At 46.2% G+C, this 288,358-nt stretch overlaps 1 protein-coding gene and 2 long non-coding RNA genes across 12 annotated transcripts; all 3 read left to right on the top strand.

The window, feature by feature from the left end:
* Positions 1-75,298: 75,298 nt before the first annotated feature.
* Positions 75,299-79,505, top strand: MYC (MYC proto-oncogene, bHLH transcription factor). The gene is made up of 3 exons (XM_056332839.1): positions 75,299-75,643; positions 76,592-77,294; positions 78,373-79,505. The coding sequence occupies exons 2-3, from the start codon at positions 76,607-76,609 to the stop codon at positions 78,933-78,935; spliced, it is 1,251 nt and encodes a 416-aa protein (XP_056188814.1). The 5' UTR covers positions 75,299-75,643; positions 76,592-76,606; the 3' UTR covers positions 78,936-79,505.
* A 22,867-nt stretch (positions 79,506-102,372) lies between these two features.
* LOC130145563 (uncharacterized) lies at positions 102,373-244,383 on the top strand. 10 transcript variants are annotated; one of them, XR_008820602.1, is made up of 8 exons: positions 102,373-104,800; positions 107,395-107,575; positions 139,588-139,931; positions 162,669-162,749; positions 202,193-202,565; positions 237,373-241,139; positions 243,584-243,700; positions 243,793-244,383. It is a non-coding gene; the product is annotated as an uncharacterized LOC130145563 (long non-coding RNA). The 10 variants fall into 10 exon arrangements; XR_008820601.1 differs by having other exon boundaries at positions 243,584-243,704; XR_008820594.1 differs by having other exon boundaries at positions 102,373-103,336; positions 104,650-104,800; positions 237,373-244,383.
* A 7,347-nt stretch (positions 244,384-251,730) lies between these two features.
* Positions 251,731-279,852, top strand: LOC130145564 (uncharacterized). The gene is made up of 3 exons (XR_008820603.1): positions 251,731-262,776; positions 263,333-269,075; positions 270,076-279,852. It is a non-coding gene; the product is annotated as an uncharacterized LOC130145564 (long non-coding RNA).
* The last annotated feature ends 8,506 nt before the right edge of the window (positions 279,853-288,358 follow it).

Here is a 288,358-nt window from a genome sequence, read left to right as displayed (position 1 = left end):
ACAAGGACTTGACATAGCTGAGTTCCCCAAGGATTGTCTGAGAACTTTCCATGTGAAGGTCAATGTCTTCTAACCTTGGAGTCCTCCAACCAAGAGTGGAAAATGTGCCTTAAGATGAAATATTATCACCCACACATATGTAGTTAGTTGTTCCTAATGGTCCATTCCATCCCTGAACATATATTACTAGAGTTCACTTTTAGTCTAAGGCCAAACTATGCCTGTGACAGCCCCATGAACAGAGGACTAAAACGTCTCACTCCAGCTGCAGAACTCCAGCTGCAGGTTTTCAGAAGACTGTACTTTTCTCCTGTGCCAGGAAGCCTGTAGAGAGTGTATTCCCTACTTAGGAATCACCTGGAAAGGTCCCAGACCTGCCTTCCTTCTTAGTCTGGAGCACTGACATTAGATTTACCCACAGAGTGCCTTGGATTGCAGTTCTGCATCCAAGCTGGATGGATGTGCTGAGCACAGTACGCTCCCTTGAGAGCCTGCTCTTGGAACTGTGAATTTCAAGAATATGCAAAGCTGGAACTGGGCTCTGTGAAGTGACTCACTAAAGTTCACAAACCTTACAAAAAGACTGGAAGAAGAATAGATGCTTATAATGGAGACTGTGCCACCTATACATAGAAAAAAAAAAAAAAAAACCAACAACCAACACCTCATTTCTGCCCTTTTAAATAATTACAAGTCACCAGTCACTTAGCTTATCTGCACTCTCACTAGGAAGGGATTAGGAGCAAGCTGGAATACATTTATTGTGTACAACACAAAACCCCTGCACATTTACCCAGGTGTATATACACATAGGAGTGTGCATACGTGAGTGAAGGGGGGCTAACAATTCAGCAAAAGACCTGCTTCATTTCTCATTCTGACATGATCCTTCTGAATTCAGATGCAATGCAAACAGGACTTAGTGGGAAGCAGTTTCTAATAAAATGCTCAGATTAGTTTGTCAGTCAGAAGCTGCAAATCTCAGTCAGCACTAAAGATCAGTTCCTGCCAAAAGGGTTTTTTTCATACAGTAAATTCCAAAGAGATACAGCAGTCCTAAATAGATCTATTGCTTTCTAAGAATATAGTGCTGTGTGCCTGCTAGGCAACTTGCCTAGAAATTCTTTTCCAATGAAGTACTGGAAGAGACAATTTCATTTGCTCTGCTCCCAGTTCCTTGAGTGGCAGTAGCTCCACTGCACTGCTTCAGTTACCCATATGAAGGCATCCTGTATCTAGAAATCACTGCCTTAACTCGAAGGAGGTGTCCAGTCTAAGCGATGAAGTCTACCAACCATAATCCACCATAAACCACTGAAGATGGTCTTGTTAAAGACCAAATTACACCACTGTCTGTGACTTAATTCCAGTTCTACAGTTATCAGTGTGAAATGCTTATTAACACTGATAGACCTGGACTATAATGTGGAAAAGGGAGGCTACGCACCATCTTGTGATCTTCTGCAGAGAAAGTCAGGAAGGAGAGCACATACATCTAGATATGTTGGAGGTAACTCCCCAAGGTGGTTTTTTTTTCCCCAAGCCACAAGGGCCAAAAGCAGACACAAAACTTTCCTAGCATGGTACTACACACACGGTAGCATAACTCATGTGAGAGACTTTCTTGCAAGGCCTCCTGTGGATTGGCTTGGGACTTTAAAACCCCGGTCTCAGATAGATATGGACCCCGGTTTTACAAAACCCCTGAGCCAGGTAGTTCTGTACAACAGGAAAACCAGAGGTTTCTCATCACCCATGTTAGGAAATGCTATCATGCCTCGGCATGTCTCTGCATGGCTGCACCGAGTTCCAAGGACTCACTCTACCCATCAGCTCCCTTCTTCACAGCAGCAGGAGCAGGCTGCAGGAAGAGGCTGGTGACATCTGAAAGCTACCAAATCCAAGGCTTAAGCTCAGAGACAACCATCACAACAATTACAGGTTTTCAAAGCAGGTAGCCAACAGAAGTACCACACACTGGATGCTCCTCGGGGAGGAGAAATCAGACTCTCTGAAAAAGCACCGACTGCTCATAGGTAATGTTGTCTGACACATGTACAGTGCTTAAAGTAAAATAAATCACAAGAAAGGGCTACTGTCACACCGCATTCCTACCCTGCTGCCAAGACAGCTTCTTAACCAGGATTGCAGTCACTTTAAGAGACTGAGAAACAACAACAACAAAAAAATAGAAGCATGTGTCCAACCTAGGCTTCAGCAGCTTTCACACCACCCCTCTCACAAAGCTTTCTTCCATTTCCCCCTGGTAGGATACACCCAGGACAATAGTTCCTAGTTTGCTGAGTGGAAAATCACAAAGAAGATGAAAGGACAGATTGCAAAACCAATTCCAACAGCCCAAAGCATCAGAGAATCTCCCTGGAATGTCTGCTTAGGAATTCCCCTTCCACTCCTGGGTGGCATGGTGCCAGGTAGTGCTGGAAGCTACAACTTTCTCATCAGCCAGGAGAAGGGGCTTCAGGTCCCACTCAAATAGACTCTGTCGCCCACCAGCAGACAGGTAAAAAGTATAGCTACATTCACAGTCTCTGGATTTATTCCAGGGAATTGCCCGTGTACTTGTGCTCTTCATTCTGAGCTACATCCAGGCCAACTCAGAGTCCTTGCCATGACCTTTTTTCTCCAAATAAAGTTTGCGTAGTGGTGACGACTAATGGGAGGGAAGAATTGTAACTCCACTGTGGTATCTCACAAGAATAAAGACATACCAGCTGACAAGTGACAATAATTCATGCAGAACATCCAGGCTGGATACTGCCCAGCTTACACTTTTGCGATTCCAGTGCTAAAAGAATCTTCAGATTGTGTATTATCCTCACTTGGTGGAATGTCCAGCCAACTCATAGTAATGCAATCTTGGGGAATTATGCAATGCTGTTTTAAGTTCAGTACTCAGTGCCAGAAAGTTACGCCCCATAATATGTTAAACATACCACAAGCAGTGTAAAAATACTGCTCTCACTTCAAGGAGGGCTGAGCCCCACAGACTTCTGAGGATCAAAGCCACAGCCATCAATTACAAGAATTGGTCTACAATAGCAAGCAAAAAGCCTTACTTATTCCCCACTGCTGGCATCGGTATTATTCAGCTGGCAGAAGGCTCATGGCACTGGTACAGCTCCAGGGGAGCAGACTTGCAGTGAAGACTCTGATTAAAACAGCAGGCTAAGTTTTTTCGTTTTTAGTGTTGCCAATCATCAGCTACCATGTCATGAGATGTTGATGTTTTTGTATGCAGCCCACAGCCATGCCAGCTCCTAGTGGTATATCTTGCCTGGTGGAGAACATCAGGACAAAACATCAGCTTACTCTCCACTCATCTCTTCTCTTTTTTTGTTTTTTGTTTTTTGGTTTTGTTGTTGTTGTTGTTGTTCTTGTTGTTATTATTATTATTATTATTATTATTATTAGGGTGGGTTTTTTTAATGCACAGAAAATTAATCACAAAAGTTTGCAGGAATTTGGGATGCATGAGCCAGGCAGGATCAGATGGCTGGTCTGTTCTTAAGGAAGTGGTAAGAAAAGAGCACTATAAAGAGGAGGTTGTGTGTTAAAGTACTGGCCTGAGAATACAGACACCTGGATCCAGCTCCTTCGTAGATTTCCTCAGTGATTTAAGGCAAGTCCAGTGGGATAAGCTGACCCATAAAAATGCGTACCCATGCTTGCTCTGCCCATGCCCTGGCCTGGCTCTTCTTAAGCCTCTCAGCTGGGCTTATTCACTCAGCTGGTGTGTGGTGCCTGTTCAGCCACTCAACCTTTGAACTGAAGCTTCCAGATGTCTGTGCATGAAGTAAAACTTTCTTGCACCTGTCTACACTCAGGTAGTTGCTCATAACCTCCATCTCCATGTCTTCTCAATGTCTCCACAAGACTACCACTCATCCTTCCTTTCTCTGCTTTGCAATAAGATGGACAGCTGGGGAGATGGACCATTTTTCAGCACATAACCATCTCTTTGGGCCCTAGTATTAGAGTACATGGTATCGTTAATATGAAATTATATTTGCTTGAGAAAGTCTGTCATCAGCAGCCCATCTGGTTACTTTTCCAAAACCAGGGTGGGATTTTTTTTTTCATTAGCCCCAGCAGTTGAGTCTAGCCTGGAATCTCTCTAGCCATTTTAACTCTCTAACCTTTCACAGCAGCTTGTTCCATTGCCTAATTATTTGAGTAGCTGAAACACATCTCCCACATATGTAGCCGGAATTTTCCTTTCTGCCGCTTAAATCAGTTTCTGCTGCTTCTTTCCTCCCTGACTAATGAGAATAACTGGCCTGTTCCCTTTATCACATCATTTCATGTATTTGCAGACGGCTATTATGTCTTCCTTCAGTCTTCTGTACAGACTGAACATGCCTGTCTCTCTCAGCTGCTTCTCATAAAACTGATTTTCTAAATCTTTTATAATTTTTGTTATTCTCCTTTGAGCTTTCTCCAATTTGTCAGTGTCTTTTCTTGAAGAGCAGCGTCCAAAACTGAACTCACTATGCCTGCTGAGGCTTTCACCAGTGCCAAGTGGAGCAGAAAAGTGACCCTGCTTGTTTTACAAATGATGTGCTCCTCATTTATACAGTCCAGAATATTTCATTGGAAAGCACCAATGGGCTAAAAATGAGAACATATAGATAGGGGACAGATAAGAGGAAAAGAAACATCTATGAGATTTCAGAAGGGATAAACACCAAAAAAGAGGATTGTTTAGGTGGGCTTAAGAGGAAGGAGGAGGCTAAGAATAATGAGATGAAATGAAATTGTAGGCTGGATATCAGGAAAAATATCGTAACAGTTCAGACTGTGGAAAACCCTTTCCCTAGGGAAGAGATGCAGACTCCATAAGTTGAGTCATTAAGAAATAGACTAGACAAAGCAATGCAAACTGTACAGCAAGATGATTTAATATATTATTGGGATAGGGGCTAGATGGGCTGATAAACTTGGCATTTCTAAATTTGTGATCCTACGTCAGTCTCAAATAACAGAACTAACCTTTTCTAATGCTAATGTTCACTTTTTGTCCCCACCAACACCTTCATGTGTTCTCCATTTGACCCATATGTGACAGCAAAGCTAATTTAGAAAGGCTTTGAGAATTTCTGGAAAAGCTTGGGGGAGTTTAACATTTCCCTTGTCTCTGTATCCATGGGCCCCATGTATAAAAGGCGTTTGCCAGGTTCCAGTCCCAGACAACTAAACACTAACAGATCTCACATGGTATAAACGGAGAAAGCCAACACATCCAGCAGAGAATATTATCCATGCCTAAAACTGACAAAAAACCTCCACCACCACCACTAGCACCATGACCTGCCAATGCAAGGGGTCACATTGGTGCAGCAACACCAATGGCTGGCAGCCAGTGGCAGTAATCAGGACAAATCCCCAGTCTAGACAAAGATTTAGTTATCATGAGCAAAAGTCTCCAGTCTCTGGGTCTAGTTTTCCTTTCAGTAACACCACTTTAATACTGGTGGACCTCCAGAAACTTCAGCAGAATCGTTCCTGACTCAGTCCCACAGGCACAAGTAGGATCAGATGCCTGCAGAATTTCCCTTGGCTAAGAAGGGGAAAGCTAAGTGATATTTCTTTAATTGCCTGGTGATCAGGGGACAAGAAAATGTCAAATTCTAAAGATGAACTTTACTAGTTTCTCTCTGGAGATCACAAGTATAAGGTCCAGTGGCTTGGGGAAGACTGGAGTTAGAAGACTGTGTGTCCACCACTGGATGCTCAGAATCTCTTTTTCTTAGTGTCAGAGATGCTTAACTCTGATCTTGTTAGCTAGTCTAGACAGAATCTCAGGCTCAGATGTTTCACCAAACCAAGAATAAATATAAATTTCAGGTGAAGAAATGCAAGTTGTAACAGAGAAAGAGGTTGCTCCATTCTATACAACTTAGAAAATGACAGCTATTTACAACTGCTCCACATGGTCAAACAGCTGAATAATTCCAAGTAGAAGTCTAGCACCAACATTCACTTAAAAAAACCGTGGAATTTTATATTAATTTTGAATATTATTGTATCTGAGTGGTTGATGTCATAGGAGCTTTCAGATCAGGTCTTTTACAACAGGATGGTCCAATTGTGAAAGTCAAATCTTTTACAAAATAATGGTCCCTGCCCCAGAGAGTCTACAGTCTAGAACTGGCAGGCTAGTAAAAGGAAACCAGCCAACCATGTTAGACAGTAAGATGAGCAGCATTACTGCAGCATGAGGAAGGTTTTTCCACCATCAAATGTTTCATAGCTGCCAAAGCAAAGGAGAGACTCTGGGTGTAAACGAAGCAAGACCTTGAAGAGCTCTGAAAAGCCAGCCTGAGGTTAAACGACAAATTAGCACCCAGAGAGGAGAGGTCTGGTGTGTTTAGCTGTGTTAGTTGGTAAGTGCTGGAACCACTGGCTTACAATGCCAAGAAGTGGCTATTACATTAGCGAGATTATAGTAATTTTGTTGGTGCCGTTGCATAACAGGCTAAGATGCCTAAATTCAGCAAAACTCTCGTCTGGCAGGAAATTGCTGCCTTGTAACAGCTGACCAGCTCAGCAGCAGTAGTCCTGAGCGCCTTCACTGCATCTTGTGCCAGCACACTGGCAGAGCTCTCTAGGAGATGCCTGTCTTTCCCCTTCCCTCTCTCATATTACTTGGCACCATTACTGGCAGGGCGTGGAGACCTGTCAATGAGAGGGAAAGCCAGGGAAGAGGGATATGTAGTTTATTGCAAGGACCAAACGAACATTCTGCAATTGTTTGCTGAACTACCACTGAAGAATGTCAGCACCAAACTGCCAGCATCAAGTGGAGGAAACACTGACATTGGGAAGTGATTTGTACTTTCTACATCAGAAATGAATCCCAAGGTTCACAAAATACTCCAGCCAGAGGACCCCTCGGCTCATGGCTAGATGATCTGAAACTTCTCCTGCACAACTGGCTATTCCTTGGCATTGGGACAGACTTGGAGTGTTCAGATTCTTCTAGCATCATAGTTAGGAGAAAAATAGAAGTCGATCTAAAAAGGAGTAGAAGTTTTAGGGGTTATTTTGGTTTTCTCTGTGTGTGTCCTGTACAATGTGTCATCCTGCCAGTCTCTGTTTGAAAGTCAAATCTACCTTAAATACTCTCGGATGTCTTAAACAGTCAAGTTAAAAGTGCAGCATTTTATTCCTTAGTATAAATACTCATAACAATACTTTTCAAAGTATGAAGTATCTCATTTGCCATTATGTTTTGTACCCTACAATAAGTGTTTTCCTTTCCACTATCACATCCTTCTTCTAAGGAATGAAGCATTCCTCAGAAACATGAATCACCCAAGTGTACCAATAAAATAATAACACACACATTGTTTATTAAGAGGTTTGCACTGGTTCACAGATATACAGATATTCAAACGTTGGTGTTTTGTACTCACTGCTTGTAGCTTATCATAGTCAGGAAGTGTTTTGAACTCAAACAGCTCCTGACTTTTGAATTAAACACAAACAATTCAGCATTGCCACCACTTGCAGAAGTTCAAAAATGACCGTGGGTGCCCTGTTCCAGACCTTCGTTTTTAGTCTAAAAGTCTCTGCCCTCACTCTTACCTAAACAAAAGTCTTGGAGATGCTCTCTGGACAGCTGTAATGTCCTAGCTCTTCTACTAATCTTTTGCATCAACAGCTATGCAAAGGACAGATTAGAGATGTAGCAAAAAGTGTGAGACATACTATATTTTTTCTCTTAACTGCGTAGTCCACAAAGCACTAACAATCTTTCATATCTATGCACCAAAGCAGATAATCCTATAATTTCTGCTATAAGTATTCACTGTCTAAAAAAAGGAAGTGTCTTGAGTTGCAGTCTTTTTCAGGACTTAAGGAGACGACTCAAGGATATTGCCTGACCTCAACCCTCAAAACACAAAGAAAACACACAGAGCCTTTCAGATTTCAAGCATTCATTATTCAAAGTGTGCAGCGAATTATCACTTGCTGGGTTTTTGCTTGTAGCAAATGTTTCACCTGTGCATTCACTGACAACATGCTGCTATCACCATACTTCAGGTTCCTCTGTTTGGATGATCTTTGGCTCAAGGAGGAGTTTTGCATTCACCAAGGCGTTGCAAAATCCTTGTCTTTTCTTGATGTTGAATTCACATATTTTGTCAGCTTGAGGTGTCTACATTAGTCCTTTATTCCATATGAAACCAGAACAAGCAAAACTGTTTAACACAAGCTGACAAGTTCTTACATCTGCCTAAAATATTTCAGTTGAAATTCAGTAACAAAAGTCTTCATGTATTTGAATTCTATTGCTATTAAGACTAGCTGATCGAGTGAAAACAAATAAGATACATCAAGCATACCACTAGGTAGAGAAAACAGCAATGCAAATTAATGTTGAGTTTGGGGTTCAGTTTTATTAAAAAAAAAAAAAAAAAGAAAAATTCAGTTTTGCTACAATCAAGCCAACCACTGCATTTTGCAGTATAACTAGGTCCTTCAAAGTTTGTCAGAGCTCCTGTTCTGAACCTCCCCAGAATTTTATTCATAAATTTCACGTGATTTAGTCAAGCTTTTGTTCAAACTTATTACCTGCTTATTAATAGATGAGGACCAAAAGTCTCGCCCAAAGTGGTGGCAGTGGTCGTGGTTCTGCCTGCCGCTGCCAGAGGTGCCGCCTGCCCTCCCACACTCGCAGCCCCTAACAGGGCTGGGGCTGCTCTCGCACCGCTGCTTGCTGCCTTCAGCTGCGTGCTGGGGAATGGCAGCCTGGGAGATGGCCCCCAGGAATTTCTGATATCCATTTGTTCTTGCGCACATAGGTGACATTTTGCTGGCTCACAGGGACTTTCTGTGTTTGCCTGCTGAGGTCAGGGCCTTCTGGGTTTAGACTCTCAAGTCTTCCACCCCTACAACTATTGCTGGAAACTCATTTCTCAGCAGCTAATATATTTAGGAAATTACCATTCACACAATGACTGACCATAGCCATTTAAAGTTTCCAAAGATTATTTACAGTAAACACTTTCAGGCCCTTAGCTTGCTTGCCAAGTAAGGAACATCACTGAGAGGAAAATAATCAGGTGTTAGTATACAGAAAACATGTTCCTAATACCGTATCTTCAACACCTTGAGGTCAAGCATATTAGTTTAAAAGAGCACCAAGGTCTGCTGTCCTTAAAATGAGTTATAAATTGTGTATTTTTTATATATATATATATGAACTGTGTTATAAACCTCGCAGAGCATACACCCCCTGACCAACACAGAACTCTCCTGAAGGCCAGGTGAAAATCAGCCAAGAATCAGGAGACGCAGGTAATGAATAAAGAGCTCGTTATCATTTAACACTTGTTTATTCAACAGCATAATGTCATATGCAACTTGAAAAGCATCAGACGCATTGCAGAGCATGAAGGCAATTCTACTCCTCAAGATATCCAGAAGGAAAATCATATTAGTAGGATGACTACACTTGTGCCTCTGCGGTATAAGCCAGTAAATTTCCTGGTGTGAATCCTTATTCAGAGACCTAAGGATTTCTCAACAGATTCCCAAGGGCTGTGGCCTGGAAAAAGGGTTCTGTTCTGCCAGACTTGGAAATTTAATGTGTGGAAACACAGCATGGCTGGCTGTAAATCCTTGATGCCGGGCTCGCCCCAGTTTGCAGTGTGACCTACCCCCCCCCTCCCTCTGACAGCCAGAGTTGACTTGGCCTTTCTTACTCATCCTTTCCTTCACCTCCTTTTCACTCTGGCACCTCATCTGACAGTGATTCCCCATGTACATGCACACAGCCATGACTTCCCTTCCCCATCCCTGCTCCATCAGGTAAATTCATTAGCAATTAAGAAGTTGATCCTGGAATGTAAAACACCAGCTTTAAACAGAAAGCTGACGGTAGTGAAAGGGCGAGTCTGGGCTCCTTCCATCCCTGCAGTATCTCCTCTGTTGCTGCAGCCTTGTGCTGGCAGGTCCCTGTCCCCACCAGAAGGGCTCGGTGCAGGATAACTCCGCAGACCTGTGAAGGTTGGTGGGTCACCATCCCAACTAGGAGGGCTCTGACCACTCCTAAGGGAGCTGCGATCACCCTCCAGTTTGAGGAGCACTTTGAGCATAGCAACACTAATAATAGCTTTAATTAAAGCACAGGAAGACCTACCCAGTGCCATGCAGTGGGTGCCACAGCAGTGTTCCCCGCTATGTTGCTAAGGCAGGAGGACCTCAGTGGGGTGCTAGGATGGGGGCAAAGAGCAAAGAGACTGCCTTCTCCTGGACTCATGGAGTTCCTCTATCTCTTTACGCCCAGGGAAGGCAAGGGGAGGCGGGCAGAAAGCCACCTCACTCAGCCATAGGGTCAGACAGAGAAGGAAAAACACGCACAATTGCTCTGGCCCCCTACTTCAAGTGGCAGACAGTGTCTCTCATCCACTCCTGGAAAAGCTTCTGCTCTCCATCCCCTGGCCTTCCACAGTCCCTCTTCAGTGTCTTGCCCCTCAGCCCTGCATGCCAGAGCCCCTGCTCCATGCTGCAGTGGCTCCCTGTCAGGAAACCTCACCTTGCTGCCCACCAGCTATGGCCACAGCATCTCATCCTGCATGGGCCATGCCCAATGTCTAGGTAGCTGTATGGTCTTCTCCCAATGGAAAAGTCTCATTACCTTCCTCCCACACCAGCAGTGACCCTATGGTACCTCCTGGGAAGAGGCAGCTACAGAGCTACTGCGGTTTCTGTGTCACCACAGGGATGGGCTGAAGAGATAAATGTCCTTGGCTTGTCCTGGTGTGCAGCACTGCACAGTCAGTTCTTCCTCCAGAATGCCCACATTTCTAATAAGAGTCTGCAAATCAGTCTCTTCTACTGACCTGGCTCGTCACTGCAGCAAATATGGCAAATCACCCTTCTGTCTCCAGTCCACATTAACACCTTTTGGTGTGTTGGCTGCTTGAAGGGCAAAAGCTGGAGCACAAAAGACAAAAGGGAGAACGATGTTCATTATCCCACTAGACTGACAAAAGCTGCAGTGCTCTGCCAATCTTGCAAGGTGCTCATTGTGGTCTGGATGCTGCAGTATCACTGCACCTTCAGGTTGTTTGTTCCTCCCTTCTCTTCATGCCACAGTCATGCCTAAGCTCACCAACTTCTTACTCATGCAGTACACTCTCCCACACAACACACAACATCCCATAGGAGCCCCCTCTGCTGCAGCACTCAGCTGGGGCTCTTCCAAGCTGGTCTCTGGCCTGCTCCCTTTTTAGTTTCACCTTACAGTAGGGAAAGAAATCCAATGGAAACTCTGCTTGGGGTCTCTGCATTCTCCATTTGTCAAGTCTTTTTCATTTTCAGGTCTTTGAAGGGCTCCCGAGGCAATTATACAGGTCTTTCACACTGTTTCCAATCTGTCTTCTACATCAGAGGAATTTGCCTTTAAAATAGGCTTAGTAACTGCCAGTTTTCCTGCATTCCTTTATCCCTGAGATTATTTTCCTCAAAGACCTTACTTACCAGTTCCCCAAGTTTGCTGAAGTCTACTTTTTTGGAGTCATTATCCATATTCAGCTGGTCTAGCTTTTTCCCTTGGAATAATGAACTTTATCATTTCATGCTTGCTTTCATCCAAATTACCACCCAACCTTTAGATTGTCAGGCTGTTCTTCTCTGTTAGTCAGAAATGGGTTTAAAGTAGCTGCTCCCCTGCACATTTCCTCCCACTTTCTGAAACAGCATCATCACATCACATCACAGGACCTTAACAGCCCATCTGTATCTAGCTCTGTTGCTTTTGGTGGAGGTATCAAAGCAACATTGTGTCTTACTACTGGAAAGAGCTGTCCTACTGATGTGCTTTCCTGTTGCTCAGTAAAAGCTGTCCACTACCTGTCCCAATGAGTTGATCAATATCAGTTTCAAAGTACTTTATAATTGCCCATTTTTTTTCCTTTACCAGAAATGTTCAACTAGTTCCTTCCTGAACACCAACACTTGGTACTCGGCGCCTCCCTTCTTTTCCCTTCTATCTCCTGGACAAATGGCATCCTTCTATACCTTCCATACCATTCCTCAAGTCCCATGGTGTGCCCCACCAGACTGCCATTAAGGCTTACAGCTCTGTCACTATGTGTTACTGCTTTTATTACTTTCTTTTCGGATTAAAATGGATAAAAGTTTAATAGACCTAAATGGTACAAAGTGTATTTGGTGAGACATGAAGGGATGTAGGAAGGGCTTGTTCTCCAAAAAGCTGCATGTGAGATAAGTGGAAGACACACACAGAGACTAAAAAAGAAAAGAAGGAAAGAGAGAAGAGAAGAGAAGAGAAGAGAAGAGAAGAGAAGAGAAGAGAAGAGAAGAGAAGAGAAGAGAAGAGAAGAGAAGAGAAGAGAAGAGAAGAGAAGAGAAGAGAAGAGAAGAGAAGAGAAGAGAAGAGAAGAGAAGAGAAGAGAAGAGAAGAGAAGAGAAGAAAAAAGAAAAGAAAGGAAAAACGAAAAGAAAGGAAAAAAGAAAAGAAAGGAAAAAAGAAAAAAAAGGAAAAAGAAAAGAAAGGAAAAAAGAAAAGAAAGGAAAAAAGAAAAGAAAGGAAAAAAGAAAAGAAAGGAAAAAAAAAAAGAAAGGAAGAAAGGAAAAAGAAAAGAAAAGCCCTTAGGTCTGGCAAGCAGGTTGCTGAAAAGCTGGAAATCCTGTATTGCAACAGATAGACAAAGCTGCTATATAATTTCTTGGACAGACTCCCACATGCAGGCTTCGTCCTGGGTTAAGCACCAACTGATTTAACAGCAGCATGACTGTGGAATCCCCTTGTATATTAGAGGGAAGGAGTGGGCTAAAGGGCAGTAGCTCCTCATTGACCATATGAGGAAAACCTCATTTTTTCATAACACATTTTTTCCCATGAAAGGGAAGACTGAAAGCCAACAGATGCTTTCTTCATGAAAACTCTGTTTCCTTAGTGTTTCTCTTCAGAAGTCAAGCGTGCAATTCCATCTGGCCAGACAGACTTTTCACGTGCAGTATAAATCTACCGCATCTCTTGGAAGACGGTTTGGAAGCTTTAATGGCAGGGAAACTATCTACAGCAGTTCCCACTGGATTACATTTAATCCTGTTCTCCACTTCAATAGATTAAGGTGATCCACACAGCCTGTACCTTCCACAGCTTTTCTAGATGCAGTTTTTTTATGGACGGTTATGGATGGCTCACTTTCCCTGTGAGCATTTTTGCCCCTGTGTCTTTAGATGTATTTAATCTTCCTCTCCTGTGCTCCACCCCAGAAATGGCTGCGTCGAGTGGGGTGCTGATTGTAGTTATGTGTGAAATACTTGATCTCTTAGGATAAAAGCTGCAATTTGGATGCAAAACACTGTGAAAGCTTCCCACTTCTAATGGTTTTGCTTTCCCACGCTGGAAAATATCTAGGATGTTCATTTCCATTTTTCTTTTGTTTCCACTTTTGTGGTGCATACCTAACAGGAATGTATGTCATCTGAGTAAGGGGAAGGGCTACCTAAGCCTCAACCCAGACTCCAATTGCCAGTTTGCCAGATGACCCCTGGTGCCGACCAAAATCCCCAGTTCTGAATCAATCTGGCCTTGGAAGGCATCACAATTGGCATCCAAACTTTGTAGTGTGTAGAGCTGGAAGGACTATCAGCAAGTTAACGAGTCCAGTCCCTTACCCTAAGGGAAAAGCCAGCCCTTTCTGTGACTGTTGTTCCCATCTGCTCTTACCCATCAGTAGTCTTTACCTGGGATCCTGGATCATTAGTGGATAATAACTCAGATAACCAGGTCCATATTCGCAGCGCTCTGCCTTTTGCAAATACACCACTTGAGTTTGCCACAGACATTTTGTGCTTTGGGATGACTTACCAAATACCCACCACACCCAGACAAATCACTCACAGCCCAGCAAGACCCACACCATCTCAGGGCTGGCACTGCAGCCCTCAGGGTGACCGAGGCATCACAGCAGGTACCACTGCCATTTGGAAAGGAGTGACTGCTTTTCAGATACCCAGCAGTTGAACCAGTCTCTGTGAAACAGGTCTGGTACTGCAGGGGGACTGATAGAATCATACCATGCAGTATCAAAAAAATTATTTTGGCCCACTGGCAGAGGCATGCACACCGGCATCTTGCCCAGCACGGTGGCGCTCAGCACCTCGCCACCTCAGCTCCCTCTGCCCAGCAGCTTCCTCGGCCGCCGGGGTTTGGATTCTGTCTTGCTTCGCTTGGCGTGTAACCATCTTTAATCACAACCAGCCAAAGCCACTCTCGGATTATTTCATTTGCCTGCCCGTAGCTCCACAGTAAAATACATATGTTATCATCGTTGTTTTCTCATTTTGTTCCATTGCAAGAGTCTCAGATGGGGCCGGGTGCTCTGGGCTTTGATGTGTGTTTTTTTAAACTGCATGAGAACTATATTTAGTTTCAGTTCACTTGCAGTGTCAGGCTTCCCTGTCATGGCCCTCTGCCTTTACCTTGGCAGTGTTACAAGATCCAATTATGGCTTAAAAATCTGGCTGCAGAGAATCAAAACTGCTGGCCTTTTATTCATTACTAAACAAGGACCTTCTGTTGTCCACAACACGTGCCTGACGTGAAACCTTTCAGGGAGGCCTTGAAGAGGCAGTTTTGCTGCTGTCTTACCTTCATGATCTCTTGAAGACCTCAAAGTCTTAAAGACTTCCCTGCTATAAGAGCCTGTGAAGCCTTTGGTGTAAAAGCAGAGCTGCGTCCCCCTTCTTTCACTTCCAGTTTGACCTGTCAGACACAAATTCTGCTTTACTTAAAAAAAGAAAAAAGGATGGAAGTGGGAATACTTGTTTGAATCATAACCTATTTCAGACTCATCCACTTACCCTATCTGCTGAATTGTACTACTCTGTCTCAAAGCCAACATGATGAATCAATATTTCTAAGGGAATGCGAAGGGATTTTTTTTCCCTTGGTTTTCCCATACCATTTACAGTAGCTTTTATGTTACCTTTGTTAACAGTCAACTTCTGGCTAACACATATCAGATTCATCTACAAAGCAAAACATTTTCTTTTCTGACAGTGGATGTGAAGAATATGTTTGTTTTAAAGTGACTGTCTCGTTAATATGTTTAATTGAATTATACACCCCATAAAGAAATATTGTCCCATTATTAATATATACTAAGGCAATATCCAAGAAAAACTTCTGCAGGAAATAACACAGTGAAAAGCCAGCTCTGTCTGCACTTTGCATCTCTTTTTTTTAAGCAATGCTTTATGTTTCCTTGAACATAAAGGAGATATTGTCAGCCCACAATTTTAAGAGTTTGACTTTCCAGATCAAAAGAAAAAGAAGGGAATTTGTGCTGCTTTCTCCTCAAAAACACATGGTTTTGGAGTATTTTAAGCTGTGACCGTGTTGGTCTCGTTGAAATACGCTAGGGATGGCTTACAATAAAAACTTTTGTCATTTACTTGATGCATAATCATTGTGGAAGAAACTCCAAAGTGACACTGTCCTCTCATGAAATTACAAGGTTGCCCATCATGAGCCTTGTTTAGGGCCAAGAGCAAGTCAAGCTGCTGATGCCATCTTCCTCAAGGTAGCCATCCCCAAGTCACCCCCACCAAGCAGAGGACGGAGCAGCACGCCCTGGTCACTGCACCATCAGAGCATATGGGGACACTGGGGATATCAGGATATTCCTGCAACTCACCCAGGCCTGGCTTACACGTAGAAATTGCCAGCCTTAATGCTCAAATTGGTTGATGAGTGCTTTATGCTGATTTAGCTTAATTTGGGAACAAACTCAATTAAGCTGAATCAATGTTAGCTACTAAAGGGGTTGCACTGATTTAACTAAATTAATTTAGAAACCAATTTAGTTAAATTGGAACGATTTGTGTATGTAGACAAACCTCCATTTAGCACACACTCTCTCATTGACTTCATTTGAAAGCATAAACCCCCTGCAGATCTCGCTTCCTTCTATACTTGCATAAGGCACCTCATCTCAAAAACAGTTGGAGTGCACAGATGTGCACACATGTATGGACGTATACATGCACACATACGCATGCTGTTTCTTACAGACCCTTCCTTCAGTCAAATTTTCCCAAATTTTACCTAATACCCAGCAAAGCTGACTCACCCCAAGTCCTTGACATTTTAAAGAAATGTGTTTAAATTCATGTTTATGCTCATAAACACTGGGTGGTTTTATTTTGGTTCACACTTCACATGTAAGGCATCTGCAGAGGATCTGTTTTCCCTTCTTTTTACATCTCTTTTCCTTCAGCACAGCTGAAGTGACATGTACACTGTACTAAGCCTACGGATGCCGTGGTCCCCCAGCTGCTCTCCGCTCTGATGGAGGATGCCCCAGCATGCACAGGGCAGGACTGGGGCCTCAGTGTTCTCCACTCTTTGGAACAGGAGCCACAGACAAGAGATAGCCAAGGACAAACATGCTTAGATTAGTCCTTGCCGCACTGGCTGGCACTGCTACTTTGTGCCCCTCGTCCATTTGAGGTGGGGTCAGGACCGACTCACCACCTCCTTCTTCCCAGGCTCTGGGCAAGATGGGGATGGGCACTGCCTTGTGCCATGCCCACCCCCCCACCCCACCCCCAATCAGATGGGACTGACAGGGAAAAGGAGGAACAGACCTCCTTCTGTGAAGGTTGTCAAGTTCAGCAAAAGTGTTTCCATTGGCATAAAAGCACGTGAAGTCCAAATCACTTTCTGCGTTGGCCGTTCATGCAAAAGCAGCAGGTCTCAAGCCCCCTTCAGCTGGGTGAGTTTTGTTCCTCCCTGCCATGACAATGCCAAATACACAGGGCATTACAGAGCCTAACTGCCTCTGCTGTGAATCCCCGGTAGTTTCATAAGGCAGAAAATTACTCCAGTGGCACAGCGATCAATGCATCATCCCTTCATCCTCCTCAAAAAAAGAAACTTATCTCAACACTGTCCACAAGATCTCTCCCTCAGATGTCATAAAAGAAGTTTAAATCCAATAAGTTTAAATAGAAATCCCAGCCTTTCTTTTTGTTTCCTGTTTTATAGTGCTAGGACACTGAAATGTAATGCTGGAAGCGTGCCCCCGGCTCTCTTTTTATTCTGCTGAAGCAGAAGCCAGGGCAAGCATCCCTCCATCACCCACGGCCGCCTCCCGTGTCGCACCCGCGTGCCTTGATACAGCTGAGTGCTGATAAAATTGCAGTTAGGAGGAGCAATATCCCTGTCCCCTTCTCTGTAATTTCGGTTTCCCAAGGATTAAAGTGGTTTCTCTGAAGGAACCTCAATGCATATCGCAACACCAAAGCTCGGCAAGGACAGAAACTTCCTTTGTTGTGCAAAGTTATGACAGGAAACAACGCTGGGTTGGACTGATAAGCGTTTTGCATTCACCTGCTGCATATCAAATGTTTGGGAAAGGTGTGTAGCAGGACATTCGAAGTCAGCTATTCACGGCCAAAGCTTTATAGCAGCTTTGTAGATGGCAGGCTTCTGGGTGCAAATAAATTTATATCTCTGTCACAAAGAAAGTTCCAAAAGCGTATTGATAATACCTCGGTAAAATGACTGCCTGACTGGCATTAGTATTAAAACTGCTTCCATTCCTGCCAAAAACAAGCTGTGTGATGAAACAAACACCACTTTATTTTTAATACCATGGCAGCTCTGTGTCGAAATATTTTTGCAGATTGCCAGACACCAGCGCGTGTGATCAGATCCTGTTGGATCACAGAGGTTTCTAAGCTGCCCTTCGGTATTTACATAGTGTAAGCGTCTGTTGTATTTCGCATGGGATTAAGTATAATCAAAATTCATGTTACCCTTTGCAAGCTAGCATCAGAGGAAGGCATGCATATTTTAGCTAATTAATTAACAGGAGGATGGATGTGTTAACGTGAGCCTCTTGAGATTCAGGTTAATAACCCACTAAGGGTCGTATTTGCAAGCAGCAAAGCTTCTGTGGCTATACAGTGAGCCATAAATTATGGGTGAGGCCATTTTCTTTTCCAGTCTTGACTATCTAGATACAGGGGTTTGTTATGGCTCTGCTTTCACAGGAGGGCAAGGATTGCCTTTTTTCCTTCTTTTGCTCTTAACTCTTTCTGCGTAACTCATTAAAACCCTGAATGGCACCAATCATGGTGGGAGGAAACACAAGGGTCTCTTTTTCACCCACCCAGAGGAGACACGGAGGCTGTGTAGCCTTCATTATCTAATGCTTCCCTGGCATTTTTAAGTCAGGGACTGAAATTAATTTGCAAGCATCACACCAGCCATGCCTACGCCACTGCAAAGAAACAGCTAAATGATGTGCCATGAAGAGATATCAGTTCTGTGGAGGCCTGTTGCCAGCTGAAGACTGTACCTGCTGGAGGTCACCTTCCCACCTCTGCTTCAGTCACTCAGTGAGCATCTTCGCCTACAGAAACAGCCTGGCCTTTTGCTTGACAAAGGGCTTGGGCTCTCCTGACATCTCCTACAAGCTAAGCCGTGGAAGTGGGAACAAAACGAGCTGGTGGCAACCCACCTGTAGCCTCCTTAGACCCACTTCACAGGTGGGCACACTGAACCCAAGGCCAAAAATTAGGTTCAGCTACAAAATTCAGGTGGGAAGCTGAGAGATCCTGCATCACTTCTCCACACTCCTAATTCTGCAAAGTTTTCCCAGATCTTCAGGCCTTTGTAAAGCCCCCATTAGCCAAAATTTTGGGTGTCTCTGGAGAAAAGCTGGTGAAAGCCAAGCCTGAGATCAGAGTAGACTCCCCACTGCTTTCCTACACACAGCCCCCAGCATGAACCCATGAAAAAGCCAAGCCTTTCCACTAAAACCAAGGAGCTTGTACATCCTTTTTAACACTTTTAATTACAAAAGTGTCCCAAAATGAATTCTGACAGGGCTACATGCAGCTGGCAGAGGTGGGGAGCTGCCTCTTCTTCCCCAGCATGCACGGGGGTTGTCTGCCAGAGGTTGTGTGCATGGGGTCCCTGCAGAGCCACGGACCCCTATGCAAGTGCAGAGGGTGAGGGGAGGCCAGAGAAGCTGGGAAGAAGGCTTTAAGCCTTTTTTAGGAAATCTGGCTCAGCAGCGGTCTGCAAGGGGGAAAAAAGCTGGAAAACGGAGGAAGCAGAAGGTTATGGATGGGGACTGCTCTGCTGCTGGGCCCTCATCACGCCCCTCTCCCAAACCAGCACAGTAGGCACTGACCCGAGCCGAGCCTGAGCCGCATCCCTCCCTGGGCTGTTGGGTTTGGGGTTAGGGCTGCATTGGCAGCCTTGTCCTGCAGTGGGGTTGGCAGGGCCAGGTGTGCTCCCCACCAGGCTGGCTCATAGGCTGTGATCTCCGACAGGGATCAGCCAAACGCCAGCTCCTTCATAACAGGGCTGAAGGGATCCCACACAGAAAGACAGCTCCACGCCAGCCGGGCTGTGAAACAGGACTTCTTTATCACCGCCTCCTGCTGCAGAGATCCTCCAGGCTCGCGCACGCCCTGGATGTGTGGGAGATGGGGCACTGGAGACGTCGAGTTTCTCAGACTTCTTGCTCCTCCGGCCCAGAAGGCCTTTATTATTTGGGGAAGCTGCAAATCCATGGTGTAACCTCTCCAAAGACAACACGAGGAGAGGGAACAGTGTCTAATAAAAGAGGAAGCTCCAACATATAATCGGATGTGTTCATTTCAGTTAGGGATGAGCTCCATTCCTCCTCATGTTTCACAGATACTTTAACTCTCAGCTCCTACAAAGGGTGCAGCTATGTGGGAGATGACTGAAAAGTCTGATGGAAAGAGTGGGTGAAATTACACAATGGATTCATCGATGAAGTGTCCAAGGTCAGGGTTTATTTGAACAAGTCACTGGCTACAACCAAGTGGCTTATGGATCTTGCCCTGAGGAACAGAGCAAGTTAAAACACCACTAAACAAATCTTCCCCACAGCATTTAATTCCTTCTTAGTCTTGTTTGGAGTTGGCGCGTTAATGGCCTAATCACTTGTAACAAAATGGGCAAGCTTAAGCACCAGGGAGAGTGGGAAATCATACTGTTTATCGCTGCTGAGCTGGCATTTATCTGTATAAATAGGAACAGGCTGGGTTACAAAGACATGCCTGAATTGAAAATCGAGGGAAATCAGAGCTTAGTCCTCTCATTTACCCACGCTTATGAGCTAGAACAGCAAAAGTATTTATCTGTCCCTCAGTGGCACACAGGTGCACAGCTGCCCTAAGAGGTGTGTTGCACAGGTCACAGACCAGCTCGCCACTCTCCTACAGGAGCCTGGGGAGCCTGAAGATGCAGAACATAGGCAGGCGAACAAATCCAAATACTGTTAAACCCCATGGTTACTGTTCCTCCCTCTCATGCTCATCACCACTTGCAGGGCAGTTCTTATTTGTTGTAGTTCAGTGGATCAGCTGCCCGCCAAGCCACTCTGACCTGGCCTGGGGAGAGGACCCAGGCAGATATCAGCCTTACCCCACCAGGATCCCACCAGACCCTCAAAGAAACAGGCTTTGCTGAAGCATCCTTCCAACTAAGCATGCTCAAAAGCTTTCACCAATCATGCCTTTCACATGCTTCAAAAAGTAGATAGTGCTTCCAGCTGCAGCCTGGGAAAGCCACAAATGCCTGACTAGTTTCTCAAAAGGCTGCATTTAGAGACTTCTTTCTCACTGAACACTTCTAATAAGGAGCTGGGAGTCCAGCAGCCTTAGTAGATACAGGGTCATCAACTCATTATCAGTCTCTTCCTATGTCCTGAAGTTACTAACCCTCCAGATTCAGCAGTGCAACTATACAAGAGTTGCTCCCTACAGCTCCCGGGGTTGCCTCACCTGCTCACATCTGTAGCCATGTGCTCCTTTCCCTTTCCTTCTGCCCCAAATGGACACTCCAGTCCTTTCCTCTGCCAGTTCTGGTGCTCACCCAACCCTTCTGGAGAACTGATTCAGCTCATCCACTTAACAAAAAGTTCATGCATGGATGTGACAAGCACCTGAGCCTAGTACAAGAGAAGCAACAGGAGTGTCTGGCCATGTGAGTGGCACAAGTGGGGCTCTCTTCACTTGGTGACAGTAAATTGATGTAATCTGGGTCACCAACCCATTGGTGTAGCCCAGACTTAACTTTTTCCAAAAACACTTGAGAAAATCAATCAATCAATACATTAAAAAAATTTAAATTATGTTTACGTTATTAAGATTACAGCCACATCATTTGGGTGGGAGGGAAGCTTAGGGTAGGAAGGGACTACATAAGCAGTTACTTCAGGGGAGTAAGGGGATGGGAGGACCCCAAACAGTGAGGATGATCACAACGAGCAGATGGGGACAATAACCTCTTAACCCTGGCTCAATTCCATCCACAATAACATGTCTGATCACAGCCTGAAACCCCAAATGAAGCGCTAGAGGTACGAGTTTACCTACCCACACACCAGTCATCATTCCCGGCCACACTCTGCTGCAGCACACCTCTGAGAAACCACTCTAACCGTGCTGCATCTGTGGTTTCACAGACTTGAATTCATAATTGCAGGCTCAGCATTCACTCTTTGAAAGCCAGCCTGCTGTATCTCATTTCAAGTCATGAGCAAGGTGCCAGCTAAAGCTACGCAATGAGAGTATTATTATAGCTAAAGCACAGGAGGTGTTGCAAGGAGAAGACCTTGGCAGCCCAGATGGAGGACTACAAAGACATGCATGGGTATACATATGATGCAGATAATTGCATTTACTACCAACAGACTGGCTAAACTGAACTGCTGCTGGAGTGGCAGAGGCTTTGCAAGCGAGTCAGGCCTTTGCAAGCCTGCCACATTTGCAAGCTGGCACAGAAACTACGTTCCTCTTTCCGCTATGTTTTCCACTTGTTATCGTGATGTGGAAGAAACTCTAGATGTCCACTGCCAACTGATTAAAGGAGAGTAAAGAGGGCAGCCCCCACCTCATTTGCCTATTGGTTCATTAGCACACAGGAGTTCAGTCCTGTCAATAAAACGTTTTCTTCAGTCTCTTCCCTTTGGAAAGGCTCTCAAAAGTAGGTCTTGAAGACAGATTTCTTATCCTGAAAGAAATGAGAGAGTACAACCACTGATGCCACCTGTCACAGAGCAGATATTTGCATGGGACTGAGGAAGGGCAATCTCTGCCTTGCTTGAATTTCCAGCCACATGAATGCTAAAGAGGGCAAAAAAAATTAACCTTCCACCTTTCATAGCTGGCAGTAAAAAGTGAGCACCATCCTAATGGTGATTACAGCTCTAATGGTACAAGATCCCGAGCGCTTTTAGTAAGAACGAAGTATGTGAGTCAGTGGCTCTGGTGAAACTCCAGGCACATAATTTCTGTCTGCCCCCCATCAGCTTGATAAGTGATTTGGAGTTATCCTGAAGTGCTGCAGTGCAACGAGTGAAAGCAGCTTCCTTCCAACCTAGAAACAAAACATTTTTGTGACTAATGCCTGGGGTTTATTTATAAATAAATAGATAGATGCAGGGATGGATGGATGGATGGATAGATAGATAGATGGATGGATGGATGGATGGATAGATAGATAGGTATGTGCCACTACCCTTTAGCTGGATGCATGTGGGCACATGGGTCCTGCTGCCCGGATGGACCCCTGCTGTTGTTAACAGAATTCCTTGGAAGCATGAAAAACTTCCTGCACAGATCATAATCCTTGACAAGGGTCTAAATGTAGCATAACCTCTGTGCAGATATAGGATTCACTGTTTGTAAAGGACCTCAAGTTGTCTGAAAGGACAATGCATCATACTAGTCACTCAGTACAATTCTGAGTGTTCTCTCCAGCAATGTACTTTCACTAATGTCATTAGAGTTAAATCACTGTAAATAAAGTCTGAATATACTTGATTATTTTTTTTTTACCTAGTTGAAGCTGATCAACAGGTTTGGGTGTCTATCGCTGACCTTAATGGCAGTGCTTATGCTTCTAAAATATGCAAGAGGTACTCAATGATATATGTGTACACACACTATGAAATGGGAGCTTAGTTATTATCAAGGTAACATCTACAGGTCTTGTGCCCCAAAGTCCTCACAAGTTATGTAAGGCGCAACCAAGAATCAATTCCCACACTGAATAGCTAATGTAATGTAAGTGTAAAATGGACAGAGGACAGTTTCATCAGACATAGAACACACAGATATGATTAAACAAATAGTGGTCTGAGGGACAGGAGACCAAGCTTGCCAGCTGCTTAACACTAAACATGACTCATGAACCCAAAAAATTAGTGTCTTCAGAGGAATAACTGTCCCACCCTACACAAGGTGTGTACATCCATATGCAGTAAGTCAAACAACACAGGAGCAATGTTGCTTAATGGCAGGTGCCACCTGTTAAGTCGGGGAAAATCCAGGTGGGCATGGCCAGAGCTCCAAGAACTACAGCTGCACACACAGTTGGCCAGGTAGAGCCTGCAAGATCGCTGCAAGTCACAGGAAAGTTATGCAACCCTGCTGCAAATGTTTTGGAAATGGCGTTCATTCTTTTTTTTTCTGTTCACTCAGCAGGGATTACAGGCATAGTAACTTCATCTATCATTTTCACAAGGAGATAAGGGCAAGGAAGGTGTAGGGCAGATAAAGCATCTCTCCTCTCCCCACCCTCTCACTTCCTCCAGTGCAAACTTAAAAGCTGCACAACACGGCTCACGTGAGCACCCCTTATCTAGTTAACACAAGGTAGGAGAATGTATAATTAGTTTATTGCTTCCTGCAGCTGTACCACCTGAAGCTCTGATCTATCTCATCAAATACTGTAAATGGCTGTAAAGATGGACAGACGCTGCCCTGCCTTGCCGAAAGGGACCTCTACAGAACACACAACCAGCAGCACAGGGGTCTCTGTAGTTGGAGGCATTTTGCTGCCACCTTTCAGAGGCCACAAGATCCAACATCCAACGGGGATATCCAAGCGGACTGCCTGTTACAAAAACATTTTGAGGAGTTTAGCTTGTATCCCACAGGCCAAGGTATGGAACATGTTCACATTTGTTCAAGGAACTATTTGCAGAAACTCACCTCATGCCTTTGACTAGCTTCACCTGGCCCTATAAATATTTCATTGTTTGCACCACATAGAGCAAATAGGGAGACCCGCAATGTACACTAGACCCTAACTTTACCTAATTTTCGTTCACCTAATTAAGAAATTCCTAGATTCTCTGTGTAGTCAAAGAAAAGAAGGGCTCTAGAGGGAGGCTGCTGATCAAATTTTCCCACCTGGCTCTGTGCCCTGGTTGTTGAATAAAGCTGAATAAACTGACATCTTCCACAGTCCTTTAGAAGGGAGGGTGCCTTGCCTTGGAGAAGGTGACTCAAATTTCTAATTTGTGAGGGTGTCCATTCTAGAAAAGGCCACTGAAACCTGTGATGTCATTACAGGCAGTACAATTGCAAATTATTATAAATGCAAAGTCTGATTAAGTCTCTGGTTGCTTATTGGAAAACCTCTAAACCTTCCACAGTGATGATAAAAAGCATGTGGTGAACAGCATTTTCCAAAAAAACAACCTATGAACAGCACTTTGTTTACACATGATTTGGTTGGTTCCCTCCCCCATCCCCAGAGGCTCTTCTTTGAGGGTGTTAGAGGAACCTGCAGCATATGAGCCACTAACAGTATTTACTGAGAGTCTGGTAGCAATCAAGTAACCTATATGTCTGCTTCTCATTATTAAATTTTCCAAACTTTTACTGAAATTATTAGAACCTATTTAATGGCTCATTGAACTTAGAAAGCATACAATTTTCCTATTAGCCGTTTCCATCTAAATATTTATGATAGCAGTTCATACGAGAAATAACAAAAGACACAAAAAATGAGGAAAAGGAAGGCATTTCCTCAGCTGCCTGGGAGCAAGATCTGTCCATAACTCTAGCATAAACCAGTGGTGCAACTTAAAGGAAGCTAACTGAGAGACACAAAGCAAATCGGACGATGATGAAAGGAGAACCTGGCCATGTCTTTAAGAGAGTCTGCATAAATTTGGGTACATGGCTCTTTTCCATGATTAAAGAGAATATTTGTAAGTACTCGTTTCATTTCTTTTGGGTGTGGTAAGGAGTCTTCCAGTCGAATCACTACCCAGTATAAACAGTTTTATCTATTTCTAACTAGAATACAAGTGAAAATTCCAACATGTTTTCCATCAGCATGCTAAAAGCACAGCTGTGGAGAATTTAAAAAAAAAAATAAATATGGATTCTTCTTTGGATGAAGTATTGATGGAAAAGCCCCCCAAAAGGAAGACTTATTTTGAGGAAGACATAGTCATGAGAGCTTGAGAACAAATTGATGCAACCTGTATCTTTAGATACTCTAAAGCCTCTATATTTTTAGATAGTCTGCAGTTTGAGATGTCAACAGAGTAGAATGCAGAAGACAGGACCACTCTGTTTATGTGATGATGAGAAAGGATGGATCTGATGCCAGAATCCTTCAGTTCAGGTTATTTGGGCACAATTCTCTGTACCAGTCAGCGAGGGCAAGCAAAATCAATGCAGGGCAGCACCCTCAGATGAACATGAAGAAGACACAGGCTGTCAGAGCAGATGCCCACAATCTCACTCCTGCTCTATACATGTTCCATGAAAACGGACATGTTTAAGTCCAGTTGCATTAACATGACACTGAGCCTGAGTTAAAATGCTTTGTCACTCAACAGAAATTATTGGCCCAGGCTAATGTTTTGATGCACAGCTTCTAGACAGGATCTGGCTAGCACCCAGCTGGCTTGCAGTACTGGGAAAAGGACACAAAAACTTTCTGACACATCCCCAAAGAAACACTGCAGTTCAAGGGCATAACCCTTCAAAATTGCTGCCTCACTCTATGAATACCTCTAGTTTTCAGCTTAAGGTTGTATAGGTTTTTAATGCTCTGCTTGAGGATTCTGTAGGAGTGCTGCATGATGCCAGGAAGAGTGAAACATGGCATCTAGCTTACTCCTAAACCTGATCAGGAATGTTAAAAGCCAGATATTTTCTGTTTTGGAAAAGAGAGAAGGTGACAGAGGTGTGTACAACCTGCCACTGTGAGAAAGGTGAATTGACAACAACCCAAAATGATGGGAGGTTCAGTGTTTTCTGGCTTTTTCTTTGTTCCAAGGATAAAAGACCTGAGCAGAATAAAGAACAATTCCACCCAAACTGCTGTGAAAGCTGGTGTGGGACTGGTTATGTGCAATATACATAGGTACGACTGGGAATATAAACATAGGAGTGACACATCACCAGGCCTGGGATTCTCCACTGATGTAGCTGTTGTGATGCTGAAGAAGAGAATGGCTCCAGCTAAATTAGGTCATGAGATATAAGCACTTTTCTCTTTATGTTCCCTTTTCATAAGGAAATAAAGTAACACAGGGCCTATAGATAATAAGATTACAGAGCCAGTAATTCAAAAGACATATAATGGAAGAACTGAAGTCATATAAATGCCTCCTCATACCATCCACATATATACATGTAAAGGACACTCCTTTTCCAGGAAGTTTAACCTCCAAAATTAGTTATGAGGAATCCTGTCATGGCAACACAAGAAATAACAAACCTCCAGCTGTCTTCTCCTCCCTTCTGACTGAATTTGCTTCTCCCAGAGTAAAACCACTGGAAAATACACCTGTTTTCATGCAAAATATAGCAGCCCCAGTGGGAGCTGTTCTAAGCCAAAATGCCAAGCCTTGCAGAAAAATGGCAGGGTATGAGCACTCATTTACTTCTGCTGACTCTCACTAAGGTGGGAAGGCAGCAGGCAGCAGGATGAGGGATTCTGGAATATACAGCAACATATGTGCACTTGTCTGTGAGTGCCCCAAGTGAATAAGATATTGGGCATGAAAAAAACTGATCTTTTCAGACAGGAACCTCAGGCAGGGAAATGGGGATCAGAGACTAAGCTAATGTACAATGTGTTCCTTAACCTAAACTCTCCATTAATATTGCCAGCTAAAGGACATCAGTAATTAGTTGTCTACAAAACCCAAAATGATTGGCTGCATGCATGGGGCAGTTGAAAAAAGAAACTCATTCCACTTCCCCACTTGCTGCCAGCCGTCTGATATCACAGGATGGCACTCTATGGTGTGTGGTGGTAGCTCAGCTGAGCCAGCATCACTCCAGCTATTTCCCCCGCAGGCAAGGCTCCTGGGGTCTGCACTGTAGGAGGGCAGGGCCTTCAGGCTTGAGTGTGGAACTTGGTGCGTGTTCAAAAGGAAGCATATAGATCCTGCACTGCCCTCAGAAGAAAGACTGTAATGTCGGAAAACAAAGTCTCTCTCTCTGTGGAATAGACTTTTCTCTTTCACACCCAAAAATCTCAATTACGCTGTCAGGATGACACCACACTAACTCAGGATAGGGCCCGTTTCCATAAGGCTCCCTTTTGTCAGTGCATGTTTTGTCTAATTGCCCCTCTTCTCAGTCAACTCAGTAATGAAGAATATGTCTGTCATCACCTAGTTTCTTTTAAAAATACAGCAAAGCCAAAGGAACATGATCTTCCCATTTTTGTCTATAACAAACAACCAGCTTGAATGATAAACTACAGTACAAATAAAAGCAGGGAATCATAAGCAACATACTGAATAGCTACAAAAGAGTATTGGTTTTCAGGCTATCCCTTTATCAGATAGTAAATTAGATATAAAGCCATTTAGTTGAAAGATAATAAGGTTTATGCAGCTAATAAGTCAATCTTGTAAGGAATATTGCTGACTTCATTGTCTGTGTTAAGACAATCTCTACTTGTTAAACCTCTGACCCTAACCTGAGTCTCATTCTGTAACCTATGAAGAGTGACTGTACTTTAAAGTACCTCCTTCCCTCCAGTACATTTTGAAAATAGAGGGAGGTAGCATAACAAAACACAAGAACATAAGAGCAGCCACACTAGGTCAGACCAAAAGCCCACCTAGTCCTGGATCCTGTTCCTCACAGGGGCTAAGAACATGCAGAAGGAAAAAGAGAGAACAAGGTGAGCATATGGGGGCAGCTTCCTAGAGTAGTCCTGCAGCCTGGAGATTTTTATCTCAGAAATGTCCAGACTAAAAATTATCACATATTGTTCAGAACTGGCCTGCTTCAGCACTTCTTGTCTTCATATTTTCATTATGATGGTACTGCCTTGCCATGCTCCAGGCTATGTCTGCCCAGTCCTGCACATACATATAGAAGACAACAGCAAATTGACCATCTAGCTAGAGCAGAGATTAGAGATGAGAAGGTGACCAGGATCACTGGGACACCTGGGAGGAGAACCACATCTCCTGACTCCCAGTCCTACTCCCAGCACCCTCGCTCTCTCCGTGCTTTTGCAAGAGCTGATCAGGCAACACGTGCTTCTCATTTTCTCTTCTCAAGCCTGTTACTTGACACCTTCAAGACAAACACAATAAATCTTTACTAACATATAGAGTGAGCAGTGCTTATTCCTTGCACTGTTCCACTGATATCTAGGCAAAGCATTATTGACACTGATGGAATTTCCCTTGCTGCTAGCTGTGTGCAGGAACAGACAGAGCCCAGCTTTGCTACAAGAGGTGGATTTCTCCACACCTACCTTTCATTGCTTTCTGGGGGTAGAAAGAGAAGAGGAACACTCCACATCTGTCACCAAACCAGAGAGACACAGACATAAGTTGCAGCACTCTTGTATGAACACCAAAGCTCCCAGTGCTGCAGCAGGGAAACAGGGCACGGCAGATGAAACAAGTGCCTGAAGCCCTCGAAATACCTCATTCCATGACATACACCCGTGCAGGGCTGTACATGTGTGTGTCCAAAATCAGAACACCAGCCACAGCTTAAACACTTGCATTTTTGCCTGTATCAGAGCTTGATGTTCAAGCCATGGTTCTTCCAGCCACTTTCCTTCTCTGATGGGTTTGGAAACTCTGCATCATACCACAGTAGTGTTCCTCGGTGAGTCCAATCAAACAGCACCACGATTTCAAATGTAGCTAGCCTTTCAAATGAGGCATCGACTTTGGGGGTTATACATCACAACTGGAAATCAGGAAGGACCTTCTCTGACCCTTTTTCCAGTTCTTTCTCCTGAAAGGAGTGGCAGATTTTTCCAGGCATCTTATGGTTACACAGATTAGAATGCAATGGTCAGCACAACTTCTGCTGTTTTAATCTCTCAGGTTTTTTATCTTTTATAGAATGTGCTGTATAGACAATAATAACAATAACAATTATTATTGTTATTATTATTATTTACAAAATTAATTTGATATAAAAGAGCATCATATAAAAGAAAACTCTGGAGATTGTGGGAAATGTAAACATATGGCAGTGCTAGTCATTGCATAATGTTTCAGTGTACAGCAGAGAGCACTGTTTGTATCTCTGATTCAGTTTCCTAGTTGCCATTGAGGAAAGTTTGCTTAATAGCATCAGTTAAGACCTCAGATTCTGAAATCACCGTTTTCATCTGCAGAATAAGGAGAACAGGAGGCAGATCAATGTATTTCAGCATAGAGTTTCAGTGACAAGCATGTGCATGTGTCCTCTGGTATGTAATTTGTAGTGGTGTCAAAACTGTCGGAAAGATAAAGGAACTTAAAGGAAAAATATATACATCTGCAAATGAGTTTCTTCTTTTCAGTTGGAAAGCCCTGGAATTAAAAAGAAATACAGGAAAGCAACATAGAAAAGGATGTTCACCCATCCATTCCTACCTCTTCAGAAAACTGACCATGTGAGAAAAAACTATCGCGCGCAAGAGACAGCTGCTTTCTCTGAGCAGGCTGGCTGTGATGAGACGAGCCACAGTGCCACTCGCCTCAGTGCACAGGTCTGCCCAGGGCCCTCTCACAGGGGTCCTTGTTGGTAAATGGGACCTTGCAGCACATTCTGCACCCCAGAATGCCGTTTTGTTATTACTAACACTTCTTTGTATTAGGGTAGCTTCCCAAAGGTCTCCCTTTCCAGGTGAAGGACCTCATTGTGTTTTGGCATAGTAGAGAAAGAAAATCTGTCCCCGAAGAACTGATGCTTTAAACAGAAAGTACTAGCAGTAGTGATAACCCAAATTGAAATTCTGGAGATATTTCATTTCTTCATGTCATCAAATCACTTGACTATGAGTAGGACAGGATTGAAAAAAAAAAAAAATTAAAAAAAACAACCAAACAAAAAAAAAGTCCTCAAGGCTCAGAGATATTATACCTAATTTATTACATAATTAAATGTTTGTGTGTCAGCTATCCTCAGATGTGGGTCTTCCAGCAACAACTGAAAACAGGAGTCCACTATAAAAACAAATATGTTAGCACCTTAAGGCTGTAATCTGCACTAATAAAATCACTTAAATTAGTAGCATTTTTCATTTCATTGTGCTGCTTTGATTCATTTTTTGGAGCTAAATTGGCCATGAATGATGAAGATATTGTAATTTGATTTCATACCAGATGTAACTGGGCCAACAAGGCATAATTTTGTATGTAACTGTAAACAGCTCTACAGAAGTGAAAACATAGGAGGACACTGGGATTTTTAAGCCTGAGAAGATGCTGAGCTGAGATGTACATGTCTATGTTGATCCTGGAGCTTGAGAGGGGTTCATGTCCAGTGTGACATTTCGTGCACACACTAATACAGGCTCCTTAGTACTCACTGGATAAAATCTATTCAAATGCATTAACTTCATGACTGTTTTTATTAAAGCTCAGGCATGGACAAACTGAAAGGTTAACTCTGTCCTCTGGGCAAAGGGGGACAGGGAATATCATCATCTAATCATGCTGCAATTCCTGGGGATCAGGCAGTTCAGCTGCTTGAGAAAATGTACTGAAAATGCAGAGATGTTTGAAGGGACACACTTAAAGATGTAGTGTGTAGTATTTTATCCTGAAATACTATTTGATCCAGATCAAATAGAGCTTGATTACTTGTATTTCCTCTTTTTCTCTACAATTTCCCCACCTGAGTGATCCCTGACCTGTGACAGCCACACCATTAAGACTACCAAAGTGAATAAAAATGTACCATGGTGGTAGCAGACTCCAGCTGGGCTGCATCTACCAGAACCAAAACCAGCTTTTTGTCTTTTCAAGGTTTGTAATGTGTCACTGACATGCTGAGAACCAACAGCTCAGATTTTAGATGAGGTATTGATGAAGTCTTCATTGCTCATCCTCCTTCGTCTAAAAGGATGAAACACATCCCGTGTCTCCAAATATGATTCTTTTCTCTTTCACCAGCAAACACAACTGTTGCAGTAGTTTCCCAGAGCTGGTTCTTCCCTCCCTTGGAAATGCTCACCTACTTTGCCAAATTCACTTCACAAGGGTAACCACAGCTCCATGACCTTCTCAGTAGCCAACACCAGCAGGCAAGGACCCTTACATCCCGTAAGCCCCATCCAGCATTTTACTTTCTTTCCACTCTTGCCCACACATCCCATTTCTAGACATCAGAAATGGCCCTTCATGACAGATGTTGGTAAATGGCAAGGCACTCACCACGCACCTTCTGCACCAATTTGTTTCAGAAAACGAGCAGGCTTAGCATGAGTAGCACCGCATTTTAAAGCCAGGAACCTAACATTAGACATCTGAATAAATGGGTTGATCTCGGGCTTTCTGAGCACCAGTTTCCTATCAGCAGGTTATATTTTTTCAGTATATTATTCACAGAGTAGATGTCCCAGATAAGATGTTGTCCTCAGTAAACAACAAAGACAAAGGAGCATAAAGCACATATAAATCTCTTAGCAATCTTTTTAGGTAGCTAGCTAACAAACACACATCTTTAAAACTAAATTCCTATTTTCTCCTCTCCTTTAGGGTGAAGTCTGGCTGCATATTAAATTTTTCTTTCCTTGTAAAATTTTGTAGTTCTGTAAACTCTCATTGTCTTGGATGTGGTATGAGTTTGGGAGTCTTCACCTTCCTTTCCAGTCGTGAGTACAGCATAGTTAAACTAAAGACTAAACTCCTCAGATTCTCTCCACTAACATCACAGGTGTGGCTTTGAATAAAAGAACAGATTTCACAAATGTTCTTAAGAGAAATTTAATTTAGACTATTGGAATTGCAATATTTATTGAAGAATCAGATTCAGTCTCAGCAGAAACTTATATTTACCCCGGGGCATATCAAAATACAGACCTTCAGCCTCTACAGGACCATGGTGCTTCCATATTTTGAAACAGAATTTTGAGTAAGAATGCTCTGGGCATTGTGAGTGGGCCTTCTGAGGTCTCAGGATCTTCAAGTCCTGCACAATCCAGTAAAGGATGTGGAATTGCCAAGGAAGGATAATGGTACTGTCCCCTTCAGTAAACGGTGTTGAGATCTGCTGATGAAAAGCACTAGATAAGAGTGAGATACTATCTATGCCAACACTCGAATCAGCCAGCCTTATGTACAATCTGTTTATTTTTATAGTGGAGTAAATTATACTGCCAAAAGGACACTTCATCATCTATAATAAATATTCATCTACGTGTATCATGTACTTGAGCTGCATGAACGATGAGATCAGAGTACAGAAATGAATGAGAAACTCGTAAGATAAATGTCACCTTTCAATGTTGTTGTTGCGGATAAATTGCAGATGGATATAAACAAAGTCAATTATTTCATGCAAGTGTTTCTTGACTCATCATAAGGTCTTCCTTATGCCTAGACTAAAATCCTAAATCTCATAATTTACTTTTCATCAGAGAATGGCGAGAAGAAACAGTATGAAGTTCCGCTAACTGAGGATAATTATGTACAGTAACACACAAACTCCATCACGTATATTTTCCTAGTACCAAAGGTCACATGCTATGGTGTAGAACAAATCCTCACCTGTGCTTACTAAATAGCTCCATTAACTACAAAAGAAATATTTTGATTAATGCTAGCAGAGAATGTAGCATATAAATTGAATTTCCACATGTAGTTGTCACCCAGCAATGACTCTGAAGCATCGCAAAATATTATTTCTGTGACTGAGGTCTAGTAAAAAAAGGAAAACAAATTTAACAGAATCTTAAACTTTGCTGACTTTTTGAATATACAGTTTGGATTTGCTTGGTTTTGCATCTATGAACATATGTTCTAATTTTTTAACTGTTATCTTTAATTTTCTTAGGGAAGGAAATATTTTTCCCAGAACAGTCTTTTATTTGGTTTTAAACCACAATAGCCCATGAATATGCAACAACAATATGCAACAACTGCTTTCCATAAGCAACATGAAGAACAGTAGATGCAAGAACTGTATTGTAATATGCCCAAAGAGGCAAAGTTACACAGCCAGGGAGGCCCTGTTTCCTATGCTCTGTCATCTGCAAATAAAACAAAACAGAAAGGAATTGTTTGAAGAAGAAGTTTTAAGTTTCAGTAACTTGTGAGTGTTAATTCTGAAAATGTTTTCTATGCTAACAGGAAGCCAGGGATGGTGGTGATATGGCATTGTCACCTCCATGACAAGACATTGGATTTAGAAGCTACGTATAACCATTCCAGTCATAATTTGGAATTTTTTTCTCTTCCAACTAGAAGTTTGGTGTCATTTTAATATTAAAACCTAAACAGCATCTGAAGGTTCAGTCATATGATTGAATGCAATCACGTTGTGGCTGTTTAGCAAGTTAACTGCGACTGCCCTCCTGCCCAAGCAGAGATAACCACCTATACATCACACCTGGTCCACACAACCCCAGTCACGAGGCTTATACACATTAATTCATCTCAGGTAAGGCAGCTCAATTTACTTTGTCTCACAGCCAAGGCAGCACAAAAACAGGGCACGGTCACTTGTTCAACCAGCTTCAGCTCCACGCTTGCCCATACACCCAAATATTTCTCTCTTATGGCACAACCCAAAAATCCACCGAAGCCAACTCTATCACTTGCAGGAACAAGGGTTTGGGCTTTAAATGTTCCTTGCTTTCTAAGTATGCAAGGAGCCTGTTCTGCCAGCACTTACTGACTCCAGCAGTAAATGTGTCGCCTGTGCTGCCTTCGCGGCGGCAGCTTACCCCTCCATGAATAAGCGTTCACCAGATCAGACATCAGGTTCTCTGACGAGAGCTGCCCAGCTTCCCCTGCAGTTTTACTGAATTGTGGGGTAATGAAATATAGGAGAATAAACAGAGATGCTGTTCTCTCGAAAGCCACTACATCTGAAATTTGGCAGGCTGCAGTACATTATACCACCAACCACAGGGTCATAATGTCTAAATACATCGTATATAGAATATAGTTACCGGAAAGTAAGTATAGTCAGCATTTGTAATAAATAATAGCTAATAAATTGTGAAAGCATTACATTCTAGGATGTAGGATCCTATGTCTTCCATTACTTAGTAATTTATTATATGAAATCCATTGACCTTTCCAAGCTTTCTTTTTTGCCTTTCTTTTTTTGGTGAAGCAGGAGTGTTAATTATGCTTTCGCTTTTTTTATTGAGCAACATTAGCATACAAATAGGCCATCAATAACCAATTACAATCTCAATCTCAGAAAGAACTACAATATTAAGTGTGGCTACTTACACATACACGCAATCCCTTTTTAAAAAACGGCAGAGCAACTCACAATTGAATAAAACAGGAATGCACAGGAAAAGCAGACAATGATAGATGGATAAGTATCAGGCTAGCTCTCAGGCAGGGAATTCAAAAGGTCCTTCTTATTCATCGGCCAAATATAAGACTACCAAAATAACCCTTTTTTTCCCCAGACTGCCCTGCCAATGACTCCAGAGATTAAAAATCCATTCAGATAACTTGCTGGTAACATTTATGAATTTTACTCAAATGGAAACTATCAGTTGTGTCAAATGGCACTGACTTATGTCTTAAGCAACATTTGACTTATTGCCAGTGAAACACTAAATCTGCTTGCTTTTTTTATATAGTAGGGAACCTGTATGGGAGAAAGGGTTCATTTGTTGCTTTTATCACTGTAAGAGTAGGTTTGTGCTAAAGATGAATAATAAAACAATCATCATAATATTTTTTTTCTTTAAGTACAATACATTGCTGCTGTGCCTTTCATCTGAAACCTGGTTAAAACCTGGACCTACACTGATTTAAATGAAGTTGTTATTTTAAACCCTTTTACTTGAACCAGTTTCAATTCATACTGATGGCCTAAAATTGACTTCAAACTCAAATAGAGGGTAAATTAATTTTAAAGTGTCCACACAAGACATTTCCACACGTTTACCTAATATTTAAATCCACTTAATCTTACAGTCAGTTATGTCTAAACATACGGTCAATCAGTTGATGCAGTTAAAGTCACGACCCCCAGCTAAGATGCAGTAAACAACCAGATGCTGATTCATAGACCATAGTGAAAAACGTAAACAGCTTACTTTAAAACCATCTTTGGTTGAAGGTTGACTTCTTACACCACCATGCCTTCACCTGTTCCAAGCTTCTTGTCTGAAGCAGTTTTGCGCACGTTCTGCTCAGGGAACACATGCTCTATGGCAAAATATTGAGTAAACACCCTGAATTAATGAAGTCAAAGCCTACCGAAGAAAAAGTTGTTTACAGCTTTCATGCAAGTTATCTTGACCCCCTGCCCTATTTACATCAAAATGATCAATAAATATCTGGAAACTACATGACACAGATTGTCTAGACGGCCTTCTTTTGTTTAGGGCTTCAGCAGGCAAGTTCTGCCCAATCCTGCCTTGCCAGCTGTGGAGACGATCCCCTTGGCTGCCCACCTGGCCTGGCAGCAGCAAATACCATCTCCCACAAAGACACAGAACCACTCAGAAGACACCACATTTTAAAACCTACTGTCTCAGTTTAACCAAACACAAAGACAGATGAAGTTGTGAATTTCAGCAGCCAATGTGTCAATGCTCACTCCACTTTTCCATCTCCCCTGTGAGGCTGATATCTTCTCAGTTGCCCAGGAGGATTCCAGGGACTTCATTAATGACAGCTTCTCCTTAATGCAATTTAACAAGCCCCCTCTCCTCCAGGTTTCCTCCAGTGCAGGTAAGACATGAGCTGCTAAAGTCCTAGCTGCTGTCAGATGATTTCTCAGGTTTTAAAATACAATGTGACGTGCCTAGAGAGTGACAAATACATTTTAACTCCGCTATTCTCTTTGATTCTTGTAAAATCTTGGGTTCATCCTCTGGCATTTTAGCCTTTTACCACTGAAACTATGCATAACATTTCCTGATGGCTTTTTCTGGTGATGTCAGTACATGGGTTTATGACACTGCCAAGGACCATGTAGAAAAAATTTTCCATACCTTGGTATCAGCATCAGCACTGAAAAAGAGCTTGGGAAAGACTTGAGGGCCACCATTCAGAGGAGCTTTAGGGTACAGTCCCACGAGATGGGGTGAGCCAATCCAACAACTCATTGTCAACACCTTGGTTTTGACACTGGGGTTCTCCCCATTTTCCCTCTCCTCCCTATGCCACTCGCACTGCACCCTACTCTGATCTTGGGCTGGCTCTGATGTCCTTTGAGCCACCCTTTTCACTAATTCCTTCCACTAACCCGGCACAAACTACGCTGTAGGCTGGAAGGGAAAGTTCAGATCATAGTTCCTGCAGGTTTGGTAAGCTGGAAGAGCTCAGAGGAAGGAGACTCAGGGATTAAAGTCAGTGACAGGAAGGAATGAGGCTGTATAACCAAGAGGAGGGGAATGACACCCACCCTTTGTGGAAAGCACAAGTCACCTGAAACCAAACCTTAACCTAATTTCATCTAATGTGGTAGGAAGCTCCCAGTTATTCTCAAAGAGTTTGCTGACCCATTCACAGGATCTTTGCTCCTTTGATTTGAGTGTCCAAGCAGTGCTGCCCAGAGAGTGCTGCAGACTAGAGAATCTGGTACTGCAAAGGAATATTTCATACACAGATTCCCCTCTGGTTATCTTCATGCTTTCAGAAAATACCTAGAGAATAAAGCTGTAAAAAGACAAAAGGGTCTCAAACTCTGTACAGTGAGAGGCAGCAACAGAGAATTGTTCTTTGATGTACTATTCCATTAGATTATTAACAATGTGCTAACAGATTATTTCTCCATAATTAATAGCACAAGACTTGTCTCAAAAGGAGGAAGGGGACTTTTCATATCCATCTCTCCAGCATCTTATTTTGGATTTCTGGACACTAAATGTGTTGCAATCAGGAATGTGAATTTTCCCTTTTAAATTTTGTTGGTTTGTCCATTTAAAAATAAATATATTCATTTGTATCTTCTCTATTTAAAATAGAAAACAGAATCAAAATGAGCATTTTTCTGAAAAAGAAAATTTTAATAATTCTAACTTGGCAGGAAATCTTTTATAAGGAAATCTGAGCTCCCCTTCTAATTAGATAGATTTTAACACTCTCTTTATAGCACTGCACAAGCATATGCCAAGGCAAAGCTTTTGAAGGTAATTATATTGCAACTCATTTTCAAGATATTTCAAATCAGCAGCCCAGCCCAAATGCATCCATTCCAATTGTTCTCTGATTTTAGGATTGCTGAACGTTCACACCTAATCATAAACACAGACTGTAGAACCACAGTTGTTATTAAAATGGAGATAAGATAAATCTTAATTAACTGGTTATACATCTGTAAACAAATAAACTAATCATATCTCCCTGAATTGCAAGGGACAGCTCTGCATCGACCCAAGGAGAAGAGATTATTTTTTTTAATTTCTACTGATTACAAATTACAGTAATGAAAAGTGTACAGTATGAAAACAATAGATTTTTAACGGCTCTTTAAAATTCATCTCCATGATTTAAATTGAGAAAGAAGGGAGTGAATGCACATTCTTATGCCTGTCTTGCTAAAACTGAGATGTAAGTTGGGCTGGTAAGTCACAACTCATTTAGTTATGGTGTGGCAAATCCATCACTGGAGCAATGCCACTACCTTCTTTAAAGTTGCTGCCATTCCTCTGAGAAATAAATTCAAATGGAAAAGTTGAGATCACTGCTCTGATGCTATCTTGGCTTTGCTGATGACCACTTTCAGATATCTCCAATGAGCATGATTATTTTGTCTCAGTTTAGAAATTCTGACATGATCTCTGCCAGTGGTTCAAAATCTTCATGGTCTTCAATTAATGTCTACATATTACACCTCTGTAAATATGGAATTCCGCATCAATATTACTGGCAGGCTACCCTAGGGTTATTTCAATGGCAGTTTTATGCCTCTTATTGCTAAGTCAGTAGGGAGAAATATTCTTTTAACTTACTTTTAAGTTGATTAAAACTTACTGGTTCCATGATGTCTCAGCAACTCCACTGAAGTCACCAATTAATTTTACACAAGCCACTGAAAAAAAACAGTTGATGGTGTGAGTTTCTGGGTCTCTCTTGCTTTGGCTGCATGCAGTTGACCAAGAAGGCGTTATGACCTGTTACTGCTCATTCTCACACAAGTGAAGAATGGGAAGTGTGCATTTTATCTGATTAATCCAATGGTATTTCTGAAATGACAAATGGATACTCACCGAACAAAAATTGATATCACCAGATTATTTTTGATGCTATTATCTTCAACAGAGGAAAAAAACATGGGCATTTCTAGATTCAATGGAATTTCATTCAGCCTAGAAGTGTTTTCACTGTGATGAAGCTAGACTGCTTTGGTAGAAGAGGTCCAATGGTTCCCTTGAAAACAGTCTTGAGTGCAAAATTGTGTTTTAAAGCAATTAACTTCCATTTCTGATTTCCTTAATAAATGTTGGGGTTTTAAACATAAAACTGTAAAATAAAATTGTTGGTTTGGTTTGGTTTGGTATGGTTTGGTTTGGTTTGGTTTGGTTTGGTTTGGTTTTGAGAGGGGAACAGGAGGTAACTTCCAGTGAAATCTTGACATTTCCACAGAAATTTTACAGGTTTGATTTCACCAAAATTTACAAACAGAAAAACTTACCATTCCTCATGCTATGTCTTTGAATGTGCAGTGAAAGTCTACACAGAAGTATTCTGATATTCCTTAAAATATCAAACTATCGATATAAATAGACTTTCCCAGGAAAGATAAAAGTACTGGCCAAATGGTAACTAAAATATTGAAGCAAGATCAGACAGCAGAGAATATTTATGTTTCTTAAGATATGAGGTTTTAATTTTATATGGATCATTTCACTCAGGATTTTTTCATTGTTGAAGTGAGAGGCTGAGGTGTAATTTTGGCTTTGTAACTCACTGGCTATTTAATGACACCAAGGAAAGAAAAGTTGCCAAGCTTTCCAGTGAGATGCAGTTGAAAGTATTTGTCTTTATTATACGCTTAATCATAATCTTTACAAAACCTATCAAATAGCTGATAGATTCAAGAAATTAACAAAATGTTAACATGATGAGAAGGATACATTAGTATGAAATTCTAACTAAAGTGAAAACCAGCCACCTGTGTTTGTTGTATATACATGTTCAGGGGAAAAATAATCCTAGATTAAGTTTGAAAAATTTACTACAATAATCCCAGGGATATAATTAGCCTACTCTACCTAAACCAAGAAAAATAATCCTGGACTGAATGTCTTTCCCTCTTTTCTACCAGCAAACTAGATAATAAAATAAAACTGAGATGGGGAAAAAATTCAAAGCATCAAATAAAACCAAAGGAGATATATTGCAAAATGAATTTTTTTTTTACAAAAATCTAAATTACATATTTTAAAAAGCTCTTTGGATGAAAGACTTTAGATAAAGGTACTTATTCCTTTTCAGTTTCCCCCCTCTTTCCTGTTTGGCTTCACTATAAAGTAGTAAGCACCATCTGCCTTTGGATTTTTCTGCTGCTTTGCGCATAGTGCTGTTGCTATGAAATTTCCCTTAGGCCAGAATTTGCTGAGCAATCTTATCTTCCCAGAAGTTAGTGTTTTTAGGAGGGATTCAGCACCTCAGAGTCATAAATTCCTATCGTAGGCATTCTGTCTGTTGACATCTGCCTGGGTCCCATTGACCTGTCCGCCTCCCAGAGGGCTATGCAAAGGACCTTCATCGTTCTGCATTTTAGACCAAGGACAACCACCTCCAGAGGTTGGGCCCACACACACCATTCATTGCCTTTCTCTTTCCCTCCATTCTTCTCCCAAATGAGGTAGGTAGGGTAGGCTTTCATGGTTTTTCCCTGTCATAAGGGGACTTGCTTTTCCAGGGTCCTCACAAGTCACTGCCCTCTGCCCCTGGCTGAGACACAGACATGGAGCTGAACCTCTGAGGCCAGCACCATACATCAGACCAAATCCTCTCTGATCACAGGCTGCCAGCTTTCCCCTCCCACAGTGACCTCATGCTCCCACTGTTCTTCTGCAGCAGATCCAGAGGCCTGAGGCTGCAAGGTGAGACCCTTCTCCTTGCTCATCGGATGAAAAACGATCTGCTGGTTCTCTGAACTGCGATCTGAGCTTGCTCATCCAGGAGCCACCAGCACTGGACATCAGACACAGGGTAGGCAGGAGGGAAATATACAGCTGGAGACACAGGGAGCAGGACAGCATTTTTTAGGAGAACATAGTTACATAGATAATGTGTAATATGAAATTGTACTGCAGGTAACATGCTCTCTGCAAAATATTTCCTGGGGGGCAGCACATCCCAGAAATGTTTTGTAAAGTATCATCTAACTGAAAATTTTCCTTCTATATTAACCTCAACAGAGTGTTCACAGGGTAAAACGAGAGAGAGCTACCCTTCCCACAGGGTAACATAGACCCCCCTCAGTCCTGGAATAAAAGTTATAGGAGTGTCTGTGTTGCCTTTATCTAATATATGAATTAACTGAAATGATCTGGCAATCAGTTCATTTTGGAAGAAAAATTCTCATCTGCACAAGCCCTCAGCAAAGATCAGGTTTCTTTTTTTGTCTGATCTCTCTCTCCCCACTCTTTAAACTCCTCCACGTGAAAGCATATCACCCTTTAGCTGTTCCCCAGCACACAGCGTGCTGCTGGCATGCTACCAGTAAAACTCCAACCCATAACAACATCAAGAAACAATCATTGCTCCTGCTATCACAAGAATCCTGTTGAGCTTTGGGGGTGGGCGGCTAAATCACAACCTTCATAACAGATCATCCAGGCCCATGAACAATTCACCTTTGGAGCTGCAGATTAAAATTATAGAGGGATGCAAAATGCCACCCGGACACCTCTGAGGAATTATTTTCATATTGTGGAGATTTATTTGTAATATTGTTAAAGAGATTACTATTTACAAGTAGCCTTGTATCTTTAAAATGTTTGTAACCAATATGTATTGGAGGCTTCCTCACATGCACACCACCATCATCTCTTGGGTTTATACATTATCAGCTATGGAAAACTGTGGGGATACTTAAAACATCAAACAAGTTATTAATTTTGTGATTATGGAAATGAGTAGATTGTAGCTTGTTCCCAGAACAGTTTCTCCTGGGGGAGCTGAACACAGTGTTCGGAAAACCTTGTTTAAAAACAAAAACAAAAACAAAAACCAAAAACCAAAACAAAACAATAAAACACAAATTGTTATTCACTGAGTGACCAAAGCCACAAATCCCTAAATATCAGCCCAGACATCTGAATATGTACAGAACAAGCAAAAAGATTTAAAAAATCCACAGACAGCAAAAAGATTACTCTGGAGGTGGAATTCACTTAACCTGATGCATATCTACCAAAGTATGTTTCTGTATCTGGGCAGGTGACCTGGAGATATCTTTACAGTCAGCAGAGAATTACACAAACAATTTAATGAAGATGGTGACACAATTCATCTCATTAGTTTTCTACATTCTTAATTGCATCTTACCACTTCTATTAACTGCTGTGACTACATATCCCTTGGCTGTAATAGATGTTCATGATGCAGAGGTCTGAAAATGATGGCACTCACCCTAATCTTCAACTTGTTCTGAGCTTCCAGCACCAGAGGACCTTCACTGTGGTCCACACATAATAAAGTTCACTTTCACATCTTTCTTTAACCTGAATCTGTCCTGCACTGAAAAACTGTGTTGAAATCCTCAGTTAAGACCCTTCTAATCCATGTGGAAACATCTAAGAGCCAGTATATACAAATTTGTTAATATTATCCATGTCAGAGGTCACATTGGGTATGATGTAATAAGATTTATGTGCCTGAAAATTCTTTATTAAAAATGTCATGTAGGGGTACATGATGCATCCTAATATGCCAGCTTGTCCACTGCCAACCTAACTGCTCATAAATTACCTTTTCAGAAATGAACCAGAAGAGCACAGGAAGAGTTTACATGCAAATATCCAATGGCTCAGCATATAAAACCTCTGTGCTGGTGGAGTATGGGTATGTTTGATGAAATTATTCTCCTCTATCCCATAGTTTAGGCATAAGACAGTTGAAGAAAACAAAACCAACAAACCAACCAACCAAACAAACCACCCTTGTGATGTCATGTGTATGTCATATGGGTGATTGGCCAGAAACCTCCCTGTTGCCCTAATCTATATGACAAACATACATGACCTGTCCAACTGCCCCTAGCAAAAGAGCAGCTGCACATTATAGAGGCAAAGGCCACTCCACCTAGATCTGCCTGTGAACAAGCCCTGAAGCCCACAGAGAGCCCCAACTGGGCACGACCAGGGTGCTAAACTATCTGTACAGGGATTAACTTTCTCACCTTTGCAATGCCTCTTGCTTTTGGTTTGAATATAAACTTTGTCTCCCTTCTCAAGACATAAGCTATGCCTTTATCAGCATGATGTTACTGGCCCTCGTGAGCAACTCACTTGCTGGTGCACACTAAGCATTGCATTAGAGAGCTAAATCATGGTGCTGTTGAACCGTGACCTCAGGTTTTTACCCATGCTTACCAGAAGCAAAGGTGTAGGAAGTTCAGAGACACAAAATGGAAATTCAGAAGCTGGATCTTCAGGACTTGCTGCCTGGGTCAAATCATGGCTTTCCACAGACTTCCTATGCCCATTTGGGTGTACGTCCAAGCCCCTTTGTGCCATATTCTCCTCTCCTTACAAAGCAAGGAGAGCAGCACTTCCCTGTCTAAGGCTGAATACATCAAAGATTGTGATGTACCCACATATTTTGGCAATAAAGTTGTAGCAGTATCTCAGGTAGATAAAATCTCCTACAAACAAAATACTGGATTCTTTTAAAAGAATATTTTTTCCAGTTCAATCAAGCTAAAAGAACAATATGCATTATCCAAACAGGTTTTCTGATTTAATTACCACCGTTTCAAAGTCCCCTCCTGTACTTAACAGTCAGGGTTATGGAACTTGTTGCCAAGCAATTACCCCTTAAATTTGCTTTAATCCATGCCGATCATTTCCCAGAGTTGATCATTATTGCAGAGTTTAATTGCTTTTGTTGGCTTGTATGTTGCTGGAGTTCAAACAGAACAGATTAACAGGAGGCTGGCAGCCGCGAAACCCTTTGAAAAAAAGGCGGGAAGCCGAGTTAAGAACCTCACAGTGTACTTTATTTCAAAGACTTCCCAGAAATTGTGGTTCACACCTATATTAACCTCTGAAAAGATCTACAGGAGTTAGATCCTGATCTCACTGCTATCAGTTTTATAGTGGTACCGGCCATTTGTGTTGCATGGAGTTGCAGGCATGAAAGTCAGTACAGACTTGGAAAAACAATGGCAGAATCACAGCAGAAAGAAGGATAAGAACATTATCTCCAGATAGAGCAGTATGCAAGACAACCGAGATACCAAGTGCGTGTAAATCACAAGCCCATGTCAATAGGAGAGAGTCCCACACTGTCACTCCTTATGTGGTTTGGGTTTGCACATTGCTGGGAGCGAAGGGCACTCTTGCTCCTACCCTGAACATGCCGCCCAGTTCCCATCTCTTCAGATCATTTATCTTAAGGAAGCTGCCAGGTGCAGCAGGAAGTTGGATTGTGTCCGTGATAAAAGCGATCTTTTCCTTCAATAACCTGGTTTATCTATTAAGTGAAACTGCTTTTAGAGGAGACTCGGTATGTTTTGCAACATACCCCCTCATAACAAGGTTAATGCGCCTGATGCGGCTGATACTGTGGAGCATTCATCAGGACCATCTTCATTTAAACACCGGATATATTTGCAGCCATTCGGCACTTTCCCATCTAACCCCAACTGGTCCACTTCTGGTTTTCAGTTTGTTTCCCACATGAACATTAAAACCCTCTCTACATTTCCTTACTCTCAACACAGCTTCAGACTAACATAAAAGAGAGGGAAGTTTTGTCCACACAATACATTTTTCTTCCCTCCCACACCATCATTATCTCTTTTCCTTTGTAGCTCAGTAACACCTAGAAGCTTTGGCAGCACACCAGGGGTTTCACCAGTGCTCAGCATCGTACAGCTACATGGCAGTCTTGGGCTTAATCAGATTGGTAACACAAAACCGCAGCAAAGGAGTGACAATGTATATACATGCAATACACTGGAGAATGAACAAAATCTGGGAAGAAGAAAGGGAAGGAAACCAAACATCACATACAAATAGGGTGAGGGACAGAATGATCTACAGTAAGTTAGTACTACACACCATCATGATAGTGACAAGGTTGTGTTTACATAGTTTATGTTGGAGAAACACGCTGGCAGGTGCTACAGCCACCAAACGATTATCAGTCATATCGTATGTTTACACACAGATGTGCCATGGCAAGAACAGACTTTATAGGCAGGGAAAGAAAAAGAGCTAACTTCATGGGAAATTGATGGTGCAGTGCCCACCCAGCCTAATGGAAACCCAAAGCAGCCTTCATCTTTAGATGAGGACCCATGAAGAATACTTTCTTACAACTCCCAGTAGAGGTACCCACCATGATCTCAGGATAAAGCCCTGGAGCAAGAGTCGTGTTATCACAATCCCTGTGAGAGCAAAAGGCTGTGTTCTGTATGCAGAGAGTCTGTAAGAACCACTGCTCTAAAGTCCTCTTTCCTCCTTCCTCGTCTAGCTAAGCAGATACTCTCTATCTATGAGAACAAATTGATATATTCAACAAGGAGGTGCAACTGTGCTATGATACCCTCCAGTGCCACAGACAACATGTAGCTGCTACCTTGAAAATTATTCAAACTGAACAAAATGCAAGATGAAAAATAAGGTTTTGTACACCTTCATTGTTCTTTGGGGAAAAAACAAGAGAGTATGGTAAATAGGGAATTTGAGAAACAGAAATTAGAGTGGAGATCATCAACCTAAAGACAAAATATTTTAACGGACAAATTGATGACGCAGAGATGGGAGGCACTGCTTACACTGTGTGGCACAAGACTATCATACAAGGAGAACCCTGAATAATAGAGATGGACTGTAGTGCAAAAGTACTAAATGCAAGGTCCTACACCTGGGAGTTAACACCACTAATATTGATCATGAATAGGGGCCTGGGAAAGAGACAGAAGAAATTGTGTATACAGTCAACAGAAAGCTGTATGCCGCCACCATGTTACAAATGTGAAAAAGGAGAATGCAATCCTAAACTGCTATAGGATGTGATATTTCAAAAAGAAGATGAAGTGGGATTAAAGCCACCACAAAAACCTGTGACAATAATGTGTACAATTCTAGCCACACATTTTCAAAGTAAATTAAAATGAGGACAGATAAGATGAAAATTTTCTAGAATAATCCAGGAGAAATAAAATCTTGTCAAATGAGAAATATTTTTCTCGCTCAGTCCAGCAAAACAGATTGTCAGGAATACAAAATTTTTTTCCCCTATAATTGTAAGGTCTGAACTCGGGAGTCAAAAAAGATATTTAAACTGAAAGACTTTGTTGACTCAAGAGGGAATCAAGTACACACGAGCCATGAATGCAGTCAGCTTGGAAACTGGAAGAAAAATTCTAACTATCAGAGTAATTAATCTCTAAAAGTTTCCATAGGAAAAAAACCAAAGCACAAATAGAGTTACAGTGGAACTTGATAAATTTACTAAAGACATTTTTATGACATATTTGCCTCCAACAGAATGGGAACAGATTTACTGAACCAGGAGATATCTTCCACCCTATGTCTTAAACAAAATTCACCCTTTGTACAAAAAGGAAAACTCAAAGATCCTTGAGCCTATAGTTAGAAAATTTTACAAGAGTTTCAAATAGTTTTAGAATTTTGGAGTTTCACCCATGGCACATAACTTGTATATCATACATCTGTTTGGCTCATAGGTTTTTATATGTAGTTTAGAAAAACATTTTTTCCTGTGCTTGTGGGATCTTCTGAACACCAGATTAAAAGCATTTGCATCAAACCCATCCTAGATACCACTGCCAGTGTGTAGTTCTTCCCTCACCATACAACAGGGTTTTATCAGGCTCCCTCAGCTAGACAGCATTTTTTCATCTGGGAACACAAACCGAGAAAAGCTTAGGGAAAATATAATAAGAAATAATAATACTCATTCTGGCTGAAAGAAAGTGCCAGATTTTGCTGAAGAAAATGCCTGGTTTAATGCTTATGTAGGCTTTTCCTTCCCAATTTAAAGGGACAACCCTTAGAAAAGTTGCTCTGAGAAACATTTCTGCAGAAAGAAGCAGAAAGAAGGCTAAAAGCTGACAGAATAGGAAAGACATAGACAGCTATTCTGCAAGGCACACGTCAGGTTTTCTTTTCAGCCAATATGTGCCAATGAATTGGAATTGCTGAAGCCAGAATACACACAGCTTGGGTGCTCGCCCATGTATGAGGCTTGCCTTGACCTTCTGTTGATGTGGTGGTACCAGGGTTGGTTCCAGTGGATTTAAAGTCAGTGTGAGCAGACATTTAAAGGATGCAGGGAAATTCACATTTGGATCAGATCCCTCCAACTCACCTTCTTTCACTATTTTGTTAAACCTAGATATTCTCAGAAGACTTAACCTGCTGGCCCTGATGTCTATGTGTGTATTCAAGGATAGGGACAGAGATGTTATATATCTTCCTTTCCTTCAAACTGTAACAGCATGAGTACCAGTGCTCTGGAGGGCTGATTTCTGAGGCATATTCACCTTGTGACTGGCTCACATTGCTGTCTATGACACAAGCTATAGGTGAAGCTCTTCCCATATCTGAGGTATCTACAGGAGCCTTCTCTCGGATGGATTCTCTATTTCCTTTCCCACAGCTGACAGCATGTACAACATAATTTTCTTTTACCTGACTGATAATTTTCACTAAACTTAGAAGAAGCTATTTATGTTTGCAGTTTTGTTCTCTTCCACCAAATATAACCAGAGACAGCAAACAGATTAGAAATGTACCAGCATAAGACACATGGACATACTTAAACAGTGCATTGTAACATAAGCCTCTTTTCCTTTGAAAACAAGGTTAAAAAGCCTGTCCTAAGATTTAGAAAATAGGTTCAAACACACAAGAGCATTTATTTTCTTTCCTAAGTCTTGGGATACAAAGAGCCTTCCTGCCACTCTATGGATTTCTCAGCTAGCTGATGGACACAAGAGTAATTCCTACACTCACAGAAGCAGCAAGGTTTGGATTCATCCCATCTCATGCAGGCTGAAGGCTCCCTCTATACTTAGTGGAGACAAAAAAAAATCAGAATTGCCTCCCCATGACACTTTCCTCTCTGTGCTGGTGACAGAGAAAGCCCAGAGTGATTATGGTCCTTGTGTAACTTCAAGTGCTGACTCTGGCTGGAGCACTGAGTTCATCCCACCACGGCATTTCCGCTGGCACAAACTGTTCTGGAAGAGCTGCAAAAGTCTCTGAGCAAAAACTTGATCCAGGGCCCATAATCACTGCAGAGAATGCTGGCTTTCTGAAATGGAGGGGGATGGTTAAAAAGTTTGGGTTTCAGGAATTCTGGACATGGGTGGCAACCCTATCACCTATGCTGATGGTACCAGTTTGCCTCCTTTACAGCTCTGGCATAAGGAAAACATTTACTGCCCACTTTTCAGTCACTTGCCAATTATACTGCGCCAAAGCAAGGTTTTATAAGTGTTCTCTGTCTTTGCACATTAAATCCAGGGTGTGTAAGGCAAAAAGAATGTGGGGCTGGTGGAAAAAAGGCATAGGATTTCTTAAGGAAATTTTTCATTGTGTGGCAGAGACGAGAGAACCAAAGGGTCTTTTATCTGTAAAAGCACAGAATTTGAGAAACAAATTTTAGGCAGGAAAGTCCAATGTTTTTTCTACTTCCTTTGGCCTCAGGAAATGGAGAATCGCTTTAAAGATGAATTGTGAGAGAACGCTTGAATTTCTTTTCCCATTTCAATTCAAATGGGTGCCCCCTCTTACTTCAAATAAAAGCAACACTTTTGAGCAGCACTTGGTTAAAGAAATCAAAGGTTGGCTCGAAGAGGAAGGTTAATCCAGTAGTTAGAGTATTAGCACAGAATTTACAAAACCTATTGCAGAGCAGGGAGCTGAATACAAGCCTCCTATATGAACTTAAATTACATCGCCTTTCTTTGCCTTACCTTTGCTTTCCACATATATTTGAGGTGTTCCTATACTGACGTAAAAGCAGGCAGTGGACAGAGATGAATAAAACCAAGCAAACTTCAAAACCAACTCAGCTGTTATGCTGAGGATTAATTAAAAAAAAATTAAGTGGATTATTTCAAGTTTCAGGTCCAGTTACAAATACTTTGCACCAGTCTTTGAATTAGCGCCTTATCTTGCACATTAAAAAGATTTTCAGTGCTAGCCATTATCTAATGGAAGAAGGTGGATGAGGTTCTCTTCAGTGAGGACAGCTTCTTGGAGACAGTGAATGCAAGGGTTTTAAATGAAAGAAAAAAAATCTAAGGTGCATTGTCAGACTTCAACTCTGCCAGGTTTGAAGTTGAAGTCTCTGAGCAAATATCTGGGTGCGTATGCAAAGGTCTATGTAACTCTGTACCATCAAAGCCTACTGAATCAACTTTGCCACCCTTACATTCCACAAATATACATTAATACAACAAATGTCGTACTTGGCTACATATGCTTTTAAACTAGAAATCTGTGTCTTGGTTCCAGCTAATCTACCTATCTTTTTTCCTTCCTCATTGGTGTTACAAAGATGTTAGCTACAAAAGCCCCTTCCTGACACAAAGTCCTTTGTGCTTTTAGTCATATGTTCCAGTATTAATGAGATGTTTGCAATGTTAGTCATAAAAGAACTATCCCTCCAGAAAAATATCATTATCTGACACTCCACAAGTGCATGTCATATTGCCCTTAACTTTCAGTCATTTAAGGCTTTTAATTTTGGAATGTAATTGTAAAAATGAAAGCTTTGCTCCCACCTCAAGCTTTTTTAATCACATGGTTAAAAATCAGACAAACAAACACCATCAACAAACCCAGCTCAGTCTGGTCATGGTTATCACCTTTACCCAGTGAGTGAACAGATTTCTTCCTTTCCACAGGATGCAAGAATGTGAATTTATAAAAAAATTTAGTAAGTGGTGTTTTGTTGTCTTAATCTTGATTTGTTTTAGTAATCTACTGTTTATTTCTTCTTGCCCTGGCAAACTCAGGAAGCCAAAATATATGTATTTATTTACATTAACCTTAAAAATCTCAGAAAACGCTTATTCCTCCCTTAATATACCTCTAGTAAATACATTTTTCCATCAACAGCTTCTGCTTTGGCTTTTATTTGAGACACCACCCTCTGATGTGATGTAATAATGCACTGCATTCGCACATTCATTTCCAACCCCAGCTCAAGCAATTGTAATGAGTGCTTTAGGAAGACAGGCAGGCAGATACCTAAATTTGAGCTCATGTTCTGATTTCTTGCTATCAGTATCCCATAATCCTGCCTCATTCCCTCTTTTGACAAATCGTAGCTAAATGCAAGGCCCAACTATAAAACCTCATCTGCCCAGGTGGATTCCTGCGCCTCTCTGGAGCCTGGCACCTCGGTTTGGCTCCTTGTTGCTGTGAAGATTTGTTTACTGTCATGCAAAAGCCAGATTAGGGCTGGTGTGGATGAACTCTGCAAGGTATTCTGTTCGACAGCAAAACCTCAGGCATGTGCACAGAGCTGAGCAAGTTCACTAATCCTCTGCAGCAGCAAGGACCCACCAGCAAATTCATTTTCCAAAATAATATTGTGTCAGATCTGCAGATTGCACTGATGCCACCAATACTTTCATCAACTGGGTATTAAGATTTCTTTTTCTTTCCTTTAATCTTCGAAGATACAACTTTCCACCTGATAAAAATCAGCAAAGTATGTTGATAAGCACATAATCAGCTACGCCTTTAGATTAGCTTAGATTTGATTTAACATTATTAATTATTCTGCTTTCCAATGAGTAATTCAGCCATGTGATTGCCTACCCAAGCCATAGCAGAATATCCACACATATTGTGTAACCTGCAGCTGTGCTAACCTGAAGGATTCCTCATGGTATAAAGGTCCAGATAGAAAATTTGATAACCTATGTTGGAATTTCTTCAATAGCTAGAGTCATCTGTAGGCCAATATCCAGACACCATGTCCAGTTTGAAAGATAGGACATATAAGAACCAAAGCAGGATTATATATCAGGATATATATCATTTTAATGTCAGTAGCCTTCATCCCTTCTAGGCAATGAAACAGTTGAGGTTGAAGTGCCAGAGTAGGGCAGAGAAGGAACCTAAAGATGAGCACAAGAAGACAGATTCACAGCTAATACAAAGAGCTCCAGCAAAGCAAAAAGGCAAGGAAGTGTGGTCAAAGGAATTACAAAGCTTTATGCCAACCAGGGGTGCAGTCAAGACAGTTTTATAAATACACCGAGAACACCAACTATTTCTTCATAAATTTAAAGCCAGACACGCCCATTAAAAGATTAAGGCTAGCTCTTGTATGCCATACTCCATCAAACCGCATAGCACACTCCTGGGCTGAGTGTAGGAGTTTAGGTTTGACTAAAGCTCATCTTGCAGAGATGCGTACAGTCCTGATTTGAAAATGTCAAGAAGCTGAAGATTCAGTCCTTTTCTTCAGGATTCTACCCCAGATTAAACCAAAATGGAACAAAACAAAGCAACAACCCAAACAAAACCCACAACAAAATGAAATTAAACAAAAAACCCATGCTGTCTTAGTGACAAAACCTGAATTCAGCTTCCAGCCCTTGTTTCCAGTTATGCCTTTCTGGGCTAGACTAAGCAGAATTCAACACCCAGTATTTTCTTTCCTGGAAGTATTTCTGCTTCACAATCAAGTCATGCTAAATTAGGCAGATGAGTATCCTTAGGATTCTCTCTGTTGTTTCTGCTTGGAGGAAAGGAGTTTGCAAACTAGATTGAAATTACAGCTAACAATTACAGTTTTTCCCTAGAAAGGGGTAAATTAAATAAGTTAATTAGTAAAACTGACAATATTTTGAAGGTGAAAAGTGGCAAACAAGAAAGAAAACAAATCCTGATAAGAACATCAACCCAGACATACAATGGGGAGTTTCCTTGTGGTCTGTTACTTCAACCATTAGATGTATCCATGGGCCATTGGGATAAGGCACTGGCCAGGCAAAAAAAAGGAGACCAAGCAGCAACTCAATCTGAGTGGAGGCCTGTGGGTTTGTTGCATCCAGTGTGTGTGTGTGTGTGTGTGTGTTTCACGCATGCTTACTGCTTGAAAGCAATGATGATTTTCTGAATGATGACACTAACTGAATGGCTCCAGAGGGGAAACTCCAAAGCTGAAGTTATTATGAAAAAACTCACTCAGAATCTTATTTTAAGAGTCACAGGTTGAACCCTAGTTAATAATGTCAGTGGTCTCTGTACAAAGAAGCAAGTCTGCAGTAGACAACAGAGACCAAGTTATTGATGGATATTTATTTACACACAGATCAGATCTAATTATTTGGTTCTCCCACACTAGTGGCCAAATAGCATTCACCCACCAGAGCCACACATGACTTTAAAAAGCAAACAAGGCAAGACCACAGCTTCAGCTGCTATAAGTTAAAATCAGTCAATTACCATGTTAAACTCAAGTGAGACGGCTGGAGCAGTTACTGCTCGCAGAGATTGCCAGCCCTTCCGCTGGGGCAGCCCAATAAAATGCCCCAAAGCCACTGCAGTTTGCAGAAAGGCATGTGAAAGTAAACCGTGGTTTGGGGTTCTAGCCATAGTAGTTCAAGATCAGCTTTGCCAGCGTTTGAGCAGGACGATGGCCACCAGGAGAGAAACAGGGAGGAGAGCTAGAAGTAATAATTGCCTTGGTCATCTCAGTTCAATCTGCCTGTGCTCATGAGTGACCTTCCCCCTTCAGAGAGAAGCATAAATACCTTCATGACATTTTAAGGTGAGCAGCAGGTGCCTGAGAGTAATTGTTTTATATTTATTTATCTATTCTTTTAGTTAACTGAATACTGAACTCGCAACCGTAGTACATCTATTGAACGATGCGACTTTTTTGCTTATTATGAGCAAAATTTTGTAGTGTTCTAACCAGTATTTATTCTTTTGCCCGCAAAATCCTTTCATTTATTAAAACAAGCAAAGGTAGATGGTCCCTTTTAGCTCTACTAATTATCAATGCTTTCTAAGCTTCAATGGATTAACTTTGAAAAAAAAAAATAAGGAATGCAGCGATAGCTGAAGGATTATTTCTAGATTTACTTAGTCAACACACAAGAACATGGAGACACTCCCCTTTTCATTAACCTAGAAGCCAGCTTGGAGATGGCACAGGCAGTTTCACAACACTTCCTTTCTGCACAGATGAAAGGCTGCAGATTATTCAGTAGTGAAGGTGAGCCAGGGGAAGACAGGAACATCCAGGATGACAAGGCTGTCCACACCCATTAGCAGCTTTTAACCAGAGGAGTGAGCCACAAGCAAATGGTGTGCCAGCTACCTCTGTCAAACTACTTCTTTTAGATGGTTCAAGGACAATGCTGCAAAGACTGCAGAGGAGAATTTGTTAGAAGCCCACGTAAAGAGCCACCAACAACAGGCTGGCACTTCAACAGGGATGTTAGTGGGGTTGGCCCAAGTATCTTCAGCTGGACGCTGACTCAAGACCCTGCACACTTAAGGAAAAGTTTCCTGAGGCATTTGAGGACATTGAATTTTTCTGTCTCCGATGCTGTGCAAGACATTAGTGGCGCTGTATGTTTTACTTGGAAAAAAACGTTAATTTCATGGCAATAATTAATATACAGTCAAAAATGCCCTCGCTCCACCACAGACATGTCTCTCACTCCCTCATACTAACCAACAGGATTTAAAGCAGGAATATATCCTCTTCCTTTCTCCCCCATCCATCTTTCTCTCCTCTCAAGACGGCAGGTACTTAGTCTGGCAGCTCTGAAGCAGTTTCACAGACATACTTGGCTCATCCCACAGGTGGTTAACCAAGACATCAATAAACTACTCAGCGGAGGACTCCAGATATTTACCTTCACTGAGTTCTCCCTTACGGCTGGATTCAAGCAACATGAAGATAGCTTCTGGCTCTGGGTCCGCTAGGAGATGGTCAGAACCCTGGACCCCAGTCTCTGGCTCCCTGCAGGCTGCACACAGAGGTTTTGGCTCTGGAGCCCCAGGACACGTTGCCTCCTCTTCATTTGCTTTGGTGACTCTTGGACAGCTGGTCTGAATCTTCCCTTGTCGCTGTTGCAATAATGGTTTGAGGAGCGTGGGGTCAAGGCAGGCCAGGAGACCTGGAGGGCTCTGGCCAGAGTAATAAAGGGTTTGTTCGGCCAACAACAGGCGGTAGGTTTGACTCTTTTCCAGGACCAGGGCCATGCTAGAAAAAGTCTGAGGTTTTGACTCTAGGGCTACAGCTGGCAATCCAAAACCTCCTCATGTAGATGCACTTTATATGGGCCAAAACAAGCCCATATAAAAAAAGTTTCTGCCAGGAGACATTCTGCCAGGTCCCCAAGCAGAACAAACAGCACTTCTGTGGGCGGATAGGGGCATGCTCACAACATCTTGGGTCAGTCTTGAAGTATTGCATAAGATCTCAGAGCCCTACCTAGTGTTTGGTACATCAGCAGGAGCTCCTCAGGTGGACCTTGCTGCCAGCCAGCCTGCCTGAAAGGAGTGAGGCAGGAGCTGTGCAGCAGTAGGGTCAGTGTCACATCATGTAACCAGGGGAGCCCTGACCCCTTGGTTCCACCCCAGTGACAGGGGTCTCAGCACCTTCAATCAATGCAATTTTGCCTTTGGTGACCAATGAACAAGGATGACTGATACACCAGAATAGAGCACACTGAGCTTGCTTGGGGCAGTGGGGCCGGGGGGTTAAACCTACCTCTCCATCCCCTTGTAAGCATGACTCCTAACTCCCAGATGTGGAGGAACTCCTTCCTCTTCCTCCTGGCTGGTTTCCTCCCTCCTGCCAGCTTGGGAGCTCCTTAGACCAATCCAGAGGTCACTTCAGTGAACTGAAGCAACAGAAAACTACCCATCACATTTTGCTGGGCAGCTCAGGACAGGGAGTTAAATCAGCTCTCAGAGGAGCCTGCCTCCTAGAAAGTCATGAGTGTTCCAGTAGCTAGAATGGAAATGTGATAAACTTGACCTTGAAACAAGATGCAGTTTCCTGGGGGTAAGGATGATTAAACACTGGAGCAGTTTGCCAAGTGAGAGGAGGATTCATTTTGCTTAGATCCTTTACAACAAGATTAGATCTCTTTATCAAAACTATGACTTAATCCCATTTCTGGGGAGAAGTTCTACAGTCTAAGTAAGCCAGAGGGGAGAGGGGGGTAAAGTTTGTTAATCACTGCCTCCTTCTTGACCTGGAGTCCATCTACCACTGAAAATACTATACTGATAGTTATGGTGCAACAAGATCAGAAATATTTACTCCTTCCTCTATCATACTCTATCATACTTTAAAAAAAAAAAAAATTAGGTGAAGAGAGTGCTGGGGGATCTATGGATTTCTGTTTTTTCTAACACCACACGTAAGATTTCAGAAGTCAGATAGTTTGACAAGCAGTATGGGAAGAGTGTCTCTTCCACCAATTCTCCTATGGATGCGAGATCACTCTTAAGTGCATGTACTCCCTGGTTTCCAAGCACTGCATCTCCTAATCCTGCTAGAACTGCAAGTTTTCCTCAGTAAGCTACACTGGCCTCCAAGGTCCCACAGCAAGAATGAGGTCAGGTCACCTTGCTGCCAGTGTCTGGGATAAGGCATGAGGTGAGCAAGTGAGAGACTCTCCCAATTAATACATGAGACTTGACAAGTCTGAAAGTAGCCAAGTAGGTTTTAGACCTTCCAGGGATTCCCTTCAAGCCAGTTGATTTCCATCAGAGGTGACACAGCTAATCTCTTCTCCCCCATGCCCTTCAGGGAAGAGGAGAGAAGCAGAAACAGAACCCGGTCTATAGAGTAGTTCCTACCATGGCTAACAGCACGCTGCTCCTACTGCATTTGGCCTCTGTCCTATGCATGGGCTTCACACTCTTCTTTGCCAAATGCACATCAGCTCCAAACAAGGAAGAAAATGAAGGAGAAAAGAGGCAAATTGGAAATCTCCTAGCCAGCAATCCCCGCAAGAATTATTCCTCTTTCAGCCAGTGTAAAACACTCCGAAACTCTAAAACTTGTAAGATATCAGACCAACAGACATTTATACTTGTGGGATTGTTACAGCATCCACACCGGCACTAATCGCACTATGTATGGTTCACAGATTTTAAGGTCAGATGTTTAGGATCATCCAGGCAGTATAACACAAACCGCTGAAATTCAGACAGAATTTCAGCCACATCAATCCCATGTATTCAGTTCAGAGATTGCTTGGGCAACACCTTCTTTCAGCTCAGTGAGATCTTTGATTTGTATACAGAGTGTTCCTTTCTATTACCTATGAAAACGATGTCTAAGGTTAGAGGAAAACAGGAGACAGCAATAACAAAACCATCTCCCTCAACACACCTCCCTCCCCACCCCAGAAAGTTAGAGAGGAATTCTGAGTAATTTGCACCAGAGGCACTCACATTTTATGCAAACTGCCATAAAGTGGAAAATACCAGGTGACAGCTCCATACTGGAGATGCTGCAGCCCTCAGCGGGCTTATATAAAAAGCCATAATACACATAAAAGTCTAATGTGCCTTCAAAATTACCTCATCTTTTATTTAGAGGTTATTTCACCCTTGTCTTCCTTTATCACTCTTTATATGAGTGAAGTGGGGCAGCTGGACAAAATTGAGGCAATTTAGGTTACTAAGTAGAACTACAGTTTATGGTCAAAGTTAGGCTCTGGAGGAAGAATTCCTTGTCACCACCCCCATAGCCAACCCACCTCTGCTGGGCAGTCAGCCTTAGTTAGGTATTTCTTCCCAGCTCTAGCCCCCACCCTTTGCCTGGTGATAAGGCTGTCTACTAAAAGAAGAAAACACAAACAGAAAGCTATGGAGGGCAGCTGGATGAGGGATAAAAATAGCAGCAGGGTTTTTTGTAGCGGCGTCCTTTGTACCATTAGAGTGAAAATTCTGGCAGCATTTCTATTTCATGGGGTTGGTATCTCCAAGGGGGAGTGACATACATATACCCCCTAAAAAAAAAAAAAAAAAAAAAGGAGAGAGGCTATAGGCTGAGTTTTGGGCATGTCAGTGACATGCCTTGTGTAGTTCAAGCTGATTTCTAAGTCAACGCCCAGGAAAACAATGGAAAACCCCTCCTGGAGGACAGGGTGATGGAGAACACAGAAGAAAAGTCAGTTCTGCTGCTCCCAGTTCCAACCTGCTTGGCAGCCTGAGCCCACACTGCTTTCCCCTTTCTTTTTGTTGTCTCCCTTCCACCCCTTGCCTATTTTGAGGCTATTTGGAGCAGGCTGTCTCTATCTGCACAGCACCTGGAAGACTGATTATGATCTCTAGGCTCTACTGTAACATAAATAGTGAGACTCCAGTTGGCTCCAAGGTCCACAAATCTCACCAACTACTAACAAGTTAAAAGTTTCTACTTGGGAAAAAAAAAAAAAAAAAAAGCTATTAATTTTAAAATTAGCAGTAGCAGTAGATCCACAGCTAACATTTTCCCATTTATAACAGAAATAGTGCTGAAGAGCAAGATGGAAGAAAAAAAAGCCAGCATTATTTTTTCTTCCTCTCCAGAAAATTCTTTATACTCCCAAATATCTCTTCTATGCTTGCTGGTATAAATTATCCCTAAACCTATGGGGATTAAGACAACATTTTCACAGAGATTGATTGTCTCCTAACGGTCTGCTGTAGCCTTCCAGTGAAGCTGCTAATACTGGGTATCTTCCAAGACCAGATCCCAGACCCTTCTCTGCGATTCTCGCTCTGCTCCAGCATTTCTATTTTATTCTGTTCCTCTGAAGACCTTTCCCAACAACCGTTATAATGCAATCTGCCAGTGATATCACCAATGCACTCCCCTCATCTGGCCAGATTTGGACAACTTTCTGCAAGCTGCTGAGCAAGCAGGCTTTGCTGGCTCCTGTCTCTTAAAACACCAAAAACAAAAAGAAAAAATAAAAGCTTCAGATCCAAATATCCAAGCTCTGACTTTCAGGAGAACTGAATGATGCAGTGAATTCAAACTGAAATTTCACTTCAGATGTAATTTAAACGCAAACCGGTGACTTTCAGGCTTACCATACACCTAAGTGGCACCAAATCCAATGTTTTCTGGAGTTGACTGAGAATTGAGTTAGTCCTTTCAGGTAGATACTCTTCCGTTTGCTTTAGAGGATGACACAGACATAGCTTAACTCAGTAGCTAATCAATTATTTAATTTTATCCCTAACTAAACAAAGCTTGATAAATATCAGACACTTTTAAATTGGGTTTAATTAGTGTTTATGCATGTATTTGAGGGTTCTGATTCACAAGCTGGCAGCTCCATGCTGAAGCAACCTTGTCTTTCTGCTAGAAGCTACTGCCCTGTGCCCATTCCAGAGGCAGCAGATGGCCCTCAGACATGCAGGGCTTGGGTGCCCTCATCCTAACGGGAAGCAATCTCATAAACCTTATCACGATGCCTTCGTTCAAAGGGAGCAAGGTCCGTGATGCACAGGAGGAGGAAGGGACATCAAAGAGGCAGCCGGGGAGGGGCCCAGCTTTGAATTTCCAATTGTAGGTAAGAGGCAGTTCAGGAACAGCTGATGAGAGTGATGAGCAGCGCAGAAAGACGTCAGCACGGGGAGAGATGGAAGAGATTTCATCTGCTTCCTTCAGAGACCATGCAAACAAGGAGTGACGTAGTGGGAGTGTGTCAAAGGATTCATGGTCTAGAGAAGTTATGGCTACCTACCGTGTCTCCCAGCACACAAGAGCATCTGGCAAACCAAAGGAGCTGCACTTCAGCAGATGGATGTTTTAAGAGTAAAAACATCTGCAGATGCCATTCTCATCGTCAGTTGAGACCAGAACACCACCAGAAAATGAAGCATAGCCACAGGGACGCTCCCAGTTGGCCTTGCAGAGACTACCCTGCTCTGGGGGAAGGAAGGCTTGATTCCCTCGGCGCAAGCCATGCCATGCCCCTCGCCCTTCGGGCTGGAGCAGGCCCTGGCCTGCTTTGTGCGCCAGCACAGACACAGACGGTCAGGTGGAGAAATCAGCCAGGATCTAAAAGGTGCAAGATCCTTATCGGGACCCAGCGCTGTACTCAACAGGGAAAGAAAACATGAAGGCAGAAGCCAACCATGTGTTGGTAATTACAAAGAAACACTTTAGAGATGTATTATTCCTGATACTTATTCCTACTTCTCTTCCAGAAGTCCCTGATACCAAGGTTTGGCGAGTCTTTGGGCTGACGCTGCGGTTCTCAGGCTTCAGCACTCCAAAATCGAAGCAAACAGCTTCTCCTGACGGCATCGCTCACAATCCCACCAGCTAACTAGCTCTGTCACCTTACGGCTTGCCTAGATCCAGCAGACACAAACACAGGCGCGTACCGAACTGGTGTGGGAAAACCGCATCCCATGGGCAGAGGAAGATGTGCTCTGAAACGTGCAGTTTTGCCAGCATAACCACATTGGCCCTTAGGACCTCTGCCTGGAAAGCTGCAGTGCTGGAAGTCCATGCTTCTTCGTGCCCTGACATAATGAGAGGGTGCATTTATCTATCATACTTCATTTTAAATAAATATCAATATTTTTTTCCTCTGGGCTTTCCTTTCTTGTTTTGTCAAGAGCAATGATTGTATCATAGCCAACATTATGATGCAAAATCAGAGGGAAATAAATGCATTAGAAAGGTGGCATCACCTAAAGAGATGTGATGGCTGCTTGCATTAACTCAAACATCTTTCTCCCTGAAGTCTGACCCCTAGGTGTAAATCAGAGAAGCCTGACGGGACATAAAAAGAAGTACTATCCTGTTGACCCAGTTTTCATAGAGAGCAGTGTGTATAATTATTGCGGCTGCCTGCAGCTGATAAACCAATCCTGTGTGAGGTTAGAAACGATCCAGGCATTTACTGGTGACACAGCAGTACGCTAGAAACTGGCAAGGCAAACCTGCTCAGCCACAGCTATGCTGGAGGGAGGTGTGGTGAGGCATGATCCGGGACCGAAACAGCTCTGCTGGCAGATGTCCTCGGCACAGAGAAAGCTCTACAGGCTTCTGCTTAGGTGCCTGGTTTTGTTCAGGAATGGTAAAATAAGTGATATCACAAATACCTTCTTTTGCAAAAAGGTAGGAGCTGCACAAGGGCTGTGTGTACGGTGCACCAACCTGCAGGAATATCAGTATTTTTCAGCAGTAAATAAGGCACTCTTGGAACTCCTGCATTGCTGCAGGAAAACTGCTCCCCATGGGAAAAGTTATACCACTAAAAGTGCAATTTTTTTTCCTATAAATAGCATCAGTGCAAAGGATTTCTGCCAGAGAAGCTGTGACACTGAGAGTGCCCCTTCTGTAGGCCCCAGCAGATGCCATTGTGCCTGCAGAAGTCCACAGCAGAGACTAGGAGGAATTTGCTGAGATAGCATCCTCCGTGTCTGTGCTGATGACGCCACTCCTGTACATTAGCAGGCTACGATCACCCGTGATAGGGTTTGCAGTGCTGAGCTCCAGCAGTTATTAGGTTCATGCAGCGTGTTTTCCCCACAGATGAGGCTGGTGCTCCCAGGCTGCAGAGCACCACAGGTCAGGCAGCCAGGTGTGAACATGACCTCCAGATGTTCAGTGGGTTCTTGTGGCCCTGGGAAAAAGGTTTCTGAAAAATTCATCATGGTGCAAATGCAGCCTCTCACAAACCACTGGCTTGTCACCCCCTTTTGTCACCCCTCACACAGACTCACCATCCCTTCCCTCATTTCTCAGATTTTCACTTTATTTTTTCACAGATTGAAAAGTAGCAGAACACAACATATATATGTGCGTATATTAAATTTTGATTTTATGTAGGGTGCGTAACTTTTTTAGACCGCCCAACTGGGGTGCTAGAGACAAGGTTTTATATGTTTTGATTTTTTCACAACTAAAACATATTTCTATGTTGCATTTGATGTGTTGCAGTGTCTCGGTGTATACCCAGCAATAAATAGTAATATAGTTGCTACTAATTCTTCTAAAATAAAGTGACCGACTTGGGAAAGCATTTTTCCTGTAACTTAAGGTAAAAGCACAAATGGATATTATTATATAGGCATAACTTTCTATTCTGTCTTGGTTTTGTTTATGTCATTGGGGAAGGGATTTAAGTTCAGCCAAAGCATTCCAATTTCTATTGGAAAAAGAAGGTGAGATTTTTAAGATAAACGATAGTTGTCCTACACAGCCTAATACATTGGTATTAATGGTAATGGTATAATGCACCATGTAAAAAAAAAAAAAAAAAAAAAAAAAAAAAAAAAAAAACCACTAATTCCTGTATCTTCCATTACAGCTTATATCCTGGTTTCATGCAAAATTGGAGTAAGCTACTAATAGTAGTGGACTTCCGAAAGACTTATTCTAGATTAAAAGATTCTCATCTGCTTTTTGTGTGGAAACTGCAAATGTTACTTTAATACAAACACAACTGATCTCTAAACCAGCTCATTACAACTCAGATCTGTGTTAAGTAATAAGCATGCTACATTAAAAGCATCAGTACAGGCAGGTTTTCCTTTAACAAGATTTCCTCAAGACCAGCCAGCTAATGAGTGGGGTTTAATCATGATACTGAACCATTTCCCAGGAGTAATTGAGGTTTGGATCCAAATACAGAAAGTATACATCAAACATATGTGTCCCCACAGATCACCAGGTCTGCGTGGTCCATACCCCCATGAAATACCATGTTTATAACATGGCTTCTGCAGTCATATCTACCAATGAAACCTCAACTATGCTCCCTGTGACACAGCCTGGGGACAACGCAGTCCCTTCTGCTCAGCAAGCCAAGCACAACACAGGTCCTCTGCTGAGAAGAAACACCCTACCACCGAAGCTAACCAGAAATTATGGTATTGCAGCCCTTGTTTGCTCAATACCAGTTTGCTGTGGAGGCCAGACCCAAATACAACCCAGCCTGAACTCTCTGTGGTGGCTAAAGCAGTGCCGCGGGACCCTGACTGCTACGCTGCTGGGTCAGCTGCATCCTGGTGGCACTCAGATGTCACCCATCGCCATCTCAGCACTGACAGCCACCCTGTGTGAAGTGCTGTGGTTGGGAGAGACAGGTCGCAGCTCCTCCTTTGCTTCTGCTTTCCTCCTGCAGAGATCGTGCTTTTCACAGCTCGGTTATTAAGGCAGATGGCTGCCTGCAGAGCCCAAGGCAAATGGACAGATGGTCTCTCCTCCCCTCAAAACTACAAGCTTGCTGACCTTGTCTGTTTTCTTGGCTGGAATCAGTCAAAAACACTTTACTGTAGCTTCCATTCCTGTTTCCACATAGGGTAAACTGGGACCAATGTGATCTTAGTTTTCCTTGTCTGCCAACACCAGGGACCCAACACCAGGCTGGGGCTTGCCACTCAGAGCTGAGCTTGAACTGCTCCTAAACTCAGCGGTGCTTCATCTCCTTAACTCAAGTTGCTCCCCTACTACATTTGTTCCAGATCTGATCAGGCAAGGATCATTCAGTGCTTCACCTCTATATAAGCCAAGCAGCACATTACCTTTGTTCATACTAACGATTGCATGCATTTATGATACCATAAATGCTTAGAAGAGCCTTCAGGATCCATGTGGCTTGGGAGGAGGGAAGAAGAGATAGTAGGGAATATACAGGAAGAATTGATATGGGAATATACTGACCTCAGAACAAATTTAAACTGATATTGATACAAGCTCTCACATGGAAATGACTCTGACCGATCACCTGGTGACCAGCTCCATCCATCTGATGCTGTTCCCCTGGATGTAAACCTGAGAAATTATGGAGGGAGGAAAAAACAGAGGTGACCCAACCAGTGCTGCAAAGCACTGGGAAAATTCAACCCTCATCTTCCAGAACCAAGATGGGAGGACCTGTGTGGAAAGACAATATGCAGAAGTTCATGGAGGGCTAGCTGGCTTCTCACAATCCTTTCTGACCTAAACTTTTCTATGATTCAACTCATAAAGTAGGACAGAGGGGGAAATCCCAAAATATCCTTCATGATGAGGGCTAAAAGAGTCAGTTTGGTCCATTTGCAACCTATACAATACCTTCTCCAACCTCTGCAATTTCAGATATTGGTGCTGTGGGAGCCACAGACAGAGCAAGGAGACGAGCAGGTGCTTGGTGAGACGCTGAGGCCTTTGTGTTTAGACCGGAAAGTGTTACAACAATCTGAAAATTGCACCAGAGTTGCTGAAAAGAAGCCTGTAGAAACTTACTGAATATGACAGGCCTGCCCCAAAGGCTTGTGAGCTTTAGCAAACCCTTCAAGAAGCCTGGTTTGAAACAGGAATTTGTGACAGAATTTCAAGTCAATGGCTTTACTGCAAATATTCTACACTGGACTCAATCTTCTTTCCTTCCCTGTTTTATAGTAATGTTGCCTTGTGTCCTCTCCCAAAAATCTGTTCTTTGCACTGCTTTGTTGTCCTACAACCTTCCACTGTAAGATTTCAAACCACAAAAAAAGCAAGGAATCCAGCTGAAGAAGGAATGCAGGAGACAGGCAACCCCGTGCAGCGTAATTGCCCAGTGATACATTTTGGTGTCACGAAGCTGATGTGGTGATTTCTCGGTAAGGACAGGGTAGAACCTGCTGAACTGAGGGGGAAAACTGCTAGCTTTTAGCTCACAGAGCTCTTGACTTGCTGCTGAGCAAAAATCCCTCACCTACTTACTGAAGTCAGTCCTGTGTCACGGCAGCTATAGGAATCACACAAGTGGCCCATTACCAAGTGAAAGCTCTTCTCCAACTGCCTATTTGGTGACCATATCAGGAGGCAGTAGGCGAAAATGGAATGCAGTCTTGCCTACAGGGCTTGCTCTAAAAAAGGGATTACTCGGGGAGTGGAAATCCAGCACAGATTGGGAGTCTTAAGAACCCCTCTTTAGCTGCCCATCAAGAGTGGGAACAGCAGGTGGGACCCACAATCACATCAGTGTCCCTGCAGAGCTTACAAGCACCCTCAGGCAAGCCCTCTGATCCCCCAGCTACCCACATTTCCATGTTGTACCCAGCAGACTCTGCCTGAAGCAATAAGGGGCACCAAAGTTTGTCCTCAGGAAGATATCAAACAATTCCCATGTCCCAAACTTTTCCCTTCCCACTCCTCTTTGGACACTGGGCTGGCCCCCATTCTTTCACCCCTCAAACTGTTTTTATTTTCCATCCCAAGGAAGCAGCATTTACACCAGTCCAAACCCTCCAGCTCATTCATGTGCAGGCTGCTGGCCCCTATTTGCATGTCTCCTCCAAAGCTTTCATTTGGCAGGCAGTCTGGAAAATGCCAGTGTGCTACATTAACCTGCGTTTCTCTCCTCGTTCACCATTCTTAATCAGTGTTTGGAAATGAATTAACATGGACCTAAGCCACAGATTTGCATCTGAGCTTTCCTCCTGTTCAGAGAAGCTGAGCTATCACCAGAGCCTGGTGAAGAGTCACCCCATCCTCACACAGGACCTGAAAGCCACTGTACAGCAGCAATTCCCTGTCACAGAATTCCATCTTTGGCTTGAATAAATAGTCATTGCGATTTTTTCCCCCTGTTTTCCCACCTCCAAGCCACAGTCATTTGGTCCAGGTACTGAAGCTGTTCAGAAACTACCAGCATTTCCAGCTTAACCAAAGTCTTTGCCTTCAGGCAATGATTGAAGAAAAAGGGAGCAGTGAGAGTGGATGAGTTAACATTAAATGTCTCTGTAGACACATTAGGAATGAATATATGAGTTAGTTACTACTGAGTTTCATGTGTACATGTGATAGATAGGTCTAAGTTTGCAGCAAGACAGTTACTCTGATACCACAGGCTTTGAAATAGCTGCAAGGTCAAAGAGACCAGATGACCTCCTCTGCTCTTCCTCAAGTGGCCCATCTCACGAATAAGGTGCTAGGAGGCAAGCTGAGGTCTGAACTCCCAGTGTGTCCGTTTCCATGGTGCAGTCTCTCCTACACACTGCTATGCTTGGGAGGCAGATATGTCCATTAACATCTGTGGTTAGTAACCATCAGCAGCAAATGACCCTGCTAAGGGTAATTACTAGAAACAGCACTGTGCCAGGGACAGAAGTTACTCGGACAAACTACCAGCACCCATCAGTAGATAACCACCCTTCTTCCCCAAGATCTTTCTCATAGATTTCCAGCAGTGCCAAACCACTTGGCAGCAGGAGCAGGTCCACACGGCACCTTTTGCGCAAAACAGCAATGCAGTGATCCACTGACACACCCGAGGCATCTCAGAGCTACCCAGCTTATGGTGCAGGCCCTCCTCCACCAGCTGCTGGTCTTAGAAGAGGCTGTAAAACCTGTATGGGCAAAGCAAGGTAAGCGAACTTTGTCTGAGCTCTGAGCTGCCATAGGACTCCAGGTACTGAGGTCTGCTGGTTTAAAGCTGTTCAGTCTTGATTATAAGATTGCAGGCACGTAACACACCTACACTCCTTATGCTGTACCATTTTAATTGAGTGACCTACAAATGGGTTTTCCAATTTTCCAAGTATGGAAAAGTTAAGGGCAGTTGGGAATCTTTATCACACAGAATAATCCAGGATATTTCCCATTTTTGGACTCCTGGGGAACCCCATCTACTCAGTGTTTGGCAGACAGCAACTTCTGGGACTCTGAGGGAGGTGTATAATGACTCTCACACTGCCAGCTGCACTGGAGAGAATGACCAAGTATGTATATTTAATGATGTAAACATGACCTTGCACCTTCCAATTAGAAATATCGTGATTAAATTCCACAGCACGCACACACAGAGCCTTTGGCTTCATAGACATAATACCATCAAGGATCATTCTCTGTTAGTTTGGGAGGCAGAATAACAAGGGAAGCTGAGAAAAGCATAAGCTGAAGGCAGAGATACCTTCTGGTTAAATATAGGAGCACTAACAGTGTAATAGCTATAGATATCAGCATACATACCTACCTAAATTTCTCATCTCATCTATAGGTAGAACTTGCTACTCTGAAGCATTTAGTAGTCTCAGCTCTTAACTCATATAATTTTTGTGGTGGTCCATTAAAAAAAATAATAATAAAAGGAAAAAAAGCAATGAATGCACAGTCCTTAGTAAGAAGCAGTGCTAGGTGGTCCTGAAGTGACATATTCTTGGGTTGTGTTTATGGTCTCAGCAAAAGCAAGTTCCATTCCTCATCGCCTTTTCCCATGACACTCGTGGGAGGGTACATCTACACTAGAACTGGACTGGAGCTATATTGATACAGGAGGGTTATCCTAGATCCTTTAAACATTACGGTTTGGATCTGCAGATAAGTCTTAATGGAAGTGAACAGGAAGCAGAGATGTTCCCTGCTTCACAAACACACAGGCAATGACAGGTTAGAGAAAACCTGGGGTTTCCCAGATTCCCTTGCTCTATTCCTGCATGCAGTGTTGGACCATGTACTTCGGTACTCTAAACCTCCCTCCCCCCCCCCCCCCCCCCCCTCCTCGCTGCACATCTCGCCAGCCCTTTCAGAGCTAAGGCAGGCAGTGTGGTCAGTACAACACACTTGGCCCTACAAGATGGGGTCTGAGCCTGGTTAAGTGCCTTTGCAATACAAATGATAACAGTAACAATAATGGTTGTAGCACCCTCACCTCTTCTTTCCTTTCTAAGGCTGGGTGTAAATAATGTTCTTATCTTCTAAGAAATACCTCTGGCATCTCTGACTAGGCGATAAGTAGAATGAAGAGAGACACTTAACTGCTGATCAAGAGGGAGGAGAGTGATTAGCATCCTCTGGGGAACACCTTGTTGATGATGGCTGCTTTGCATTGTTAAGGCTGTAAGAAGCACGTAAATTCCTCCTCCACAGAGCTCTCAGCTGCTGATGAAGTCAGTTCTGCATTAATCCCTCAGCACACTTCTTGTCAGGCTGATTTCTGATCAAAGCTTTAGTTGCCACTGCAGTCATAATTGCAACCCTCTGCAACCCTGCCCAGTTTGGGAAAGGGACATAGTCTGAATGTCAGTAGGAGGAAAGACTGGGGACTTAGGTGACACCAAGAATCTTCTGAAGTAAGAAAATGAAACAAAACCACCCTGCAGAGCAACCAGTTAGTACCAAGGCTGAATCGATTTTTGGAGTTGTCATGTTTGGGGTTGTGGCCCTGGTTCCCTGGTAGCTGGGTTTGATACGCTGGGTCTCGGCAGTCCCCTGGCATAGCCCATCAGTGCACAGCCACTTCTGGAGACTTAGCCCAGTCTCTGCCATGCACAAACTTCACCAAGGCAAGGAGAAACAGGCCCAGTGAAACAGCATTCCTCCTACAAGGTTAAAGCCGGACTAGCACACAAGCTTCCTGAAGCTTAGACTAATCTTGAGGAGCGGATCAATGCAGATGTGTGGGCGCAACCCACTGCATTGATTTGCATTGGTGTGTGTCAACAGATCTGGGTGCTCTCTGTCCACACCACACTCAGCAGTGGAAGCAAATGGCATTCATGAGGCTCTGCACCCAGGCTGGGATCCTGTACTGACAGTCCTGCTCTGCAGCCAGACCGAGATGGTCAGCCTGGGTAGCGCTGCAATGCACCCTGACATCTTGCTGAGGCATCCCTAGCCTGGCCAACAAAGCACAGACATAAGCCCATGCACACTGAGGCTCCTTCTGCACTGCAGGATCAAACTGGGCTTTAAACATCTCAGAAAACAGCTGTGACAGAAGGTCCCTCCATCCCAGACATGCTTGCTCTCCCGGCAAAGGTGGGCCCCAATGTTTCCTGAGTCTGGTTGCACAATATGAAAAAATGCCAACCACATCAGAATGACATCTACATCTAGCAACAACCTATATTTGGATGGTATAGGAAGAAAATACAGCCTTACACTTTCAATTACAGCCCGGTTCTTAAATGAGGCAACCCTAGCCCATAGTAATGATGTGCTTTCTCCCCTCTTTTTACACTTTTTATCTCCCCCTATCATTGCTCACATGAAACATCCATTTTCAAGCGTGGTATTTCCCTTTCTAATAAAATGCAGCAGGAGGTTCCACAGGTTAATTATAAATTGGTTTAAAAAACATTTACCAAGAAGTGTTTTAAATCCATTTCCCTTAATTTAATTTGATGCAGCAAATGTCTTGCAGTGCAAAGGGGAGATGCAGCTTTATTGCCACTATCTGCCAGATGAACATGCTCATCATCAACAGTGCAGGGAGTGATAAGTCTCTTATCTGATACAGAGAGACAAAACACTCCCTCTTTCTTATCAACAAATTGAGTTATCAGCCAAGTGAAGTAGTTTTTCGGTAGCCTTTCTGACTGCGTTTTGCTTTTAAATCCATACTGGCAGCAAATGTTCATGGATATATTTGCCTCTCTTATGTTCATTTCAAAATGCAGCAGCAGCCATAGATAAGAATGCTTCATCTCCCCAAGACGTCTGGTCTGAGTGCTGTTAAACAGTTCTGAATTTTCTCTGATTGCTGTAAACTAAACTACACAGAAAGCAACAAAACTGATGCTAAAACAGTCATACAAAGAGCTTAGAGGAACACAGAGGCTGTAACACTGCAGCAGCAAAGCCTGCTGACATGACCATCACCAGCATCTTAGGCCTCATTTCTCAGTGCCATCCCTTACTTCTGGGAGCCTGACCTGAGACAATTGGGACCCAGAAAACTTGGACAGTGCAAGCCCTGATCTAGCCAAGGTAACGCTTTTGCTATACCTGGCTACATATGCCCAAATCCATTCAGAATTAACTGCAGAGCATAATAAAGCTAGAGAGAATTTGGGGTTATCAGCCATGTGACATTATTAGGGGACCACAACATCTGAACACATGAAAAGGTTTTTGGGTGTGAAGAGTCAGCAACCATCTGATGCCTTTTGGAGGCTTGGCTTGTTGGTATGTTACCCGCTGGTGTTCTCTCTGTGTTAGCAGCTAATCTGAAAGGCTTTGCACAGAGTACTACCCATGAGAAAGGTGTCAGCGTCACACTAACTTCAGCAGAGGACAAATGCACTCAGTTGTTCTCAGTGCTAGAGTCAGTATCATTTTGGTTGAGTGGGGCTGGAAAGTTAGTTTCATTGGGAAAGCTCTAAAAAATCTTCATCCTTGACTGCAGAGGCCAATCGTGCTCATTTCCAACTCACCAACCCATCTTTTAAATGTGACTGTTCTCTTCCATAAACCAGCAGAAGGCATGGCTTGACAGCAGAAACTCACAGACAGCTTAAGGCAGAAGTGTTTCTTGCAAATTCCTACAAACTCCCTGCTACAAGCTCATCTTCCTCCCTCCCATAAAGACGTGATCAAACTAGCACTGAGATTAATACAAGGGTTGATGACAAGAACACCATCATTTCATCTGCTGAGCAAGACAAGCAAAACCTGTGAGCGCTCTTGAGCTTGATGAGCATGGAGCCCAAGAAGGGAGCTCAGACTATCTCCACCACCAGCTTGAACCAGAGCTCTGGACTTTGCATTGGTCCAGATGAGCAGATTGCATACACCATCCACCTCCCCAGAAAATCAAATACACCCACCTAACAGTTGCAACAAGACCAGTCACACCTCCAATCTCCACTGTTTCCCAAAGCCCATACATACCTACTTTTTTAGAGATTCTCCCTCTACAGGACTACTTTCTTTCCCAGAATGTTTTCCTGTGGCTGAGCCTGTTAATTAGGTAGCAATCAGATGCCTCATCTTTAAAGCAGCTATTTTGCAACCAGCTGCATTTTTCCTGGAAGGGTTATATACTCTCACCTGTTTGTAGACGGGACAGGATTGTTGGATATTAATTCTTGAAGAGACAAGAGATAATTATAATAATGGCCCAGCTGACAATAGTTTCAATAGTTTCCAGCCTTGCTGTCAGCTGACACATTCCTTCCTCTAGATAATATCTGATACGCTCAGATATTTCGGAAGCTGTGCCTCCACAGGACATGCTGTAAGAACTACAGCAAGCTCCGTGCTCCTCTGCTTTAATACCAAACCCGCGAGGAAGCTGCTTACAGGAGGGGTGGTTTATTTTCCTTGAACTTTAATAAGGAACCTCCCTAATAACTCCCAACCCTTCCCTTCTTTCCTGCTGCAGTGGTGCTCTGGAGCTCCTTCCCACTGGGTGCACAGGCTCTGCAGATGCCCTCGGCACGGTGCTGAGCAGAGAGGGACCCTGCACTTGCAGGTGCAATATGGCCATGGCTGCACACGCATGGGTAGGCAGAAAGACTCATTCCTGCTGCCTCACAGGTGATACTCAGTCCTGTGCAAGGGCATGGAACAGGGAGCATCATTCAGAAACTCTCACCCACCAGTGTTGATGGGCTGGAGCAATGCAATGGGAGAAGCTCTGATCCTATCTGAGCTCTAAAGATCAAGGCTTTTAAAATTAAGGAAAGTCTTGACAGTGTTGATACCTGAAAGGATCATTAAGTAGTTGCAAATAGCCTTAATACTTTAAAGAGGACTTAATCAAGCAGAGCTGGGACATCTTGACAATCTGATAATTGCAGCATAAAATTCAGAGAATGCGGAGGCCGTGGGATGCATGACCAGCCTTTTGGAGCTGATTGTTCTGAAACAGCTCTTCTTTTTCTTTTTGAAGAGAAATTCAAATTACCCCGACTTTCAGAAATAACTATCTTTTACAAGAGCCTTGAAGATCTTCTCTTTTATCGTGCACTTAAATCAGTGCAGATTTCCTGTAATTCACCCTTAAACCACAGCTGGACAAAACTTTCTTCTATCAAGGAATGCCAGAGCTACTGGTGGTAGCTTGGTCCCTCCCAGTTATCCATGTCAAAAGGTGTTAATTTGCGTAGGAAGGGCTGATTCCAACTCTACTCATATTTTTGGGGTTGCTTCAATGGGACTTTGATTAGTTTACAGGTAGCATATTTAAACAACAAAAATAGCTAGCATTACATAGCTGGCACTGAGATTTTAAAATAGCTGTCTATGCATCTGAAGAGCTTCATTTTATATAGTTAAGAATAAACGAATCAGGAGCTGCCCTGTCTGTAAACAAACTAAAATTTGATACTGAAGTAACTGTGATGGTTTGAAAGAACTGCAAAGTGAAACTGTCTGTAAACAAAGGTAAATTAACAGCTGTGGTAATTTAACCCTGAAGCAAAAAAAGGTAAAGGCTGCACGCTGTGGAAAAACCAAAGCTGGTGAAAATTATTTTATTCTCTGTATTCAAAAATGTTAATTACATTACAATGAAGATGTTTTCCTGTCTTTCAACCCTAATGTCCTCTCCAAGTTTACACTCATACAGAATAGGATAAAGCAGGTCAAATATATACTGATACACAGGTGCCTAATGCCACACCACCTTTAAAAACCGCTAATGTTTTTATTTCACTGAAGACTTGATTTCATATGCACTGTCAGATTAAAAAAATCAACACCTAAAACGTTTGGTTTTAACAATTAAGAAATTAAAACAAGTCCTGTTTCATATGCATTGTCAAACTGAAAAAAATAACGTCTATAATGTTTTCTTTTAACAATCAAAAAATGAAAAAATAAAAGCCCTAGCTTTAGATCCAGGGCAGGATCATTCCAAATCTCCTTTGGTTTGGGTTGAAGGCTGGTGTTTGCAGCCCAAGCCAGAAGGGCAGTTGAGGCTGTATCCTAATCCTCTTGATGACAAAACTGACTTTTCTGGGGTTTCAGTAGGTTTCTGAGGGACGTGGTACTCACTGCAGTGCTGGGGGAGCAGCTTAATATCAGCACAATACTTTCCTTCCCAGCCCTCTCCCCATTTAGTTTTCTTCTATTTCCTTCTGTGCATTTCTCTTTTCTTGTTGGGAATGAATAGTCTGAATTTTTCCATAGTAAGGATCACAGGCTGGCAGATTATGAGAAGCGTGGTGCGGAGGAAGAAGCTACCATGTTTGCTGCAAGGGCTCTTGGGCACATAGGTGAGAAGATGAGGGAGAATGAAGTAAATAAATGACACCAGGTGCCACTTTCACTAACCCCCTGACATCACTATCTGAAGATGGACATCCACAAGGTGAGGATGAAAGCAGCCTTGGCTTCCAAGAGCAGAAGAGACCTTAGTATTTGATATGCACTACAGCCGGTTTCAAAACTAGCACATTTTATTATGGTATTTTATTTGGTTTTTATTGTACTGTTGTGATCCTCTCATTCATACTTACTGATGACACACATCTACATTGCCTGCTGCTTTCTTCTGCACACTTTATTATCATTCTAAAGACTTGTAGCCCGTGGCTGGGGCTGCTGTACTGGGCTAGCAATGATGGAAACTGCAGTGGTGCTGGTCACTCTAAATCTTCAACAGGAGGTGTATTTCAGTCTGGTTTTCACCACGGTACACAGACAAGGACAGTGGTCTTCCCAGACACCTGCATTCTCTACCTGCTGGGGAAGTCCATTGAGAAGATGCTTATTAGCGTAGCACATGAGCCTGAAAGAGAGGGGTAGGAAGATGTTATTAATTTAGTCAGTGCCATGCAGCTTGCAGAAACACTGTCAGCTTCTGCCTACACGCATCTCACCTCCTATTGTTAAAGAAATTACAGCCACTGAAAGAGGTGAAAAAGTAGCATGTTTCTTTTCTGCCTTTTACAGTAATAAGGCAAATCCAATTCTTCTTGACTCCATAGTGTGGGCCCAGCTTTTTGGGCTGGTGTCCTTCGGGGTAGTGGTGGAGACATGACTCCCTGCTCAGGTGCTATCAGATACGCAAAGGCGTGCTAGCCCATTTTAATGGCTCTGAGTGCAAGGACCACATCTGTTTGGATAAATGTCTCATACAAGGACTTAGGACTTTCCAGGACTAGTTAATATAGAGTTAGTGCTTTCCCATTTCTCACCGGTAGAAGACCAGGAACCTGCAAAGCTATGGAGAGGTCAAGTGAAAATTTCAACAGAAATTTCTGAAGATAGCTATGAGTTCCTGGTGACCCTACAACTATTAGACAGCTTATTGTCTACTGAAAAAGAAATTGCAGATGTCGCCTGAAAATGAAACGTGCAGTAGGTGGCATAGGCACGCATAACATTACGATTCGTCTCAGGGGTTTCCAGATTCAGAAAGGTGTGAGAGCTTTTTCCACTATCTCTCTCAGGTTTTGCTTTCATTTCTGCTTCTCACAGGTTCCCACTCTGCCATCACACATAAATTCCACCCAGGCTCCCAGCTCAGCCCCCTCCCATTTCCTATTCATCACTAAACCCCCCGTGTCAAAACAATCACATTGACTCTGCTGTCTCCTCAATGTTATATGTGTGTATTTATTCTTTCCGTATAACAGCTATTTTGTCAAAATGGCCTTTTTACTGGAGATTTATACTTACTGATTTCATACCTTGCCAGTGCTCTTTTACAGCTGGGGCTGGACATAAGAAACCAGAGCGAAATGTCTTTCTTCATCCACGCTAAAACTGCCACCTAAGAGCTGCACCGGTACAGCTTAGAGCTGGCCCCCCAAGAAAACAGCGAACTCACAGTCTGCATGAGACCTGAAGAAATCCTATAGAATATTTTAAAGACTGTTTCTTTGGAAGGCTGTATTGTTTCAATAGCACATTTCTTCCAATCTTCCTTTCCTGTTTTTCCATTCCTGTGAACACAGGGTATTTTAAGAGTCCATCTGTTCATGTTACTTACTTATTCCTCACTTCCAGTCATAATCCTCTATGATACTACAGTTAATTGTTCTGCCTATGATTATATTGCAATCACAAATGGGATTGTGATTTTCAACCCTATCTGTACTGGAGTAATCTCAGAATATTTCCACTATTACCAGCTCTGGCTGAATTTCAACGGCTCCTACAGTTTTGAGGACATTTATTGTGTATCTGGCTATTCTGATGTCGTTCTTAAATAGATAAAAGTGCCCACACAGTGTTTTACACTAGTTGTAACTAGATTAATCTGGATCTTGTACCTTTCTGGCTGAGTTCAGGCCTGCCTTTAGTCACGTTATTTCCATTCACAGCAGCAAGATCTACTACAGACAGAGGGTGATATTATTTAAAAATAGCACGAGGTATTTTAAGCCATTTCTGAGCAAGGCTCAATACGATTCTGAAAACGTCAGGAGGTGAAGCATCTACATCATGACTACACAACGGCTTTTGGTTGTTTTATCACCCTTTCTGCCTGAAACTGGCCCTCCTTTTCCAACAGGACTCGGGGCAAGAGGAAAACGGTCCAATTTTTCCTGCAGCCCTCCGCTGTGCAGGGAGTCTTGATGTTTGTAAACGCTTTGCTTGGCGAAACGCTGCCCAGCAGAAACGGTCGGCAAAAAAAAAAAAGGAGTGCTTGTTTGTTTGGGTTTTTTTTTTTGGGGGGGTGCAGCCCCTGGGGCTTGTAAAGGGGGGCCGGGGCAGCCGCAGGTGCCCGGGGCGGGGGCTGCTGCTGCCTCCCGCGGGCGCGGGCCGGCCGGGAGAGGGCGCGATGGCCCCACGGTAGCGGCGGCGGCCGTGGGAAAGGCCCCCAGCGCCGTGCGGGTGGGAGGGGGGGATCTGGGAAGGGGAATCTGGGAGGGGGGTGCCCCCGCCCCCCCGCATTCCCCCCCCCCGCGCCTGTGCTCGCCGGGCGCTTAGCAAAAAGCTAGGGAGGGGAGCGTGTAAATAAATAAATAAATAAATAAATAAAAAAAATCCCAGCAGGGTGCCCGCGGTGGGGATGGGACATCCGCCTGGCAGCGTTCTGGGGGGGACACAGGCAGCGGGGTGTCCCTGCGGGGTGTCCCTCTGTCCACCCCGCGTGTGCGGAGGGCAGCACGGGGAAGGGGCGGTGGGATGCGCGGGGCGCGGCTCGGCGGGGGCTGGCGGCGGCCCCGGGGGAACCGCAGGTGCGTGAGCTGCGCCCGCCCGGGCGGTAGGAGGGGGGCGGCGGTGGCCGTGCGGGTCGCCGGCAGTTAGCGGTCTGAGGGGGCCGGGGCGCCGGTGCCGGCGGGACCCGCTGAGGTAGGGGCGCAGCGAGGGGCGCCCCGTCGGAGCTCGGCCGCCGCCGCTCCGCGCCCCTTCGGGGATGGCCGAAAGGAGAGGAGGCACCGCGGGCAGGGGCTGCCGGTGGGGTCAGAGGGGGGGCGGCACAAGCCGAGGAAGAGGCACACCCGGGGACCGCCGAAGGGAGCGCAGCGCGGCTGCAAGGTGACCCCCGTGGGGCTCTGCCTCCGCCCCCCCAGCCTCCCTCTCCCGGTTTAATCCCCTGCAGGCGCCGGCAGAGGCGGGATAATCAAGCGGTGGCCGGGGCGGGGGGTGCCCGAGCCACACACGCTCCTTTGTGCCGGCCGGGAGCCCGCGCAGCCCCCGCCGCCCCTCTCCCCCGCGGGGCAGCGCCCTAGCTGCGCGCCGAAGCCCCCCGGAGAAGCGGAGAGGAGAGGGCGAAGCCCCTTCCCCGGCCGCCGCCATCGGAGGGCACCGCGCTCTCCCTGCCGGAAAGCCGGCGGGAGGAGGGGAGCGCCGAGGAGCTCCTTTTTAATCCCTACTAGTATTTTTTTTTTTACGATGTTTACTTCCGACCTCTCCTCCTTGCGCGGCTCGTAGTAAAAAGCTCCAAAAAATAGTAAAAAAAAAAAAAAAAAAAAAAAAAACAAAACATATAAAGGGCCGCGGAGCGCTGCGTCGCCCTCTCCGCCGCACCGGGAGGACCGCGCCGCGGCGCATTTCTCCGCGGGCGGGGGGAGAGGCGCGGAGCTGCGCGGCCGCCCCCTCGCGGCGCGCCCTTCCCGCGGCGGGAGCGCGAAGCCCGCGCAGCTGCCAGGGGCGGGCGGGGAGCGGCGGCGCGCACAGAGGGAGCGCGCACACAGGGCCCCGCGGTGCTGCCCCCGCCCCGCAGCACCTCCCGCCCGCCCCTCGCCGGCGCTTTAAAGGAGGAAAGCAAGTAAACTTCTATTGTACCGGACAGAGCGCGCCGCGCCGCCTTGGACCCTACAATCCGCCTCACGCCGGGAAGGCGGCTTCTCTCCGCTGCTCCGTGTGGCTTTTTTTAAACCGTGGTGGGAGGAAGAGATCAACGTTCTCCCGGCGTTTTGCCTTTTTTTTTTTTGTTTGTTTGTTTTGTTTTCCTTCCCCGTCTTTGCTGGCGGTTCTTTTTTATTAATTTTTATTTTTACATTTAAATATATATATAATTTTTTTTTCGCCTTGTTTTGTTGTTCCCCGCACCGCCCGCAATAATTGCCTCGCTACGTTTCGCAGCTGGCGCCTTGGAGAAGCCGGTGAGTTGCGGGGCTCTGCTTTTCCCATCACTCGATCCCCCGCGGTTGTGGCGTTTGGACTGACACGGGCTGGTGACACCCGGGCTGCCGGCGGGGCTGCGCTCCGCGGACGTGGATACCGACGGTCCCTCCCGAGGGACGCTCTCCTCTGCCGGGGCACCGGCGTTGCCCATCCTTTTCCTTGCGCTCGGATTTTTTTTTTATTTTTTTTTTTTTTTTGTATATTTGGGGGGGGGGGGGGGACGGGGGGCGGGAGAAGCATTTGCTGTCTCCCACGTATGCGCGGGCAGCTTTATGGTTATCGCACATATTGCTTATATGTATACATATGCATATATATATATATGTATATTTGGCAAAGTTTGCCAAGGTCCCTGCCCGTCCCCGCGCACTGCCAGCACGCCCAGGTGGGTGGCTGGGGAGCAGCCTGGCTCTCGGCTGGAAGCCGCCGGGCGCTCGCCGCCCCTTCCCGCCCAGCTCCCGGGACGCGGGGGGCGGGATGGGGATGGCGACGCGGCCTCGGGAGCGAAGGGCCTCCGTGCCGGCGCCGGCCGGAGCGGTGCCCCGTGCGAGCGCGGAGGGGCGGCGGGCGGGAAGCGGGGCCGGGCGGCAGGCGGCCGGGCTGCGGCAGCCCCGCCGGGGGAGCCGCCGGCCGCGGGGAGGGCGGCCCGGGAGTCGGCAATCGGGTCGCGCCGCCCGGTCGTTTTGCCGAGCTTGGAAGGGGGTGAAGAGAGGTCGTGCGGTTTTTTATCTATTATGATCAGAATGAATATTTTTTTTTTAATCGCGAAACGCGGCTGCGCGTTTCCCCGGCGGCACGGCGCGGGGAGCCGGGAGGGAGCGCTGCGCGCCGGGGGGGCCGGCGGCCCCGCCGGGGCCGGGGGAACCGATCCCCGCGGCGGAGCGCGGCTCACCCGGGCGCCCCCCTCTTCCCCCTCCCGCCCACAGGCACCAGCCGCCGCGATGCCGCTCAGCGCCGGCTTCCCCAGCAAGAACTACGACTACGATTACGACTCGGTGCAGCCCTACTTCTACTTCGAGGAGGAGGAGGAGAACTTCTACCTGGCGGCGCAGCAGCGGGGCAGCGAGCTGCAGCCCCCCGCCCCGTCCGAGGACATCTGGAAGAAGTTTGAACTGCTGCCCACGCCGCCCCTCTCCCCCAGCCGCCGCTCCAGCCTGGCCGCCGCCTCCTGCTTCCCCTCCACCGCCGACCAGCTGGAGATAGTGACCGAGCTCCTCGGGGGAGACATGGTCAACCAGAGCTTCATCTGCGACCCGGACGACGAGTCCTTCGTCAAGTCCATCATCATCCAGGACTGCATGTGGAGCGGCTTCTCCGCCGCCGCCAAGCTGGAGAAGGTGGTCTCCGAGAAGCTGGCCTCCTACCAGGCTGCCCGCCGGGAGGGGGGCCCCGCCGCCGCCCGCCCCGGCCCGCCGCCCGCCGCGCCGCCGCCCGGCCTCGCTGCCTCCCCCGCCGCCTCCGCCGGCCTCTACCTGCACGACCTGGGCGCCGCCGCCGCCGACTGCATCGACCCCTCGGTGGTCTTCCCCTACCCGCTCAGCGAGCGCGCCCCCCGCGCCGGGCCGCCCGGCGCCAGCCCCGCGTCCCTGCTGGGCAACGACACGCCGCCCACCACCAGCAGCGACTCGGGTGAGTGGGGCCCACGCGTGCTCGGGGCAGGGCGTGGAAATCCGCGCGGCGCCGAATGCCCCCCCCCCCCCGCCCCGGGGCTCGGCTGGGGGAGCGGGGCCTCCCTCCTCACCCCCCCGCTCCCCCCCTCCCGCCCCGCGTGGGCTTTTTTAAATGCCACGTTAGCGAGGCACAGAGAGGCTCCCAGGGAGTATTTCCTGGAAAACCGGCCCAGTTTTCCTTCCAGGGCTGGAGGGACGAAAGGGAGGGGGAAGAAAAAAAGGAGCGGGGGGGGTGGGGCGTGGGGAGAAACTTTCATAATGGGGTCAGAGTCGGTCGGTGTCCAGCGCGGTGCCCCGGCGAGGCGGGCTGCGCGGCCCCGCGGGCCGGGAAGGGGTTAGCCCCGGCCCCAGAGCCGCGGGGGAATGTGCCGTCCGGGAGGTGCTAGTGAAAGTGACTACGGAGGAGTGAATGGGGCTGGGAAAGTTTTAGAAATGCTTCCTTAGGTGTTTGACAGCCTGTTCCGCTCCCTCATAAATTTGGTTTGAAAGTGAGTTTCTACTCCAAGCGCCACAGCCTCCCCTGGTTATTTCGGGGTTGTTGGTTCCTTTCCACCCCCCCTTCGATTTTCCACAAATTAGCAGATCAAGAGCGCTTCGGCAAACGTCTCTGAATACACATGTGTGTTAAGTAAGCTTTCTTTTGAGGCGTGGCCAAAGCCTTCTAAATCCTTAATTAAGGGCAGCTTGAGTCTGGGAGCTTTATTGCGCTGTACTGCTGACAACCGAGGTTTAACTTCCCTGCTATCTTTCATGCGCTCCTCGGAATTACGCAAGATCTTTAAAACTTTTTGAAACCAGGGAGCCGGGGTTTGGAGCACAGACCTGTGTCCTATTATTGCACTCGAAGCCTTGCTTCCTTAAGGGAAAGGCTCCTGGGGAAAGCTGAGTCCAGCAGCATCAAATGGGTTTAAGAAGGGTTTGTCAATGGGTTCCTCACCATGCAAGCTCAGACTAACCTTCCCTTATAAATACAGCGGTCTTGAGAGTATTTGCGTAGATCAGCTTATGGATTTTGTTTTTTCCCTCTCCCCTTGCAGAAGAAGAACAAGAGGAAGACGAGGAAATCGATGTAGTTACATTAGCTGAAGCGAATGAATCTGAATCCAGCACAGAATCCAGCACAGAGACGTCAGAAGAGCACAGTAAGCCCCACCACAGCCCACTGGTTCTCAAACGGTGTCACGTCAACATCCATCAGCACAATTATGCCGCGCCTCCCTCCACCAAGGTTGAATACCCAGCTGCAAAAAGGCTAAAGTTGGACAGTGGCAGAGTTCTCAAACAGATCAGCAACAACCGAAAATGCTCGAGTCCCCGCACGTCAGATTCGGAAGAGAACGACAAGAGGCGAACGCACAACGTCTTGGAGCGCCAGAGGAGAAATGAGCTGAAGCTGAGTTTCTTTGCCTTGCGTGACCAGATACCCGAGGTGGCCAACAACGAAAAGGCGCCCAAGGTTGTCATCCTGAAAAAAGCAACGGAGTACGTTCTTTCCATCCAGTCGGACGAACACAGACTGATTGCAGAGAAAGAGCAGTTGAGGCGGAGGAGAGAACAGTTGAAACACAAACTCGAGCAGCTAAGGAACTCTTGTGCATAGGAACTCTTGGGCATCGCTTACAATAACCCAAACTAGACTGAAACTATGATAAATATTAATGTTTCTAATATTGCTCATGAACTACACCAGTCCGTTGAGTATGGAACTATTGCAACTGCATGCTGTGCGATTTAACTTGAGACTACACAACCTTGGCTGAATCTCCTAAGGGTTTGGCCAGAACCTCAAAACTGCCTCATGATTGATACTTTGGGCATAAGGGATGATGGGACATTCTTCATGCTTGGGGATGAACTGTTCAACTTTTTTTCTTTTAAAATTTTGTATTTAAGGCATTTTTTCATATGAGAATCCAAAAAAAAGTCGTCCCCAAATTGCTGTATATATTTACACATCTTATTGCCATGTAAATACCTTTAATAAAGCCTTTATAGAAAAATGTGCAACATTAATACGCAACAGTTGTGGCAACTGGATTTATACTTGTCTTGAACTTCTGTGCCATAACATTTCACAATTTTTTTTTATTTAAATACATTTTTCTTTTAAAAATGATTTTTATTTTGTTTTTAGATAAATAAATATTTGCCCAAAATATAATTAGCTAAATTCTGTGTAAAGACTTTCCTTTGTTTCCCACTGTTGTCATTAGATGCCTATTTCCATGACATCCTTCTCCCTGTCATCATGGCAGTGACCTGACAAAAGTCAGTGGGGAGTTAGGTGAGAGAAAAATGATGATGGTTTGGCAGCTTAGTTGGGAGTTGAGTTTCTTCCCCTTCTGTTAATTCAAGTAGACAAAGTGGTTGCTTAATGTGCTTTGTTGGTTCAACCAGTGTTGCCACCAATGTCTCCGTGAAGGTGGTAGGAGCGATGTTGTTCTTGGCTATGGTCATCTGCCTGCTGAAAGTACAGTTGAGGTGGTGGATTTTTACACCAGTCACCCCAGCATATAGGCTCTGCATTCCTTCCAAATACATATAATTAGATTTTTGGGGCATGACCTTCATTCTGCACTAGAGACCCAGCTATGTATTTTGAGGGCTGCTTTGTAGTAGGCTCACCTTAATTGCTTCCTGTTTGAGTTTGAACAGAAGTTAAATGGGATAAGAAAATAAACTGAGATGGTGAGTGCTGAAGTTGTTAAAACAACAGAGCGGTTTCCCTTTTTAAGTGCTGAAATCAGCAGAGCCAATCTTCCTGGCCAAACACCTTAACGCTTTATTAATGTGAACAGTTACTTGGGAATTCAAGGAATAGAAAGTTCAAGGACGCACAAAAGGGAGCAAAGGAAAAGAAGAGCTATTTCTCACTTGGAGAATATGCTCAGACAGATTCCTAACATTTGCCAGACATATTAAATCATATTTACATTCAGGAATTGTCTCATGATCAGCTTTGGATGGGCCATAAAGTACTCCCTTGACACAGCTCCTAAGATGAGATGTGATCTTTTTCTCCCCTCCTTTCGCCCACTTACCTCCACTTCGGTCAGAACTTCAACAAGAAATGAATGAGCCCTTTGATGTGGGGGAAGAAGGCGCTTTTCAAAAAGTTGAACCTTGTACTTTCTAATTTTCATAATTCCTGTTAAATACATATTTGCTTGGCTTCTAACCATTCAAGGAGCAGTACTGCCAGATAACACCAGTACCAGCAACTTGAACTGGGCCTGAGGGTTCAGGTTTTCTATTGCTTTGAGTTTGGAGTGGGAAGAAGGGTTGAGCAGGGATGTATATGGGATGCAGAGACGTAGCATTTTATAGCCAGGGTAGATGCCAGAGGTCTCTGCCCTGCAAAGCCTGGGGTAACAGTCCCAATAATTTTGTATGTGGGGCTTCCAAAAGAAGGTAAGTGTCTTAATCCCATTTGATGAAATGCTTTAGGTGCTGGTCTGAAGGTTTCTTGGGGAAAAAAAATCCCATTGTTAGAAAAACAGGAGAAGGCAATTCTTTTTTTCCTCCTATTTCTCTGCCCCACCCGCTCCTATTTCTCTGCCCCACCCGCTTGTAACTGGGTTTGTAGAAGCGGACTGCAGTTGCTTTTTTCAGCATGTAATTCAGATATTGACTTATGAGGAAAAAGAATGACATGAAATGAAACTGTTAATTGTATCTGAGCTGTAAATCGAGACATCTTCCAGCTCTGAATAACTGAAAAGTTATTAGACAGGATAACTTACTTTAAAGGAACACCAATTTCCCTCACCTTTTGGCGTGCACTCTATTTTAGATATTGCTTCGGAACAGAAGCAAGCTGTGGTTAAAGAATTTCTAACTGCACCTCCATCCTCCGAGACAAACCAAGATGTGTAGATCCATCCACAAAACTACGGAAAATGTCTGTCACCTTTGGGTCCCAGTTTCTTGTGTTAGCAAAACCTCCCGTTAAATGAGGTTAGACCACAGTCATTAATAAACCTCTGTTTGTCAGCTTCTTAAATGATTTGAAGAACAGTTTTGGTTTTTTCTTCTGTTTGCAGAAGGTCCTCAGCCTTTTGATGAATGGGATACTTGCAGTTATTTAATTTCTTACTCTCATCTTTTAATTGAGCATTAGTTCCGCTTGCCACTTTCCTACTGGAGGAGCACACCAGATCATGAACACAATCCCAAATTACCACTCTAAAAGAGTATGATTTTATGGGATGACACTTCATATTTATGACATTTCTTACTCTGTTGAAGGATTGCTAAGTACCTAAATAATGTAGTTAAAAAAATAAAAATTAAAACAGCCTACGGGTGCAGGGGTAGGAAAGCTCTCCTTGTCATTAAACTGCTGCTGCAATAAAGAGGGAGGTGGCTTCTACTTTCCGACTCAGCAGAAGAGGTTGGGACGTTCGGAAGACACAGAGATCCCACAGGAGTTTCCAGGCTGGATTCAGTTAGTAACGCATTGTATATGGATAGGCAAGTGTTGAGTTTTGCTGCTGTTTTGGAGCAATAAAGGAGATAAGCTTATAAAAGAAGCTTCTGAGCCTTGAAATAAAATGCAGTAAGTAATTACAGTGCTTGCCAAACATCTGTACCAAAACATACTTGAAATACAAGGAGCATTTTTAACTTCATCTCTCCGCTCCTTTACTTTCACAGGAAATTTCAAGCTACTTCTCCTCCAGAAAAACATTAGGCAAAATACGTCTTCAAAGGAAGCTACAAACAAACCATCACGGAAAAAAAAAAATTGCCTTTATCATATATCCTCATTGTTTTCATTTAACAATACCGATTTTTAGGGTTCCAGATTAATTTTTTGTCTTGTGTATAAGTTCTGTCTTTCCAGCCAAATAATAGTCTAAATTACTTCAGTGCATCAACACAGAACATGCTGGGGGAGCACTGGCATGTATAAAAGCATCCATGTCTACTTAATTCAGCTCCCATCGGAGCCTGTTGAAAGTCCGTGTTTCTTCCAGGGAAATAGGTTCATGTCAGCGAAGAAGGCTTTTGAAAGTTTTATCATTGCCTATAAAGAAATCACTTTGCTTGCTCCTGCCATAGCCACTCTTGCTCCTGTAGCATTTGCAATCATTGAAGGCACTTGAGAGATGACAAACATCCCATCAGAGTTGTATGAAAAGAAGACTTTCAGGTAAGTTGGATAGAATTACTGTAAACTGGAAATAAGCCAGGCCCCTTCAGTTAAAATCTGAATTTATTCAAAACAGAAGCTAGAGGTGATTGTTTCATCTACAGAGATGAGCCATCTTCTGGATTTTTTTTTTAACTAATTTTTTTGATTGATTGGTGTTAGTCATTTGCCAATGAATTATCAAAAACATAAAACTGAACAATAGGGGAGCTAACACAAGCAAACATCTTGGGAAGAGATTCAGGATCTACTTCCTAGCTTATGACTTTGCTATTCCCTTGGGACATCTATGGGAGCTTCTGAAAAAGGGCTTTGCTGACTGAAAACTAACCCCTGGTTTCCCTCTGAGGTTTCCACATAGATGAGACCTAAGCCTGCCTAGAAAAATCAAGAAATGAGATAGATGAGCCACGGAAGCTGGATTTCATTTCCAGTATGAAACGTTTGATGTTCTGCAGGTTTTACCTACCTTCATGCCTTTTACTCATCTCACGCATAGCTGTAGAGTCAATGGGGGCAGCCAACAGCAAGAACGTCATCCAAGATTCAGAATAACAGCTGGGGAGTCAAAAGGGTTTTTTTTTCTAATTCTGCCATTCACCTTCTACAGAGTTCTTGAGCAAGGGGAGGGTGCAAGTGTTTGGAGCATCTTGCTGGTTGCAGTGGACTCAACAGCATAAGTAATGCACATCACAGCATCATAGAATTGTTTAGGTTGGAAAAGACCTTTAAGATCATCGAGTCCAACCATTAACCTAACACCACTAAACCATGTCCCTAAGCGCCACATCTACACGTCTTCTAAATACTTCCAGGGATGATGACTCAGCCACTTCCCTGGGCAGCTTGTTCCAATGTTCCATAACCCTTTTGGTGAAGAAATTTTTCCTAATGTGCAATCTAAACCTCTCCTGGTGCAACTTGAGGCCATTTTCTCTTGTCCTGTCGTTTGTTTATTGGAAGAAGAGACCAACACCCACGTAGTTGTAGAAAGCAATAAGGTCTCCCCTCAGCCTCCTTTTCTCCAGGCTAAACACCCCCAGTTCCCTCAGCCGTGCCTCATCAGACTTGTGCTCCAGACCCTTCACCAGCTTCTTTGTCCTTCTCCAGACACGCTCCAGTACCTCAGTGTCCCTCTTATAGTGAGGGGCCCAACACTGAACACAGCATTCGAGGTGCGACCTCACCAGTGCCAAGTACAGGAGGACACTTACTGGCCTGGTCCTACTGGCCACACTGTTTCTTATACAAGCCAGGATGCTACTGGCCTCCTTGATCACCTGGGCACACTGCTGACATATTCAGAGGGCTGTTGACCAATGCTCCCCAAGGTCCTTTTCCCCCAAGAAGCTTTCCGGCCACTCTTCCTTAATCCTATAGCGCTGTGTGGGGTTGTTGTGAACTAGGTGCAGGACCCAGCAATTGGCTTTGGTCCATTGATCCATCCTGTCCAGATCCCTCTGCAGAACCTTCCTGCCCTCCAGCAGATCAGCACTCCCACCCAACTTGGTGTCATCTGTAAACTCACAGAAGGTGCACTCAATCCCCTCATCCAGATCATTGATAAAGATATTAAATAGGACTGGCCCCAGTACTGAGCCCTGGGACCACCAGCCGCCAGCTTGATGTATCTCCAATCACCACAACTCTTTGAGCTCGGTCATCATCCAGCTTTTTACCCAGCAAAAAGTACAGCCATCCAAGCCATGAGGAGCCAGTTTCTCCAGGAGAATGTTGTGGGAGATGGTGTCAAAGACTTTACTAAGGTGCAGGCAGACAACATCCACAGCCTTTCCCTCACCCACTAAGCAGGTCACCTTGTCATAAAAGGAGATCAGGTCCATCAAGCAGCACCTGCCTTTCATAACCCCACACTGGCTGGGCCTGATCACCCAGCTGTCCTGTATGTGCCACATGATGGCCCTCGAGATGGTCTGCTCCATAACCTTCCCTGGCACCGAGGTCAGGCTGACAGGCCTGTAGGTCCCCAGATCCTCCTTCCTGTCCTTCTTGTGGATGGGCGTCATGGAAGAGTTGCAGTTACTGTGCATCCAGGTGGGAACAGGATTGGGTGAGACACTGGCCAGGCAGTGACACCACCACCTCTTAATTGGTTCTTGACTATATGACAGTTACAAGTTAGTTTTTCTGGTAGTAAAGAGCATGACCTTTGAAGCCAAATACTAGTGTGTATGAAAAGGTTTTTATCTGCCATTTGCCAAAACTATTTAATATTTGTAGTTACTGAGCAACCCTTCCTTCAAGTTGCCACCCATGCATAGGAGCCCGAGCTATGAGGCACATCTGCACGGTCATGCTCAAAGCCATGAGAGACGAGGGAGAAGTTGCTGGCTGAGAGTGGAGCTGCCCAACTGAGGCTGACCTTGATGGCAAAGTATCTTATTCCCACAATCATGGTTTCTAGTCTCCAGCTTGATATATGAATTGTGGAGCTATTCCTTGTTCTACACGATTCTGGGAGAAAGCAGCGAGGTAGATTAGTTCCTGACATTATGTATTACGGTGATTACATTTTGCTGCTGAATTCACCCTCCATGTATGTCTTTCCACAGATCTCACCATGGCTACTGTTCTGTTGAATACATTTCTATTCAAGGCCAAAATTTTCTTGCAACCATGTGTAATTTCCATCGCAAGCTTCTATGTCCCAGTTATGTGGAATTATGTTTTTCCTATAGGATTACAAATAAAAAAAAAAAAAAGAAAAGAAGAAAAAATAAAGGATTAGGTGCTATGAATGAAGAGGTTTTAAAATATAAGCTACAAAAATGGAGCAATCTGACTGGTAAGAAAGAGTTCCAAGCAGGGAAATTAACCCTACTTGGAACTAATTAGCCCCATCAGCTTCCTTCATGCTAATTTATCCATGATGAAAGAGGATGGAAATAGCAGGAGGAAAAAAAAATATTAAAATTACAGGAACTATGCTTTATATACAGCTAATATGAGTAGGCAAACCCTAAAAAATTCTGCAGGCTAAAGTGTGAGTGTGCATGATAAATGCAAAGCCCTGCTGCCACAGCCACATCCCTTTGGACATCCCTTTGGATTGCTGCAGGTTGCAGTTGCACAGCAGCGCTCCTGTTTCCCAGCGTATTTGTCTTCCAGGCACCACACGTGTACAAGGGGCTGCTCGTAGGGATGCAGCTGCCGACACGAGAGCTTTTTCTCCTTTTTCTCCCATTAATATGCTCCATGACGACAGCAGAACCAAACAAAGCCTCTCGGTGCAGGTAGTTCCTGTGATCTAGTGCCCAGCTGAGTGTCTGACAAAGCTTTTTTTGGCTTGTGACCAACACTGTGCTGCACCAAAGGTGAGTTAGGGGAAGAGGGATCCGCTCTGCAACTGTGTAGATACAGCAAACATGAACTAAAAGTTTGCATGCTTCCCCACAGTACGAAAAGATCCCCGCTTCCCCTCCCCTGCAGCATAGTGAGGTCTGCAATACCAGGTGGGCTCCTACCCCAGCACCGGACAGACCCCACATTGCTCAGCTTCCAAATTTATTCAGTCTGATTTATCTAGTTTATTTCTGTTTATTCAGTCTGATATGGGCAAGATAATTTCCTACAATTCTTTGGGTTTTCATTTGGCTGCACTACAATTACTCCTTAAATGATTTGGGTTTATTCATGTCATGTATGTCCCAAGAAAGGAAAACTGCTCTATAATAATTGCTGCCAGAACAAGGCTTTCCAACAAGAATGCTTTTGGGAAGCTGATGATGAAATATCTAAATACCAGGAAGAATGCAGAGAATATAGTGAGGATGCTGGACCAGACAGCAAAGACAAACTTTCTACCACCAGTTTCTAGCCGTGTTTTTTCACTATTCCACATCACTAATTTACTTTTAGGCTAAAATTCAAATCAGGAATAGAGGAGTAACCTGAATCGAAATTACAAGGATGTAACAAGATATCCAGCAAGCATTATGCTACAATCCATCTTCCATGCACATATACATTTCAGAGAGAAATTAAATGTGATCCATTAGTTTTTGAGGAACCTGAACAAAAATACTTCTGCCTTGGACTGGGCTGGGCTTTCAATAGTAAACTTTTGTATATATATATATGTATATATATATATATACACACACACACCCCATCACTATATAACAGGTGCAACCTAGCTTTCAAATATTAGAGGGTTTGTATTGTATAAATGTGATGGACAGGAGAGAGAAGTGAGTTTTGGGTTTTTTTGACTTTTATCAACCAAGTTTTTTTCATGAACAGAGATTTTTTAGAAGAGTTAAGAGTTTACCATGTATTGGCTGCAGACATTGTGATTTGCAATGGATTCAGAGAAGAAAAGCCATATTATTTTGATAAATTGAACTGGTTTATATTATTAATTTGATCTGCAAAATTCCTCTCATCTGGCGTAAAGCAGATTTTTCTTTGGGCGCACATAAAATCTTATTATGTGTTCTCATTATTGTTCATCATTATGGTAAAGAGCAAGATAATATTGTATTGTGCCTAGACTTCTACACTTTGAGGGAATGTAAAAGGCTATATGAATATCTTATGAAGTGATTGCAAAATAAAATCGACATCAAAGTGATTCAACTATGCGACATGCTATTCCCTCCCTGTAAAATTGGAATCTTACTGAAAAATGCTTTCCTCCTTTTGCATTTGTGAAAAAGAGAAAAAAAAAATTAGTTCCTGCCCTTATGGAACAATACAACATTTTCCCATGTTTTACAAGGGCAAAAGTATTCATCAGCATCTGTACTTTTATTTGAAATTTAATTTTAGGTGTTTGATTAAAATGAATCCACTCCCACCTCATTCATTTCAGCATGCTGCCCTAAAACGGAGACCTGACTGTGACACCCAAAGCAGTGAACACAAACTGCGAAAGCATTAATGGGACTCCAGAGGCCAAAATAAGCACCAGCTATTTATGACTTGCTTAGCAGCTGGAGCAACATCTCTGGGCAGTGAGGTGACCACCATGGAGGTCTGTGCAGCCACACCACCTTGCTGGGCCGTGGGGGCTCCTCCATTCCTCGAACTCCTTTTCAAACTCCTTTTTCTTGACATCTGTAGCCAAATTCCCATTAAAGTCATGCACTCCTGTTCGGAAATGCTACGTGCCAGAAGATTTTAAGCTCAGCTGATGTTTCCATGAGGTTCCTCTATAAATGTGCCTGTTGCTGGTCCTCAGGAAGCTTGCTTGGAGGAACAGTAAATCCCACCAAAGAGTGCTGGCTCCTGGAACAGACACACCACATCCACAAGACGCAAAGTGCCAATCCAGTGTGAACTCACTTTGCCGGTTCAGACCTCTTTACAAGGCTTTGAATAGAAAGCTTTGTCCTGCCATATGTTATGGCAAATCTGGTATTCTACCACAGCTACTCCAAAGTTATCATGAACACCCCATAGCATCCAGATCAGTGATGACATTGATATGAATCATATTTATCCTGCTGGACGCTCCAGCCATGCATGGTTTCGATTTTGTGACTGTGAGGCCACCACAACTCATTCATTCCCTGATCTAGCTGGCTCTGTGCAAATTAGCTTTCAGTTCATACCTCCTTTTGTCTTGGTGTGCATTGGGAGCAAAATCTTAGCCTCTTCGTAAAGCACCATAGAAACCGCAAAACACCTATTGACTCCAACAGGGCCAGGATTACAACCTTAATTTTGCAATCTTTCTTTAATCTTCTTTTAATTAATTTAATTCTGATATCATTATTTAGATTGCCCCGTTCATTTAGCATCACAGCATCTATCTCTTCATATTCACTGGAAGGCTTTGGTAACTTTGCAAATGTTGCAGCTCTATCTCCCGTTCCTATCTTTTGATCTTTAACAACCTTCCTTTAATGTCTGCTGAGCTCAGCCTTTATCCAGGCAAAGCACTCCACCCTCCCGGGTTGAGGGGGCACTGGCTCTGCTCAACGAAGGCATGAGGAGCTGAATTTCTCCGTCTGCCTCTCAAGGTGATCCTGCTGGTCCATCCCAGCTCTCCAGCCAGTTCTAAAACCGGTTCAGCCAAACCCAATTTAAAACTGAAGGGCAGACAGGATTTCATAAAGTTTTACAGCCCATTCCAGTTTTAACTAATTTCAGGACCTGTGTTTTCTCTGCTGGGGGGTGTTTCTTCTGGTAACCTCCTTGGGTGGACAGTACTGGTGTGGGTGCAAAAATGCAGCAACCCACAGCTTGCAGTGGGTGGTTTAGGTTGAAAAGTATATAATCCATACTGTGCTGTTGTTCCATTAACTTTGAATGAGCTCAGCTGACGCCTTCTTTTTCTTTTTTTTGCCTAGCTGCACAAAAATACCACATGCTGCCATAGGTACAGTTAACCTTAATGGCACCACCTAAGTATAGACGAGCTGTCCCCATTTCTCCTTGGCCTCAGTGTGACTGTGGCTTGGCTGGTGTGAAGCAGGGACCCAGCAAAGACGACAGGCATTGCCGCTGGGTCAGGGTGAGAGAAGCTCAGCGGATTGGCAGGGCTTGCACCAGGACCTCCCACTGGCCCCCAGTCAATTTCATACCACTGGAATAAAAATGCATATTCCAGTAGAATCTCCTCCTAGGTGGAAAAATTTATATTGGCATAACCGTGCCCATACTACATCGCTGTGACTCATTGGATTTTTTAAAATGAGTAAATCTTGGGATAACGAGCTCATGAAAATTGTGAGGCAAGTTAGGCTGTGGAGTTACACAGTGATTTCCACTGTGCCATACATGTTCCAGCTCTTTGGTCCCTGCAGTAAATGTTTAGTGATTTATCTCTGTATTGAGCTACCTCCTGCTGACAGTGGAGCACGGTGAAATAGCTGGTTATCCTCGTGCCCTTCATCACAGACTCACAGACCGGTTGAAGTTGGAAGGGACCTCTGAGGGCCATCTGGTCCACCCACCTTGCTCAGGCAGGGCCACCTTGAGCAGACTGCCCAGGACCACAACCTTTTTAATTATGACCACGGCTTCTGAGTATCTCCAAGGATGGAGACTCCCCAACCTCCCTGAGCAACCTGTGCCAGTGCTCAGTGATCAGCACCCTGGTCATGACTGCTTTGCAGGGTGTGAGTCTTGCTGTCCCACATGATTTGACATACAGTATGTCAATTTTCAGAGGTGCTGAGCAGGTTTCATTGCCTCCATCTGCAGTTGGGGATGCTCATTGCTTTCAAAGATCAGGCAAAAAAAACCACTGCAAAACTTTCCTCTCCTGAGGCGGTAATGATTTCTGGAGGGAAAGACAGCAGAGAAAGGGTAAATCTGGGGCAGGGACAGATAGAAGTGCACTGGCTGCCCTCTGCCTTTTTTTTCTGGGTAACTTTAAACTCTGATGCACTCTGGCTCTGAGGCAAGGCGCATTTTCAGAAGCTCTCAGATGTCAGTGGATGCAAAGCTCAGCTGAAACCGAGCACAAATGGAAAATCCTGTCCTTTGGTCTCTGCTGGCACATCAAGGATTTGCTTCAACCTCTTCAAAACCTACCTGCTCTGCCCTTATTTTCTCCCTTCTATTCACTTGTACCCATCATTTGGCTACAAGACAAACCACCCGAACAGGTCAGTGTGGTTTGTCTGTCACGAGCTGAGAAAAAACCCAACAACCCTAAATCCTGAGGGCAAAGAGTGGACACGGGCAGGAAGGGACATAACAGCACAGAGCATCTGTGTGGTGCTGGTTTTCTGGAGCGATAGTCTGTTTATGCGATGCTTTTCATACAACGCATGCTTTCTCTGCCCAGCATCACTGAGGTGAAGCTATGCAGCATGACAACAAAATAAGCCGCTCTGCCCAGTAGTGGAAAGGTCTTTTCCCAGCACATACTACAGTTTGCTTAGATGGGCTGCTAAAAATGCTGTGTTGATTTTAACAAAGATTGATAGTCAACATGAATATGCCGCCTGCCTCACTTCTCTGCTGGACATTCCGCGGAGTGTCTGGCAAACCTTAAACAATGGGATCGCCTGTTGATTTGGGGATTAAAAGCTGTCTGTGGAAGAGCGTGCTGAGAAAATGTGCTAAGAGCTTCTGCTGAAGGGGGTAATTCATAGTCTAGTCAAGTAGCTTCATAACCATGTCTATCATGAAAATTTGTTATCAGCATACTGCTTGAATCACAGATCAATGCACACTGATTTTGGCAAATCTAATTAGATTTAATGGGGAAGAACAAGTTTGCATTTTTTAGGCTCTGTAGTTCCCATCTCTTTACCTGTAATTTAATTTTTGATTTGTTTAACAGCGATTAGGGGTTGTGAATCATGATACCCTAGAGATGCTGGCCATGGTTATCCCACTCACTTAGCCAGCCCCGTCTGTCACGTGAGGCTGAGAACAGGTGACCGGGAAGCAGGACTCCAGTGCCTCCCAGTTATACAGGCCAGAAGCCAGTGGGTACTCCCTGTATGGCCACAGGCAAGATATTTTACATATCTGCCCCTCAGTTTACATACCTGTGAACTTGGGTATAGCATATATATGCATCTTCAAGGCATTATAAGACATCATTGATCACTACTCCTTCGAAATTGTTTCCATTTCTTCTGCTTCCATGGCACAACACAAAACCAATTTCATCACTGGAGATGCAGAAGGGGCACAGCTTGGTGCTTATTTACCTTTGTGAGTACCATGGCTTTTCTGATTTAAATTTTTGCTTGTAATATGCAATTGCTTAAATCTCTTCTTGGTACAGTGAGGCTACCAGCCACACAGGTGTCCACCACGAGGTCAGGGCTTAAATGGGACACTCTTGGGGACGAAACCAGTGAGCTGGTGAGCAGCTTAGGACAGATGCCCACACCAGATACTTCTCCCTCCCTCATTAAGTCTCTTCTCCAGTACTTTTGGAGTTTATTTAGCAGCTGTTAACCAGTTTGCCTAGATTCATATTCCCATCCAAGGGAGAACGCTGTACCTTGTAGCATTGGAACAGCAGCATCATGGCTATGAAACTGGTTTTGAAATACCCAGGCCAGTGTCCTGCTCCAGTGCACACCTTTACCTCTGGCACAGGAGGTGAGAAGGAAAGGGCCAGCAGAGGCCAAAGGCTGAGATGGCTGATGGCACGCAGGGTACAGCCGCCCTCTGAGTGGCAAAGAGATGCAAAGGAGGGTGTTGAACCAGGTCTTCCACTTCTTAGGGTGGTGCTGGGTCGTTATATGGAACGTGGGCAGTGATGCCACCATCATCACCTGTGCTAAAAAAAGCACAAATCTCCCAAGAGCCTTTGAGGAAGATCCCAGCCCTGCAGCCACGCACCATCCTGCCCAAGCCCCCAGAGGACCCAGCCCCTCCGCCTGCCCCACGGCTGCACCAGGGAGCGTGGGGCACATCTGTAAGCAAGCGCTTTGGCAAGGATAAAGCTTAAATGTGTGTGCATAGACAGCACCTTGGCTTGAGAGAGGGACACCAGCTCCAGCGTGGGGTTCACTGTCCCCTGCTCTTGTCCTGCTGCTGGAGGAGCACCGGGCATTGCCCCCAGGCACAAGTTGTGGCACGGCTGTGTCAACACACCTGTCGTGACACTGCATGGGCTGCCAGTGTCACTCTGCCTTGAAAATCGCTCACATGAATGTTGTATATTTGTTATAGATGAAGAGATTAGTGCAAAAGCTAAAAAAAGAAAGTAAACGGAGAGGGAAGGACCCTGGGGATACCGCAGTGGTGTATGCCAGCTTGGCTGGTCCGACCTGTTTATAATGTCTAACACGATCACAGGTGCCAAAGAATAACCGACAAGTGAAATAATTTCCTCTTGGCGATTTAGCGACAGGATTTTTGTGTGAGGAGGGCAGGGCCCCTGCTGTTTTCCCAGGAGCCGAGTGCTGCAGAAGCGGGGAAGCAGACGGGCTCTCCTCAGGAGGTGGGGGGCATTTTACCTGCTTTGTGTGTCCCCTTCCACTGTTGAGACGTACGGTCCTCATCTGGGCCCAGGCTCTCCTGCCACCACATCTAAGGCTCTTCTTTCTTGTCTGACGACGTCTTCCCATCCTGGGTTTTCTGTCCCTGCTGATGGTGCCACTTTCCACTTCCTCTCCCAGGCTGCAACTTCTGTCCTGATCTTTCACCCATTGTGCCAAACGACTCGACCCCTCCCTAAGGACTCAGCAAGTCCTTTTCTCAGGGGCTTCCCTGGGAAATCCAGCTGGGACCTGAAGGGTGCTGCCTCCCTCTCTCGAATTCTCTCTTCTTTTGTTCACAACATTTGGGTTTTTGCTACTGGTGTTAAACCTCCAGCTCATAATTTTATTACCTCTCCCTCAAACTCAAGCATGCTCTTCTCTGGATCTACTTTCCATCCTGTCAGTCCAACAAATGTTTAGTAACCCAGACATTTGGTTTCACTTTACTCCACTGCTTTCTTGTTTCTTAAATCACGTTAAAAGCTACTCATCTTAACTGCTCTCCATAACCTCAAATGGAGTTTTTTGTACCTTTCTGCCCTATTAGTTCAGCCTTGCTGCACACTCCGAAAGGCATCACTTTAAAACATCATCTTTTTTATTTTTTTCCCTAAATCCCACAAAATTAGGGAATATATGGAGCATCTGAGTCACATGGTCCTGTAGTTGGGCCATCAGTGACAAGTCTGTTATTTCTGTGGTTCATGTCAACCCTGCATATTCTCTTCCTCTGCTCTGGAGTCACAGCAGAGCTGCCCTGAATTGGAGCCTGAAGAAATCTCCCACTCCTCAGAACACACTCCCAAATTATGTGCCAGGCATCTTCCCCACAGTCTTGCAGAGGAAGGTGCACTATGCAGTACTGGGGTCCCAGCAAAACTGAGCCCAGCTTCATTAACATAGCTGTGTTTGAAATGGATCATCTCTGTTTCCTTTACCCATCATCTATGTCCATGCTCAATATAGCCATCAAAAGCGGCGCCAGCCTGTGTTTTCGGATAACCTATATGAAGAAATGGACAGGAGGAAATCTAGTGACGTAACTATATTGGTAAAAAAATTATATAAATTCTGGGGTGTGGAATTGGCAATGATGATGTAATCTGCTCTCACAACTGTGGACGGGGATATTGCTTATACTACTCTAACATCTTCCCTCTCTCTCTTCATCTTAAGTTCAACACTGAAAGCACATGGAAGGCAGTAGAAGTCTTTCCAGCAGCTTCAGAAAGTTTCCAGTCTTTGCTTTTGCTCTATTATTGCCACCCACTCCTGCCTCTTAGAGCTTCGTCCCTGCCAAAATCACAGCTGAGTCACCACCACCTAGAGATGGATTGCTGTTTGGAGGCAGGAACGCATTTACTTTGGATCCATATGAGTAGTTAAAAGACTGGGGAGCAGAAATAAATTATGAGAAGCACCATTGCCTCATATCATTACTTTATCACAGAATGAACTCGATATTGGTAAATACAGCTGGGAGGTTTGTGTAAAGGGTGAGGAGAAGAACCGGTTGTGTCAAATCATAACACCTGCTGCAGAACAGATGGGTGTGCACTGGCTTTGAACACATTGAGGATGGAAATTAGGTGGTTTCTAACCTTCAGAGGAGAAAAGTTCCAAGATAATATCCAGGGAGGTGAAGTGAGGACAGGACACCGATGCTGAACTTGATGCCTTTACGGGCAGGCTGACGTGAAATGATGGCTTCTGTTAGGAGAGGAGCAGATGCAGTGACCCAGCCCTTTTTTCTGAGCATCGGAGGTGACTTAGGTTTTTGGACAGTCCCAGAATTAACCTGGAACAAGCTTAATCCCTGGATGAGGGAAGGTATAATTACTGCTATGATTACACATTCCCAGCTGTTTTTTCTGCTGTGTCTGTCCGTGAACCATGTTTGGGGGCGATGTGCAGTGGTTTGCCCTAGCCTCCACTGCACCTACCTGCCCCGGTTGAGGACACTTCCCCTTCCAGCTGCCTGTGGTCACCAGCTGGAGGCTGTCACCGCCACGCTGCCCTAACCGCGAGGAGCACGTTACAGCTCTCGTTGGCTCTGCTGGCCCGTCACCTAACTTGGCCAGCTTTGCCTGACACAGATAAAGGAGCAACTCATGTGATTCCTGCAGCCGGCTGGTGGGGCCATAGGGAAGCAACAGTGGGGCACGGGAGGGCAGAAGCCCTCAGCTGGCACGGCCGTGTGGCAGCCTGACCCCTGATCTTTGCCTCAGATCTTCTTTTGGCCTCGAAAGAGCGTGCTGCGTCATTTGGCCTTGACTTTGCCCTGTTTAATTGGCAGGGGTGAACTTGGAGCAACGCAACCACCTTGTCAAAGTGTGCTAAGCTGTTGTAAAGACGATTATACTCAAGTGCATGATTGACATGGGCTGAGTATATTCAGGCTGTAATACTAGATGATTTTTAGGGTACACCCACTAGAAAGGCTGCAGGGCTGAGCAATACCAACACAAAGCATATTCTACATGCCTGCGGGAAGAGGGTTTTTCTGTTACCTCCTGCAATGAGAGACCCTAGGTGTGATGGAAATGGCGGGTGCCCCCGTGACTGCTGTGGTTCCAGCTGTGCCGTGGCTGGGGGGGAACACTTGGTGGTCCCCTGCCAATCCCCTGCCAGCCTCCCAGTGAAGGGTTGTGGTATAAAGGATGGTTTGTGCGTTTTTATGGGGTCTGGAGCCTGACTTCCATACCCTGGGGCTGCCTTGTGGTGGATGGGAGCAGTCCACATCTGCATAAGCTCATGTGATTGTGGTCTGACTTCTCTGTGGGCAAACAGGGAGGCAAACGCTTTCGCTCCCTTTTCCATGATGTTTTCCTGGCTTTGTCATGCTGGGAATTGCACATGGAGATACCTGCTTCCCATCACAGTGCACAGAGCTTGCATTCATGGCCGTCCTGCTGGTGCTGGTAAGGCATAGGCAAGCCTGTGGCATCAGAGAAACAGTATTAATTTGAGCTGATGGCTAATAGCAGATTCTCTGTGTGTTTTGCCAGGGAAGGAAGGGAGTCCTAGGGAGAAAGAAATGAAAACTCAATTTTCAGGGCTATTTGATACATATTTCTCTCCTGCTCTGGCAGCCGGGAGTTGTGAAGGAGCCATCAGGGCCCCATGGTGAAGCCGGAGTAATAGCTTTATGTCACAGCTTCTCCCAAACTCTGGACTGGGAATGGGCTTGGGGGAAAAAAGTGTATCCGGCTGCTCCGGCACTCAGGCTCTTTTCAGCTGACAAAATGATCCTTCGGTCTCATGAGTAACTGTGGATTTTGACCTTACTCCCAAGTTCACTGACCTCAGGAGGCCGTTTATTTAGGGACTGGTCTTCAGCCAGCTGTAGGAGTACGGCCCAAAGCCATCTCCTCCATCCCTGTTCTGCTGCAGTGGGTTGCAGAAGGGTATGGCGTAAAGACCTTCCATCTACCTGATCAGGAGGGCTCTTGTCTCTTGTACTGTGAGCGTGCAAAGCCTCTTTCCAACGCGATGTTGAATCTTGCTTAAACTGCAGGACCACAGAATCACAGTTTAGATAAAAGCCATGTTTTGCACCATAATTTTGTACCTTTTGCTCTGTAGCATTTGCTTCTTCTGTTACTGATGGGGCTGCTTTTGCAGATCAGTTTTTTATTGCAATATCCAAAACATTGTAGGGGGGTTGGGAGCATATGTACTAATTAAATGAAACAGCATGTGCTGTCAATGTGGAAGTGTTACTATGTTGGATTCAGACTTTGTGCAGAGGCTGATTAGTCTGGTGTGGCAGCAGCAGCTCCCAGGCTGGGCACCACAGCCCATGCTGGTGCAAGCAGGTACTTGTGGGCTGTAGATGCCACAGGAGAGATGCTCTGCAGGTACCACATGGCTGCAAAGGTGCTGGCACAGCAGGATTTTAGGTTCCCTCCTGGAAAATGCAAAAAACAGTATGGGGGGAAAAAGTCACGTGGCATTGAGGCTTCTGCTTCGGATCAGTTCCAGCCTGGAATCGAGGATACATTTAATTAAAAAGAAAAAAAAAAAAAAGAAAAATAAATCTTGTTTTGTCCATATACTGGAGATTTGCTTTTGGTTTGTTGTTTCACCAGCCCGCTGCCTGTTCAGTATTTTTGACGTTGTTCCTTCCAGTACTCCGAGGACTGCGAAGCTACTTTCTGTGCTTGTGTGTGGTGTGCTTGCATCCTTGTCCCATGAGGTTCTTTGGAGACATCCGTCATGGTTCAGCACTTGAACTTGGGAAGGAGGTGAGTTATTTATTTATTTATCTATCTATTTATTTATTTATTTTCCCCAAGCAGTGACTTTCATGGATGAGCCAGCGGAGCTCCGGGGAAGGGAGACATCCATCATGGTTCAGCACTTGGATTTGGGGAGGAGGGCATTGATTGATTAATTGATTGATTTTCCCCAAGTGATGATTTCCATGGGTGAGCCAGTGGAGCTCCGGGGAAGGGGCTCTTTGGAGAAATCCGTCATGGTTCAGCACTTGGACTTGGGGAGGAGGGCATTGGTTGATTTATTTATTTTGCCCAAGGGGTGATACCTGTGGGTGAGCCAGTGGAGCTCTGGGGAAGGGGCACCCATGCCATCGGTCATGGTTCAGCACTTGGACTTGGGGAGGAGGGGATTTATTTATTTATTTACCTATTTATTTATTTATTTACCTATTTATTTATTTTCCCCAAGCGGTGACTTCCATGGGCGACCCAGCGGAGCTCCGGGGAAGGGGCACCCACGGCATCCCCCGACCCGAGGTGAAGAGCCGCCGAGACCTGGCGGGTCCCGCACTCCCCGGTCGCTTGCGCTGGAGCCCAGCCCGTGTCGCCGGGCCGGTCTCCGGCCGGCGCCCCCCCCCCCCCCCAGCGCAGCTGCCCCCGCACCTGGGGAGCGCCACCGCCGCCCGCGCGCTCTTACGCTATTTTCTCCTTTGAATTATTGTGTTTTAGTTTTTTTCCGGCACGCCGGGGGGCGGCGGGGCCGGGCGGCTCGGCGGGGCAGGGGCGCGGGGGCGGGCGCTGCGCGCTGCCCCGGGCTGCGGCCGGCGGCGGCGGGGGGCGGTGACGTCACAGAGCCGCTCGCCAGCACAACGTTCCATTGAGGCGAGCGCGTGCTCCGGCGAGCACATGGGCAGCGGGGCCCGCGCGCGCCGCTCCGCACCGCCCCGGCCCGCCGGGCGCCTTCCCGGGGAGGGGGGGGCCGCGGTGAGTACCGGGGCTGCACTTACCGGCCGGGGGGTGGGGGGAGGTGGGCTGCGTGCTGGTGGGGCTGTTTGATTTATTTGTTATTTTTTCTTGCCCTTTTTATTTATTTATTTTCCTCCCCCCCCCCGCCCCCGGTGCCGTGGGATTCGTGTCTCCCCGGTGGGGTTTGCAGGTCGCGGCGGAGTTTACAGCTCAGGCGCGGGGGAAGGGGTCGTGCAGATGGGTGGGGGTGGGGGGCGCAAGGTTGCATTTCATCTAATTTTATTTGTTTATTTATTTTTTTTTTTAAAGCGCTGGGCCGACGGCGGGCTAAAAATAGCAACTGCAAGCCGAAATCTGCGCGGGTGGGCAGGCGAAGGGCTCGGGGTGGCCTTCCAGCGTCACTAAATAGCGGCGATAAGGACCGGGGGGGTCTTAGAGCTTCGCTCCGAAATGACACGGCTGGCTGTGCCCATCCCCCCCCCCCCCTCGGGTTGCAGCGGCAGCGCGGCCGGGCCGCGGAGGGGAGGAGATGGACGCCCACCCGCTGATGCCATGGACTGGGGAGCAGTGGGGGTCCTCGGGGTGTGTGTGTATGTGTGTGTGCGGATTTGCGCCTTCCGCAGCCGCGCGGAGAATTGCGCGGAGGTGCGTGCGGAGCCGGCCTGCCGCTGCCCGCGGGGGGAGCGGGGCCGCCGCTGCGGGCTGGGCGCGGGGGGACGCCGGGCAGCAGCGCGGGGAAAGCCCTCGGAGGCTCCCAGGAACATCTTTGCAAAGGGCCATTTTTTTTATTTTAGGCCGCCTTTTCCTGCAAAAGCTGAGGATTCAATGTTATAAATAATATTTAAACGTTTTCATTAACAGGGGGCTTTAGGACTTGGGTATCCATCCGTTAAACTGTTGGTTGCTGCATCTTAAAATACCGTGTGGCGAAATCTTAGCAGAACTGATAACTGTCTCTGAAAGATGCTGGAGGCCTTCAGCGAGATCTTTTTAATGCCCTTCGCGTTGACAAGTTTAGACATGTTTGCCTGTCCGCCTCTCTGGTCAGAGATGGGAGTCGGGAGCCCCACGCTAGTTCCTTTTCACCGATATGTTGAAAAATGTATGTTCTCCAAGTCATTGATTTGGAACAAAAGAGCTTTTTTTGGGGGTATGTTAGAATATATTGGCCATTGCTAAATACGGAGAGCACAATATATTCTGTACGTGTGATGGCCGTATGAAATAGCAGTATTATTTCTTCATCGAGCCGGAAACGCAACTTCACTGATGTCAGTTTGTGCCAACTGGTCTGCATTATTGTAGGAGCACTTATGTATGCTGTTGTAAAATATGAGGATATTGGAAAAATTAGCTCTGAAGTATTGACATCACTGTAAGAATGTCAATAATAAGGAATGAGGATGCAGTTGGATATTTAGTCATGTCTCATAAACATCCAGTTTCCTTTCTATTGTGATTTTTAAAATGACTTAATAAATATATGTATTTTCCAAGCACGTGGACCAGTTGGATGCTCCTTTGTGCCAGGTGCTGCAGATCTCTGATAAATGCCAGTTCACACCGCAGGGAGTTTCAAGCAATCTACATACTTTGCATCATTTTAGAAATGGAGCTCTAACTTCGTGTCTGTGTCGGTCTCCCCCATCCCATCGTGTCCCCCCAGTCCCCCCTTCTCTCTCTCATAGCCTTAAGTCATGAGTCTGGCTTACAGCTGGTTTAGCATCGTTGTAATTCTGATCCATCTGACTGTGCCTTTGTGTATTTTAAGTTATATTAAGGTAATTAGTGGTACACGTGCAGTTTGTCAGCCAATGGGGATGCCTCGGTACCCGTTAGGAGTGAAATGCCTTGTGTCCATCTCTACGGCTGGCATCCCTGGGAGAGGGGCTGGCGGCATGGGGGCAGCAAGAGCGGGGGCAGCCCTCTGCCCTGGCAAGGCATGAAGGGTTTTGCATCTTTGGCGTCTGCACACTGATGTCCGCGCAGCATCAGAGCGATTCTGCAGTAACAAAAATATGGAAGGGCTTAGGCCCGCCGCCATTAAAAGGCCCATCTGTTGCAGAAATGAATTGCACGTTTGGATTAGTTTGTAGAATGGAATATTGGCTCCCACAGTGAACGTGCACGCTTGGAATATAGCTCAGGTGGGAGCTAACAGCTTTCAGAGGTGATGGTGAGTTGTGTCTCCCGACGGTGCAGTGTGTCTGTGCAGCTCTGTGGTCACAGTGTTCTCTCCTTGTGCCCCTGCCGAAGCAAAGCGCAGTTTTGGGTTTAAGTAAGGACTTTACCTGCTAAAATTGGAGCTTATGCTGAATTGTTTGCAAGATTCGAACCGTATCTTCCTGTTTGTAGTCAGAACGCTTTACCAAGACAGCTTGTGCTTCCTGGCAGCATCTATTTCACTAACTTTTAGATGAGGAATCACTGGCAGGGGAAGCGACCCATAGTGCCGAGGTTGTGGAGCAAGGCTAGGGAAGAAAAATCGTGTATCTGTGTACTTATATCGGAGCATCTTGTGTTTCTTGCCTTTCAGCTGAAGATGTTCAGTGGGTTATCACAGTTTTTCTACAGGCTTCTTTCTTCAGGCTTTTTCTGTAATTATGCTGGTGCAGCGCTGCTAGGAATTACAAGGTAGGGCTTACAAGTATGACATCTTAATAAATAAAAAAATACACGTTTATTTTTTTTCCACATGGGGGTCTGCAGACAATAGCACTGGCAGGCCGTAGGAAGGGGAAATGCTGGATTTTGTGACATGGGAGGTGTTTCTGCTGCTGGCAGGAATACTGGGCATTTGTGTTTTGCTCCCAGTACATGAATTTAGCAAAGGCTGATGTCAGGCACCCGTGGTGCAGTGCACTGCAGCTTGGAGCAGTGTACTGCAGCTGTGTATCCATCAGTTAAGCAATGCGAGCGGCTCTGTTGGAGCCTCTGTGCTGATCTTGGTGCATCGCTGCTGGAGAGGACGAGGTGGTGGGCATGTCACCCAGACCCCTCACTGCTGGCCAAGGGGACAGAGGCGTGCTCAGGTCCTGCTTTGTAAGCAGGAAGGGTGCAGAGCTGCAGACGGAGCTAGTGGGGAGGAAAACGCTGGTACCTGGTCAGGAAGCTTTTGCCTGTTTGCAGCAAGGTGATACCGATCTTATTTTGAGGCATGATGATGTGTTATTTTCTGTATTCTTGCTGGCTTGTAGCTTTAGTACTGAACACCTGCATAGTTCCTGGTGAGATTTATGAAGGGTGAGGAGGGAATAAAGACATAATCCGTCTCTTGGACCCATTAGCAGTGTGTACGGAGCATGTTTTCCCTTGTCACAGCTGCATCTGTTCCTGAGCTGGTCTGTCTTCTTACATAACAAAGTGCTTAGTGCCCTGGCAAGCAATCCACTGTACGTCTGCATATGGTTTGTTTACATCTGGAGATGCAGTGCCTGCTGATTGCTTGCCTTGTTGGTGCAGTTCAGTGGAGACAAGCATTTTGTGGAGTTACCAGTGTTGCGATTAATGCAGTATTCCGGAGTCTTTCCTCAGTTCTGGCTCTGGCAAGTGCCAGAGGCCCTTTAGGACAGGGCTTGCTGGTGGTGCTTTTTTCCCTGTGGCTCCAAGGGTGACAGAGGCGAAGCAGCGAGATGGTTAGCTGGTGCGTTGGCTCTGCTCAGCTGAAGACAGCAGTCTGCAGGGTGACACAAACACAGGGACTGGCTGGGCATATGGAGTGGTCTGGATGGTTTACAGGCATCCATATCTATGATCTAAATGCCTTTTAATGCATTGCTGGGTGGTATCATTCCTTATGTGGATTCAAGGTGCAGTTGCGAATATTGATGTGGAGCTGTATCCTGCAAACCAGGGCTGGTGGGGTGCCACCCAGGGTTTCCAGGCAGGTTTGTCCCACCTGCTCTGAAGCCTGTGCTGTCACATCTTCACTGCTATTGGTATCTAATATCTGTCAGCAGATGCTATGGTTGCATCTTCCATCACCTCGAAGGAAAAATGATCCATGATTTGCTGCTGGTACGGTGCATCAGGCAGTAAAGGGCTCTGGAATGCAGCAGTGACAGGCAGAGCTGGAACCAGTGCCTGGCTGATAATTCAAATTAGAAGTTTTAGCATAGGTCTTCAATGGCAAGGGTGATTAGCCACTGGAACAGATTGTCAAGAGAAGGGGCAGTTTCTCTCTCTGACGTTTCTGCCTTAAAACCCGAGTCAGAAAAAACAGCAGCAGCAGTTTTGTATAAAAATTATTGGGTAGGTTCCTGCAACTCAGCTTATTGGAAAGTCCCTTGACAGGAGAGGGGAGGTTTGACCGTGGCTCCTGTCCTGGTTTCAGCTGGGATAGAGTTATTTTTTCTTCTCAGTAGCTGGTGCAGTGCTGTGTTTTGCATTTAGTATGAGAACAATGGTTGATAACACACTGGTGTTTTCAGTTGTTGCCAAATAATGTTTATGCTAAGTCAAGAACTTTTCAATTTCTCAGGCCTTGCCAGGGAGAAGGCTGGAGGGGCACGGGAAACCAGGAGGGGACACGGCCGGGACAGCTGACCCAAACCAGCCAAAGGGATATTCCGTATCATAGAATATCATGCTGAATGTATGAACTGGGCGGAGTTGGCTGGGACTTCCAGATGGCTGCTTGGGGACTGGCTGGGCATCAGTCAGTGGGTGGTGAGCACTTGTATTGTGCAGCACTTGTTTCTTTTCTCTTCCCTTTAGATTTTATTCCTCTCCTCTTTTCTCTCATTTTAATCATCATCATTAATTTTGTTCTTATCTCAGCCCTCAAATTTTACCTTTTTCCTGTTTCTTCCCCCCCATCCCACAGGGCTGTTGGGGATGGAGCGAGCCAGTGAGCGGCTGTGTGGTACATAGCTGCCGGCTGGGGTTAAACCATGGCATCCCCTGCTATGAGGTTGGGTTGTGTGGGCACTGGGAGCCGACCTGCGCTGCTGGAGAGTGGGATGAGCTGGGATGGGGTGTGCGGAGCACCCTGGCAAGAAATAGCAAGCAGCCCAGAGCCCTGAAGGACTGCATCATTGCACAGGAGAGTGTCGTTGCACAGGAGAGCGTCGCTGCTGTGAGGTGTTTTGGAAGACAGCGTTTTGTCACCTCTTTTGCATGGCTTGGTCAGGAATATCCAGTGCCGAAGTGTACGTGGCTGGGAGCTGCAGAGCTTAGAGCTCTTCCTGAGTGGGGAGGATGCCATCACCGGGGTTCTCGCCTGCAGGCTTGGTGACTTGTCCAGGCACAGGACCCAGCTCCTCTCCTGGGGGTGGAAGTGAATGGCAGAGAAGACTAAAGGAAACCCCACAAGGCTCTCCCTGTTTTGGGGAGAGGAGGTCCCTACTGCAGGAGCAGTGGCTGGAGCTGTAGGCTGCTCCCTTCGGGCCAGGTGGAGAGCAGAGGTGGGTGGGAGAGGCGAGATCACATCCCATCATTTACTTTATTGAGCAGCTTGTGGGGGCTGTCAGCACAACACAGTTTTTGCTGGGCACCCCCAGGCTCTGAGGCAGCCCAGTGCAGGGGTTTTAAGGTGGAAAACTCCGGTCCAGTCCTCCTAACCACCTTCCATTGTCTTCCCTCCATCCAGCTGGTATGGTCCAGTCCACTTCTCCCTGGCTTTCTCTGAGCACCTTTCCTGTGCTGCCCAGCTTCCCTGGATAACTGCTGGGATAACGGCTGGTTGGATGGGTCTGCACTTCAGCTTTACCGGTGGAGTTGAGCTGGTTAAGGGGTATGTCACACCAGTAACACCTTTGGTGTGGATGCAGCAGCTGGATCCCTTGCACTGGTAGAAGCCATCATGTTAATACTGCTGTAAGCTCTTCTGCATCAGGGGATTTTTGCAAGGTAGCAAACCCTATAGGCTCAAAGTCAGCCAGAGGCAGGTACGGGCCAGCCCCTCTGCTGCCCGCTTGCATGCTGCTTGCCTTTTGTCTCAGGTCATTTTGTGCCTTTCCTGAAGTCCCAACAGCTGGATTTAAGAGATTGCTTGCCTTGCTTTTTTTTCTTCCTGGTCAGCTAAACTAAAACTTTTGATCTTTTCACTGGTGCTGCAGGGGTAGCATCCTGTGAGGTCCTGTGTAAATCTCAGCTGGGGTTGGGGAGCTATTGCCAGTAACTTAGAAAGGAGGAGAAAAATCTAACCTCAGAGTACTAAAAAAAAAAAAAAAAAAAAAAAGCCACAACCTGCAACTCGTGATTAAGACTTTGTATTTTGAGGCCTAGATTCGATCATGTTGCAGCCATCTCTTATTGAAAATGTTGGCTGAGCAAAATCCTGCCAAAATAAAATGCATTATATTGCCTTGTGCAGTTCCCTGTCCAGGTGGGCGGTGAGCCCTGAAGGCACGAGTGGAAGGGGCTTGCAGGCTGTGCAAGGAGTGAGCAGTGCAAGAGGCTGAAGTGTTACAGCCTGGGTAGGTTTAGGAAAGGTGGCTTTTCCTGGCCAGCTTTTAGCCAGGTGGCCTGTCCTTGCAGCTTGGTGTGGGATGGGTATCACTGTCCCTGGCAGTGGGGCAGTGCAGATGCACACGAGATGTGGTGTGTGCTGCTTTACGTCGTGGAAACGGCAGCTGGGGGCTCATGCCTGAGTGTGTGGGAAGGGGAGCAATGACCAGAGCCCAGGCTGTGCTCAGACCTTTTACATTACATCTTATCTGCGCGGGAAGAGGTCTAGCATGAGTCTCTTTTAGCTAATGTTAAAGTTTGGTAACATTATTATTATGGTGGTTGTTGGTTTTGTTATTGTTATTCTCCTCCTTATTATTATCACTGTCATTTTTATTATATTAGCTGTGTTGCTGACATAAAGTTTATTATACATTAATGTAGTCATGCTATAGCAGTCTCTAGATGTGATATACCAAACCCCCTTAATGCTTCAGCTGATGTTGAACACAGTCACACCGATCAGTGCAATGACCTGTGATTTAGCATGCAGAGCAAAAAGCTACCATACATCCTTTTGGAAATACTTGGTAATCATTTCCAGCCCCATTTAAAGAATAATGGGTTGTTTATTTTTTTTTTCCTCTTTCATAACAGTAGGAAAGTCTGAAATTGACTTTCCCAGAAATGATCGAGGGGGGAGCAAAGGCCAAGAGCTTTGTGCTGTGGCACAGGCAATTGAGATGCTGCTCAGAGGTTTTACACGATGTCGTTCGCTGTGTGACTTGCCGGATCATTTGATTCACAGGTATCTCACGTCTGGCTCTGGTTCTTCTCAGTTTGATTTTGGGGGTGGGGTGGGCAAAGCTTTACATTTTTCTTAAATGTTAAAAGGCTGTTATTAGATTATATAAAAATACTAACAAAAAAGTATGCATGTTTGATGTTGCAGAGGGAAATGATCAGCCTTGTTTACGAGCTGGGAGGTTGGACTGGAGACCCCAGAGGGTTCTTCCCACCAGCACTTCTCAGTGGTAACTGAGGAAAAATTGAAAAGCTGAGCCTCAGGTCTCTGTGGAGCAAGACGTAAGGAGGCACAGCTTTCATGAATGCGTGAGATAAGAAAATAAATGCTATTAAAGTGAGCAGGTTCAGAGGGGAAGTAAGATGCTGCTCTTTGCAGTCCAAGATGCTGAAGGCATGAGAAGTTAATCTTGAAATGTTTTCCTTCGCTTGGGTTTTATTGTGAAGACCCACCAGTCCTGCTTGTTACTTGTGGCTTGGAGAGATGATGGGGTTCCCCAGTGCTTGGCCATGGGTAGGATTTGGAGGCTCTGCCCTTGGCAAGACATTTCTTCTCCCTCCCCTTCCACTCTTCTGCTTGCCTCTTTTGTCTGTGAACACATCAGGGCAGAAGCTGCCTTCCGTACAGCTGTTCGTAGCATAGGATGGTAGAGCCCTGGTGTCAGGTGGACCCTCAGCTTCACAGAAATGGTTGAGGTTCTGTACTTCTGCTTGAGGTGGCCAGAAATGGCAACGGTGACTTCCGTAGGCTGCTGTCTCTGAGGGGGAGGTCTAGTGGCCACAGCCAACACAACTAGACAGGAAAAAAAGCTTTAGACAGCTTCTCACCAAGTAGCTATATGTTGCAAGTGTTGAAGGTTTGGAAATAAGACCTTCCTTAGCTCCTGGCTTAGTGTGACAGGTAAACATGAGTACTGGCTTTCCATCTTCCATAGCACCATCAATGGCAGTTCTTTGTATGGAGGAAGAAAGGGGGAGGGGAAGTTTGCAGTAATTTTAGAATTTTCATTGTAAGGATAAGTGCATCAAGTACCATTTACAGGTTGGCAGGTGGTAATGTGGGTGTAACTATCTCTGAGACAGGTTGTAGCCTGCTCAGAGCTCAAGACTATGTCCATTAGCATAAAGCGTAACATTATATTGCCTGGTGGTATAGCCTGTGCACCACTGTTGGTACCTGCTGTCCTGGTAAATCTTGATGACCCAAGAGACTTCTAGTCAAGATCTTATCTTACAGGCTGTTCTTAATGACTTTTAGTGAGTATTTTTCTTGGGTACTTTCGTGAGACAAATTACAATAAATAGGATTTCAATTCTGTATGCCCCTCTGTTAATTAACTGCTAACACTGCCTCGTGGAACAAGGCAGTATGGGAGGGGAATGTATGGGAGAGAGTAAACAACCTGCAGTCACTTGGGCTGATCTGCCGTGACTGGCAGAGCCTACAGCTGGTCTTTACCTTCTTCTGATGATATTAGGAGTGCAAATACTCACAGTGACAAACACCTGTGTCGTGTTTTGCTTGGAAAATATGGATGCTGAGCAGGTAAAAATGCTGTTGTCTCCACTGTGGCAGCAGCAGGACAGCTAAAGCTCATGAAGGTACAAGATGCCATCAGGGATGGGGCCAGCGTGTGGGATCCTGGGAACCATGCTCTCTTGAAAGTCATGAGGTCTGGACTGAATCTGTTAGAGGCCTCCCCGAGGTGTGACAAAGCCTGTAGACCATGAAATACTGCTTACAACATTAGTATTTTGTTTGAAGATGCTAAGGGATTTTAGTGCCTGTTAGAAGTTGGCAAGCACTGAGGCTGAGCTTGTGCAGCTGTGGTTTCACTGGAGGCTTGGCTGGCAGAGCGGGTCTGCCCAGAGGGGCTCCTGACCTCCTTCCGCAGTGGTGGGCCATGGTGGCTTCAGAAGAACAAGCTTGAAGTAATCTCTGAGCCCTTTGGGGTGGCTGATACCACAGGAGAAATGATGAGATTGCCTCCTCCCACCAGCCTTCATGCTTGGAGCCCCACACTGCCTTGTAGTAGGTGACCTGGCTGGGCAACCCAGGCTCTGGTGACCACGGCGTGAAGATGATCCATAGCTCCATTTAAGCTTTTTTGTGCCCAGCTGCTGCCAGGGAGCCAGGTTCTTGGACATTGTTGGCTTGCTGGTGAGGAACAGCTCTTTGAGCTCCAACAATGTAAGAATGTGAGGAAGGGGTTGAGGAGTCCGCTGCTGCCGTGCTGGCTCTGTTGGCTGATGGTACTTGTCCACAGCTGGTCAGTTGAGTTGGTGGGTTAGGAGCACTCCTGAGTTTCTTCTGGTGTTCTCTAGCTCTTCTTCTGGTGTTCTGTCTTTGGCTGATTAGGAGGTGCAGCCCCATCTTCCTGGGAGAAGTCCCGGTCTTGGCCCTGGCATTTGTTGCTTCTTGGCTTGATATCAGCGATGACAGACCTGTGTAGGGAGCCTGCAAGCGAAAAGAGCTCCAACCAGTCCAGAAAGCTTCAGGCCGTCCCTGCTGCTGCATGGGCAGCTTGCAATGTCCTTCTAGGTTAGCTTCTGTTAGAAATACAGATAAAGTCTTGAGGTCTTTTGTTCTCTTTTTAGGGTGCTCTCCGTATTGCGTCAGGTAGCAGAAAGGCTGCTTAGAGCTTTGTGCCAAAGACCATGGGAGCTCTCCGCAAGGAAACGAAGTTCTGCTCTCTGAGGGTCCAGTTTCACGCGGACTGGGCAGCTCCAGGAGATAAGGACCTCCACAAACCTCACCGCACTCTGCTCCAAGTGCAAGGTATGTTCAACTGAAGGTCCCTTTTCTAAATATATAGCGATGTTGTGTATAATGTTTAAAGACTGTTAAGGAACACACAAGCAAAACAAGACTCTCCACCGCTGGGTTGGAGGAAAGAGGAGAAATAACATGTTTCATATGTTGGTTCATCAGTTAATACACTACCCAAAAGATAATCTGGTGATGACTGCAGTTTTTAAACTGAGCATTGAGGAAAATACTGTAATTCCAGTTACCTGCAGCGATTTGAGCCTTTTCAGAATATAAAAAAAGTTAGGAAATATCAAGATTGAAGTACATGCCCAGATATCCTTAACTCTGCCCTCTCTTTCCTTTCTTAACCCCTTTCAAACTAGGGGTAATTACTAGGAATTTTCAGCAGACACAAGACTGGATTGTAGTACCCTGTCTTGTTAACAGGTCAAAGCAAGCTGTTTTATCTAGCGGATGTGTTCAATGTTAAATTACAATTTTTTTAAATTACATTGCCTCCTTTATCACCCTGTGGATGGGCTAATAGATTCCAAGTTAATTCATATACGACTCTTGGTCCCCATCTGTTTCGTACATCCCAAAATATGACATTTAAACAAACCAACAGTCAGGATAGGAATCGGGAAGTTGTGATGGACATTGTGGCCACTTAGCTAGGGGTTGTTCTCTGTGTGGTTTGATGGATGTGGTGGTTCTGATGTGGATTACTGCTGACTGCTGGTTGTTTCAGTAATGGGGGTTCTTTGCACCATCTCTATTAGTGGTTTAAGTGGGATTTCGGAGAACAGGGAATGGGGTGGGTCTTTGCTCGTGCTCTGTTGTGGTTGACCCCTTCCTGTCTAAAGCAAGACTGTTAGATGTGCCCATCTAGGATTACCATGTATGGTGAGATGCCAGTATCTCCTTTGGCACATTTTGCTCCACTCTGGGCAGCTTGCCTTACTTGCTTGTGCTTTCTGTCTGTGTCTTGGTTTTATCCTAGGTCATTGGGTCTCTGGGACAGAGACTGGCCTTTCTATTCTATTTTTATATAATATCCAGCACAGATGCTTTTGGTATCCCAAGCTTTTGGTGGTGCTATATGTAATGCCAGTAACTAATAGCACTGAGGTTCCTCCTGCGGATGCGTGGCTGGCTGTGCACATGGTGGGAACGTGGTGACCGTAAACATGCTGCTGTGGTGTGAATTTTCTTACATGGCTTCTGTGTCGTTTTAGCTCTGAATAGGAGTAAATGCAGGAGCACTCTCGGCACAAGAAGTGTGCGGACAGTGTCATTGTGCAGGTGGAAACACTGTGCTGTCAGAGCCGGTGGCCAGTGGTGCAATCTTTGCTTTTATTCGAGGCTGTGTAGATAAAGCACAGTGCAGTTTTTCTACTTGTGTGTGCATGTTTACATCTATATGCAAGTAACTTTGGTAGGTATTTTTATATATATGCAAACACATGTGAAAGCATCATTGCCTGTTTAGATCTAACTGTGCTTCCTCCTCCTAGTTTCCCTCTGCTTCTCTTTTTCTGTTCCACTTCATGTTTGAGTTCTATGCCTGTGGTGTTTTTCATAGGCATGTTTCCCCTTTCTTTCCCATTCTGGCTTTGCGTTCTTTACCTTCTAGTCCACATGTTTCTGCTCCAGGTTAGTTGATAATGTCTCTTCTGCATGGTTCCTCCTTCCTCTCGCCCAGGCAGGTTGGCCGAGCACCCTGTTAGTGTCCTGCACTACCTGGGAGTCCATGGCCTGAAGAGCGGCTGCAGCTGTGCCCCTTATTTCTTGGGGGGGAAAAAAGAATAAGGGAGTTGGAGCTGCTCTCAATTCCCTTCTCTCTAAATGAGTCTCACACTGATAGTTTTGGCTTTCCTTGCCCGCTCCGGATTGCAGCTGGTGTGGCTGAGTAGATGTTTCTCAGACGCGATGGTTAAGAATAAAATCGGGGTTACTGACCACAGTGTTTCTGGCGTGCAACCTGGGCTCGGTGATGTTTTTCGTTGGTGGTTGCAGTCTGTGCTCCGAGCCCAGGCTCCGCATTCCTGCTGTTACTTCTCTTTCTGCTGCTAATTTTAGTAGCCGCCTGGCTTGCTGCAAACCCAGGGCTTTTCCACCTGGTTTCAGCCCTGTTTCTGCCCAGCAGAGGGATGTGGCCCCAGCTTGTAGGGGTCCTGCATGGGCTGCTGTGCCCTGATGGCAGAGGGCTTCTGGGTGCCTGTCAGCCGAGCAGGTGGGTTTGTGTGTGTGTTGGTGATGGCTTGATTTGAGCCATCCCCCCATCCCTGTGAGAAAATGCTGCCGAGAGAGAGCTGGCAGGCAGTGCTGGGAGCAGGGGGGATATTAAATGGAGCTGGGGGCATGTCCTGCACAGCGCTCCCCACTGCTATGCCAGAGCGCTGTAAAGCACTGGGTCCTCCTATAGGGGTTGTCTCGTAGATATTAAGTGGAGTGTTTTGACTGCTTCTGATGATTGAAACAGATCTGAAACCAGGACATGCTTTGATGCTGGTGATCTGAAGAACATGCACAATATCACTTGACAGCAAACATTTTATTCTTGGCAGCATCACCCTTGCAGCAAGCGATTTGGTTGGGTGGCTTTGCTTGCACAGCTGGGTTTTTGGTTGGGCGTTTTGTTTTGGGTTTTTTTTTTTGCTTTTCCCTAAAATCCCAGGACTCAGCACTGCATTTCCCATCCTGGAAAGCTGATACTTCCCAGCCCCGGTTTGCGGCATTGGTTTCTTCGATGGGTGGCGATGCCTGAACATGCCCAGCCTGTGCTCCGTGGAGGTCAAGTCGGGTGAGCTCTGCCAAACTCATTTTAGGCAAGCAGATCTGCGGAGAGGGCTTTCCTTTGGATAGATGGAGATATTCTTTTTTTTTTTTTTCTTTTTTTTTTTCTTGGAAATATGTAACCTGACGAGGAAATGTTAAGGGACCTCATCAAGGTGAATAAACAGAAATCAAACTCCAGACTGTCCCTTTTGTGTCACTCATAATACATGAGGCTCCTTATGTGAAATGTGAACTCTCAGTGTCCAGTTTCATTTGGGATGACTCTTCTTTTTTTTTTTTTCCTTCCCCCCCCCCCCCCCCCCCCCCAGTAATGCAGACCCACTTTCGGGAGTGGTGCAAGTGTCCTGTGCCACCCCCCTGCCTCTCAGCCTCTCTTGGATGAGGGGCTGTTTCAGGTCACGTGTATAACCTGATCTTGCTGATGACGCTTGCACCCAAGGATCATTTATTGCCAATTGTTAGGGTGTTTTGCTATTTTCAAGACACTTGTGCCTGATCCTATTTCCCTTACGTGCCCAAATGGGATTTTTTTTTGCCCTGGTTTAGTTTGGCTTGGGAATGGGCTGTTTATTTGCTCACAGATCTGGTGCTGTCAGTCTATTGCCCATGGCCATGGCACCTGAACTTCTGTAGTAGCTGCAGCCTTCGGGGTGGGACACTGAATTATACTGGTTGACTTGTGGGATGCACCTTGACTTGGAAAGGATAAGGAGCAGGTCATGGCTGAGGTAGCCTGGCAGGCAGCTGGGAAAAATAATTTCTAAATCCCAGGTTTGCTTGAGCTGTCACTGTGTAGGTTGTCCCAGATTTGATGGTGGGGCTTGTGATGCTGCTGGCCCTCATTTTTGGGTTCAGGTATAGTAGACTTGCTGTTCTGTGGTAAGTGCTCCTGTTTTTCTTAGCCAGCTTTCTGTTTCTGGCCCTAGTCAAAGGCAGGTGTTTCAGGTAAAAAAAAAAAAAAAAAAAAAAAAAGGTTGAAAGTGAAATAGATGACTAAAAAGTAGTCAGATCTTATGAGCAGTTTTCTACCAAAACATTTCGGGCTCAGCTTGGCTTGTGCCCAAGTCACGCCTGCCCACTGGAGGGCTGGGTGATGAGTTGTAGGTGGTGGATTTCATCTAGCTTACAGCATCTAAACAAATAAATCTTTTTTTATTTCTACCCCCGGCCCCCCCAGTGTCTAAGTGTGTGGCCTTTGCTACTTGAGTATCTCTTTTTAAGCAGCTAAAAAGTTTTTCTAAGTGAAATATGTTTCTGTGCTGCAGTTGAGAGATAAATATAGCTGGTGGATTGTGAAAGAAGGCCATGGTATGTGTTACATTGCTTAACCCAGTATTTTTTTCTCTTCTTTTTGTGGTGATTCTGTGTTAACTCAAAATAGAAAACCTCCTGAAAGATGTTGTTTTTCCCATTGAAAGAGATTTCATGCCAGGATGCCATTCACTGCCTTACGCTGCAACCAGTGAAGGATTAACGTGTCATGTCTGCCCCAGCTTCTTCAGCCCAGTGCCGTGTGTTTGGAAAGCAGGCGCGTTTGCAGCTGAGCCAGCTCTAATAATAATAATAATTCGGGTTGAGAAGCACGGAACAGCCTGTGATTAGCAAAATAATTACTGCACAGTGTGTAAATGAGGAGGTGGGTTTTTGACATGGTGAGAGGGACGCACGCCGCAGCTGCTGGGGGGAGGCGGTGGGCTCGTGTCACCCTGTTGACATACCCCGTGTAAAGCTGAGCGCAGGAACCACGCGGAGCAAAACATGCTTGTAAAATGATGATTGCTTTTGAATTTTTCCAGTAAATTCTGCTGATGAACGAGCAGCCAGAAAACTTGTAAATAAGCATTTTATACTGTGCTCTGCTCCCCAGGGTAATTTTTTTTTTTTTTTTTTTTTTCCCCAGTTTCAATGTAGTTGATGGGTATTTTCTCTCTGCTTGCCAGGAGGCTAAACTTTGACTAGCTGTTGGCTCTAGGACTTAAAAAACAGGCTAGGAAACCTTCCAAAACTTCTTCACGGGTGCCGGTTCAGATCGGGGTCAGTGGGATTGAGAGAGACATCTCTATTAAATATATGATGCTGCTCTGACATGTATAAAGCCAAGTTCACAGACTCATAGCTGATGACTCGTTGCCTTAAAATCTAATCTGCCGTGCTGCACAACAGCTCGCAGGGCATTTTACGCATGCTTTCCCCTCCACACTTTGTCAGCAGGGGCAGGGTTTCCCCCCGGCAGCGGGCTGATGGTGCGTGTGGGAGGTGGCACCGTGCACATGCGGGTGCCCTTGGCCATCACCCTGCGAGGCTTCGGGGCAGAGCTCGCCCCGGGGACGTGCACAGGGCGGCTTGGGATGAGGGGTAGTTGGGAATGATCCAGCCCCAAAAAACGAACGGAGCTTGGGAAATGCTTCCTGAGGATGGTGTTGGGATGGGCATCCCCACACCTGGGCTGCGTAGTCTGTGTACCCTCTCCTTTTGAAAAATAATTTATCTGCAAATAAATATTGTACCAACAGAAATAAGTCTTTAAGACAATAGGTTTAAGTTAAAGTGAGTATCAGGTACTCATACAGGTTTACATCTGTGTAACCGAAGTCTGCTGGACTAGATCTCTTCCAGACTGCCTTAAGTATTTGTATAGGACTCATACAAATAGGGCCCTGGTTTTCCTCCATGATGCTTGCTACAGTAATAGACAAATAATAATAATTAAAAATAGTGCCTTAATTAGGCTTGTTTTACTTGAGGCAAGCAGGTGGAGTGCATCCTTTGATCCTTTCCAACCTTTGTTTTTTTGTGATTTTGTGTTTTCCTCTCCTGTTATCTGTTTTGTTGACAATAATCAGAAGGATGTGTGTGTTCATGCATGTATGTGCATGTATTGATACACATGCCACATGTTCACACACATACCTGCTCTTTTTCTGTATTACAAAATACATATATTTTTTCCCCTTGTGTCAAAGAAAGCCAGTATCACCTGCATGCCACTACACAAGCCGTTAATACTGCAATGTAAAGCTCAGGAAAGCCTGGAGAACGTTTTTCTAATAAGAGGATATTCTGGTCCTCTTGATAATCAGACCCCCATTGTAAACTCATTTTGAGTCACAGGTTTAAATCTTTGTTCCAGCGGAAAAAATTTTTATGGGCAGCCCAAACAGGCATTAAATCCTGTGGTGTGTTTTTTTTTTTTTTTTTTTTTTAGCAGACTTGCTTAAAATAGTGCAGATTTAAATCAGAAGAGTGACTCCAAGGGAAAAGAGAAAAGTTGAAACAATACAAATCATGGTTTGGTGGTACAAACCTTTTGTCCCACCCCAACCCCTAACAGAAATTTGGCAGAGGCAGCAGGCTGGGTTTCCTTGCTGTGAGACACTGCATGCTTGCGATTGCTCTGTACTGTTGGGTTTCCCTCTGCTCTGTGGGTGGTCACCCCACTTTTATTATGGGGATGCCAGAATATGACTTTGGAAGTGAAAATTGCCAGTTTTATGCAGATTTATTCCCCTGCTTCCTGTATCCTTCCTGCATTTGCAGGGAAGAGGCTTTTCTGGAAAATGAGCTAGCATTTCAGAAACGCGGTGTCTCCATGATTTTTGGTTTTGACCTCTTTTTCCTGTCCTGGAATCATAGAATTGTTTAGGTTGGAAAATACCTCTAAGATCGAGTCCAACCGTTGACCTTAATTAATTGACCTTAATTAAATGGCTGAGTCCACCACTAAACTGGTCCCTTCCTACTACAAGTAGGACATCCCCAAACAGGCTCACAGCTCTTCCCACTGGTCCTGCGCGGCTTATCCATCACCTTTGTGTTCAGTGGTTGGGATTGCTGTGGCATCAGTGGCCTTTGGGATTATGGTTTTGTCAGGACAGAGCATCACGTTGAGACAGTCCACATCTTGGTGTGTGTGTGTGACTCGTGTCCCGATGGTGGCAGGTGGCTCAGAGGAGTCAGTGCCCAGGTGAGGATGAGCTGGGAAACCTGTTCCAATTTTCCAGTGCTGCAGAGGGTGCTCCTGGATGCATGGTGGGTTTTGTGGGCAGCATTGAAGTTGAAAGCTTTTAAATCTCCTTTTGCTCTTCGTTCCTGAGAAATCCAGTGTAGAAAGGTGGCATACATAATTTTCTCCTTCTCCTTCTCATCCAGATGTTGGTCTTAGTGCTGGCGTAGCAGCTGGGTACCCCTCAGATGTGGCATCATCACCCTTGCACTACCTGTTGCGCTGCAGGTGATGGATATGCTGCCTCTGCTGCAGCCCTTCCTTATCTTCATGGATCCTTGGTGGGGGACCTTCTCCTGGCAGGTGGGAAGGGCTCTTCTCTTAACTGGCCATAGCTATCCCAGTGCATACACCTCTGCTGTACGCACTTTGCCTGAGTAAACACAAACTGCATTTTCAGTGCTGCTTTTTTTGCACAGGAATGGCAGATGTGGTGTAAAGAGCTTTTACACCGTGCAGGGTCTGCACACGCTCAGATTTCCATGCCTCGGTCTCATGTACATCCTTGGTTCCCCCAACTCTGATACTGAGGCATTTTTTCAAAATTAAAAAGTGGCAGTGATCTTAGCCTTTTCCTTACAGCAGTCCCTGAGCACGGAGGAACAGTGAGGTTAGCATCTGGAGCGGATGTATTTATTATTGCTGATGTCTTTTAAATGATTGAACAAATTTTCCCTGCATTATTTAGGGGAGTTATGATATTCACCATTAATGGAAAGCTGTCTGGGGAAATGTGTGATTCACACTCATAAATACCTTCTGTCCTTTTGTTATTTGCTGCGTGTTTTCTCCCAGCTCTTGCCTGTCCTTTTGACATCAGCATTTGTCCTTCTGTCAGTTCCTCCTGCTACCTTCCCCCTTGGTGTAGGTGACCCGTGGCGGAGTAAGGGGTGAGGTGTTTTTTCTTCTGGACAGGTAGCTTAACTTGCAGTGTCACCAGCACTTATATAAAGGATGTGGTAATCCGGGTAAGGTAATAAGGTTTGGAAACTCTTCAGTACATTTGAGAGCTCTTTCTAGCAAATGTTGCTGGGATTAATGTTCTTCATTTTACTGTTAAGGATAGCTGGAAGCATGAACAACCCTGATGTTAAGTGTGCTTGTCTCCCCATGATATGATGCAATATTGCAGCTGAGTTTTATTGCAAAATGAGGCAACGTTACCTGATAATTCAGTTGTGACAGGATAGGCTTCCCTCTGCAGAAGACGAGAGTCCCTCTGCAGAGGATGAGTCCCTCTGCACCAGGTAGTTTTACTGGATCCTTAAGTCACTAAAGCACATTTTTTTGCCATGCAGCAGAAACACTGTTTCCAGGGTGCAGTTTTAAACATGAAGATGTGTCTGTTAGCTTACCTGCAGCCCTGCAGGACATCGTCATCCCACATCATTGGTGGGGCTTGGGTTGACCTCCGTATAGTAAATTCAGTGTTTGAATCATGAATCTAAAAGCATGGATTTGTCTTAAATCACAAATCTAAAAGCTGTTTTTTAAGGAAGGGGGTATTTAGATAGAATCTTAATTGTTGATATTCATTCTTTTGGCTGGAACTGTATCTGCCTTGTGCAGAGCCTGGCCCTGGAAGGTGAGGGTGGTAGGAGGAGTGTCAGGTGCCTCCACACTAGGTCAGGAGGTGGGAACCTCAGCTTCAAAGGGGCATGTGGAAAGGATGAAAAGGGCACTTTGTATCAGTGGCTTTCTCTAGAGCACGCAGAACAGAAATGGCCTTAAGTGAGAAAAAAAAAACAAACAAAAAACCCCAAAAAACTCTAGATAAGGGATTTTCCCCCATCAGGTATTTCCCTCCAACCATTCTTCTGCTTTTACTAATGTTTGTTTCTGGCTTTCAGACTCAGAAATCCCTCCTGTAGGAGCCTGGAAAAGGGTTAAGTTTTTGTGACTTCTCCCTGTGCAGCTCTATAAGGGAAAATGATTTCTTTGTTGCTTTTTTACCCTGGGTCCTGCTTGCCCAGCCTCTCATGCTGGAGAAGGTGATGTGCATCTCACATGGCATCTCAGGCTTGCTTGAGTGCTCTTACATGGTCTGTCTGGGAAGAGCAGAGTGGCATGAGCAGGTACCTCACAGACGTGTGGCACCATGGGAACACAGCGGGTTTGGGATTGGACCCGGAGGAAGATGTCTCAGGTATTTCTGTACTCCACGTTCTGCGATCTTCATCCTTGGGGCAAGCCGTTAAGCCTCAGCACACTGGGTTATGCTGGGCACGGGGGTGGGCGCTACTGGGGGAAAGGAGGCCCCACTCCCTGGCTTTTGCTGCCAATCGGTTCAAGTCCAAGAACATAAGGATTTATTGTTTTTCTTATTCCACCTAATCTCTCTACAGAGGCTCTGTTTAATATCTTACCCGTGTTTGAAATGTGGAATCTATCTGCTGCTATTATTATCCCAATGCGAAGGGGCCATGAGGCTTTTTGTTTGGTTCAGCCCAGCCCGGGTCACTTGGTGCTGGGGGTCCTGGCTGCAGGATGGGGGTGCCCAGGCCACGTCCTCTGTAAATTAATGTTTCCCCCTTTATTCTACAGCAGCCTGTTGTGCAGCTACAGCTCCTTTTCCTCTAAAAATTGTGAGTGGTGTGGCGGGGTATTGCGGGATGCTTCTGGAGGTCTCATTCCCGGCAGCGAGGTGTCCTTCATCACCAGCGATGAGGAAGGTGCAGAGGAGGCAGAGAACAGTCTTCCCTAACCAGAAACCCCACGCAGCCCCACCATCCTGCTTCGGGGTTCCTTCCCAGCAAACTAACCCATCCCTGGAGCTAAATTCCCTGGAGCAGCAGATAGTTGCTGGCTGCTTCTTCTCACCAGCAGATGACTGCCACCTCTCTGAAGTTGCACCCCCCCCCTCCCGCTGTTCCCCTTGTGCCATGGATGACATCCCATTTATCTCCTGTTCCGGGCAGTGCCGGTGCTCGGTGCTCGTGGCCGGTCACACGGCTCCCACGGGGCTCCCACAGGACCGTGCTGGGTTTGCCGGTGCTGAGCCACCCGCGTGGGCGTGTGGTCCTGGCATGCAGTGCTCACCCCCCCCCGCCCTCTGGCTCCCGCTTTGGCAGGGAAAGAGGGAAAACGACTGTGAATTCTTCACTGCTGACTGCAAAGGGCAATTATTTAGTGGGATTTCGGGCAGATAGAGCCCAGAACGGTGAGGCGGCTCTGAATCTGAATGGTGAGGCTGTACTGGATGAATCATGGGGGGGAGGGAAAAAATAAAAATCTCTTGAGTCATAATCCCTAATATTACAGAGCGGATTTGCTGTGGGGGGTTTTTTCTGTTCCTGTGTGCTGACTAATGGACAGAGAGGCAGCGAGAGCCCTTTCTCTGCAGTTTCATCCATGAGGAATGCAGCCCTGCCGCCCCGCTCCTCGTCTCCCTGCGGCTTATTCCCAGCCGAGCCCAAGCCCTGCAACCCACCGCCAGCCGGCTGGGCACTGCTCCCCCTCCTCAACCCCCCCAGTGCCACCAGCAGCCCGGTGGGTGCTTTCCCAGCAGAGGGGACGTGCCAGCAGCTGTTTGTGCCCCTGTGGCTCTGCCACTGCCGGGCTGTGGGACCCATCAAATACCCCTGTTTTGCAACCAGCACCTGCTCTTTGAGCATCTCAGAGTGATTTACGAAGGGGGTTTAACGTGATGACGGCCACCCAGCACCCACAGCCTGGTGATTTAAATACACTGAAGTGAACTAGCTGTTGTCTCCCTGGAGGTGATCTGGGCTCTGGATATCTCGGTACATGAGCCTTGGACCCTGAGGAATTTAAAATCTGTGTATTTTTACAGGGCATCTGAGTTTTGGCATTTTATTGTCAGCCAGCTTTGTGCTTTCAGATTCAGAGGGTGCCATGACTCCTACTCTGTTAAATTAATTTTGATCAGATCTCCCTCCCCAAAGACATACATAAAATCAATACTTATTTACTAAAATATACCTGCCCTTAGCCCTTTGCTTGCACCGTCGTAGGGCCAGGGATGGAGTGTCCCGGGGACTCGGGGTGATACTCCGTCCCTGGCCCTATGATGGCACAAGCAAAGGCAGCGGATGTCCCCAAAGATGTGGTCGAGAGACCATGGTGGCCTCAGGGGGGTTAAGTTGTGAGTGGCAGAGCTGGTCCCCCCAGTTGGTGTGTGTTCCCCCCCCCCCGGCACCCTCTGCCTTGGGAGCCAAGTTTTTGGCTGCCTTGTTACTCTGATTAATTTCCTGGATGAAGTAAGGTAAGTGACATGTATGTTCTATAACCAGTATGAGCTGCTAGTTTAGACTCCGTATGTATTACTACAATATATTTTTAATCTCCTTTGCTGAAAGCATGTGGAATTGAAAACTTAATACACGGAGGCACACCCGTACCTGCACATGCAGAGAAAAGCAGTGCAAGTGATTTAAATTTCAGTGGGCAAAGTGTTTTGTTGAGGTATGAGACTTCTTTTTGCCTTACAATGTCCTTCATTAATTTTTCATTAATCCAAGTATTGGTGATAGGATAAGTGTTCCTCCCCAGAGGAAAGCTGGTACCATCCCAGTCCAGGAGCGGCAGCTTGGAGCTCATGGTGCTGGCTCTGAGTTTCACTGCGCCTTGGGTTTTCCACACTCAGATGGAGTGATGATCTACACTATGAAGTTTATGGCTTGTTTTGGGTTGTATTCCCCTCATATAAGGTTATTTTTTCAGTTCCCTTGTGGCATTTGCTACCTCCCTGTAGGAGGAGAGGCGGCAGCATTTTAGGGGGGGCTGCGCATGTTTGGGAGATGCAGATGTCACCTACAGCAGGTGATGTTATCCACTCCCCCGCCACTGTGTACGGCTTTTCTGCTGGGCAGCTGAAGCCAGCTCCCAGGAAAAAATAAGCTTCTTCAGCACAAAATAGGCTTTTTCCTGGTTTTCCTTCCCTGCTGCCTCCACAGAGCTATTTCTAAATCAATTGCATTTGGTCAGCATAACTACACTGGTTGGGGCTGTGGGTGTATTCTGAATTTTCTTTTCATTTTCTTTTCATCATTTTACAGGCTGCTGGCACATCTTAAGTATGGGTCAAGTGAAGGCAACTGTGAGATGCCTTGGTTTCTTGTATGCAGAAAGGAGCTAATATGCCTTTGGGTGTGAGGGTGGGGAATTTGTGAGTCTCTGGATACAGATTATTTTGTTTCTTCCCTCTGTATATGAGATTTAAGGGGGAAAGGAAGCCCTTGGATAATAAAGTGAAATTAAATTTTTAAATACTAACTTTTTAAATACTAAAGCATTTGCCTTATACAAAATTTTCACTGATTTGATATTTAATCCATTTGGGTTTTTTAAGTCACATTAGCTATAGGGATGCAGGTGTTGGAGTAAGTGCTCTTTCTCTGCTTTGCTGACGTGGAATGCAGACAAAACTTTTCCCAATCATTTTCAGCACCTTAACATGGAATCACTCCCCCAGCCTGCCTGGTGGCTGTCCCAGCCAGCCTGCTTGGGCCAGCCTTGCCTGCTGAAGTGATGTGACTTGTGGTGCTGTGATGACAGCAGTCCCTGGCATATGAGCAGGCAGGGAGGGTGGTAATGTTTTAAATAAATACCCATCCAGCTGAGCTGGGCTAGGGGTCTGAAGTGGGAAGTGGATTCCCTTTGCAAACATCCTTATTTTTTTAGTATTATTTAGTATTATTAAGTATATGTTGCCTTATACTAAATCTAAATAAAATGGAGATATTGATTAAATTCATGCAGTCCTGGCATGTAGAAGAGGGTAAAGATGAGTGCATTAAAGCAGGTGATCCCAGGAGCTTTATGGGGGGACGACATGCATTACTGCTGTGAGGCTTTGATAGAATGAGGGCAAACTTGTATAAGATGCAGACGTTTCCTTTTTGCTTGGTATTTGCATAATTCCCCGTGCTTTCTCAGGGCTCTTTGCTGGCAAATAGTTGCCGAAACGTTAAGTAATCCTCAGCGGTTTGGGACTGTGGGTGGCTGTAGTTTCTTGTCTTGAAGGGTGGGGAGGCTTGGTGCTAGGTGAGGTTTTGCTGAAGGTGGAGTTTCTCCAAGAGACTGGCACCCAGCTGCCAGCGCCTGGGACAACCCGGCCGTGCACTGCATGACCTGTCTCAACTCAGGCTTGTTGTTGTGTTCCAGAGTAAACTTGGGTGCTGCCTTAATCCGGATTAGAAGGAAAACTCCTGGTTATTCTTGAGCAGCTGCGGCTGGAGTGTTTTAAAGGATGTACCCTGTGGTTTGTTGTGCTGGGGTGGCTTTGGATTTGTCCCCAGCTGGTTGCCACCAAGCTTTATGGAGGCTGGCAAGCCTGTGTCAGATTTTCCTGTGTCCTCAGTGCCAACGAGATGTATTTCAGTTTACATAAAGCCGGTGCTGCAGCCATGCCTGTATATACAGCTGGGTTTTCCTGTGTGCTTGGCTGAGAGTTTGAACTCTGGGTCCTGCGCTCAGTTGCACTGTGGACCCTGTGGGACCACCCAGCAGATGTGCAAGTGGAGACCTCCCAGCCTCCGAGGGGGGTGCAGGTGTCCCAGCTGGTACAAACCCCCCCGGTCTCCTGAAAAACCCTCTCATCTCCTGAGTCAAACCTTACGTTAGAAGGCAGTGGAATACAAGAAATGAATCCATTCGTGTATCCTGGTAGTTGTATCGGAGCCACTGGGGATGTCCAGAAGGAAATGGTGTCACGCGTTGGCAAGGCAGCAGCCGCATTTACTAGCTTAACTGAGATTTGGTCATTGAAAATCTGCTGCTGAAAGGCTAAACTATGAATCTTGGACTTGAAAGTAATTTTTATCTAAACAGATGGATCTGAAAGCTGGAAACCTATCAAAGGTACAGGCAAAGTATCTGAGTGCCTTTGAAAACAAATGGCTTGGAAGAACACTGAGCAATAATCTCCAAAGACAACCCAAAAAAGTGATAGAAGTAGTTGGGGAATAAGAAACAAAAGTCTCTGCTGTAGCAGAGGGGCTGCTGAGCCCCTGATGGAGGCGCTGGGAGGTGGTAGGGACAACCCCTCTCTTAAAACATAGTCAGATAGAGAAGATTATATGGGACTTACTCTAGCATGCATGTTGAGGAGCTTCAGTGGTAGACAAGGGTGGCAAAGCCTTGCTTGTTGTTTAAATGCTGGACAAGGGTAACAAAAACTGGGCAAACTCATTTGAAAGCTTTGTGAGTTCTTGTCCTTGGGGTAATCCCTGTGATACATGGTGCACTCTGTCATGATGTGATTTTGTCCGTGTTGGTAATTTGGGTTGGTGTATGATTTGTACTGGTGATACATAGCCCAGTGCTGAGAAGTGGTTTCCTGTGGTGTGGAAGCTGATTCCTCCTGCCCTTATTGCTGCACCTGTGAAATGGGGTAAATAACACTTTGATCTACTGTAGGCTTTTAAACCTCTGAGTTTCCAGAGCATCCTGTTACATGTCCAAAGTGAGTTCCTATCAGAGGGGATGGCTCTAAGAGTTGTGGCGTCTAGGTGGTGGAGGATAAGCAGCAGCCAATTAAGAAGTACTGCTAATGAGAGGAGGAACACACGAGTGCATATTGCTGCTGGGATCTCAAAGATCTCTTTCCTTATCCTCATGAGCAGCCAAGGGGTACATCCTCATTAATAAATTCATCAAGCTGCATCTTAAGAGTGATTGGGCTGCCAGCCCTGCAACTGCTGGGAGGCATCCAGAGCTGGGCATGGCTGGGGACCTTCATGCTGCAACCTGAAGTCACTCATAGCCAGCTGATACTCATTTGTTCTGGTGCCAGTGTTGTCCTTTAGCTTAACTCAATCTTTCCATGATACAGACAGCAGTCTCATACCCTCTGAGCCGTGTAGGTCAAACACAGGCAGCTCACTCTGTCCTCTCATCTGAGAGGGGCTTGTCATTCCCCTCCTTCTGGCAGCTTGATCCGCTGCTGAGCTCTGTTGAACAGCACCCTTCTTGAACAGAAGCTCCCAGGTGGGGCCGTGGCATCTCGGAGGCAGGGTATCCTGCTGTTGCTGGTGTAGCCGTACATCTTCTTTAGATCTGCCAGAAACAGTTTGCTTTCCAGCATTCTCCAGAGTCATGTTGCCCTTGAAGCCCTGCCATGCTCATGTCCCCAGTTCACCTGCAGAGAGGTAAAATTTCTAGTAGGACCAGCTTTAACTAAAACCAGCTTTCACCCAAATCTGGCCCCAAGTGTCCCAGGCTTGGCATCACTGTGGAAAGTGCAGTACTTACAAGGGGCAACAACGAAAACTGCTTGTTCTTCACAATTGGGTCTTTACCAGGATTGTTTGGCAGTATGGGGTATAAAAAGTACATGTGACATGATGGCTTATTTACTTTTATTTATAATTGTGGCAGTGATGACAAAGAGGATACAGTTGTGATCCTGTGATGGTTTTGTTCGTAATAGCTGTTCTGCTAAGATGAAGTTTCTGCTTCCAATTTTCTGCAGGCTTTGGGTGCTTCAGTTCTTCAACTATTTGCATCTTTTAAAATGGGGTCAGAGGAGCTGAAGTGAAACACCTAAGCTTTTAGGCAGTGCCAGGGTTCACCTGGCTTTCAAAAGGTCCTCCTCTGTGCTGTGGGTTCATTGCAGCTCCAGCTACTCGTGCAGTGAAGTCTGGACAAGCCCCTGCTGCAGGTGGACAAAGAGGCTTTTTGCAGCAGTGCAGTTTGATAGAGACGTGTACTCTGCTGTAAATGTGGAGTTTATCTCTGTGAGAGGTTTATCTGTCCAGTTGTCCTTTTGGTGGTTGTAATTCGAGGTCCATCTCCCTGGCTGTCCCTTAGGAGCGAACAGTTGGTGCAGAGCAGTTGCTGACAGGGCCCTTGCTTTCCATCCTTCCATTTCATTTGTGTGGAAGGGAAGGGAAAACAAACACAAGCTACAACAAGAGCAGAATTTCTGCTACAGCTGTTTGATACAGTAAATGAACCACGATGCGACGTTGTGGGTGTTCCATTTTTTCCCCCTCATTTTGTCATCCAGCTTTTATTATTTCCCAGTCTTGGCAGTGCAAAGGACCATTCTAAAGACTTGGTCCCTCGCCACAGTGACTCCTTGAAACCAGAGGTACCCTGGTTTGCTAGAGTGCAGAACCTGCTGGCACTAGCCGCTTCCCAGCACACCATGTGGCTCTGCCTGTATGAAAGGATGTCGGTACAAGATGGTCACGGGCACTCACTGCTGTAGAGCCTGTACCTGACCTACTGAATTGGGGTCAGGATGCCACATAACCACAGTGACACAATACACAAGGTTTTGACTTGCAGGAGGCTCAGCTGGGGTGGCTGATGTGCATGCAGACCTGTATCACCTGTCCTGGAGGTTTTTTGGGGGGCAAGTAGGAATGGAGACGATCACAAGAAGCAGCTCAAGCACTGTCATGTCTTGTAACCCAGCATGTTGAAGTCCCCTAAGATGGGTTGCTGGTGGTGCTCTGTGCTCTTGTGTAGAAGGAGGAGAGAAGTGAACAGTGGTGGGCAGCAAATGCCTGAGCTGTCCTCACTTCTACTCACCTGGGCCTGGTGGTCAGCACCCTCCTCTACTGCCAGACATGAAGTTGTACCCTGGGAAAATTCAGAATAGGTCTGATGGGGCAAAAAACACTGGAAGAAAGCTATCGGAGATAAAAAATACGTACCTGTGTATCTGCGTGGAAGTACATAGTTGGCTTGAGCAGTGACCCTGTGGTTAAATGGACCTCAAGGGGTTGTGGCAGGTGGTATCCCAGTGATGCAGCCCCCATGGTAGATGTCATCTGTCATCTGTCTGCTTTGCTTCCTGGATGATGCCATGCTTGCTATGGGTGGCAAAAGGGGAACAGTGTCATCTCCTCATCTGCTACAAGCTTCTGCTTAGAAATTAGTTTAAACCAGTTTTAATTAAGCTGGAGAATACAGCAAGTCGTTTGTTAGTGCCAGCAGTGGGTGCCAGTCGGAGCGTGCCAGCTGCATGGGTCTGCTCTCCAAAACATTTGAGGCTGGAGACCGGATGCTGAGCAGAATAGTGGTTGGTTTTGATCCTGTCTGGTGGTTCCTTTGTCACTCCTTTAAAAACTACCCCTTTCACTGGAGGGCTCATCACATGGTCTCCGGAGGGTTCACATTCTTCAGAGTTATTCCTGGTCCCTTTAGATAAGGAGAGCTGTGATCTTTAGGTATTATGGCCTGATGTGCCTCAGGCTGTCCTAATGAATAGGAGTTCATTAGTGCAATTGAACCACTTAATAGACAATAAACTACAGCAGGCTTTTGGCTCCTGTGAGTCCATGGTGGGTACGCTTGAGGGCTTGGATTTAGAAGACAATCTCACAGAGATCCCTTTCTGGGGGGCACAGAGTGGGGGGTGGCAGGAAGTGATGATGTTAAGGCAGTTGAGGATCACAAGATCTCTCATCTCCTCCCCCCCCCCCCCCCCCCCCCCCCCCCCCGCCGCCCGGTGCCCCACAAGTGGGGCTATTTGTACCGCTTTGTTACCCTGCCTTAGGGTTGGAAGAGAACAGGCTCCCACTATCCCTCCCAACCCCATGTTGGTCTTCAACGGCTTTACACTGTTGTGAACACTCAGAAGACAGGAAGATGGGATGCCCTGGTATCGGCTTGGGTGCATTGATGCAGCTCTCTGCCAATGGAATTATTTCGGTTCAGGGAAAATGAGCAATTCCCCTTGGTTTTGGGTCCTTACTGGGTGTGTGTGTGCTGGTACGCAATCTGCATGGGGAACCGTGTGGCAGCTGTGCATGTTCACAAACCTGGCCAAGAGTGGTCAGACCTCCTCAGAGTTAAAATGGGCTCAGGGTTGATGCAGATACTTACCTCTTGCGTGCAATAAGCTGTTTGCATCCAGCTTAAGTAGCCAGGTGGACCAAGGTTGGCAGCTGTGAGAAAATGTAGCCCTGAGAGGGTGAATCCAGACTTGGCTTTTGGCAGTGAGAATGGCAGTTACCAGCTAAACTGGGCTTTGTCAACTCAAGGCCAGAACTTCGGCGTAGCTGTGGAAAGAGCAGGCTGGCTTTGGCATGTCTGGATATCGACGTGATGCATTTCCTGGTGGTAGGTGGTGGGAAAGCCCACATCTGCTGTGAAATGAGCATTGCTTTCCTTGGAAAAGTGCTTACCGAGATAGCGATGATGGACAAGTCCCTCTTGATAATTGTGACTTCACAGGTCGTGTTTTCAGCCTCATGGAAAAAAATGGAAAAGGCATCTAATGCGTTGAACTATTTAAAGGACACGTCTGGAGTTTTGAAGGTAATGCATTCTAAAAATAAACATTAAAAATGATTCTTGAGCTTGGGCCAGGTTATTTCAAGACTAAAATCAAGGCCAAGGCACTCCAGTATAGGTTTCCAGGTCATTTTTGTTGGCTTTGTTAATCTGTGCTGCCTTTGAGGTAGGAAAAAATGGTAATGTCTACCAGGATCTTTCCACTTTCTTCCTGAAAACATGTTCCTAAGGAGTCATGGCTCTTCTGCCAGTCTTATGTTTGCAGCTCAGTTGCTGTATTGTGTGAGGCTCATTTTCTTTGATTTATCAGTTTACCCATCAGGAAGAAAACACCTAGTTTTAGTGCTTTTTGTATAATCAAGACTCTTGTAACATTTTTTTGGTATGGTGATGTATATATAATGACAGCATGTGGGTGACTTTAAAGGGGCATTTAGAGGGACATGAAGAAGATAGCAAAATGAATAAATAAACCAAAAATTGCTATTGGTGTGAACCCGGATAGGCAGACCAACAACATGGCAAATAAACAGCTAACGTAACTTCTTCTTGGGTTCTCTGATGTCTCACTGGCTGGCTCCAGCACTTCTGATAGCTCAGAAGCCCATCCTGCTGGATGGCAGAGCTGAAGTGGGCTCGCCAGCCGGAGCCAGCTGGGCACTGGGGAGGATGTGGAGATCAAAGCTAAGTTATGACTAGGCATGAACAGTCTGGTTCAGCACATGGGGCAGTGAGAGTGTTTTGATGGAACCAACTTCAGATTTGGATCTAAACACCCTTTTGATGGTAGCTTCTGGCACCTTCCTCTGGGGCTGATGCATTTCTGATGTGTTTTCCTGCTTTGACTCTCCCAGATCTCTGTTGCTGACTCTTGGGTCCTGAGCCTGTTGTGCTTTGCTGCTGGGCTGGAGAGCCAGGGCGGGGTTGGAGCTGGAAAAGCTGTCGGGGTGTTTTGACATGCTGGTGGTGGTCTTGCTGCACTGTTCCCTGGTGGCCCTTTTTGGGACGGGAGCGTTAGTCCTGTGCGTGAAGCTGCTGGGGCTTTTGCTTGCACCATGGCATGGGGGCAGCCTCTGCCGAGGGATGGATGGGGGCTGAGCCCTGGCTGGAGCTGTGGGGGAGGGGAGCAGGCTCCCTTTTCCTGGGAAAGAGAGTTCTGATCCCACTGGTCAGAGGATGACTTTGAGCATGGGATCCCCCGATTCTTGCCCCTTAGCTTGCTGTGTCCTATGAGGACATAACTGATCTTTGGACCTGTTGGAGCAGACAGCCATAATGGGGCTTGTTTTTCCAAGGTAATTTTTTATTGGGAAAGCAGCTCGACAGATGTAGGTGAAAGGTGATGCCAGCATGCTGCCGATGCCAGTTGGCCACCGCTTTCCTGGCCGCGTCCTTGGCTTTTTATAGCCTTGCTGTATCAGGCTGCAGCTGCCACCCACCTCCGGCGGCTCTGGGATCACAAGGTAGTGTTGGGGCCATGTGTGCTGTGTCATTGGGTTTGCTGGGTTGCATTAGCCACAAACTAATGTCTGTTCTGGTAGCCCAGCTCCCAAATTAGCAGCGTTGGATGGGTTAGAGGAACTTGGATGGGTTAGAGGAACACAGGAGGTGTTGTTGTCTTGAGAAAAAAGGTGATTAAGTTTAATCACCTATAATACCTTTTTTTTTTTTCTGTTTATTAGCCATGAATCATGAAGTTCAGTTGTTAGTATGCCACTTACTATGATATTCTTGATGTGTTTAAATGCTCCCCTCCTTCTTTTCTTTTTCTTTAACCAAGGGAGCTTCCTTCACCAAGTATGTCCCACTGTCTGATGATGTACTGAGTTCATCAGCTTTGCGTTTGCTGTCTTAAATGAGGAAAGCAGCCTGGAAAGGCCACTGACCTCCAGCATCATCCCTGAGAGGAATGAGTTCAGCCTGGGAAGGAGATTGGCGAAAAGGGTGTCTTGATGAGCAGTCTCCAGAAGGAAGTTATTTCAGATATTTCAGCCAAATAACCCTGAGGACATGGGGATTGGGGCTAACATTGCTTCACTTCAGGAAAGACCACCTGAACTGTATCACCTGCAGTAATCTCCCTCCATTCTGTGTGATAAAGGATGGGCATCTGCATGAAAACAGATCTTCTGTTCCCCTCTCCCTCTTCTGTTCTGTGTCCCTGGAGCAGATCATGACTGTGAAAGAGAAATCCTGACTCCATTGAAATTAATGGAGAGGCTGAAGTGGGAGAATTTACCTCCTGGCGAGCATAAGTCGGATGCTTAGGAAAGCCTGATCTTCTTCTCAAGCAGCTCTGGGTAAGGAGTGAAGCAGAGCTCTGAGCCCAGGCAGCAGCTTTGTGTCAGGTACAGCTCGGTGCTTCAGGCAGTGGTGACAGATGGATCTGCTTTTGGTGTTAATGTATTTGCACAGTAGATAAGAGACATCCCTGACTTTAGGAGTGGGTTTGGTAGACATGCTGGTGGGCATTTCTCCTCCGAGAAGCCCAAGTGGAGGTTTTAGCTGAGCCTGGGGCGGGGGAGCTGTGCAAGTGGTGGTTGTTCGGTGCTACAGCAGTGCTGTACGGGCTCCAGGCATTTTCCCTCTGTATCCAGAGAGCTTTTTTGATGTTTAACTGGCCTCATCCAACCCTACTTTTTTTTTTTTTTTTTTCTTTTCCCTGTGGGGCAAATCAAAGAGTACTCACCTGCATCACTGTCTTGGCACAGGCAGTGCTGCCTGGCCATGGGATGTGTGGGCAGAGCCAGCCCCGCACCTTCCAGGGCAGCGGCATCCCTGCAAAAGAAGAGGGACCTTTTGGGCTGGAAACACTCAAGGTCAGGCTGGACAGGGCTCTGAGCAGCCGGATCGAGTTGAAGATGTCCCTGCTCATGGCTGGGTGGTTGGACTAGATGGCTTTTAAAGGTCCCTTCCAACACAAACCATTCTATGATTCTCTGATTCTATGGCTGTAGGTTCTGCTGAGACTGGGGGAGCTGGCCTTGTATGTAAATACAGTATTTAACTGCATTCACATACAGCAAGTGGTATGTGGCTAGGAATTCCTTTGATGCATTTAGATGCTAATATAGTGATAAAACAATCCTGTTATTCCTTATTTTTCTCACAGCATGTAAGCTCTTCAGAAGGCTTGGTCATTAAGCATTTAAGAGCCTGGACATGACTAAAATAAAAATACTAGTAGCAGTAAATGAGTAAGAAGAGGTGCAACACATTATCAGTCTTGGAATAAAGAATAAAAAAAAAAATCTCCCCTTTGGGTGGCAGGAAGGTCAGCTGGCATTGTGGACACATTCAGACCAGAAAACGATTGGGATGCCAGCCTGGGGAGGTCATCCATCCACCCAGCTGAGCTGGAGCCTGACTGCTGCCCAATTTCGTGCATGTTGCAGGGTTGGTGGGAGGCAGCTCCAGGGATGAGGAGCAAACAGCTCCCAGACGTGTTTTCTGGGGTCTTGTTTCTTACCTTTCTGTTTTTTTCCTCTTGGTGTGGCTGCAGTAATCTTCGCAAAGGATGGAGGTGTTGTAGGTGAAAGCAGAGTGACAGTAACGGAGATTTCACAGGACTGAACTGATTTTGGTGAGGAGGATTAAAACTGCTGTGTGGTAGGAAGTGCTCTGCAGGTACGAGACAGTGAGCAAAAGACCCTTTCAGAAGTGCATGGGACATGGGAAGTAGAGGTGAAGCCCAGTCCTTGATGGGAATCTTTGCATCAGCAGAAAAGGGATTTGCTGCTCTGGGATATCAGCAGAAAAATGAATCCAGGGCTGTAACTTCATAATGTAACTGTATGATGCAATAAATAAAACTTTTCCATGCTGGATTTAGTTAAACCAATGCAACATCTATATTTGGATGAAGCCTAATCCTATGCTGTTATGAAATCTTTCCTAATAATAATATTTTCTTTCACCTCAAGAAGGTCCTGAGCTCGTGCCTGTTGACTTCACTGAGCTGCACAGTGAAGCTGCCTGTAACAGCGAGGCAGGCATTGATTTGGGTTTGCCAGCTGAAACGAGTCAAATTATTCCATGGCCTTTGGTTTAATGGCTGAAACTTTCTGTTATTATTTGCAGAATATTGAACATGTGCCCTTCATAAGTGGGAGCTTTATAAAAAGTAACAGGAAGAGAGAGCCTGATCTGCCAAAAAGTCTCTGCGTTGCTATTCCCAGAGATGTTTTGAAATCTTCACCTCAGTTGCCTTTGTGAAGCTGTGTGCCAGCCCCAGAGCACGTGGGGCTTCTCCTGGGCTCCGCGGGGATGCTTGGACCTCAAGCCAAGTGTGACAGTGCAGAAGGAAAGTCATTAGCACTGGGCTCCTCTCCGGTTATCGGAGGAGGCGGCAGCCACCGAGAATTCAGCTTTAAAAGGAGGCAAATACCAAGCTTGAAACGCATCAGCCGTGCAAGGGGTGATTTGCACACATTAAAAAATGCCTTTTTCCTTCTTGGCCCATACCCCTTTGCTGCTGCTGGACTAGCTCTGGGCTGGTTGCTTTGCCTGCAGAAAACCCTCCCAGCAAAAGCAGTGCATGGTTTCCTTTGGGTTGGTGAGTTAAGCTGGTCCAGAGGAGTGTGGAGAGGAGCAGTGGGCTCAGAAATGTCTCATGTTGGCCTTGTTTGGCCATCACATCAATTTGGTGTTTGTGGGGCATTGGAGCTTCATTAGTCCAGTGCTGCAGTGATCAAAGTTTGCCAGCACTGAGGTCTTACGAGTTTTTTTTCCCACTGGTGCCTTTAGAGGACCAACCCCACCATCCTAACGCTGGTGGCTGGCACATCTCAACGTTCTTGAAGTTGAAGCAGTGGCAGTATGGATGATTTCACAGGGAAAACTGCAAATTCAGTGTAATAGAGGGATTTCAGGAATGGTGGTGGTGGTGGATTGATGAAAGCAAATGTCAGCTGCAAAGGACATGCCTTGAATTGGTTAATTTATCTTTGAAAAGTAAGGGGCTAGTGTCTTCTGTTTTGTTTTAATAGCGGCTAATTAATCTCTCTGAGCCGCTTTTATAATTTTAGCATAACTCCCTTGTTCCTGGAATGGTGTAGTCTTGTGAGAATTTCAGCATTTGTTTGACTATAAAGCATGGTTTTAGCCTTCACGGTGACAGCCTAGATCCTGAAGGCTTAAAGAATAGGTCTAAGATAAAGAACCAAAAATGTAACTAGCAGGAGGATTATTTTTTGTAGCTGGCTTAGTGATTTTTTTTCTCCTTTTATTGTAAGCTAGTGACTAATGCTGTAGACTAAAAATCATAAATAAACCATAGCAAAAAGTGACCACAAGGTTCAGACTGAGCCCTGCTCTGGGGAAGGCAGGATGGTTCACAGTGACCGAACCGGGCGTGGGAAGCTGTGGTTCATTTTGGCCAAGGCAAGAACTGAGTTTGCAGCCAAGTTTGCCAGAATCTCGCAGCGGTGCCCAGCAAGGGAGCCTGACACTGGGCTGCACATCTGTATGTAGCTGAGCAGCTTTGGAGATGGAGGAGCTTCTCCATCTCATACCTGGGAGAACTCTTGCAGGTCTTTGTGGCTAGACATGTGCCAGTGGGAGAGCTAATGGTTTCCTTGCTGCCACATGCCTGCATATGGGACCTGAGGAAAGAAAGGCTCGTGTTTGAGCCCACCGGCAGCATGGGAGGTGAGTGATAACCCACTTGGGTGTGAACAGTGGGATGGAAACCTGGCTGAGCACCAGTTTCTGGAGAATGGGCAAATACCAAATGTCTGTTTTGTAAGGAATTCAAAGAATTAAAAAAAAAGAACTGTGCTAATTAGGCTTCCAATCAGGCTTATCTGGAACTTCTCTCTGGCGTAATCACTGCATGGTTCATGTGCCCTTGTTACGAGCTTCACTGGGTATATGTGAAACTCCAAAGTGGTTGCATCCCCACAAGATGTTACAAGTGCCTTTTGTTTGTGGGTATTTTTTTTGGGGTTTTTTTGTTTGTTTTTTTTTTTTTGAAGAGAAGTTAGCAGGTTGGGAGGGCTCTCCCCTAGCAGTGTTCATGCAAAAACGGCTTTTTTGTTTGGCTGAACCCTTTATCATCTCTAATCTCCCAGTCAGGTCTTTGTCATGGCTAGTGGTTGCCTCCTGCACGCTTGTAGCAAGTGTGGTGTCACCAAGGGTTTTTCAGAATTCGTGGAGGACTCTCATGGGTTCCCAGCTGTCTGTCTTCTGCATTTGTAAAAGGCCGTGCAACATTTCGGTCCAGCTATTGAACGTGGGCAGCCTTGTCCCCTTGTCCTGTGGAGATTGCTGCTGCAGGTGTAGAGGCAGAGATTTAAATGGTTCAATAGCTTGAACTATTAAGTGGACTTTTTTATTTATTTATTACATTTGATCTCAAACAGAAGAAGTTGTGCTTCATAAAACATTATAAACATGAATGCTTGTAATTCCTTTTAATGGAGAGGAGAGCCACTGCTGTGTTATCCCTGTGTGTTGGTGACCAGGTAGCAATGATCTGTATCTGCTGTGGGCATCTCCTGGTTCTGATGTTGTGGGATTACCAAGAAAAATACAAACCTGGTGATTTCACACCCATCAGGTAACTCGTTTTTTTAGCAGTGTAGGTCATGGGAGACTTTAACGCCATAAGACAGAGCTGAACCCTCCCCAGCAGCAAGTTTAGCAGCAGAGAGCTCGTGGCTTTCATGCCTCCTGCAGCCTGGGGTGTTGCCAGAGGGCCTTCGCTCACAGATCTGTACCCGCAAAGACTTCTGGAGGTTTGCCTTGCAGTGAGGAAAATAGTGCTTTTGCCCCATTATGCTTGAACAAATGCTCCGAAAGGAAGGGTGGGCCAGCAAAAGCCCAAGGATAACCCCAGAGGTGGTGTGAGGGAAGTGCTTTTGTCACTGCTGTTCATTCTGCTTGTTCAGCTGTGTGAAGCATCCTCTCTGTGATGAGTCTGTCCATCAGGTCTGTGGTGCTCTTGGTGGGATGAGACACTTCTTCACACTTCTGACTGGTGAAAGGGTCCGTAACTAGTTGGGAGCTGGCTTGAGATATAGACCAGCCCTCCAAGCATGGTTGTTGTAAGATGTGCTTTCCCCTGTACGCATGTAAGACCAAAATGAGTTGGAAGAGCAGGAAAAAGGTGGAGGTGAAGCGTGAGGCTGTATACGCTGGAGTCCTGGAGGATAAGTACTAACATACCACAGAGTATTGCAGTCCTTGCCCCTGCTCCACCAGCGGCGGCTCCCTGGTGGGTTTTCAGAGGGGTGTTGCAAAAAACATGTGCAGACTCACTCTTCCTAAAACGAAATGTGATGGAATGAGTTGTGTGAGGCGCCCTTTTATGGCCTTTTCCACTGCCTCCATCCTGCACAACCTGTGTGCCCTCCTGCGTCTCTCAAAGCCCGTATGAAGCAGGGAAGATGAGATAGGTGTAGCGTGGGCCAGTGTGGCTCTCCCTGTAGCAGGGTGGTGACCCATCTCTATGTCCTTCCTGGCCGGTTTACAGGGACAGGAGAGCCCCCAATAAGTGTGAAATATCTGCTGAAGAGGGAGCTGAAGGAACTGCCATTGCTCTTGCAGCATGGCCAGGTACCGTGATGGGGTGGTGATTTTGGTCCTCCCAGGGCTGATTGAAACAAAACTGTCGGGAAGGGCCATTCCTCCACCCAGCTACAGGAACCTGCCTTTCATTTTGATGCACAGATCTTGACTTTTATTTTGGTAGTTGGAGCTGATGAGTAGAGATTATTGATTTAAATAAAGAGTCTTTTAAGAAAAGCAGGCAAAACAAAAATCCGTTTCTCCTGCACTTGAAGGGGCACAGCTTACCTCTGCAGTCTTAGTCTGGGGGCCAGCATGACTGTGAAACAGCTTTGAAGCCAGAATCCACAGTCCTGGGAGAGATGGAGGCACGAAGTGCTGTCCCTTGCTTTACATCCGTCCACATTGGATCTGCAAGTCGGATTTTCCCTGGTGTGCATCCCATGCTGGCAATGTTTGGGGTTTGGGGTCTGGGATCCGCCATGGGTACCCCACCCTGCCTCATGCTGCCGTTCGGGGGAACGGGCAGCTGGAGGGAGAGCATAAGGGTTATGGCTCCGTGGTGTCACCTGCACCCACCTAAAGTTACAACTGCAAGACAGGGGCAGTTTGTGCTGGAGTCTTGCACAGAAGTTCTGAAATGAAAGAAGAAAAAAACCAAAAGGCTGGGCTTTTTTAAATGAGTCAGCTCGTTATTGAGTGACCCACACTCTTGCAGCATCACTGAGCAGTCAGGTGGATGTTCCTCCTACCCAAGGAGCCTGATCGCATGTCAGAGGGAGAGTAGCTGTTGTCTGTGCTGGAAACGTTTCAGGGCTGAAATGGTCATTCTCGATAACTTGATTTTTCTGTGACCTTTCAATTTTTCCAGGTGAGGCAACTCAGTATCTTTTGAGATTGATACTCCTTAATTCATTGTGAGGCATCTTGTGAAGAGGAAGATGTATGGAGTGCTCTTCCCCATGTTAGAGGTGATTTCAATAGCGTGAAATGAAATTATTTTTCTTGGTACTATGGCCTAGTAAGTTGGAGAACATTCCTGTCTTGAATACTATAAAAAGGCTAGTTAATATTTATTTTACAGTTTGTTCCTTTGGTCTTTTCTATGTAACGGTCTTCCATTTATTAGGACAGTGTCTCCTCCCACTCATTAGGGGACATTTAAAATTTTGTTTTCTCTTAGTATAACTGTGTCAGCTGGTGTAGATCACAGAATAATTTGGGTTGGAAGGGACCTTAAAGATCATCTAGTTCCAGGCCCCTGCCATGGGCAGGGACACCTTCCACTAGACCAGGTTGCTAAAAGCCTCATCCAGCCTGGCCTTGAACACTGCCAGGGATGGGGCATGAAGTTACTAAATCTTACATGGAAAATGGTCCAAGGTGACATTAGGTGCTTAAAATATCAGATTGTGGGGCACTTGCTTAAACTTTTGCTTTTTGTCTTCAAAACGAAAAGGGTTAGAAGAACAGGTACCTTCTTTGTAAGGCATCGCAGCAGTGTTTTGAATAATAGCATTCCTGCTTGTGATCCTCATTTGGAATCATCTTGTGAAGGCAAAACAGCATACTCATGACCTGCATTTTGTATGAGAACTTGAGCTGTAAAAATACAGCTCCTTGATCTCTTGGGTGTTGGTTCAGGTTGGTTGGCAGATCCATACCGAGTGTGGGTGAAGAGTTCTGGATGGATGTGAGGGGAGGGAGAAGTGATGGTACCTTCAATGGCATACCTAGGCTTACATTTAAAAAGGTGGACTTTCTTGTGGAACTATTACAAGAGTCAGCAGTTCTTGGAAGCATTTTTTATGTTGCACGTTGGGTTATCAAATGACTTGTCTTTGAGTGGAGTGTAGGTTGGAGAGCCCAATCTGCCGGGCAATTGTTCTGTGCTTGTCTTTCTCCTTCAAACATCTTTCGGCTGGAGTTCGCAGGAAGGAACTGGCTTTAAGGATGAAAAATGGTAGGGTGGGACATGATAAATGGTTCTTGCCTCCACCATGTTTTCCTAAAATACTCTGTAGTACAAACAGTGGGTTGTATTACAAAGAGTACATCAGATTCTGATGCAAGTTTACCAACTCCAGGGGTTAATGAGCAAACTGTAATAGTCTTCCTGATTTTCACTGCTAATTGGGTGTGCATGTGTCTTCTCCTGGTCACAGCGGAACATCTGTGAAGTGCCCTCCCCTCATTAGTCATGTCCCAGCCATAGTTGCTTTGATCGAGGAGCAAAAGCCCTAGCTCTAGAGACTGCCTGGGATGTGGCTGCTGGCCAAGCTTGTGAAGCCCTCAAAAGCAGTCAGGTTACTCCATGAAATTGCTGTTGCTGAGTGAGGAGGAAAAGGAGCAGCCTTTTTTTTTTCTTTTTTTTTTTTTTTTTTTTGTCTTTTTCTCAAGTGGGTGGTGGTTGGTGGTGGGGTGGGCAGGACTGTTTAGGGTTTTGTTTATTTCTCATGTTATAAAGGTGTAAATATTATAGACGTATGGTAGGAGAGACTGTTACCGGTGTCCTTCCATGACTCCATAAAGTAAACAAGTTCATGTTTCCTCACTGATACAAAACAGAAGTCCTGTTGACCTCAACCCCCCTGATCTGCCACTCTCCTGCTATGCCAGGTTCAGTCTGTAGCTCTTTAAAAGTTAGATGCCTGAGAACGGGGAGGTAACAGCCAAGCGGAGGTTTTGGAGAGGACTTGTGCTGATTCACCAGCTGGATGTCATTGCAGGGGACAGTCTGGGTTTGATTTTGCCCTCTTCCTTCCGCAGGTGCTGGTGCTGAGCCTGCCTTGGCTCAGCAAACCAGGAGAAAACCATTCCCCTGTGCTGAGATACCCACTAATAGTGAACTGCTGCCTTTCAGCAGATACACCTGCAACCGTTTGCTTAAAATGACCTGTTTTTTTCTTTTCTTTTTTTTTCTTTTTGTCTTCTTCTGCTGGGTAGCATTGAATTTGATAAGCGATCTCTGCACCTGGAAAAGTTTTTCTGCATGGGGATGTAGTGAAACCATTTTGGGATGTTCACCTTGTATTTAGGAGGGGATTTTGGTGTCAGGTCAGCAAACTGAGTGCATGCTGCCTGCAGTGCCTGGTGGGTGGATGGAGCAGTGGCGGCGAACGACCCCAGTTGCATTCTTGCCCATAATAAAGTCACTGCTGGATCTTACTATAGCAGATCATGAGGTTTAACAGGTCCCTTACTGCACTTAACTCACATGGCTGGGCTGTAATGAACATGCTGAAGTGGAAAAAACAGCCCTGTCCTCAAAACAAAAAACACAGGCACAGAAAACACTCTTTGTTTTTTAAAATGAGCCATTGCACTTGGGACTCTTTAATGGTCAGAATTTAGCAGGTGGAACTCCTTATTTTTCTCTCTTGCCCCCTGTATTTCTTAACTAATTATTAATGAGTCTCTTAACTTTTTTCATGTGGTTATTAATCATTCGGGGGCTCTCTGTAGCAGGGCATGCTTTGCTTGCTGCTGGTTTTCTTCAGCTCATGTTGACTTGTTCCTGCTGCCCTTGGAGAGGAGCCGTGGGCTCAGAGGGCTGCTCTCCGGGTTGAGGCTCATGCCTCATTTGCTCAGAGCTGGACATGTGCTCAGCACATCATGTTTTCTTCGTGTGGCTGATTGAACCCTTGTTGTGTATGAGTAATGGAGTTATTCCTCATCAAGGGATGGGGAGGGTGAATGTGTTTTTCAAGTGCTGGCCCATGACTTGCAAAATCTGAATGTTTTTCAGGGCTTTGCTGCCAACCTACTGCATGACCTTCAGTACATTATTTAGGGCAAGATCTGAAGTGTTGGTGTTAGGCAATAGTCGTAGGCAAACTGCAAGGAAGACACCCCCTCCCATTTGGAAGGGGAAGCAGAAGGCAGCCGAGAGCCTGGAGTGCAGTCAGCTGAACATGGAGGTAAGATCATCGTAGCAGGCAGAGTGCTTAGCCTTAACAACCTGGCACATTCTGAGGGTAGAGTCCAAGAAACTGGAAAGTTGACTTTTCAGGCTTCTGTCCTGGGTATGAGAGTTTGAACTTCATCCCAAACAGGGAAGCACTGAGACAGTGTCTTCTCCTTATGTCCAGGGGTCAAAGGTGCTGAGGATCTTCTGTGCCATGAAGAAAGATGCTTAAAATGAACATTAATCACCTGACATTGGTTTATCAGTTGTCCCAGCCCTTATAACCTGACTAGAAAAGCCCATACGTTTATGTAAAAACATGATGTGGGCAAGATGCTCTTCCATAGCCCTTGGGTCCTGCTGCCACCCAGCTGGGCTTGAAGGCAGCTGATGGGAGTGATGTGAGTGGTGTGGTATATGCAAAGTGGGGGGAGCAGTAAAAGGAAGAAAACAAGAAAATTATGGTTTTGCTCATTGGACAGTGAGAACCGTTGGGCTCGTCTCCCAGGAGAAGTGAGCAAAGTACATATTGACACATCCGTGGTGGAGCTGGGACAAAAAGCCCTGCTGCCGCTCCGGGCACAGCACGTCAAGAGGCTGGATCTATGGGGCAAGCCTCATTTCTCTGGTGACAGAGATTTATCTCTGTTTGCGTGCTCATATTTTACAGGTAGTTGGCTTATAGAGAAAATCGTTAGCTCAAGGATTTTAGGCAGGTGCTCTTGCAGTAGAGAAACAGGTTTTGCAGGTGCTTTGAGTGTCATACAGTCATCAAAGTGGCTGAGGTTCGCTGTGTAATTGGTGGGATGGGAGTTATTTTGGGGGGACTTGAGTCCTTTTCCAAAATATTTTCATCAGCTTAGAGGTTTGGGTCAGACCTTCTCCAGCTTCAGTTCATTTAAGGAGGGGGGAGGTTAGGGAATATTACATTTCCTAGCTCTCCCCATCACTGGAAAAAAAACCTTAGAAGCAAGGGCAAAGTAATTCAGATTTTTTTTTCCATGAATTAGCAGACTTCAACTGCAGCTTCATCTGTGAGCCTGTCTGCAGACTTCCAGTTGCCCTGTACGACTGGCGTGCTGGGTTTTCTAGTTAACAACCCAAACACATTGCAAAGACACTGGATTTTCATGAGTAACCATGTCATCCAGTCCCGTTGGTGGCATCGCAAGCCAGGTTAGCTTGGGTTGTGGTAAGGCTGCATCTTTACTGCAGAGAAGGCAATTTTTGTCGTTTTCCCTAGAGGGGAGGAAGTTTTGATTCAAAGCAGACTTCGTATTGGAGGTGATTTAAATATGATCAAAGCCAGTGGAATTTTATTTAAAATAAACACGTGGTTCTCCCGATCAACCCTTTAAAGAGAGGGCATCTGGGGAAAAATGATGGGGTTTTGTACAGTCACTTGGTGTTTTTTTTCCTTTTAAATATCTGATGACGTTTCTCCTGTTTGAGGATAGATAGGATTTATTGACACAATTAGCAAAACAAATGATTATCACACCTTTTATTTAACCCTGTGCTATTTGATCTATTTGCTTGCACTTTCATCGCTCCTCTGCTTGGTTACATTGCACGATGATACCACCTTCCTGTGCTGCTGCAGCTAAAACAAAGCGAAAAAAAATTCCCAACTTTTGGCTCTCAGCTGCTCTCTGCTGTTTTTATTACAGATGAACTAGAAAGCAATGTCAGGCAAAGAGTTATTTGATTTTCCCTTCAGTGCTTGTTAGGCATTATTTCTGGGCCTGGCAATCACCTGTGTTTGTGTGACAGTTTTCTTATCTTAAAATAACAAACAAAAATCCCAGCAACCCTATTCCCAGCACAATTAGTAAGATCAGATTAAACAAAAAAACCCCAATAACTAACACACACTCTCCATTATGATGGTATTTATATACATCAAATACTAGAATCTATATGACTAATTTCCTGGGTATTTTGAGCTACTTTGGGATGTGTTTATTTTCTTTGAACGTAGGAGTGGGAAGTGTGTCTCTGCCTGGTAGGAGGTCAGGGAGAGCTGTTGTATGTAGGAGCTGCGAGTTTCTGAGGTGCCGGAGGTAGGATCCCGCTGATGGATTGTGCCGGACTTCGGCGTGGACTCCTGACGATGTGATGCTTCTGATGGTGGATGGGTATTTTCCCCTGAAATTGGGAAGGCAGGTGGTCCTACTGACCTGCTGCCTTACAGCCCTTTCTGTCCTTCTCTTCCCTGGTGGAGAAAATATCTCATCAGGTTTAGAAGGGGTGGAAAAAAAAGAGAGGGGAGGAAAACTGTCTCCTTTCCTCTGACCAAAAAAAAAAAAAAAAAAAAAATGGATTTTGGAAGGATTAGTTAGGTGACAACTTTTTTTCAGTTGCTGGCTTGTTCTCCTCCTTTCACATCACCTGGCACTTGTGAGGGTTCTGGAGGTGGCCCCATGGTGTGCCTGTGCTCAGTGTGACATTCACTTAAATAAACCATGCAAACTGAAAAAAAATCCAACAAACAAAGAAAAAACCCAAACCTTAAAAACTCCTTACTTTGAGTTTGCATGGGAATAAGCCTTGTCCAACGTGCTGAGAGCTGTCATGTAACGGCCTGTCCCTTTCCTCTCTTTGAAGGTCCCAGCCCCATGCTTCCCGCCAGTCAGGAGTAGCGTTTGGAGGAGCCCGGCAGCGTGATCCTTTGGTAGTTCCCAGGGATTTTTAGGATCATGGGATGTATGGACCCCCAAAACCCTCTGGAAAATGTTGGCTGTGGATAGAAGCATCTGGAAGTTCCTACTGTCTTTTTACCCTGTGTTTTCCTGGGTCACCTCTGTCCTGAGGATTATAGCAAACCGGTCACTTACTGGAATACCTCCCCTTGGCATTTTCTCAAGATGGAGCCATTGCTTTACCCAGCAGAAGGATGGGGTTTTTTTCTCCCAGAGCTTTTCCAGCACGACAGCACTCATGTCCTGCAGGTATGCAGATTTTTGCCTCACTCACTAGCCAGTTTGCTTTCCTGATCTTTAGGAGTTCCATCATTTTGTTTCTTTACTAGCTTCTGCTAAAGGTAAGACCTTCCAAAGTCCTTGGTGCCATGCTGTGCAGGGGGCTGTGCCTCGTTAGGACGCAGACCCAGCTTGCCATGTAGGTTTGTGTGGAGCGGTGGGGTCAGCTCCTCCTGGAGGTTTTGATGCCTGACCTAAGCCTTGCACCTGAGGAGGGGGATGGAGGTGTTCGTATCTGCTGGTCCTTCCTTATTCCTCCTCCTGGATCACCTCACACTCTCGGGCAGCTGCCCATTGTGTTTGTAACCCGCAGCTGGCACTGGCCGCCTGTGGGTCAGCTTATCGGGCTTGTCGGCTGGTTTCAAAGGAGATGACACAAGTGCTTAATCCATTTTTCCTCTTCTGAATTTAACAGTATTTCTGCTGAGGAACTTTATTTTTGAGGACCGTTTACTCCCTATAAAAGGAGATGGCTTTGATTTTAAAATCAAAACTGTTCCTCTTCAATATAGGCATGGATAACTCAATAGCTGTAATGGTAGCAATGAAATTTGCGTTTTTGTAGTCATTTACAATGAGTTACATATTTTTGTGAAGGTGACAAACTTTCTCCTCTCGTTTTCTCTAATACCAGAACTGGATCATTGTGTTGGTCTCTGTGTGTATCAATTTGCTGTGAAAATCATCCTTTTTGGCAGTTGTGCTGGTTTGGGTTGAATCTGCTCACGTGTGCTGGCGAACAGATTGCTCCTTCTGCAGGGTCGAGAACAAGTTAGCTCTTTGAATCTAGCTTAACTTACTTTTACTATACAGGAGGCGCTGAAGGGAAGGGGCTGAAAATGCTTTGCTATACATTTATTCTGCATTCCCATCAGCATTTGTGAGGCATTAAAAGTTTCGTGCTCTTGCTTCATAAGCGCAATTTTGCATCAGATTAAAGGAAGGAAATGGGGTGGGGGGTGGGGGGTAGAGCATGTGTGTGGTGAAACAAAATCGGTTGCCTTGCTCTTGAATTTGACTGCAACCCGTAGGCCAAATGGAGATGGTAGACAAAGATTGAGGATAAAAAGGTTCTTCACTTTAACTAGCAGGGAACTCAAGTGCTGGCGTGCCTGTAAGAGAGGCTAGAATTAACCACAGGGATTTGGGCATGGTAGGTGAAAAGCAGCTTTGCGCCACGCCACGTTGGTGGGGATGGTCACTGGTCAACACCTGTGCATGCTGCACAGGTCATGTGCAAGACAGGACCTTCTCCAGGAGGACCGCCTGGAGGCTCAGCACAGCAGCGTCTGCAAGATCCCACTCCTCGCTGAGGATGGAGACCCCCAGCATTGTTTGCTGGGGCTTTGTGCTCTGCTGCAGAAGCATCCGCTGGGATCAGGACATTCAGCATTTGACTTCCCCCTGCTGTACTGTGCTCCTGCTTTGCTCACTCAGCATGTTGCAGTCTGGCTCAAGTGATGTAGAAAATATGCTGGAAAATGATTGTATTTCTTCTGCATGATGCCTCTTTTGTATGTCTGAAGGCTTTCTCTGATGTCCGAGAGGGAAGGGTGGTTAGGAAATCTATATTTGCAGCTGACTTCTCCAGTGACTCATCTGTACCTCTGGTAAAGTCACCAAATAATTCTATTTGCTTGCGTGGGTCCACGTGTGAGAGGTGATAACTTTTTGTATGGTGGTATTTGTTTTTTTTTCTTCTGCCCTAGCTTTTTGTCCTTCAGCACACAGAAATGATATAATAAGCCCAGATAAACACTGCTGAGATTCACCTGGGCTTACCAAGCCAAACTCTGCTCTCATTGAGATTTGCTGCAAAATGCTGGTTTGCAGTTTAGGTTTGATACGCTGCTGCCTGTTAGGCAGTAGAGCTGGGATCGTCCACTCGGATGCTCTTGGCTGGATAGCTTGGGCCTTTCAGGATGCCACTCTCCTCCCAGCCCTTGCTGGGTCTTCTGCTGGTGGAGCCAGAGGGGAGACATGGCTGGACTGTGCAGGGTCCGGCCGTGGGTGAGCAGACCAGTGGGTACCACCGTAGAGCAGCCCTGGTGAGGCCTTGGCTCAGAGTCTCCTGATCCAGAGTACCAAATCAAGAAATTACTAAAAATCCAGGATTTAGCATGTCTTTGGCTTGGGTCTCAGTCCCTCATTTGGAGATGAGAATTTTCCTTCCTTAACCTGAATTAACTTTCGTGGGTGGGCAAGCCCCGCTGTGTGGGTGGATCAGGAAAATTGTTCAGCCCATTTTTCTCTCTCAGGAAGACAGAGCACACCTTTCCCATTGCCAGAAGTCCTGGTGTTTTATTAACTAGCTCCTAACAGCTTCTAAGGCACCTAAGAAAGAAGGATCACTGGCAGTGTGAGCTTTTAATCTCAATTACAGCAAACACCATTGATATCTGAAGTTCTTTTATATTTGCTGTCAGCTGTTTGATAAAGACGTTGCAAACCAGCTCTCCAGTTGTTCCTGTAAGATGTGAAAGGTCCTTTGTCAGCAGTGCGTGGTGGTTGAATGAGCTTTATCTGTATGCACGTAACTAGGAGCTTGGGCTTTCCTCCTTGCAGGCAAAGAAGAACCTAATTAGAGCTTTGAACACCTCCAGAAGACTTGGAGCATATGTGCAAAATGTGTTTATTGGTCTCCTAGCCCTTGTTGCTCAATCTTTTAGGAAGAGCATATCTGTAATTTGATGCGAAGGGAGTCCTTCGGGTTTCCTCTTGCTTAGAGAGCCAGAAGAGGTGTAATCACCGCTGGCACGCAGGTTTCTTCATGGATCTTGAGGATAAGAAGAGGCATTGGCTACAGTTCTGGAGTACAAGCAGTGCTCAAGGTCACCCCAGAAAACGGGTATCAGTTGCTCTGCTCCAGCGGTGCAGTGGCTTTGGTACTTCTGGAGATGCCTGCTTGGCATTGCCTGGGTAACCTAGAGCCACCCCAGCGGTGCTTGTCCTCTGCATTGCGTCGGTCTGAGCTGACAGCGAGCAAGGAGGAAGGCCATGGTAGATGTGCCCCCCCAAACCTTGCATTCTGCATCGCCCCTCACAAAGGGAGTCACCCAAGGGCTCACAGGCACCTGAGAGGCTGCCGGTGCCCGGGGGTGACCTGAGAGTTAGAGCTTGGCAAAGAATGATGTTTCGGTTGCAAATCTACAGCTGTCTTTTACAGGGAAGAAAAATCACCTCCAGTCTTGTTCAGAGCCGGTCTCATCCTGCACAGACGTGGGGCAGCTTCAAAGGGAGCGTAGTTTAAGGGTTTTCCCCCTTGGTCAATGTGAGCATCTGAGCTGGGGGCTGCCAGGTGCATCTCTGGGTACTAGTTAATAGATGAACTCCATCAGCATTTAAAATACTTGCTGGTAAAATAACTTTTCAATCAGGGTGCAGAACATTGGGTCAGAATGCCCTGTAGGGGGTAGGTCTCTGGGCAAGTGCATGTTACTAATCAAAAAAAAATGCAAAAAGCTTCAGTTTGGCCGTTTGTGAGGGTAATTATTTGGGTGTGTGCTTCAAAAGCACATAACTGATTGTAAAAAATCATGGATGGGCTAACTCGGCATTAATGATGGTTGGATGACAGTGAAAAGCAGCCCTGGCACATTGCAGGGATGTTCTTGTCATGACTAACGCCTCTCACTCTCACTCGAGAGGAATTTTTTAGTGCCCAGCACAGACAAGCACTGAAATTGCAGGTTTGCTGAAGTTTTCAAGTCTCTCCCCAGCTGGCAGGAAATAAAGGAGTTTCAAATATTTATTGGTTTAAGAGGGAAAAAAATAACCTCAAAGCTATAAAATAATTTGACAGTGAAGTTTTTTTTTAGGGAGTCTTACTTTATAGTTTCGTGAGTTGAATGTATCGAAGCCTGGCAAAGGAAGAGGGTTTAATCTACAGGTGCTATCTCTTGCTTGATGGTTTCCTGCTTCTAAAATTACTACCAATGCTCTGGAATTGGGGCTGAAACTAGTTTCAGCTTTCAGTTTGTGGGCAACCTACCTTACACATTTCAGCAGGCTGGATTTGCAAGGGTTGGGGGCAGCAGATGCAAGTAAGTGCCTTCAAAGATTCTTCTCTTGGCTGCCAGAAGTGTGTTTGTGGCTTTTAAAATATTTACACCTGAATCTTTGGATTTGCTTTTTTGTCTGCTTGGGGAAAATGCTGAAGCCACTGACACTGAAATTTTGCTTGCATCTTTCTTTCCCAGTCCTAACTTGGGACGGGGGTTGGAGGAGAGCGTGCCATGGGTGAGGGATGCTGATGGACCTGTGCTTATCCTGCTGCTGTTGACCCCAGGACCATGGGTTGGAGGATTTTGGCTTTTGCTCACCAGGCAGCAGCGAGAGCCAACCCAAGCAAAGCAAATTAATTGTGGCGTGCAGTCCTTAGGTTATGCTAAAACCTTCAACCCCTTTTGTAGTATGTATTTTCACTCCTTTGGGTCTGTCCCCCGTTTGGGGTGCTCACTAACAGAATCTTGGTGTGTGCCATTTGTGCCCAAACTTCGTGCCCTCATCGCGGGGCATCTAATTGGGTATCCACAGGGCCATGTTTCTATCTATTTCTGTAAGTAAATAAATACATATTTTTAAAGGTCTAGAATAATCCTGCTAATATGTGTCGAATGGTCCTCTGTCGCTTTGAAATGTTGCTCGATGCTTTATATTGACTAAGGCATCATAGTCATTACTTTCAGACTAAAGATCTTTCTTAATGTGTGATCTTTGGTTTTTCCATGAGCGCCTGCATCTGCGGCTTGCTGTGCACAGGAAATACTTAATTATCTGCTGACTTACTGTGCTGCTTCAGGTTGCAAAGCAGCAGTGAACTATCACAAGACTTATCATTGCTAAAGCGAGAGTATCTGCTCGGCTCCCGGATCCTTTGCATTGCTTTGCGGAGCTCTGCAGGGCTGAAGGTGTCAACAGGCTGTTTTCTTGGGCTCCCATCTGGTGAACAGTATTATGTGGATTAATACCGAGGAACTCGTAGTGAAATTTGTCTCATGCCACGAAAATGTAAAGCCTCCAAAGCTGGCTGGCATCCCAAGGCTGCGAGAGGCCCTTGGAGGGGCTGGTGGTGAAGGTGGCAGGATTTGCACCGTCCCAAAGCTGTGAACAGGACATGATCTGAAGTTTGTAATTAAGTTTTAATCATCTCCAAGTTGGTCTGGTTGCTGATTTTGGGCAGCACACAAAAACTGCTAGGCAGGAGCAGCTGCCATGGGGCCAGCCCAGCACCAAGGGCGATATTCTGGTCTTGTGTTGTGGAGCCCGGTTCAGAAACAGAAAATACTGTTTTGGGGAATTTTTTATTCTGAGAATGTTTCTTGAGCTGGAAGCAAATCTTGCACCCATCCTCCTGGTTTTTCCCTGGCAATGTTTTGAGGATCTGATGTTTTTGCTGGCTCTGCCTTTGCAGGAAATGATCGTTGTGCCACCTCCTTGTTATCTTCTGTGCAACAAAGAGCCTATAGACAAGTTGAGGGGTGAGGTACAGGTACACCCCAGCCCTGGTGCTTCAGGAAGGTGGACCCCTGCCCACCGTCCAGGTGAGAGGTCTGACTACAGCCTAGGCTCAACACCCCAGGTTGCCTGGTCAAAGGGGAGCGCTGGGGGCATTCACTGGGGGTGCTGAGCAATGCTGGGACCCCCACACTGCCCCAGCTTCCTACAGACTAGGGGGGCTTTTGCCACCTTTCAGCTTGGCCACCTCCACAGCATGGATGTGCCCTCCTGCCAGCTGACAGCATCCTTGTGACATATGGATGCTGAAATGCCATCACCCTCCCCGATGCTGGCACCATCGCTCAGTTTTCATTTCTGCAAGGAGCAGCTCTTCCTGCTGGTGTCCCTGTGCAGTGTTATCCAGAGCTGCATTTACATCAGCATCAGGTGGTTTTCGTTTGACCTTTGGCCTACTTAAAAATTAAATACTGAGGTACTAGGAAGAGAAGTAATCTTCCAGATAAGCACTTTTTTTTTTCCTTCGCTTTTCTGTAATTCATGAGGGAGCTGGCTTACCCTGCCTGCCTGTGGATGACTAAGGAGGAAATTCTTTTTTGGTTAGGATAATGCTGAAAGTTCACTGGAATTTATTTTTATCATAGGTTTATCACTTCCTCCCTTCAAATTCCTAACTCTTATGTGCAAGGCAGGAAAAAAAATAATGGTGACTGCAAGTTGTGGAATTTGCATTCTGTGGAAAAGATGCTGAATGGCTAAATGGTGCTCTATGGCTTGCATGGGGGATTTGCTCCATATCCAGTTATATAAACAGGTTGGGTAAGAGTCATGAATATTCTAGCAGCTCCCATCTTTCAAATGTGTTTTCTTTAATGTTGCAGTTAATTAATGCTCCTATCTCTGGAATATAGGTGAGCGTAAGCCTGCTCACTGTACAGATGGGGAGGAGGTTTGGATTTATCACAGGTCTCAGAAAGACGGCAGGGTCAAACTCAAGTTTATGTGTGAAGAGTTTCTGGTTCATCTTGTTAATCTCCATATCTCCCTTTTTTATAGAGGGGCTCTAGATTTGTGTCTCTAGAGAATGCAGATGGAGTTTGGCCAGGGAGACCCTGCCTTTTGGTTAAACAAGTGTTTATTCTGGCAGTGTTTGCTTCCTGGTGGTGTTGCGGTGATTGCAAAGGCTTGACAGCATCGCTGAAAGTCTTTGACACTGCAAAGCATTGTTTACTTGTGAAAGTATTATTATATTTTGAATATCTATTATTCATCTTTTGTGCTAAAAGTGACATTACATCATAAATTTGCTCGTAGATTTCAGAGCTTTGAGGAAAAGCTGTTTTTTTTTATCACTGGTTCCCTGTGACAGCACTGGGGAGTGCTTTACCCTTTGTATCTCTGTAGTCCCCTTTTATGAATTGTGAGTGACAGCAGGAAGGTATAAAAGAGCGCAGAGGAGCTGGTTTGATGTTCATAAAAGGCTTTGATAAAAGATGCAGCACATAGACTTGGTATTATTTCCTATTTTTAACTTCTTACGAGCATAAAGCGCTCAGATCCAATATTTATGTAAAAGGGGAAAGAGGGGGGGTGTGTTTCCTCTTTTTTTCTTTTTTCTTTTTTTTTTCTTTTTTAGGACTGGGAGAATTAAAATAGAAGGGTGTCTCTTCTTCTGTGCAGTAGAATTTTGCTTTCTTCCGTGAAGCATCTATGTCTATCTTCCATGAAGCATTGGTAAAGGCGACCTGATGGCATTAATTGTGTGAGCGATGCTGGGAGGAGACCAGCTGGAGTTTCAAAGGCTTCTTGGTCACAGGCTTGTGCCTTCAACGTCCCAGTTACGGCTGGCCCCAGTGGAGCCACCAGCCACGGTGATGTGCGTGCAGAGGTGTGTGCTTCCGATAAAGGTTTCTCCTCTAAGATGTGGAGAAATAAAACATGGGAAAGGCAAGGCAGCTCCTCTCCTTTCTCTGGAAGTCAGGTCACCATAAAGGCATCTCTGTAATAACTATCCGTAGAGATGAGAGGCTGTGTTCAGGGTGGGTAATTGGGGTTTTACTGATGAAAGCGCTTGTCATTATTTCCAGCCTCCACGTTGTAGTCTCCTCTTTAATCTTGTCTGCAAGCATGGCTTGCTTGCAGTGGGCCTGTGTACTTGTGCATATTCATGTGCGTGTACCTATGAGCATACCCACAAAGCTTGATCAGGCACTGTCCTGTGTGCGTGTGCACAGGCATGCCTGGGTAGAAAATACGTGTGAGGAGGAGCGCCGGTCTCGTAGGCACACGTGGCACTGGCATGGCCATTTGCACAGTTGTGTTCTTCATTCATGCAGGGGCCTTCACGCTGGATACCAAGACTCCTAACGATGGCAGCATGGAAATCTGACCTTGAGATCCACCTGATGACAAAACTCATCCTCTTGCTCGACACTGCATTTTCTGTTTTAATGGGGCGAGATGCCTTGAAACACCTTGTGGAGGGGAGAACAGATCCTATTAGCCCCCAGAGAACCCCAGGACAGAGCAATGTTGCAGAGTCCCACCTTGCTGCAGTGCTGGTAGTTTGTCTTGATGGGATGAGCACGGTGACAGCTGGCAGTGGGGGTTTTGAGTTCTTCAGCAACATGCACTCATCCAAGGGACTGTTCAAATCATGTACTGGGTTTGAAGTAGCTGGAGTCAGGGAAAGGCATCCCAACCTCTCACCCATCTAAGGTCAATAAGCACCTTCTGCTCAGTTCTTCACACAGGAACATTTATGTCAGACCCTAAAACCAAAGGGGATTACCAGCCTTGGGTTGTCATTAGAAGATGCTGAGAAGTGTGTTTGCTTGGGTGGTGTCTTCATGCCTCTGCTGTTCCTCTGGGAGTTTGCAAACTTGGATGCTGAGCAGCTGCAGGGTGAGATGCTCCTTTGGCATGTGTTGGCATAGCACTACGCCTGCTTGATAGCCTCACCTCTTGTGTGCACCTTCATGGTGGTGAGTCCCCAGTTATATCCCAAGTGGAAGACTCCAGGAGTGTTTAATTGGGCCCATACATGGCTTCATGGGATGAATAAGTTAAAATCACCATGTCTGAAGCACAGTCTAATTTTTTTCTCGGCCCACCCATGAAACCATATACCACCACATGCAAGAAGGTGCCGTCATCCTCTGCTGCGTGACTTGTTGGACTTGGCTAGCATATAGTAGAAGCGTAGTGGCACATACAGGTCTCTTTCCAATGTTTGACAGGTTGTCCTGTTAGCCAAAGAGTTTGAGTATCCTCGGTTATTCTTTAAGGTATGAGAGAGCTTTGTTGTGCCATTGGAGGGGACAGTATGGGAAATTGGAAAGACTGTTTCTGAATCCAGGAGCGACAGAAGAGACAGGTCAGGATAGGACTTGTTGAGCTGGAGTGCTGATGTGCTGTGCCCCACCTGCGACAGGTTGGTTGCATGGGCTTGGACACTCGGCGGTGCTTGCACCCTGCCTTGGTGCATCCTGTGCAGCAGCTCAGGTGCCTCAGTTGCATTTTCAGAAGCAGTCCAGCCACCTCACTGCGAGTTGGGAAGGAGTGGGCTCTGGAGCACACTGGGGTCTCCATGGCATAGAGCAGAGGTGTGCCAAAGCGTCTGATGAAACGTGAAGCTTGGAACCGCAACTCCTGCCAGCCTCTTCCTTTGAAAGAAACTGGGAGAGGTGCCCCAAAATAACCACCGGAGAAAGTGTCCAGATGAAATGTCTGGGAAGTGTCAGGTTCTCCTCTGCTGTGTTTTCAGGCTCTTCTGTAATCAGCTGTCATTTCGGGATCTGGGCATATTGGACCTCAACAAGTACAGATTGAAACTTAAACAAGCAGTGACTCTTCTATAAATATTTAGCTCACACTGTTTAGGAGCTGCTGGGAGCAGGAGACAGAGTAAATTTAAAGTTCGTGACTGTCTAAAAAAGCTACTGTAGGATGGCATTCAGTCATCAGATCGGCTGGCATTCAGGTTTTGAATTGCTATTCCTCCTCTTCCTTTTTTCCTGAAGAAAAAGATGTATTTAAGCATCCTTTGCAGTGTTTTCACGGCTGCATTGGGGATTCAAATCAATGCAAAGGTCTTCTTCAACTTGGCTGGTTGAGCCGGGTGCCCAAGAGGAGCCATGGTATGGAGTAAATTATGTTCCCTGGCCCTACACATTTTTCTTTGCAATTTTGGACTGGTAATCTGAAGTATGTACATGTGCATGGAAGAGGGGGCTGTATCTCAGAGTGTGTGCTTTTATCTAGCCACTGTGATACCAGGACAATGGCTTGCGTCCAGGCAGGCTGCTGATGCAGGAGCTGGGGTCCCTAGTGGGGCTTGTGTAGGCAGTGCTGAATCTTGGCTGCCACGCTGTTCCTACTCTTGTAAAAGTCATGATAGCAAGGTAGACCTACCCCGGTCAGCCATTTTTTGCCTCTTAAATATGAAGATAATACCCTTTTTTTACTTTGTAGAGCTCTTGCAAGAATGGGAAAGAATGAAACGTGCTGATAAGAAATGGTATCAGTAGACGAGATGGGCAGAGGCATGTGTGCTTTGAATAAGAAGGGAACTTCACTGCACACAAGAGTCTGCAATTATTGATCAAAAAGAAGAAAAAAAAAAATCAATCACTGATTATTTTTCTTCCCTTGCTCTTCTAATACAAAGTACTTGCAGTTGGACTAGATGCTGGTTGTAGGTCCCTTCCAACTGAGCTATCCTGACCTATCCTACCCTGCTTCTGGATATATTTGGCATGTCCTGTGATACATTTTCCAACTGCTTGTGCCACCCCGGCCCCTGGTTGCAGCTTCCTGGGGCTTTCTGTACCAGGATGATGCTCCACGTGCCCTCTCCTTGTGGTCGATTGCTTTGCCTGGAAGATTAATGGCCAAAGAGCAAATGCAGAGGAAGGATGGGTAAAGAAAAAGGTAGCTTCCTCATTTGCTAGCTTGTTGAAACCACTTTTGGGGTTTTGAGAGAAAATGTCAGTGTTTGAGTTGGAGGCAGTGGCAAGCTTGATGGTTTTTCTCTTTCAATAGTTTCTTTTAGTGCCCTTCCTAATTTAAAAGGAGGGTTTAAAATTACTGATGTTTTACCTCCAAAGCGGAGGGATTCCAAAGCCTTTGGCAAGTCTCTGCTGAAGCATCTAACGTAGAAAAGAGTCTCATGCTTTTTCCCAACTCCGTCTTTGACAGAAGCCCCTCCTTGTGTCCACTAGGAGTACTAAATCTGCGGAGGTGGACAAAGAGCTTGATTTGTGTAGAAGGTAATTTTCTCCAGTGGTGTTTGGCCAGAAAACATAAAGATGATAATGATTTTTAGTTTTTGGCATAGCCTTTGCAGATCTCTGTGTTTCTGCCTGTTGCTGAAGCAACACTCTGCCACGGGTGAGTGCCAGCGCTCGGTCCGGGATGCTCGGGTGCTGCCTGCGAGGGGTGGGTACCCTTACCTGGTCAGTTTGGCCCCATCCCTGCAGTGCCCTGGAGGTGAGAGGCAGATGAGGCTTCAGATGTTGATCCTCACTAAAGCTGTAGTTAGAGCTTAAGCCTTCTGCTAAATTTACGACACGTTTGCCTGCTAAACCTCCCCACTTTGGGTATTTGTCCTGATTTTGTACCAAATCTCCTTCTTGCTACTTGAACTGAAGAATAAAGTATTATAACTTTGGCTGGGGGCAGCTGTCCAAGGGATATATTGGGATACACTTGGCCTTTGAAAAGAAGGACCTTAGTCTCCAGCCCTGTCAGTCCCTCTGGCTCCTGGAAGTTTTCCTTCCAAATGGTTACTTCAAACCTCAGAGAAGAAGTTCATGTTTTTTCAGAGCTATGATTAATACCATTTTTACGCTTCGTTGCAAAATGCCGCACAATGAATGAGACCCACAGGGTGGTGGTTTACGGGTGGGAGGAAAAAAAAATATCATCAAACACACACTTTCAGATGCTGTTTTGGAAGAGTGATGTGTGTGTGTGTTATATAATCTGCAAACTGTGGGGCTGCGTTCCTATTAAAAGGAAGAGAGGAAAAGAAAAAAAAAAGGCTTAAACCTCATCTATGGAAAGAATGTCAGAAATAGTTGAAAAGTTGAATAATTACAGTCTTTTTGCACCAGGTCAGTGAACACTAATTTAATGTGCAAGGTTGCAATGCAGTTTGCCTTTGCAATTACAGAATCGCAGGATGGTTGAAGCTGGGAAGGGGCCTGTGGAGATCATCTGGTCCAACCTCCTAGCCCAAGCAGGGCTAGTTACAGGCAGTTGCCCAGGACCGCGTTCAGATAGCTCTGGAATATCTCCATGGATGGAGGCTCTACAACCTCCCTGGGCAAGCTGTGCCAGTGCTCGCTCACCCTCACAGTAAAATTTGGCATAGTGTGATGTATTTCAGTGAGTCAGTTATAGGTTCCTGCTTGTTCCTGGTGCAGCTTGGAAGGTTTGGGGATGTGTCTGTGGTTTTGGGTCAGAGTTGGCTTGAACGTTTGGGGGACGTGGGTCTGCAGCTGAATCCTGTGGCTTGGGCTCGGCAATGCTTGGTTGGGGCTTGGGAGCCAGTTGGGCTTGGTGCAATTGCCAAGAACGTTCCCCTCGCTGGTGTGCAGGGAGGCTTGCTGCATGACGGTGCAGTGTCTGAGAGCTTGTGGTCCCTCTGATTTGGTTTTGAGGCTGTGCCTGTAGCTGAGCCTCCAGCTAGCTCTGCTGACTTATGCTTCCCTTCCCTTGACACAGCGAGCCTATTCCCAGTCCGTGAGTCACTTTGCCACAGGAATCTGGGACTCATTTATCAGCAGAAAAGGAGGCTAATTACAGCCTTGAAGACCTCAGCATCAGTGGAGCTACAGCATCAGGTGCTTCCCCAGAAAGCCCTGTCCTGGTGACAGACCCGGGGAAGAGAAGCCGAAGGGTTTCCTGCAGCGGCATGCCCAATGTGTCCCCATCCACAGAGGATGCTAGTGCACGTGGGAGGGCACCTGAGCCCCTATGGGGACATGGGGGTCAGCAGGGATTTGCTTCCTGGCAGCTTCTTGTACATCCCTCACATGTGGAAAACAAAAGCAAAGCCTAAGGCTATGCTTGGGATCTGGTTCCTCTGCTTGGTCTCTAGTGTTTCCTTCTGTCCTTCCTCCATGGAAAACAGTAGCCCTTGCTTGTTGTCCTGGGTGCATTTCTTTTTTTCTCTTAAGGCACCTCTGTGCCTTTTTGGTTGCTGATAGGTGGTGGGAATGGCAGGAATGAGATGATGGCTACCAGTGAACACTCCTGCTTTCCACAGACGCATCCCATCAGCGTGTTCAGCCTCCATGCCAGTGACGGGGGTGTTTTCTCATTAAAAATAGACCACAGACAATGCCACTTCCCGAGGACTGTGATTTATCATTTAATAACAAGTGGTTACTCATTTCCTTTGGAAAACTTTCTGGAAGTGTTATTTTGCTTTCTCCCCTTGCTTCCTTTTTTTTTAAATTTCCTTCAAAGCCCTGCATTACCCTTCAGAGCCACCGTGTCTGTTAAATGAAGTGTTCCCTTTTCAAGTGGAAATCATATTTATGATTTAAAGATCATGAAAAAACAAATCTTAACCCTTTGGGCATGAGCTTTTCTTTGTAAGCTCCTGCAGCCTTGAAGTCCTAGCTCAGCCAAGGGAAATAGCAATGGAGAGACAGCTGCGTAGGTGAGACTTGAAGAAAAGCGGTGATGCTGATTCTGGAATGGATGATCTGCCTGATCTGACTTGAAAGAAAATGTCAAATAACTGCAGAACGCGTATCCTCTGAGTTGCCAGCTCTTAACTGTGATACCTCCTGGTGTAGCAAGTTCTCCTGAAGGATGGAGGGCTTGAAGAACTACTAGGCAAACTCATACCAAGTCTGGTGTTTTAGTGACTTTACTAAGAAAAGTGCTGAAAGCTGTGGAGTATTTCTTGAGGAAATCCCAACAGCTCAATAAACAAACTCAGGAAATGTGCTGAAGATGAAATCATTATAAGTGGGCGCTTAAGCTGAAAGAAATGGTTTGCTGTTAGATCAGGGAGGCATTGTGAGGGACAGTAGCCGGTTAGATGGTAGGCTGCAGAGGATACAGAAGGTGAAATGTAACCAGAGACACTGCGGGTACTTTAGGTGATAGCATCTTCCCTTACAGTTGTCTTCATGAGCTGCAAGGGTGGTTTGAAGACAAGAAAAATAGATTACATAGATAGAAGTGCGAAACAGTGCCCTCAGAAATGGGATGCATGTACCCAAAACAAGCAGTAACGGGTTAACTGCAGAAAGGGGTCGGGGGGCTGCTGTGAATCACAAGCTGGGTGTGAATCAACAGTGGGATGCTGTTACAGGAAAGGCAGATCTTGAATAGCCCACAGCAAAATGGCAAAGGTAGTAATTCAGCCTCGGTTTTCGTATAAAACCTTGCTTCAAATACAGCATCCAGTGTTAGCCCCTCTAATTTTAATATGAAAGCAGGCGGCTTGGGAAGATGAAGCTTCAGTTTGGGAAACTTTACTTAGGAGGAATAGCTGGAAGATTTGCATATGTTAAACCTATTAAAAAAAACCACCCCAAACCAACAACCCACAGGTGTCATGCCATGGTTTGATGGGATGCTGTCTTCAGCAGTTATTTCAGAGCGAGGTGTCTCTGCTCTCCTGTTGTTGGTTGTGTTGCGGCTTGTTACGTGGTCAGGTCTGTGGCCACAACCTGTGTGTCCACACATGAGCTGGGACAAGGAACATCTGTTAGTATAGAAGAAACTGAAAAGTGTCCCTAGAATTCTTTTGAAGTATGGCTGCGCAGTTTTGCCTGGACAAAAGGTGGCATGCAGGAGGAGGGAAGGAGGCCAGAGAGAGGAGGGGTGGTTGAGCACCTGGTGGAGTTTGAGACTTGCAGGGGACTTAGCAGATTTGAGACATGCAGGAAGGTGCTGTGAGGAAGGAGTGCAGCACTCGATGCCTCTCTGCATCTGCAGACAGAAGAAGAAAATTGCATGCAGGGAGGGGTTTCTCTGGACGCTGTCTTCCAGTGCATCATCTCTGTCATGTCTGGTAGCAGTGGGGTAGGCTGACATTTTTCAAAGTGTAGGTTCCAGCTCCTGGTGGTGGTGGTGAAGGAGCATGAGTGATGCTGGAGCTGACCCAAAAAGCGTTAGAAACCTCTTTGTTAGCAGCACAGCAGCCCTTCCCGGATGGGTGCTCGTCGCTGGGAACTGTAGCCGAGTCCTGCTTCCTTCTTGGCAGAGCTGTGCTGGTGTTGCCTTGGAGAGTGGCATGGAGACAAACAAGCCAAGAGAGGGTTTGGGGCTGGGTGGCTGTTCGATGTCCCTTCTGGCCCAGTGTTTCTGCAGTCCTTGCATTCAGGTTTTGGCACAGCTTCTGTCCCGTCAGTCCTGCTGAGGCTGAGTGTCCCAACACCTTCTGATGTTCTGAATCCAAATTTCCAACATTACTACATTGCACTTGGTTTTTTGGCTCTTGGGAGTAGTTTGGTTGACCACAAATTGGTCACTGTGCTGTGATGCAAGCTGATGATTTCCTCCCCTGCGGGTGCTAAACCAAATACCCCTGCAACTGCTGTCTGACGGGGATGTTACTCTCGGCTGGTGTTTGCAGCTACAGGGATGTTTAGGAGCCATGCAAGCCAGGGTGATTCAAGCTGATACTTGTGATTAAATGCTAAATGCCTGGTCTGTTGTGTTCTACCAGCTGTAACCCCTAGGGAAAAGAGGGGGTTTACTTCAAGAAGAAAGGATATTCTGATATTGTTTGGTTGATAATGAGAATGCATAGCTTCAAAGCTGAAACAGTGTGTGCTGGGTTTTAAAAATCACAGGAGCATATAAAACTGTCTTGAAGAAGAAGATCATAGATAGGCAGACCTACTGAATGCGCTTGGTCTTTTTTTGTAGACTGCAGAGCTTTCTTCTGTGGTTTGCAGGGTTCCCGTGCCTTGTTGCATCCCTGCACAGCGCAGAGTTCAGCCTCTGTGCTTGCTGTTGTGGAGGATGTAGATGTAAGGCTTGCTAAGAAGATCCAGACTTCAGTTCTAGCTTAGCTGATGCTAAAGTTCCCCTTAAAAAAAAAATAATTTATATATATATAAAAATGCTTGCCATGCTTGCTTGTGGCATGTGTGACATGCTGGCACCGATTCTGACTTGTATTGATCTAGGTTGCTTCAAAAATAAAAAGAAGCACAGTAATTTATCTTAAAAAGGGTACAGAGAAAGTGAAGAAGAGAACAAGCAATTTGCTATTTGTTGCCTTTTCAAGGCTAACAGGCAGGGGCTTAAATTGGGAAAAAGTGAAATCCCTAGGCAGTTCCTGCGCACCATGTAATATCAAACGGAGTGACTGCCAAATGAAGTTTGCTGGATAGCAAGCGTGTGGCAGGACTGCTGATCGCGGAGCTTCAGAGCTCTTCAGTATGGTCGGTCAAGTTGTAGTGGCATCTCTGGGATGTGTCTTTAGGCGTACAGAAACCACATCTTCTGCAAAAGGCAGTGGGTAGTTTGGGTGATGCTGAAGGTCTTTTATTTTCTTGAATGCTCAGAAGGGGCAGAGTGAGCCTTGAGCATTGGGAGTGAGGGGTTTTTTTCCTCATGGCTTCTTCCAGGTTTGCATTTCTGGAGCGTGCAGAATGTCGTCTCTGGGCTTGCTGCATCTCTTTCTTGGTTCACTTATGCTCACGTTCCTTTGGCCGCTCGCTTCCCCAGCCACCCGATGGATTTTGGACTAGGATTGCCTTCTGCTCTGCTGCTTCTCAAAAATGGGAATGAAGGAGAGTAAGCACCTGGAGGGTGCTGAGCCCGGCTTTGAGGTAGTGATGGGGGGCTGGAGGGGAGCGTACTGGCTTAGAAACATGGGGTGGGCTTCCTGCTTGCCGAGCGGCTGCAGGGAGCCTGTATCCCACTGGACATGCACTTTTCATGCACGGATGTGCTATTTACTAGTGTCACCCTCGCCCTGCATTTTGCAGGTGTTTCTCTGTGCAGTAATATGTGTCGTATTGTGGTGGGTTGACCCTGGCTGGGCGCCAGGTGCCCACCCAAGCCGCTCTGTTGCTGCCCTCCTCAGCTGGACAGGGGGGGAGAAAATGTAAGGACAGGCTGGTGGGTTGAGGTAAGGGCAGGGAGAGATCGCTCATGCATTACCCTCATGGGCAAAACAGACCCAACTTGGGGAAATCAATATTGCCAGTCAAATCAGAGTAAGATAATGGGAAATAAACCCCAAATCTTAAAACACCTTCCCTCCACCCCTCTCTTCTTCCCAAGCACAACTTCCCTCCCGATTTCTCACTTTAAAATTGTTAAATAAATAGTGATTTGGCTTTGCTTAAATGGGAAGTGCAGCTTAATTTGTTCAAGGTTTTTTTGTCCTCCCTCAGACTGGGGATTTGGCTCTGTGTGTGTGTGAAGTGTTTCTTGTAGTTTGTAATCTGCATGTCATAGCCCCAAGTGGGCAGAGAAGGGTTATGGGACTGTGAGTTCTGAACGCTTACAGTAAAAGTGTAGTCATCCTGAACCTCATCCAAAGAGCTTTAGCTTGGTGTGGGTTTTTTGGTTTTTTTTTTTTTTTTTGTTGTTGTTTTTTCTTTTACTTCCCCGCCCCCCCCCCCCCCTCTCTCTCTCTCTCTCTCTCTCTCTCTCTCTCTCTCTCTCTCGGCAGGATGCTGCTTCGTCACTTGCATTCTTCAGCATTGCCGCCTTGTTGGGAAGGCAGAAATTCTCTGAGCCTGGCGGTAACTCTTTCCAGGCTGCCAGCAGCAGTCCACGCACTTGCATCCTGCTCCATTCCCTCTGCAAGAGCATTGTGCACAGGGCAAGTGCATCCTCTCTGCCCTAGCAAAGGAGCAGCTGCTTGCACAGGCAGAGGTGCCCATCTTCCTGAAACCCAAAACCCACTCATTTCTCTCTTGCACCTATTCAGATCTCGAGCGAAAATAGAACAGTGGTTATTGTTGTGTAAGAGTGAGGATGGGAAGCTCTGGATAAGTGTTTGGAAAATACCCAGGGAAAACAGCTGCCAGCAAAGGCTGTGCTGAGTGGGAGCGGAGATTGAGTTGGGTACCAAAATGCGTGTTTCAGGGTGAGAAATGTGTTTCTTGGGAAGGACACAGGGAACTGGCCGCTTCCCAGCACGCACCTCCCTCCTGGGGCTCATCCTGTGGGAGCCCAGAGAGGTGGTGCTGGGGCTGGTTGTCTTCCGTGTCTTGGTGCTGAACGGGCTGTTCTTGCCAGTTCCTGCTTTTTATTCTTTCTGTCGTCTTTCATAAGATGCTTCCCTACCCGCCTGCCTGTCCAGCCCGGTTCGGTGCATGTCGCCCCACTGCCCATGTGCAGAATACGTTAGTGTCTTTCCCAGGCAGCTCTGAAGGTATCCCAAGGCTCGGACCTTTAGAAAGCAAGATACTTTCCAAGATTGTGCTGGCAATTGCCTCTCTTCAGCACCAAAAGGCACCCTGCTACTTTATTTTATGGAGGGGTGCAGAAATTGCTGTCATGGCTGGGACAGTGGTCATTGCTGCCAACAGCAGGGCTCTGTGTGGGGAAGGTTGGGCAGGCATGTGGAGCACCTGCACCCGGCAGAGCTGTGCACCCAGGACTGGGTTCTGCTGCTCTTTGCAAGGAAAAAAAAGAGTAACAGCAAGTGGGTTTCTTTGTGTGTGGTTAATTGCACAGTCAGCTCTCCCTGGGCTTCCAGGGGGACTGTTACTGATGAGTGGTTTCCACACTGGATCTCTTAGCGCAAGAGCAAGCTGTGGTCCCACCAGGTACCACAGCATCCACACTGTCGGTGCAAAGCCTCAGGGATTCAGCTTTTTGGTTTTTCTGGGTTACAGCTTCCCCCCCTGCCCTCCCTCACCCATGATGGTCGTGCATGGACTGCACCTGGGCTCACCTTTCTCCATCGCTCCTCACTGCAGCATCACACGCTTGGGTGACTGATGCAGGCTCCTCTCTGTTTTTTTTTTTTTTTTTTTATTATTTTACACGTTTATTATCCCAGTCCACTGTTCTGAATGGTAGAAACTTGTCTGTCTTTTGGGAGACAGTTGTTACTTATTGACTAGCTGAATGGGGGGGAAATAACCTTTACTCCCTGTAGTGGGAATTGCATGAGTAAAAATTTTACATTCCATCCCTCAGATCCCCAAAGCCATTCATGTAAGGATGAGTTGTGGGTCAGAGAGAGGCTTTGCCCCCCTACTGCTCGCTGCAAGGGCTGGCCGTCTCAGTGTAAGGAGAGCAGAATAAAACTGCAGCCATGGCCTGAGCGAGGATACCGAAAATAACATGAAAAGGAAAGGAAGGAGTTGTCTGAATACAACCTGCAGTCCTTTAATTCTTTATGACAGTGATACCCTGAGCCTGGTTATCTTGAGCATCAGTGTTGCTGCAGTGATGGAAGCAGCTGATTCTGCATGGGAAGAGGAAGGTTTGATAGGAGGTATAATAATCTCTTAGATGTTTTAATTTTCTCCTTTTCATCCCAAACTGTAAGTGCAGAGTTTCCTCCACTTTGAAATGGGTCTTTTTATGTTGGCCTGCCTTTCAGATTGGGTTGAATCATGTTTCTTCAATATATAAAATGAATCTGGCAGCCTGGTTTTGCGCTTCAACCTCCCAAAGAGACAAGCAAGTATAAAGCGAGAAGATTCATTGCGTACTAAAATGCTCCACTTATTAAAAAAAAAAAAAAATTCCTCTGTGGACATCCTGTTTCAACTCTGCAGTAAAACTCACCGGTCAGTAAATGGTGGATCTCCTGTTCCCATGGAGAAAGGCAGTTGCCAGCTTAGGAGGTTGCTGTGGGAAAGGGGGGAAAAAGAAAAAAAAAAAAAAAGGAAAAGATCCACTCTTGGTCTTGCAAACAAAGGTTGCCTTGGATTGCAGTCACATGTTGCAGTTCAGCTGATCTTAGCTATGCCAAAAGGGGAAAGTTTTCTAGTACTTGCCTAAACCCCACTGAACTGGTTAGGGAATTAATTAGAAGAAAATTATTCACCTTTCCGCCTGCCCCCCCCCCCCCGTTTTCTCTTAGATCTGATTGCCCTGCATTGACTCCAGGTCGGGGGAGCCAGGGGGAGCTGGGACAGGACCACCCTCTTGATGATATGTGGCCACTGTGTGAATTTAACTGTGATTTAAAATTGCACCATTGACAAATGTCTCCTGGCTTTTCCCTGTTGCGGATGAAGGAGTCTCTCACGTACTCAAACCTGGGATGCCGCCGAGCTTTGTAAATCATACCCAGTGGCCCCTCACCATGCATGTGTCGGGATTTAGTAAATACTGTTGGCCAGGTCAAGCTCCTTCCCTTGGGTACACCCCTCTGCCCATGCTGGGTGGAGATGTTCAAGAGACCCTCATGTGGCTGGACATCACGTGAAATTACACAAAATTCACTGCTTTGGCTTCAGAGAGTTGGTATTTAGGTAGGTATGTATGTTACATGCATTATACATGGCTTTTTGGGGCAAAGCCAGCGTAACAGGTTTAGCTCTCCTCCTGGGTGGTTTTCTCAGAGCTTAGGGTTTGTTCTGATCTTCATAAAGTGTATCAGATCCCTGGGTTTCGGAGGGTACTTTCTCTGATGAGTCTCTTCTCAGCAGAGGCAGGTATTGAAATGCTTTCCAGGATTTTGTCACCTTGTCCATGTGTGTGCTGGGTCTGGAGCCAGCTCAAGCCTCAGCGGTACCCCACATATCCTTCGTTACTGGGGAAGAAGTCAAGTAATAGTTAGACAGTTAGACCCCCTAGACCTGTTCATTTTGAATGTGCTGGTGGTTATTTTCCCTTTTTTTTTTTTTTTTTTTTTTTTTAACCCAAACCAGTATGAATTAGGGCTGCTGAACTAAAACAGAGTGAAAATATATTTATTATTATTCTTATTTTACAGTGAAAAAGCATATCTCTGTTTCTTGGGTGAGGCAAAATGAAATACTTGCCACTTCCCAAGTTCCCTGTGCTCCCCTGTGGCATTGTATGCTTTGTTCACAGCACCCTGTGCCGGAGATGAAAAGCTTTGGTGCATGCTCCCTTCAGGGCAACGTGGATTCCTCCTCAAAAACCTCTGTTCTAGCGACCGGTTTTATAAATGCCTAAAAAATGAGGCTTGCACCTTATCTCTTGGGAGATCGTTGATGGATCCATTTCTCAGAAAGATATTTTATTCAGTCCTTTAATGCCATGCCACTCCCTTCATTCAGATGCCTGGAGTCTTTTATCATGTCTCCTCTTACTTATTGCTTAGCCAAGTTGGGCATATTTAGTTCTTTTAATCTTTCCTCATAACTCAGCTGTCTTTAATCATCCTTCTTGATGTCGGAGTGTTTGATGCCCACTTTTACGGAAAACAAGCCTACTTTCATTTTTTGGTATGCGTGTGAATCGCCTGGGAAGGGTCCCAGGAGAGAAGCTGTAGCTCCACGGCTGGTTGCCCCGGCTCATGCCTGGGTTTCCTCAAAAGCTCCCTTGAACATCTTGGTGTGGGCGCCAAGGAAGATTTCTGGCTCACCTTGTGCATACACCATTGGACTTGGCACCCTCTGGGATTAATTAATGTGTTTATTTGTTGGGTGTGGGCAGCAACACCCCCCCAAGACGTTTCATGGGTTGGGTTTCCAGGGCATGTTTCTTGGGGCATCTGCAGGAGGGTGCATGTGCTGATGGTGTTTATGGAAAGCGGGCCCAGAAAGGTTACCGTAACCTGTGCTTCCTTCCTGTACCTGCCAGCAACAGGAACGAGAGAGAGAGAGAGAGAGAGAGAGAGAGGTTTAATTTGCTTGTACTATCTCAAAAGCAAAGCCTGGTGATCAAGATGTTTCTAGGTGCCTGTGCTGCAGGTCAGGGCAATGTTTTTAGGTACTGCCAGGGATTGTGGCCCCTTCCTGCTGCAGCTATTGATGCTGTCTTTCCTGAGTAGTTCATCTGTTGGGCACCCAAAAATAGTCATTCACAAGTTTTTTAGATCAGTCCGAGTTTTAGGATCGCTGCTACCTGTTACCAAGCTGAGCACTGCATCCCTTCAGGGCAGGGTCTTCAAACTTGGCTGTCTGAAGTTGAATGCCTCCTGTCCTGCATGGAGATGTCCTGAATTCCCCCCACATACCTCCTGTTATGTCAGCGGGAGCTGTTTCAGAAAGCCTGACTTCCTAATTTTCTTAAAGTAGCCAAGCTCAGATGCTGACTCCAAGGGGTTAAGGCGCTAGATCTCCAGTTTTGCTGGGGCTGGGCCATTCCTTGGGGTGGCATCCCTGACAGGGACTTTGAATTACATATGGAGCGGGAGCACTTGGCTGGGAGTTAAAGGAGGCTGAAAGCCTGCCTGTCCCTCCCCCACCTCCTGTTCTGAGGGAATGCTTCTCATACTCTTCCCAAATTTAGCTGTGCAAACGTGGCTGGGTTAAGTAGGCTGAGTGATGAGGCTATTCTGATGGTAATAAAGGTCCCCTTCGCTGCTCTGCCTCCAGCTCCTGCTCACTGCCAGAGAGGCTGTGTGATACGTGGCTGCCCCAACAAGGGGTCCTGTGGCCTGAGAGGATGAGGACCTTGATGGTAGAAGAAAACATACCCCGGGACCACCACGCAGCATGGTGCTGGGAACCTGAGCAACAGCCTTACGTCCGTCTGAGTGTCCCGTGCAACCCTCAGGCTGTAACATGGGGTGTCAGCAGGGCCTGAAGGTCACCACGAGGAAAAACCCACATCCTCTCCATGATGCTGCTAGGATGCTCTGGGTCATGGAGCAGGGATCCACTGCCTCCACCCTTTTTCCTTGGCAGCCCTGGGTGGGCACCACAAGAAGGGCATTTCTTCGTCATTCCAGAATCCCTGACACTCCTGGCTGTGTTTCCTCTCATTACTCTTTAGGAGCAGTTGGGGGATTGCTTTAGAGCTGACAGTGAACATCCCAGGTTGGTGCCCTGTTGTTGGGTCATCATGTGTGTTCATCAGCTGTAGGGCTCCATCACTGCCGCCAGTCCGTTTGCTGCAGTGGAGGAACATGCTGATGCCTTGGCTGCTTGCAGGGGGCTCCTGTCCCCTCCCCAATTTACATATATTTAAATAGATAATATATGTTTTAAATACGTATGTATTAAAATGTTTAAATAGATCTGTAGGCTGCAATTTAGATATAATTGCTTTCCAGTGCTTTCTCATTTTGAAGAACTGAGGAAATAAAGCTTTTTGGTTGGAGGGAGGGGACGAGGTTGGGCTTACTGACATTTCTTTTGTTGTAATGTCGAATAGGTCTCTGCTGACTTCAAAAAGGAGAGAGGAGGAGCATGTGGAAGGGAGGTCAGATCCTGCCAGGGTTTCCTGGGAGATGAGGTGAGTGGTGACGGCTTTCAGCACTTGTAAGCCTGGATACAGAAGTCCTTCTGGGCTTCTCTGCACCCTTGGGGTGAGACCTCTTCCACTGGGCCTCCAGACTTCATTTTGTTGGGGGTTTCCCTGTATTTTGCCTCTTCAAGGCTGATGGGAGGATTTTAGACTGGTGATGCGCGTAGGGGTCTCAGAAGGGATGGAGAAGATCTTGAATATGTTGAGGTCTGTGTATCACACAGACCTTGATTCTGACTGTATTTGGGCTTCACAGCAGGGGACTTTGCTCCTCTAGGTTGAGAGACCTCTGCTGCAATTACCTGCTACTGAACCAGTCACACCCCCCCAGCCTCCTTTTACAGTCACTGGAGAGAAATGGGTATTTTTAGGAAGCATCTGACCCTGACTTGCTGCAGGCATCTGTGTGGGATGAATCATCCCCTGCAATGCCTGCTTCTCCGCACTGTCAGCACAGCCGGGATGGTTTGTTCGGCTGTAGGGTCTGCAAAGCCTGTGTAATACCTGCACACTGCGTAGGAGGACTGGAGTTCAGGGTGCTTGCTTGTGGCTTGGGGTGTCCAAACTCACTGCATGAAAGCTTGGGCCTCTCCTAAGCTGCCCTTAAATTTTCTTCAAGGTTTGGACTCAGCTTGGATCCGTGAGCCACTTGTCTGAGCCTGCTCGGCATTTATACACCCTGACTGGTAGTGTAAGTACGTTCCTGAAGGATAGGGTATGATTGCCAAGGAGGTTTCAGTCCAACTGGGTCATCTTGTGCTGGCTGTTGCAGTCCCAGTGGGGACCAGCAAGATGACTCAAGCCCCAGGAGCCACTGCACTGAGAGCGGGCGAGGCTGCTGGGGCTGTCCCCAAACCTCCTGGGAACCAGCCCTGGAGCCGCTCTGGCCTCTGACTTTTCAAGTAGTGTGGCTTGTGGGTTTTCGGCCGTGGGAAGATTTGGAGTAATGCTTACCCTGTCCCTACGGGAGCCTGACACCTGTAGCGGGAGCATCCACATCCCGGTAACTCAGCTGCAGTGCAGCAGCCCGCAGGTGCAGTACCGTGAAGAGCTGAGACTTGTGTGTCAGGTCTCTGTTGATCAGCATCTCCCTTGAGAGCTTTTGTGCAACTCACTGCATCTCCCCTGCAGGGGAAGTTCCGCCCCAGATATCTGTCTGCCTTTGCTGGACCACCTCTGCTTCACCCCCCCTTTTGTTTTTTTGAAGGACAGGAGCATTGTTTTCTGTTAACGTTTGCAGGGTGCTCAGCCTGCGCTGGATAGACCTTATTGCAGTGTGGATAAATATTGAGCAGAAAAGGTTAAAATGTGGATGTACAAGCTGTTGTACCTAACCAGATGCAACTCTGGAAGATTTTTGGTATGCTTTTGCTTCTGCTGATGCCCTCAGTATGTTCTAAGAGGTGCAGCCTGTTGAGAAAGAGGGTTTGATTTTGACAGTCCGTTGTCAAGGTAGTCACCTTAAATCAAGGAACAAATATAATTTGCTGTAGTGCATCACACCTGTTTAGTTTTAACTGGGCAAAGAGAACATGTGTGTGTGTGTGTGTGTGCGCTTTGATATGTAGGGTTTCTTCTGCGGTTTACTTTTAGCTTTTCTGTGTTACGAGTCATTGGAATATTTTCACTACAGTTCTGGAGAGAGGAAACACTCCCTTTTATAGTGAGGGAAACATGTGAGATCGTGTGGCCACAGCCCTTTGCCTGAGCCCTGGCCATGTCCAAGCTGGAGACACGTACATCTTTTGCCTTACGTCTGTCTACTTTGGGGACTAGAAGATGTTGCAGGGACTCATGGTGCCCCTTAGGTTTGCCTGTGACCTGGTGGCGTGAGGCTCTCCGTTTTCCTTGGGTTTCATTGCTGGGATGCTTTGGGATTCTGGGACATGGTAAGTGGGAAAACGTGCTCACCTCCATCTTGACCAAGATAAAATGAGCAGCCTGCCTGAAGTGAGGAAGGTTTCACAGGTCTCAGTGACAGCAGCTAAAGTTGGGGGTGGTGGAGAAGGAGGTTTGTTATCTGCTTCCTGTCAGCTAAAAGCAGGTGTTCAGTCAACTGGGAGTTGCCCTCAAGGCAGAGAATACGGATGCAAATGACCTGTGAAGCATAAAAGGAACCATCTGAATGCCCTTTTCTGCCACTAATGAAGTTTACCTCCACCCTGGGTAATTTGCATGACGCAAGTTGATCAGCCCTGAGAAAAAGCAGTTGAGTCCAACATGACAAGATAACTCTGTCAAGCCTAAGGATCTTGCAGAGAGGCAAAGCCCAGAGGACAGGCCAGGGGATACAGAAGACCAAAGGGTGGGCTGTGGTGATGCTGCCCAGGTGGGGAGCTGGCTCCAGGGCGAGCATGGGCAGCGTTTTCATCAGCAGTGCACTGCTCACAGCGGCTGGTTGGCACTTCATGAGGTCCCTGCCACAAAGTTTCCTCCAGGTTTTGCAGTAATTCAGCTAAATCAGTGCCGATCCCCAACACAGGAGTGTGTGTAGCAGCTTAAAACCTTTGATGAATGCAGTCTGAGGAGCGCTGGTTGAGCAGAGCTTGCTGAGCTGCTGCCCGTTACACTGTTCCAGGTATGATGTTAGACTGGTTAGTGTAAACCTACCTGGAAAGGCTTTTAGGCTGTGCTTTATCTCATGTTTGATGCGGCAGCAGTACACAAATCCAACCAATTGCTGCAGCTCAAGGGGTGGCTGGTTAAGCAGTGACAGTCCCTTAGCTGGAAACCGTGTGGATTTAAGACCCTTCTTGGCCAGCGTGGCGATGCTGAGCGTGGTGGTGAGCAGCGCTGAGCTGTCACTCCCTCTGTCCTGCCCCTATTCTGCTGCAGACAGATTTTTACCCCTGGCCAGGGTTTACACCCAACCAGGTCTTTCAATGAAGTTAATTTTTTTACTGTGGTTTGGACCTGCATGCATGTCCCGTCAGGTGCCGTCAGATCAGCCGTGGCCACAGATGGCCACTCTCCCCCATTTCTTGCCTGTGCTTTCTTGCGGCGTGACGTGATCCACTTCATTTCGTTGGTAGTTTCACTAATTTTCCTGATGTTAATGAGCACTTCCTCAGCCCCCACCAAAGCCAAGACACTGACTCTTTCACCACAGTGGTTAAATGCTTATTTATTTTGTGGGCTGCTCCTCCCCCTTCCTGATTTCACTTGACATATGCAGAATGTGAAGATAAAAAAAAACACGTTTGAGCTGTCTCCTATTTCAGGTGGCTTTACTTCTTTAAAGTAGCTTCGTGGGGTGATGAGTGTGTGCACAGATGCCTGGATGGGGAGGTGGGGAAGAAGCATCAGGCTGGGCAACCCCATGCTCTCTGCAGGCTCCATCCTTGTCCATGTGGGCACCCAGAGCTTTGATCTAAGGTTTTGAGGCGTTACATTCCCTCAGAGCCATTGCTATCAATCTGGAAGAAATAAACGGTGACGTTGTTCAGTCTGGCTTTCCCTCAGCTCCTCGCGTTTTCCTCTTCAGGATTCAGCTGCTCCTTATCAGTGGCTTCCCAGCATTGTCTGGGCCAGCCGGTGACTCGCCATGTTTTATGGTTACACATATCCACGCCTAGAGAGAGGATGGCATTCGTACAGATTCATACAGTCTCCTTTGCAAGCCACATGGTGTGTATGGCTGTGTGGGTCTCATGTTCTTGGGGGGACTCCATGCAGCAGAACGCATATATTGAGCCAAACCAGGTGTTTTCTCGTCGTCTGGTTTTTGTTGTTGTTTTGGGTTTTTTTAGGTTTTGCATCACTGGGTTGTTCAGTTTGCTGCTTCCTAGCAAAAGTTAACAGTGTCTATGGATGGCTAAATCACATGCATATAAAAAACTGCTCTCATTGGTTTGTATCATCTGTATTTTTTTCTCAACCCCCACCATGCCTTTGCCTTCCTTACCATACACAGAACTGCCCACACCTTGGCGTTTCCCCATGGTGTGCACTGTGTTTCCTGGGAAGCTTGAGGATGTAACAAGGGAGGTTGAGGGACATCATCCAGATGTGGGCCACGGTGGGGACCTGGGGGGAGCAAAGTTGGGGTGGGGGGTGGGGGGGAGGCAGGGAAGTCCTGGGGCAGCAGCCAGGCCATTGATGTCTCTCTACCCAAGGGCAAGCCCACAAAATGCTGACCAGGAGGTCTCCAGTGCCATCAGCATTGGAGGAGGGCAGCCAGCACCTCCTGGGATGGAGACATCCCCACCTCTCCAGGTGACCGCTTTCAACACTGCACCACCTTGACACAGGAAAGCTTTCCACGTGTCCTGTGTGGCCACAAGTTTTGGGTGTTGCCCTTTGCTACATAGTCTGTCTTGGCTGCGATGAGTTGATGTTGAAGGGTTTGGGGGGAAGCAGGGAGAGGTCTCAGGCCACTTGTAGGCAACAAGTGATGGCACTGGTGGGCAGCGAATGTATCTGCAGCATGTCCTGCAGAGATGTCAGAGATGTCTCCTCTGCGGAGATGGTATCCTTGTGCAGATGTTTTTCCTTAATAAATTTGACCCTCTTTAAGAAAACCATGTTCATTTTCTGAATTACCAAGCTGTGTACTGAAAACCAATATGGAGTAAAGGGTGCTGAGGTGATAATAAGTAAAACTGGAGTGTATTCTGCTAACATTAAGTGCTCTGGGGGTAATTTTTCTTAACCATAATCCTGAGTCATAACTGCCCACTTTATTGCAACTTGCAGCCACAGCAGTATCATCTTGGAGAAGCTGGCGTGCAGGCTGGAGCCAAGCGATTTGACATGTCCACATTGACGTGACTGGTGGGTGCATGGTGCCAATGCACCTTCGTGGAAGGGGGGATTAAAAATGGGACAAGAAAAAAACCGAACCAAACTGCCAAATGGCTGCATGTGTTGGGTTTGCATTATTTTTCCTTTGTTCAGGTGTATTTGCTTGAACTTTCAAGTGGATTCCCAAAACAAGAGAACCTGAGATGTCTTTTAACAGCAATAGATGGATCTCAGCTGTGAAGGAAAGAGTTGCCCTTGAGGGGTGGTGGTCGTGGGTGGTATATGGGGTGTTACTGCTCCAAGCAGGCATGCTGGGAGCTGCTGACTTGGAGCAAGATGGGTGGTGGTTTTCCATCTTGTCGTTCCTTGTGGTCACGACAGGGAGAGCTGATGTTCCTGCAAGTTGACCATGTGTAGTGACATGCCAGAAATACCTCCTTACTGGGTTGCATCCTTCTGTGGGAAGGCATCAGATACACATTGTGATGGGGGTTAACTCATTAGACCTTACCGTATAGATAATGCTTTACAAATGATCTTTTCCTGGGAAGATTTCCTATCCGGGCATAGTCCCAAAGAGTATAAAGTCGACGGTTCTGGCTATTTTATGTTATTCCCAAATGCCTTGGTATTTTGGGTAAACAGCTGAAGTTGCAACCCTTTCCCTGTGCTCTTGTCTGTGATGGTGCCACTGGTCCGGGCAGGGCTGCTGGACAGTTGGGCAGAACCAGGTGGGAATGGGGCGGAATGGGCATTCCTCATGTCTGATTGCTGGGAGGTCATGTAGCACATAGGTTATCTGGGAAGAGATGTCCAGGTGATGGTGATGGGAGAAAATGGTTTGTCTTGCTGAAATGAATTTTCATATTTCTGTAACAGCTGTGCTGAAAGTAAAATAAAATATTGATGCTTCTTGGGATTCATTTTTGTGTGTTTTCTGAGAGCACAAATGAAGGTTTTTAAAGCAGTTTCATTTTCCAGAAGGCGGAAGAGCCCAAATTTGAGCATGGGGCACCCTGGTCCTGGCATTGCCATCTGTCTCCCATGTGACCTCAGACAGGTCCTATAGGTTGACCAAAAGTGTCCAAAAGTGTGACTTGGCAGCCAAAATGCTGACCTGCTTGGAGATACGGTATTGGCATGACTGTGCCAGTTGGAGCTGGTGTTTGGTGGACTTCACTGCTCCTGAATGGCTGTGGTTAGGAGTCAGTTGAGGTTAGGTGTGAAATCTAAAAAACCTCTTCTCCAATGTAAACTCCACTTACATGCAGTGGGAGGAGGGGGAACAAATGATGCTTTGGAAGGTTTCCAGACAGTTGGCTTACATTAAATGCCTAACTTCCAGACAGCTAAGGTTAGGGAGAGAGCAGTCCCACCTTTTAATTTCTTGATGTCTCTGTTGCTTGGATGTAAAATGAACTTAATATCAAGTCTTTGTTTCCCTGAAACAGAGGAGAAGTATAAAATTTGGAGCTGCTGCCTGGTTACAGCAGCAGACGGGTGATTGTGTTTGGGATAACAGGCTGATCTTGGCCATGGGCAGCATCTTTGAAACTGCCAGCATGCCAGGAGTTAATGAACACACTCGGGTTTCTCCTGATGAACCCATGTGCTTTAAGGCTTTGAAAGCAATTTTACTGCTGCTCTCCACCACAAACCTTTTTATTTAAGGTGTTTCTTTCATGAAGCTTCAAATAGCACCCAGGTTGGACTGAAATCAAAATCTCCAGGAGAGGTTAGGACAATTTCTCTTGAGGTTTCTGTTGTGGTCATTTGCAGGAGGAAAAAAAAAAAAAAAAAAAAAAAAAAGAGGGTAAGATAACCAAGGTCAGCTCCTTACTTCAAGCTGCCAGCCGAGCTCCTCCGGAGCAGAGAGAGATTGAGTTACCCCACGCCTGTAATTTGTCCCTTGTGCCCACAGCCAAATAATCCAGCAAAACAGCAGCGAAAAGGATGGGAAAGTTGGGGAAACTTTGTGCTGTAAGATGAGCTAGGCAAGTGATGCTCAGAGCCACGTTGGTGTGTCAGGCACAGATTTCTCTTTGAAAAGTGCTGGGGAGGGATTTTACTCAAGGTTTTATGATAAAAGTCCTGATGTCCATAAAGTGTGGAGCACAGTGTGTCTCTTCAGGTGCACCTCTGTCTTGGTGGTAGGTCTTAAATTTTGGGTGTAGTGATTCTGTTTTGCACTTATTCTTGCTCCATATAAGTATGTTTTTATTTATGATTAATTATTTCTTAATATTATAATAAGCTTTATTACAGAGTAGTGCTACCATGTATTTTTCAGTCTTACCTTTCTAGAGGAGTTATTAAACGCTTCACAGCCCTGGGATGCTCAGTGGCCCCTTGGATGTCCTTGGGCACATTATCCAATTGTGATAAAAACTCACAGGCCCATTTTCATTGAAATTTAGTCGGTACTACTTTGTATTTTTTATTCTCACCTTTCTAGAGGAGTTGCTTAATGCTGCCCAGCCCTGGGATACTCGGTGTCCCCTTCGATATCCTTGGGCACATTATCCAATTGTGATAAAAACTCTCAGGCCCATTTTCCTTCATTTTTAGTCTTGTTTTGCACTGTAAGTTGATTGTTACGAAGTCATTGAGCTAACTACAGTATTGCTTTATTCTAATTCATATGCATTTGACATTGTTGACATTATTGCCTTATCTAGGTTAACTCCAGGATGACATCCCGGCATTCCCTGCCAACATTACTTTTTGTCTTGTTTATGTTGGACTGGCCTTCAAGGAATGGATTTTGAGAAGTTATTTCTGAGGTTTTGCTGATTTTTGCCATGTCAAGGCTGCAGGGTTTTAAGAAAATCGCATTTCAGCGGCAGGCTGTCACAGACAGCACACTGGTGCACTCCATGATGCCCTAATTGCTACAGCGCCCTAATGCATGCAATCTTCATTTTTCCTGGGATATCTCACGTGGGCCTTCTGGCTGATTTTTCTCCCATGAGATCTGATATTATCATTTTATGTTGCGCTGTGTAGGGCACCAAGCCAAGAATATCCACTATTTTTGAAACGTGATCGTTACTGTTCAAAATAGCCTTTTTTTCCATGATCTTACAAGATTCTGCCACTTCTCTAATAAGCTAAATTTATCACTGCTTTGGCATCCGTACTTGTTGGTGTTATTTTGGTGTGTACTTTATATATATCTTATATATAGCTCTGTGTTTATGCGTTACTGTATGTGATTTATATATAGCCTGTCTTGGCTTCACTGTCATGAGGAAATCATTCTCACTTTTGTGGTGGGATCTTGGGTTGGATGTGTCTGGTCCAATCGGTCCGTTTCCAGACCTCTCTGCAACTGTCCCAGTTTACTTCCCTTCATCCCCAGATAAGACCAGTGTTCCACCTGGGCAAGAGAAGGCACAAACCATCCAGCACCATTTCAGTTGCTGGTAGGTGAGGGGAGTGTGGGCTTTGTGGCTGCTAGGTGGAACCCCCAGATCTCTTGAGTTGGCTGTATGTGTGCAAATGGGCGTGGGTCCACAAATGTGGACAAAGCATATATGGGGAAAAAGGCTTTAAAAATGGGGATAAAACTGCCCTGAAAGAGGAGGGAACATGTGCTGGACTCTGATTAGGGTGTCATGGGCATGGCTGAAGGCTGGAGACAGGAGGTGGGGCAGAGGTGGAGTGTGTGGTGGTAGGTGGAGGAGAAGACTGGTGGGAGGAGCTCTGCACTGGGTGGCAAACTTCAAAGGAAAATTCTGATTTGGATATGGAGATCATTAATTGGGGCAAGCTGCTTCCCCCATTGTTTCTTACACACCTTGCTTTGCTGGCTTTGCTTTCCTGGTGTGCCTGCTAGGGTCATTAAGTGCGCCAACTTAATAACTGGGTGGAAGGACTCCCAACAGTTCCAACATGCTTTTGGGGCAGAAAAGGAGCTAAAGTTAATCACTGGGTCAAGTTGCGGAGGAAAAGTGGAGCCTTGTGGTCAACTCCAAACTGAAGGAACCAGTGGAGCAAAATAGTCACTTAATGCACCCATCTTTTGGTCTGCTTGGAAGAGGACGCTCTCATTGCATGGACATTCATGGCCTTTGTTACATTTCTTTAAGGCCTCTGCATGGTCATGATGGTATCAACCAAGGAGATAGTTATGGTGGTATCAACCAAGGAGATGGAGACTTTGTTGTGACTTTGTCAGTTTTACATATTTGCCTAATGTGAGTCACAGTCCAGCTGATTTATGGTGGGCTTTGTTGTAGGAGAGTAAAGATTTCCAAGAAATTCTGGGGTTTCTAGATTTATTACCTGAAAACCGGCACAAAACGTGTGAGGTGTAGAGTGGGGAGGATGGCTCGTTCCTCTGGAAGAGCTGGGTTTTACTAGGAGGATGCAAGGCTGAAATTCTTATAGATAAATGTGCTCTGTACCTTGACTGCCAGTTTTGAGGTCGTCAGCTGAGGCAGGCGTTAAGCCAGAGCAAGATATTGTCACCTCCAGCAAGGTGTCTTGGTGGGTCTGGCGTGACAGGGCAGACTGTAAACTGAGTTTCAGCTTACAGTGTGAAAAGAGACCACAAAGGTGTTAAAAGCATTGAGCCCAAGTTTTGTCACTGAATGTCACCATCAATCAGTGAGAGCTCCGAAGATGAAAGGATTTTGGAGTGTGAAGTAAGGGAAGGAGGGAAGACACTCAAAATGATTAGCTTAATATTCAGTTGAGCCATAGGGAATTTAGGATGGGTCGGTGAGTGTATGAGCATGAGCAAACCTGCTGAAATCGGTGTGGGTCTGTCAGCCAAAGGGGGATTTTCCCAGGTTGGTCCTTGTGTCCTCCAAGCAAGGCAGGTTGAATGTCTTTGTAGCTGACTCTGCAGGAAGGCTCTGGCTGCTGCTGTGGCAACAACACTCAAAGTTACTATTATTCCCTTCACAGAGGAAGCTAGAACAAGAAAAATGTCTTGTGTCAACCTGGCCTTTGAAATACAAATGAGTAAGACCAGCCTCACTTGTAAACTTCACGGTGTGCTTTGTGTGCTCGCTTCATGATGTGGTTGCTTTTCTTACCTGCTTAATGCATTTTCAGACTTTTGCTTCAAGTGATGCTTCAACAGAAGGGAAAGGAGAAGAGGAGAGGGTCACCGTGCTGTGTGTGGAATCCCGCAGGGCTGTTTCCCCGCTGGGGAGCTGCACTGACCCTGGGTCAACTTGCGGCCGTCGGCACAAGCACTGTGCTCTTGTGAAAGCCCAGCTGATGGTGGAAGGACCTGCAGCCTCGTTTTCTTGCAGTGTCAGATTTGGTGGGACAGTGTGCAAAGGGGCACTGTGCAACTCTTTGGCTTGACAGCCCTGGCTTTTTCCATATGCTCTAAGACCCTTTTAGGGTCTGTTTGTGTCTATCTGTCAGGTAGTGTGTGCTTACTTGCTGAAACCCATTCCTCCTGTCGTAAAGATGAGTTATCCCATACTGGAGCACCAGCGAGCGGCCGTGCCCTGCCAGCCAGGCAAGCTCGCTCCAAACCACAGCGCTGCACTTGCCGCATCACCTTTGGGGGCAGCTCTGTACTGCCTTTTGCATGATGCAGTTTTGGGGTTCGCACTAACCCATGCAGCTTCTTTGTGGACTTCTCCTCAAAACTGAATCATGAGGCAGTATGGAGCCAAGACTGGAATAGGATACGCTGCTTCTGCAGAGAAGACAGTTATGGAAACTAATTGTGTTATTTTGGGTTATGCCACGATGGTCTGGGTGGTTTTGATGATGTTTCTGTTCTGTCTGTGATTAACCTGATGGTGACAGTAAAAGAAAAAATAACATTATTAGTGAATAAAAACCTCAGAATGATATTTGGGATGCCAGAGGATGCTCATCTTCAAAACATAATTGTTTTAAACTAATCTGATGATTAGTTCAAGCCAGCTTTGCAGACTCCTGTCTGAGTAATGGACATTTCTGTGGAGTTAATCAGAAAGAACTGCAGTTTCTTTTACCATGAGCGAAAATAGCTCTCAGACTGAGGACAATGTGTAACAGCAATGACTGGATCTGTTGACTTAGACAGAAATACGCAAGCTGTTTAAAAAAAAAAAAAAAAAAAAAAGGAAGAATCATCTGGAAACACTTCACAGGCCTCTGAATGAGTGCTGAAAATGACTCCAGAACTTTACTTGAAGTTGGTGAATAAAGTTGTTGAGAGGATTAGCAGGAATGCAGCAGTGCAGGAGATGCTCTCTGGGATCAGGTGGACCAAAGAAGTGCTTGTCTTCCTCATCTATCACTGCCCATCTGCAGGGGCTGAGCATTCCAGGCTGAACTTAACCCCGTGCCTTTTTGCATCAGTTGAGAGGGGAGGAAAGAAGCCTGTAGGCAAGAAGTAGTGTCCTGGACCAGATTTTTGACTGGTGAGTTTTGCTAGATCAGAGCTGTTTTCTGAGTGCGATAGAGCCTAGAGAGGGCTTATGCATCCCAGCTTGGGTGCTGCAGGGTTGCAGTTCAAACGTCTATCACGAGCACTGCGCAGTAGGTAAATGATGTGACCTGGCTGGCACAGAGGTGCTTGGGTGCCCTGATTGAAGGCTTCCCAGGATATCCTATCAAACTTGCATTAGCCAGCATTCAAGGTCCAGGAGACGGACTGTGCTTTTCCCAAATCCATGCCAGTCTGATGGCAGGCGAGGGCTGGGAGCTGGGGTGTGCTTCCCTTTCTCTGCTGTGCTCAAGGGGAGCACTGCGCCCTGCCTGCATCCCAAACCGGTGCTGTTTCTCCAGGGGATGCATTGCTAATCCAAACCATGTGGGTTTGGCAGGATATTGGGGTACGATATGGTGTGGAGGGGGCAGCTGTCACACACATCCTTTCTGGCTGGATAACGTGCTAGCTTGCAGTGGATTTTCCCCCCTCCCTCTGTTTTCAACATTTCAGTTAAAAACATAAACAGCGTGGTGTTGTGTAACAGGCTGCTGGGGATTTTGCTCATGCCCATGATGCTCGGCCACAGAGAATACACACAGGAGCCAGTGCTCCAGCCCTGTGACCAGGTCCCTCCCCGTGCATGACTGGGATTGGAAAAAACTGTATTGGGAGCCTTTCCAGGACAAAACGGGCTTTGCCTTCCCTGGATGAGCTCAGCTTTTGTTACAGCGCTCCAAGCTCAGCTTTTTTACAGCACTCTGCCTACATGGGTTGATGTCTTTCCAGTAGCCTGGAGTCGGGATAAGAGACCCATGGCCAGAGCATCTGCTGGAGCTCCCTGGACAAAGTGCCAAGCCTGCTGGTCCTTGGGCAGGAGCCTGCCAGGCAGTTTGCCCGTAAACTGCCAGTATTTAGTATGGTAAAACAGGGTTTATATAAAGGTTTAGTGATGGCAGGGCCATGCCAGTTTGCTCGATCATGTTCATAAAATAAATGGTGGTGGTTTTGAAGGTGCTGAAATATTCCTCGTGGCCCCTTACAAACAGCCAGGTGATCAGGGAAGATTTACTGTCCCCTCTCTCCATTTCTCTCTGTTCCCTGTCCATCTCTGTTGATAATGTTGAGTCTTTCTGCTTCATTTTTCTTTAATTTTTTGTTCACTTAGAAACTTCCAAGGCATGCTGTTAACTTTATTGAGTTTAAATACTTTTGCCTTTGCTGTATGGAGCAGTGCATGCTGGTTGGATCATTACTGTTATCTCAGGATTCCCCGTGTCTTCCCGCAGACTGCTTTTGATTTCAAAGATACATTTGTTGAAAAAAGGGAAGATTTCCACAAAACTGTCCATCGCACCTCCGACACTTTCAAGCGCAACTCCTGTTGAGCATCTATCCTGTTTTACCTTAGCAGTTAAAAGCTGATTAAAGGAGCAGGAATCCCAATTGCAGCTATTTTTATTGCACGTGTATGGCTTTGTGCACACTACTTTTGCAGTTGGATATCCAGCAGGCTGGTTGGTGACAGTTGCAGGCACTTTCAGGCATGCATACGAGATGCAGGCATCACAGTGGTGAAGCAGTGGCCCCTTGGAGGGATCAGCAGCAGTGCCTAGGGGCTTTGGAGGAGGTCTGCAGGGAAAACGTGCTTCATCTGGCTGATGCCCCCCTCCTTTGGAAACAGGTCATAGGTCCAAATTTACCACTTGCTGCACCTTTCCTCCCTGTGCAATCTCTCCTCTCTCCTCCTCCCAGACTACCTTCCATTTCCCAGCCCTGCCGCTGACACGGTTTGGGTAGGAGCATCACGGGCTTCTGTGCAACACGTTGGCCTTGTGCTACCGCTCTGCCTTCCCTCGGTGATACCCTGAGGGATAGTGAATAGATAACCCCTCTCAGCCCAACCCTTCTTCACTGGGTGTGTTTGCCCACCCTGCATGGAGATGGCCAGCAGAGTCCTTCAGAGTCCCAGCATCACCTCGTCTGGCTGGAACCTCTTTTGGACATGAATTTGCACATGAACGTTGTTTTGCAAATTGTTGTGTTTGGAAAACATTCCTGCTTTGTGGAAGCTGCAGGGAGCCACAGCTGGAAGGCTGCTGCTGGGCAAGGTTAAGTGGGTGGTGTTCAGGGCCTGCCAGTGCTGCTGGCGGAGGCTCCCTGGCCGAGGTGTCACCCAATGGTGGCTGGCGTGAGTCACCTCCAGCATCTCCTCCCTTCCATGTCAGTGCCTGGCAGCTCTTTGGTGCTTTGTGAAATGCTCAGGGCCGTGCCGGTGAGAGGGTCTCCAGGGATGCCCTGTGTGCATCATTGGGTTCAGAGAGGAGCAGTGCTTTTTTGGATGAGTGAAGCAGTGAACAGGCCAGCTTTGACCCCACTGAAACAATTTCCAAAGAAAATTCTATTAAAAAAATAATAGAAAAATATAAGCAAACGTTGAAGTGTTTTGAGATCTTGCAGCTGACTCCACCTGGGGGTGAGCCTCCAGCAGTTTGCAGTGCCTATTGGAGAGGGAGCTGGGGAGAGGAGGAGCTCAGATGGGTTTGAGTCCAGAGAAGGACATTGAGGTAGAAGAGGTATCCTTGCGAAAGGTGGCTAGAAAGCCATTTGGGGAAAGGCCAAGAGGAGGGAGTGGATTGGGTAGGCACATTGGTTCACAAAACTGTTTATTTCTTAGCAGATGCTTCATACTGTTAGCACCCAAGTGGCTCCAGCTGGTCTTTTGAATCAGTGTCTTGTTGAAAAGCAAATAGCAGAAGAGCTGTGGGGAATACAGTGTTTCTTTTATTGTTTTGGTTGCTAAATGTATTTCTCTGCAAAGTTGAGTTAGCAGCGAGACTGGACATGGCTTATTTTGGGAGCGCTGTTTCTTTGAAACACAAGGCATTTATCATTTTTGCTGTGTTCTTTCTTAAAACTCAAGATTCATTTATGTAGGAAACGATAAAATCTGACAAAACTGTGAACTAATTTCTTTTACACCTGCCCTTCCTCCGTGCTCTGGATCATCAACCAGCAGCAACAGCTACCATGCTGTCTCATTCCTCCTCCGTGTGAACCTGCTCCTGGGCAGCTACCCTGGCTGCTGTGCTGTTCTGCGCTCCCGTGCCCTTCTCAGGCGCTGGTTTCACAACTGTTCCAGCCTGTTGCTGGCACCGCGGGGCGAGCCAGCAGCGTGGCTTTGATCCAGATCAGCCCTGGGCATGCGGTTGGCTTCCCCGTGGGATCAGGCTGAACTTGCTGCGGGAAGGTTACGTTGGCCTGCTGTGTTTGAGCTGGCTTCACGCCGGCCATGGGAGGACAGGCAATACCGGATCGGGTGTAAGATTAGTGGGGTACATGGAGGATGCCTGATGTGGCTTCACCTGGCACCATTTTTGAGCAGATGCGGACAGGGTGAGCGTCACCACATCATGCCACCTTGCAGAGGTCCTGCAGTGGCAGGGCCGCACAGCGCCTGCCAGCATCCTGCTGAACTGCAGCCCCGGGTCTCGTGTCTGCAACAGGTGGCATTATTACACACAAACTACACAGTATTTTTTTTTTTAAAAAAGTGACTGAGTGGATTTTACTGTGTCATTTACAGAGGTATTTTCGCCCCAGCCCAGATTCATTAATCCGGTGAACCATGGCTGCGTGCTGCCTGATTTGCACCCATGGTACTCACTTCATCTGCCTTCCCCCATCTCTCTAACATCCCCACGCTGCGATGAGGCTCCCGTGTATCCCTGTGTATTACATTCTTGCTGCTCTTACACCTTTTGTAGGATTGTGCCTCCTTGCTGTATTTTCTGACGGTTTGGAAACATATGCTTTTTTTTTACTGCTTGGTTTTCTGCAAGTCTCTTGTTCTGTGGTGCTTCCTTCTGTGTTTGAAGCATCCTTTGCATACTCGTAGTATCTTTGAGTGAAGCCAAAATTTAGAGGACCACCAAAATTTGCCTAAAAGGATGAAGAATCTGGCAATCTTTTCCACCAGAAATCTTCCAGAGTCTTCAGTGTCTGTATTCATGTGGTCCATGGGACAGAGATCTTCAGGGAGCAGGAGCTGCACGAGGGACATGGCAGGGACATGCTGGGCCACGAGGTCCTGTGTGCTGCAGGTTGGTGTGTCCGGCTTTGCTTCCTGCACAGTGTTGGTGCTCTCCTAACCGTGATTTGTGTCCTCCGTCTGCCACCCAGGGCCACCAGTGCCCTGTGGGCAGAAGGAGCCTGCACAGCCCCTGCCACCTCTCCTCCTGTCGGATATCTGCTTTTTGCATCCAGCTCCTCTGTCCTTCCCCTTAATTCTGGCTCCTCACCTGCCCTGCCATGGCACAGAGCTGTGCCAGCCCCTGCCCTGACTCAGTCCTGCTGAAATACCCCTACTCCCTCACCCAGGGCTACAAATTTCTGGATGCTCGTTCAAGGCCATTTCTGATGCCCAATGAAGTCTTTCCACCAAACTCATCACTTCCGACTCGGTCCTTGCATCCCCGCATGCCACAACCTGGCATGGAGCGTGGTCTGCCCGCACCGTCACTGCTACTGTCTGTGCTCTACAGCTGCAGCCACTGCATTGTCCCTTTGAGCCTGACCATGCAAGGGACACGTGGCCATGCTTCTCATGGGCAGCAGCACTGGTGATGGCAGGCAAAGCGTGGCCCAGGGGGCAGGATTCCTAATTTGGATCAACCTCAAATCTGTCAGAGCCCTTTCTGGAAAACCACTTCAAAAAGGGCATTTCAATGTGTTTTAATGAACAGAAGACAAACCCCAGCGTGGGGCATGCAGAGGTTGCAAGGCAGGAGTTACCAGCTGTAGGCATATGTAGGAGTGATCAGAGCTTCATGCTGCCATACCCAGTGCTATGACGTGAAGGGTACCAGGAGCAAGAGCAACTTCCCTGTCTGCTCACTTACTTTTCTTTCCCACTTCAGTGTTTTGTGCAATTTTCAAAGCATCGTGTGCCTATTCTGTTTCTCTTCTGGACTAAGCCGTCGTCTTCTCCTTTTTCTTCTTCACGCAGAGGTATGGAGTGGTAAAATATTTTTTTCAGAGATAAAACAAATGTGTTTGTTGGATCAGGGTGTCTGGGGATGGGCAATATCTGTGAACAGGTTTTGCTGTTTGTTTGAAGTGGCTTAGAATTCATAAGGAAAATCAGAGTTATTTCCCTTAGGATGAGCTACTTGCAAGTGTCCTGCCAACCGGGCTAAGAAACCCCAAGCAAAACCAAAACAGAACCCAGCACTGTTCTCTCAGCTGACAGATTTGCGTCTTGATTTGGGGTTTAAATCATAGGCAGTTCCCCAAAACCAAAATAAGCCTTTTATATATTATCGTCTTCCCTTCCTCCTTATTGTCCACCTCTCTCATCTGCTGCTTGCTGGCCGTGTGATGGGCTGTTCTGGGAGGTGCTGGGCTGTCAGCATTCCTGCCACCAAAGGGGATGGTACCACTGACCTCTCCAGCTCTCCTCAGCCCTTGTGCTGGCTCTGGCACTGATCCCTCCACAGCTCACTATGCTGTTAAAAAGTGAGCCTGTTGCCATGCTGGGTAAGCTTTCTGCAAGGTCAGTGAGCTGCACCAGCTTCTGGAGAGGTTTGGTGAGCACCAGGGCCAGCCGTGGCTTCAAGGAAGTGGGGAAAGGGGACCTGGCAGTGATGAGGTGTTAGACTCATGCCACATCGTGGAGCCGAATGGGGAGTTTCAGCCCAGTCCACTTCACCCATTGAGGTTGCATCCACATGATTTATAAGATGAAGAAGTTTTATGTTGGGTTTGTTGTTGTTTGGTTTTTGGGGTTTTTTTCTGTCCAAAAAGGTCAACTGCTTCAGGAGTCCTGAAAGTGCCAAGGTGTAGGCTGTCATTGATTTTTTTTCTCTCTAAACTATCTTGAATCTAATCCAAGCCCTTCACAGATAAACACAGCCTAAGATTTAATCTTATTTCAACAGAAGAGTCTACTACTCCATCAGCTCCTTTTATTTCCGTGTATGTTGTCTTGTCACCCATGTATGTCTAGAAATACACTTTCTTCTCATGTGTTTACTAAGGCGTTCAAGCTAAACGTATCAAGCCTGGTGTCTGCTTGGATGGTTCATCAGGCACTTCCAGGTGCAAGTATGTTGGTGATGCAGCAAACAGCTATTTTCCCATCTTTAAGGTGCACATGTTACTAGAGGTGCCTTTTGATGATCATTCAGGGTCTTCAAGCCTTTCTTTCTACATTCATATTTCTCTTTGTATTGGCTACATTTCAATTCACTTTCTTCCCTGTGAACAATTTCCTTTTTGTTGTATATACTGTTCCTCACAAACCATAGCAATGAGGTCACTGCTGTTGTGGGGGTTTTGTTTGGTTGGGTTGAGTTTTCAGCAGCTGTTTCCACCCAAAGGTGGATTTCCCTTCATTATGCACCTTCTAACTGGTTCTTCAAACCTTTCTTACCTTGTGGGTTCCTAAATTATTTTTTTTTTGATGGAGGTTTGGGATCCTTTCAAGGAAATTTAAGTCTTGCATTAGAGCTGTATTTCTTGTGTTCTTTGCCACAGACCCATACAGTATGGTACATGGTTCCCCAAGGACCAAATGGCTTGAAAGCCACCATTTGAACAGGGCAGAGCAGTACACTTGTTCACTTAAATCTGTTCTTTCTAATAGTGGTTATTAGGCATTTTCTGGGTTGATGATTTATAACCCTTCCATTCTCATGTAACTGTTGTGGAGGACAAAATCAAAGGTGTGGTTGGTGTTTGCCCAGGGCACACACTTTGTGCATATGAGCTTGGGCAGAGTGCTTTACTAATGTGGCTCCATGGCTTTTGTCTTAAGCTGGATTGATTCCCAGTCAACTTTGGGCACAAGCAGAGCAAGCCTAGGTCTGTCTGCACATGTCTAGGTAGACACATCCCACTTGGATCTTGTGAAATCCCTGCTCATTGGGAGTCTTGGAGAGACCTTCTCGCCTTTGGCTGTACCTATGAACTGTGTAGCACTGGATGTACAAAATAATCAAAGTGAAATGCCTGTTACATTAATAAAAACCAAGAGAGTTGTTTGTGTTCAGCCAAGCAGAATCTTGCTGTTTCTCAGAGAACAGTGTTTTCAGCTTTGCACTCCTGGGAGAAACCCTGATCAAAATCATTGGTAGCTGACCTACAGGACAGGTGATTGCAAGGCGATAGGCACAAGCTCTTGCCCAAGAAATGTTTTCATGTGCATATATATGTGCAAAATGCCTGGTGTGAGCCATGGGAAATGCTTCCCACCAGGGAAGGCAGAGCGTGCCTCCTGCAGTACAGGTGTGGAGTCCCTCTGCATGGGCAAATCCATCCTGAATCTGCAGAGATGTGGCTGAGCCCCAGTGGGAAGCACTAGAAGAGGTAGGAGAGCTCTCACGGTATGTCTAAGGTCTGTAAGTCCTGTGGTTTATGCCTGGCTTCTCTCATTACAGCCTCGGTTCAGGCCAAGTTCAGCTAAAGGATGAGTGGGAAGGCTGGGGGGGGGCGGGGCGGGGATCAACCAGCCTTGCTGTATGTGCATCTCCTTTTTGTGCTGTGATGCACAGGTCTCATGTGGCTATTGGATTTTCATCAGTCAGCGAGCCGGCGGCGCCGTGCAGCACAGGGCTGCCGGCACCGGTGCCAGAGTGGGGCAGGCTGAGCCCTGCCCGTGGCACGGCCAGCCCGGGAGCCCGGTGGAAGAACTTGCCTTGCAAGCCTCTTCTGTGCAGTGGAAGGAAAGTCACCTCCATGTGGGCTTGCTTTTATTTTTTTTTTCCCCCCAATGTCTTTCAATCTGCTAGTAGCATCTACAGAGCCGTGCAAAGCTGTGACTGTGTCAGAGCTGCCTGCGGTGTGAGCTGTAATACTTAGTTGTGTTCCTGGCCGTTTGAGTACCTCTGTGATTGGAAAGCAGAGATGCCAGTGCAAATGCGGGGGCCGCAGGTGTGGGCAGACTTTGGAGAAAAGTGCTCTGAGGTCTTGCTCAGGGCTGTCCCTGTTCCTGGAGCTGAATGGCAGCAGGAGCTCCTTGGTAGTGGTCACCTTCAGATGACAAAAGTGGCGGGATGGCAGAGATTCAGAGAACTGGACGAGCTTATCTGGTCCCCAGGAGCACAGTGATACTGATGAGGACAGGCTGAGAGAGTTGGAGTTGTTCAGACTGGAGAGGAGAAGGCTCTGGGGAGACCTTACAGTGGCCTTTCAATATGTAAACGGGTCTTGTAAGAAAATGGGGGACAGACTTTCTTAGTAGGGCCTGTAGACAAGGGGTAATGAATTTAAACTGAAAGGGGGTAGGTTTAGATTAGATGTAAGGAAGAAATTTTTTACGAGTGGTGAAACACGGGAACAGGTTGCCCAGAGAGGTGGTAGGAATCCCTAAAAACATTCAAGGTCAGGTTGGATAGGGCTCAGAGCAACCTGATCGAGTTGAAGATGTCCCTGCTCATTGCAGGGGGGTTGGATTAGGTGACCTTTAAAGGTCCCTTTCAACCCAAACTATTCTGTGATTCCATGAGTCTATGATTTCCAGTCTAGTAGAGAGAAGGTCACTGAAGTGCAGTCATGGTTGAGCAGTCATGGTCGAGAAGTCAGCCTGGAGTGTAACACTCTGTTCTTCAAGACCTACAGAAAATCATCATGGGATGCCTTCTGTGTAACCAAGAGTGGTGTGTCAAGAGATGCTCCTAGTATCCCGTGGGAACGCTTTGTGCTGTGATTTGTTTGGGAACAAATAGGATGTTGTTGTAACTAGGTGCAACAACAGGGCACCTGGATCTCTGTGCGTTGTGAAATGTCCTTGGGTAACTCGTGGCTTTGGCAGCACTATGTGAGGGAACTTCTTGGCCATGTTCTCTACTGTAAACCTGGGAGTCATACCTAGTGCATGCAAATACCTGGACCTTGATTGGATGTTTAAACATCTTATTTACACCACTGTGACACAAGGAGTACTAACCGTGTTCCATAACCTATTGTTCTTTGTACAAATACTGAATCAAAGGCTGTGCATCCCCCAAGGAGCTTATGGTCTGGATCAGTGATGGAAGGTTGTGGCTGGATACATACAGTTTGTGGAATAAAGTAAAAATGCCAGGGCACTATTGATCATCTTGACAGGTGTGTCTCAGAACACCAGCAGCCTCACAGTGAGTTTTCTTGTAAATGTCACAGCAAAGGAGAGTTTTGATGAAGTCGTTGAGGTGGTTTGGCAGATGTTAGACGAATTCCTACCAGATGAGAAAGGGGCAGCAAGGGAGAAAATACCATTCAGTATCAAAGATGTTTTCCACGGACTGGCCCAGGAGGCCAGCTTCCTAAGTAGAAGTAAACACTCTTAAGAGTCAACAGCAGATAGCGGGTACTGCAGGGCATGGGATAAGCCTTGAAAGTTAGAGAGCTCTTGTGTGATGAGATGGGGAAAGGAGGGAGCCTTAAGAAGGTGAAGCGCGATAGAAAATGTGACCTGTTAGGGTGGCATACTCTTTGGTCAGGAGAAGTTAGGTTTCTCAGGGAAGGGTAGGTATGTTGGCTGTGATGTGGGAAAGTAAGAGGTTTGATGACAACGGCAGATTTGAATCCTGGATGACAAAGTGGTCAAAAGATGTCTTGAGACTTAATTTTGAAAATAAAGAGAGGACTTTGGCGTACAGAGGAGAGTCTGTGTGGAGAAGGGCTGGATGTGTGTTTCTGGTGCAGGTGAAAGGGAGGTAAAGAAGGATGGGACCATGGCTGGAGACACAGTGCCCATGGGGAGCACAGCAACTGGAGGATGATGAAGAGGTGGGAAGGGAGATATGAGAGATGGTGCTGTTAGAGGCAGGTTTGAGGAGCTAAGACCAAGCAGAGGGACGTGTGAATTCTGACCTTTGGCTAAGGAACCATTAGATTTTCCGGTAAAATCATGAATAAATAATAATATTGCTTTCAGACCCAGACAGGATCCTCTGCAGATAAACCAATGCAGATAGTGAAAAGCTTTCGTTATAACATCATCCTGGGGTGGATCAAACCACAGTGTAACCAGCCAATAAAAGGAGGTGAGTATCCTGTGTATTCAGTGTTGGTGCGGCCTCACCTTGAATATTGCGTGCAGTTCTGGGCCCCAGAATTTAAGAAGGATCTGAAGGTCCTTGAATGCATCCAGAGGAGGACAACAAAGCTGGTGGTAGGGCTAGAAAGCCTGTCCTGTGAGGATGGACTGAGGAGCCTGCGTTTGTTTAGTTTGGAGAACAGAAGGCTGAGGGTGACCTCATCACTCTCCACAGCTTCCTGAGGAGGGGACGTGGAGAGGGAGGTGCTGATCTCTTCTCCCTGGGATCTAGTGATAGGACTCATGGGAATGGTTCAAAGTTGCACCAGGGGAGGTTCAGGCTGGACATTAGGAAGCGTTTCTGTACTGAGAGGGTGGCCAAACACTGGAACAGGCTTCCTAGAGAGGTGGTCAGTGCCCCAAGCCTGTCAGTTTTTGAGGCATTTGGACAATGCCCTTAACACTGTGCTTTAACCTTGGGTCAGCCCTGAAGTGGTCAGGCAGTGGGACTGGATGATTGTTCTAGGTCCCTTCCAACTGAAATAGTCTTGTCCTCCTCTTCTCTGCTCTTCTCTACGCTCTCCTCTTTGCTCTTCTCTCCTCAGAAGTGGCTTTGTGTGTGCGCTTTGGTCAGGGACCCGTGCTGCACCCCTGCACAGCAAGGTGTCTGCCTGGCACTGTGCACTTTCTATACCATCTCCGCACACTCGTGGTGGGGATGCTGTTCCCATAAAACAGGCATGTGCTGACGTCTCCGCCTGGTTACACAAGCCGGCTCTGGAAAACCTCAGCTCCTAGATTACAAACATAGCAGGGCTCTGTCTGCAAAGGTGTAAGGTTACAAAACACACACTCGCACACTCGCAGGGCTTAACCAAAACCACGTCGTTTTTAGCAGTTTGTGAGGGTTTATTCATTACGGCGTGGTAGAGGAATGCAGGAATGCGAGCAGCGTTAAACCTATTCATTTGGCAGGGAGATCTCCTCTCCCCTGCTCCAGCCTTGCCTGACTTTAATGATAATTGCACCTCTTGAGTTGTTGAGTTGGCTCTCTGCCAGGCTGGCTCTCCCTGTGCAGATGTGTGTGGCACAGTGCTGGGAAGGGAGGCCGGAGCCGGGAAAAGGGCTTAGGTTGATGCTTTGGAGCAGGGCTGTCTTTTCTGCCGGGATGCGCCCTGCATCCAGCCCCGCTCGCACCTCTTCCCAGGCTCCTCGGCCGTGGGCTTCCAAAAGGCTTTTGTGCTCCTCCTGATACAAGCTGTGCCAGGGAGGGAAAACCTGCCAGTGCCTCCTTCCTAGCAAGCCCTCAGCCCCGCAAATGGCCTCAGCTGAGGTTTGAGTGGCTCCTACCTTCTTCCCAAAGAGCCTGTCTTCCCTGTCCTTCCCAAAGAGCAAAGAGTGCTGGGCCACCCTGCCTGCACAGTGCTGCCCCAGTGCCAGCACTGGGGAGATTTGTGGGTGCTCTCATGCTCTTGAGGTCTGGGCAGGGAGGAGGACGACAGTCACTCCCTAACTCTTGTGTATCCCACTGGGGAATTTATTTTTCTGCTATCAATATTATTATTGTTACTTCTTTAGTGCCTCTGATTAACCGTCCCCAGATGCATCTAACAATATCTTGGCATTTTAAAATTAACTATTGATTTTAAAAGCCTGGTCACTTTAAAAATGGGAAATTAGAAAAAAAAAAAAAAAAAAAAGCAACAGTAATTTTTGTTGGCTTGTTAAGAATTTGAAAGATGCAATAAAATCGGATTTTAGGTTTATTCGTGCTGCCTGTTCCCAGGGGAGGAATGTGGTGCTCTGCACGACCCAGCTGCTTGCGGCTCCACCGCTGGAGTTTCGCATAAAGGGCCTGGGAAGTTGGGGAAACTGGTAACACTGGATCCATAATGTGAGGACAAGTATTATGTGTTAGCTGTGGATGTGCATGCTGGGCAGCTGGAGCGTTTGCTGGCAGACACGAGCGGCACGGGTGCGATAGCGCTGTTGACCTAATAGAAGCTGGTATAGTTGAATTTGAGCCACAGAGACATGTAGAAAGTTTCATTAGAGGTAGTGTTAAGGTTTGTATTTAAAGGACACTGTTTTGAAGGGTCTGTAATGAGTATGGAAATAGCCTAATTCAGTCAATTGGCTGGGAACCAGCCATTAGCCAGGGACCCTGAGGTTTTTCCTGCTGCACAGTGCCAAGGAGGAGACAGCTTGTGCCTAAAAGACAAGATAAAGTTAGTCATGCTTCAACAACTGGGATGCATTTGGACAGGGTCTATCAAATGCTCTTGTTGTACTGTGAAATTTCAGTTAAACCCACCCTGGCAGAACTGGGTGATGGAGAGTTGAGCAGTAAAGAGGTTTGCATAGCCCCCATGTTTGGGATGCTCAGGTGCGGTGCTTCGGTGCCCAGGTTTGGGATTTTCCACTGAGCTGCTTCATACCCATGGTCCATAGCTGTACAGTGAGAGCTCGGGCAGAGGTGGTTTTCCATGCTCTGTATCAGGCTCATTTTTGGTAGTGAGTATCACTGGTAGTTTCTGTCCAGTTTCTTCTTGGTCAAGTTGGTGGACTTGTCTGGAGGTGTGACCTTTAGACACGTCATCCTTAGTCACTATGATGATAATCCTTTAATTGTTCGTTTGTGTGGTAATTTAAGAGGTTATGAAAAGGCCAAATGAATTAATATGAGGAAGGTTGAGGGGATGGGATGGACAGGGTGGGGTCACTAGAGCAAGTGGAGGAATTAAAGAAGAGCAAATAAGTCTGTGGCAAGGCGAGAGGCCTTTCTGGCTGCTCTCTCCATCTGGCACCTTCACTGCTCTGGACCGAGAAGCAGCAGTTGCTTCACAGCATGCTGGAGGATACATACGGCAAATGGAAATACTTTTGCTTCATCCTGTGTCTTGGTGGCCCTCTAGCCAGGGTGGATCTGCTGACCACGGGGTGTTCTCTGTGGTCACCTGTCCCAGTGGCTCAGTCAAGCAGTATCACAGCTGCAGCCCCTGGCTTTGTGTCTTGCTGCGGCTGGAAGGATCCAGCTTTACAACCTTTGGCCAACTCTTAAGGTCCTGCTTGATTTGATAGGGAGTCTGTATGGTGGGGTCCACTCCATACCACGTATCTCCTGTTTCTCTGAAATGCCCTCTCCCAGTCATCGTCGTGCATAGATGTCCCAGACCTTGGACACAGGAATGGTAACAGAACAGAACTCCTCAGTGCTTTTTGGTGGTTTTCTGCTTGCAAACACCTGCAGGCATTGATCTTATTTCATGGATGGGGAAACTGAGGCACCCATGCCACCTCCTCTGACAGCCTTTGCTCTCTGTAGGAAGTCTGCATTCGTATGCTTTAAGAACAGGTCAGGGGGGGAAAGGAAAGAAACAGGAGATGCATTTTGAACTGTCCTCTTAGCAGGGACAGTGGCCACTGCTTTCCACCCCGTGTGATGGGGGGGCATGCCCCACCCTGGGAAATACGGCAGTGCCATGTAACCGCCCCGGCTCGCCTGCCGGTAACTCGTACCCTGCGGCAAGGCAGCACGGTGGGATGGAGAGACTTGTGCTAAACCAGTCCTGCCTTCTCTCTCAGCGGGTTGTTGGGCAATGTTGGATGGGTTGCTCAACCTTCCCAAATTGCAGTTTCTCCATCAGGATGATGATGCTAAGAGCAGTTAAGTGTGCGTCTTTTAAATGCTTTGAGATCTGTGCAAGCGAATTAAAAGAGGTACGAGAGGAGGTGGGGGAAGGGAAAGGATGCAAGTGTCAGGAATTTAATTGGGAAATCTTTTCATCCTATCACCTTTGTATTTATTCTGATCCTGTTGCTACCGTTGCCTTTCTAGAGCTAGATCAAGACTGCAGTTAATGCAAGGCCCTGAACCTTGCTGTGTCTGCTGGGTGATGCTTGACATCGTTATTGTGCTAACGGCAACAGCAAGGCTGATAAAAGATATTTGTGTCTCCTGGAACTTAACCTCTTCAGGATGAAAAGAGGTCCTGGCACTGCACTCTGCCCAGATTTAGCTGCAGATAATGGAGTTTTTCCTGCTGATATTTTAGGATGATGCATGGCCATACAACATTGTCCTTTCGGAGCATCCTTGTTGGACCAGCCCTCCTCTGTGGGCTTTCTTGTACAGTGGCAGGCAGTCGGCTGCCATTTCAGGGCTCGAGCCATGCCAGCTGTGCGTTCCCCAGCCAGGCAGGGCACAGCTGGTGACTCTACACTTGCTCAGCAGTTGTTGCATCCCTCTCCTGGGATATCCGGCTGAGCTCAGCCCCGCATGTACGCACACGCAGGGGAGCGAGGCGAGCGCCGGCAGTCCTTCCTCCTCCTCCCCGGTGCCGGGGCTGGTTGGCGAGCCGGCATCAAAGCAAAATTTCCAACTCGTGTCTCTTTTCTCGGAGCTGCCTGGCTCCAGTGTTGGCTCTCGGTGGCGTTGAAGCCTGCCTGGGAATGGGCGCGACTCCCGCATAGCTCCTGGGTCGACTCTCATTAGGAAGGGCGTATGCTTCGGAGAGGGTGAGCTGTGCCTCTCGTTTTGTTTCGCCGCGTAGCAGCCGGGCTGCAAAGCCAGGACGCAGTGCTGGGTTTCTTCTCCAGGGCTTGTTCTCACCGGCGCTTGCCCTGGCTGGCAGCCCTGGGCAGTGTGGGGCGGTGATTAACGCCAGCACAGCAGCAGTGCCCTGGGTGGCCAAGCCCTTCCTGTGCGTGCTGGGCTGTTCTGCTGGACCCCTGGGTGGGTGCCCCATCGGAGCCGCTCTCTGGTTTGGGCTGGGGGTCTCAGCCCTTGCCCTGAGTTCCCCCATGCACTCTGTGGTGGTGAAAGACATCTCCAGGGCAGAAGTCATGGCCCCCAGTTCTGGTGCTGCTGTCCTCCAGGGTCCTCCCAGAGCTCGTGTCCTTGGGGTAGCTCAAACACCCAAACTGGGTACTTTGCTAGAAAAAGAGGGGTGGCAACGAGTGCCAGAGCCAAGGAACCTTGAGTCATTGTGCCCTCTCCAAACCAAGTGGAGAGAGCCAGGCTTCAGAGCTTTCCAGGGATGGTTTCCAGCTTGGCAGCGCCCACTGTTACCAGGATTAGTGGGTGAAATGCCGTGGTCCTGTCCCCACATCTTCCCACTGGCCTGTGTCATCATCATTCATGCTTTGGGTTCATCAGAGTGCAGCAGCTGGAGCAGCTCGGGTGCTTTTAGGAGGCAGGGTGTGGGTGTTGCTCACTTGTCTTTTTCTTCGAGGAAACAGGTTGCCCAGGGAGGTGGTAAATGCCCCATCCCTGGATACACTCAGGGTCAGGTTGGTCAGGGCTCTGAGCAGCCTGATCTAGTTGAAGATGTCCCTGCTCACTGCAGGGGGGCTGGACTAGATGACCGTTAATGGTCCCTTCTAGCTAAGCCATTCTGTAACTCCATGAGGGCAACCCCCAGCCCAGCTAACCCGGAGGGACAGGCTGGGTGCAGGGCATCGCTGCAGCCCTGGCACGGAGCAGCAGGAGCTGGGGCAGTGGAGGACAGGGGCTGACCCAGCACACCGTGGCATGGGCAGCAAAGGGATGGTTGTGTGCGTGGAGGGGAGATCTGAGCACTCATGTTGCTCAGTTACAAATTCCTCCCTAAATAGGTGGCTCAGGGCCTTTTTAGAGGCCATCGTTAATTACAGCAGATCCTGTCTATGCCTGCACTTCGATAGCAGGATTTGTCAGCCTCAAAGCTGGCTGCAGAGGCAAAGCATGGGTTGTTTTCTTTTGCATCATCCCGCAGGACAGGCCTTTCTGGACACTGAAGAATGTCTTTGCATGTTTTTGGACACAGCGTGAATACTTCCAGTAAATAATAAAATAAATACTGGTATCTCTCCCACATGGGTATATACAAGGCCATACAAGATAACTGCACTTGAAGGGATCAGCATCTTGTTACTCCTGCATTGCTTGCTGGTCAGGAAAACTGGTGAAGTCGCCACATCCTTGGATGGTGTTTTTGTTCGTGCCTGCATTGTCTCTAGGAGATACCAAGCACCAGCCATGGGTTTCACTCTTCAGCACCTAGTCAGAAACAGCTTGCCTTGGGCTTGCAGTCAGTGTTTCTGGCTGGTTCCTGTGATGCTGCGGGATCATACCGTAAGCCAGTCAGCTGAGAAGTGGGATCACTTAGCCAAATTCAGTCCAGTGATTGGATCACACATGTAAATACGGATAGTCACTAAAAATAAAAGCCCATGGCCATGTTCGGTAGCTTATCCCTTGAACAGCTGAGCAGCATTACCATAAAATCCAGGCATCTTTCTGCACTGCTGCACCTGAAACCAATGCAAGCAGCTGACAGCAAAGGATGTCACTGAATCCACTCGCAACAGGGAATGTGTCTAGCTGATGTGACTATTTTTTCTCTCCCCCAGGTTGTTATTCGGTGGATTGGGTTCCCCAATCCAGTTTGCGGTCTTGCATGGCAAATTGGCATGTGCTGGCATGGCTGAGAGGGAGGAACGAATGGAAACAATATCATGGGCTGGTGACGGTGCCAAAAAGCTTGTGGGGGAGAGTCACAGGCATAATCACATCGAAACCTCCGGAGTTGCAGCTGAACCGGGAACCTCCTTGGGCTTTCTGCCTGTCTGCTCTGCCATGATGATAAGTGGGAAGGTCTCCGCACCCAAGTACCTGCACACGCAGTTTGTTCCTTTGCAGTCTTGCTTTTAGAGTTAACAGCACAAAGTGGTGGAGGTTGGGAGAGTTTTTGATACTTCTTTTCACATCCTTAACTTTTTCCATATTTGCGTCCCATCCTGATACTCTCTTATCAGCATTGGTCCAGAGCAAGACCGCCCCGTAGGTGTGAGGTTGGGAGGAGCTGGGCCGAGTGCCAGGCTTGGGGCTGGATGCCCACACTGGCCTTTTTGTCCTTCTTGCCCCAGATGAGCCATGATCCTTCTCCCAGCAACCATGTTTCTGTATGGCTTGTGTGGAGCTGGGTTTTGAACCTTTTGCTGACTGGTTTCTCAGCAGCGGGTTGCTTGCCGGCATCTTCACTACAGTGCAGAGATGCAGCCACTGGTCATAGAATCATAGAACAGTTTGTGTTGGAAGGGACCTTAAAAATCATCTCATTCCAACCCCCCTGCCATGGGCAGGGACACCTTCCACTAGACCAGGTTGCTCAGAGCCCCATCCAGCCTGGTCTTGAACACTGCCAGGGATGGGGCATCCACAGCTTCTCTGGGCAGCCTGTGCCAGTGCCTCGCCACCCTCACAGTAAAGAATTGCTTCCTAATACCTTTTTATAGTTTAAAACGATTACCCCTTGTCCAGTTGCTATAGGCCCTACTAAAAAAATCTGTCCCTATCTTTCTTATAAACCCTCTTTAGGTAATGGAAGGCTGCTATCTCTCCGGAGCCTTCTCCAGGCTGAACAACCCCAGCTCTCTCAGCCTGTCATTAGCAGAGTTGCTCCAGCCTCTGATCATCTTTGTGGTCCCCCTCTGAACTTGTTCCAACAGGTTCATGTCCTTCTTATGTTGGGCATCCCACAGCTGGATGCAATACTGCGCGTGGGGGATCTCACCAGAGGGGCAGAATCACCTCCCTCGACCTGCTGGCCACGCTGGTTTTGATGCAGCCCAGAATACAGTTGGCTTTCTGGGTTGCAGGCACACATTGTTGGGCCATGTGGAGCTGATGCCCCTGTACATTGCAGGGGGGTGGACTAGATGACCTTTAAAGGTCCCTTCCAACCCAGCCCGTTCTGTGATTCTGTGATGGCCAATACTGTGGTCCAGCAGGTGATGATTTCTAACTGGCCCGAGGGAGCCCCTTTTTGGGAAAAGGGAGAGGGGGGACATCCTTCCCCTCTGCAGCCTTCTCCCAGCACATGGCATTGCTGAGATGCACCATTTCCTCCAGCGCAGCGTGCAGTAACACCAAACCTGCTCTTTTCTTTGATCCAGGGCTTTTAATGGAGCAGCATGATGCTCGTGCACTAGCTTTGAATCTGCCATGCAATGTGGTATGCCTGTGTCCAGGTTGACAGGGGTTATAAACACCCATTCCCTTGCAAAAGTTGAGAGTAAATGAAACCAGAGTTCACTATTGCAGTTTGGTGTTTGGTGTTTTTTTTTTTATTTATTTATTTAATATTTCCTAATGGCCCATGTGTTTTTAGCACTTAATACTAGGTACAAGGGGATGCTGCATCATTGTGTACCAGCTGTGCCCCTTGCTATCTTACAGCTCTCATCCCACATGCAAGAGAGGATGCTAACAACTTGGGTCCCAAAAAGGTATTTTCCTGTAAATTCTGGAGACAAATCACTGTAATGGGAGGTGACTCGAAGCAAACTTGTGGCTGGAGGAAGACAATAGCTTTGAGCAGGGATGTTGTGACCTGAAACTTAAGCCTGTGACTGGGTCGCTGCCCTTCTTTCAAGTTGTTTTCACTGGGCTGGAAGCTTTCATGTTACTCATGGAGTTGCATCCAGGGAGGATCTGAAAGGTAACTTAACCCTTTGCTGCACAGTGAAAGCAGGAACAAATGATAATACAAGAAATCCAGAGCAAGCCAGCCATCCCCCAAAAAAGACCCTGAAAGGCTGGAAAAAAAACCCACAGAGGAGGATGCTGGGTTTGTATTTCGTGTTGAGCAAACAGCCTGCATCTGGGTTGGGGTCTCACCAAAGATCTATACAGAAATTCAGTGCTATTTGGGATGTAACACAGGTAACAGCACTTTTTTTCCTCTGCTCTCTCCTCCCCTTCATCTTCGCTTTAATGCGTTTGACCGAATTACAGTGCAAATCTGTGGCTGTATAAATACCAAGCAGGGGGAAAAAAAATGCAGCAGAAACCACAGGCATTGTTTAGGTGGTTCTTTGATGTAGTTCACCCGTGAATATAAACTCCCTGAGCCTTGTGGGATGGTTTTGGGCTAAAAGGGCCTTGAGACTGGTTTGTTGGGTGCCTTACAAAAACAGTTCACAGACGTTTCCCTTCCCATCCTTTCTCTCTTAATGCATGTGCCTTGCAGAAAAGGCACTTGTACTGCCGGCTCCCAAGATTATAAGCCCCTTTTACTGCACAAGTACTGCTTGGGATCTACAATTTGTACGTACACTGAACACCTCAAAGGAGATAAATCCGGGTTCAGGTGCTGTTAGACCCATCTTCTGCATTAGCATCTTGGCTTTTGCTGGGCTTGTCAGGAGTGAGGTGTCACTTGGGGTAGATCCTGCAGCCAGTGTTGGAGCCAGGAGTGGGACCACACTGGCAGTGCTGGGTCTGCGGTGGAGAAGGAAAGGATGGTGTGATTTGGCAGCTGGGCTGTTTGTTTGTTTGGAAGTGTGTGGGGAGGACTAGTCTGTGATGCTGAGGAACAGATTTGGCCTGATACTTAAGTACCAGCTCCCAGGAAATTGCCATCAGAGTAATTAGCGTGTGCTGACTTATTTGTACAGTGATAACAGCAGGAAAGTATTGAAGCAGGGAAAACAAACACATTATTCATCTGAACCTTCAATCCGCAATCTTTACCTGACAGTTCACTATTTGCGATACACAGGTCTATTTTTAGATTTCCAGGTCAGGCGGGCTCTTTTTTCTTTGTTTGTTTTGTGTTTTCATTTTTATTTTGCTGACACAAATTGGAAATGAATCTGTGCTTAGAGATAAACAATTTTTTTGGATAAACCGTTTGAATAACAAAGAATGTTTTCTGTGGAAGTGCTGAAGTGTTGCTACAAGGCTCTCGAAACTTGTACCCTTGCAGTTAGGGATGGAGATGCTGCAGGTGGCAGCCAGGCTTGGCAGGAGGGGCTGGCTATGCGGATGCAGGAATGAGAGCCCTGTTTCTGTCAGAAGTGTTTGATGTGACCATGAGCATCTTCTTTAGCCCAGGTTTCCCTGCTTGGTGGGAAGTGCTGCTTAACCAGCCAGGTTAGAATTGCCCATTGAGATGTGAACACCAAGAAGAAGGTTTAGTTACTTGGGTAATAATTATTATTAGTGAGGCTGTGGGAGAATGGCACAGGGTCACGGGTGTTTGTGGTCGTGAGGCATCCAAGAAGGATGTTTAGGGAAGGCCATCCTTATATGTGTGAGTGTATGGAAGAGCTGGTAGAGAGCAGGAGGTGTTTGGAAACTCGGAGAAAAAAAGTAGGCGTGGAGAAACGCATTGATTCTCCTTGGAATGGAAACAATGGGGATAAAAGTGTTTGCTCTGCCCTTCCTTTCCATTCCTCCTGTATCCTTCTTACCGAAGTGTCATCCCTAGCCACCCGCAGTGGTGATTCACTGCCAGGCACTTGTGATAAATCCTTTGAAAGCTCCTCTTCTCCTTTGGTGATTAGAAATAAGTGAAAAGGGTGGGGGCAGAAGACAGGCTGTCTGCAGGGGAAGAGAGCCGAGAGGCCCCAGGGTTTCTCCTGGAGATGGATTTTGTGAACAGCTGAGGAAATCACCTGGCAAAGCACCTCCTGAAGCCAGCAGCTGTATCACAGGCACCCCTGGCTGCAAATGCAATGCAGATAAACCAGAGTTAAAGCGCCTTTTTTAAATACCAAAGGCTTTTAAGTATTCAAGCCAGCCATCAAAAAGGTGAGTTACCATCTCTGTATCTTGAGATCTTTGCATGGAGCCAGTATGCCTCCCTGGAAGGTGGGGCTTAGGCAAACACTAGCAATACAGCTCAAATCAAAGGTAAATGAGTAAAACTTGTGACCTCCCTTATGCAAGATTCAGCCTGGGTAACCCAGCGGTCCTTTAAAGTCTTAGGAAGGGATTTCCATGCTTTGCAGGCCCAAAAGTTCATCCCCATCCCTAACTGCCCCCATATTTTCCAGCCACCACATGCAGGTCCAGGCCTAGAGAAGGCTGGATTTTAACCGCAGCCTCCAGGTTTCTTAGGGATCGATGGCAGCTCTTCTGAGTTTTGTGCCACAGGCTAATTCACTCTCTTAATCCTATCACTGTCACAGTGGGGCGACACATTTCAAGCTCTGAAGGAGGAAGAGACAGGGGTGAGGGAAGGTATTGCAAATGCACAACCATGAACCAAAACTATGATGATAAGAACTTCATACAAACCAGCCGGGAGGTGGGATTTGCATTCTATTTGCAGGAAGGGCTGGCTGAGGGCATTTACGTCGTTAGGGCTTTTCAGCTCATTAAGGATGAAATGAGGAACCATGTCCTGGGACACACTTTTGAAGCTTAGAGGAACCGAGCAGATGTGAAAATGCTGAAGTCAAGAAGGAGAAAGGGAACCTGGAAGCCTAAATATGATTATCATCAGTGGGCGTTTTGGAGTGTCAAGAGTTGGGAGCTTTGTTCTTTAGTTCAAGTGCCTTTAGTCTGTGGGCACGGACCTCCTTATGCTCATTCAGCCTGTGTGAACAGAGAAATCAAGGTGTGGTAATAATAGAAGCAAAGCAAAATCGTCAGCAAGGTATAAAAAGACAACAGATTTAGAAAGTGTGTGCACGTGTGCATAATTTGCGTATGCATATGGACATAAAGCTACATATTTAAGGCTATTTTTACATATCTTTGACTTTAAAATGTTTTTTTGTGATCTGTAAACACTGCCCAATCTATGAAATTTAGGTGGTCTCTCCCCCGTTTAGAAAGGAAGGCAAAATGTTGATAATATTTTCACATGACTCCAGATGCTACAGCTTTTGAGAAGTGTACCCAATCTTGAGAGACTGGGTGTCCTGAGAGACAGTGTGGGTCTGGATGAAGTTGCATGGTGTTATTTGGTGAGGTTCATGTTGAAAGAAAGAAACAAACCCAGGACAACACAGGTGTCTCCACGAGCAGAGCTGGTGAAGCTCAAATGTGCTATGTGTCATGCTAATAACTTTTTAAGTAGAGCTGTGTCCTCTCTTTGGGGCAGAGGAGGTTTCTTTTCTTCCTCCAAAATAGTTGTGGAGGATAAGGTCAACGCAGTCATCTGTATCGTTCAGATCCCAAACTGACCTCCCATTGATGGGGATTGTGGTGGTTTGCCTTTTGATGATGGTGATGATGACGATGATGATGTGTCATTATTGCTGTTGCTGGAGACAGTTTTGGCAGGCCTCTGTTCCTGGTAAAGGTTAATTAGCCTTCCCACTTCCACCTTTCCTTCCCCACCCTCTTCCTAAGCCATTACAACCAAGCCTGGTCAGAAGTAAATCTCTTTATTAAAATATTTAGAGCCTTTCTAATGCCAGATGCCAGAGAAACAGTACTGTAAACCTGTGGGCTTCACAGCGTTTGAGCCGAGTGACTTCAAACCACCTGTATTAATGTAATGTAACACTGGCTTGGAGGAACATGGGTCAGCAGAAATTAATGGGGTTTCTTTACTGGCTGCTTTTACGAATTCACACAGCTCTGATTCATATCTCAGTCATCGCTGGCACTGCTCTCTGACTTCCTCTACCGACCCCTGATTTAGGGGCATTGGAGATGCCCATTTGGAATCCCCAAAACTATTCCCTTGCCATCTTTGAGTTTTAGGGAGCCACAGATTTGCTGCGAGGATGTGGTTCTTGAGCCATGGGCAGCCTGCCGTTGTGCCTATAGGATCCTCATGAACATCGCCTCTAGCCCGGAGACATGATTTGATATTTATCCTCCTGGCCTCTGCGTGAGAGAGCAAACCATTAGCAGGTGGGACACCGAGGCACAGGCTAATTGAATCGCTGCTGCCATGAGCCAGGCCGCAGGGAAAAAGAAAAAGGCTCCCAGTCCAGCATGTCATACATTAGGTCGCGGTGCCGGTCTGCAGGCGTCGCAGCCCTGCGCTGAATTACAGCCGTGTCTGGGAGGATGCATGAGCTACATGCAAAGCAGAGAAGCCCAGCAGCCCTCAGGTAACTTGTCTGGAAGAACTGCCAATAACCGGTGAAATCTCAAAAGCAGGAATTAAGGAACGGTGTCAAAACACAGCTGGCCTCCGCTGCTTTTAACTGCTGTTTTAACAAGCTCAGAAAGTCACCCTGCTCTGATAAATGACTGTCATCTTGCCCACTGTGGCGTGACACCTGCCGAGGTGGCTCTGGCTTGTTCTGGCCACCCAGGATGAGAGGACCATGCATGATTTCTGGCATGAACATGTGGTGAAAGTGATTCTCAGGTTTTATTTCCTTTTCCGCATCCACTGGTAGATCTGGCTGCCAAATGTCTGTAGTTGGCTTTGCCAGAAAGCTAATTGAAGGGACATCCCGCCAAATGATGGCTAGCACTGAGGAGTCACAATTATCCCATCTCCTCAGCTCCCGGGGAGGGGAAGGGAATATGTGTGCTGGGAAGCCACTTGAGAGAAGAAATCTTTCTGATTCCGAAAGAGGATCTAAATCCCCTTCTCTTGGAGTTTAAAAAAACCCAAACAAACTGGAGAGTTTTGCGTGCCTTTCTGTGTCACAGACCAGCCCAGGTTGGAAGTGACTTTGAAAGACCATCTGGTCCAACCTTTCATGGAAAAGGGAGCCTAGATGAGATTATCTAGCACCTTGTCTGGTTGCATCTTGAAAACATCCAGTGATGGGACTCCACCATGTCCCTGGGGAAGTTGTTTCAACGAATGATAGTTCTCACTGTTAAAACCCCTTATTTCTTATATCATGTTCTGTTTCTGCTCTTCAGGTATAATTTTTTGACTTCCTTTTGTTTGGTTGTGATTTTCCACAGTTCCTCAGCTGGAAAAGAAAAACAAGTCGGTGTGGGTGTGAGTTTCTTGTTCAACAGCATCTCATTTTGCCGCTCATGGTGGAGATCTGGCAGCTTTTGCTGCTCTTGGGCAAAATCCAGGTCTTGGTAGTGATGGGGTGCAGAGAACCTGCAGATGGGGCAGGGATCTCTGGGGCTGGAGGGACCCAGACACCGATAACTGGGCCTTTTGTTCTTTGTGCCATGTTGATTTCTAGGTTTCAAGGTCATGGTGCTTGTTCAGTCCGACCTGCTGTATAAGAGGAATTCCTTGAATTAGTTTCCACTTGGGTTCAGCATCTGTGGATGGACCCAGCCATGCATTTTGGGGGGAGTAAAAGAGGCAAGGTTGAATCCCATCTTATTTGAAAAACTGCCAGCACAGGATCACTGGCCATGCCAGCTGGAGGACTTTTCCGTCTTAATTACCTGCAGTGTTGAAAAACGGTACCTTTGCTTCTGGTTTGTTTTCTGTCGAGCTTCAACTTTTAACCTTTGGTCTTGTTACGCTTTTGTCTGGTAGACTGAAGAGCTCCCTTCCTGACAGGTACTTACAGGCTGTGAGGTACCTTTTAACTTTCTCTTTGATTGACTTCCTTGAGCTCCTTGGTACAAGCCTGGTTTTGTTCTTACAGCTGTCCTCTGAACTCTCTCCAGTTTTCCCAGCATAATTCTTAAAGTGTGGGTACAAGTATGAAACCTCGCACTCCCGTCAACTGTGCCAGCCCAAGGCCCAAAGATAACAGGGCTTCTCTGCTGGTACGTGACATCCCTCGTTTGTGCAGTCCTCGTTGTGGACCTGCCTTGCGAGCTCACATTGGGCTAATTATGCCTCTTACCTCAGCCAGTCCTGTAGGTCTGGTATGTTTGAAAAGTTTCCATGTAGCCATTTCTGTAATATGCCAAGTGTCTCATTAGTCTTTTTGATGTATTTTTTTTTTGCTTGCTTTTTATTCTGGAAGGAGTTTTAGTCTAACCTTTCTTGCCGTACCAGCCACACGTCAAAAATCTTTATATAGCTGAGAGCTGCTAGGAATGTATTTTACAGAACTGGGGGAAGGAAAATGGTTCACAAGAGGGAAATAACAGTGAGTGGTGGGACAGGACTGACTGCGTGCTGATCTCTTCACCTTTTGATGGATCGCTTTCTTCCATGGACGAAAACCGTGGAGATGGTTAACCTGCAAGCCCTGTGCCAGCCAGACCTGTCCTTGCTGGCTATGGAGCGTAGCACCAAGCTCATTGCTTGGGAGTCCTGGGCTGGCTGCCCCCGCTGAAGGTTTTGGGTCAGTGCTAGCGTATTGCTAGATACGAGACACAGAGGGCTGACTGTATTTCCAACTTGGGTGCTTTTATTAGTTTCATGTTGTTTCTTATATATAATGAGTCAGAGGAAAGAGAGGTGTTGATCTGATGGGGAACCTAGAAAGCTTTTTGGTAATAACATCCAGATGTTTCCTTAGCACATCTGCTTAAGGCACTCTTGAAGACGGTGCCTTCAGCAGCCCTGCTGGTGCATTTTACTGCCTGCTGCTATGTGTAATGCTAATTTATTAGTAATGCAGGCATGGAGGAGCGGGAAATGTAGACAGCAGCAGAAGCAGGGACAACCAGCTGCCGAGGAAGCATGGGAGAGGAAGGCAATCCAGACCGTAACCCAAATTATTCTTGCTTTTACCATTCGGGTAAGGTGTTTGGAGGTAGTCTTGCATGTAATTGTTTTAAGTGCTGTGCCCCAGGTTTGCCTGGTTACAGGTCACTGTGTACCTGTGCTGTTGCAGCTTAGCCATGTGGGCAATTTATCCATCTGAACATTGACTTCAGCCGAGAACAGGGCAAGACTGATGCGTGAAAAGATGTTCCTGCCTGTCCCCTTACTCCTGGAAAGCTGGTTTTGCTCCCTGGTTGTATCTGTGTTTAGCACTTCAACGCTGCCTTGCTAATCCCCGTGCCAGGACTGTCAGCATGCTGTGTTCCTCCCGGGGAGGGTCAGCGTTGGGACAGCTTGGCTGCCTCATGCCAGGGCTTCGGGCAGCTGGGATGCTACTGGAAGCTGTGCTTTTAATGTCACTGTGTCACCGTAATTCCCTGCCCAGGGGAATATCGCTGGCAGCCTGCAGATAACGCTCTGTAATGCCAGATGCCCTGAGCCTTGCAGTCTCTTTCTAGGCTGCACATCACAAACCCTGGATTTACGGCCACAGCAGTTCCGACACAACACCAGCCCTGGTGCGCGCTGGAGCTGCTCACACCACGCTGCTCTTTCTCCCTCTTCCTCAATGACTTCTGCTGGTGGCTAATTTCCAACATCACAGAGAGCGTGTCTTCAGAGCAGACCAGTTTGTGGTGCTCATTGGAAAGCGCTGACGTGGACACCTGGTCTTGAAAGGTGCTTGGCAGCCACAAGGTCTTTGAATAACAAAAGAATCTCATCACGCAAAATTAGGGCTAGTGCGTCACCTCCTTCTAGGGATGGGGAGGTGACATAGGAGGTTTTGCAGGTTAAAATGAGGGAAGAAGGTGGAAGCGTGTGGTTGGGGTGTGGTAAAGCACTTCAGTGGGGAGGAGACGTTGATGTGGTAGGTGCGTGTGAGATGGTTGGCCCAGAGGCGTAGATCTCATCCTATTCGTGTTTCTCCCTCTCTGATGGGGGACACAGCATCATGACCTGGCCAAGGATGGGCCATCAGGTGCATTTGGTTACATGGCAGGGAGCAGGCCTGGCCCACTGATTCACGGGATGGAGATGGACGCAACGAATTGCGTTGTACAGCCCAAGAGGAGCCTGTAGTGCCTTGGGGTGGGGTGGGAGGGCCTTTAGAGAACCAGCCTCCGTAACAATGCTGCAGGTCTTGGAGCAAGAGAGATGGTGTGGCATGTAAATGCTTGACACATAAATGCAGAAGGCAGCAAGAGATGGTGAGAGAGACCCATCTGTGGAGTTGTGGATGGTACCACCACCTTCATGGCTGGGCCCCTGTTTACAATTCTTGTCTTCCTCGCTGTCCTTCCCATGCTCCTGGTGAGTGCCAGGACCATTTGCTTCCACCACACTAGTTAACCATCTTGTTTCTTCTGGCAATGAGGTGATCCATCGCTCTCAGCTTCCCTAGAAAAAATGCTTCAGTGGGCTTCACTGGCTTTGTACCTCGTGTGCCACGTTCTGTGCCCAAGGGAGGAGGTTCCTCAGCAGTACGAACCAGCCCTCCTCCTCCTCCTGCCAGCCTCTCACTGCACTGTGGGTGTCTGTGACTAAGATCATTAAATCTGGGTAAGACCAAACATCCATAGACAAAAGAGATGCCTTTTAGGAGGCTAAGTTACAAGTTATTCCCAGCTGCCTTCTAAACCTGAATTGGTGTCTGTGTTGCCTACCCTGGCAGTCCTCCTTGCTTGCTGGGTTGGAGTTTGTTTGGAGTTTGCTCCTAATAAGATGGGGCTGTCGGTTCCTTCTTCTGCAGCTCTTGCCATCCGAAGAAGTCTTGGCTATATCTCCATCGTGTTGATTCTCCATGTCTTCCAAATGTTCCCTGAAAGCAGATGGAGCTTGCTGTTTCTTCTTCAGGACCATTACATGGGACTGCTTGTGTCCAGCCAATGTCCACAGGAGGAGCTCCTGGACATTCTGAAAATCTTTAGTTCCTGATACTGTGTTTCTGTTTCTCTCTGTGCAGAAAAAACCTGCTATTTTTGACCTTAGAAGTTAATCTAGATTTGTTTTTTGGAGTTTTTCCTGCCTCCTCATTGGGCCAGTATTTTATACCCAGTGGAGCAATGTCTGCGTTAGTATTAATCAACACACATTGTAGTCATTTTGCTAGTCTGTGAATCTGTAGTTGAGCACTGAAATTGTTTTAGGATAGAATTGACATGTAAAACTAACTATATTGCATTGTGTATTAAAATCCATTTAATTTGGTTAAAGCAGCTCGATGTTTCCTTTGTCAGCACTTGAGCTGACTGGGAATTTTTCACCAATATACCCGTGCTGAAGTTGAATGCACCCTCAGGAGAGAGTCGGCTTCAATAAATCTTCCTTTTTGTGGAAAGTATAGTAAAATTTTGGAGAGGGTTGGCTACTGACAGTACATCTAAATTTTCCAGCTGTGTTGGTATTTTGGTTTGTATTTGAAATGAATCTTTGTTTCTAATGCAAATTACAATGAAAAGTGTAAAAGTTTATGATACCAAAGTGAGATTTTCCCACTGTTGAACCAAAGTGCTTCTAATCAAAATCGTTTTAAATTTAGAAAACTTCAAAACGCCAAGGTTTTTATCTTCCCCCCCCCTCCTCCCCACTCCTTTAGAATGGGAAAAAAAATAATCAAGCTTTTGAAACCCTCCAAGGGTGATAGAATTGGGGTTTTTTCCTCTTTCTTTGACATGCCTTGTTCATCATCTCAGTTTGAGCAGTACCTTCTGTTGGCTGAATTTGCAGACATGAACAAGATGTTCTTCATTCAGTACTGTAAGGGCAGGGTATCCCCTTGAAGGGGGAATCAGATATTACTCTCTTTTAATACTAACAGAAACCATGTATAAAACCTGAAAGTTTGTCAGTCTGTCCCGATCCACATACTAAAATTGTGTTTTCTTTATAGGTGCATTCACTGTTCAGATGATAAAGCTTGACGAGCTGGGTTTTGCCTTGGATTACAATGTTTCAAAAGACTTTCTGAACTCGCTGGGCAACCCTTCCCCTAGGCTTTGGGGACAGGGGAGCTTAAGTTGAAATCTCCAGTATCACACAAGGAGAAAGAACAGAGTTGGCTGCTTTGCACAAGTAACTAAAATCAGTGCTGTGTTGCTGTTGGGAGTGCACAAAAGGAGAAAAGCCTGGAGTATAGCTCTTGTGTTAGAGATGGATTTTTGCCCAGGAGGAAGGTGCACAAGGGAAGATACAGGAGGAAGGAGGAAAGGTGATGCTACAAGCCAGCTTCCTGACCTCCAGAGTGGGACTGGCTTCATAACAAGGTAAAAAATACCCTAAACCAGCCAAACATTTTCCCTCCTTCCCACCTCACTCAAATACCCATCACGCAAGAAGTGGCATGAGTCCAGGCACTGATTTTTGATTGAGTGGTTTCTCGTACTGCCCCCAGCCTCCCTCCTGTTCTGTTACCCAATCCCCATGTCCTGCATCACCCGTGCCTGCCTCTGCAGAGCCCATCACAGAGACCAGCAGACACTTGAGCAGGCTTCATGTAAAAATAATCAGCAGATCTCTAGTTTTACTTGTCCACATATCTAAGACTTAATTTTTCAAGCAGCTCTGCTCACACACGCACATTAAATACATCGCTTCTGGAGGAAACTTTGTGCCTTTACTTTGTGCCAGAGGAGCTTGCTGCTTTATTTTTGGAAGGGAGGATAACAAGTCCCTCATGCTCATCTGCACTATTTGCAGCTCCAGCTCCAGAGCACGACAGTGATGTATTTTCCAAACTGATGACATACAAAGAGAGCTGAAATAAATGGGCTTATCACATTGCCTCATCCAAAGCCACAAGAGGAGAAAGGCAGCAGCTGGGGAAAATAGAGCAAAATTACCTGGTTTCAATTTACCACCTTTGGAGAATTGAAAAATGTTGTTTGCAGAAAAGGAAGTTGAAGCTTGATTTATTTTTTAGCTTCTTTCCTGCTGCAAATATTTCTTCCTTTTAAACATATGTGGCTCCGTGCTTGTTGTGCCCTGGGCTCTGGAGCACTGGGAGCATTCCTTGGAGGAGAGGAAGGCTGGCCAAGATGGCAGAGAGGTGTCTTAAGTTTCATCTGTTCTAGTGATACAACTCAATGGGTGTGAGGGGCATGTGGCTTTCCTCTGCTGCACTTTGCGCAGTCAGGATGGTTTGTGGTGGTGAGGGTGGAAAGGCTTGATCAGACTCTTCCTCTGAGGTTGCTCTGTGTGGTGTCGCCAGGAAGGCCATGCCAGCACGTGCATGTAGACCTATATTGTCATGTTAACATTCCCTAATAAATTTGGCAATGATGAAAAATTCTGAACTGAACTCCATTGAGATTAAAATCCCCTCGTTTTTTGCACATCAGAGGTTTCCCCACTCCCCCTCACCCCCGTGTCTCGGCACTGAGCTGGAAGGAACATCTCTTAGTATTAGCAAGAAGTTTTTCATCTGACTCATTCAGTCGTTGGTTTAACTGTTGGTATTTCCAGTGAGGATGCCGATGACATGGGTAGATCTGGTGATGGGAAGATACCACTGGCCAGGAAGCAACATTGATTTCACATCAAGTGAGGAGATTGTGACCAAGTGTGTAGCTACAACATTTCTACACCAGGTTTGAATCAGAGAGAGGAGGGACACTTTCAAGGTCTGGGTCTAGCCCAGTTCCTTAGAAGCACCAAATTGAAATACGTGCGGGTTAAACATGAGTTTCTGTTTCAGGGTGGATGTTTCCAATGTTCATCTTCAGTTTGAGAGTGAAATTCCCCTATTTAAAGGTGATGGTGGGGGAGTGTGTGATACAAGTTGAACCACAGCTGTGCTGTTGAAGATGAGAGGGAATAGAGTGGCTGTACAGAGTGAGAACATCTAGTTTTATATCTCTCTTGATGATAACCGAGAAAGGGTAAGAAAGAGCTCTATCTTCCCAGTGGTTAAATATGCTAAGTGCTTCTTGGGAGCATCCTTGAGTTGTCCCTGTGGATCAGATGCTCCTGTTGCAGCTCAGGTGAAGGAGTTCATTACTCTGAGCAACTCAAGCCAGGCAGTGTCTGGCCCAATATTCTGTTCATACAGATTAACCCGGGTCACCTAAAGCAGAGGTGCCAAGCTGGACTTAGCAGGGGGACACCCCAGCACTGAGTAGACTGGTGAGACTGGTGGTCCTGCTGTAATGACTAGGGCTTATCTCAGGAGGCTGGAGTTCAGCCCTCGGTCCTGTCTAATTCTGTCACTTAACCCCTCCGCTTCCTCCCATTGAAAGCATCTACTGGCACTTCATACAGAGCCCCAGTCCTATCTGTGGGTGTAAGCTCCTATGTAATGAGCAGGATTTAACGAGAGAAACAGGCCTTAGAAAATCCTGTGCAGCCGTGCCTTGGTTAGTTGTGTAGTACTGTTGTCTCCTCGGTGGCTTGATGCTCGGAGGAGAGAGATACTACCCCTTGTATCTCGCAGGAGCCTCTTCCAGGTCTCCAGAGAAGAACAGTGTAATTTGGCACTTATTATTTCATTGCATCAGCTTTTCGGAGTGTGGGAGTGCTCTTAGCACAAGCAAATAAATTACCCGTCTCATTTTGCTGCGTGCTCTGCAGCCAGCCATATGTTTGAGCCTGATAGAGATTCTTATCTCACGGGCTAAAATTACTCAATGGAGGATGACATTTCTTATCAAGGGCTTTGCTGAATCAGAGAGTGGCCCTGGCACCCAGCTCTGAGACACTGCTCCTCTTTGTCCAGCATCCCAGCCTGGCGATAAATGGATTTGTGTCTGTAGGTCAGAGGTGCTTGCGTCAAGGTTTTGCTGGTGATCGAGGCTCTGAGGATTGTCTGTGTGCCCAGGAGGGTGTGAGATTGAGGAGGGGAAGGGAGGCTGTTCGTTTAACTAAAACAGGCGGGCCTACCGCTGTGCAAACGCGTCCTCGCTTGGAAGGTCCTTGTACGCACGGCTGGTGACTTCAGCCTTTGTAGGGACCCTCTTCCCCCACTGCATGTGAAGGCTTTGCTTCACATTAGGTGGTGCGAATAACCATCCTCTCCTATACCAGCCATAGCTTTTCTCCAGACTTACTCACAGCTTGCACAAAGCTTCATCTCTCCATCCTCTCACCTCTTTAATGGATAGGCTGTTTTCCTTCCTCTCTTTCCCTTTCTGTCTTGGTGCTTTGGAGTTTGTCTGGTAGTTGTTGACGATTCAAGGTGTTCTCTGGGTGTTTAGCAGGTAGGAGAGAGCCAGGGAGGAACAACTGCTGTTGCTTATAGCTTCTTCCCACACAGCATCTTCCCTTTGCCTTCTCTTTGCCCCTGTTCAGTGCAGAACTGACAGTGCAGGGTGTTTAGTTTCTGCAGTGCGTGTGGGCAAAGCTCTTGATGGAGAGCAGAGGGACCTGTTGGTGGATTGTCCTTTCCTCTAGCTGAGCTCTGTCCATGAAGGCAAGTTTGTCCCTAGGAGCCCTCCTGGGCAGAAAGCAAGACCAGCCATCCACCCAACCACCCAAGTGTGGTTAAACTCTCCTTGAGAGGTTCCTGGAAAAAGCAGCTCTGAATTAGCATCTTTGTTTTTCCCTTGCAGGAGGGTGTCTTTGCCAGGTCAATACTCTCTTACAGTGTTGTACTAAGGACAGGGCAGGGTCGTTAGCTCAGCTCAGCATCAGTCTGATAAATTGCACTCTTCCACAGACAGAAACTGAATGCGCATTGTGGGTTTGTCCTGCTAAATGGTCTCATGTGAGTTTTTCAGGTTTTCTGTGGCCACAGCAAGTTACTCGCTCACCCTTTAATTAGAAGTATCTTCAAGCTGGCCTGTGGCAGCCACGTAATGCACAGCACGAGGGCAAGTCCCAGATGTCCAGCAAAAGACATTATTTGTGTGGGTGTAAGGTTGACAACCGTGTACGGTGAGGACGTTGCAGCTGAAGGTCTCACCATGAGCACCCGTGCTGGCTCAGCTCTGGGATGCTCTTAGGAGCATGGGATGGGTCTCAGAGTGATGCTGGCCAGAAAGGACCGCTTTGGTTCAAAGAGCCAAACCACTGGCACATCTTTCTGCAGTACCCCATGAGAGATAACAGCCCTCCTTGGTGTGGCAGTGGGCCAAGACTGCGTCATGCGTGACTCCTTGGAAAGGCTCTTCTGCCATTTGCAGCAGCTGTCCTCTTTGTCAGCCTGCTAGAAATGCTGGGGCTGATGCGTCCCACATCCCCAGGCAGCCCTATCCCCGGGGCAGGGTTGTGGGGGTCAGGGAGCAGGACAATGCCACCCTACTTGTGGGTGGCACCATCCCTGGGGATGCACAGCCTTCCTCCTTCTCCTGAAACAGTGTCCACAGCCTGATTTTGAGGTTTTTCTGTGTCCTGACTCCTGCTGTCTGTCGTGCAGCTCACCACCCATCAGAGCTCACAGCGCAGTGGTCCCAGGCGTTTCTGGGTGCCGTCACATGTGAGCTAGATCTCCTTTCTTTCAGACTTTCTCTTCTCACCATTTTCGTCCCTGAATTGTTCTGAGTCACCCCAGCCTTGTCACAGTGATCTCAGGCCAGCCTGCCAGCCCCTGGCCCTGTGCCACTGTTGAGCCACCGCTGCCCAAGCGCTGGTGCCTGGAGGTGATGCTGGGATGGAGGTCTCCGGTGCTGTGGATGACCAGCTGGCCCTTGGGCTGTGCTCCCCAGCTGGGTCTGCCTGACATAACACCACAGTAAGTTTTTTCCCATTCTCTAGCTCCTGCTGAGGTATCTGCATGTCGCTGCTTTGCCTCTGGGTGCAGGGCTGCCCCATCCTGTGGAAATGGGTGGTTGCCTCAGTGGGGGGTTGGGGGCAGTCACAGGGAAGCACCATGCTCGGGACTGGTGTCCAGCTGGGGTGGCCAGCCAGCATGGCCAGGTCACTCCCAGCTGAGTCAGCCTGGCTTGTCCTGCTGGGTGCCTGCGCTTTGTCCTGTCGCAGGATCATGTTGGATGGAGGAGAGGGAGGGGGTTCCCTCTAAGTGCCGGCTGTGTACTCTGTCTGTCTGTCGTCTCAGGTGTTGAGTCTCGCTGTGGCTTCTGAACTGTTGCAATTAACCTTGGCTGAGTTGGACTCGGGCAGCTTACCCACAGTGTGTGCCCTGCATACCCACAGCATGCACCCCACATACCCATGGTGTGCACCGTGCAAACCCATGGTATGGTATGCCCATACCCTATATGCTCCCAGCACGCACACTGCATACCCATAAGCAAGCATCCTGCATACCCATGGCATGCAGCCCTTGTAGCCATGGCATGCAGCCCACACACCCATGCCATCATGGCGTGTACCCCACATACCCATGGCATGTACCCGGCATGCCCCATAGCATGTGCACCTCAAGCACGTCAAGATTACATGCCAGGTGGTGGTGCTTCAGGTGACGAGGAGAGCTCAGGTCTTTGCTTTCAGTTCCCAGACTGAGTTTGCAGTTGGGAGAAAACAAGAAACCAACAAAAAACAAAAAACCAAACCAAAACCAAACCTGTAATTTTATTTGTCAGCTGAGATAATTTTTCTCTAGAAGCCACCAGTGCACAGTCAACCTGCAACCCGCAGTGCTCTTGCTAGAAACCATTTTCTGGGTTAAGCTTGCACGCTCATAGTGGGAAGGTTGAAGTGATTCCAGTGTGTGGCCAGGACGTTGTCAGTGCCCAGTTTTGGTCCTGCTCTGACACAGCCTTAGGTGGTGGTACAGCAGAGATCTGTGGAGCAACCTGTTGGGGATGTGGTTGTGGCTGGCAGCCATCCTGTGTGTAGCTCTGGGAATGCAGGAATGGTGACTGGATGGGCTGAACTACCAAATATACTTGAATCCCCAGATCTGTTCAGCATAGCTGCTGCCAGCCAGGTAGGAGTTGTGGAATCTGGAAGAACCTCTAAAACATCTGCTCTATGCTCAGGGCTTCCCAGTACCAGCATAGGCTCCTGCATGTGAAGCAGGACAAGCCAGCAGAAATGCAGTACACCCTGGGGAAGAAACAGATGAGCTCGGTCCCAGTCATTTTAAGCAGGTCAGAAAATATCTGTTAGAAGGTGAATCTTCAGTAAAAAAATAACTGGGAACCTCTTCTCTGTCACTTTGGTGTCCTGAAAACACTTGGGTGTCCTGAAAACAGAGCCCGTTTTCGAAGGTGCTATGAACGGACGCTGTGTCGTGCACCCTGTGCTTGCTTGAGCAAACTGAGTGCAGGCTTTTCCCCATCCAGTTTCTGTCCTCACATCCAAACTATGCTTGATCATCTTCCCACCTGATTTGTTACAGTAACAAACAGCTCATATAGGTAATTGCCATCAAGCTTTAATTGAGGTTCTCCATGCCTTTTTATCCGCCTCCCCCCCCAAAAAAAAGTGTTTAATCTTGATTGCTTGGGAGTATGGGAGCGTGCAACCCAGTGCCCTTGACTTTGGCAGTGATTTAAGCTCATGCATAAGTGCTTTCCTGATCTGAACCAAAATTACAGTAAATCTTGACGACCTGCAGCAGGAGTCTTTCATCTGCACAAAGCTCTGTGTCAGTGAGGGAAGCATTGACAACTCTTGGAGCCAACAGAAAGAATGCGTAAATCCTGGCAAGGAGGTGAATTACCAAGGAGTTCAAAGCATGGCACACCCTTTTATGTACTCTATCTCAGTTGTCAGGAGGGAGTTAGCTCTTGCAATGTGATGCTAGGGATGTGGACAGGGTTGTTTTGTGCTTTCTGAACTTTGCCAGGCGTTCAGGAGAGCGGGTGCTGCCCCGTCCCATGAACTCCAGCTGGCTGAGCATTGCGGGATGCAGCATGAAGCTGCACTGCAGTCACTCATTTCCTTTGGTACTGCAGCAGTAACTTTGCAAAGCAGTTGGTCCGTAGCTCAGGAAATACTTTTCTGCTGACCACATCCCTCACTAGTGATTGCCCTCCCACTCTGGGAGGCAAAGGCAGGAAGAGCGAACTTTTAGCTGAACGTCCTCCAATTGAAGGTTCTTGGTTTTCAAAATTAGTCTGATACTTATTTTTTAAAAGAATACATGATTTCTGGAGTATTCTGTAAGATATCTTTCACTGGGCTTTGCAGAATGATTAATTTCTTCTGAAAATTTTTAAAGGGGGAAGTATCACTGTGATGCTGCGTAACTCCAGAGGACTGCATGGGATGCAGGCAGGTGGTGATGGCAGGAGGAAGGAGTTAGAGGTCAAAACAAATGCAATTTATGCAAAGATACCATGAAGCAATTCGACCTGGTGAGGGCATTGAGCAGCAAAACATCTTCCCAAGGAGAGACAGAGCATCACTGCTTTGCTCGTGTGACACAGGGGAGGATCTAGCTGTCTTCCCCAGGGGATAGGTTGGTGCATCTTTTCCATCTCTAATGTCTCCACTTCCTCATATCTGATGTAAATAATTTATAAGGATCGAAACATGATCTTGAGGCCGTCTGTGCAGGAGGAAGGCTAAAGCCTGGGGCCAGGCAGTGTGCAGGGGACCTGGTACCTAATGCAGTGCCTGTTCTTCATGGGCAGTATGCCACGTGAGCAAGTGCTGGATTGGTGCGTGAGCCTTACTAAAGTCACCCTGCCCGGTCGTTTTATTCTTTCCATCCTTTTCTCCACATCTGATTTCTTTCCCCCCTTATTTCAATTTTTTCCCTCCTTTTTTTTTCTCATCCCTCCTCCCCACCCCCACCCCCCTTCTGTTTTTCCCTTTTCTCTACTGTTTGCCACTATGTCCTGCATGTAAAGAATTGGCTGCTCTTTTTGCCAGGCAGTAGGTTTTGGCTGTAATTGAGCTGCAGGTATTTTGGCTGTATAAGAACTAAACAAAGGGGCTGTCACTTCTGTACTGGTCTGGCTTAAACTTGGGGATGAAACATCACCTGTCGGTGCCGAAGGGAGGTCTGCAGAAAGCTCCACTGGCAGCGGGGTGACAGCTGGCTTGAGGTGGCAGTAGGTAGGAAGACTTATCTTCATCTTTGAGTTCTGCATATATAAGTAGCCATCGAGTATAAAACCCATGAGGCATGGTCTAGTGTGAACATACCTGCAGCTACAGCAGAGTTTTAACTGCCAGGACAGTTGCACGGGTGCTTCAAACTTTCTGGAAGTCAGCACAAAGTAAAGCCACATCTTGCTAGTTGTGCTGCTTCCTTGCTTGGCAGACTGGCTCACCTGTCGCTCCAGAGGTTGGGGGAAGATGATGCAGAGTCCTTTTGCCATTCAGAAGGGTGGGTTAGCAAGTGAAGCAGCCAAAGGTGTTCATCAGATAGATAAAATAAATACAGCCCAAACTCCAGGGGTGGGCTCACCTCCAGGAGAGCTACCTTCATCTACCCTAGTGTCCTGGTGGAGCATCTCTCCGATGAGGAAAGACTGAGAGAGTTGGGGTTGGAGAAGAGGAAGAGAAGAGGAAGAGAAGAGGAAGAGAAGAGGAAGAGAAGAGGAAGAGAAGAGGAAGAGAAGAGGAAGAGAAGAGGAAGAGAAGAGGAAGAGAAGAGGAAGAGAAGAGGAAGAGAAGAGGAAGAGAAGAGGAAGAGAAGAGAAGAGAAGAGAAGGCTCCCAGCAGACTTTACTGCAGCCTTCCAGTACCTAAAGGAGGCTTACAAGAAAGACAGGGAAAGACCTTTTACCAGGGCCTATAGCAACAGAACAAAGTGCATTGGTTTTAAACTGAAAGGGGGGAGGTTTAGATTGGACATAGGAAGAAACATTTTAAGATGAGGGTGGCGAAACACTGGACCAGATTTGCCCAGAGGAGCTGTGGATGCCCCCTCAGTGGAAGTGTTCAAGGCCAGGTTGGACAAGGCTTAGAGCAACCTGATTTAGTAGAAGGTGTCCTTGCCCATGAGAGGGTGTTGGACTAGATGACCTTCTAAGATGCCTTCCAGCCCAAACCATTCTATCGCTATGATTCTTCAGATCATGCAGCTTGTGATCCCCTATTGCAGTCGATCCATTCGTGTTAACTGACGGGGAGAGACATGGCAGTTTCAGTCCGTTCGGCAGCAGAGACGTGCTTGTGCCACGAAACTGCTGGCAGCTGCTGCGGCTCAGAGGTGGCAGATTCAGCAGAAAGGTGGAGGAGTAGATGAGCCCGGAGCCTGAGCATCCCTTTACCTACACAGGTGAGCTGGGTCAAAGCACCATAAAAGACCACGGACAAATGTCTGTGAACCTACAGAAATATTATCTTGGACTATTGCTCCTTTCTGGGTCTCTGAGGAAACAGGTCGCCTCACCAAGTGGGACGGGAGTTGAGCACAATTACACTGAATTGTGTTTCTTGCTTATCTCTCCATGGTCTTTCTCTTGCTCTGGCTCTTGCATCTCTTGCTCTGGCTGTTGAGAGCTCACTTAAACGGGTGATTGCTTGTGCCTGTGCCTGGGTGGCTGGTCTTGTCAGTCTTTCCAGTGTCACTCATGGAAGTACATTGTAAACACATATATTTTTAAACTCAGATGCAGCAGCATGGTCTCCTTTTTGTGCCATCTCAAATTTATCCTTCAAACAACATGCATAATCTTTCAGCATCATTTCAAAATATTGCAATAATATTATTGTAGACTCAAGTATTATTTATAAGAGCAGGATGCTCATAGTTTCCTGGGACTTTACGGTATTTTCTTTTTTTGGCTTCTCTTTGAGACTTGTGTAAACCACTTTTTATTTTCAGCAAAGCATCTGTTTTAGCTTCACGATTACTTTTGTCTTTTAGACTGAAAGGGGCCTCAGAGTGTTTTAACCTCCTGCTTCCCCTGCCTTGTAATCTCCCCAGGGTTTGCCAGGCTCCTTCCCAGCATGAATGGGGGGCTGGAGGGGGAAGAGGGAAGGCGGGGGATTCGCTTCCGATGAAGTCAGCCGAACTCTGTCCTGCAGCGGGCAAGCTGGGAAGGACCCACCGCATCCGCCGCTCACGATGCTGCCAGCATCAGATTAGGCAGTGCAGCTCTGGGCTGGGAAGCCAGTGGTGACTGAGCTCCCCCATTGCCAGCCTTCCCATGGGAAGCTTTTCCTGACAGGAAGATGCATGGTGTTGTTAAATACTTCCCAACATCTTGCTAGAGTTTTCCTTTTCTTAATTTAATTTGACTTTGCTTATGAGTTAGGTGATTGTTTAAAAGAGAAAAAAAAAAGTCAATTTTTTTGACAGTTCATATATTCTTTGCACTTCGAAGCATCTTTTTGTACCTTTAAGTACATAAAAAATCTTTGATCCATCAGAGGTGTAGTGGATATTGGCTTTGGAGAGCATCTCCATCTCAATGAAGTGGTTTATCCCAATATAAAGGGGTATTTTCAAAAAACTAAGGTTGGAAGTTTGAAAACGTTCCATCTGCTTGAAAAAGAAGAAAGAAGCGTGCACCAAGTGTGTCCTTTCTTTTTTTCCCAGGGCTGTAACTTGCTGCCACTTCCTTTTCACATTCCCATTGGTAGTTGCAGGGTGCCACCTCTGAGTCCCCATCAACAGCAAAGACCTGCTGTGCTACGCAGTCCCCATGCTTCTGCCACGGTCCTACAGCTGAATAACTGTGATGAACAAAGTACAGAAGAGAGGGGTCATCCCTCTTTCCGCTGCGGAGTCCTATGGGCCATCAAACATCTCACCCAAAGTCAAGAGTTTCGGTTCTGCCTGGTAAAGCTGGGGCTTGAAGCACTGCCAGCCAAGGATGTCCCAGCACCTCATTCCTTTGGCATCTTCTCCTGGGACCAGCTCGCTGGAGCTCAGTGAGGAGCTTGGCCTGTCTTGGGCCAGCCTTGGCTCTTGAAGCAACTTTGGGTTTCTCTGAGCACCTGAGATGCCACTTCGTGTGGGTGGTTTTAAAGGACTTTCTGTCTGCTAGAAAGCATGGCAAGCAGCAGAAGCCTTGAGTAGTTTGGTGCAATGAGAGTGGGGAGGAAAGGAAACATGGAGGAGGAAGGAGGCTGCTGCTCCTCCTTCCCGTGTCTCTTCCTTTCCCCCTCCATCCCTCCATCCAATCTATTCCCTCTAAGCATTCTGCCTCTGGGAGTCAGCCTCTGCTTCGGGGTGTCCCTCCATCCCTTCTGGTTAGGAAGCCAGTTGTGCAACTGATAGATGCTGACTTTTTGAAGTCCTGCTAGGTGTTTGTGTTTGCTCTTCTTAGAGATTAAGCGTGGGAACAGATGCAGCCTGAGATGACAGTAGCTGACAGTTACAGCCAACATGTACTTCAATTTTTGTTATCTTCCTGCAGCTATTTTCACAATAGTCATATGAAAGGTCCGCTTATCTCACTCCTGCCATGATAGAAATGTCTAAAGAAAACATCCTTATTTGTTTGTATTGAAACTGGTATGGTTTGTGGCTTTTATGGCTTTTATGTTTTTTTGCTGGGTTTTTTTTTTAATCATCTTGAACTCTTGAGCAGAAGGTAAAAAAACACTCAAGGGCAAAGTCTTACCGCTTCTACATCAGTGCAAAAGTAGGATAACTGCTGTCATTTACTGTGGGACTGCATCGTCTCATTTTCAGACTCAGGCTCCCTGTTTTTTAAATAAATAGATGAAGCCTTCTGCAAATGCTGAAACACATTAATTTTCCACTCCCTTTTCTTCCTTGTTAAGGTGTGTTGCATTATAATTATTAGGAGGCAGGTCTCCTATAGCACAGCAATTGCATCATCATTAAAGACAATTTTTTCAATTCATTTGTACAGACAGCTGCGTCAGAGGCATAGATGTAGAGGGGTTATTCAGCATCCTGAGGCAAAGCCAGGATTGCATCCACGCAACTGCAGCTTGCATGGGTGGACCAGAGGTTGTGCTCATCTGACTACCCTGCATGTAGCCATCTGCTCTGTGAAGTTTCAAAACTAGCCTGGAAGCCGGGGAGATGGCAGATTGAGTCGGTCCAGGGATGCCTTGGTACCCCTGCAAGGCTGGGTGTTGGAGCTTGTCTGGGGCGTCAGGGGTTTGGGAGAGGAGCTGTGGGTCCTCACGTCCTTTCCTCCTTCTCATGGCTGATGTCTCCTGCTGCCAGGCCAATGTTCAGGAGATGTCCTCCAGCATGACAATGGCATTTGTCCAGCCTGGAAGGGTAGTTGGGGGCTTGTTTGCTTTTGTAATTAGTTTGACTCAGAGGTTGCAGACTGGGGAAGGGCTTGATTTGTCATGTCTGCACTCAGGCGCTGGGCTGGGACCGTGCTTGTCTGGTGAGGAGGCAGAGGGTTTGATAATGTCTTTATAAGTCTGTGTGTCTCTGACCATTAGCTAGATGCAAAGCATAAGATTTTTAAATTAGCTAAAGTTTGCAGGGGGTAAATGAGTCAGACGTTTCCCCTTTCTTTTGCCATGGTCTTCCTGCCTGCAGATCAGCGCTGGGCGCGAGCCGGTGCACCAAGGGCTTCTCTGGCTGCTCTGCTCCAGCAGCTCCAAGTCAGCTGGAAACTATTTCCAAAGCCTGCGCTCCTTTGATCACCGATTAGTGAACTCAGCTATTGAAGGTGAATGTTACAGCTTTCTGGGAACTCTCACCTGAGTTGCCACATAAACGGCATGAAATTATCGTTGGGGACGTAGTTCAGCTGACATGGAAGCATTTTCCACTTGCATGGAGATAAAGAAAAGACCTCTTGGTGCTCCCAGATGTTGAGGAATTCAGCTTTGCCACCCTTCTGAGAAGTGATTTTTCTGCCTGCTTTGTAACTGTGAAAACGAAACAGGCAGATGAAAAGATTTACCCAAGATCATGTCGGATGTTGCTGCACTCAAGATCAGAATCTTCATCTTCTGTGTCCCAGTTTTGTGCTCCATCTATTAATACATCAATGCTATTTTTAGCCCTTTTAAGTAGCCATGTTGTTTGTAATTAACTTCACTAATAACCGCTTTTCCATATGCTGCAGGTCCCACCAGCGGAACAGCACGCTTTTCCGAGCAAAGCTAAATATGAGGGTGGCTAATAAAAGGTATCCGTATTTCAAGTTGGTTGTTGTTGAGAAGACACGTGTCCTTATAGCCCTTGTGATCAGGCAGCTGCCTAAATACAGCTCTTGTACCTTGGTTAAGGACGAGGTGTTACTACTCGGGGTTTCCGGGGCGTTACTTTGCTGACCTTTGAAGAAAGTGAAGGCTCTCCCTCTCCACCGTATGCTGAGTCAAGGCTGCTGCTTTCGAAGAGAGATAGCATCTCTCATTACCTAGAGACAGAAATTTAATTAATGGCTGCAAACGTCTTAGATGACGGCTATACTTACGCCCCAGCGTACCTTACGCCCCAGCGTACAACGAGAATTTGTAGTTACTGTAGGGATTGGGAGGTGCATTTCAAAAGTCAGATGAAGCTGGAGTGACCAAACCAGATGCAAATCCAGAAGCAGATTGACTGTAGAGGTGATGCTTAGCGGCAGTTCTCTTACGTGCCACCGGTGGTTGCGATTTTGCTCCATAAAAAATCCAAACGCTTCACCAGTGCCAGGGTAAAGGTGCTATCTAAGCAAATGGACACATTAGTGGTTAAGGAGAACAGACTGGTTTTACACATTTTTCTTAAGAATCCAGTCTCCAAACTTCCAAGCCTAAAATAAGGAACGCAAAAGTATTCTCCAGCTTGTGGAAAACAAGGAGCTGGATGACTGCAGTGCTTTGTCACCTTATTGCATGCTTGCCGTGTGACTTCTGCATCAACAGTGTGTAGAGCAGAAATTGTAGGGGCAGCTAAATGAACTCACCTTTCAGAAAACGCCCACGTCAGAGGGGTTATCAACTCCAGAGCCATGACCTCTTGTGAGAGCACTGCTCGCTTGCCTCCAGATCTGCAAGATCTGTGTGAACGTCACCATGTTTTGCATGCGAGATTTTTTCTCTCACTCTTTGATATAAATATATCGAGATGGTTATCTTTAACTGTGCACACACGCATGCAAGCCAAGCTGGTTCACTGAACATTGGCGCAAGCCGTGTATGCTTAAACGAGCGGTCTTTATTCAGGCAAAGCCCCTGTTGATTTTTCCTTGCTTCTGTAAATTCCACAGCCTTGGTCCGAAGCTGGTGGTGTGCATTTGTTTGCCTTTGTATCGTAATACAGATGGGCAATCCTTGTAATACAACTACATTTATTTACCGATAGAAATGTGTAGAGCTGCAGTAGGTTGCTACATAGATAATTATTGATTCCTTTTTTTCTTTTTTTTCTTATTTTTTTTTTTCCTCCCTGCAGAACTGGCTAGGCTAAATGCTGTGTTATATCAGGTTTTCAGCCAATTTGGCTGAATGAAGGCCTTTTTTTTTTTTTTTTTTTTTTCAGAAGTTATTTATAGCTGGAAGAATTATTCTTTTGAAGGAATCTCCTAATCTCTGTCTAATTTTGTATCACACGTGCTGCAAAAGTACTGCAAGGGCCAGATTACAGCTGTGGCCAGTTCAATTCCTACCCAGTGCTTTATTTGCATCTTAACACTAAGATGTGGCGGTTTTTCCCCCTCTTCCCCTGTATGCTGATTTCCTATGAAATGTATATTTAGGCATTTAATAGGCATGTGCAGTTTTGATCATACAGCTCAAAAAAGAAAGAAAAAAATACCAAGACCTAAAACCAGAGTTAAGACTCTACTAGAAAGATCTCGGAACAGATGTGTACCTAGAAAAGCAGCAGAGGTTTCCTAGAGGACAGGTCACATTCCTGAGATAGGCTGTTGACTGGGTCCAGTTGTTGTGTCCTCCAGATAAATTCAGATGGGAAGAGGTGGACGGGAAGGACTGGGAGGGGACAGCCTGGAGCAGCACGGTCAACGTGTATCAGGGAGGTGATGACCTGCTGAAGCAGAAGGAGCTGTTGGTTCAGGAGTGAATGGATCTCACCTGGCATGACTGTGCTTAGGCTGGAAATGAGAAGAAAGTTTCTAATCGTGTCAGAAGAGAGGTTTTGGAGAAACTTTTTAATAAGAATGGTGGAAGCCAGGTGTTTGGTTTGTTTCTGGCCAGGATTATGTGTTTGCCTGAGGCAGATGCAGATGGAGTTTGGGCTCCAGGGAGGCTCTTCTCAATTCTATGAAAAAAAAAAAACCAACCTCAAAAAAAACCAAAACAAAAAAAAAAGAAGACAAGAAAATGTATAAAAATGTATATAATGGAAATGAGTTTGAGGATTCAGGAGAGACTATGTTGGCCTGGTTTGGTTTTTGAATGGCTGTCCCCGTACACAGCCTGTGCTCAGGTGGTGGAATTGGTTTTATTCTGAGGTTGATGGGTAGGTGCTGAGAGGGACAGACTGAGGCCATGGTGATGACACCTTTTTCATCTGGCATGAGTGTGCTGATGCCAGAGAGGTTGATCCCTCTGACTTTCCTCTCCAGACTGGTTTCCAGCCCATCCCTGGTGTTGGTGCTAAGGTTCACAGGACCCTGCAGTGACCTGGGTTGAAACACTGACTTGAGCAAAATTTAACCCATAAGAAAAAACCCCACAGTCAAGCTTGCTCTTGACGGTGTCCGTTCCTGCGCTTGCCTTACAAGAGCCGCTGTCCGCAGGGCAGGTAACGCAGAGGTAGCCCTGAGCAGTGATGGGGGGTGTCGTGAGAAGCTGCCCCAGAAGTGAGGTCCCCAGTACAAGAAGGACAGGGACCTGTTGGAGCGAGTCCAGAGGAGGGCCACGAAAATGATCAGAGGGCTGCAACATCTTTCCTGTGAGGAAAGGCTGAGAGAGTTGGGGTTGCTTGGACTAGAAAAAGAGAAGGCTCCAGGAAGACCTTGTTACAGCCTTTCAGTACTTCAGGGGGGATTATAAGAAATATAGGGACAGACTTAGTAGGGCCATACAGTGACAGGACAAGGGGCAACAGTTTTGAACTGGGAAAAGCATAGCTTTAGTTTGGACATGAGGAAGAAACTTTTTACAGTGAGGGTGGTGAGAAACTGGAACAGGTTGCCCAATGAAGCTGTGCGTGCCCCATCTCAAGCAGCAAGGCCAGGTTGTATGGGGCTTAGAGCAACCTGACCTAGTGAAAGATGTCCCTGCCCATGGCATTGGGTTTGGATAAGATGATCTTTGAAAGTCCCTTCCAACCCAAACCATTCTGTGATTCTATTAAATGCTCTGCTAGCCATGACAGAGCTTTTGTTTTCCAGTCCCTCCCAGGTAGGAGGTGGCCACCTTGGACTTCACACTTAGCTATGGAGGTTTCAGGGTTTGGTGGATCTGGACTAGTCCCCACAGCTGCTGCCTGCATACAGGCAAGCCTACAGAAGCGTTGTGCCCACCCTTGAAGCTTCTTGCCCCACAGCCAGGCTGCAAGGACAGCAGATGGGCTCCTCTGTGCTGGCGGGAGCCTTCGTGGCAGCCTGTGTGAACTGCTTTGGTGGCTCTGAGATGTTGGGGCAGGGTGATTCATACCCGGGGTTTTCTCTTCCTTTCTGCTGTGTGAAGCTGGGTAGGTGTTTGGAGTTTTCTCCCTCTCCGCCCCCACTCCCCAGTTACCCCTCCAAAATCTCCGTGAAACACCCATGTGATGACTCAGCCCCCTTGGGAGACCCTTAGGGTATTTCCCCTGCCTCCCCAGCATCGATTTCTCTCTTGAGAAAGTCTTCTTAAGGCTTGGCCTCGGCTTTTGTGGCTCACCAGAGCCTGCCGAGGCCCAAGCAGGCAGTGGACACAAAGTTCAGGGATGGCTGGGTGTGAAAGAGCAAGCACGGTCATTCAGGGTTGCCTGCATCAAACAGATTTGAAACAAGGTGGCTTTGTCTTTTTCTTTCATTAATTGCATCTTTACATTATTTGCAATTTAGATGCTGAGCTTTACTAAAAACAAGGTTAGGGGAGGAAGCATCCCTCATGTTCAGGATCCTTTTGCACCCAGTGCATGGGTAGGCTGGAGTTTCCCTGCTGTTTGGGATTTTACAGACACCAGCTCCAAGCAGCAATTTCCGAGGCGCTGGGTCCTGGCTTGGACCCGCACCCACTGCAAAGCATTGCTTGTGGAGAGGAAACAATGAGCATAAACCGCTAAACTGCCGTATCTTCTCCAAATTTGCACCTCAATCCCAAAATCTGTGTCATATACCTCCTCTGCCATAGGTGTTTGCTGCCAGCGGGAAGGGTCTTGTTATGATTGGGTTAGTGATACATTACTCATTCTCCGTATGGACCCTTATAGTTGTCTTGCTCCTCCTGGTGCGCATTTCATCTGATGACCCCCAAGCCAGCTTTCCCTCTGCCACTTCGGGTGCTGTCTTGCTGCCCAGCTACTATCCCCTTCCTTTTATATCTTTGATGTTCTGATAGGTTTTTTCCCCTCTTGTTTTCTATACAGATTTATCTGGAAGGTATGACCGGCGGGAGCAGCTTACTCACCATTAGATAAGTATTACAGATGACTCATGCACACAGTATTGATAGCTATGCAGCTGAGATGAATATGCTGTTTTGTAACAGCTGTAGCATGATGCCTAGAGCCAGGAACCTTAATTCCACCATCCGTACTTTTCCATGAATGTGCTTTGGGTCTCTGGCACCTTTTTCCCCTTGCTTTGTCCATCTAAAGGGTTCACAGAAGAGGTTTTGCTTCCCTTGGTGGCGTACAATGTATGGGGCAGCTCGTGTCATTTCAAGCCACACTTCGAGATGTCACTTTGAAGTAAAAGCTGGTGTTGAAAGGCTGCAGCTTTGTAGATATTCTCCAGGACAACATGGAATTTTTGTCTTTTTAATAGATGCTGTTAGTGGCTTTCTTCGATTCTTTGTGGGTTTTGTTTTTGTTTTCGTTCCAGAGACATTACCCCCCTTCTCCAGTGCGACAAACCAGAAGGTGGAGAAACAGGTAAGGCAACTGCTGTTGCAGTGTGTTAATTTTGAGCCTTTAAGGGCAAACCACTGGCTGCAGTAACGTAAAAAACCAACAACTGTTGACTTAACAGCACTGAGTGATGTAACCAGTGAAACTTCATGAAACCAACTGGAATCTGGGGACAAATGTGCAGGCTACCCAAGAGTGTGTGCCTGAACCTCCCTCTGCTTCCATAACCACTGGCATTAAGGCTGTGTGAGCAAGAGGTGATGAGATTTGAGTCATGAGCAAGGGGGAGGAACCTGTCTTTGGGGGAGATGCAGAAGGAGCTGAGCTGTGAAGGTGGGAGGGATGTATGGGACAGCAGGAGTTGCTGGGGAGATGTTGACCCGAGTGGGTTGGCAGGTGGCTGAGGTGGCTTTAGCTGGATGTGGATAGGTAGCTTGGAGGGGTGCAAAGGGCCGTACAGGAACAAGAAGAATTTGGAGTCAAAAGGAGACATTTTGAGAGGGGGCATTGCAGCGAGGGATGTGCCAGGGGTGGCAGTGTGCGTGGCTCTGCCCGATGTTCCTGTATGCAGTGTCAATTGGGACGGCCGGTGCGCCAGCTGGACCACACACTTGGGCGTCGCCTGAGGTTCATGGCATGGCTTAAACTGCTGAAGATGTTTGGTTTCCACTAAGGTGCTGGACCATGATGTTGAATATCTGTGTCATGAGCAGCACATCCTTTCGCCAGTACCAGCCTGGGGCAGGAGCTGCCAGCGGGGCAGCGGAGGCATGTTAGGTGCTGCACTTGATTTCTCAGCAAACATGAACCAGAGCCCCAGTGCATTAATACAGAAGAGAAATCTGGCTTGAGAATCAGTGCTTGTGTCCTGAGCATGTGATTTGGGTCTCTGCATTTACTGTGAGGGTGATGAGACACTGGAACACGTTGCCCGGAAACGTTGTAGATGCGCCGTCCCTAGAAGTGTTTGAGGTGTGGTTGGATGGGACTTTGAGCAACCTGGTCTAGTGGAGGATGTCCCTGCCTATGGCAGGGAGGTTGGACTTAGATGGTCTTTGAAAGTCCCTTCCAACCCGAGCCATTTTGTGGATCTATGATTTTGATGCTTTGCTATGCTCATTTGAAGAACTGATGTGCCTTTGCAAGGCGTTTTGTGCTGGCGTCTATATGGGATCATATGTTCTTCAGGCTGTGGTGCCACTCTGCAGTAAAGAACTATGTCCTGCTTGTGCTATAAAAATAAACTACATTGCATCTGGCTCCAGGAACTGTTGTAGCAGAACCCCTTGCGTGTGATGTCTTATAACAGGGGCTTAATTAGGTCCCTGTGTAGTAAAGTAGAAAATGCCTTTAAGGCCTTCTCCCTTTAGACTCTGTATCAGATAATCGCACGCCAGGAACTGAACTCAGGACTAAACTGTTCTGAGTGATAATCTGGTGTTGCCCTTTGGGCAGGGGATGGAGGTTTGGCTCTTGGGTCCTGTAGCATCAGCCAGTGAACACAAGGGCAGGGGTATCAGGGGTTTTACCAGCATGTTCATCCACTTTGGGCATGTTCTCCTACAATAACACACTTGAAAAAGACCCAGAACTCTAGTGAATGCTCTTAACCATTGCTTGGTGGAAATACTTTTAGGGTAGAGAAATGAAGACACCGGCCCCTGCCATGCTCACCTTGCGTCTCTGGGGTCAGGATTGCAGCTCAGAGGCAGGATCTGGTGCTTGCCCGTGGGTGGCCTCAGCCATACGTATTCAAATCGAGCACCCAGGCATGTCACCTCGCTGTAGCATGGGGCTGAGAGATGCACAGGGGCTTTCCAGCCCCACGGGCCATTATTAGTAAGAGGGCTCGTGCGTGGTGTATCTTTTGGTTGAAGCTGTGAACTGCCAGTGGACTCTAAAAACTGCTGCTGAGCCTTGTAAATAAGATTGCAAAAGTTTCCGAGAAGCTTAATAACTTCCCTAAACATATATATTTTATGTCTAAAGGTGCTCAGGCGTGCGTTTATGCTGAAAGTTCCCCCAGCAGAGAGGATGCATACTTCTGTTGTCATTTGGGAAGCTCAGGCAGGTAGTGGATAAGGAGCTGGTTGCTGGGGTTTAACTTCTCTGTTTGGGAAGCTGGATTTCAGGGCATGTTTCTGGGTTTGATGGGCAGGTAGAACAATTTAGAGCAATGTGAGTGGCCTGCATGGTAACTTCAAGATTGTGCCATCTGAGCAACTAGATTGGGGATTACAGATCCCAGGGCACCTGAAGTCCAAATAGGTTTTTAAATCACACAGGTCATTTTAAAAGAGATAATTAAGTTCCTGAGTTACTCAGTAATGCCTACAAATGTTCCTGCGAACGGCTCATGAAACACTTGCAGTCTCTTAACTTCTGCCAGAGGTAAATGGGCTATTAGGAGGAAATTAGCTGCCCATGCAGCATTTTCTGTCTTGGAGTCTCAGGGTGTTTTACTGAGATGTGTTAATACAGCTGTGCTGAATGTACCACTGAAATCTGCATGCTCTGATAACCATCCTCAGGTGAAATGAATCCCGATGGAGCCATTTGAGATGAATGCTCAGTGTTCGCATGTTCCCGCCTGCCCTGTTGCCAGAAGTAGCTACCCACAGAGGCAGGGCTATGGAATGGGCTAGATGTATATCTGCACTTCATCCATTGTGTTATATGAGCACAAAACTGTCTTCACTTACTTGGAAGAGCTGGAGCACAAGGTGGGGAAACCAAAATGTGGCATATCTATTTTGTCTCCCTTGCTAGAGGGATGGAGGATTAACTGCTGGAAGCACACTGGGGTGGAGGTAGCAACATCTCAGATGCTGAAGTTAGGCTTTGAGAGCGGTTTTGCCTACTGGAAATTTCTGCTTCTTTTCGTTTGACCAGTTGGCAAGGTGGGAGTCATTGCATGGCACTCCCCCCACCCCACGTAGGTCAGCAGTGCAGCGTTTGGTTTCTGTTGTGGTCAGTAGAGACCTAGTCAGCATTGTCCATGGGATTTAAGGTGAGATGGATCTGAGAAATGAAATTAATTGCACCTTCATCTTCCCTGACTGTGTGGCAGACCCTTTACCAACTGCAAAAGCACCCTATGCCGACTTGTTCAGATGCAGACGCCAACACTGCAAACACCTTTCTTTGATCAGGTGCGGTGTGCCCCTAGCCAGCTTGCTTAGACTAGATATGTATGGTTTACGTGGCTATAGGGTAGGTGAGATGAATCCTACGCCTGCTATAGCAATGTTCATGGCCCAGGCGGGCTGTTTGGGGGGGATTTTTAAAGCAAGTTTTGTGAGCCCATCTTGCAGCAAGAGATGATTTCCATGCATTTCTGACAGAGAAGGTGGTCAGATCGAGGCCAGCTTGGAGAAGGGAAAATGCCTATAGGTTACTGGCGATTTGGCAGTGGCTGTGTCACCCGCAGGCTCCGCACCCATTGCAGCTGTGATGCGTGGAGGTAATGGCACAAGGACCACGTGGGAGCTTTGCAGGAATAACGTTGCTTGAAGCAGAATGGGGAAGGCAGGAGGTAAATACTATCCTCTTTCCCAAAGATTTAATTAGTTTTGTGGCAAAGGTTGCTTTGGGTCTTGGCTCAAGGGTTCCATAATTTTAAGACTGGCCTTTTTGGTGCTAGTACCTAAGTTATGCAGAAGAGATCCCCAGGTGTTTCACCATGTCAAGTGTCACAAGATGCTCTGATGAAACTGTAGTGGTCTATCATGTATACGCTATTTGGTGGCCATCTAAGAAGCAGATATCTGAAGTTTAAATTTAAACAGCGTCGGCTTTGCATGATGGCTTTAGGGGAAAACCTTGCAGCTGATGGGAAGCCAGCAGATGAATATTTGACACTTAAATCAAAGGAAAGTGACAGGTTTAAAGTCTGCCCTGGCATCTCACCCTGGCACACGTCATCCTCTAGGCACTAGGGCAGTCATGAAAACCCTGTTGTCACTTCTGCTCCTTCTCCTTATGGTCTCTCTAGGGTGTTGCTGTGCTGCTATCAACGTGACATAGAAATGCTTGTTGCCTTCCCCACTATCAATCACCATGGAAGGGGCCTTATGAACTTCAGGACACTCATGACAGTGAAGGAGCGTGTTGAGAGGATGTTCTGAGGTTGTGTCTTGCAGATCGATTCAGTGTTTGTTCACCGAGGGCGAGGTCGCCAGCTCCTCTGATCATATTTCCCATTCCCTCCTGGAGGAGCTGGGTTTGCCAAATGAGGCATTGCGGCATCAGGTTCTGATGGCAACATCCACGTGTGAGTGGGAGGGAAGCATCAGTCTCTGCAGTGCCTGTGTCTTGGTAGTGACAGTGAACAGAGAGGAGTTTTATCGGCTGCTGGGATTCTGGGCACTGTGTTGGAGAGGGGTGTTTGGTGATTTGTTTGCCTGGAGGTTTGTCAAGGTTTCTGGGTCCTGTGGGTTGTGATTATATGAAGGAAGGCTGAGATAGTTGGGGTTGTTCAGCCTGGATAAAAGAAGGCTTCAGGAGACCTTATTGTGGCCTTTCAATGTATAGCAGAGAGCGTATAAGACAGATGGAGACATTTTACCAAAGCTTGTAGTGACAGAGTGGGGGGCACCGGTTTATACTGAAAGAGGATAGATTTAGGCTGGACATAAGGAAGAAATTTTGTATGATGAGGGTGGTGAGGCGCTGGACCAGGTTGCCCAGAGAAGTTTTGAATGCTCCATCCCTGGAAGTGTTCAAAGCCAGGTTCGATGGGGTTCTGAGCAACCAGGTCTAGTGGAAGGTGTCCCTGCCCGTGGCAGGGAGGTTGGACTAGATGGTCTTTGAAGCTCCCTTCCAACCGACATAATTCTGTCATTCTGTGATTTTTGTTTTCCTGTGTGGTGGTTTCCCGAAGTAGGGAGGAGGGAGAGGAAAAACAGAGGTGCCAGCTATGGGACTCACTTTTGTGTTGCCATCCTTGTAAGACCTGCCACTTTGGTCATTCCTTCCTGGGAAGCCAAGGCCCTTCACGTGCTGGGCCAACACCATTGTTTTTTTCTGATGATAATTCTGTATATCTGATGGCTGTGGCACTGCGAAACTGGGGAGTCCCAGAGAATTCCGCTTAACGCTGCCACCTTGAAATGTGGGGGAAAGGCATCCTTTCCTTGGGCTCTGCTCACCCATAGCGAATTCTTCACACTGCGAGGACAGTTGGCACAGTGGAAGGCAGTAGCTGGGATCAGGGGGGTCAGAAGCGGGGAAAATAAGCAAATTATGTCCTCCTGCTGCAGCAGAAGTATTGGCTTAGGGTCACTGTTATGGAAGAGGTGGGGAAGGTTTCATCCTGCATCGGACTCAGCCAGGAACCCTGTCCTGCTGTAAAAAACAGCTCTTTCCTCCCATTTTTACCAGCATTCTCTCTATCCCCCATGCACAGGAGCCTGTCCTGGGATGCAGTGTGGTGTTTATTTGAGTGAGGATGCTTCAGGGGCTGGGCAGGGGCAATTTGTGCCTTCCTGATAATGTGCCATCAAGCCTGCTTTGTGCCAGGAAGACCGATGAGGACAGGGAGCAGGGCTTGCTGGGCTGCACACCAAGCCGTGGGCATCGTGTAGCAGGGGAGACATGGGAGGGATGAAGTGAGCTATTGGGCATGTGGGTTACAAATGTCCCCTTGTCCCTCAGGACATGGTGGGGACCTATCACAGCACATGTGTGTGCATCCATGGAATTGCACAGGTGGTTTGTTGTCTCCAGTAGTTACCTGCACCAGTCTGGATGCTCAGGACTGGAGAGATTTGGGGTTGCTTTCTCATTACCTGCCATTATGCCTAGGCTGAGGGGCTGCAAAAGGAGAAAGCGACTAAGTTGGGCACAAAATCCAACCTCCTGTTTTCTTGGGCTGGCTGGTGCCTCTGGAGGTCCACGGGCCACATGAGCATGGGTTGATGAGCACTTGGTGAGCAGTCTTGTGACAGTACATGGGGAAGGTTGTGCCAGTGAGCTCAGGTCATGTACCTTTCAGGGTCACAGCACCCTCTCTCCCTTGTAGATGGTCCCTGATGCAGGTGTACAGGGGCTGGCTCTGCCATCTGCACAGGTTACAGTGGCAGTAGACTTCCCCCCTGCAAGGGGAATTTTCCCTGGCTGCCACAGAGGCTGAGCAGTTAGCTGATAAGCCTGTCCCTGGTATTGCCACAGATCTATAGATGTATCATGAACAAGGAGAAGGGGAAGCACCTGGAGATGCATCTGCATCAGACCATGTTGCACAACTGTCCCAAGTGGGCAGCAGCCCAGGCCAGTAGGTCCACCCAGTGCCAGCGTCGTGCCTGTATGGACTCACCAGGCTGGCTGCCTGTCCCAGGTAGTGCAGGCAATGTCAACCTGGGCAGGAGGCTGCTGCTGGCTTGGTTGTGTCTTAAAGCCTTGATCGCTGCCTGATTTCTAACCCCCAGCCTCCCCTAGCTTCACATTTTTCTTTGCATTCGGAGTTGCAGCCTGAAAACAGTTGAGCTAAACCCTGTACCCTAACGGTTGCTCATCTGAAAGTGTGGAGCCAGCTTGCAGCAGCTGCTAAAATAGCAGAACTAAAGTGGGGAATGAAAAGTGAGATGGTGATTAAGACCCGGTTTCCTGTCGCGGCCCCGCAGGGCTCCTGCCGGCGATGGAGACGTTGGTGGCGGTGACAGCGGCGGTGTGAAACGTCCCAGCCATTGGCCTGGGGCTGGCTGAATCACTGGCGGGCTGGCCCGCGCTGCTTAGTTATCGGAGTGCTTTGTAGACATCGGTGGGCATGGTAGGCTGGGCTTGTGGACATGAAGAGGATCTTGTTTTAAGAAGCCAGGAAGGGTAGGGAGCCCACGTGGGGGGTTCTGGCTGAGTTGGGGTTGGAAGTAGCTCTGATGAGACGCAGGCCAGCCCCAGAGCAGGCTGGTGTTTGTTGCTCTGTAGTACCTAGAAGAGCTGAAAGTGTGCACAGGATCCGGGGGCACTGGGAACATCAGTCCTCTGGGCTTTTTTCTCCCATCTTTGACAATACATTACTTTAGACCTGTCACCTAGAATGGGCGAGAGGAAGATGCAAGGTAGAGAAATTGCTGCTGAAGTGGTGGTGACCCTCCCTTGCTGGTTCTGTTTGTGCCAGGGGCACAGGGATTGTTCACTTGTTCTACTGTTTGGCCCCTTATATGCCTCGGTGACATAAAAAAGCAAATGCATTATAATTAGTTTATATTTTTGGCTTGCTTGCATCAGATGTTTGTGCAAGGAGAAAACAGTTGAGTGTGAAGGGGATGCTGAGCTGTTTCTCTGAGGACACTATGCCACATGCAGTCACAGACACGCAGTGTGTGTTTGTTAGTGCCAAAGGCATCTGGTTTCTTTCTCACCCTGGAAGTGCGAATCGCTGCTGCCCTGTGTGTGCTCCAGCCACTCCTAGGTCCCTGCTGTAGAAGTATGAACTGGATGTCTTTCAGCAATCCAGATCCCATCACTGTAAACTGTGTCCTTTCTGACAGGAGCAATGATGTACAATGTGGAGATGGGACTTCCCTATACCACCTCATCCTCTGGAGAAAGCCAACCGCAAAACTCCCTGCAAAGAGGCCAGAACCCCATTGGCCCTGGCATTTGCTGTGTGCTTAGTGGATACCCTGTGATACCTCAGCAAAGGAGCAGCTGAACGGGCTCCTTGCTGCCAGAGATGGTGGCAGGTAGAGGGAAGGAGGAGAACAGAGAGAAGGTTGTTGTCTGGGTGCAGAACACCTGGAATCAGCTCCTTCTCCATTTTTGCAACAGGAGCCGTAGCTCCTTCCCCTCTCCGTGCCCCCTGTCATGGTTGCAGCCATGTGGCTTGCTGGAGGCAGCACTTGACCCAGTGTGCCAGGGGCTTGCAGCAGGAAACTGGAGTCTCTGCTGTGGTTCCACCACAGGCATGTGGCCCAGCAAGGAGGACCCTGGGCATGTCCCCTGCTGGGTCATTTCACAAGGAGCTTCCACCAGAAGATGGTTATTGCAGCCCTTCGACAGGGTGAGGGAAAGCAGGCAAGCCGAAATATGTGACCTTACCCGCATAATTGCGGTCTTCCTCCAGATAGGGCCTGCCTGAAGGGTTGCAGGAAAGATGTCCATCTCTTGTGACTGCTCGTATGAACTTTTGTACCCCTCAACAAACCACCTTCTATCTCTTTCTGAGTTTGAAAGTTACAGCAGTTCCCATCCACCCCGGTGCTAAATCCACCAGATTCTCTCACTCCCCTTGGCTGTGCAATGGAGGGTTGCCACTAAATCTGGCAGTGTGAGGGACCACTGCTTGAAATGTAGTGCCATGTGGTATTTGGTCTTTCTGCTGTCTGTCAACTCTTGCGGTCACCAGCATCTCCTCCAAGGCTGCCTCTTCCTCTGCATTCCTGTACTGCTGGGACAGGCTTCTGCAGTACGGAGGGTAGGTAAATAGGGTAGGTAAATGCCCTGCTCATACCTGATCAGTGTTAAGGAAATGTAAATTAAAATGCAAATGTATTTTTCACAGAGCAGGTCAGCGAATGGGAGAGGCTCTGGCAGTGGTGGTGTCAGGGAAGGCGTGCTGATTCACAGCAGCCAGGGTAATTGCCCTGAATCGGTATCCTCTACTCCCCATTTCTTTCCTTTGACCCAGAAGTATTTCTCTACTGGTGTGCAGCCTGGGGCGTGCATGGCCCACATGCAAAAGGCGAGGGAGGGGGCAGAGGGGAGAGCTGGCCCCGAGCTGGGCAGAGCATCTGGGCAGAGCATCACACATTGTCATTACTGTGTGGGGAGAGGGAGCTTGCTTACAGAGAAATGAATTCCTGCGCTCACGGAGAAACTTTTGTAACATCTGCTGCCATGGGGGAGAGGGGTATTTTACACTTTTCTGGTGCCTTTCATCCCAGAGGAGTTTAAAGTGCTTGGCTTTTCAGACTGCTTTCATAGTGCTGAGAAAAGGATGAGCAGTAGGTTTTGTGTGAAGGAGAGCAGCCCCTAACTGCTGCAGCTGCGGCGCGAGGAGCCGGAGATCTTCCAAAGCACCCACTTCTGCTGGCGAGCAATAACACCACAGCACGGCATTGTTTCAGGAGTCTGGAGGAAGAGCTGCCTAGGATTGAATATTTTAGGAATTATTTCGAGGGAGGATGGGCTAAAGGAGAGGAAATAGTGCAGATATGGGAAGGTAAACAACTGCTTTTTGAGCAGGGAGGTCAAGGATGGCTCTGAGGTAATAGCAAGGAACAGACTGTAGATGAATTTGCTGAGCAAAGTGCTGCCATCCAGATATAACCCTCTTCTCTCCTTGCCAGAGAGATCTTCAGTATCAAGCTAAGGAGGAAACAGTACTTGGTTGGAGGAAACAACATAGCCTTGGTCTGCTGGCACCTGGCAAATTCCTTAGCCCTGGTTCCCCAGCCCAGCAATGCTATGGAATACCTGAAGGATATGGAAAAGACAGCAAATTTGCACCAAGGATCAGAGGTGTGCTCTTCTGGGATGATCGAGGTGCCTTCAATTAAACTCCCACAGCCAGGAGTGGCGGTTTTGCTGGCATCTGTGAGTCACGGCACAGAAGGGCAGCAGGCTGTGCCACCGTTCCTGCCTTCCAGGCAGTGGTCTCAGAATAGGGAGGACATGGCAGAAGTGGAAGAGGTAGTGGAGGAGGAAGGATCTGCCACAGCGAAGAGGCAGGAGAGGCTGGACATGGTGGTCCCAGTGTCCGCATTGGGCTGCAGAAGATGACAGGTATGGGCAGCTTGCTGGTATCTCCCTGTGTCACCGAGGGTGCTGTCTGAATGGCAGCTCCACATCCTGTGGTGCTTTTCAAGAGCTCTGTGGCCATCCGCTAGCATGTCTTGGATTGCTTCTCTGGTGTGAGCCCATGTTCATGACCACATCCATCAAGCAGTGTAAGGAGGAGCTTGGGAGCTGCATGGGAGAGCAGCCGGAGGAGACCCTGGCTGGGGTGAGCCATCTCTGGTGGCCTCCCCGCTGCTTTCTGGCTTTGCTCAGGCTGATGGTGGAAGGTGGTGCTCACACCTTACAGCATGTCCAGCCCAGCCCAGGTGCTGCAAGCCATGCTTTGATATGCCTTCCTTTTGCCAGCCATGCCAGCTTGGCTGGCTTTCCAAGCCTGCGTTCTGTGTGGCGAGTGTCAGCAGAGGAGCCAAAAGGTCACCAGTGTGTGTTAGACTCTGTTTGCAAAGCCTGCAAGAAGATGGAAAAGGTTATTTTGTCTGGGGTGGGGGAGGAGGGAAGGGGTGTAAGGAGTGATGCCACGTGGGTTTGTTGCGTTCCCTCAAGGAGAACAAAGCATCTCTGCAATGACAGGAGAGCAGCAGGGAAATAGCCAAGAGATGAAAACCGTCTCGCCCCTTAGCAACCCACTATTGCATCTCTCCTCTGGTTTGTCTCTTCACCACCAACAGCAGGGAATAAAAAGCGGGGAAAAAAAAGAAAAAAAAAAAAAAGGCAGTGAGATGGGTTTTGAATGGATGCCAAGGTTGATTTAATTAGATGTATTGAATTTGTTAACTTCTGAACGACGTGGCTGCCGCGCAGCACAAATGACAAGCTGCAAGCGACAACGGCAACACAGCACCAACCTGCCAAAAGGTTCAGCAAAGCAGAAGGATTGACCTACTTCCATCAGCGCTGCAGGGAGCGCAGGCGAACGCCCTCCGCTCGCTGTCGCCGTGCTCCCCGGAGGGCTGCGTGTCCCTCCATGCAGGGAAGAGCTCTCCTGGGCTGGGGGGCTGCTGGGGAGCCCTGCATCACCTGTGGACTCCAGTGTGAGCCCAGGGCAGGGTAAACGTGTGCCCACAGGAGGCAGCTTGCTCAAAGCAAGGGCTGCTGCTTTGTGTGCTGTCTGCTGGCTTCTGGCTGACTGATTTTCTGCTTCTCCCACCTATTGCATCCTTAAAAAAAATACTCGGGTGTTCTCTGATAACGGGCCTAAATGCTGTTGCAGCTGATAAGGGTGATAAAATCACCCATGCACACTGCCATGGCAACCTACTGCAATTGCTCTTGGCTCTTGATGTGTCTCTGCTCTTTGGTGTGAGCATAGATGTGTGGGTTTGGCTGAGACTTGCCTGGGAATTACCCAAATCTGGAAGATTTGGCTTTGGTTATTGATCTCTGCCATGGATGCAGAGCCACTAGGCAGCTCCTGGCCTTGCCGGCAACCCCTCGGAGCAGGTTGTGCTTCCCCTTGCACCTCGCTAAGAGTCCTGGCAGTGTGTATGGTATCTCAAAATACTTGTCAGCACCAGGGAGGAGTCCTCTGAAAAATATATTTGTTTCCAAGTGAATTTCATAACGGCTAACAAGAGGAACCACCGGCTGTCTGCTCTCGCCCCCAGTCATGCACATGTGCGTAGAACCTGCCAAGCACCAATGTCCTTCCTGAAGGCAGTGACCACAGGATCCCTGTGAGGTCGGTGTGGTGCCTCCTGGCCAGGTAAGCCTCCCAGCTGGAGAAGTTCAACAATTGAGTTGCATCTCAATGTTCTGCCTCTGGTACCAGCCACGAGCTGAACTCCTCCCATTCATTTGGCAGTCTACTCTATCGCTCGCTACTGTCAATGCAAAAAAACGTCCTGTGAAATTGTGTCTGTCAGGCGGTGAAGAGAGAAGGTGGATTTCCTGAGCCACCAGCCTGTCAGTGATGCTTTTGTGGTAAGGAATGTTTGCCAAAACCTTTGGAGCTAGGACACCAACAGAGACATTTGTGAAGCACACAAGTATAGAAGTGCTGCATGAAACCATGGTCTGGGTTGTGTTGAAGATCACCATGTTACTGAACAAGATGCTGACATGGGAGGGAAGCTCAGACACACCATCAATCTCTTCTGATTATTATCAGTGTTAAGCCCAGGCTGGTAACCCAGGCCTATCGCACACATCCTAGGGGTAGTCACCCAGCGTGGTGGGGAAGTTGCTGTTTCAGTGGGGAAGTGAGGCCAAGTGGCATTGGGGAACTTGTCCAAGGTCATGCACAGGAGACAACCAGTTTGTTGTTTCCCACCATTGAAGCTCTGGCCTTTTCCTTGGGTGCAGTTTCTTTTCCACAGCACCCCTCAGCCAGAGCAGTGAATGGTCTCTTGAGTGGGGAGGTGAAAGAAGAAATGTTATTTCACTGGGTAACATCAGGAAATTATACGGGAAGAAGAAACGGAGGACAGATGGAGGGAACCCGGCTGTCTGCTTCTGTGGAGAAGACATCTCTTTGTAGCATTGAGGCTGCTTTTGGGATTCATGATTCAGCTTTCAAGTTGGTTGTTGATAGTTAGGATGTTTTCATTTTGACTTCATCTGTTGAAAAGGTGGTAAGAGCCCTGCAAGGGTGCATATCTCTCCATCAAGTATGACTAATTGTATTGGGACAGCCCCATGCGCGATAACACTTATGTTTTTCTCTAGAACAGCTCCATTACAGACTGCCTTGTAGCTGAGCCCCAGCGAGTGTTTTTATGGGAGTTTTGCTGATTGTGCAGCCCAGATAACCTGTGAGTGAGCAAACATGGAAAGCATTGAATATTCAGCTCAAAACCCAGAAGCGGATTTGTGTCGCTGCTTGTATGAACTGAGCTTTTAACCGTGTGTTGGCAGTGCTTTTCAGGAAACTCATCTCTTCTGAGACACATTATCTGGTGAGAAGTGCTCCAATTTTAAGACAGCCACCAGGAGCTCTGCAAAGGCCAGGGCTCATGGCTTGCCGCTGGTGTCTTTGCAGCTCCGTGTTGTGCTTTCCTTTCCCCATCTTCTCCAAACTCAGTCCATGCCAAACAAGTCTATTTTTAAACAAGAGCCAACACTGTTTTTTCTTAGCCTTGCACTCAAAAAACAACCTCTCCAAAAAAGCCAGCACATGGCAGAGGCTGGTAAATATTTTCTCTAGATGTTTGCTGTTGTTGATCCTGCTTCTGCAGGAACCCAGGAGTTTTGGTGCACCCTAAGGGCTGAATGTTAACTTCTTGTAGTTAAACTGGTTGCCCCTGCCTCATTGGATAACAGTCGTATGTATATACGCACGAAAGCCACGCTTATGTCCCTGAAGAAGTGTGTTGGCACAGATGAGCCTCTGACCTCAATATATCAGCTCAGTGGTCAACAGCCTCATGCAGAAAGAGCTTTGGTGTGCAACTCTTCCACTTGGCAGAGTTTAATCTTTGTATGGATTACAGCAGAAAACTCCCTACGAGAGGCTGCTCAGGTTTAAAACTGTGCTGGCCTTTGATGGAAATCATTGCTCCTCCTCAAGGAGGCTTGTAATCATCTGAAAGCTTCACTGAAAGCATGCGAGTGGGCAGCCTGTCCGACATAGGGAGACAGCAGAGACCTTCTTGGTCCTTCCTATGCCCCTTTTCCCAAGGAGGGAGGCAGGTTTTTCTGCCTGCAGCAAGGCATCCCTCCTGGTTTAGGAGTGCAAGACTGCGCCTATCACGATGCTGGCGTGGGGCCATAGCTTCTAGTTGGAGGTTAGAGGAATTGGTCAGTAGTAGTCAGAAGGCTGGTGCACCAGGGGGTAGTCAGTCAGTGTGGACCTTCTGAGGGCATTGACTTCTCACAGTAAACTCACCAAAGGACCATTTCAGTGTTCTCCTTTTCTTGCTATGTTGGCTTTGTTGTTGGAGGACTGGAGTTATCTAGCGAGCTTTGAGCACCTGAACAGAGTGGCAGAGCTTGGGATGTGACCTTGGCAGCTGATGACACCAAGGAGGAAACAGCACTCCTGAAAGTGTGAGAAAACTCTGGACACTGAGAGAGGGCACATGGCATCATGGCCATTTGACCATGATCTGTCCAGGGTGAGCTTACCCAGGAGAGGCATCCCTTGCAGGGGCTATTCCATGTGTTTGCAGCTCCTTAAGGATGTTGTCCCATGGACAGGAGTGACCTGTTGGCATTGAGGGTGGTTCCCCTTGCTCCTGTTGGATGCTCCGTGGCGGGAAGAGGAGGCATGCTGGCTGCCAGTTCGGCTCTAAAAACGATGTCTGTGCAAAGTCCGTCCTTGTCTGGACTCCAAGGGGCTGCTGTGCACAAGGCCTTCACACAGTTTCCTTAACAGGCTCCTTTTCACTTTTTCCAGGGACTTGCACTGTGCTTCGTTTCAGAGGGATCCAGTGAATTAGCATATTGTTGCTGCTGCCTGGGTAATTGCATGCCCAGGGTCTGCTTTGCTCCGACACAGTCTTCCCGGCTTCCCAGACAGAAAGCATCCTTCTCCTCTGGCGAACAAGGCTGCAAAGTATTGCCCTGAGACCTTGCTCAAAGGATGGAGGAAGGAGAGGGTGGAAAGAGGGGGGGAGCCTGTTTCTGAAGACATATCTGGCTTTAAGACCTCACCTATCAACGAGGAGGTGGAGATGAGGTTTTTAATCTTTATTTCTGTACCAAGGTACTGGTTTTGACTGAAGCTGTGGTTTCTCTCGCTGATTTGTGCAGACCTCGGTATGCATGCAGTTACAGAAATTTAGGCCAGCACAAGTCACTACAGGGGCTCAGAAACTGCTTGAAATTAGCCATCCTGGGTCACACAGGAGTTTCAGCAGGAGTTGAAACTGAGCGGTCTGATACCCTCTTCTGTACTGAAAATAAAACCCTATGAATAGGTAGGTATAAAAATGCTTACTGGTCTCACTTCCAAGTACAAAAAACCCACATGTGGATAAACCCTTTGAGCCCTTTAAGGCCCTGTGAGAATAGAGCACATCTTAAAACACTTTGGCGAGTGTATCTTCAAAGCTGGACAGGTTTCTTAATGTGGGTGCAGGTTTGCATTTTTGAAAGATGTTATTTTGGTCAAGCCTGACTTCTAGCTGGGAGCTGGCATCCCTTAGGCTTTGGTCTCCAAAAAGAAATGTGCTTATGTGCAGTGTGAGGAGGACAGCTTTACCCCCTAGCACGGTTTGGCTGTCAAGTAGAGACATGAAGAGGAGTGGGAGCATCAAGGCTCTGGGATAGAGGTGAGGAGATCGGTTCGTGGCTCTGCCATCAACCTCCTGGGTGACCTGGGGCGAGGAGATGAACCTCTCTTCCACCTCTTCCTCTCCTGCCCACCTGGTGCATATGACAGTTGCTTCATGCTTTGTATGGATTCTTCTGGGAAGGCAGAGCTCCGCAGTGCTGGCTGTAAGGTCCCTTTGTATCTCCTCGGTTGTAACATTTCGTGTCTCTGAGCCACACCAGTTATTTTGACTGGAAGGAAGACATTGCTCCAACACCCTTTACGACATGAGGGATGGAGAGGAGGAGAAGGCCATGCTGGCAGCGTAGCTTGCTTATCCTGCACCAGAGCATTGCAGCTTGCAGGGCAGAGGGAAGGCTTCTTGAGGGATCTCCATCCCGTGGAATAGAGGCTGTAGCCTTGGGCAGTACAGAGAGCCTTTTTATAGGCAGCACTATACACAGGGCTTAGGAAATCCTGCTTGTTCTGTAATGATGTGGGTGGGTGGGTGGGACTGCCCTCCAGCACTGCTCTGGTATGTGCTGCAGAGGTTCCTTGGCCGCTGGTGCCCAAACTGAGAGGGACAGTTGCATGTGGATCACTGAGGGACTGCATGCAGAAGTGTGGTTTGTCATGTTACAGGGGGAACACAAGGTACAGTGCCTGGGGGTACCTTCTGGGCCCTTGTGGTCATGGGATGTGGTGGTTTCTCTTTAACTCTTTTGCTTGGGGGATATCACAGTAACCAAGCACTGAGTGATTCCCACCCTTTCCTCTGAAGCCTCTGCACTGGTGGCAGTTAGGAGATGGCTTGTAGGACTGCAGGATAATTCAGGCTGAAAGGGACCTCAGGTGGGTCAGCTGTGAGATCAGACCAGGTTGCTCATGACTTCAGTCAAGTCTTGAAAACGTGTAAGGATGAGAGTGCACAGCCAGCTCCACAGCTTGACCTACCACATAGAAAAGTTTTTCCTAACATCCAGTCTGTACCACTCTTGTATCAAATAATGCCTGTTGTCTCTCATTCTTCTGTCAGACACCACTAGGAGAACCTGGCTCAGTGTTCTCAGTAACCTCCCTGCAGGTGCTGAGGGCTGCTGCTGGATCCCTCAGTGCCATCTCTTCCTCTGGCTGAATGAGCCCAGATCCCTCAGCTCGTCTTTCCAGGCAAGTCTGCCAGCGCCTGGCGATCTTGGTGTTCCTCCACTGCACTGTGCGCTGGTTTGTCAATGTGTTTCTTGTACAGGGGGCCCAAAACTGGATGCAGTACCTACATGTGTCTAACGAGGCTGAGATCTCTTACCTGTGCTCCCGCTCCTGCAGCCCAGGATGCTGTTGGTCTTTGCTGCAGTTTCTTCCCTAAAGGTTGCAGTTGGCCTGTGGTCCCCAAAACAGCCAGCCTAGCCCTCGAGCGGTGGCAGAGCTGCTCAGCTGGGACTCTGGGCTGTGTCTGGGTGATGTCTGAAATAGGACCTATCCCTGTGCTTGGAAAGCTGGAGTGTTTCTCAGCAGCCAGGAGGGAAGAGGAGCATGGAGGAGCCCTGGTTCCTCTTCTCACTGCTGATGTTGTGGGCTTCCACCAGGAGAGGGACCAAGCCCGGACAGATAAGGTGACGAACTGAGTTCTGCGGAATAACTCAAAGAGTTGTAGTGTTATAATTACCACCATCTCACTTACTCATCTGTGAAGCAAGTTTTTACTCGCCGCTGTGCTTCCTGTGGAGCGGGGACTGTTGATGGCCACAGAGAGCTGAGGTTCTGCAATACCACTGCAAAGGGTTGTTGAACAAATCTCACTCACTGTGCTCACTGCTGGGGACAAAATACAATTCCTGGTAGCCATGTATGGAGCAATTTTACACATATATGTGTATATCACATATTGAAAAAAATGCCGCAGTTTTATTTTTTGCTGCCAACAGTTAATGTATGAGTTTCAGAGCAGGCAACCTATATTCTTTAAGACCCAAGAGCCTTGGGAAAAGATTGATTTATTTTTTTTTTTAATCCTGTACTAATTTTAAAAGTGCTGGTTTTTTTAGTGCAGTGTGATAGAAATAAAAGGCAAAAAGGAGAAAGAAAAGACAGAAAGACCTGTACAATTGTTTTAAAGGTTTTCTGCTTTTTCCATTCATGTTCTGTTCAGGAAATGAGACCGACTATATATAGGATAGGAATGAAGCCACATAGCACAAGCCACTGTCAAGTTCACAAAGTGACCACATTGAAAAAGTAGTGAAAAATGTGTTCTTACTAGCACCTTCCTAGCTCATAGGAATCCTAGCTGTGGCTTGCAATTGTAGTAGGGTGAAGATTTGCATTTTCAAGTTGGCGGTTTTCCTTTTTACTCTTCCACTTCCTACAAGCTAATTCAGTGCCGTGTTAATTGTAAATCTGGAATGCAAATCAACTCACCTGCTTGTTTTTCTTTCGTTTTCAGGTTTTCTAACTATGGAAGCTCTCCTGAGGAGCTGCATCATGCGCTGCTGCCCCAGGGATGGGACACAGAGCTGGGAGTGAGGAGGAACTCCAATGTGCCGCTGCGAATTGCTTTTGTCAGGAGGGAGGCTTTCTGGCATGTCATGCGGTGCCGAAAGCCATCCTACCCTTGACAGCAAAAATCCTTATCCTTCTTGTGTTTTTTTCCAGGACAGCTGATATTTCCTGTTAGAGATGCTTTGTATGCAAATCAAAGTGTTAAAAAAAAAAAAACAACCAAAAAAAAGTCCTGAAAGCAATCACACCCATAAACTTGGACCACCGGGGAATTCCTGCTTATCAATTTTTTCTTCTTTTCAGTTCTGTACAAGATACTTCTTTTCCTGCTTTTTCTTAGTCTTTAATGTTTGTCCTGCCAGACCTCTTGGTTATGACCTACCAGTGCTGCTTGGATTTTGCAGGGCTTTGTGTCAGTCTGCATGGACAAAAGGCTGTAGGTGCTAGAAGTCGGGGTTAACAGTCCCTGTGTTTCAGCTTTGCCCTGCATTGCGGTGGTGCTTTCTGGTGTTCAAACTGGACATGAATCTCACGCTGCAGATTGCCATGTGCCTGTGGTGATGATCTGCCTGGGAAGGTGATCCCAGAAACCTTCAGGAAGGTCAGGGGAGGAAGAGGGGAGGTAGAGAACAAAGAGAAGCCAGCAAAAGTTTATTTAGGAACTTAAACAGGAGCAGGATTTGACCCTCCTGAAGCACCTCAAGAGAGGCCATGCTTAGCACTGCACTAATGCAGCAACACGAGTTGGTCACCTCCTCGCTCCAGCAAAGCAAATTTGTATCTGCCCAGCCTGTGCCCTATAGGTATCCCTATAAGTGCAGGGGGCTGGTCAAAGCCTCACTTGCACCATGCTCCCACCCTGCTGCCAGCAGCAGCACCACACTGATGCTAGAACAAGTTGTGAGGGTGAAAAAAAGACTTGTAGAAGCAATGCAAGAAAAAGACGTGTCAGAGCAAGAGAGAGCTGCACCACTGCATGGCCTAGAGAATATTGTTGTGTGTGTCCAGAGATACCCGCTGCAGCCCGGGTCTTGTTGAATCACACTGTGGTTGCTCTGGCCTTTGTGTGGGTAACGGTGATAATCGTTGTATGTGGTGTTGGGTTTTGTTATTTGGTTTTTCTTAAATGTAAAATTAACAGTCAAATTGGCGTTGGTAGGGCAGCGAGCCTAGTGCGGCTTTTATCTACCCTGAACCTGGGGACAAAGGAGGGGAGGGAAAAGGCTTGACCAGTTTGGCGGCTGTGTACATAACGGTCCTGGAGTTCAAAGCAAAGGACACAACAGTCAGATACACAAACCTGCCTGGGGTTTGACTGATAAGTCACATTTCAAAGCGAAAGGCAATCCTGAAGGGGGGTCTGTTGAGTGGCTGAAGCCTCCAGTGCTGAGTCCTCTTTAAAAGGGGGTTTCATAAGGAGTAATATGAACAGAAATGGCTCTTTTGTGGTTTTATGCATTCCAGGCATGCCAGGACTGTTCCTGTCAAGGATGGGCTGTCTCTGGGGTTTTGGGTTCTTCCCCCCCCCCCCAAAAAAAAAAAAAAAAAAAAAAAAAAAATTGCCACAAACTAGCAGCTAAAATGGTGAAAAATAAATGAGAGTTTCAGAATCATTACAGTAGCAGTAATGGAAACTGTGAGGCTTATACTTAAACTGGCTGTGGCGTTTCACCGTATCGTCTACACTGCTGAGCTGCTGGGATCACTGCTTTTGCCTGCTATGACTGCTTCAGGGTGGATTATTTGGAAGCAGAGCTTTAACTGTTGGTTCCCCAGAACCTGAAAAATCTGTGCTTTAGGCTTTTTTCAGAAGCAGTGCCTTTTCAGCTGAACCACTGCTAAGTATGAATCCCTTTACTGTCAGTGCAGTTATGTGGACATACAGCATCTTTATGTCATGACAGCAGCATTAATTTCTGCAGGTCTGTGGGTACAGAAATGGGATCCAGCTACTCCTGTTTCAGGTGCACTTTTGGTTTCAGGCAAGCTGCGTGAGTTTGGATTGCACCTGTACACTTTGACACAAAACAGGATTTTAAATGATGTGAGAGCTTCCATGCACAAAATGACAGTGCCTTAAACCTTAAAGAATTGCGGCTGACCTGTGCCTTAGAAGAGGCTGAAGGTTCACATGTGATAAAGCACTAGATGGTTTGTGTAGACCTGGCCTGTTAGATGGGTGTCTTAATGCACAAGCCTACACGTCCAGTTCTTGTAGGCATGTGTGCTGCTCCTGTTGCCGTAGTCCTGTGTGCCATGGAGGTAGCAGGAGCTCCCAGGTGGCTGAGAAAGCCATGGACAGAAGTGTTACTGCCATCACCTTTCAAGCTTGGGTGCTACAGGGAGTATGGCCATAACAGTGTGTAATTAAGTGTGGACCTCAAATGCCCCTGGGACACCCGGCACAAACACTCAGCACCTTTATGAGCAGCACCACACTGATTACCTCTATGGGCTGGAGCTGCACCTCTGCGTGCTCTGATGAGACTAATCCCTCCATGCAGGGAGCAGAAAACTGAGCCAGGCTCATCCTGGCAGAGGCTGAGCCATGGGGCCATAGAAAACTGCCCAGAGAATTTGCTTTTCAGCCTGGGTTTGGCCATAGCACGAGTGCAGGTGGAGGGTAAAATGCAGAGGGTGAGAAAACATCTCTTAGAAGGTGGCAATAAAAGGCATTGTTGAAATGAATCATCTGGCTTGGTTTTATTAAATATGAATATGGTTATTAGTGATGAACAGGGATGGGGTGGATTTACGACATGGTGCCTGAAGCCCCTTCCCTCCCTCCGACACAGGCTGATGTTACAGAAAAATCTCAAGGCTGTCACTTGGGCTGTTGTAGGTCTGTGGGTGAAGGAACTTTAATCACTGGGGTTGTTGTCAAATGCTGCACTTTTAACAAGATACAAGAAATTAAGATCTCACGTTAATTCAGTGCTCAATATAAATATTTTTCACCTGAGAGGTGTCTGGGCTTGTAGCCTTCTGGGCTGCTTGCCATTTTGGGTTTGTTTCTTTTTCTTTTTCTTTTTTTTTTTTTTTTTAAAAAAAAGAGGGTTTTTTTATTCCATCAGTGCTTCCAACCACAGAAATTTGGAAACAAAAAGTTGGAAGGTGTAGTCAGTAGCGAGCTGTCTTTTACTGGGCCTGTCTCGCAGAGGAGGTTTTGAAGTGGATTTTGCTGTGGCCACTCAGAGTCTCTGCTGTGGAAATATTTATCACTGTGAAACTGCAGCAAGCTTTGCAAGTGGCAGAAAAACCCTACTTTTGTAACCAAATAAATGTGTTTTCCTTACAAGTTACACAGATAGGTGTATGTGGTGTATGTTTGTAAAATTTTTTGTTTTCAACCGAAATTGCTTTTCCACTGTGTCATCTAGAGCGGGAAAACAAGTAGACCTTGAGCTGCATTTTAATGTAGGTTTCATCCATTTGACTGCAGCAGAAAGTTATGTTGGGATGCTCTGTTATCCTTCTGGTGTGTCCTTGCTTGATATTTTGTGCTTGAGAATCTCCATTTTCCCTCTCTTTGATGGTTTGAGAGTTTTGATAGAGAGGGCAAAAAACGTATAAAAATTTTCATGTTCTTTGGAAGGCTCCAGCAAGTCATGCAGTGGTGAAGAGATGCTGACAGCCGGTGGAAGAGCCAGTTTTTGACAGCATAGGAAGTGATTAGTGCCTCATTTGATGTCCTCACATCAAAGCTGGATGGTATGTATATATTTCAGTATGTGTGGCAAAAGCAACTCTACCTTAATTATTGTGGGCCTTCTGTGACCACAGGAATGTATGATGCCTAACGCCAGCCCTGATAGAACAAATATCTGAGGACCAGCTCATCACTGCAGCATAGCCAACTGTCTATTCTCTGTTCCCTGTGGGAATTGTGCAACATGGGATCCTACAAGGCAAAGACGGGGGTAAAGCTCATCAGGCAGCACATGTGCTTTTGTTAGTGTCCAGTTACTCCATCTGCAAGCCAGTGAAGCTGGGGCTGCAGGAGCTGGCAGTAAGGAAACGCCGTAGTTGCCTGGCTGCGTAGGAGTCCCTGAGCTCCAAATGTGGCTTCTGACATGGTGCCACTCAGCACTCGGAGGCTTTAGCAGCTCAGTGCACATCCCTGGTTGTATGCCCCAGGCTTGGCGTGTCTTTGTGGCAGCCTGGACCCACTTTTCTTTGCAAGAAAGAGCTCCAAGACCCTTCCTGTCCTACAGCAAGGCTTCTATCCAGACCTCAACATGGTCTTCAGTCAGGGTTTGCAGACTAGGCTGGAGCAATAGGCAAATGTTCTGTGGTGAGGCCATGGTACATGGGACAAGATGATTTGATGCGCCCAAGGCTGTTTTCTGTCACTTGCCAAATGGCATAGGACAACTTGTACCCGTAGGGCATAACCTCTACAGCTTTTCACGTTGGGGGACTGCAACCAGCTGGTCATTGGGAATAGCCCATGTTGGCTGCTGGTCTTCATTCAGGAAGGTGCTGGTTGTCATGAGCCAGGAGGGCACGAAGGAGCGTTGTAATGGCAGAGGTGATTTGTATACCGGTGTCTGGCAATATTCCCTCACACTGTTGAGTAGTAAAGATGTAATCGTTTTTGCACTGATTAAATAGTGCCAGTGCAAAAAAAACCCCTCATTTATGCTCATTTATGGCAGTTGAATGAATTGTGTTGTAATTGGGAACAAAGAATTCAGGTTCTGACTAAAGCCTGAGTGAGGCTGTCGGGGGAGCACGGTGTCAGGGAGGGACTTGAAGGGGTTGTCCTGTAATCCTGTGAAAGTGACCTCTCGGTGGAGCAGTGGGACAGAAGGGATCTCGCAACTGGAGAGCAAGAAGGAACAGGGAGATGAGTTTGTCCCTTTAAAGGGGGACACACTGACTGGTACCTGTGCTTGACAGAGTATGGGGAAATGCCAGGAAGAATTCAAAGGAGAGCCATGAATGGCTTGGGATTACCAAACCAGAACTCCAGGTTTAAGGAGCTTAGTTTATTTGGCTAATTGGGATGAAGGCTGGCAAGGGGGTGACTTGATTGCCGCATCTAGTGGAAGAAAGCTTTGATCAGGAAGCTCGGGAAGGAAGGAATCCTTGGAAGTTTTACGCCTTCTTCCCTGATTTTAGAGGAAATCTCTCTAGGGTGGCAGCTTTAGTCTAAAATACTGAGCTTATTATGTAGAGGTCTTGTGTGAAAGGGACTGGTCTGCAGAGTACTGAAGGCAGGATGGATCATTTGAGTCTTTGTCTTTATGCTCAGAGCTCTAATACTCCCCAGCATCTTCCTTCCTCTATCCCTGGGGTAGGGCAGTTCTCCCGCAATGCTGGGCATAGCTGAAACTATCAGGTCAAAACGCTTTGGAGCCATCTCATCTTAAGGCAGGCATCTAAAACAGGTGGGTTTCCCTCTGGTAATGACTGTTGTTCTCCAGGGACTGTGGGGGGAGGCCAGAAGCTGATTGAGATGTGGACTGGTACATTGTGGATGTCTGAGGCTGCACAAAGATGAAACCCCCCTCTCACCGCCTGCGCGAGTGAGAAGGAGCTATTAGCACAAAGCACCTAATGAAGAGCCATCTGAAACCATTTGAGATGAAAATAATACGGAAACTTTTAATCAGCTTGCAGAAGCTGAACAGTCCCTGGAGGTCCTGTACCAAGCCTGACCCACTTGCTAGGTCCCAGTGGTGCGACACCGGGCGCCCCTCCACCTGCCTTTGGAGGAGGGAAGGGACAGCGATCTAAAAAGAGACAAGCACAGGGGAAGGCAATGAGTTGTAAGACTTTATTAAGAACGAGTTGGGGTATTGTGATCATTATTAAATGCAAGCCTGCCTTCTGCAGCATTGCTTTTTTTGAGCTGCTGAGAAAGGAGGCAGGTATTTGGAGAGATTCGTTTTCAACCCAGTTAAATGATTTCCCAGTTCCTTCTCTGCACCCCTGCTTACCACATCCCAGTCTCTCCAGCTGTGCCATGTTTGGGAAGCGGCTGTGAGCGTGTGTCCTCGGGGCTGAGCCCCAGCACTGTAAGTGGCCTGGTATCAAGGGCTACTCCCATCCCTGTAGGCTGTAGCCTGCTTTGCAGTGAGGGAGGGAGGGCTGTTGGACTGGCACCTAGCAGCATGACTGTTCTGCCAAATGTCCCCGTTTGCTGGCAGGACTGCCTGCAGCAGAGGCTCGTGAGGAACCCAGGCTCCCATCCCTAAGCTTCCTCAAGGAGGTGTGACCACTTTGACACAGGTTCAGATTGGAACATCTAAGTGGACAAAGCAACAGTGGGTAAAAATCAAATCCAAAATCTCTGAGCTTTGAGAAGATGATAGCAGTGGACTATTTGCAGCAAACTGTAATCCATATCCCCTTCCAGGAAGATGTTGCTGGGAAGACAATGCCCACATGCTCCTTGGAAGGGCTTGCTGAACTGCCAGACGAGCACCGAGCTTTCACCCACCTGTGTGTACCCATCCCACAGGCTGCAGCTGGGATGCCGTTTGCCCTCGTTGGACCCCAGGAGGATGCAAGGTGCTGGCCTGCGATGCTCCAGGGCCTTCGGACAACACTCCAGAGTTGTGAGAGCAAACACTCCAAAAGTGAGAGCAAACCACTTCCTCCTGTGTACAACACACCTTGATTTTCTGAGTTTTTTTCTTTTTATTTCCTTTTCACTGACTGACTGAAGTACAAATCCCTTTCACCTATTTGACATTCTTTTTTTTGTTGTTTTTATTTTTTTGTGTTTGTTTTTTAACTGATAGGGTTAACGATACTATTATAAACCTAACATTCATGGTATGTTTTTGAGTTATCTGAAAAGTGTGAGTCGTTACATAAAATGTGAGAATAGTTGGGATTGTGGGATAATTTTTTTTAATCCCTGAATTTCATTCTCAGTTTTGAATGAATCAAATGTATTTCACGGGACTGAAAAAGCTGGGATTTCCCCCCTTTTCTTTCTGCAGTGTTGTTTTTTTGTTTTGTTTTGCTTTTTTTTATTACAATGTTTACTCACACATGAAGGTTTCCATATGTTAAATAGCTTCTGATAAATAAGTTAATGGTAAAAGAAAAGTGAGGGTAAGGAGAAGCCAAGCATTGGGGTTTGGTTGTTTCTGCTTTTTTCCTTTTTATTTAAATTTCAACAAAATGGCAAGCATTTCATTTTGACCCACTTTCAAATCACATTAGTGACTGAATACAGAATGGGAGGTGTGATCATATGAACTTAGAAGTGCAGCAGGTCAAGACAGGAGAGACTAGCAGCAATCCAGCCCTGACGGTGCGCCCAGACTTGGGTGTTTTAGTGTATCTTACCATTTTTTTTTTCTGTTACCAGTAGCAAATTTCCAGGGAGTGGAAGGAGATGAGGAAAAAGGAGCCACCAGCTCTCCTCTCCCCTTTTTTCTTGGCTGTCTTTCAGGTGACAGCAGCGTGCATCTCACAGTCACCATGGCTGCATCAAGCACTTTGTTTTTATGTAGGGCCCATCAATGCAGATAAATGCAGATGGACAGATGGGAGCTTGCTCTGGTCCCTGAGCTCTGGAGCCTGCAATCAGTGCCAAGGCTGAAATCGAAAATCCTCATTCAGAGGAAGGATACATCAACTCCGGTTAGCAGCATGGGAGCATGGTTGCAATACTCCCAGGGCTGAGTGAGCTCATCAACAGCTTGTTTGGCCTGTGATAAGATGGACCTTCAGCTGTGATTCATCCAAGGTTCTGCTAAGCTGCTGTTCTCCACAGCAGCAGTGCCTTTCTGCTTGCAGGGAAGGTACACCAACAGCTTCATCTGAGTTTGAAAAAGTCAGCCCCACAGTTACTGTCTTCCTGAAAAAAGTAGCAGGAGAACCATGTTTTATTTACCTAAGGAAATCAGTGCTTCTCCATTGACCTGGATGGATTCGGGTTGATTTGTACCATGCAAGAAGCTGATCCTTCTTCTTGTCAAAGCCTGTTCCTAGCACATGCAGGCTACGTGGTTCATGTTTGGTTTGTGTTTGGTTCAGGAGGGCTTAGAGGCCTTTCTTCATCATTATCAAAACAGTTCACTTTCTGATGACTTTGGCATTCCCATCGGTCTTACAGCAGAAGCAGCAGCAGCAGTTTTTCTTCCGTGAGTCCTCAATTTTTTTTGGTGCTTTTCAGGTGCAGAGAAGGGTGATCTTGGTGTTGCAGCTCCTGAGACCTTCCTCAGACCTTCCTCATAGGCATCCTCAGCCTAGGAAAGCTGCAACATGAGCTTTTTATCTGTGTAAAAGGAGGGCATTTTGAATGGTTGATATGTGGGAATATTCCAGCCTCTCCCTGTCTCCGCTGTTCTCAACTGTGAGATCGAGACATTGTATCTCTCCTGTCCTTATTCCCATTGGTGGTAGTAAACAGGCCAGCAGTGCAGCTTCAGAAGAGGTCTTGGGCAGCAAACCCAAGAGGCATGCAGGATGCTGGTACAGCTCCCCGGTGTCTGGAGTGATGCTGCTGGGAGTGCCCAGCCTGGGGTGAGCATGGCAGTGACACTGATGCTGCTGGGAGTGCCCAGCCTGGGGCGAGTGAGCATGGCAGTGGCACCATCAGACTGGCTCTCTCCTGCCTGCTTGGGACCTTGTAGCCCCAGGGTACTGAGATGTTACCAAAATATAATGCTGCCTCGGCCAGGTCAGCGAAGAAAACGGCACTCTCTGCTCATAACTGGGGCGAGATATGGCTCTGCTTTGCTTTTTTTGGACCTGCCTGCAGTTTGTGCACATCTCCATATCCAAAGCCTTGGCTCATTCTTCCTGGTCCCTGACCACCAGGTGACAAGCAGAGGTACAAAATCCCTGTCCCCAACCATCTGCAGAGAAGAAGAGGTACCCAGGGACCAATCCTGGCATCGCTCCCTGAAGCTGGTGAAGCTACTTCTTCCAGCTGTCCTGCCTGTCCTCTGCCTGTCCAGTCGGGTTTATTAGCCTCTGCAGCAGGTTGGGACTGGGAATCAAAGGGATAAAGCACAGTTTGGGGTCTGAACGGTTGCAGAAACCTGGGGCAGGGACATGGGAGCAAGGAGGGATAATGTGCTAAGCCGCTGCAGGTGCTGGATCAGCAGAGGGTGAACCAGCCCCTTGCTGCCCATGCCAACAGCAGGCTCCTAGAGCCGTGCAATTCAAACGGCGGAGACCTGGGGGAGATTCGGTCTTGCCTTTTGGCACTTCTTGGCCTCGTTGGCAGCCATCGTTGGATGCGTTGCCTCGTGCAAACCCTATTCATAGAAGCCTAAGCCTCTGCATCCAACCAGCTCGGTGTCATGGGCTTCCTCCCAGGAGCCAGATATGTCAGTACCATTATGCATGTGGCTTTTGAGTGACTTGGGCAAGGCCAGGCAGCAAGCCTGTGGCAGAGCAGGTGTTGAAATCCAGCTCTCCCAAGCATTGTGTTGGCAGCTTTTCCACCAGGAAATCCTTCGTTTAACTTTGCACTGTAGTGGATGAGGTTGCATTGATGTAGGAAGGAAGTCTTCATGTGCTCATGCATCTCTTCCAGCCCTTCTTTACCTCCCCACACCTCTCCCCAAAGGCACCTACTCTCAAGGAAAAGAAACATTTCTCGGTGTCCATGAGAGAGCAGAAAGGGAACTGGATTGCCTCTGGCTCCATGCACCAGAGAAAAGAATGGGACAGTTTTGGGCAGGGTTCAGGGCAGGTCATGCAAGTTTGCACACTGCTCCCATGGAGCTCCATCACCAGCTCTTATCCATGAGAGCCTGTCAGGTGTAGCAGCAGGTTTCTGTGCCACCCTGACTTCTCTCTCCTTCAAAGCAGCAGCAAGCTGCCCTGGAACAGGCTGACCTTTGGCATAATTCTTTCTTTTTCCCCAAGTTAGGGGCACTTGAGTGAAAACCAAGGAAAGCTAAAGCAACCTTAGCTTTTTGTCATCTTTCCTTGCAACAGTGGCAGGGCTGTTCTGCTTTTGGCATTAAGCAAGAAATCAGTGTTACCATGGGAGCAAACTCCCAAACAGGTGGCGATCACATACCTACTAACCTGAACCAGTGCAGGAGGCACAACGTCCCCCCTTGGACCTGCTGAGGGGAGAGGAGACCTCATCCCCCTTTGTTTGTACTCAGAGTGTGGCTGTCCGGAGGATGGTGCCCAAATAGATAAGGCTCTGGGCACGGATGTCTGGTTTGATTATTCCTTTCCTTTTGCTACAAACCATATGGTAGTATGGGCAGCACAGATAGCTGGCAATCAAAATTCCTGGGCTCCCTCCCTGACTTTGCCATTTGCTCATTTAATTTTCAAAGTGGTTTTCATGCATGAGCAAAAGTTGCGGCCTCGAACCTGCCCATCCCCTTAAAACAAGAGCTGCTCCCTCATTACTGGAGGTGCTTTTGAATATAGTAACCACATCTTGCATTGCTATCGCAAAATTAGATGCACTTAATGCTTGTAAACTACTTTGGCACCAACAGATAAAAGGCACTACAGACAGGTTGCTAATCAGTTTGATTAAGTAAAGCGCCTAAAGTTTGCCACTGCTGCTGGAGGATTGCAGGCTGATCCATCTATAACCGGAGGAGTAAGATGAATTAGGTATGATAAGGATTGTTTGGTTTCTGGTCTGTCAACCAGTGAATGAAATGACTTGGTGTTTATATGCCAGGTCACAGAGAAAAGTTTCTTGCGATTGGAAATGATTAGGCACACTGATTAATGTTTCCAGTGCTCTTTGATCCAGAGCTGCCAGTTGGAATGAGTCTTGCCGCACAGAGACATCCTGACTACCTTGTAGCAAAAGTGCAGGGGTTAGAAAATTGACTGAAAAAATGCGGGTGGGGATTGGAAGGCTCTGCCATAAGATATGCTCTTTTTCCATTGGGGACTCTAGGGTTGTATTCTTTGAACCATCCTCTTATTCCTGGAAGTCAAGGCAGTTTGTAACTCACATTGTGCTTGTCAGGGTTATTAATTTTAAAGAAAATGTTCTGGAAGATTGCCAAGTCATCTAAACTTCCAGTACTGATAAGGACCTCAGCATCTGCTAAGTTAAGAAGAAAGCATCCCAAGATGCTTTAAGAAAAGCTTTAAAATGTAGCACTTCCCGAGTCATCTGCAGCTCTTGTGAAACTGTTGATGTTTCTCTCAGTGTGGAGGTGCGATCTCCTGCATACGTCCTTGTGATGGATGTTCCTTCTTTTGGCCATAGGATTTCCCATTTTTAACCCTCAATTAGGATGTCCCCCTTTTATCATAGGTGAGATATTTCAAACAGTTTCCTAAGACAAGACACAGGAAGATCTGCTTGGATAAGGGGAAGAATCCCCACCACTTCTTATCATTCCCACATCACCACGCTGTTTGTCTTTGCTGTTTTGTGTCTCAGTCATGCTTCAGGTGTTATGGTTGAACCTTGAACCAGCTGGGAGGCCATGAACACAACTGTGTTGCCCACTACATTTTCTTTCTAACCAGGACTGCAGTATTTGTCGTCCTCACTGTCACGCCTGTCATCCACACTTGGTCCTTCTGGGGTGATGTCCTCTTTTGTGCAAGGTTGTGTATGTCTGGATGGGGTTTCTGGCAGCTTTAGGGTTTCTTTCCTCTGCTCGGCTGTTTTCACACAATAGATCGAAATATCAGCATCTTTCAGTTCTCTGACATGTTTGGTTTCTTTTATCCAATGTATTCAGCAGAGGGAGGGTGGACAGACGGTGATACCCTGGACCTTGTTATGTGGAAAACTGGTATAAATACAAGCATATATATCAGTTTCCTGCCTTTGTGAAGTTGTGCTTCATGCCAATTTTCAAGCATATGCTGTCTTCCTGTGTGTGTCCTGAAACAGTTAACACCAATTTAATTGAAGATCATTTTCACAAAAATAGTTGCCTACTCTGACTATGTTATAATTCCCAAGCAGCTCCACAGTGGCTGCTTCACTGCTCCCTGCCCCTCTAATAATGCTCTTGCTTTCCTCCGTGGCTTGCGTGGCTGCCCTGGTGTGTTGCTGGGACAGGGAGCCGTGGCGCAGGGTCGCCTTGCAGCCTGCGGATGTGGCCAAGCAAAACACAGCTGGGCATCACCCCAAGTACCTCACGTACTGCTGCACTGAGCGGGTTCCCACTGTCTCAGACATCTTGTTGTGCTTAATAGCAGCAGAGGTGTCTGTATCTCTCTCACAGCAAGCTGGGAGCTGGGGCCAGGAAAGGGAAGAGTTTGGGATTAGACTTGTCTCCAGCTCCTCAGGGTAGGAATCACTGCTTATCTGAAGCAATTTTGGAGAGGTATTTCAGGTGTGGCTTCCGCGATGGAGACAGTTTCACGCTGGTGACAGCTACCCCGAAGGTGTGCCATGGCGCTTGGTGGCTGCAACACCTCCCCAGGCGCATGCTGCAGGTGCTGCTCCAGCTCCCTGCCATCCCTTGCTGCCTCGCTTGCCGGCCGCTTCCCACCAAAGCCAGCTCTCCTTTCCTCCTGTCCCTGCGTGCGGGACAGGAAAGTGTCGGCCTAAGTGATAAACCCTCCCTCCTTATCGTCCCATCTTGGTACGGATCCCAGTAGGGAAATGGTGGGTGGGATGGTGAGGTTAAAGGTGCCCTGCCAAAAATTACACAGTTCAATCATTTGCCTCGTTAGTGCTACCGCGGTTAACCCTTCAGTTGCTGGCCCTGAAGCAGGTTATCTGTGGAGCTCTGTTCATCTCTCAGGCTCATAGCTCAAGCCATGGCAGGGGTTTCTGGTCGGCTGAGACCTGTGGCTGCAGCTTGTTTTGCCTTTACTGGTAACAGTCGCCTTGTTTTCCTCGCGTTCATGGGAGGTTGCTGCGCTCACTTGGAGGCTAGACCATGCGTGCCAGCTCACGTCCAGGAGGCAGAAGGGCAGGGCTTGTGCTTTGGGCTGGCACACGATGTGGAACATTAAAGAAGTCAGCAGTCAGGGGAGGCATGGCCAACGAGAAGCATGAGACTCACTGCCCCTCTGGGCAGGGTTAGACTGGGCAGAAACCTGGCAGGGAGGATGTCTGCCAGGTGGCCAGGTTAGGGTGCAACCCAGGCCATTAAAAGTCTGGGTATGTGGGAGCTGGAGCTGCTGTCTGAGCTAGTGAGAGATCTTTAACTCTTTGTATCTTGGACACTCATTGAAAACAAATACTGTTGCATCCTTACTGCTTTCTGCTCTGAATTGAAAAGCAACGTATGTATTAAAAATAAATGGAAAGGAATTGCAGAAACACGGACAAGTCTAGGTTGGAAGTGACCTCCACAGACCACCTGGTCCAACTTTCTGTTCAAAGCAGGCCCTTGGATTAGATTATTCAAGGCCCAGTCAAGCCAAGTCTTTACTGTTTCTAGTGAGGAAGATTCCACTCTCTTCAGGCAACTTATCCCACTCTTTAGCTGCTCTCACAGAAAAGATTTTTTTTTAATATTCAGATGAAACTTTCCTTGAAGCCACTTGTGCCATTTCTTCTTTTCCTATCATAGTGCATCCTCGTGAAAAGATGGGTCTTCTCCACAACTAACTCCACTGGAAGGCAGTGATTTGATTTCCCCACCCTGAGCCTTTCCTGCTCAAGGCTGAGCAAGCACGATTCATTCAGTTGTGGAGTTCTTCAGCCCCCTAATCTTGCTGGTCCCCTCTGGACCATCTCCAGGTTTTTAATGTCTCTCTTGAACTGGGGAGAGAAACTGGACAGTGTGTCCCAGGTGTGGCTTAACAGGTGCCGAGCAGAGCAGGAAAAATCGCATCCCTCCATCCACGAGCAATAGTCTTACTTAATTCAGACAGGGATGCTGTTGGCCTTCGTTGCTGCCAGGATACATGGCTGTCTCATGTTCAGTTTGCTGTCTGCCAAGACACCCTGTGCCTTTTCAGCAGAGCAACTGTCCAGCTAGCCAGTGCTCAGCTGGTGCTACTGCTTGGGATTATTCCATCCCAGGTTCAGGATTTGACATTTATCTCTGCTGAACCTCATGTTAAAGCTCATTCTTGTTGGCCACATCTCAATAGCCTGTTGAGATCTATCTATATGGTGGCTTTTCCTTCCAGAACATCTACCTTCACTCCCAGCTTAGGCTCATCCTCGAATCTGGTGACAGTGCATATAATTGTACCTTCCAGATCATTTATAAAGCTGAATTGCATTGATTCCAGAAGAAACTGATTTGTGCCCAGCTGCCAACATGATTTGGACCCTTTAAACACCACCCTCTGAGCTCAACAGTTCAGTCAGTTTCCTAACCGTTTTGTGTTTCATCTTTCCAGTCTGTATCGTAATGGCTTGTCAAACAGGATTTTGAGAGACAGCGGCAAACACCTAGCTAAAGTCAAGCGTGATTGAAACTTCATTCTATCCATGTTGGATTTTCACAGTCAGCTTCTTATCATTTGCATGCCTGGAAGTAGCTGTTGTAAGGACCTGTTCCATAGTTTTCTCGGGGACCGAAACAAGGCTGACTGGTCTGCAGTTTCCTGGATCTTCCTTTTTTTCCCTTTTTGTAGGTGCACATAGTATTTGTTCTTCATCAGTCTTCAGACTGTTAAAACCTGTCTCCACACAAAGATGGTTTCCTACTGTTTGTTTTCCGCTTCCCCTGCGTGGGGAAGTAATGTGGTTGACATGAGACAAATTGATTAAAACACCATGGATGACAACATGCAAAGAACAGAAGGTCCTTGTGTGTATTGATACCAGTCCAAATTAGTTAAAAACAGGACAAATTCTGGGCTGGAAATGACAATGGTTCATGGAGACATCTAGTCATGACCTAAATTCTAGAGGTGCCTTTGTTGATGGTGGAATGATCCCATCTGCAGATCTAGGTGAAGTGCAGTTCTGTGTAGCATGAGCTATCATAAATATTATTCTTGCAAGTTTTATTTAGCTGGGCCCAGTCTTTGGTCTATCATGCATTCAGCAGTCAAGATTTTGCTCTCTCTGCCAGTACCTGGAAGCCAGGTCTCTCCAAGACAGGGCGTGCTTGGTTTCACAGGACTATTGTGATATTGAATGCTGGTGTCTAGTCGTGATGGAGTTCATTAAATGGAGCTGTCACATCCTGAGAGGTAGCTAGAGTTTTATTAGCTGAAAGGTCTGTGTAAATTTTGCACAGACCAGTGTAGTAAGCCAGTGGCCTAGTTTTAGACTGATGTTGATATCAATAATTATATATATCAATCTGTGTTTAGCCACTGCAGTTAGTCAGCCTGATTGCACCAGCTGTACAGCAACATACAATCTCAGACCTGTATGTTTCTTTCATGTTGCAAAACAGGGTACACATCTTTAGCCCAGACTTACCAGCTTTGAAATAACAGGCGTTCAACAATGATACCATTGTAGTTGCATTGGAACGTGCCATTTTTACATTTTAATAACCACCACATTGACTAAGACTAGGAAATATGTGCTCTCCCCTGCCAAAGGATAGGTTTTTCTGGTTCAGCTCAATGAGTGACCAACGTCCTTCATATATCAGCTGGGGGCTCACCGTCTGGCTTCTGAGAAAAGCAAGAGGAGAATAGTAAGGGCTGGATAGGAAATTATAGAAAGACCAGGGAGGTTCATGTGAGGCCTCTGAACGGTGCTGCCCTCCAAGGCAGCGATTTGCTGATACACAGCTGCACATGGGTGTCCCTCTTCCACACCTATGCATTCAAATTATAAGTTGTAATTGTAATTACAATTGTAATTGTAATTGTAAGGCAATTGACATGACATTGCTTAACAGTGTTATTAATATTCACAGAACAGGTAGATATGTGCTGTGTTATGCCTCTTATATCTTTACTAATTAAGCATATCCTCAAGCCTTCCTTCCAGGAGGGTGGAAACCTGGCATCCACCCAGGCTCTGTTAATACAAACTCGATGTTACTTCAAGACGGTAAAAGGAGAGTGTGCTTTTCTTCTCCCTTTTTCAAATCTTTTTTCTTTTTTTGCACTAGAAGTACCCATTTCTGATCTGGCTGGAAAGAGTCAATAGAAAACAAGACACCACTGAAACATACTGCTGTGCCCTTGATGAGTATTTACATGTATATGCTTTAATAGTCAGCTGAGTTTAAATAAATACACAGAACTCCTGTTTTTGGCCAAACAAAAAGCTGTTGGTGCTGGTGTTTGTTTCCCTCATGCTGCTGGCTGCCTGCTGGTGTGGCAGAGGTGGAACTGTTCAGGGTGTCGTTTGCTTGAAACACTTTATCACGACTCCCCATGAGCCCTCCCTTCACCTGGTTGCTTACAGGTTTTCAATGAAGGGCCCTGTTCACACATGCAGCAACTCAAATTGTCTCTAAATAAACTTGTGTGTGTGGAGAGACATTCATGAGCACTTCCAGCGCGATGACAAATGGCAGGAGGGCCCACACGGACAACGTGGCCCCTCAGGGATGTGTCTCCATCAAGTTGTGCAAAGGTGCTGTAGGAGGGTGTGGAAACATGACTTTTAACGTAAGAGCAGTGTCTTTTGGAGCTTTAGAGACCAGGCTGCAAGCGACAGACATGCAGTGTTTAATCTGTCACCTCTTGTCTAATATTGTATCTCCAAACTTGATGGATACTTCAGGTTTTACCCCCAATTCCTCCTGGTGTGACTACCAGTCTGCTTCCTAAAAAACAACAGTCATCTTAACCCTTAAAAGACACCTTAAACAGATAGTTCTGATAAATATAATGAAGTCTTAAGAATTTATGTCCTGTCGTGCTCTTTTGCGGCCCTTGCTGAGATGATTCATGAACTGCAGTTGAGCTTTGGCCTAGCAGAGGCCGTTCTTCTGCAGTGACCAAGAGAGGGGAAAAGCCTGCAAATACAAGAGCTGCAGGAGGTTGTGGCCAGGTTTATCCCAACAGGTTAAACAGGGACAAGGCATAGCCCTGGGCACTGGTGTATACCTGTCCGAACTTCGAGCTGCTGGCACAGCTCCAGCCCACACCGGCTAGTGCTTCTCCAGACAACGCCTGGGCACTGTCTGGGGACTCACACTGGCCAGGGGCCATCCCCAGTAGTAATTTGGCTGCAGGCACCTTGTTTTGGGGAGGTGAAAGGGCTTAGCTGTCTGGATACGAGCTGCTGGGCAGTTGGCTCCGGTGCCAAGGAACAGTCCCTGGCTTGTCTTATTTACATGTATGGACAAGGTGAAGGCTTTGGGATACAGGAGCCTCAGTGGTAAGGCACCACACATGTGAATTTTGCAATTCTGGATGCAGTTTTGAAATACATCTGTTGAACTTTCAGGTACTGCTTTCAGATACTGCCTCTCTTGAAAACCCTGAACTTGCTGAATATCTGTTATTGGTCCCATAGAGCAAGGAAGGGAAGAAACCCTTCCTCTTCAGATAGCAGACATAAAATAATGTGAAAGAAATGTGAAATGACTGGGGAGGTGATTTATTCTCCTCTATAGGGCATTCATAGATTGCTGTTGATACAATTAAAAAGCATGCTGTATCTCCCTATTTGTGAGAAGAGGGAGAAGAAACAGAAGGAAAGACAGCTCAAAAACATGGAAATACCAAACAGAAATGGTAGACAATCTGATGTACAGGGTCTTACTTGTTACGTAATAATGCATAGGCTATGTTTGTACATATCTGTACCAGTGTCTACTTTTTTTATTAGTCATAAAATCAATAGTAAAAGGCATCCACTGTAGTCAAATTGGTCATGCTTGTCCCTGTTGAAAAAATGACTTTTTCTGCCCTTAAATTCCCAGGTGAGATTAATACAAATAAATAAGTTGTTTTGCCTCTAAGGAGTTATGTTCCTGGGGAAAAACCTCTATTGTGATCTGAATCGGTGCTCCAAAGCTCATCCTGTATAAACCATTAGTCCTGGAATCCAGCAGAGCTGAATTACAGATGAAATGTTATTTTGGTCCATTACGTCAATGCGTTGCTTGTACTAGAGAACCTAAAACTGAACACAGTGCTCCAGATGCAGTCTCACAAGTGTCAGATAAATGGGAATGTTTAATTATTTCAACTTACACAGTTGTATCGTCATAGGAAGTAGCCTGGTTGGTCAGCCAAGAGATCAGCATCACTCTGCTTGTCTACACTGACCCATAACAGGTTACCTTCACAGGGGTTGTTGTGTCTTTGGCTAAGGCGCTAAGGCTAGAACTGTGTCTGACTTGGCTTGAAAAGTAGTAGGTGTGCCTGGGTTCTGGTTGTATGCATTGATGTATCTGCATGAGCTGTTAAAATGGAGTCCCATGAGCACAGGGCACATGGTCAAGAGCAATCATGTGACAAGATCTAAAAGCAGCAGGAGTTTGTCTGGTATCTCAGAGGGCTTAGGGTGTAAGATGGTCCTTTGTCATTTCTGAACGTTCTTTGTACATGGTTCTATATCCATCCAGTCTTCTGTATCATCTGCTTTTTAACAAAATCAGACCTGAAGGAAGGGACATGAAACTTGACTCAGGCATCTCGCTATAACTGAACTGCTCTAGCTAGTGGAGCTGCACAAGGGTTTACAACACATTTATGCTAAAGTGAAGAACCATGTGAATAAATGAATAGCCCTAAAGTGCTGCAAACAAATACTTGGGATGAATTGAGGGGATGGGGAAAAAACGCCCGTTCTCCTTGCCCTGCATCCTCTCACATCCCATCTTTGACTACGCTCACCAAGGTGGGTGGACGAGATCAATAGATGGAGGAGGTTATAAAGCTCTTGTCATGTTCCTAAGGTCTGAAATCAGTTGACAAAATGTGCACAGCCACAGAGGAACCTGAGAGCCTCTCTTCTCAGGCTGGGAGGTCTGAGTGCTGCCAAAGGCTTCTGGCCCCCTCTCCCAGCCTAATGCTTTGAAAGAGTATCATTTGGCTCCATGACACTGCGGGTCTGTTGACTGGTGCTTGTATGTTTGTGCTTGGATGTGTGCACAACTCAAAAGCAAGTCTGAGGTTAAGTAAAGCCCCTTGCTTGGTGGGGAACCTTGATCAACGTGTCACAGAATGTGACAACTTCCATAATGGTTTTCAAAAAATGCATATGGGATTTGCTGCCAGCTTCTAGGGGAGGGATATGCGGTAACCACTTGAAAAATCTGACTTCTGGGCTCTGCCCTCATCTCCACAGCAGTTTTGAACAAATCATTTGATTTCTCTATGCCAGCCCGTTGATCAGTAATACTGTACTATTTATCCGACATCTTTGAGTGTTTGGCTTATTGAAGGGCTTTTTGTGTTGGAGACTTACAGTGGGCTTTATTAACTTTTTTTTTTTTATGGTCAAATTGAAAAAGAGTATCTTTTTTTTCTTTCCCTCTTTATGGACAGGCATTTAATACATCTGAAAATTTACTCCTTTTATTGTGTCGTAATTCAGGCATCTAAAACCCTGGCCCATTTTGAATTTAGGCCAAACACCCCTGCCATGGCATGACACAGTTTTCTCTTGGCTGGGCACACAACCTAACTCGGCACAGATGAGTATGGATGTGAGAGTGATAAAAACATGAAATGTTACATTTCTTGGCTGTTAGGATATAGCAAAGTTTTTTCCTGTGTACATTAGTTTTAGCATGCTCATATGTTCCTCCAAGACAGTGGGGTTTAATCTTCATGAAAGGCCTGTGTAAGCATGAAATACTGGAAATAAAAAGACAGCTGAGGGCAATTCTGCAGTCTTTATAGATCTTTATTTCAGGAGCAACATGACTGCTGGGGTCAGTAATACAACCCAGAGTGGACCTGCTTTTCGTACATGCTAATAAACAAGTGTTGGGGTGTTTATGTGGAAAGAGGCATACTTATGATGCAGATCAAAAAGTTTTATTAGGTAGGTGGAAACCCAGAATGATGCCATGTCCTGCTTACCACCTTCTGAGGACACCTCTTCTGCCAACATTTTAGTAATTTGTCAACAATCTCTTTTGCTACGTCCTTTTCGGTAATACACTTCTGCTACAGATCTTGAAAGAGTTTAAAGTTGAAGTAAAACTGGATCTCCCATCCCCACTGGACTTCAGTGCTGATGAGAATGAGAATCAGGTAAAAGGCTTATGAAAACAACTATTTTTGGCTCAGCCCTGATAGGACAACAGCTCCGCTGTTCCATCTGATATTCAGTCAGTGTGACTCATCTGTAGAGGACTTTCTGGCCCATTTTCTTTAAAATTGTGCTCTATCCAGAGAACTGACTGGGGCTTTCTAAAACTGGAAACTGAAAAAGAACATCTTGCGCGTTTATTGAATGTTGGTTGACCTTTTCTGCACCACCTCAGCTCAAAAGGTGTAATATGTGTTGTCTTATGCAGCGAGGTGTTTTCAACCAAAAGAATGCTTTTATGGACTTTTTTTTTTTTTTTAATCCTTCTGGAGGAGGGGAATAATGGAGAGAACAGGTTTTAAGGCCCCCATGGAGAGTGAGGTCAGGTGTCCTTAGACTTAGTAGGTGATGGCTGCTTCAGAATGGGAAGAGTTGGCAAGACTAGAAGAGACCACCCTGAACCTCACCCTGGCCTCTGGGCATACCTAGCTAACCCTTGGATTTTCCAGGTATTTGGGACTCCCAAAGCATGAAGACTGCTGCCAAGCTTTGCGGGTGCCACAACTAATACAAATGTGACTCTCAGCAGAGACTCTGGAGATATTTCCTCCGTGAGTCCCCCAGTTGTCTAGGATCTAGGAATTCTGCTTTTCCCCAAACTGGGGAAAATGAAAAATGTTTTCCTCAGAAACTCAGATACCATAAAAATCACACCTTTGAGAGCAAAGGTTAGGGAGAACTCAAACTTGTCATCTTCCTAGTGAGGACTCGTCCCTTCCTTTTCACTTGTTTATTTCCCCTGAAGATATAACCTTAGGCCGCAATTGGACAAGCTCTTTGTTAATGTAAAGCTGTGAATAATATATCTCTCAAGGGCTTAAAGTACCAGGTTGCATTAGGACTTTAGAAAGTAGTTGAAAGCTCCCTTTGCCAGAAGGAGCTTCCATTCATGGAATCTCAAAGTGGTCTGATGTGGACATCAGTGAGCAGCTTTGTTGGCTGTACGTGAAATCTGGCTCTGCTGAAGCCAGCGGCAAAACTGCCATTGATTTTAAGAGATCTGAATTTCATCCCCGGTATGTTTATTTACATTACTTTTTTTTCCTCTATTTTTTCCTGTTGCTTTTGGAATGTAGGCGTGGAGGAGTTGTGGAAAATATTGATATGATCGAGACACCCGTACCTTTACGGTGAGGGGTGAGCAGATGCCATTGTGGGAAGACACATTTAAAGTTTTGCCTGGCACTTTGAAATGCTTTTGATTTTTTCCTATCTGTCTTGCTTCAGCTTTCCAGGTTAAACTTGTGCGTGAATGACAGGTCTTACTGTTTTGAGCATTCTGTGTTTTTCTTCGTTATTTAGATACTGAACTTGCAAAATACTCCTCTTAACAGGGCAATTTGTACTTAACTGGATCTTAACGAGACCAGTCTTCCCTTTCCTGGGAAAGTATGTGCCTTTCACAAACCACAGCTAAAACTTGGTTTTTCATTGAAAAACAAAGCACACAGCTCCTCGCAAATGTCAGTTTTTCTTAGCATGAAGCAAATATGCATTTTGTAAATGTGGGACACAGACCTATTTTGATGTGGGTCTTGAACAGGGCTTCAGTATAGGGACAGCTCATCTTTAATTTATAGTTACACGCAATCGAGCCATTCCAGGAAAAGACATTTTGTGGTTCTTGGGCCAGGGAAGAAGAAGAAGGATAAAAACCTTCTACCCTAAACAGAAACAGTTACAACACGCAGTACAGACCTATGTTCCCTCAATGAAAAGTTAGTGTAAAGCCCTTGAAATGTTTTTCAGGATTATGGTCACTGAGAGACTGAAGCTAAAACTCTTTCAGGTATCACCTATTCTTTCTCTGGGTAAAACAGAAACTCCTGTTTGTTTGCTACCTCTGTTGCCTCAAGCAAGTTAAGTTAAATTCAGCTGGCAACTGGTCACAAGCAGTGTTCTCCAGGGCTCAGTACTGGGGCCAGTTCTGTTTAATATCTTTATCAATGATCTGGATGAGGGGATTGAGTGCACCTTCTGTGAGTTTACAGATGACACCAAGTTGGGTGGGAGTGCTGATCTGCTGGAGGGCAGGAAGGTTCTGCAGAGGGATCTGGACAGGATGGATCAATGGACCAAAGCCAATTGTGTGAGGTTCAACAAGAAGTGCTGGGTCCTGCACTTGGGTCATACCAACCCCACACAGCGCTATAGGCTTGGGGAAGAGTGGCTGGAAAGCTGCCTGGGGGAAAATTACCTTGGGGATGCTGGTTGATGGCCAGCTGAACATGAGCCAGCCATGTGCCCAGGTGGCCAAGGCCAACAGCATCCTGGCTTGTGTCAGAAATAGTATGGCCAGCAGGACAAGGGCAGTGATCATCCCCCTGTACTCGGCACTGGTGAGGCTGCATTCAGTTTTGGGTACTTTACTTCAAGGAAGAGACTGAGGTGCTGGAGCATGTCCAGAGATGGGCAACGGAGCTGATGAAGGGTCTGGAGCACAAGTCTGATGAGGAGCAGCTGAGGGAACTGGGGTTGTTCAGCCTGGAGAAAAGGAGGCCGAGGGTGGACCTTGTTATTCTCTACAATTACCTGAAAGGAGGCTGTAGGCAGGGGGGGTTGGTCTCTTTTCCCAGATAACAAGCGACATTACAAGAGGAATCAGCCTCAAATTGCACCAGGGAGGGTTTAGATTGGATATTAGGAAAAATTTCTTCGCTGAAATGGTTGTGAAGCATTGGAACAGGCTGCCCAGGGAGGCGGTTGAGTCACCGTCACTGGAGGTGTTTAAAAGACATGTAGATGTGTCACTTCGGGACATGGTTAGTGGTGGACTTGGCAGTGTTAGGTTAATGGTTGGACTTGATGATCTCAAAGGTCTTTTCCAACCTGAACGATTCTATGATTCTGTGATGCTAAGCTATAACCACATGCTTTAATCTGATTATGAGACCGGCTGCAGGAAATTCTCTGGCCTCTGTTGTGCCCAGTGTTGACTTAGTTGATCAAAATGGCATTTCTGGCCTGAAAGTTCATCAATCATAGGAGCCCAACAGAAAGCTTATGGTAGTGTAGTATATTTATAGAGGCACTTACAGTCTTTTATAAAAAAAACATTTTATATACAGTAATTGATTCATGCTTTCCTTCCACACAAATGCAACCACCACCAAGGATGAGGTCTGTCTTGTTTTTTTGCAGGGGATAGCAATGGGGAAGATGTAGGTAGGCAGCATGTAATTGTAAAAAAAAAAAAGGAATTTTATCATAACTTTGTGTTCACTTTTGTAAAAGATTAATGGGATTTTTTAAGGGTCTGTGCAAGTTGGGTAGTAATGTCACCTTTGAATTGTGTTGGGGTTATTGCTTCTGTACCAACAGTGGGAATTTCTTGCTGGATTATCATTACCTTGGCCTGGAATATCTCAGTGCCCTTTGATCAGCATTTAGGTGAGAGAAATTTCATTGTACCTCTTGTTTGGTACTGCAGGTAACTGTGTACTGCAAATACAGCTGCATGTCTGGCAGCGTGCTGCCTGTGTGCCTGCTTCTTGTTCAGACCAGCTGGCTGGTCTCCTTGCTGAAGGCTGTTACCTCAAACAGCAGAGTTGTTCTGCAGTGTGGTGTGTTCAGCCTTTACTGGTGCTCACCACAGCTTCTCCTGGAAGGAAAATGGATACTTGACTAATCTGTCAGAAACTGGCTTGTCCTAAATCATAGGAACAAAGAAAAGCTTGTAAAGGAAACTGCTGCCCTATCTTTATCAGCCAGCCTTTCCTTATTTCCATTACATGCAGCCTTGCTTATGTCTCTGACACTTGAGGAATACACAAGTTGTGCTCCTCTTCTTTTTCTTCAGACCAAATGGCTTTAGGTCTGATCCAAAACCCATTCAGTTTGAGGGGAGCCTTTCTAATGCTGTCAGGTAGCTTTGGATCATCTCCCTCACTTGCATCCCTTTGGGAAATCAGCTGGTGCACCTTTAACTTATTCATAGAAAGCTGATCTGAGGAAGGCAGCAATCAAATAACTTCAGTGTAGCACCTGAATGCTCTGCTTGAAACAGGTCTGTCAGAGGGTTGCTCGTCCCAAAGAAAGAGATTACAAAGGAAGGATTTTATCCAGGATATAGTATGATTTCTAATGCTTTCTATTAAATACAGGTAAATAGAAAAACATAGAAGACAAAGCAATCTTTTTTATGCAGCTTGCTTCCTCTGTCCCATGGACAAATTCCACTGGACCAACTTACACCCCTACTTTGACTGTCCTTGCTGTAATAGAAGATGTATGAAGCTAGTCAGCTTTGATCATTTAATGTATGCCAACATGAAAAAATGGGCCTAGAGTCTGAAATAATACTGTCAAATATCTGTGGGAACTAAGGAAATGGGCTTCAAATCTTACCCCAGAACCATCAATGAAGTGTTTTTAAAGTGTGTTTGTTTTTTTTTTTTTATTAATACTCTGTCACTGAGGGGGTGTCTTTTATGGAAATAGAAGTTTTCCTTATTTCTGACTTACTGGCTGGAGGTCTAAATTAGAATCGTTAGAAATCCCGGAGGGATAGAAGTGCACAAGGGCAGAGGGTCCTTGATGGCTTCGTGAAGGAAGAAGGAAGCATAGGGGGAGCCTGGAGCTCCGTGGTGCCTCCTGTGTGTCAGGGTTTATGTATGGACTGCATGTGCCATTCCACCCTGACTTTGGAGCAAGGCATCACTGAGTCAACTACCGGAGAGGACAGCTTGTGAGATCTCCTGGCCAAGGGTGGCTAGCAAAAGTGACAGCTACCACCAGTCACTCCAGGTGGATGGTTTCAGATGCTGAGGGAGCACCTGAGCTGGATACAGTTGTTCTCCATCAGAGCTGTACCTCTTGGTGCCGGATGGGTCATGCACGAAGGGTGGTTCTGATCCGAGGATCAGATGGGGCTTCTCGAGAGTCCTGGGCTCTCAAGAGCCTCCACTGGAAGAGGGACGGCTGGAAAAGCTGCAAACTCAGCTTCTGCTTGGGCTTCAAAAATTTCAATAAGGGCAACAGTACGAGGTGGGTGGCAGGTTTGAAGGGTAGCAGGGAGTGTGACAGGGAGTGGCTGCATGTTATTCCCTCCTTTCTCTGAAGAAAGAGTTGCACTTCTTTAATACATTTTTAATACATAATTGCTAGAATGAATATTGCTTGTGCCAGAGGAAATGTCAGCTGTCCTGCTAGGCATCTGGGCTGGGACTGGTGCTGATTTTACTGCTGCTCTTCAGCAGGGGCCTTTGGTGTCTAAACCTGACCCCTTCAAGGCTTGGCAGAGGCGTTACGTGTGAGCTGTGTCTAGCTCTTGAAGGCCCTGACTGGAGCTTCTAGATGCTACTGAAATGCTTACATGTGGTAAGAACAAGGACTTCTTTTCGTCTTCTTTTCATCTTCTTGTGCTGAGTGGGATGTTAGCTTTGGGAATGGCATGTGTGTCTGCCTGGAGGGCACTGGATCTAACACAGGAGTGATGGGGAACCTGTAACAAAACTATGGATTGTCCTGTCCTTTTCCATAGAAAACCTGAAGTTTGATAAAAATGTTCGTTTATTTATTGTTTTACCTTGGCTTACTCTCTTAGCTTTTATTGTATAGCAGCTACAAAGGTATTAATTAAGAATATTGGATGTGGTCAACTTTGTGCAGACTAAGGATGTTATAAAAACAACAGCTACTGTAAAAGCCTTTAAATAGTTTTGTCAGTCTCATAAAAAAGAGGAAACTTGCTGTTTTCTAACCGGTATTTTCCTATCATGGAATAGGACTGGGGGATTTTAGAGGATGACAAATTGACTATGAGTCAGTGGGGCAACATGGTGCTAAAGGAATCTCTCTACTGGGCTGCTGTGTGGGGTGTATTTAAAAAACCAAATCAAATGTTCTCAGACACTTGATTTTCTGCTTTCCTCAGCAATGGCTGGACCACGGGGTTCAGACTGGGGCTTCATGTTATAGAAGAGGAGAAGTGACAGTCTGGAGAGGAGACCACAGCAGTTGTGGAAAATGAGACTCAGTATTATTGCAGAGGGACCCTGGCCCAACGGGAAGAGAAGTGAGCAAGTACGGCTCATGACAATTACACACAGAAATACTCAGACTGTAGCAAGGCACCTGATCGTCAGAGGTACTCTGTCTCCAGGATCCTGCTCTGTATGAGATTAGAACTGCAAAAATACGTCAAATACACAAGACCATATCAATCAGAAAACAGAGAGCCAGCTGCTTGGTTCTGTTTATTATTTTGCTTTTGCATCTGATCCCAATTGCAAGCAGATTGATACCAATTCCTACATGGCCAAATACAGTCAGAAAAGCATCCTGGGTGGTTTAAGCCCAAACTCCTTGGGGAAGAGTTAATCCGGAGGGTGCATTTTTGTTGTCTTGACTGGCAAACAGCTGATGAGGAGCCTGTGCTAGTGCTGAAAGCTCACAAAAGTATTTCAGAAGCATCTTAATTCATGGCTCATATCTCAGTTAGTGCGTCAGCAGAACTGGTTGCTCTACAGTAAATCTTTCAGCATTTGAGCCCAGCTGCCTCTGCCCTTTTCTAACAATAAAGATGAGGGTCAATTCTTCTCATTAGTCAATAAGAGCTGAATTTAAAAATAACATGCTGATGTTGCTGCACGGAAGTGTTTAAGCTGGATTAAATATGAGAGGAAAATAAATCAGGGAAGAGCAAGCTACAAAGGGAATTGCAGATTCACTTTCCAGTCTGAAAGATTTTTAGGGCAGGGACTGTCAATTATTTTGTTTGTACAACAATCTTAACTTAGATGGGGCCTCTAGCTGCTTCCACAATGTAAATTATTGATGCTGTTAGGATCTACAAAAGACATGTTCCTAGCTTTAAGCACAGGGCTAATAAAACTGAAGTCTAGAGGAATCCTGTAGCTCAAAGTTAAATATGTGCTTATGTTCTTTGGGCTTCTTGTGGCTGCTTTAGATGGTTATGTACCTGACGTGATCTTGAAATAATGAAGCTGGCTGTGCTGTGATAGAGAATATAGGTCTGAATACACACACTTGGAGGTTCCAGATAATTCTCATGACCTCCTGGAGAAACTCAACCCCGTTGACTTCGCAGGAAACCACTTGAAATAGATAGTCCTTATCCAAAGTGACAGCAGGTACACGATCCTAATAAAAGAAACATGCACCCGTTGCACATCATCCTGTCATTGCGTTACCTTGCCTGACAAAGAAAGGCGGCACGCTGTGATCTGAAGAGATCAGAGGTGACACAGTGCCCGACAAGGCATCCCGGTTGATGGAAGGGGAGTCAGGAGGTGGGGAGTGTGGGAAGGGAGCAGGTCTGGAACCACCTGGAGCTGTGCCTCAGCACTCGCTGGTTGCTTTGTGTTGGGTGGTCTGTGTCTGCACTCCCGGCGGCAGATGGGAGTTTGTGAAGTGCCAAATTGAGCCCTTACTAAGCAGGAATAATTTAAAAAAAAAAAAAGGAAAGAAAGAAAGAAAAGAAGGTTAATAATCCTCAGGCGCTGGGGCCTTTTTGGCTTGCTGTTCTTCATCCCGACCTTCAAACAACCTGCGCTATGGCAGATTGCAGGCTCTTACAGATTTGCCAGCCCTTGCCTTTTGGTAAAAACCTTGCTTTGTTTTTGGCTCAGTTTACACTCCTTTTCAGCCTCGCTCGGAGGTGGGAGTTTGCAATATATTATGCATGATGTTATTTAAACCTCCATGTTGTTTGTGGTTTCTATGAGGCTTTTTTATTTTTTTTTGGGGGGGGGCGTGTTTTGTTTTGTTTTTTTAAATCTATCACCTGTCTTTAGGAGCAAGACACTGCTGGCTATCCTCACTGCAGATGCAGTGCAAACACCTACCTGATTATGTCTGGTTGTTTGTCCTGCTTAGGGCCTCTGTTTGTGCTCTCTGGATCTTTCAAGCTCTCTGCTCTGCTTTCCCTTTCGTACACTTGCCCTTTCCCTGAGGGATAAGTTGCAGGCAGCCTGTGGGAGGCGATGCCTGTGTATTGACAGAGGAATACCCTTCAGGTTGAAGAGTGTGCATCGAAGGCATCCAGGTGCTAGAAAGGAGCTCTGAATTTTTCCTTTACTTTCCTCTTCCTGAGCAAGGGGAAACAAGCCATGTAATGCCTCTGCTTCAGCTCCTTACCTGCCCACCTGAAGTACGGAGCTGAGGAGCAAGTTTCTATTTCTTACAATGGAGTTATCACCATGTGGCTCTTTCTTGCAGGAAAAAGGTGATGCAAAAAGCCTTCGGGGAGATGCACAGCAGGAGCCCATGAGAGATCTACCTCTGATGGGGCTCCTGCACCCAGAGGTGGGCTCTGACCTCTGCAAGCAATGCTGTACTCATCCCAGTGCCTCCTGTTTCCCCTCAGCAGGAGATGATGCCTCCGAAAAAAGGGAAATTGTGCCTCAGTGAGGGGCAGCATCTCTCAGTTTTGCCAAAGGCTCAAGAGGATGTTTGGCTCTGCAGAAAGATGAGCAGTCTCAGGACATCCCGTGCAACGCACAGCCCCTGCTCCTTGGGCCTGGAAGGAGATCCTTGGCTGAGCCTGGGTGGAGGACATCTTGAACTCTGATGGTTTGGGAGATGCTGCTGAGCATGGGTGGGTCAGAGACCACCCATAGTTCTGAGGCTCCCAACTCTGAGTGCTGTCACCTGAAAAGAAGGTATTTCCCTTCTTTCAACTCCTGTCTGCTTCCTCACAGCCTTTCCTTTCAGCAAGAGTCTTTTTCTGAGGGTGAGCATACATACGTCCTCCATGGAGCCGCCATCAGAGCTGTGCTTACAGGGCACTGTGCTATGGGCAGAGCAAAACTGATGCTCAAATAGAAACTGAAAGAAGAAGAAAAGATGGAGTTGCGCAGACCAGGAAGCCTGAGGTGACTGAATGACACTTTTGCCCCTCTGCTGAATTGTGCGTGTAAGTGTGCAATGTGATTACGTTGAATCAACCCCACCTAGGGTAGAGACACTGTCATCTAGGGTAAAGGGATGCCCTTTAAACGAGGAAGACTTGGGATCTGAGCTAGCCTGTGTGCTCCTCAAAAAGCTGCTGGAGAAATCAAGGACATGCTTGCAAAAGGCATACTGCTACACCTTCATGGCTTTTCCATTCCCAAGCTCCATATGCTGCGGTGGAGATTGCCTCCCCCGTACAGAAAACCTTCATGCTCTAGTGTGCTGAATAGCTACAGTTTCTGCTGTAAGGCCATCACTCACCACTTGTCTGGGCGCTGTGTAAAACTTGCCACATTTCAACCCTGGAAATCAGGTTTGGTTCATCAGTTTTTTGGCAAATCACTGGCTGGGTAACTTCTTGGCTGCACTGGGATGACTTCTGAGCTCACAGGACCTGATCAATTTAAGATGAAGAACCAAAGAAATTTAAGGTTCAGACTGTAGGGTGTTTTTTCTGATTTTAGGGGTACCCATTTCTTGCTTCCCTAGAACAAACTTGGGGTCTGACCCTCCTTTTGTGATGCTGCGGTGGCCCAGGCAAGGGTTAACATCTCAAAGTCACCCACCCTTCTGCCCACCCTGCAACAGGCTTAGCTTGCCCTTCCATTGTTTGGACTAAACCTTCCCAGATTTACTTACTTCCTTTTGATGTCTGGCAATGTTTGTTTATTAGCGCCAGTGGCCTGTGTTAACTCTGAGTAAGTCTTTGACTAAATCCCATTCTCTGCTTTTCCTCCTCCCTTCACGGGCTTGTGCAGTGATAAACTTCAGTGCTGGCTTTCAAACCCAGTGAGGTCAAACATGAACTTCTTTTACACCTGCCTGCTTTCCCAGCTAATGGACTCTGGTGGCTGCGGAGAGAGGAGCCCTTTTATGGCAAAGAGAAGGCTGCAAAGGTTGATTTCATTTCTGGGTCGTATGTTCAAGAAGTGGGGTTTTCACTCTTGAAAAAGAGGAAAGGATATTTTAGTGAATTCCCAGCTGTCCTGAGGTCATCTGCTTAACCACAGCAGGAAAATAGTAACAGAACAGGTATATAGCTAGTAAGTCACACAGTGTTATATAGTCTGCCAAGCAGTATATTATTCCCTTTTCTTTCACGGTGTTTTAAGTACCATTTTGGGACTCAGAGTTTAGTCAGCTTCGACCTAAAGTATGAATCAAGAGAAAGAAGATGAGAGCTGTTTGGGAAATGATAAGTACTTCCTATGGAAACATTTGCAACAGTTCTGTTTTTCCTTTAATCATGGGAAAGTTCCATCAAAAGAACAAAGCCTACAAAAAAAAAACCCCAAAACAACAACAACAACCCCCACACCCCCCAACCAAATACCATGTTTTTTCACATTTTTAATATTTGAAAATTTTTATTTTGCTATGGGTCTATCTCAGGGAAGGAGGAATTGAAAAATCCCCTACAACTATTTGTATCTTTTTATTTTAAGACACAAAAAAATTCCTGACTAGCTTTTGCTTGTGTGATTTAATTACAGATATAAGCCCTACTGTCAAATTCTATACAGGTTGTGTGCTCTGTGTTAATATAATTATAAAATAAGGCTACTTGATAATAATTTTAAAGTAAAGAATCTGTGTATTTTTATTACTTCATTATTTTGTCTTCTAAAATGCTCTTCATCAGCAATGATTAATTCTTGAGTCATCAGTATCGAAGAGTCCTAAAATGTCTTGTGGTTGCTTAAGTATTCTTTTTGCAGGGCTTACAAAACCATTGATTTTTAAAACTGTGTTTCAAGGGTATATAGGCGCTCCAGCTGGGGCAGTAACTGTGGTGGCAGTCTGCAGTTTTCTATGCAGTGAAAGTGTCTTTTCAAAAAAGAACTCACATTCAAACCAGAGGTGATGGACACGAAGAGGAAGGATTATAGAATATGAACTGCAGAGTGAATCCAGATTGCATTGAAAGGTTTTAAAAGCCCAGGGAAAGTTTGTGGTCATCCAGAACTGAATTTATCATGACAGTCAGAAGACATAATAACAGCCCTCCTTTTTCTCTCCATTCCTCTGGTTTTTTTCATTGTGTGTTTTGTCCAACTGTAGCATTTTGGGGAAAATCTTTTACCTCGCTTTGGCAATAAGTCTTTGATCTCTTTTGGTGCAGTGATGAAAAGACCTCTGCTGAAGGTTCCTGAGGTGGTTTAAGAAATTGTTACCCTATGCCTCTCCAGCCCTGGCAGAGCAGCTCAGGGGAGTAAATGCCTGTTTTTCTGCCCCTCCATTTCATAGCCCAGATTCCCTTCTCCATCTCAGCCCCACAGCAGGTTCTTCACCGGTGCCCCATGCCAGCTTGGAGCAGGAGATGCATCATGTGGTTGTGCCAGGAAAAGCTACCAACGGGATCCACAGGGATGCTTATGTGCCTGACTTCCACCTGTCTCCGCAAGCATCTGGGACCTGGTCACCAAGCCTGCAAACTAGACTTCTCAGGACATTTAGGCACTAGGAAGGAGAGCAGACTGCTATTTAATTTTAAAGATCAAAGTCTGACACTGTCCGTCTGTAAGCAGATATTTCTGTCTGTTTAGGAACCTTTTGGTTTCAAGAAGTCTCTGGTTTGCGCAATCACGACTTTCACCAGCCCTTTCTGCAGCCAGCCTACTGCCCAGATGTGCCCAGAAATATTCTGCAGAAGCCTGGGAACAGCTCACTGCTTACTGTGAGCCTGGGGGCACTATTTTCCAGTAAGTCAATATTTCTTAGACTGTTATGATAACCAGTGACAAAAAAACCTGTTTACATGGAAAACAGTATTGATGTAGCTAATGTAGTTGCAAATCCCAAGTGCATTTCAGCACAAATCTGCATATAGACACAGTTCTTTGTAAATGAACACCCTATTTCCATAGCAGGCTTCAGAATAGACACAGCTTTGCCTTGTCTTTAACTGGAGTTGAGTCACTGAAGGTTTTTTGCATGGACAAACCCCAAGCTCTTGTATGTTCCAAATAGCTTCCTTTAAACATTTATTTGCTTGTTGCGGTGCCGGACTGCTTGTGCCCTTTGCCTGAGCAGTCAGCAAGTTCCCTTTGAAGATGTTTACTAATTAAATTAGAACAAAGATGGAATGAATGTTAAGCACCTTCAGAAACTTGTTGCGTGCTTCAGTCCCATGACTGTACTTCACAAGCTGTCATAAAATCTATACATTTCGGAATGCACCACATAGCGATTCCTTTAATGGATTCTGGTTTTTTAAACAGGTTAAGGAAAAAAAAAGAGAAAAGGAATCTGGCTTGTTTCATAGCCTGTTTTTCACATCTGAAACTTTTACAGTAGGAAAGGTGCACAGTCTGTCAGATCTGGCAGCATGCCGAGACCCAGCACGGCGGATCTCAGCTCCAGCTGTGGCTTTAGGAAACTTACTGGCTTTGCTCCTTTTCCTTATCTGCCAAGCATAGGCTAGTACCTAGGAGCGCGAGTGTGAACCAAAACCCTAGCTACAAGCACTGCCAGCTTCAGGGGTATCCAAATTCTGAACAAACCTTATTTTTAGGATCTGGGGTAAAGTTGCTTTCTCACTCATTTGGGTGTGACGCACTCGTGCTGATCTCAATAGCTGGAGATCTTTTTAATTAAAGAACAATGATAAAAAGCCACATAAAATGAGTTGCATCAAAGCATCATCATACTACAAATGCTAATTATTATAATTATATAAGATTGCTCACGTTTATTTTCTAGGTGGGAAGGCACACCAGCTGACTGGGTTTCAGCATGTGGCTTTTTCAGCAAAATTTTGAGGAGTCATAATGTCTTGCCTCGGAGTTGTTGTCCCTTGCAAGCTGCCTAGCTGTAGTCAGTCTCTCACCTAATGCAAACATCTTAACCAATGCATGAAAATTGACACGAGAGGCTTTCTTTGAGCAAGTTCAAGTCTTAGCTAACAACACAGACTGTCTTTGGTCTTCCTGTCTCAGGGACACTGACCTCTCCCTCTTCCAGACTGACAAATGGAATACTTTCTCTGGAGAGGTAATGGAAGTGCTATTAGCGCAGTCAATGTCCAATACTTTTGCAGCATGTTGTGTAACCGTCTCTGCTCAGCCATCCCCCCAGGATTATGTCAGGATTTCAGGGTTTGGTCCCCTTCCAGGCCCTGCATCATCTGGTCCTGCTGTTAGCTCCATGCAGGAGCTGGGGTGTGGTGTGCAATAGCAGCAGCCTCCTTTTCCCCACCAAGATGCTGGTGAGGAGGCTTTCTGGGAGAGCAGATCTGGAGCTATAGCAGGTACTGTTTGGTTGCTCCAGATCAATTACCTTGGGGAGCTTTGTAAGAAAGCTGGGACGACATACAGCCCTAGGAGCGTTGCTGTGCTGAAATGGCCAAGGTGGAGAGAACCCATGACAAGCTGGAAATGGTCAGGAGACATAGGAAAGCACAAGCTGCTCAGGGCACAGGGCACAAACCCTTCTTGGTCTGACTGCTCTTTCAAAGTCTGTGACCAACATTTGTTTCACACTGACAAAAAAAAAAAGTTTTGGTGAGCAGCCCCAGCACACACCTTAAAAAGTGGGGAATGGAGTCCTTGCCTCTATATAAACAAACTTTGGGAGAGGACTAAAAACATCTTGTTAGGTCCAAACAAGTGAAACAAAGCAATTTTGAATCATTCTCAATTAAAATAATTAAAGGCTGTTAAAAATCCTGTCTGAAGATGATATGTTTTCTGAATAAAAATCCCTAAATGAAATGGTTCCAGAGTGGGGGGTGTGTGTGTGTGTGTAATTTTTTGAACTAAAGCAATTCAGTGGGTTAGCTAGAAACTTATAAAAAAGGAGTTGCCAACCCCAATTTATATTTTTTGCTGGTTAAAAAAAGATACCTCAAACCCACATTTGGTTGAAACTTTTATTTATCTTTTCTTCTGAGGCTGGTGAATGCAGAGGAATGGAGATGTACAAGACAACTAGATGGGCATCAGTTTAGTGTTAAAGTTCTTGAGTAAATGCTTATATGATCATAAGATGAGTTGGGTTGGAAGGGGTCTTCAGCGGTCTCTGGTCCAGATTCTTGCTCAAAGCAGGGGCAGCTCCAAGACTGGGCTGCTCAGGGCTTTATCCTGAGCTTTAGCCTCCATTCTAGGAGTCTAACTGTACCCTGTTCTTTCTAGATGGATGAGATTTTGGATACTCCACAAGAACCCATGAGGCTCTGAGTGCAATTGTTTTCATCTGGAAGAGCCAGGAGAGGGCTATGGATTTGCCTCACTTCTATTCTCTGTCCTCGTGGCTCAAAGTCTGACATCCTACCATATGTAAAGGTCTATCTAGCTGGGGAAGTGTAAAGTCAGGGGTTTTCCTTAGTGTTTCTGCTCAGCAACTGTTTTTCCTGTGGCAAAAGCGGTATCATACAGTTTGTCCAGAGTGGTATGGCATCACATTTTGGATCACCCAAAGCTAAGGGCAGTGATTTCAGAGGGGAAACTGAGGCAATGGGCCCATCTGATGAGACAGAGAGAGAAAAACCATTCTGGGCACAGAGCACATAGGTCTGCTACCTGGCTGTTACAGTTTTCTTTCCTGCACTGGAAATGAAGGCACACACCTAATTTTCCATAGGCTTACCTATTGTCTCCAGGACTCAAAGCTGTACATCAAGATTCCTTTCATCTTTTAAGCAGCAGATTTTCACTATGATTAAAGATGCATTTTCTTTTTCTGCCTATTGAAGGGAAAACTGATCACATATTTCCATTCTTTATTTTCCACGCTACTGCTTTAATATAACTTCCTCTTAATAAAGGCAAACCAAGAGAAAACCAGTACTGAAAAGCTCAGATAGTTCCATGTGTAGCAAAGCCAAGGAAGTTTTATTTCCTATAGATTTGTATCTTGAGGTTGAATTTTTGTGTGGTCTCTCTGGTGTCTAATGATAGCTGAATCACAGGATGATTTAGGTGGGAAGGGTCTCCTCAAGGTTTCTAACCCAGCATCATGGTCAGAGCAGGACTAACTCTGGAGTTAGATCAGGTTTTTTGGGGTCTCATTCAGCCAGGTTTGGAAATCTCCAAGGTTGGAAAGTGCCCACCCTCTCAGGGGTCTTATCCCAGCACTGAACTCCTCTGAAGGTGAAACTATTTTCTTTTGTCCAGCTGGAATAGCCCCCATTGCAAGTTGCAGATGTTTCTTCTTGTCCTTGCACCGTGCATCTCTCAAAAGGGGCTAGTTCCATTTTCCCTGTTTTCCTTCCATCAGACAGTAGAAAACAGCAACTTGATACCCCTTCCCTTAGCTTTCTTCTCTCCTGGTTGAACAAAGTCAGCTGCCCCAGCCTGTCCTTATACCTTATGAGCTTCAGTGCCCTCACCATCTTAGTGCTCTTCACTTGGATGCCTTCCAGTTTATCTACCTCTTATAATGTGGTGGTGGTCCCAAACAAGACACAATATAGGTTTTTTCTTTATGTGATTTTTATTCTTCTTCCTCACCCTCCTATTTGCATGACTTTTGTGTCTTTGAGTCTTCCATCTCTCTATCAATGTATTTATTAATTTTTTACCTGAAAGTGTGCTTTAAAGTTATTGCTGGGAAGGAAAGGCCAGCATACAGGTAGACCCAGTCTTACGCAGTGTGACTACATAAGCCTCGTATTCGTGGGAAAGAAGGCTAAAAGGAAACACCAGCAGTGATAACACATGGGTCTGACATGGAAAGAGAGGGGAAGAACTGGTGAGGGCTGGACAGATATCCTTCCAGATCAGTTGTGTCTGTAGAAGACGTTACCTTTCTGAGGTATTTGTCATGGTTTCCTGCTGGTATTTACTCACCTCTCAGACAAAATTATTTCTTCTAAAATCAGCAGGGTTAATCTATTGATTAATTGATTGCTATCTATTTATTAACCACACAGAATTGAGGCTGTTTCATGTATCCTGGTGGACTCTACATTATGCAAATGCACAAGTGCCAGTAGAGTATGAGCAGATATTTTGGTGGGTACCCTGCTTGGCACTCTCCCCTGTTTGAAGGTATTGAGCCTGCAGACCTACCCGCTAAGCTCATCTCCAGCTGACCTGAGATGGTGAAGGGAGGGAGCTGAAGACACAGCTAATTACCATGCACATAGGGTATCTAAAAGGATGTGCTTCTATGATCTTGTATCATAAGGGGTTTTGTCAGCACAAATAAGACCTATACGGGTAAAAAAATGTTTTACACCAGAAGAAGGTCAGGTCGTTTCCAGGAGCGTATTTCTGGCATAGGAAAGGGGGTGCAGATTTTATGGGCAAAACTCCTCTTTCACCCGGGTATCTTGGTGGAGTATTCTGTGCAGCTTAAAGCACAGCTGTTTGGAAATCAGTTTAGGCTGGGTACTTTCGCCAGCTTAGTTATATCTGTCACACACTGCAGCCTAGCACACCCGTACTGAGGCTTTCCAAAGGCTGCATTGTAGATACGGTCTAAACAGAACTATTATAAAAAATTTTGCACTAGCATAGCTGTATTGATTCTTGGAGGGTTAGTGATTCTGCTTTGCTTGTAAGATTACAGCTAAAGTGGCAAACCTTCCTGAGAAGTCATCTCTATTCGATGGCAGTTCATTTTCAGTTTCTCAGAGGTTATCATGAACATGGAAAACATCCAACAAATGGATTGTTCCTGCAGATGCAATGAATGCAGATTGAATCACCCTTGAGTACAGCTAAGTTTTCAGACAGCAACAGAGCATCATACCTGTGTTATATTAGTTTTGCATATTTATAAGCTAAGGAGTGTTACACATTTGACATGGCAAGTTGCTGCTCAGCTTCCAAGACAAACAGACACTTTCAGAAACTCCACAGAATACCCTTGTAGAGGATGCTGCAGGCTGAAGTTGGAAACATACATTTCGAGTAGCTAAAGCCAGGGCTTTTTCTCTTTTGAATTACTGCGTTTGGGTTTATTTTCTTTAAACCAGCTGGTTTGTCTCTTTCCTATGCCATTTCATTTCTTGTCTACGTGCAAACGTCTTTTCTTCCATCCTCCAGTCTTCATCCAATAATTAGCATTTGAAGGAGCACCCTAAGATGACAACAGATAGTGAAGTTGGCCCTTTAAAGAGTCTTCAGATAATAAAATGGTCCTGCATCAAGCTGTGGGTTTTATTTCCCACAGGCCATGCAGAAATCAGCATGAACTCTTCACATTTTCCAGTGCTTTGTACATATTTATTTCTGTTTTTTCCTTGAAATTTAGGAGATAGAGCCCTCTAAGGAAAACATCCTCTCTTCCTTTGTATGGCGTCTGATCCAAATCACAAAGCCTCTCTCTTTGCCAAAACGACTTTTTTTCTTTCCTGCCTGGTCTCACGGGCTGTCTTCCACTAAGCAACTGAGTCATCTGGTTCCTCTCTGCCTCCCAAACTTCCTTTGGTGCTGAGTATCCTTCCTTCACAAGTTCCAGTTTGTGCTTTTCTGCTTGGGGGCTTTCCCACTTTTCACCCCTTCCTTCTTTTGGACTGTCTGTATTGGGTGTCTTTTCCTGTTCACAGACTTGCTTTTCTTGCCTGCCCTTCAGAAAAATCCTGCCATAAAGAAATTACTCCTCCTCTGTTTTGTGTAACCTCTGGACAGGAGTTGACATGTGCTGAAGGCCCTGACCACTGATGGGTTTACCATACTTTGAGCATTTCAGAAAATTTTGGTGACATTTACAAACCACCACAATCAGATGTTCCAAGCTGTCTTATGAAGCTGTTTCATATGCATCTACTTACACAAACTGATAGTACAGAGTGCTCAGTGTCAAACTGAGCATCAGCAACCTAAATCCTGATGAAATCTCAATTTCAGTGGTAGCCAAGCAGCTGTTAGTTTCTCTCTGGTCATTCATCCCAGCAAGAAGAAAGTGCTGTTGATTACCTTTTTAAGATTGCATCTCTGAAAGTGTAGTAGAAATTGTTATACTCCAGTGTTATGGGTTTTCACTGTCAGTTGTTAACTAGGGGCAAATGCAGAGCCAAGTTTGAGACCGAGCAACCTCAATGGCTCAGAACAGAACCCATCTGCCCACCTGTAGGGCTGCTGCATCATCTGTGGTTGGATTGGCACCTTGACATCCCCTCATATCACATGTAAAACTATGTCTGCACTGTACACTCATGTTTTGCCACCTTCACACCCACTTACTGGAAAAAAAACCTTAAAAGTTAAGGCTGTATACTTATTACTTAGAAAAGGAGTTTTTCTGAAGCAGAAAAGAAATGGGCAAGAGCCCATGAGGTCCCCTAGCAAGCAAGGTTCAGGCCAGTCACAGTTTTAAGTACAACTCTGCCATGCAGTTGAGAAGACCTATTGTGTTAGCACGGTTTTGCCCTGTTGTTAGCTTTCAGGAGATGACTAATGTGCCTTAATTAATCCTGGTGTGAAAAACATACTTTGTAGGCAACACAGACAAGGCCAAAACTGTGAGCAAGTTACTGCAGCTTCGTGACTTGCTTTACATCAGGGAGATGTTGTCTGCATAAGGGGGCCAACACAAACTGTGCTTTTTGCTCAAAACTGATTTACTGAAAGAAATTATAACCTGACCTTAGCTCAAGAAAAAGCATCTTCATAAATAGAAAAATACCATCAAAAATTACAATTAACCAGGAAGACATGATGTATCACACAGGACAGCAATGAATATTGGTGATGCTACAGTGTGACAAAGGTACAGTGAGTTCAGATGTACTGTTCCGTATAATCTAGACATGATTTCTGGATGCAGTGTAAGTGCTGTCATGTTTGGGGTTTTTTTTGTTTGGGTTTTTTTTTTTGTTTTTTTTGTTGTTTTGGTAATCAAGTTAAATCCTGACTTAAATCAGAGCATTGGTAGCGACGGCAGATACACACTGTCACTTCCAGCCAGAAAGATCTCAAATCTCTTTGTAGACAGATATGCAAAGGTCATTTTGTCCAGAGCTGAAAACCAGCTCTCTCTGGAATAAAAATGAAGCAGGAAGTAGAAATGTGCAGAAATACCAGGCCAGGAAGTGAAGACTTCCCCTTCCAACCGAAGGGCAGAGGGACGGTTATGTGATTAAAGTATTAGCCAGAAGACTGACATAACAAAACTGCCTTTTCCAGTGTCTTTCAGACATAAACACTGCATGCAAATAAAAGTATTGGATCCAAGTTAGTGGTGAGTGAAATCTCTGCTTAGAGTTGGATATTTTGTTGATTTTACTTTGAATGTTTTGGTGCAATGGGGTGACAATGGTATAACTGACTTTGAGACCAGTACCCGGTCCAGATCGACCAAATGGGAAGTCTGAGGGTGAAAATGGTCTGCATGAGGCCCAAAATGCTACCAGTATATTGATTATGTGGTTGCATGGGGATTTTTATCCGAAGTATGCTGGTCACATATCTTGTACCTGTCCTGCAGCCACTTAGGGTGGTAGAACATGTCCCCTTTGAACACACTTGCTTTGAAAGGATGGCTGAGATGAAGGCAAGAATATTGAAAATACCTTAATTTGAGGGGAATGGCTTGACCATAGTGAGGGTCATGAAGCTAAAGCAGTCATTCCTGGGTCTGATCCTGAGCTATGGAAAGGTCACCATGCTGAATGAGGTTGCCTTGGGCTTGCTTCAGTTTGGCCCAACTTTAGTGCTTCATTTCAGGCTTGGCGTAACGGGCTGTTATGGGTATCAGCCAAAATAAAAGCCAAAACTGGGTGTGGAGTGGGGGAATTTCAGTTTGTGCAAAATTATTTGTGGATGGAGGTGAAAGAGAACAAGAAAAGCAGCTGGGATGCCATGGCACAGGCAGTGGTTTAAGAACAAAGATAGCTCTAGGGAGTAAGTTCCAAGTCAGGGAAAACAAACCCTTGATGCAGGTCAAACCAACACCTGGTTCCTCTGAAACGCTGATGCCAGATCGGTGCTCGAAGATGTTGCCAGGTAGGGTACTTGTCGCAGAGCTCTTCTACTGGGAACACAGTTTATTCTGGTAAAGGTGAAGGTGAAGCTTTGGCTGGTGATTTAGCCCTCTCCTTTCTGTCCCCTGATCATTAGCAAAATAAATTCTGCTAACAAGAATATAGTTTTAATGGAGCATCTTTCATTCTGCTGGAGTTAACACTGCTATGTCAGCCCAAATCCAGCATATTTGGGCCAGAAAAAAATAGTGGCTTTAGCCTCAGGTGACACCCGCTCATCCTCTTTACTTGCTAGAATGGTGAAGCCTCATGATTTTAATGTCAGATGTAAGATTTCAAATGAGAACAAGGGCTGGTTCCAGATCTTCCTCTCTGAAATGCATGTTTGGCTGCTGCGGGAGGAGGAGGGTTTATTGCATGCACTCTGTGAAATGGCTTCTCCCCGCTCTGGAAACAGCAAAGCTGAGTGGGTTGGAGAAGTTCATGCACGTGTGTGTGTGTCTTGCACTGGTAGGGCCTGGAGACTACACTCTTGGGTCACTTCTATGCTAAATGGTGGGAAACAGTAATGCAAACACCTTCATATTGAATCCCAGCAGGTTTCAACCCTGACTTTTGGTGGGAGAGTGGCTTTTTCTAACACAGCTTGCTCGGTCACTATTTGACTTGCCAACTAAGATGGGCAACAAGAGGTTTCTTAGGAGCTAATGAGAAGTTTAAGCTAGTGGAAATCTTTGCCTAGAGCCTCTGGTGGGTTCTGCATCAGATTTCAACTTGATTCCTTCCTGGTAATTGGTAGGTAGCTCTGTGGGTGACAGTCTGATGGTTTAGGGATGGGACCGATGTGTCCAAGACAGAGCCTAACAGCTGCTCCAAAAGACCAATCTGAGTAAGCCCACTTATGTAAACCACTCAGGAGTGATTGGGTGGTTGCAGCCACTTCTGACTTTGAGCGTGTTTTCTCAGTTGTAGTCACCATAGCCTGTTCCAGTTAGATGCAAAACCCCTGCTCCTCAGAGGAGACCTTTGTGGCTGAACTGCAAGGCTGTGTCATACTACTAGTAGAAAAGTAGTGCTTTTACTCTGCTAGAGGGAAAGGAGATGGATGGGCATTTCAGGAGGAACAGTGGTCTGCATCCTCAAAGATATTTAGGTACTTGATTCCTATTGATTTTCTCATGATCCAGGTAGCACGTAAATACCTGGAACAATTTGGCCAGAGATAAGCTGGTTTCTTTATGAAGCTGCACTGAATGTTAAACGTAGCAATGGCTCAAATGCTGAAAGGAAAACTGGAGAGCAAAAAACCCACGTGATTATTTGGGGCCATGAGAAAAGGCCCAAAGGACAGCCAAGCAAGAATTGCTCTATGAGATCTGAAGGCATTCTGTGCTGGCAGTTCATCGATGAAGGTTGCTCATTATTTGCTTATTTTGAACGTGTTGTTTGCTGAAGGCCAAAGCCTGTCAGATCTTAGGAAGGCTCTTTTTCAAGAGCTTTTGTTGCTTCAGCAAACAGGTCATGAGTCCAACCCACCCACTCCACAAACAAACATTTCTCCAAATTATCAGGGGAATGGAATTCATTTGACAGAGATGTCAGTTTTGTAGAGACAGATTGCTTAGGGTGTGGGGGTTTTATTGTGTGTGTCCAAGTCTTTGCCCTCCACTCCTCAACTTTCTCCTCATGCATCCCGTATAATGACTCTGTGTGTGTGTTCATTTTGTTCCACCTTCGAAAGCTGCTTACCTTTCTAATTATACTCGCTAAGTATTCAGTACTTGTTGGCTGTGTTCCCAGAACAAAGGCTATAGCTGAATACAAATAACTGAATTAAAATAATGTTGGCTTATAATCAGAGGAAGGCCCCGTGTTGCTTAAGGAGTTTGAGATATCACTAAGCAGAAAGGTAATTCTACCGGCTCACATGTAAATTGGATGCCTGTATCCTTTCCAAACCCACCTCCATACTCGCTTACCTGGTAAGCCTTGTAGTGGACTAAACAGAGATGGTGGCAACAGTTAAAATAGTATATTGGGGCAAGGAGGAACCGTAAGTGGGTAAGAGTATTTTCCAGAGACAGTAACGCACAGAACACCGGAGCTTGAGTAGAAGTGCTTGAAATGTTGAAATGAAAATAGGGCAGGAATTACTTATAGATGGTATCTAAAAGAGATTTTAGTGAAAACCTGCTGCAGAAATGCTGTCTTAATCTCACATTATTAAGATTATTGCATATTCAAGAAACTAGTTTGGTTCTGAGAAAGAACTGGAAAGAACAGTGGATGAGGGCAGCTTTTGGAGGAAGTCTAATAGAATCCTCTTCCAAAAGAAGGGAACACAGAACTGACATATGCAAAGAAGAAATTTCATCTCTCTGCACTGGTGATTAATTCAGAAAAAAAAAGATGAAGAAGAAAAAAAAAAGAATGGAAGACATAGCTTATTGTGGTCTTAAATTTAAATGCATCCAAATTGTCAATAGCCATGAATTAGAAAGTACTTTTGTCCAGATTTTAGCTGTTGAGTTTATTTTTGTTGGGGTTTTGTTTGGGGGGGGGGTGGGGGGGTGGGGGGAGCAGGGAGATTTGGGCTTTGTTTGTTTTGGTTTTTTTTAAATGTGGCTGTTGGAATTCAGACCTGAAGTGCAAAAACATCAAGGTTTTCTTTCTTATTTTGATGAAATTGTTGTGGAATGGAGCCATCCTAATTAACCAGAAGTTTTTATTTCTGATTTTTTTCTGCTTTGTGGTGATTTTTTTTTTTTCCCTGATAACTTTTCAATTTCCAATTTTTACCTCTGTGTTAATGTTTTCTATTTATTCATTCTTTTTCACAGTGCATCAGATAACTGTCTGCATGGACCATTAAAGCCTAGGAGGGCCACCAATAAAACTTGAGTTTGAAAGGATCCTTTAATGTGTTAAGTGCCCAAAAACTGGGAAGTTCTGCTACCCCATTGGTACAGATGCCAGCCAGATAAGGAGATGGGGACTTTAAGCTAGAAGCAAGGCTGGAACAGCGTTAACATGCTCCTGCCTGGGAGTGTGACATGGACATCCTGGGCATACCTGAAAATAGCTGTTTTATGTAGAAAGGATTTTCCAGGGAGAAAAGAAAGGAGCTGTCAGGGATGTTTCAGGCCTCAGGGGCACGGTTTTGAAGGTGCTGGATTATTGCTTTGATTTTCTAATGACCAAGTTTCCCCCCAGGGCCTGAAGCAGTAAAGGAGCCACAGCAAATGCTGTGGAAATAGCTCAAAAGAGCTCAAAAGAAATATCTATCAGCCAGTGGTCCCTCAGGCATATACCCTTCCCTCCATCCTTACTATCCTTCAGCTCTGGGGCTGTGAGGGTCAGTGGAGCTACTTGGGTTTCCTCTCTACCCGTGGAAGGCTTTGTACATACTGGGAAACCCCTCTGGGAAGATATGGTCGGCTTCCTTTTCCCTTTGAGTTCCCGGAGCAGATCAGCTGGTGGAGGTAAGGGAAGCCCTTAGGCTGTGAAGGATAATATGCAGTTCCCAGAGCCCTCAGGGCTGGTGTGAAGTGCATCTTCTAAATCCAAAATGTGTGGGCGACCCAATCTCTGCTTTCTCCATAGGGCTGTCATGGCACAGCTCTACCACAGCCTTCAGGACAGCATCAAAGCACCTTTGAGGCACCTGCTATCAGAATCAGTCAGAGATGGTTTAGGTATTCCTGATCCTCCCAGGGACTGAGCTGGATGGCCACTTGAGGTCTTGGCCAACGCTGTGTTTCAGCAGTTATCATGAGCAAGAAGATCCTGCACTGAGAAATGCTGGTCTGTGCTCCATCTAGCTGGTATGGGGGAAGAGAAACTGCACAGCAGACATCAGCTTTATTAAGCAAACTGTGCAGATGCACCAAGTCTAACCTTGTTTTCCGAGTTGCTCATTTTATCCTTCACCAGTGTGAAACATGATGTATCACTTTTCTGGCAGCATTGCCCCCCCACTCTCGCTTTGGATTCTGCTTACAAAACAAAAAAAGTGAAAAATAGGTTTTGGAATAAAAATAGTTTTAGTGAGAAAGGAAGGTTACACATGAATAAAAAAGAAAGCTGCACCTTTCCAGATATGTTATGCATGAATACAGAAATCAGAGGGGCAGTTTTCTTCTCAAACATGCAGTATAGGTTTGCGTGATAACGGAATGTGAGTTTTTACAGGTAGGTTTCACGGTGTCTTCTGTGATCCAGGCGCAATGAGTTTGGCTCATTTAAAGTTTGTATTTGATCTTTAGGAAGAAACTGTTCTGAGGCTGAGAGAAAAATAACACCTGATGGCTGTTCCCTTTGGCTGCTGTTTGCTTGGAGGCAGAGCCTCCACCACACTATGAGCACACCACCTGTTAAGCTATCCAAGAGGAAGTCCACCGGGATAAAGAAATAGGGGAAATTCTTTTACTGTGTTGTTCACTTCTTACACATTTCTTCCCCATGACAGAAACTGAAATGCTGCTTTATCTATCAATATCCAATTTTATCTATTTTTATATTTGCTTTGGAAGTACAAGAGGTTTGAGGGGTTTGTGGGGCGTGGGTTTGTTCACTGTATTTTTTTTCTTTTGAGAGGGATAAAAAGATAGAGAAGAGGCAAACCAAACCCCTTTTATAGAACATTTGGTTCACAGAGTCTTTTAGATCCTTCTTTCCCAGTTAATGGAACTATTTGATCTGATCTGGCATGATTATCTAGTCTTCAGTGATAACAGATCTAGCCCATAATGAGCTCTGTTGATCCAGAAAAAAGGAGGGTATAACAGCAGAGTAATTTAATTGTGAACAGCTCTTCAGTTAAGTAGGCAATGACATTACAAAGTCAGTGGTTGGAAGCTGAAGACAGAAAAATTATACCTCATTTCTAGTGTGATTTATCTACACACTGAGAATGAAATTAACAATCTTAACAGATTTAAGGGTGCTTTGGACCCTTGGATTCTTGGGCTGGGATCTATCTCACCCAGATTTGGGTGCCCGCAGTGCATCTACTTCTCAGGACTCTCTGTCTTGTTTCCTTTTGGTGAGGATCCAGTCAGCAGAGTTAATGAAGTTTAAGGTGTGATTCACTCAAACAAAGGCAGGCATCTAATTTAAGATTAAGTGAATTAAGCTCCCAAGCTGCATTTGCTGTATTGACCATATCTCCACCGAATGTCAAGGGACCACCAGGTGACATTACAGACACCTACATGCAGGTGGATTATTTCTGTTGCTAAAGGCTTTGACCTCAGTCTAAATGAGATGTTCTAGACCAGCTAACAATGAAAAGCCTGATGCAAAGTGAGGTTTTAGTTGTCTGTTTTGCAGGAAGTCAGAGGGGGTGATCAGGGGCGTCTTCTGGCCATAGAATTTGTGAATCACCAGTGAGTAATTTCTCCAACTACTGTTGAAAACTTTGCTGATGATTTTGGGGCTTTCACTAAGATTTCCCCCATCTCTAACCATACATCTGTACCCTGGCCAGGATATCAAATGAGGGCCCATGGAGAAGCTGCTCTTCTTGGTTTGGATCTTGGCGTGCTGCAGGGAAAAGTGAGGTACTGAATTGTATAAGCACCTTCCTGCTCATCCTACTCATTTCTGATTGATGCCAGCAGAGATACGGAGCATCACCGAAATCAGTAATGTTTTGAGAGAGTTTAGGGGCCTGCCCAGGTGGAATGGCTCACAACATTAGGGCCTTTTTTTTATATGCCGCACTCAATAACGATCTTCTTGGTCTCACTTGCCCCAGTTCACCAATTGTTTCTTCCAGGCTGTTTATGTCCAATTTCATACAAGAGCTGTTTGCCTGCTGTGTGTGTCTTTGTAAGGGTTTCCTCTGGGCCTTGAAATGGTTCCCCTTGCCAATGCACCCTGCCTGTTGTGTCCCAGCTGGTTCCCTTGCTGTGGACATACACTGTTCTCCACCTGCTTCGGACACAAGAGGCTTATCAACGCGTGCAGAGAGCCATACTGAGCCATTTTGGTTCCCAGGACATTTGTCCCTTATGCATTCTTTCCAAGCTTTCTTTACAGCTGATTTTTTCAGGCCACTGGTATCCCTCCCATCCACCAGTGCTTCTCCTGGGCACCTTCTTCCTGATACCGTGTTTTTTCCTGGCTGTTACCCTGCTGGTTCCCTGCCACTCTTCCAGCTGGGATGCGGTAGAGCCAGCTGGCATCAGGAGCATTCACCTTCACCCAGCACCCATCTTCCCTCCCCGTCTTTCTCATAAGAAAGACAGGGAAAGACTTTTTACAAGGGCCTGTAGTGACAGGACAAAGGGTAATGGCTTTAAACGGAGAGAGGACAATTTAGACTGGACATAAGAAAGACATTTTTTACTATGAGGGAGGTGAGACACTGGAACAGATTGCCAAAGAAGCTGTGGATGCCCCATCCCTGGAACTGTTCAAGGCCAGGTTGGACGGGCTTTGAGCAACCTGACCTAGTGAAAGATGTCCCTGTCTGTGGCAAGAGGGGTGGACTAGACAATCTTTAACCAGATCGTTCTGTGATTCTATGATAATACAGCTCTACTAAAACTTCCATTAAATTTGAAGAAACTTTCTGGGTTTTCTTCTTGACTCTTAATTTTGTTTAATGTTTTCTTTTCATCCCACATTTAGTATTGGCCGGATGGCACACTGTTCTATGCCAGATTAAAATACCTTGTGCATTGCATTTCTTCCCACCTAATATAATACTGAAGTCAAGTTCACCACTGTGTCCTACTTGCATTGCTCTCTCCTGACTCATCAGTTTCTTGCCAAATTTGCCTTAGAAGTTTACCATTCTTCTCAATGCTGGCAACAATCCTATTGCTACAATCAAATCTCTAGCAGTTTCGATTTCTTGTTCATCTCTTCATGTCTCTTTTCTGACCTTTACACCTCGTAGGAAATGTACATTTGTTTCCCTGTTGTCCTTTTGTGAACGCTGCAGCAAAATAATCCCCTTTAATTTTAGTTTCACTAGGGACTTTTTAATGTGTTCTCTGTTCTGCCAATAAATTGTCACATCCTGGGGGGATTTAAACCTGTCTCCTTTGCTGAACTCATAGCTTCTCCCAGACTGTTGTTTGCAACTGAATTTTACTTGTCTTTCCATTTGTCATTTTAAGAAGTTTGGTGTGCTCCGAGTCATTTTGGTTCCTTTCCTTCCCCATGACCTACTGTCTTTATTTTCCATGCCTCTTGCTTTCTTTACTTTCTTGTTTCATTAAGTTGGCTTCACTCCCATCAACTTGCCACAGGTATCAAGCTGAACATTGGGACACAATGCACACTTGGGGGTCACTTAATGGTTCCCTCCCCTTTCTCTCTTTTTCCCTTGGGATCACCAACTTCCCCCAGACTGCTCCATGTGCTCCCCTTCTGACCCAGACCAGAGCACACTGCACCTCATTTCTCTTTCCCCCAGTGTTAAAGTCACAGTGATCAGTGGTATTCAGTGGTTTTGTTTCAACACAGCTTCTCAGGGCCACAGGAACCAAGACATGCAAAACTGTAGTGTTCACACCAGTGCTTTTACTCCGGTTGTGCTGGACTAACATGGCTCTTGTTGGTCCAGCACTCACTCAGGTGTGAGTGTTTATGGCTGTGTGTCTCACCCAAGCTACATACTCGATGCTGTCATTGTTCATTCACCATTTGTCTCAGTGCAGAATCGTGAATTAATGCCAATGTTTCTTCAGGGAGCTCCATCACTGACAAGGTCTCAGCCATATGAACACCACTTGCCCCACATGGGCCAGGGACAGGCATCTCCTGGAAGCTTTCCCCATGGGATATGTATCTGTTGCAAGGTGGGACCTTCAACAAGAAACTCTGCCTTTTAATTCCCCTCTTGTTTGTCTATTGGCAAACAAAGGATGCACTCATCTTCCATGCCCTTGGAAACCTTTGTCTGCCTAATGATGTTTTACTGCCTCTTCAAATCCCTGTGAACTATCTAAGTTGAGCAAAGCAGCACAGTTAAACCTCTTAGTCCATGATGTCCTGTAGCCACTGAATATTCCTGAGCAGGAAAATGTGCTACCACTTGAAATATGCAAAGAGTGACTGTAATATATTCATGAAAAATAATAAGCTACCTACAAATGGAGCCACACCTGTTTCCTCCAACCAGAGGAGAAAGTGGATTAAACCCTTGCCTCATTTTTTCACAGCCCTTACAAAACACTGAGCACCGTTTACAGTTGGGAGCCTGATTATCGTTATGCTTCCTTAGCTCAGGGAAAAACAGCTTTTCCTGGTGTAGATTATATTTGCATTTATATTTATCCATTTGCATACAGATTTTTATGCCCTACTCTTGAAAGGTAAAGAGATTCCAGCTCTTTTAAAGGCAATAACAGTTCATTTTATGCCCTGTTCTCCATAACAATAATTGCTATAACTCTGAAGCTCCCCTGGCATTTTAAGGGCAATAAAGAAAGGGGCGGAAGGGAAAAGAGGAGAAAATTCTCCTATTAATTGGTGAGACTCCAGGGTTCGGTTCTACAGTGCTTTACTCCTGCGAGTAATCTCATTATCCTTGGTAGGACTGATTGTACGGAGGCGGCAGGATCATGCCCCAGAAGTCCAGCCTTTAATCAAATCTACCTGTTTAAAAGGAACACATGGCTGCCTTTCAGTGGGAGCCTTTAGCTCTGAAACAAGGATGTAAATTAGCGAAAATGCCTCAGAGGGAGAAAAACTCCATCTGCCAGGTTTTCCCTTTGCTCTTGCTGAAATTAATCTGGTGGGGGGGCGTGGGGGGGAGGGTGGGGGGTGTAGGGGGGGTGATTCTTTGCCATTTTTCTTTTGATAGAGACTCAGATCTCCATTTACAGAAATAAACACCGGCTTTCTCCATGTGTCTCAGAAAAACACATATAAAGGACTGTGTTATGGATGGGGTAAAAAGCCATATAAATCTTTAGTCAGGAAGCGGTGAGAATTTAATAAAAGTAACAGGCATTTGCCAGGGACTCTCTCAAGTATTGCAGAAACAGAATGGCTCCATGGAGAGGAATGGGAAAGTCTGAAAGTCAGGCAAGACCTGCAGCAGAGGAGAAAGTCAGCAGAGCAGTGTTGCTTGGCTTAAAAAGGATATGAAGATGAATGGATATAATAAAGGTATATAAAATATTGGATTGTACAGAGGAAGTAAAAAAAGGGCTTCCATATAACATTTTTCCTGATAACTAAATAAAAGTCTAAAGAAATGTAAAAGACCACAGTTAAAGCAGATTGCTAGAGTGTTTGTTTATTTTTCCTAACATAATGCATAACTTCCTATCACATTGATATTATTACAGCTAAAAAAAAAATCAAAAAAAGAATGCTAGTAAATGTACCCAAATCCCCTAAAAGTAAGTTAGAAAGGCAAGTCTTTGAGATAGTCTTCCGTTCAGAGTGTGGTTTAGTCCAGATTCCAGATTTGTGGCTTAATAGAATAAAAAATCGAGTTTTGGGTCATTATATTTTGCATAAATGTGAACAAATGTTACCGTATCATCTGTATCTATCAGATGGGATAAAACCAGGAGAGAAACATCCGCTTTCCCATTCTAAAAAACAAAACGCCAGGTGAAGGACAGAAAAGATGAAGAAAAGCTCTGTTTGTGTCAGAAAAATTTAAAATAAGGCCCCAAAGCAGTCTTGGTCTTTCTTTTTTTTTTTTTTTTGTCTGTAAGAACAATCACAAACTCAAGTGGAAAATGAATGAGTCACATCAGAACAACAGCTTGGCTCTTCTTCCACTGTCTCCTTCCCCTGCCTCTCTTCCCACCAGGCATCTGAGGTTCTTTCCAGCTTCTGCCACCTCCCTGGTAGCCTTCAGGAGCAGCTTGATGGAGAGTCATCTCATCTGATGTAGGTCATCTACCTATGTTGATTTTCTACTGCCATGGGTAAAGCAACAAACTACACAGGGAGGTCTCAATCATCTTTTGGGGCATTCCTCCCATGGCAGAAGTCTTGATCCTTTTTAAGGCATTTTGCTATCCAGCTGCTGATACACTGCCATTATAGCTTATTGTTACAGTCAATGCCAGGAATGGAAAGGCAGATGTCCTGGTACAGGACTGGTCCTGCAGTCAGTGGAGGTGAAGAGCCTGGGGAGGTTGGGCTTGGCCTTTTGAACAGCACTAAACAGCCAGGGCAGCCATTATAAAGTGACTTTTAGTGCTTGGCTGCTTCTCCTGACCTGCTCTTTGAGATCAGTTTAAGCCATACCCATTTACACCAAATGAGCATCTGACCTCCATTTTTAGGAAGAGTACCATGCTTGTTTACAAAATAATGGATTTGGCTTCCATCCCAAGCTAAGCGTCTTTTTCTTCTGGCTTTGGCCAAGCTGGGTTCCTGTTATGGTTAGTCCAGGCTTGTACAATAAACATTTGGCAACTGCAGTGTGGTGTTGCTCAGCGTGAACTTTTTCTGCTGCGGCTGGTTACACAAGACTTAGCACTGGGTCAGGTTGAATAGCTGCTGCTGTGGGACAGTATTGGTGAAAGTGTGGTGAGTGGTGGTAGCCGCACCAGCTAGGCTGAGTCATGCCCCAGAGCCTTCCCTGATTCCATCCTGACATTGTCCAGACCCTTTTCAGCTGTGGCACCCTATGGAAATCTGTCCCACGGTCCCCACAACTGGGTAGCAGAGTATTTGGAGAGGCTTAGAAGTGCTAGTGGAACAAAGCAGGTGAGGTGGTAACAGTGCATCTAGCAGAGGCTGGAGGAGAAGCTGCACCATGCCACCGCTGTTCCCTCTGCCCAGCGCTGTGGTGTGTAGCTGCTGATTGTTCTCCAGCACTGAGTAACGCGGAGCCATCCACTCTCACATTCAGATTTAATCATTAAATCGGAGCACTTTTAAACCACTATTTACTTAAAAAAAATAAAATTACTTTTTTTTTTTTTTTTACAGCACAGAGACCTTCAGCTTGTTCTTTGTAAGCTGAGTGTGTGCAAGTGAATTAAATACATGTTGCAAGGAACAAAACTGTACTTAACACAACACTATTCAGTATGTACAGCTTCATTCCCATCCGCAAAGAAATAGGGTCAGCCTCCTGCAGCCCAGTGGGAGAGACTTGGCTCCTCACTCAGCCTGTAGAGATGA

This window comes from Falco biarmicus, chromosome 3, assembly GCF_023638135.1.
Source record: "Falco biarmicus isolate bFalBia1 chromosome 3, bFalBia1.pri, whole genome shotgun sequence".
Classification (NCBI taxonomy): domain Eukaryota; kingdom Metazoa; phylum Chordata; class Aves; order Falconiformes; family Falconidae; genus Falco; species Falco biarmicus.
Note: the sequence above shows the minus strand (reverse complement) of the source record. Positions and strands in the feature narration are given on the sequence as shown.

Excerpts from the sequence above, each read along its gene's own strand:
- MYC (XM_056332839.1), top strand. The coding sequence starts at position 76,607 with ATGCCGCTCAGCGCCGGCTTCCCCAGCAAGAACTACGACTACGATTAC. Across the intron at positions 77,295-78,372 it reads CACCACCAGCAGCGACTCGG|AAGAAGAACAAGAGGAAGAC; the intron begins GTGAGTGGGGCC and ends CTCCCCTTGCAG.